The sequence below is a fragment of the Onychomys torridus genome, chromosome 3 (genome assembly GCF_903995425.1).
Source record: "Onychomys torridus chromosome 3, mOncTor1.1, whole genome shotgun sequence".
Classification (NCBI taxonomy): Eukaryota; Metazoa; Chordata; class Mammalia; order Rodentia; family Cricetidae; genus Onychomys; species Onychomys torridus.
The window spans coordinates 105,402,127-105,638,045 of record NC_050445.1 but is presented as its reverse complement, the minus strand read 5'-3'; the positions used below and the strand labels follow the sequence as shown (position 1 = coordinate 105,638,045).

At 48.9% G+C, this 235,919-nt stretch overlaps 7 protein-coding genes and 1 non-coding gene across 20 annotated transcripts; 5 read left to right on the top strand and 3 right to left on the bottom strand.

The window, feature by feature from the left end:
* Positions 1 to 6,274: 6,274 nt before the first annotated feature.
* Positions 6,275 to 11,010, bottom strand: Rho (rhodopsin). The gene is made up of 5 exons (XM_036182643.1): positions 10,577 to 11,010; positions 8,941 to 9,109; positions 7,717 to 7,882; positions 7,365 to 7,604; positions 6,275 to 6,385 (listed from the first exon to the last, which is right to left on the bottom strand). The coding sequence occupies exons 1-5, from the start codon at positions 10,935 to 10,937 to the stop codon at positions 6,275 to 6,277; spliced, it is 1,047 nt and encodes a 348-aa protein (XP_036038536.1). The 5' UTR covers positions 10,938 to 11,010.
* A 6,685-nt stretch (positions 11,011 to 17,695) lies between these two features.
* On the bottom strand, positions 17,696 to 87,910 carry Ift122 (intraflagellar transport 122). Of its 5 annotated transcripts, XM_036180721.1 has the most exons (30): positions 87,732 to 87,897; positions 77,899 to 77,965; positions 76,234 to 76,318; positions 70,271 to 70,349; positions 68,283 to 68,359; positions 65,867 to 65,933; positions 64,877 to 65,023; positions 63,719 to 63,895; positions 61,816 to 61,891; positions 58,746 to 58,937; positions 58,461 to 58,599; positions 56,387 to 56,589; positions 54,865 to 55,002; positions 53,414 to 53,578; positions 50,675 to 50,872; positions 44,486 to 44,626; positions 41,013 to 41,066; positions 37,365 to 37,526; positions 33,029 to 33,195; positions 30,738 to 30,909; positions 29,298 to 29,400; positions 27,249 to 27,389; positions 25,930 to 26,024; positions 22,985 to 23,085; positions 21,183 to 21,348; positions 20,349 to 20,460; positions 19,936 to 20,061; positions 18,948 to 19,027; positions 18,479 to 18,643; positions 17,699 to 18,154 (listed from the first exon to the last, which is right to left on the bottom strand). In XM_036180721.1, exons 1-30 carry the CDS (start codon positions 87,770 to 87,772, stop codon positions 18,065 to 18,067), a joined length of 3,726 nt encoding a protein of 1,241 aa, XP_036036614.1. In that variant the 5' UTR covers positions 87,773 to 87,897; the 3' UTR covers positions 17,699 to 18,064. The 5 variants fall into 5 exon arrangements, with proteins under 5 accessions (XP_036036610.1, XP_036036611.1, XP_036036614.1 ...); XM_036180717.1 differs by lacking the exon at positions 63,719 to 63,895 and having other exon boundaries at positions 17,696 to 18,154; positions 25,930 to 26,027; positions 87,732 to 87,910; XM_036180718.1 differs by lacking the exon at positions 63,719 to 63,895 and having other exon boundaries at positions 17,696 to 18,154; positions 87,732 to 87,910.
* Positions 87,911 to 88,064: 154 nt separating this feature from the next.
* Mbd4 (methyl-CpG binding domain 4, DNA glycosylase) lies at positions 88,065 to 99,757 on the top strand. 6 transcript variants are annotated; one of them, XM_036181495.1, is made up of 8 exons: positions 88,065 to 88,330; positions 91,031 to 91,252; positions 91,941 to 92,596; positions 95,951 to 96,022; positions 96,101 to 96,235; positions 96,845 to 96,994; positions 97,364 to 97,467; positions 99,223 to 99,757. In XM_036181495.1, the coding sequence occupies exons 1-8, from the start codon at positions 88,245 to 88,247 to the stop codon at positions 99,298 to 99,300; spliced, it is 1,503 nt and encodes a 500-aa protein (XP_036037388.1). In that variant the 5' UTR covers positions 88,065 to 88,244; the 3' UTR covers positions 99,301 to 99,757. The 6 variants fall into 6 exon arrangements, with proteins under 6 accessions (XP_036037388.1, XP_036037387.1, XP_036037384.1 ...); XM_036181494.1 differs by having other exon boundaries at positions 95,948 to 96,022; XM_036181491.1 differs by having other exon boundaries at positions 91,941 to 92,758.
* A 5,692-nt stretch (positions 99,758 to 105,449) lies between these two features.
* On the top strand, positions 105,450 to 124,808 carry Efcab12 (EF-hand calcium binding domain 12). Of its 2 annotated transcripts, none has more exons than XM_036182388.1 (9): positions 105,450 to 106,069; positions 110,850 to 111,298; positions 112,219 to 112,332; positions 115,761 to 115,917; positions 118,740 to 118,930; positions 119,866 to 120,079; positions 121,507 to 121,648; positions 123,311 to 123,367; positions 124,317 to 124,808. In XM_036182388.1, the coding sequence occupies exons 1-9, from the start codon at positions 105,715 to 105,717 to the stop codon at positions 124,573 to 124,575; spliced, it is 1,938 nt and encodes a 645-aa protein (XP_036038281.1). In that variant the 5' UTR covers positions 105,450 to 105,714; the 3' UTR covers positions 124,576 to 124,808. The 2 variants fall into 2 exon arrangements, with proteins under 2 accessions (XP_036038281.1, XP_036038280.1); XM_036182387.1 differs by having other exon boundaries at positions 112,219 to 112,404.
* Positions 124,809 to 127,030: 2,222 nt separating this feature from the next.
* Rpl32 (ribosomal protein L32) lies at positions 127,031 to 131,288 on the top strand. The gene is made up of 4 exons (XM_036181599.1): positions 127,031 to 127,108; positions 127,963 to 128,063; positions 129,485 to 129,666; positions 131,107 to 131,288. The coding sequence occupies exons 2-4, from the start codon at positions 127,968 to 127,970 to the stop codon at positions 131,234 to 131,236; spliced, it is 408 nt and encodes a 135-aa protein (XP_036037492.1). The 5' UTR covers positions 127,031 to 127,108; positions 127,963 to 127,967; the 3' UTR covers positions 131,237 to 131,288.
* LOC118580969 lies at positions 127,754 to 127,893 on the top strand. The gene has a single exon (XR_004944619.1). It is a non-coding gene; the product is annotated as a small nucleolar RNA SNORA7 (small nucleolar RNA).
* A 1,298-nt stretch (positions 131,289 to 132,586) lies between the features above and the next one.
* Cand2 (cullin associated and neddylation dissociated 2 (putative)) lies at positions 132,587 to 161,754 on the bottom strand. Of its 2 annotated transcripts, none has more exons than XM_036182073.1 (15): positions 161,647 to 161,754; positions 155,247 to 155,390; positions 154,451 to 154,605; positions 153,331 to 153,454; positions 151,257 to 151,522; positions 149,418 to 149,523; positions 149,104 to 149,246; positions 146,099 to 146,391; positions 144,614 to 144,755; positions 142,767 to 144,269; positions 140,309 to 140,404; positions 137,888 to 138,057; positions 136,246 to 136,410; positions 134,933 to 135,040; positions 132,587 to 133,536 (listed from the first exon to the last, which is right to left on the bottom strand). In XM_036182073.1, exons 1-15 carry the CDS (start codon positions 161,712 to 161,714, stop codon positions 133,309 to 133,311), a joined length of 3,711 nt encoding a protein of 1,236 aa, XP_036037966.1. In that variant the 5' UTR covers positions 161,715 to 161,754; the 3' UTR covers positions 132,587 to 133,308. The 2 variants fall into 2 exon arrangements, with proteins under 2 accessions (XP_036037966.1, XP_036037968.1); XM_036182075.1 differs by lacking the exon at positions 161,647 to 161,754 and adding an exon at positions 160,547 to 161,610.
* A 28,685-nt stretch (positions 161,755 to 190,439) lies between these two features.
* Tmem40 (transmembrane protein 40) lies at positions 190,440 to 202,867 on the top strand. Of its 2 annotated transcripts, XM_036182752.1 has the most exons (11): positions 190,440 to 190,512; positions 191,145 to 191,279; positions 193,825 to 193,899; positions 196,414 to 196,467; positions 197,830 to 197,865; positions 198,363 to 198,395; positions 198,746 to 198,793; positions 201,225 to 201,296; positions 201,395 to 201,469; positions 201,966 to 202,028; positions 202,848 to 202,867. In XM_036182752.1, the coding sequence occupies exons 1-11, from the start codon at positions 190,440 to 190,442 to the stop codon at positions 202,865 to 202,867; spliced, it is 684 nt and encodes a 227-aa protein (XP_036038645.1). The 2 variants fall into 2 exon arrangements, with proteins under 2 accessions (XP_036038645.1, XP_036038646.1); XM_036182753.1 differs by lacking the exon at positions 193,825 to 193,899.
* The last annotated feature ends 33,052 nt before the right edge of the window (positions 202,868 to 235,919 follow it).

Below are 235,919 nucleotides of genomic sequence, written 5' to 3'. Positions count from 1 at the left end.
ACCGAGAGAATGGTGCTGTCCTGATCCCATTGCCATGGGAGCAAGCCCTGGCTAGTCTGTTGAGACCCATGGTCCAGTCACTTGTCACCCAACTACCAGTCAGTCATCAGCCAATCCCTCACTTGACTATGGAATGCTTGAAAGATCCCCAGAAGAGATGGTCGAAGCTAGATCCCCATCAGCAGAATCACCCAGCTCGTCCCTAGAGCTAGAAGAAAGGATATGTGATTCGTTTGTCTTAAGCTGTGAATTCTGGGATGTGTTTGTCACACAGCACAAGGTTGCTGCTACACTAGGCCTAGAAGGCCCCCTTTATTCCCACCTACCTTCTCTAGACTATGTCTTCCTCACTCAAGTAAGGCTTGCTCAGGAATGCCACCTCTGACCCCTAGAAGATCAGAGTTACCAACTCTTAAGCCTCCAGCACTCTGAGTCACAGCTGGGACTCACAGGCCTCTGACTCTTGAGCTTGTGGTGGGGGAGGGCTGTCTGTGGCACCCAGACCAACACTGGCACACAGTAGACCCTCCAGCCTTGCTGCTGTGGTTTTGTGGCTCCACTGAATGAACAGAGACCTGCAAATTGTTGCTGGCCCTGTACTAGACAGGAAAAGGGCTCCAGGGAGGCAAAGAGGCAAACGGGAGCTGGCACCAATGGGGGCTGCAATTTTGATCCATTTGCAGGGCGTTTCCAAGAACTGAGAAATGCAGAGACTCTGTGGTGTAAACATTCCCACGAGCTCTGCTGAAACCCTGCTCCCAGGCTGTGCCAGGAGCGAGTTTTGTGATGGGAAGGAAGTTTGGGAAAAACTCAGCAATCTAAAAATTCTTCAAGGGGTTTGCCACTTGACAGGGAGATGATGGCAAGTTGGGACTGCAGCGGAGGCAGCGCCCTCTGCCAACCTCCTGACTTCTCCGTGGGGCCGGCAGTGGGGTGCTGCCTTCCTTCTGGAACCTTCTCCTCCCACCCTGGGACTTGCTCCAGCTTCAGAGAGAAATGTCCTGAACTTTGAGGTGATCGGAGTGTCCCTGCTTTGTACGGTGCCAGCTCCTGTGCCACCAGGACACTGGAGCATTTATTCCCTAATTCTGGTCCATCATTGCATCAGGTTGCAGTGACATTGCAGCCACTGCCATGCCTGATGTCTGTATAAACTGGCCTCTTCATCATTTTATTTACACATGAAGAGGCTGAAGTCCCGAGTGGGCAAGCCCTTGGATCTTCCTATGCTCAGGCTGCAACCTGGAAGCCCTCTGTGCTCCTTAAGAGGTGCAGTGATTCCCAAATAACCATTCCCTCTCGAAGCCATCCATCCCTTCAGAAGCTCTTTAAGTCACCCTGGCTGGCGAGGATCCAACTGGTGAGGCAGCTCCAGGGGAGCCAGGTCCTCTCTGCCATCTGCACTTGCTGGTATGTAGGGTCCATTTCATGATTCAGCATGACTGTTGCTAGTCCGTTCACTATGACCACATTTCAGCCAGCAAGACGGAAAACAGGAAAGCAGAGGGCGCTTCCATTCTATGAGATGCACAAGTCAGAGTCTGCATGCTTCTGAGAGGGAAGCAGCGACACGCTGTCAGGTACCCAGCTAGAACTTAAGAGATCACCAACAGAAGCGGGGGGGGGAGAAGCTAGAGCCCTAGCACTCCTTTCCTGGGACCTCCATCAAGCTCATCTCTGCACATGACCCTCACCGAGGGTCCTCTGAACCCTGGCCTCACCCCTGGGAGGGAAGCCATGTGCATTGAACAACGGCTGTATGAAGTGTCATTCATATTGATGTTTCCTTGATCCTTCTGACCCCCAGTTCTTAGGCTGTGGGTCTCAAGCCCACATAGGGTCCTGCCCTTAAATGTGGCAGTAACGGAACTTTGAGAACAGTAAAAGGTTTCTGAACACACAACAATCAAAAAGTAATTCAAGGGTGGGTGAGACGGCTCAGCCGCAAAGGGTGCTTGCTGGCAAACCTGATGAGCTGCGTTCCAACCCTGGGACCCGTGTGACAGAAGAGAACTGACTTCTAAAAGTTATCCTCTGATATCCCCATTCACACCATGGCACGCATGTGTTCCCCCTCTCCGACAGGTACGATAAACAAAATGTAATAACGTGATGTAATTACATCACGTGCCTTCACAAAGCCTTGCTTCTGAACACACTTGTGCACGCTGCACTGTGCATGCCTTTGCACCATGCAGCACCAACAAACTGCCCGGAACACAGCTCAGATTCCAGACTATTGGATGTTGTGAACCCCAGGGTTTTGTTTGCTTGTTTTTGCTGTACACAGTGTTCTGTGTTGTTGAAACATAATAGCTGAATTGCAGAAAACAAAGACATTTAATATTTTCCCACCATCATCCTTCAGCATGTAAGGGTCAAATCAATCTATTTTGGGGTTGCATTGTGTTAGAAGGTTTGATCTTAAAAACTTGTTTGAATTGCTGACTTGAATTTCGGACATAAACTATTCACTTGGGAGCTGGGGTGATGTCTTCATCAGTACTGTAACTGCTGTGCAAGAATGAGGACCCATTAAAAACTGAGGTGACCCCCATCTTTAACCCCAGCTTCTCTTCATTCATACACACAGGTGATAGCATCTCTACATGTACATGTCTACTCAGGCATATGTGTAAGCATGTAAACGCACACACACATGTGCGCATGCACACACACACTGTTCAGTAAATTTTGGACTGGGATAAGGAAACAATTTCCAACAATTTCTGAAACAGCCTAGATGTACTTCTGTCATGTAATACTATGTATTTATGCAAAGAGGCATTCTCAGCATCGATGATTAGAAAATCAAAATATCAACCAGCTCTGAAGAACGTTGTAGATCCTGTGTCCTACATCTCTAAATATTCAGCCAAGATCTAATTCCTTATGAAAAAGTAAGCACACCCATCTCATTAGTATGCAAATTTATTTTAATCTTTAATCAATTGTAAAGTTGCATATATACCAAAGACTTACTTTACAGTAAGTTTCTTTATGATTATCAGTAGGTATGTGACTTTTAGTGCTCCCATTTTATTCCCTATATATCTGGGGTCACACTCAATGTTCTTGCAGGCAAAGGGACCATGGATGGACACAGTTACAGAGACTCTCTCACCCTCTGCCAGCTGAGATGTAGCTCACTTTCAGCTCAGAGCCATGGCCTGGGTAGTCCAGAGACTTGCCCTGGGACTAGCACTATGTTTCTCTGGGGCACCCCAGGCTATCTGAGGTGGTGTTTCTTTACTGGGGTGACAGACCTGTCTGGCCTGTGATTGGCTGAGTGGATTGTATGCTCCAGAAGTGCTGCTTATCCAGAGCCTAGCAAGTGGCCCTGTGGGAACTCCACATCCCAGCCTGGGATGAAGATGAAGATCCCAGATCTTCACCCTATACCCACAGTGACAAGTGACAAGGAGAGAGGCTGAGGCTGCTTTTCACCATGACAACAAGCATATTTTTCCTAGAAAGGAGATAGCAGGGGCAAAGGTGACACCCCCACAGAACAGTGAAGTGAGATGGAAGAGTGAGGTAGGACAAGACCAGGCAACTGAAGTACCCCATCAACAGCCACCCCAACCCATAAATCACGGGAAACAACCAGAGCTGTGGCAGCCATGGTGATACCCCACACACCACACACAGGAGTCTTGTCTAGCACATCTCAGCCCCATCCCTCTGTGCTGGTCCTGATCCTGTTCCCCTTGTTTCTTTTGGGAAACACATCCTACAGACTTCTTAATATGTGAAGTCAACTTTATCTTGTGGTATTGGAACACATGACAATTGAGGGATCCCTATATCAGGCATAGTGATTGGCTCAGAGGTGATCAGGTGACCCAGGTCTAGTTAATCAGAAGATGAATCTCCATCTCAGGCATGGTGATTGACTTAGAGGTAATCAGGTGACTCAGCCCTGGCCAATCAAGATGAAGCTCTATCTTAGACATGCTGATTGGCTTAGGGATAATCAGGTGAACTAGATCTGCCCAGTAAGAACCCGATCTGACACCATGGTTATAATAAGGGGCAGGAAAGCTTCTTTCTGGAGGGATTGCTGGTCCTAGGACTGCAGACAATTCTGCCACTTCTAGGGATAGGCCTGTGAGTAAAGTCAACATAGAAGAGAGAGACAGAAAGGGTCACAGGTCTGAGTTTCTACATCCAGCCAGCCTGAAGTGGAGGGGAGGTGGTTTCATGTCTACAAGCCAATGAGATCATTCTCTGTTTCAGCAGCTGGTTTGGATTCCCTGTCACTTGTGACCAAATGAACCCTCACTGACATCACCCATTGAGACAGCATAGCAGATAACCCCTTACTGTCCCCTGCCCTTGGCCACCACAGCACTAAGGGGCTTCTATCCCAGGCCCTGGCACCCTTTCCTCCTTGGAGGAACTGTCACTCCATATCTGAGGCTCTGTCACATTCCCTTGCTAGGTGGGGTTGTCTTGGTAAGAGCAGCTCTGAGCCAAGGCCTAGAATTCCAGAGTGTACCAACATCTTAAGCATGCCAGGAAGTGGGCTGGCCACATAAGCCCCTTAGCTCTCATCTAATCCCTTCAAGGGCAGGTCTAAGCTCTTCTTTGTGCAGATACAGAGGCTTAAAGAGGTCACCATGTCTCTATCCCGCCCAAGCTGAGTTTGTCAGATAGATGAGGCTGCTATATCACATTTTCCAGGGACCTGGACTGCTGTCCCCACACAGTCTAGCCTTCCGTGGACAGGGATCACAGAAGCTTCCCTTTTTCCATTCATTTTGTAAGTAAAGAGTTTGAGAGCAACAGACCACCACTGCCACCAAGTGAGGAGCTGAGCTTTTAATGCCCCCCCACCGCCCTTTGCCTCTATCCCCAGGCAGAACTGGGCCTGCTGGGGGCCCAGCTGTGGTTCTGTGGAGAAGGGATGCAAACTGAAGCTGCTCAATTCTGGTGCCCCCAGTGTTCCTGTTGACCTCAAACCCGAAACTCTTTGGGATGAAGAAAACACCAAATGCCAAGGAAAACAGTATATCCAGCAAGGGACCTAGGAACTGGATTCATGAGCACCCTAGGGAGGAGGTCTGGCCAGGTCTCACACTGTGTTTCTGAGCTTTTCCAAACAAGGATGTCATCAAGGACTAAGCCATTCCCTGAGGGTGGCAGATAAGCATGGCTTCTAGAACTCCATACTGGCTTGGAACTGTTGCTACCTGGTTGCTGGTGTGGAAGAGCAAATGTGTACAGAAGCCAATAAAAAGGGCTAGGTCTCAGGCCAAGTAGGATTGGAAGACATGAACCAAGGATGCCACATTGGAGGAAAGACCTAGGCCTTGTCTGAGACCCCTGGCCTCAATGTTTTCTCAGTCCTAATGGCTGTAGCCCACATTGCTGTTATTGCCATCTCTGTGATCCAGATCTAGCCTTGTGCAGGCCTGAAGGCCTAGATCACTGGCAAAAGTCTACTGGGGCTGGGGGAAACACCCTGTCTGAGTGCTTGGGCCCAGCCAATTCCCAAGCAGTCACTAACAAGCAGAGACAATCAGGATGGTTAATTAAATCTATTAATTGATATTATTTGTAATACAACTACCAGCTGTGCTGTTTATATACAAAGTATTTGCACACACACATACACACACACACATATACAGACACACACATTCTCTCTTTCTCTCCCTCCTTCCTTCCCTCTTCCCCTCTCCATCTCTCTGTCTTTGAAGCAGCCAAGTGCTATCAGGGCCTGGAATTTTGGATTTCCATATGCGAATTGGGAAAGAAAATCAGGGTAGGGATGTAGGAACAATCGCTTATAGATTCCAGCCAAACATGACTGGATCTGCCAGGTTGGGCACCTGAGGACATACATGTTCCCCTCCATCAATCCTCTCACACACATCTCCACTCACTCAGTGACTCATTCCTCCCTTCATCCAACTACCATTTATTAATCAGCTACTGTGTGCTCCATTTTGTCCTAGACACTTAGCCCTAAGCTGGGACACTTGTCATGTTTTCGAGAGACAAGCTAGGGGGAAGGGTTATAGATCCCACTAGCCCCTGGGAATTGGGGACTCGAGGTTAGGGGTCTTAGTGGATGGATGTCCTTTCTTGGGCTGTTCCTGTTGAGTGGGGAGCCTCAGTTTTCTTTTATAAATTAATTAAAAACAATGAAAAAAACAGAGGGAGTCCGCATGACCTCATTCCAACGGGTGCTGCTCCTTGTGGGGGCTGTGGCTGGGGTGGGTTGGGACAGGAGACTCCTACAGTCAGCCACAGTCTCTGGCCAGGCTTAAGCTGGGGCCACCTGGCTGGTCTCCGTCTTGGAGGCAGTGGCAGAGGCCTCGTCATCACCCAGGGGATTCTTGCCACAGCAGAGGGTAGTGAGCATGCAGTTCCGGAACTGGAAGGTAGAGGGTGCCAGTCAGGACTAGGCCCCACCACCCTGCCCATCTTTAGCCCACCACCCACAGCATGTCCCCTCACTAAGCCTGGCTCCTTGGGGGAGCTTACTAAGTGTATGCTGCCCCACCACCAGAGATGCCAGGAACCCTGCACAAGGGTTTTCATCAAATGATATTCCACAGTGTCCTGTGAATGCTTAGGACCTTCTGTGGCTGATCTCTTGTAATTAGGATTTGGCCCTTCCCTGTAAATGGAAAAACCAAAGCCCAGAGAGGGAGACATCTGACTCCCTACATCACACAGTCTGGATGTGGCAGAGCTAGGACATGAACCCAGAATCTAAGTCCAGAGACCACAACCTTTTCTGCAGAGAGAACTTGGCTTTTAACAATGGCTTGTTCCCTCTTCTCCCAGTTCTAACATTTTTAGCAACTCCTTCAGCTTTGCAAACATTAAAATCACTCCGCTCGCAGCCTTGGGACTACTTGACATTTTCTGGTTGTATTTTGAGACAGACTCCATGCAGCCCAGGTTGGCCGCCAGATCACTGTACGGTCTAAGATAGCTTTGAACGTCTGGCCTGCCTACTTCAGCCTCCCGAATGCTGGGGTAGAGAGGTGCACAACCACACCGTTTTGAAGGGGGACACACATCACCATGTAGCCCAGGCTGACCTGGATTTCAGGATCTGCCTGCCTCAGTGTTGAGATTACGGGTGTGTGCCACTGCACATGTGTGCCTGACTTCTAGCTGACTTGCAAAGCAGACATCCAGAATGATTGGTCAGATGTGTTTCATGGGAGCAGGTGCCGGGTCACCTGGAGGGCTTAGTCCCAGGTTACCCAGAGACTGGGAGGTTGCCAACCTGCCACAGCTCACGGCCTGCCAGCAGTCTAGGTAGCACCCCTCTCCTGCCCCCTCCTCTCTCTTCCCACTCTTCCCCTCCCTCTCCACCCCAACCCGGCCATCCCAGGTACCTGCTTGTTCATCATGATGTAGATCACCGGGTTGTAGATGGAGGAGCTTTTGGCAAAGAAAGCCGGCAGGGTCATGAAGATGGGGCCAAAGTTGGAGCCTTGGTGGGTGAAGATGTAGAAGGCCACACTAGCGTAAGGAAGCCAGCAGATCAGGAAGAAGATGACCATGATGATGACCATGCGGGTGACTTCTTTTTCTGCCTTCTGTGTGGTGGCTGACTCCTGCTGCTGGGCAGCCGCCTACAGGGGTACAGACCCGTGTCCAGCCCATGGGGTCCATATGTACCTTAGCACCCAGCTCTGGCCACCCAGCATGGGCCTAGGGACACACATTAGAGGCTCCGACACATACCTCCTTGACTGTGAAAACCAGCTGCCCATAGCAGAAGAAGATGACAATCAGAGGGATGGTGAAGTGGACCACGAACATGTAGATGACGAAGGACTCATTGTTGACCTCAGGCTTGAGTGTATAGTAGTCAATCCCACATGAGCACTGCATGCCCTCAGGGATGTACCTGAGGGTTGGTGCAAGGGACAATAAGGTTGGAAGGAAACACACACTCAGCTGGGCCTAAGTGTGGGGTCCATGGAGGCTGGAGCTCCTGTAGGCCTTGGGAAGTGTGGTATCTGCTGGCCCCATCGCCAGGTGAGACTTATCCATCTCTGCCCTGAGAGCAATTCTCAAGCTTCCTGCCACTAGACCACACTGCTCCTTTCCATCAGCCTGCTGCCCTTTGGTGGTTTAAGTGAGTTAGCAGAGGGTGCTGGGGAGGAGGACTGAGACCTGTCTTGTAAATGCAGCAGTTTGAAGATGTGTGTCACCTAGCAACAGCAATGCGTTCTACACCAAGGATGGGTGTGCTACCATCTACCGGACTTTGCTTCTACAAACAAGGATGTTGTGACCATGTCTGAGGATGGTGACACTGGGCTGCACTCAGAAACCCTAGACTGTCCGTTGAGTGTATGTGTACAGGCTTGCAGAGCCAAGTGGATAAGGATGTGGAAAGAGCAGCATGGACCTGATTCAGCAAGGACTGCTAGGTGGGCTCCCAGAGGATGGGGAAGAGATATGAAGAGAGAAGGGAGAGCCGAGGCTTCTGTGTACCAAACTGCTATCCCTACCCTATCTTATCTTGCCTACATTTGGAGATGGTGACCTAGAGATTGGATGGGACCCACTTCCCGAGGCTACAATGACACCACACATGTTAGGAAGGTTCAGCTTCCCCATGGTACTGAGGTCCAAGGTCAGAGAAAGCTGCCCCATACCCAGGAGAACTCAACCAAAGAGGATTGTAGTTTGACCTTGGCTTAGCTGAGGATTAGGAGCTCGGCCAAGGTGAAGGGTTGGGGTGTCCAGGGTTCCCCTTGCCATGGGGCTTAGAGATGAAATCAGACTTGTTGTACCATGACTTCCCCTCCTTTCTTCCCTTGTTGGCCTGGGAAAGTCACCAGGATGGTTTTAGGGGCAAGACTGTGTAATATAATTAATGGAACCAGCCCGTGGGCTCTGTGTTCTGAATGGGAATCCCACAAAGGCCTTGCCAGACCCAATGATCAGTGCCATTACCTGGACCAGCCGACGAGAGGGGGAGCGGCACAGGCCAACGCCATGACCCAGGTGAAGGCCACACCCATGATGGCATGGTTCTCTCCGAAGCGGAAGTTGCTCATGGGCTTACAGACCACTACGTACCGCTCAATAGCCAGGACCACCAGGGACCACAGGGCGATTTCACCTGTAAGGAAGTTAACAGTCATCAGTCCTCCAGCTCTGACCTCAGACCAGAGAGCTAATAACCCAGAGACGACAGCGTGGAAGCCTCTGCCTTGAGACTTGAGTCAGGCCTTAGAGATGCAGTGAGTTTGGATTGGCCAGGAAGACGGAGGCAGATGAAAAATCCATGTGCCAGAGGAAGTGAGCAAAGGAACACTAAAGAACCAAGAGCCTTTCCGTTTGGTTAGAGCTTTCGGTTCATGAGAGACACTGCCACAGAATGGCTGGACCTGTGGCTTCGGGCCACACACTCACTGGCTAGTGCTTTAGCAGGAGAGGAAGGGAAGGGTGAGGAGGCGCTGCAGACTCTGGTCCACATGTCACCCACGGAAACTCATTATGGAGAAGGGCCACAAAATAAACTGGCCCTGGGGCACTTCTGAGTAATGGAGTGGTACCAACAAGAATTTCTGGATGACAGGTGTGGCCTGGGCCTGACCCCATGAGTCAAGCTGACTAGCATGGCACCCCAGCTTGTCCAGAGACTGGGGGGCTGTGATCACAGATGGTAACAGAGATGTCTAACAGTGCCACAAAGGCAGCAACCTGGACAAGGGGGAGATAAGACAGCATCTTGGGACTTGTGCAAGCTAGACCTGGCTTTGGGCTTTGTCTTGCCCGCTTCTCCTGTTTCCTCTTACATCTATTGGCAACATCGCTGGGTCCCAGTTGGGGGACCCTGGCTCTAATTTTGGTCCTGCCACCTCTCTACATGAGTGTTTTGCTGTTCAAACAACAGCTTCCTCAGCTCAACAGGCTCCATTGTTCCTGAGACAGCCTCGTTGATTTTCCAGCCAAGTGAGAGAAAATGTTTGGAAATAGTCCACGCCAGTGATCTCAGCACTTGAGAAGCAGAGGCAGGAGGATCAGGAGTTCAAATGCATCCTCAGCCACATAGTTCAAGGCCAGTCTGGACTATGAGACTGTGGCCCTCCCCCAAGGATAGAAAGAAAAAGAACAGGAACAAATGATTCCTCTGAGGTTCCCAGTGTATGGAGCCGGCATGCATGATGGAGGCCAACAGGGTTGGGAAGGCAGTCACGTAGATAGATGCCCAGTACACTGATCCAATTGTCACCTGAGCCAGAGACACTCATGAAGGACCTGGACCTGTGTGCTCATCCTGGTGCTCAATCTGAGTCTGCCCCAGCTCAGCTGCCTCATAGGATACCCTCACACATCATGGCTCCCCAGTGAGCCCTTGACCTCTCTAAATCCACGTTTCTTGCATTACTCAAAAGGAAACAGATGAACGTGCTCGGAACAGCAGCCTAGCTCAGCATCACAGTGTTGCCAATGACTAAGCAAGGCCTTGGGATGATAGCGATTGAAGAGGAGTGGGAGAGAGACCCACTAGGCTGCAGACCCTCCCTAGACCCTTTCATGCCCCCTTGGCTCCCAGACTACACCCCAGTCCCTCTGCTCATACCACCCAGTGTGGCGAAGAAGCCCTCGACGTTGCATCCGGTGGGCCCAAAGACGAAGTAGCCATGCAGTGAGGTGTAGAGCGTGGTGGTGAATCCTCCGAAGACCATGAAAAGATCAGCCACGGCCAAGTTGAGCAGGATGTAGTTGAGCGGTGTACGTAGCTTCTTGTGCTGTACGGTGACGTAGAGCGTGAGGAAGTTGATGGGGAAGCCCAGCACGATGAGCAGGAACATGTAAGCTGCCAGCATGGAGAACTGCCAGGGTTCAGCCAGGTAGTACTGTGGCTGCTCAAAGGGGCTGCGCACCACGCCTGTGATGTTGGAGAAGGGCACATAGAAATCGGGGCCCTCCGTGCCGTTCATGGCTGCGGCCCTCGAGGCTGCCCCACGGGCTGTTCGTCAGCAGAGACCGAGGCTGCCTGGCGAGCTCAGCCACCTACAGCTCCCACAGCACAACTCCAGGCATCAACCCCCCCCAGACCCTTATAAAGTGACCTTCTCTCCCTAAGCCAGGGGCTGATTCAGCATCTGGGAGATATCATACTAAGAATACTAATCCCACTGCTGCTACTGGGACCTAATTGGCTTGCAGCGGGGCCAAGGTGACACCAGGTGGAGGCCCTTGAGTAAAGGAAGAGTGTTTCATCTTGTCTCCCCAGAGTCCCCCAGGAATTTTCCACCCATGTCAGTCTGGTGGCCTCAGGCTGTGACTGGGGTCTTAGGGCCCTAAGTCCATTTCTCTGTATTACTACAATTGACAATGATGTCCTGAATTCACCTACCCCATCCCTTCCCAGTCCCCTGGCCCTGACACTAGCTCATTTGGACAGATCTGAGCACAGACAGCTCAGTCCATTACCACTCAACTCACCCCACCCCACCCGAGGCCCAGCAGCTCGATAACTATTTGTTGCATTCAATTGGAATTTGCTCACTCACTTGTTCATTAAACATTTATGAGCCAGCCACCTGGGAGATCAAGAAGGAGGCCATGGCCCTGCTCAGAGTGCTTCTGGAGCTGAGCGAGACTCAGCCAGAGGAAGAAACACATTCCAGTTCAGGGAGGGATGACCGTGGGCTATGGAGATGGGGATGGCCTGCTCAGGTGGGGCAGGACATAGACCCCGCATGAGGAAGCAGGCTGCCAGGTTTATTTAGGTGAGTGCGTGGGGCCTGGAGGCCATGGCAAGGGCCTAAGAAGTTTTGCCTTATCTAGAAAGCAACGGACATACAGCTGGGTGAATCCCAGGGGTAGAGAGGATGACCAGAGACCTGGGGCTTCAGGGCTTCAGAACCCTGTGCAGGCTGAGAGATGCTGGTACTGGTCTGCTGGGGATGCCAATCTGGGGGAGGCTGGTCCTAGACTAGCCTGGTGTCTGAGAATATGAGGCCAGCATCTCTGCCATGTAGCTGGGGCTCCCGGAGGCCCCCACGTATAGGTTACTCTAGGACCACTGTCCAGTTGGCACGTGCCTGGAGTACCCACCAAGTCCCAGGCAAGGGATTTCATTCTGGGGGCCACAGGAGACAGGAAAGCACTGGCTGCAAGAAGTCCCATGAGAGAGATGGTAGTGAGGAGCAGTTATGAAGGCTTGACATAGAACAGAAGGAAAGTTCCCCTTCCTGTGCAGAAGTTAGACCATACAGCTTCTGAAGATCATTCTGAGAAGGTGAGGGTTCAGAGCTGATGATGGGAGAAAACGCCATGCCACTTGGCACACAGGTACTCAGGCCCTGGAGCTGGGTAGGAGCCCAGTCAGGGAAGCGTTCACCTCTGAGTCTCAGGGCCCTTAAGCTCTCTTGCTCAGTCTCTTCACACCTGGGATTCCTAGATCTGTCTGCTCAGAAAAGCAACCCCATTTCCTGCTGGTCCCGATTCGAGAAGAGGAACCCAGCACTGGCATGTGTGTCAGGGCCTGGGAGCTGGCCTCGAGCAGTTTAAGGAGCTTGGCTTGGTGATTAAGACCAATATTAATGAGGTCAAGGTGAAGGCTTTGATTCTGACATGACCCTGGTGGTCACCTCCAGTTCTCCCCTGACCCCCGCCCAGCTCAGCAGCACCTCAGCAGCCTTGACAGCCAGCTTGTGCTGGGGACAGCCGGGAAGCTGTCCTCAGGGGCTTTGCCCATCTCCTGGGCTCTGATCTCTGATATGAACCTGCAGGGTGGACTGGACACAGTAGGAACTTGGTAAACACCTGCTGCCCCAGTGAGTGAGTGAGTGGGCGAGTCTCCTGGGAAAGTGCTGTCCCTCTCTAAGGTGGGTTAACCGGTATACTTCCCAGGTTGAGAGCTGTCACTCAGATGAGGGGACACTGGGGTCTAGACAGTGTGTTGCTTCAGTGAGACAAGTTCAGAGTTGAGATGATCATTAGAAGTCATCAGCTCTGGCCGGGTGGTGGTGGCACACGCCTTTAATCCCAGCACTCGGGAGGTAGAGGCTGGCAGATCTCTGTGAGTTCGAGGCCATCCTGGGGTACAGAGAAACCCTGTCTCGAGAAAACAAAAAAGGAGGAGGAAGAGGAGGAGGAGGAGGAGGAGGAGGAGGAGGAGGAGAAGGAGAAGGAGGAGGAGGAGAAGGAGGAGGAGAAGGAGAAGAAGAAGAAGAAGAAGAAGAAGAAGAAGAAGAAGAAGAAGAAGAAGAAGAAGAAGAAGAAGAAGAAGAAGTAGAAGAAGATATCAGCTCCAATTTGCCTATGCATCTTCACTTGCAGAGACTGAGGCCTGGAGTCCACAGTGGGCCACTGAGGTCACTCGATTGGCAAGCAACTGCCAGGGCTATCACCACACAGTCCACAAAGTTCTGTGGGCTTCTACTGCCGTTCTCCTTCCCCCATCCCCCATCGACACAGTCCAGAGGAGAGGCTCCGCCTCTCTGCCTCATCAAAGCAAATGACTAGAGAACCTGCACTGTGTCACATGGGCTCGGATGAAGCAGTGGTCACCAAGAGCTGGCACAGATTCTAGCCTGTGTCTCGGAGTCAGCAGGATACCCTGGAAAATCCCACTTTCCCCTCTGGGCCTTCGTTTGTTGGGCCTGGGAAACCTGGGGCACGACAACCATATACAGACTGCTCCTGGCCCGCTGTCCCCATCGGCACAACTGATGTGCCCTGGCTCCTCTGCATCCCCTTGATGTCCCACTCAGGCCCTGAGCCAGCGCAGTGGCACCCCTTCCTGAACACCTGCCCCTGCAGGCTGATGGGACTCGTCACCTCAGTCCTGCTCCTCTCTCAGCCACCACCGCCACTCCCCACACTGGGGCTGGGCCCCATGGCCTGCCTCATCTGCTATCTGCCTTATCACCAGCTAGACCAGTGGTTCCCAACCTGTGGTTCACTAATTCTTTGGGGGTCCCATATCAGACATTTACATTATGATTCATAGCAGTAGCAAAATGACAGTTATGAAGAAGCAACAGAATAATGTTATGGTTGGGGGTCACCACAACATGAGGAACTGGATTAAAGGGTCGCAGCATTTGGAAGGTTGAGAACCACTGAGGCAGACCATCTTGTCCTCCTACTGAACCAAACTCATTCGTGTATCTGGAATGCAGATCAGCTGAGCCTGTTTTTCTGTGTGTTCAGCTCTTGGCCCACAGTAGTAGGTGTTCAAGACACACCATCCCTGTAGGCTAGGAACCCTCAGCGGAGGCGGAGTATGGAGTCCGGTGACCTGCAGCCTGGGTTCTCGCCCTCTCAATGCTACCCGGGAGTGTGGGTTACTGGGGCTGGGCTATGAAGAACTGTGAGGTGCTTGGATGCCAGGGCCCTGGGAAGCTATCTCTGAGGCTAACGACAGCCACGTTGGCCGCTCAGAAGTACGGGCAGTGGCAGGGCACTGAATGGAGGATTAGGGACTTAGCCACCAGCGCTAATGGCTCTTAAGCCTCAGAAAAAAAAGTGCTGCTGGGTCAGCAGGCCCTCCTCCTCTTCTCACCTGTGGCTCAGTCTTCCTGGCCGTGTCACCAGGGCCTTGCTGAGGATGCCAAGGGAACCTGGAAGGAGACAGGCGTCCAGTCCTCTCCTGATGTTCGCTACCCACTCTATTGTGTTGAGTGTTGTGCCGTCTCAGGGCGGCAGACGGACGAACAGGGAGAAGCAGCAATGTTCCGCTCTACCTTAGCTGTGTAAACTGGAGCCAGCGAAGAGCATAGCAGGGGAACATCTTACTCTGAGGCAGAGCCCAGGGGGGCTTTCAGCCTTAGCAGCCTTTCAGACAGAATCTATAGAAAATTAAGTCTCACGGGAGCACAGGTGGCCAGGAGGACCCCTGCACACCTCAGAGGGTAGCCTCAGAGCCTGGGGGCAGGCCCACGAGCCTGGGGGCTGGCTGGCACTGGGGAGCCGCTGTGAGTCACAGGCAGGAAGGAGCACAATTGTTGCTGTGCTCTCAGGAGGTGATTGGAGTCAGGATGAGGGATGAGGGAGCAGTCCCAGGGTGGGTGTTGTGGAATATTATTTTTGGATGTAATATGTTTGTTTATGCTGTGGAACATTAATGATGCAAAGATGTGTTGCATTCTTTTTTTTTTTTCCAGAGCTGAGGACCGACCCCAAGGCCTTGCACTTGCTAGGCAAGCGCTCTACCACTGAGCTAAATCCCCAACCCTGTATTGAATTTTGTTGTTGTTGTTTTGTTTTGTTTTTGTTTTTCGAGATGGGGTTCCTCTGTGTATCTTTGTGCCTTTCCTGGAACTCACTTGGTAGCACAGGCTGGCCTTGAACTCACAGAGATCCACCTGCCTCTGCCTCCCGAGTGCTGGGATTAAAGGCGTGTACCACCACTGCCTGGCGTGTTGCATTCTTTTATGTTGCATTTAACTCTGTGAAGCTGTGTTACTGTGCCTGTCTAAAATACCTGATTGGTCTAATAAAGAACTGAACGGCCAATAGCAAAGCAGGAGAAGGGATAGGCAGGGCTGGCAGGCAGAGAGAATAAAGAGAAGAAAAAGAGAGAAAAAAAGAGATTTAGGAGCAAGAGGAGGAGGAGAACTCCAGGGGCCAGCCACCCAGCCACCCAGCCAGCCATGGAGTAAGAGTGAAAGTAAGATATACAGAAGAAAAGGAAAAAGCCAAGAGGCAAAAGATAGATGGGATAATTTAAGTTAAAAAAAAAAAAGCTAGCTAGAAATAAGCCAAGCTAAGGCCAGGCATTTATAAGAAAGAATAAGTCTCTCTGTGTGTGATTTATTTGGGAGCTGAGTGGCAGGCCTCCAAAAGAGTTAAGAGTGAAAAACAGCCAACAGCAGATGGGGGCCTTGCCTGGTGGTGGCCTCAATGCCCCATCACCCTTGTCATTGCTGTGTAAAGCTCAGGCCAGGGAAGAGGCATTACAGAGGGATGCAAACCCGTGAGCCACAGCCATGGGACTCCTAGCTTCAGCAGCCATGTAGAGGGAAAGGTTAGGGAATGGAGACCCACAGACACCCCGCCTGTTATGGCCCAGCCAGTCGGCTGCCATCTTCCTCTTCCTCACAGTGGACATGACACACAGCATCAGTACACAAGCCTTGACAGTCTTACCAAGCTCTGGGGCTGCAGCCGACACCTCTCCCTGATCTCATCCCCTTCCTGACAGAACTGGCACTTCCAGCTCCCTGTTGTAACTTCCTTCAGTCAGGGTCACTGTGGGCTCCATTCACAGATGCTGGCTATGGCTGAAAACTCCATATCCAAGCTGAAGGGCCTTGTGTACAGAGGTGGAAATGGAATCCAGTAGGGAAGAAGCAGAACATGGTGCTCAGTGTGAAGGCTGCATAAGGGTGTGGGTCCAACTTTGGTTCAGCAGGTACGTTTGTTCAACCAGAGAGTACCTCTGGGCCTCAGTTTCACTATTTGTGTGGGCACCCCTAGAGGCCGCTCAGACCAGAGACATGCTTCAGCAAGAACTGGAGCTGTGGCCAGGCTCAGCCTCAGGGGCTTGGCTCCCAGCAGGACTCTTCCTGAATTTCTGTGTGATGGGCTGAGAGGATGCATGCCGGCGTCTCAGACAGCCCCCATTCCCACCCCCCACCCCCCCACCAGCCATAGACCATCTGATCTGTCAGTGTGATTGACGCCTGTTGGGTAGCTGGCGCTGTTTCCTTCCTCACCCCACTTCTTTCCCAGCCATATGCAAATGAGTTCAGTTCAAGGCACGCGCTAATGGAAATCCTAACACATTAATAAATGTTTAGTGCGAGAGAGAGCATGCATGATCATAAGCAATTAGACACTCGACAGAGGAGTTGTGTTGGCACAACTGTCTGGCTCCCTCCTCCATTCCCTCCATCATCGCCACAGAGGCAGAGGGGTGGGGAGGGCCTGGACCTTGCCTGGCTCCTTCTTTCATCTCCACAGAGGCAGAGGGAGGCTGGAAAGGCCTGGACCACACCTAACCTCCGTCGCCTACTCTACTCTCATCTCTTCATCCCAGCAGTGGGCATGCTACTACCAGCCTCACAAGGAGGTCTTCAGCATGGCTCCTAGCTGCTCAATCTCCCTGCTCCTGCCCGTTAAGATACTCTGTGTGTGTGTGTGTATGTGTGTGTGGTGGGGAGGCAGGTGCTGCTGCCTGTCCCTGGGCAGGTGGCATGCAGGAGGACTTCAGAGATTACAACTCTAGGTGCCCACTCAAGGCGGAAGCCCAAGGGCCCTACCACCTGCTGCTCTTCTAGTCATAACCAGCACAGGGGCTGTGGCTGCACAGAGGTGCCCAGTGTGTGTGAATCCTTCCAGATTCTGCCTGATACCCTTCCCACAACATTCTATGGATCCCAGCTGGAACCCCCATGCCTCATGCCCTGGAAGGAAGGGAAGGTGCCACAAGGCTGAATATCCTGTGGAAACAGACCCCTTGACTGGTGTATAGGGTGGGCTCCAGGCGCTCCAAGGACAAGTCATTGGAGCCAGGTATCTTGTTTCTTGTCAAAATGGATCCTCATTAAAACAAAATAAATAAACAACAACAAAAACATCCATGTCCCTGCCCCTTCTTATGCTTCCTGCCATTTGATTAGATTACGCTTTAAAAGCACAAAAAAGCAATGTTCCTTTCCGATCAAATTAGAAACAGGTGCACTTTTGCATAAGGAAATTAAGTTGCAGACAATATGAGGATTTGCTAAAACGCAGACACTGATGAAAACGAGTAGCCCTTTAATTGTCGTTATTGAGGCAATCTGTTGACAAAGTGTTCACGGTAACGGTCTGACAGATCTGCGGACTCCAGCAGGCTGCCGTGAACACTTGAGCCCTTCTAAAAGTAACAGATTTTTTTTTTCTTAGAAAATATATGTACGTTCTCTTCTGCATCTCCTGGCACTATTTACAAGGCACGAAATGCCATAAATAGGAAATCTGTGGTTACACAAGGTGAGGCCCCTCCCCAATATACAAACTTCATCTGGGCAGCAGACACATTTTGAGGGTTTAATTCTTTCTCCTCTGCAGTGTGGGGACAGCAAGGAGGCCAGGGGAGCAGGTGGTCCCAGAGGCCAGTCAGTGCTCACGAGCTGGAATCGTCGATGCGTCTCCGGCAGTAAGGGCAGCAGGCATGCTGCAGCACCAGCAGCTCATAGTCCTCCGAATGGAACATCTGAGGAGACACAGCCATGACACAGGGAAGCAGGGCCAGGTGCCCTAAGCCCTGGGGAGAAACAGCTAAGCAGTGAGTTGTTGCTGCCGACAAGAGCAGACCTATAGGACTGCAGGGCTCTTTGCTCTGAAGGAAGTGCACAGGTACATCATCCCTCATCCAGGGCAGGGCAGAGCAGGAACCAGGGAGGGTCCACTGCAGCCAGCTGGGCAGCGGCAAAGGGCAGGCTGGGGCCAGCTCATGATCCTCCCCACGTGCCCAGCTTCCCAAGGGGGACACTAAGAACGGCAGAGCAGGAGAGCCTGCCAGTGGTGGGCTGAGTACCTGAAAGCAGGAAGGGCACATGGTGATGGAGGCGTCGGGCAGCAGCGAGCGGAAGTACTGCCATTGCAGCGGTGGGGGCCAGCGTTTGATGAGAACGTCCCTTCGGCTCATGGAACGCAGCACTGACCGGTTCACCACCACGGGTACGAACTCAGAGCCACCTTGCTGTGAGGGGGATGTACATGGGTGCTGTATCCTTGGCCTGATCTTAGGATCCTTGGTGGCCAAAGGGACACCACTACATGTCAACTCCAGGCAGCCCTGACAGTGACATGCCTCCCATGCCAGCACTGAAGTGGCCTTGGAACCACCCCGTCACCACAGGAAGCTGTCCAGTGCTCTTTCCCACGTCCATGTCTGAAGTTGTAGGTAACCGCCACACTACCTGAGGGTCCCTGTGTGTCTGGGGAGAGTACTGATGACCCTCCATCAGGCCCGTCAGCACCCTCCCACTCTCGAGGCATCTCACCTCAAAGCTCAGCTTGGCTGTGAACGGGTCATCATCTCCTAGGGAGTTCACGGTCTCATCCAGCCTCAGTGTCTGGGAACCTGGAGGGTTCTGGTCAAGGATGGAGCTGGAGGTCCAGTAAGGCATAGGCACCACCCTCCAGCCCACAATTCACTCCCAGGAGCTCAGCCAGGGCTGACCTCTCTCACAGACTCGGGGGGAGTGGTACAGTGGCTGGGAGAGGCCTCCAGGTGGGAGACGGGGAGGAGGGTACAGGCCAGAGGAGAGAAGGTGCCCACGGAGACCATCTGCTTCCCCTATTCTCCACGACTCACAGGGAGTGGCCATTCAAGGGCCCTGTGTGTGGAGAGCATAGGCCCAGCTGCAGCTTGAGAAACTCAGCAGTTACAGCCGTGGAGTGAAGGGCAAGAACCCTCACAGAATCCACTCATTCCTGCCACCTTACCCTCTGTGGCAATGGAGCTGGCATAAGGCGGAGGCAGGAGGGCCTTGTGTAGGGATTAGGTGGGAATGGCCAGCTAGCTGTTCCAGTGAGGAGCACCAAGGATGCTGAAACACCTACAGGGGACCAGTTGTCCTAGGGTTTCAGCCACACTACTGGCAGCCACCTCTCTAACTACCTAAGGACAAAGCACTCGGACAGCAGAATCAGGGGGACAGAGAGGCCTCCACAAGAACAGAGTGGACATCCAGCTTCAGCCCGAGTAGTGACTGCCTGAGTTGAAATCTGGGGGTCCCTCAAGAATACACACTACTCCATCTGCTTAGCTGTGTGGGCCAGAGGCAGGATTGGTGCCTTCATGAACAGGGTAGGGACCTCACAGGAAGATGACAGTGCCCCTCTCCTTGTGCCTACAGGCTCTGATGTTAGTCTTCACTACGTGGGGACCTTCAGTCTTTCTGGATCTCAATCCTTCTGTCCCTGCCTGTTGGTACAGCCCATGAGGGGTCCCTGCCCCGCCTGGCCCAGGCCTGGAGCCCAGGATACCGTTGCTGGCCATCTCCTGCCATCTGCTCTCCCTCTTGTGTCTAGGTGCCTCCAGGTCGATGAGGGCAACAGCTTCCTCGTCGGTGATCCCCTCTTCCAGGTAGAACTCCACCAGGTGCAGTACCTCTGTGGGGACAGGGGGGGCTGGAGGATAGCCTCGGGGGGCTTAGGACTGTCACTCACCCCAGAGCATGTCCCCCCGCAGCAGCTGCTTTGAAGTGGGGTGGGCAGGACAGCTCCTGCAGCCCCCCAGACTGAACAATGAACCCAGTTTCACTATGATGAGAGTGAGGCTTCTGGTTGCGGACATGCTGGGCCCAGTCTCTGGATGCTGAGAGCAATTCCGCATGGAAGGCATGGTGGCATCAGCTTACGCACAATGTCACAGGTCTTGAAGCAAGGGAGTGGCTCACCATAGGAAGAGGCGGAGAAGATAAAGGGCTGGCGGCAGTTGATGCACACGTTGCCCAGGTTGTTCAGCAGCGGGTTGTTGGTGGAACAGCGGTAGCACAAGGGTACCAGTTCCTACAAAAACAAGCGCATGTCTGCCCAGGCTGAACCAGAAGTATACACACATCCACTTCCTCCCAGGGCAAAGGACTGCATGCTGTGGGGAGCCTGCCCAAGGCCTACAGACAAAACTGAAGACTCCATCTGAGGTCCACTAACCCAGACACTCCCTCCAAGTCAAGCTTCAGCAGGATACTGTCTTCATGGGAACAACTGTATCCACTGTCACTTCCTGCCACTCACCAGGCTCTAGCACTGTGTCAGGCACACCACTGATGCTGCACAAGTGGCCTCTGCCCTCCTGTGGGGAAGGGTTTATAAACACCCATCTGACAGAGCAGGATACTGAGGCACTGGAAGCCTGAGGCACAGCTAGGACGTGGTAGACCTAGGATTTGAACCCAGGCCTATTGACAAGTCCCTGCTCTGAGCTTAAAATCAGGGCTATATAGATCTGGGTTGTTGATGCTGCAGGAAATGTGTTGGGATGCGGCCTGGGGGAGCACAGGGACACCCAGGAAGAGGGTCAGCCCTAAGCTAGGCTTGAAGGAAGAGAGAGTTTCTGGGCATGGAGAAGCTGACAGTGCTCCAAGTCAGGTGGGCTGGAGCACAGCAGGCCAAGTGGAGGGCAGAGGGCAGCTAAGCAGGAGGGACAAAGGAGCACACAGGCAGGGCCCAAGAACACCAGAGCCAGCTTTCAGACAGACCCCAGACCAGGCTCAAAGGCACGCCCTCACCTCACTGTCATGGAAGGGCTTGGAACGGATGGTCAGGGTGCCCAGCTCAATGGACTTCTGGATCCTTGCAGGGATCTGCAGCCCCCGCAGCTTGTCATAGGCATGCCGGGCCAGCTTGTAGGCACCCAGGGCCTTGCTCTGCTTGGCCAGTGTGAAGAGGGTATTCCTGCCATCGGCAAGGTCAAGGACAGCAGAGGTGTGAGGGAGCCAATACTACCCACCCTGGGCTAGAAAGCATCTTGTGCTGGTATCAGACCATAGTCAGGAACTGAAGAGATATTTGTTCATTTTGAGGTCTATGTCTCTAGGAGGGCAAGGCCCAAAAATCTTTCCGGAGACAAAGGTTGTACTGGGTCTTTTCTGGCCTCTCTCTCTGCAGAGGTGGGGATCGTGGTCTCACTATGCAGCCTAGGCCAGTCTCATTCTTTTGGAGCTGAGATACCAGCCATAACCTGACTTAAGATTCTTCGGGCCTCCTGGTAGCTTGCCCTGCCTTGCCGCACCTGCCAATCCAGATCCAGGACACCAGGGTTCTCCTGCCCTACCCTACGAGCTGGTGTAGACTGGTTCACAGGGCCACATAGCACTCAAGACCCCCCTGCTCTCTGGGGTCCCTCTGAGCCCTTCATTGGAGGACACCAAACCTCTGTATGCTGCGTGGGATCACCTCCAATTCTGGCTGTGCCAAGCCCTTCTCTCCTCCCTGCCTCCCTGGGAAGCAGCTTGGCCCTGGCATGCCAAGGTGCACGGCCCTCACTCTCCTTCCTCAGTACGGCCTCTCTAACACTGTTCCGGCAACCTGTGCTGGTGTCTGCCTGGCTGGTCCCCTCTTCCTCCTCCACGTCGGGAATATGTCGGCCGCCGCTTCCGTGTTTCCAGTGGACACCACCAGGGAAGGCTCGACACTCAAGTTAGCCAAGACGCTGACTCAACAGAACTTTAAGGCAAGTTAGATCCAGGTCCTGTGGGGAGCTGTGGCACTCCCTTGCTGAGCCTGACCTGCCAGTGAAAGGGTTATCACAGTGAAGGCCATTTGTTTGGGGTGTTTCCCTGAGGAGTAAACGGTGAGTCTGGACCCTCCAGGAATGAGCTCTTCAAGGTGAGCTGGGGTGCTTTTCTGGGAGGGTGTCCTCCAGGAGCCAGGTGGACCAGCCGGATGAGGACAGGGCAAGGGCCCGTCAAAGGTTGGACCGTTTCTCCTCTGTGCTTCTGGCCCTGCTGGACTCTCCTTGGCAGGGGAGGAGTAGGCTCACAGGGACTCTCAGCACCCCACATAGGAGCTGGGCTGTCCACACCCACCTCACAGGCCTCGCTACACCACCCAGCCTCTCGATAATCTTCCCCGCTGCCTGACTCTGGAGCATTGGAGGTAACCTCCTCTGGGCAGCTGTCTCTGACTAGGCCCAGCCTTACCTGCATTTGACTCTTGGACACAGGGTACCTATCCTGAAACAGGTCTTGTCTCTTGTCACCTCCCTACTACACGGCAGCTTTGTCACCTGGACTAACATGGCCCCCGATTCCAGCAGAAGGTCGGCAGACCTGGACTTCCTGATCCCAGCCCCACCCTTCTTTGTGAGTTCTGGGAGGCCTGGGGTAAGGTGCTGGCCAGAAGGGCAGGCCAGGTGCCGCTAGACAGCCCTGGAAGCTAATCTCCCCTTGGCACTGGGCACTCAGCTGCCCAGCTCAGCCTCTCTCCACTCCCCAGTGGCTGCTGAGAGAGGGCGCTTCTGCCAACAAAGTGCTCTGTGAAGAACTGAGGCCATTAGACACAAGGCTGGGAGGGTGGCGGGGGAGGATACACTTTTGAGATGCCCAAGGGGGTGGCCTTGGTCAGGCTGTGCAGCAAGAACTTGGAGATGTTGAAGAGGGTCTCAGGGAGGTCAAAGCTGAACGGCTCCTCCTGCAGCAAAAGAGAGCAAAGCATTCCCCACTGGAAGGAGGTGGGTGCTCTGAGCACCTACTGTGTGCTGGCCATTGCGGCTGGCCCCACTAGCCTTTAACACAGGCTTGTGGGCTATGTACTTTCAATCACATTGTACCAGGGAGGGACGTGATGCCCTAATAAAGGACAGCCCATGTCACCCCCACCAGAAAGGGGCAGAGATGAGATTGAAACCCAGGGCTTATCCCTTCAACCCCAGAGAATGTGCTTCTCACCGCTGCAGTGTCCCTGGGGACACTCCATTTCCTGAGCTCAAGACGTTTATGGGAGTGAGGACATGACCTAGCGGGATGTTTAACCCCTCCTGCATGACCCAGCAAATCTCTTCTTTGTTCCTCAACAGCTGCTGACTCAAAATGTGCCACCAAGTGCACATGATACCCAGACTGGCCCAGGCTCTCCGGTGGTCTCTATGACCACTGGTGGAGTGAACAGACCTGCTGCACCCAGGGGCTGCCAGAAGTACAGTCAAGCCCATCAGGGAAGGTTCTATGCACGGGGCTGTGCATGGCAAAGACCTGATTTGAGGGAGTCTGACAGTGCAATCAGGCTGCACCACACCAGTTATTGACAGGCCGGCCAGCTCTCTCCCACCTGGAGTTCTCCCTAAGGGTCTGGCCAGGCTGTCTCATAATGGCCACCAGTCTTGACCCCAGTGAGGCCCAAAGCTGTGAGAAGCGACTCTACTTCTCTGGTTCAGAGCCCAGAAAATTCTCTCCAGCGACTTCTCTCTAGTGTCATCTGAATTCCTAATTACATTTCTTTCTTCCTATTTTCTTTTTTTCCCCTCCTCGTCCTCCTCCTCCTCCACCTCCTCCTCCTCCTCCTCCTCCTCCTCCTCCTCTTCCTCCTCCTCCTTTTTGTTTGTTTATATTTGGAGAAAGGGTCTTTTGCTTAGGTTGGCTGTGGTCTCCTTATGTAGCTGAGGATGATCCTCCTGCCTCCACTTCCTGACTGCTAGGATTCAGGTATGTGCCACCATGCTGGTTTACCCATTTACATCTCTGCAGCTTCTGCTGGCTCCAGGAATGGAGAGAAACTTGAGCCATGGGCTCTCCTGGGTGTGAGCTTGAAGACTCCAGGCACTCTGTGAGCAATCATCGGATCAGCACTGCCTCCCCAGGAAAGAAGCCCTGGGCCTCTGGAAGGGTCTGGGTTTCTCTTTGCCATCTTATGATCCACTCTCATGCAGAGCTGCATGGCCCAGTGCCAAATCCTCAACTGCCCTGGCCACAGCCTGCCTCTACAAAGCCTTCCCTCTACTCTTCTTCACTGTCCCCTCCTTGATGGAGGGACCTCCTCTTCAAAGAAGCCACCTCAAGGCTTTTCCCTTGAGGGGCTGTCCTTCTTACTATACTGTGAGTTCCTTATGGCAGGGACTCTATCTTGCTCACCACTGGGTTCAGGCCTCATCACAGGGACTGTCACACACAGGCATTGGTTGGAGGAATAGCCCATGAAAGCAGCTTGGGCCTGGAGGCCAGCCTGGGTCCCAAGGATGGCCCTAGCTCAGCACCATGTGCATCAGGAACAGAGCTCCCTGTCAGGTGAGAAGACACTGAGAGCAAGGAGAAGCAAGGCACACTGGGAATTTAGGAGCCAAGGGCTGGGCTCCCAAGGCCACTTAGCATGCCCGGGCCTGGCCTGCCTCCAACACCAAACTGAGTGCAAGCTCCTTGGTTCATAGCTTTTCAGCTGTTTGAGACAGGAGCCTGAATGGAAGATGAGCCCCCTTGAGCCCATAGATGCTGCTAGCAGAGAAAAGGCTCCAGGGCTACAGACAGGCCCAGTGGGACCTAATGCTTCCTAGAGACTCGGACAGTGAGAGAGCAACATGGACAAAGGGCAGGGACACTCAGGAAAGGCGGGGCCTCTGAGAGGCCAGAGAGCCGACACTGGACTGAGGTGAGTGGGCTCTGAAAGCTGCTATGAACCTTCACTGGAGGTACGACGGGAACCAGAGCCACATTTCCAAAGTGAACTCAAGAGTCATCATAGATACCCCCTGTATCATCTCCATTTCACAGACATGGAAAGTGAAGTACAGAGAAGGTGCAGGACTTTCCAAGGTCACACATCAGCGTGACATGAGGCATCCAGAGTCACCTCTGAACCCACATCCTGGAGGCTGAGAGCAGACTGCTGTCAGTAAGGACTCAAGGCCAGGCTCTACCACTTCCTAACTATGGCTCTTCTCTGTGTGGCACCTGGGCGTCCTCACCTGCAGATGAGGGTGATGTACGTATCTCACAGTACGGTTGAAGATGAAGTGAATCCATACGATAAAGCCTACAGTGTCCACATACAGCAGGAACTTACTGACAGGGTCACTGGTGCAGCCCAGCTTGCTGCCACAGGATAAGCTCACTGTGGGTTAATCAAGACTGTGGCGTGCTGAGGAGACATGGGATGAGGTAGATGGTGACTCATTTAACATGGCCTCATCACAAGAATCAGGGAATGATCTCAACCAATTGTGGGTCTCTGGAGATCAGGCCAACCCTCTCACTTTGTAGAGGAGACTAGGGGCCAGAGAGAGAACTTGAGCCTTCACTTATTGAGAGAGGCATCAGAGACTGAACTAGAAACTGGAAAGGCCTATCCCAGCTCCGGACTATAATTCTGAGTCCCAAGTTTGCTTCATGTCAAAAATGGCAGGTGAGGGGGAAGCACCTTCTCTCCCCAAGGAGAGCAGGGTTTCTGGGCAGTTCATCACACCACCATGGGCTCTTCTCTTCAGAGGCCCTTGCTGAGCATGTGAGGCCCAAAGATGCCCATCCCACAGTCTCTCGGCCACCTTACCGTGTAGCGGTGAATGGTTTGGTAGCCGTGGTACAGCTCAGCCAGGTGCTGGAAATGGTGGAATTTCTCAAGCATCACATCCTTCTGGGCAGGGTCTGCTTTGAGGGAGGAGGAGGGGGGAGGGGATGGAGAGAAGGAGGGGAGGAAGGAGGAGGGCAGGAGGGGAAGAGGGAGAAGAGGAGGATGGGAGGAGGGGAGAGAGAAGGAGGGGCAGAGGGGAGGAGGGTGGGATGGGAGAAGAACAGGAAAGGAGCAGGGGAGGAAGGGAGGAGGGGAAAGGGGGAGAAGAGAAGGATGTGGGGGAGAGAAGGAAAGGAGGAGGGGAAGAGAGGAGGAGGGGGAAATGTGTCAAACAGTATCACTTCTTCCTATGCTGCTCAGAGGGCCAAGAGGGCAGTGGTGGACAGGTGCCCTGCTTACGAGTGGTCCATCTTGGATGGTAAGAGTCTTGGCTGGGCAGAGCTCCTGGCCAGGAAGCACCTGAGGATAGACCTCTCCCAGACCACACACTGTACCCTCCCAGCTTTGTCCACTGGGCCAGCATCTGCTATGTCCAGCAGTAGAGGGAGCCTACTGGCCGAGACACACCAGAGGAGCCTGGCAGGACAAGACTGGACAGATGGCATCTTCCTTGGCTGTCTGTGTTCATGGGCACCTCTGCTTGTCAGCTATCTATCTGAGGTGCACATCAATGGCCAGGACAGAAAAACCCCACCTTACACCTGGGCCCGGTGGCTCTGACGGAGCTGACAGCTGTGACCTGAAGGAAGCAGGATGGGGCGAGCAGTTACGGAAGGCTGCCGCCCTGCAGCCTCTGCTTCCAGTGCTCAGAATTCTCACTACGCACACGGTCTTGGGCATGGCCATCTCCCTTCCCTCCACCTCAGAACTCCCAGGGCACCATGGGAAGCCATGTGAACGAGAGCAGCTCTGAAACCGTCCCCCTTCCTGAAACGAGGGAGACTCTAGAGTGGGTTATTGTAAGGTGATCTCTTCATCTTTTCATTTAATTAAAAAAATTTTTTTAAGCCAGGGCTCACTTGGGCCCAGCTCCAGGCTCCCAGGTAGCAGGAGAGAGAGATGCTCTGAATTAGCAATGCAGGGTGGGACCTCCCACCCAGAAGACAGACTGCCAGCCAGTCCCACTTCCAGGCAAACTTGAAAGATGACAGGCCAGATTGTGCCATTGCAGAGCATGCTCAGGGACAACACACTCAATAAACAAGCCCAGGGCTTTAATGAAACAGCCCTGCTCTTCTGATTTTATCTGGTGCCAGAGAGGGGCCAGGAAAGAGGCCAGCCGGCTGTCGCTCACTCACCTTGCGCCATGTCAAGGCACTGCATGGACAGCATCCAGTAATAATAGGCAGCGTCGTTAAACCTACTCTCCACCACGGCATTGTGTGTGAGCTGCTCCAACACGCGGACTGCTTCCCCTTGCCTCCCGGCCTTGTGGAATGCTAGGGGTCATGAAAGCATATGCATGTCACGGGGAGTCAGACATGAAGCAGGGAGGTTGTGCAGGGCTTACATGAGGCTGCTTGAGAGGCAGGCCACTCGTTGGAGCATCTGTGGTGCCTCGTTGCTGAGATGCGCCTCTCAGGCCGCAGGCTATAAATAACCAAGGCTACATCCTGAAATAAGCACAGGGAGATACACTCCTTTTGGCTGGGAAATGGCAACCTACTTTAGCAAGGCACAGCAGAGAGAAAACCTAGGCACCAAAGCTGGCAATGGCCACAGAGAACTTGCCTCCGCTTCACTCCAGAAGGAGACTCTGTGACTCCTGGGTGGTAATAGCAGGTCCCACTGCTCTGTGGAGCTTGGTGGCTCACAAAATACCTCCACTGCTGACTACTGCATTAAATCCTGAAGACAAATTCTAAAGAAGAAAGCCGGCCCCTTTCTAATGAGAATAATGGGCCTTGCCAGGCGAGGGCAGAGCAGCATGTCCAAGGTCAGATAACAGAAGTCATTCCAGTCCTGAACCCACCTTCAGCTGCATGCTTTCAGATACCAACCTTGAAAGATCTGGCTCAGCTCACAAAACCAGACATTTGTGAAAACAAGTGAAGGATTTCTCAATCATGCCTATGTCTGATAACAGAAATTTCCTGGGCCCCTCACTACTATGTGGCCAACTTCTGGGGACCATGGGACTGCCAGAGAAAGACTAGGAGCCCTGACTGGGCACGTGTGGGCATCCTCATGACCCATAGCCTCCGCCTGCAGAGAAGGAAAGGGTCTGGCCTTGGTTCATTCTCATCTCCCGTCTCTTGTCTGAGTACCAAGTTACTATGGCGATGGATTCTTGGAAGGGCGGCACAGACAGATGGATAGGTTGATGTGTTTTGCCCAAACATGCAGATACTTTAGCAACTGGGTGCTCTGGAAATGCTGAGGCAGTAGAGAACATGCTGTCCTTCACAGGGGCTTTTAACCAAGGAGCTCCAACTGGGGGACATTTGTTCTGCAGTGTGTCAGGAGGTGGCAACTGCTACCATATAGAAGTGTAAATGAGATGCTATGGAATACGACCCACCCACTTCAATTAGGAGACTTTCTAAACAGGCCTAAGAATTAGGCTCCCAGTTGGACAGATCCTGATCCAATTCCGGCTCTGCCACTCGCTAGCTTTGCACAGCACATGAAGCCTCTGCGTCTCTGCAGGACTGTTGGCAAGATTCAAGGTTATGCAGGTTAAGTGCCCAGCCAGCACCTGCCACAGTGAAGGCAGTCACATGGCTAACCGATGATGAACGTTATCAGTTCATGCACCATACTTGCTTTGGCCTTGATTTCAGATGCCATCACACCCTGTGTACGGCTCATTTCACCAACAGAAGCACCAAGGGCAGAGAGACTGCTTGGCTTGCCCAAGCCAGAATCAAAGTCCATTTCTATCTCAGGAGAGGAAAAGGAAGACGAAACTGTGCCCAACACTACGGGCAATCCTCTCTTTTGTCCTGACCATGTATACTTTGGCTCATGACCTCTCTGCAACTTCCCAGCTAGTGGACTACAGGCAAATTCCTTCACCTCCTTCAACCTCAGTTTCCTCATCCACTGTTACCCACACCAGAGCTCATCCTTAAGATTAAAGGGAAGGCACGCCAATACAGGTGCTGTAGAGGTTAACAGGAAACTGCTGAAGATCTAGGACCTTCTGGGGTCCCGACCAGGTAAGCGATGGGCCCAGGGGGAGTGGCTTCAACGTTCATGTCCTTGTTCTAAAGTCTTTCACCAGCAAACCCCTCACGAGCCAGGATGAAGGCCCCTGTCCTGGGACCGGAGGGAGGGGCCAGGCACTCTGTACCATGTCTCGGCAGCCTCCCCCACTTCTACACAGTCCAGTCTGTGTGGCCTACCTTTCTGGGCTTCCTCAAAGCGGTCGTTCTCCGCTAGCCACTGCGCATAGGGCACGTAGATGTCATCCTTGAACTCAGGGTGCTTCTCACCCAAAGCAAAGGCCTAGAGGGAGGAGTCGAGGCATTCTTAATGAAGCGGTCCTCGCAGCCCCTGAAAATGTGGCACTTGGCTGAATCTGTTAGGGATGTCATATTTTGCCAGCCTGACAACTTGGAGGGGGAGAGCATCTCCCCTCCAACCACCCCCAGCAGCACAAAAACAAACCAGCTCTTTGAAAACAAAAGGCAATTAACGGCAATATGCAACCGACTGGATTCAACAACAACACAGTCTGTTTCTGGACCACAGAAGCAGCACAGAATCGGAAACATTTTATTTTGAGGGTTTGCGTGGGTTCCTGTAGCGCTGCAAACAGATTTCTTTTAATTGCAGGCGACACCTAAGGAAACAGGATTGACATTATCTTCTTCATCACTGCTTATTAGCTGTCACAGAGGATTGCGGACAGACACAGTATAGTATGGGACTCGCTGTCTGCTTCATTAAAGCCCTCAACCACCTGCCAGGCCAGGAGGGCAGCAGAGGAGGCACCGGAGGGTCTAAGACCAGCTAACTGCTGCTGTGGGCTAACGTTTACCTTGAGGAGCCATCACTGCTTCCATCACTAGCCTGTCTTTCTTGTCCATGGCCTGTCACCTCAAGAAGTGAAACATTTGGAGGGCAGAGGAGACAGGCTGCTCTTACTCGGGTAGTGCCTTGCCATGGCTATGTAAGAGACTGCCATGGTGGGTAGACACCACTAATTCTCTCCAGGTGACACTCTCCAGAGCACAGGCACAGAGAGGCTCTGCCCTGGCTGCCTAGCCAGCCTCGGCTCCAGGACAGCTGTCTTTCTGACTTGCTGGCTGTTTCTGCTCACTGGCCCTCTCACTTCACAGGAGTCAAGACTGTCAAGAAGGATGAAGGCAGTGAACAGCTGCCCTTGAAACAGCTCTGGTAGCTTCTATCTGAAAAAATATGGTTGGCATTTTCTGCCAAAATGCCACACAGGTTTTTAAATGCCATCCTGGTGTGTCCCTACTTCAGAGGTGAGCCTGAGACTGTGGAGCTGGTCAGAGGTGACTCACACCAGCAGCAGGCACTGGACCCTCACAGGCCTAGTGCCTATCACAGGGCTGGCCTAGAGCTGGCAGGCAATAACAGTTTTCTCAGTGAATGAATAAATGAATGAAGGAATGAATGAACGAACAAATGAACAAATGGGAAGTTATGGCGAAAAGGCCCTCCAAGATCTTTTGGCTCAGAGACTTTGAGGCAAAATCTGACTGCCAGGCAATGGCTTCTCTCCATCTTAGCCCCCCAGCTGCTCAGTTCCCCCTTGCCTGTGGCCAAGGGCTCAGTTAAGAGTCACAACCTAGCCAGTGTGCTCACTCACTCACCTCATCCCAGCGCTTGGTGTCCACATACAGCTGCACCAGAGACTTCAGGTCACCCACCTTCAGGTAGGTCTCTGCAGCATAGCCTGAACTGTCCAGCTTCTTAAAGTACTGAGCACACATGAGCAGGGGCTCCCGCTCAGCCTTGTCCAGCTTCCGGGCAATGTCAATCAACCTGGAGAGGAAGGGAGGGCACCTATGAGGGTCTGAGGGAGGAGGAGGTGGGAGGCCTCTGGTACGCTCAAGAACAGGCTCTGTGCCAGTTCATTCTGCTGTGCCCCACACTAATGATGGTGCTATGGCCCCTAGGAGGGGCTCCACAGGCAGTTATGAAAAGAATGGATACACACTCCAGAAGCAATGATGCATCCCTGAGTGGCTGCCACTGAAGACTCTGCCATCCCTCAGGTGCCTCGTCCACCAGTTATTAATCTATCCAGTGAGATCTGGGATCCACTGCCAGATACTGAGAAGGACCCATGAGATCTTCCAGATGTGGTCTCACAGAACCATCTTTCCTGCCCTGAGAGGGAGGCATAGGCATTCCCACTTTACAGGTGAGGTGGCTCCAGTTTGGTCTGCACAGAGGGGAAGCACCCTGCCCAAGACTCCACAGCAGGAAGTGCAGAGAGTCTGCTCCAGCACAGTCAGGAATTCCCACAGGAAGGTAGATGCTGGGGCACAATGCCTCAGCAACTGACACTCTGGAGGAAGTGGCGAGTGTGAAGCCTGTCCTGGGCCAGGAGGAAGATTAGAAGCCCTGGCAGTGTCTTCCTGACTAATGTATTGATCACAGGGAGGGTCCCTGAGGCCCAGTCACTCGTATCTTCCTGGTAGCGACTGGTCCTCCTACTGCTCATCGGGACATGGATTGGATTCAATGCTTTGGGGTCTAAGCAGCCCAGGGTCGGAGTAAAGCAGCTCTTGGGGTGAGGACTCTACCAGCCCGCTTTGTGTGAGAACAGAAGAGGCTGTAACAGACCCGAATTTCAGACAGGCGGGCTCAGGGAGGCCTGTCAGTCTGCGCTCAGAATAATAATGGCATCTAAAAATAACACTGCTCAGCAGCCAGAGGACATGTTTTTAGGGAAAGGTAGAACAGGCAGCCCCCAGAGCCCAAGAGCCCCACCCACCAAACCGACATTCCCAGGGGAAAGGTGCCTGTTACAGCCAGGCAGGCCCCCAAAGAGGGACAGAACACACTAATGTCTCTTCCTTGAACTGGTTAAGTGTCCCTGGGGAACTTAATACATAGCACTTGCAAATCAAAGCGACACACGAGAAACTAGCTGGGGAAGCAGAGACCAGGAGCCGGCTTGGCTCCCATCAGCACCACCCGTTCTGTAGAGAGAATACTTGGGGCACAATCTAAGGTCTAAACCTGCATCTTTCAGATACTACTCCTAGACAAGGGGAGATTGGGTAAGTTACCACAAAGGTCTCTTAGTGAAGGGCCCACACACCAACCAGTCTTCCTCTTCAAGGCCTGAACATGCCACTAGCTTCTATCTGTGGACCACACTGTTGCCTCCTGAACAGCCAGTGGCCTTTAGCACACAGTCTTCTAGCTGAGAGGCCCCCTGGAGGATGGGGGCCAAGTCCTAAGATGGAACCATGATGTGCCGCACAACCGCAGCCCCACTGTTCCCCTCCTCCATTCTCTGTGTCTAGCTTCTATTCCTCTGTTCCAGCTCCTCTGCTCTCCCTTGGGGCCTTGAGCCACCACAGTCCCTGCTGGCCTACTGTGCTCCCACCTATATTCCTCCCCTTCTAACTGTCTCTACCTGAAAATTCAACAAGGCCACTTCACGGAAGGCCTCAAGAAAAGAGGCCCCATGCCCTCCCAGAGAGCCCCCTCCCTGACAGATAGGAGGGCTCTTCTTGTGCATTTCATACTCTCATGCTCAGTGTCAGGGGTACTGAAACCACCCATGTCAGAGTCTAAAGCTTAGCCCTACGATTCCTCAGATGCTTGGCCTCTGAGGACACATGAGTCCCTTGATTTCTTCATTTGCCAGATGGATGTAGAGATACCAAGCTGGTGCAGGGGAGAGTCAGATGCCTGTAAGGTCAACATAGTGCCTGAGTGACATCTGTGTATGCCCCTAGGTTCTTATGACCCACTTCTCATGCTCCTCAAAGGCAGGGCTACCTTGTTCAAGCTCTTCATCTTCCAGAGAACCTAGTCATTTCCATGTTTGGTTAAGATATTTAGAGAAACAATTTTTCCCTTGTCAGTCAAAACTCAGAGTTGACACACTGCCAAGTGCTCCCAGGCAGGGGCTGAAACCTACATGTCAACCCAGCCATGGCTGCCACTGATCTCTATGGCCTTGGTGTACTCCCCTGCCGAGATGTACATCTCTACCGCAGCTTTGGGCTCGTTGATGTTTCTAGCCCAGTCGGCCTGCTTGGTGATGAGCATCTTTGTTTCTTTAGGGTCTCCAGATCCAAGGAAATCCTGAGGAAGCACAACAAACAAAAACATTCCGGATTAGGACTTCCTGTGCCAGCATTACATCAGCTCCTGAAAGCAGAGCAGGGAAGAGCTCCACTTGACTGTGCAAAGGAGCAGGATGCATGGGAGCCCAGCCCTGTGTGAGTGAGTGGGGCAGTCCCAGGTGTCCAGGAAGGGAGTGTGCATGGACCTCCCACAAGTGCTGCTGGGGCCTCAGGGACATCTATGGCCTCCATGTTTCCTTCCCTTCACACTTGTTCTAAACACCTTCCGACTTTGCAGGTTACTCTGTGACCGCCACAGTTGGACAGAAATATGACTGGCTTCGAAGTTACATACACTAGTCCCACAATCACTGGTCACACACGGGGATGACACCAGGTGCCCCAGACTAGTACTGAGCACATGCTCCTCTAAATTTAAACACGCAATGATGCACCGAGTTTTGGGTTCAGTCCCTTGTGCCCTCCTTTGGCTGGCATACTAGAGTGCCATCATCTCTGTTCTCAGATGTCCTGTGGCCTGAACTCAGATCATTCTGCTGGCTTTGCTCCTGAGATATGTCTATGACAAACAACTGGCAAAACACTCTTTGGCTCATTCCTCTTCTTTTCTTCCTCCCCACCCCTCTACCTGCCAAACAGGGTCTCACTACGTTGCCCTAGCTGGCCTGGAACTTGCTATAGAGACTAGGCTGGCCTTGAACTCATAGAGATCTACCTGTCTCTATCTCCCAGTGTTGCCCAGTGGTTCATTTCTTAACTGAGTGATACCAGATCTTGTCTTGAGGTCAGGTCTGCACACACAAAAATATGATCCATGGAGGGCCAGCAGGAGCCACAGATGAAGGAAATAGTCCTTTCTGAAGGTTCAGAGATTGGGCAGGGCCTGAGTTCCTTTTACCCCAGTGGGAGGGGGTGGCGTCCCCTGAGGGCCATGACCAGCTTCCCTGGGTCACCCCCAAAATGTAGCAGAAACAGCCTCAGAATATAACCTCTTTTCAGGACAGAGCTGCCACGACCTCAGTGCTAACAGTTTTCAAGGTGAGGCTTTTCAAAGGGGAAATTGAGAGGCGTACAGCCCAGATCTGCATTGCTAGTGAGAAGCGGTTTGTCTTAAGAGAATGTACCCTGCATAGAGTGCTCTGTGTCAACCTCACAAAGTATAAAAAAAGCACTCCTTTCCTTGCGATTAACACTCATTTGTCAGGCAAGTGCACTCAATATATGCTGAAACCCACTTGAACAATTAGCTCATTTCTTTTTCCATTTGCTTTCAGGGTAATTATGAAGCCCCCTAAAACCATATATTAGGTTGGCCTAAGACAACCAAATAATTCAGGAAGGGGAGGAAGGGCATCATTTTACCTGTTACAGACCAAATAAAGACAGGGTCACCTGAAGCTGGCCTCTGCCTCCCCTTGGGGCGCACAGAGAAAGGGCTAGGGACCAGCCACTGAGGGCACCTGGCTTGCAACATTACAGACACACTTTCCTCTTGGCAGTTATGGTGACACCGAATCTTCATGTACACAAAGCTTCCCTGCTCAGCTAGCTGCATGAGGTTAGCAGCAGAGACAAGCGCAGGAGCATCCTTCCAAGGGACTTTGGCAAGTGACTGCTCAGTGAGAAAACAAAGGGGAAAAGACCAAAAGCTAAGGGGCTGACAGTGTGAGGTGGCGCCTCCCCAAGGGGACCACGAAGGCACACAGCTCACTGGCTTGCAGAAACCTCCCTGACAGGATCCCAGCAGTCAGCTCAGGCTGTAACTTAATTCAAGCTGATCTAAATAGATCTTCCAAAGCTCAACCAAGGGGGCTTCAAAGCCTTTTTAGTTCTATGAAGCCAATTTACATGTTATCTGAGGCCACAGCAAAGACTTTGTCCTGGAGTGGACAGAAAGAGGCCGTGCTGAGTGATGAATGACACTCACCAGGGTTCTCATGCTCGGTGCTTCTGATAAGGACTCACTACACAAGAGTTAAGAGCATTATAATCCCTTTATCACCACATAAACATGTCACTTGTCCGGAAAGCATACAATTTATTTGTACGTGGGAATGTAATTTAAAAATTTTCCAAAAACCAGATTGAATCTTGGGAAGCAATTTTCAAGTAAACAAAAACATGCCATGTTAGTAAGCACTGTGTTTCCACCCCCAACATAATGTGTGCACACATTTCCCAAACGCAGACTACCAAGCCAGGGTGGGGTGTGTGTGTGTGTGTGTGTGTGTGTGTGTGTGTGTGTGTGTGTGTATGAGAGAGAGAGAGAGAGAGAGAGAGAGAGAGAGAGAGAGAGAGAGAAAGAACCAACATATTCTGTGATCAAAAATTAAAGTCAAAACAAGCGCAGAGTATTTACCTAGCCAGGTGTGTGTGTGTGTGTGTGTGTGGCTTTGAGATGGAACCAGCATACTCAGAATTGTGATCAAAAATTAAAGTCAAAACAATCGCAGAGTATTTACTCATGGAGGCCACAGCAGATGGATGTATGAATGGGTTGCACTGCTGGGTAGGAGGCCATGCATGCAGGAAGTGCAGGCAAGTCATGGGAAGACGCCAAAGAGAGAGGAGGGCTGCCAGAACAGTCTAAAGACTCCCACCCCTGAGTCACGTGTGCCTTCCACTCTGCTGATCTTTCTATTTTGTGTGTGTGCACTGCATGAAATGCTGAGATTGAACCCAGTACCTGTTCTCCCACCCAAGCACATCCCTGGATGTGACTTTTATCCAATTCAGTCACACCCCTCCTCACCTTTCTTCTTCTTCTTCTTCTTCTTCTTCTTCTTCTTCTTCTTCTTCTTCTTCTTCTTTTTTTTTTTTTTTTTTTTTTTTGACAGAGTCTCTCTCCTCATGGTCCTGGCTGTCCTCGTACTCACTCTATAGACCAGGCTGGCCTTGAACTCACAGAGATCGCCTGCCTTTTGACTCTCAAATGCTGGGATAAAAAGCATGAGGCACCATGCCCAGCTACGCCTCATCTTTCTACAGCTGAGCATGTTAGGGTTTTGTGCATTGTTCTGTGAAATTCTCAGAATTAAATTGAGCTGTAGCTCTGCTATGCTCTGAGAAAGAGGCAAGGGTTGAGCTACGCAAGTCTTCACCCACTACTGAAGTGTGGGCTCCATAGTCACACTGCACTCTGGAGGCCAAGCAGACATTTTCAGCTGCACCATAAGCTGCCCACCATCAGCTCCAAGGAGGGCATCAGTCCCAAAGAATCACAAGGGCTGGCTGACTGTGGTGCCCACATTCTACCTCTAGGACCTGTCCCTTCTAAGTGTAATGCCTTCTCCCCAGTGGAAAGAGCATTTCATGTACTCCTGGACATGTATGGGCAGGAACACAGAGGAAGCTAAGGGTGGAAAGACGAAAAGGCAGAGGAAGCCTGAAGCCGGGATCTGAGGTGTGAAGGGGAAGAACCAGGAGTGGCCCAGGAGTTCATCCCCGTGGGAAGGAGCCCCAGGATCTAACAGATGTAGGAGAAGAGCCCAGCAGCAGTTAGGCACACACAGACACAGTCCTTCCTGGGGCTCCTGAGCTGGGCGGTTAGCATTAACAGCTGTTGACGGCTGTGGCTAGGACTTGAGGACTCAACAGGATCTTGAGTGCCTCTTCCGCCACTACCCAGAAAGGCCGGGTACAAAAGCCCTCTGTACAAGAGCCTTGCTATCCCCTACCCAGGCTTTAAGCCTTGCTGGAGGCTGAGCTGCTGACATCTGGAGGGCTCTGGCTCTTTAGTGGGGGCTCATTCTCACGTAAGTCCACGTATCTAGGAAGCTCCTTCGAAAGTTTAGAGTACCTCTGGACTGACCTTGAGGGAGGACCTTATGGTAGGACCAGCTTTCACTGAGGACACCAATCTTGGCAGCTCCTGAGCCAGGTCAGAAGGAATTTGTAGAGACTGCTCTAAGCCCTCAGTACCTGGTGACAGCATCATGCTGGTATGCTCAAAGCCTGCACAGCTGTTGCTGACAGGTACCTTGAATGTGCTGTCCCTCTGACATCTCCCTCAAGGAAGGTCCCCTTTCATTAATTTACCCACCCTCTTTCTGAGGCCACCACCTTTTCCTGTCTGCACCATTGCTTGGACACATGGCCCAAGACACTGCAGGTAAGAGCCTTGGGAACTCCTGGTGGCAGGCTGGGCCCAGGATGTAGTGGGTTTACCTTGGCATACTCGAACATGCAGAGGTCAGTATACATGTCGAGTGCGAGGTTCTCGTGCCCGCTCCTCTTGTACAGTTTGGCAGCCTCGTGGAACTTCCCCTGGTAGGAAAACACATCTGCCAGAAACAGGTCATTGTTGGTCTCTCCCCGCTTCTTCCTCTCCTGGAAAAATGAGAAGCACGGGAAATGGCTTCCGCAGCCACAGCAGGAAGCAGCCGGTACAAAGGCGAGCTGCTGCTATTTCGGGCTAAGCCCTTGGGTCTTCCTACAGGAGCCTATGCTTGACTCCTGGGCTGCTATGTCTCTCACCTCTGTCTCTACTGGGAATGTTCCACAACAAAAGCAGACTCTTTTCTCAGACCACTGAAGATCAAACAAGAGGCAAACCTTTGTTTGCTTGATGGAAACTCCATTGGACTGTTTTCCTGGATGCTTGCCCAAGGCAACAGGAGGACAGCTTAGACAGTGTGCAGGCACCGTCTGTCGGGGACGGCCCTTGCATCCCCAAGACCTCCCAAAGCCCCAGACACCTGGGTGGCAGAGCTGTGACCCAGAGTGATGGCACACAAGGACAAAGTTTGGGATTTTCAACCAAGATGGAGGCCATAAAGTAGGACCACAAATCTGGCTATGCTGCTGTTTCTAAGAGAAGAGGAAACACTCTGGGCTGGTTGGTTTTATGTCAACTTGACACAAGCTCCTCAGTTGAAAAAATGACCCCTATGAGGTGTGATGGTGCTCACCTTTAATCCCAGCACTTAGGAGACAAAGGCTGGCATCTCAGTGAGGCCAGCCTGGTCTACAGAGCAAGTCTAAGTCAGTCAGAGCTGTTACACAGAGAAACCCTATAGTGATATTTTATTTGTACTGAAAGTGATTTTATTTGTATATTAATAAAGTTGCCTTGGGGCTCAGAGCAAGCCATAGCAGAAGCCCGGGTGATGGTGGCACACGCCTTTAATCCCAGCACTTAGGAGGCAGAGCTAGGCAGGATCTCTGTGTGTTCAAGGACACAGCCAGCATGGCGACACATGCCTTTAATCTCAATACCAACCTTGGAAGACCTGGAGGTCTGTACAGACAGGCAGTGACAAGAAGGTCATGTGGCTGGGTTTACAACCAATGAGAAGGCAGAACAGAAAGTCTATATAAAAGACAGGACACTGGAAGTAGCTCTCTTGTGGAGAGGAAAGACAGAGCAGTAGTGAAGGGTAAAGTTTTCAGCTCTCAGCTATTGCTCTGACCTCTTGGCTTTTAACTCTGCAATTGGCTCCGTGTTTCTTATTTAACAAGATGGTTTCATCTACAAAACTCTGTCTCAAAAAACAAAAACAAAAAAGAAAAGAAAGAGAGAGAAAATGACCCCACCAGATTGGCCTGTAGGCAAGCCTGGGGTGTGTTTTCTTGGTTGATGTGGGTGGGTGGGGGTTGTCTGGCTCACTGTGGGTGGTGCCACCCCAGCGGTTACTCCTTGGTGCTGTAAGAAAACAGGCTAAGAACTGGGCAGTGGTGCCACACGCCTTTAATCTTAGCACTCGGGAGGCAGAGACAGGTGGATCTCTGTAAGTTGGAGGCCAGCCTGATCTACAGAGCAAGTTCTGGCACAGCCAAGGCTGTACAGAGAGACCCTGACTTGAAAACACAAGACTAAAAAAGAAGAAGAAAAAAGAAAGCAGACTGAGCAAGCCAGTAAGTAGCCCTCCTTCATGGTCTTTGTTTTAGCTCCTGTCACCAGGTTCCTGTCAACTTCCCTCAGTGATGGATTGTGATGTGGAGATGTAAGCTGAAATAAACCCTTTCCTTTGCAAGTTGCTTTTAGGGGTTCTCATCAGAGCAACAGGAACCCTCACTGAGACCCCACGGGCTAATGTCCACACGGGCACCTCCACCGCTCTGTCAGCCCAGCACCGCCAAGCACTGCAGTGAAGGAAGGGGGGATTCGAGTCACCACAGTCAAGGTCAGACAAAGCTCCATCTTCATGTCCCATGATTCCACTTTCTGAAGCGAGGGATGGTCCCTAACACACACCTGAATGAACATATATATGTGTGTACATGCTAGAGCAGGCACACTGAGCAGTGCTAGGACAGAGGAGCCCCTGCACACCCCCAACACATCCCTGTGTTGGGGACACTCCTTAGTCTACAGCTCCAGTATCTGTAAACACGTGCTAGCACTCAGTTCCTCAGCCCCAGCACCTGCCTTTTCTCTCAAGTGTTTTGCACTGGAGGACGATGAGACGTGGAATCAAACTCCTAGGCAGGCTGGTGGAAGTTTCAACATGCCTCACCAGTGACAGAGGCAAGTTTTTAAACCTTCACATAGTGCAGGCTAGTCACCAAATAAGCTGACATCTTCAACTTGTGAGTGAATTAAACACTTGCAGTGAGGTTGGTGTGGAGTGTGGGCCACAGAAGAACATGCTCACAAAGGACTGTCAACAAAGGCAGATTATTCTACAATGATGCTACCCTTCCAGTTACTCAACTGGAACCCATGGAGGCACACAGCTCCCTAGTTAATGCTGGCCACCCAGAAGCCAGAAGCCAAGGCCTCAGGACAGCCACAAGGGATCACTTCAACACAGAGACAGTACCATAAGCACAATTCTCAGCTTACAGACCACTAGCAGAGGGAGACCTTTTGAACAAGTAAGACATGAAAAGGGATGGAGTCAGCTCTCCCAGAGACCAGCATCTTTTGTGGTCCCCTCACAAGGTTGGATGCCTGCACAAGGCTTGGTCTTGCACAAGGCTGGGTCCCTCACAAGGCTGGGTCCCTCACAAGGCTGGGTCCCTCACAAGGCTGGGTCCCTCACAAGGCTGGGTCCCTCACAAGGCTGGGTCCCTCACAAGGTTGGACCCTGCACAAGGCTGGGACCCACATCAAGCATTTTCTCTGCCGAACTGAGTTAGAGGGGCAAGACATTTGTAATTTCCTCACTGTTTCCAACTGAGAGCTCAAATATGTGTCTCATATTCCCTTAGCCTCACAATAAATCTGTTCAGGAGAAAAAAATATGTATGCCTTTTTACAGACAGTCAGAAAGCCCTGCTATACACAGAGATTAAAAATAGTGTCTTCCACCACCCTTAAACGGTGCAGTCAGAACCAGATTCTTTAGCCCATCACAGGCCTTCTGGGCAGGAGGATGGCTTGATAGGTCTCAGAGCATCTTAAGAGCATCTGGGAAATGCTTCATTCACTGACAGATTACTGGAGTCCAGGAGAATGGCAACAGTCATTCCAGAGAAGCATATCACATTCCAGCCCGACTCTGCCTCATTAGAGAAGGATAGACCCCATCTTGGTTTTCTCAAGACAGGCTTTCTCTGTGTAGCCCTGGCTGTCCTGGATCTCACTCTGTAGACCAGGCTGACCTTAAACTCATGGAGATCCTCCTGCCTCAGCCTCCCAAGTCCTGGGAATAAAGGTGAGCACCCCCACTGCCAGCATATAGACCCCATTTTAGGAACAAGGAACCAAAGATTAAAAGAGACCCAATCCTTCTGCCTCATTCAACTACCAAGTGACCAATGGGGTGTCACTTGGCCACTCTGTCCCCCAGAAGAGACTACAAGGCCTGTGTCCCCATGTGCTCAGGAGCACTGTACCCTGGGAAGGAAGACAGCTGTCTCATCAGTTACCTCAATGCTGCTGATCAGCTCTAGGTAGCGAAGGTCCTGGACTCTGGTAAAGGCCTATGGGGGGAAGGGAAAAGAAGAGAGTCAGCTGCCTTCTTGTTCTTCACAGGCTGATGGGGGTGGGGCACATGGAGAGAGAGAGAGAGAGAGAGAGAGAGAGAGAGAGAGAGAGAGAGAGAGAGCCAGAGCCAGCAAGCAAGCAGGGAAGGAGGTCTGATTCATCACTGTGTGCTTGGGAGGTGTGCCACCCGGCGAGGCGCAGCCTGTCTTCATCTCCAGGATTAGTCCTTACAAAGAACTGTAAAGAAGTCCTGGGAGCATCAATCATTTTGGGATTAGGTAAAACAGAACTATGATCCTGCAGTCTGCAGTGGAACCCTTTGCCAGACACTGCTCATAATGGAAAGGCAGGCCGGGCTGATTCCAGTCAATGGCATTTGCAGAGCAGGCAAGACACAGAGACAAGAGCCTGCATGCTTGTCCCTGTGACTTGGATGAGGAGCAGCAGACGGCTCTGCTAACCCAATGGTGCTCCGCACAGGGCACACGGGGCGAGGAGGGGCTCAGGAAGAAGAGCGCTTCTGGAGGAGGAAGGCAGGGATAATCCCAGTCTCTAGAAAGCAAACTTGCATGTTAGCCCTCACCATGCATCCTCTCTTAGACTCACAGCAGAGGGAGACTTCTAATGCACGGATTTCTGAAGGTTGTGAGGGTCAGACAGAGGTGCCAGAGAAGTGTCTTTTGCTGCTTTCAGGTACCACAAGGGGCTTATGGGAACTGACCTTCATGTGCTCTGCCAGTAACACTTCTACCCAGCTGCACTTTCTGTGTTATCCATGTGAAATGGACTGACACATGCCCAGAGCGGCAGCTCCTGAGCCATTATGGTTTTGAATGCACAACAGCCCTTGGCCACTGCAAGGCACCCTCTGTGCTGGAAGAATGATCAAGTCATCAGCTTCTGGCTGCCTTACCAATGACCACAGGGTGATTTCATCCTCTCATCCTACAGGACTAGGATCTATTCAAAGGCTGGGGACACAGGCAATTCACTTGGTCCCTGTCCCCCTCCCTAGTTCAGGGGTTCACAGTGGAAAGGGGGAGCTAGGCAGATTAAACAGAGAGCTAAATCTCCCTGAGCCAAGAGCTACATAAGCATGAGGCAGATACCCTAGGGAGGGCACTTCCTGTCTGAGCATGGGCAGTGGCGGACTGCAGGATTAGGCAAAGCACTGCCCAGGAGGGACCTGGCAAATGGCTTTCTTTCTGAAACAGGGACTTAGTATGTTGTCTAGGCTGGCCTTGAACTTTTGCACTCAGGGGATCTTCCTGTCTCAGCCTGCTGAGAAGCTGGGGTAAGAGGCACATGTGCCTAGCACTTGGCTTTTCTTGAACTGGTAAAAGGGTATATCAGGCAGCATGTGACCAAAGGTCCCGTGGCACTATGTCAAAGGTCTTACAAGCTGCCTTCCTCATCTGTTTCTTGAATCAAGTACAGAAATCGATCCCTGGTGCTGGGCAGAGTAGAAAAAGGAGACTCGGGTCTCAGCCAAGCTCTGAGCCCAGGCAGGACCTTGAACCTACTTCCTCCCTGCTTTTTGGCTCCAGCCACCTTCTTTATGGTCAGGCCAGCGAGGCCCTCTCCAAGAGTCTTTGTGGTTCCGGGCACTGGATTCTTGAATTTGATAATCGGCCGTTGACATCCTTCAGCCCTGATATACCACAGAGTCATGGTGCCATTCGGAGTGGTCAGTCACAAGACTGTGAACAACTTCCTCAGAGGGAGGTGGGAGCAGGGAACAGATGCAGCCATCAGCACCAAGCAGCTCTCCGCCGCCATCTAGTGGGTACACCTTTCTAGGCCAGACCCCTCCCTCCGCAAATCTAAGTACTGACTGACTGGCACCCAGGGGAGAGGACAGCCAGGGATTCAAGATTGAGATCAAACACTGGTCAAGGTCTATGGTTAAAGCTTCACGCCTTTTCCAAATAGCATGCTGCCCACAGCTTTCATTTGTCACCATTCGAAAAAGCCCAGTGCTCTGAGACCATGGTGTCTACCCTCAGTGTTCTGGGATGCAGGGTAGGTTCGAACTCAATCGAAGGGTATATCCCAGTTTCAGCTCCCTCTAGTTAGACATCTGCTCTGCAACTGACAGAGGCCATGTGCAGGGCAATACTGGCATGAGCTGGCTCTTAGGTTCTACGTGAAAAGGGGTACAACCTAGAGGGAGACAATTTATTCCTAGTTACAAACAGAAGCTATCCTAGGAAACTGTTGTTACTCTTCATATGCTGGTGTTTCTGAGTGGGCAGGAGAAGTAAGTTCCTCCAGGAGAAGCCTCCCCTCTCCCCTGAATCCCCAAAGCCCTAGTCTAATATTTCCCCAAAGCTTATCTGATCTACAAATATGCAGGTAATCACTGTGTAGGGCTATTTTCCCTCACATGCTGTGTACTGAACCAGGGCCTTGTGCATGCTACCCAGTGCTCCACCACCGAGCTGTGCCTCCAGCTCTGTGTACAGGGCTGGCATTTGCCCCTCCAAACTGCTCCTTCCCAGGCCTGGGGAGGCCTCAAGAGTGAGTCCAAAATGCGGGAAGAGCACTATGCATTTCACAACCCCACTTCAGAGCAGAGGTAGGGAGGTCAGGCTGAGAGAAAAGCCTAGAGGAAAGGACAGCTCTGAGGTGTGCTCTGGTTCAGCTGTCTCCCATTTAACAGGAGGCAGGCACCACATACATCTGCAGGTCCTTTGATACCAGCAGCCTGGGCAAAAGGAGACTTGCTACTTGACTCTGGGAGAAAAAGCCGGAAAGGAGAGGAGGGAGAGGCTGGAGGTCAGTCCTCCCTCAGTCTATCAGATGGAAACACATCTGGGACTCTTCATGTGCCTAGACAAAGGTTAACTGCTTTTGACCATTTCTTTAGCTTTAATCGACTAGACCGGAAGTGACCGTGTGAATCACACGGTGGGGGTGTGGGGCACCAGCACACGGCTGTGGGAATCAGAGCCTGAGTACCTCTTTTGCACTAAGAACAATGTGGTGTGCTAGTGTCTGCCGTTCCTGCCCAGTGTAAGAGATACTTGACTGCTGAATGTCTGTCATGCACAGGCTTTTATCTAGGTTCTTTACATAAATGATCCCTACCAAGACTACTGACAGCCAGGGTCAACCAGATGTTTTACTGACAGCCAGGGTCAACCAGATGTTTTACTGGCATTATCTGCTTAAGATCTTCCCAACTTCGTGAGGACAGAGCCTAGTTTCCAGAACCCTCCAGAGAAAGAACCTTGGGAAGGCTGTTCTTGCCAGGCCCATGGTGAAGGGGTGACTGAGGAGAGATCAGAACTCAAGGCAGTCTGACTTCAGAGCCCATTACAGGCAGTCCCTGCCCCTCCAGTGTTAGCTGGACCCCTTCTGCCTCAGGAGACTCTCCAGGACCAACTTCTGGACAAACAGACTAGATGCGTACCTTCTCTGCAGTTTCAAACTCTAGTCCTTCTAAAGCTTCCATGGCCAGTTCACGCCAGTCAGTGTCTGTCACTCCCAGACAGGCGATCTGGTAGGCTTCTCGGAACATTTTCCTATCAAGGTATTGGTACATTGGAGCAGACTGTGGAGTTTCAGAAAAGGGAGAAAGTTAATGGTCTGTTTAGAGCACTGGAAAGTGTTGGATTCCAAGCAGGTCTGCTTCCAAATGTTCAGAGTAATATCACCAGAAATGCCTACCTCAGACTTCAGCCATCAGTCTGCACCTTTGTAGCCTTGCCCTGGCCCACCTGGGTGCCCTCCTTTCTGCCACCCTCTCCTGCTGGGCCATAGCACTCCCAGCATACACTTCTGGCTGCCATCTGCCTTCCCCTTCCCTAGGTCTACCTGACCCTAACATGGACCTTCTCTGGGAAGGATCTACCCCACCTCCCATAGGAAATGCCTACTTGGCTTTGTAAAGCTCTGTTAGCAAGCCCCTCCTGGAAACTCTTCTGGGCTTTCTCTTCGAACTGCTCCTGGCCTCTGTGTAGACAGACCTTGGGCTTGTGCTGTGCCCTAATTCCACAGAGGCTCTGGGGTGAAACCCTGCACACCCTGTGGCGGCAGCAGGGCTATATTCATTCCCAGCAGTTCCTCCATCCCTGGCCAGAGGAATGAGTCACATGACCAGGAGGGAGCCATCTGGGATGGCCTCTTCTCAGAGGGACTGAATTTGAAAAAGGCATGGATATGGAATTTGCTCCAGACTGCCCAGGAAGGCTCTGAGGACAGATCCTGAGGTCTCTGGTACTGAAGACCAACTCTCCCCTCAAGACCAAGCTGCCTAGCTAAGAATATCTACAAGTATCCCCTAATGACCTCTCTTTTTAAGGCTATCAAGAACTCCACAGTTGTCCAAACATCCCTGTGTAAGGAGGTGTTACCTCTGATAACACCCAGGAGAAGGAGACTCCTGGAGGACACATGACTTGCCTGAGGTCACAGACCTAGCAGATTAAAAACTTGAAGCTAGAGCAAGAGGTGATCTGATATTCCTGGTCTTGTGTTCCTTCGTGATGTGTGTATGTGTGTGTGTCACACACACACACACACACACACACACACACACACACACACAAATGCATTTACACACATCAGACTAAAGCTTGGCTGGGTCTAGCATCTTCAGCAATAAAAGACTCTGTCTTTATCTGAGACCAGTCAATATGCTCAGGGACCCACATCTCCCTTCTGGATTCCTGGGCAGTAAAGATCAATCAACCAGTACCTTCGTACTAATGGTTCTGAAATGTGGACTTGGAAATGCTGTTTTCTCCATTTGGGGCCTTTATCTTTGAAATTTCTGGTCCTTTTTTTTTTTTTTTTTAACTTCAAAATTAAAAGAAACCTTTTCCTTTCAAGCCCATCTATCCTCTGACAGAAGACACAACTGTTCCTAGGGTGTTGTTTTTCCTGTGGTGCCACATCATCCACTTCCCCTTACCGTAGGGAGGCAGTTGGCCACAGACAAGGAGCAGCTGAGCTAGCACCCAGGCCTGGCTCAGCCACATCCTAGCCAGGTGCCCCCTGGGAAAACTCAGGCTGCTGTGGGCCAATGAGGACCCATCTCCCTGGACACAGGTCTCATCACCTCCTTGGAGCTTTCTCAAACTCCACCCACTCTGCCCCACAATGAACTCATTCTCTGGACTCATACTCTCTGGTCCACTTTAGTTCTGTTTTGTGGCTTTTGCTATTTCATGGCTGTCTGTAATAAGAAGGAATAACAGGAATTGGGACAGGCAAAACCTGAAAATGGGTGTAATTAACCCCATTTCACGGTGGCAAAGCCTGAAGTCTCGGCTGCTCCTGAGGTAGAGGTAGGAGGATCACTTTAGCCCTGGTCAAGACCAGCCTGGGAAGCACGGCACGCGCAGGTCTCAAGCAAAACAAAACACACACACACACACACACACACACACACACACACACACACAAAACAACAACCCCAGTACACAGAAAAGAAATGAGGCCCTAAGGAGGGATGTAAGGTATTCAGGATGCAGCTGGGTCAGGTTTCAGGGTTCCTTTTCCCAAGCTGCAGAACTTCTGCTATGCCGACTGCCCCAGGACATGGGACATAAATATGCAGCACAAGATGAGCTGACGGGCTGATAACACTGGCAGGGAGGCCCAAGCTGAGTGAGGGTTTGAAAAACATACTGATGGGCCAGTCCCCCTCTGAGCAACCCCTTATCTGGCTGCTGTATTCCAAGCATGACGCCATGGTGCATAACCAGAGCTTGCTGTCCTACTTGGCAGCTTGGACACACTAGTTCTTGCACAAGATGATACAAATTTCGAAAGGAAACCAAAAAATCCCAAGGGCAAAAATGGGGCTTTTTGCCTGGTCTGGAGGCCCAAACCGCAGGACGACTGGAGGCCCAGGCGACAGATAAACAGCCTTTGTCTCCAGATTGCCTTTCCCAATGCTTGGCAGCTCTGGCCGCTGCATCAGCAGGAAGGCTGGTTGCAACCAACAGAGACTTTGGCTACTGCATCTTGAGGCCCTGGCAGAGGGAACCCCCACTGCCCCTCTGGCTCCTCTTGGCTGGCCAGAATCTGGGAGCAGCAACTGCATTTATTTTTGAGGTTAGGATGGCAGTCTGGGGAGAAAGACGTTTAATAAGTGAAGCCTATTTGGCACAGATGAGGAAGAGTGGGGTCTTGTGCATGTGGTGCTGGGGTTCAGGGTGCTGACAGGGAGCAAGCAGGTAAGGATGGCAAGGCAAAAGTCCAGCAGGCCTCACCAGCTCCCACATGTCAGCCCAATGCCATCTCTCATGCTTTCTCTTCTGCTGTTTGCTTACATCAGAATTCTCTGCCATTACTTGACTACTCACTATGGATCAGGAGCTGGTAGGAATACTGCTGCTGTGACCCCTGCAGCAGCAAGTAACAAGGGCCTTCCTGGCCAGGAAGGAAGCAGGCAGGGGCTGTGTATAGGCAGACAGATTAACAGAGCCTTGAGAAAAGGCAGTCTAGAACGTCTGAACATCTTTTAGTTACAGGGTCTTTGGCCCAGCAATTGCATTTCTTGGAATTTATAGTCAGGACAAATACTAGTTAGATAACCACTATTCCCAAGAACAGAAGCTTTGGGCAGCCAGGTGTGGTGGCACATGCCTTTAATCCCAGCACTCAGAGGCAAAGATCTTTGTGGGTTTGAGACCAGCCTGATCTACATAGAGAGTTCCAGAGCAGCCAGAGCCAATAATGAGACCCCATCTTCAAAAAAGAAAAGAAAAGAAAAGGTGCTGGGCGGTGGTGGCACATGTCTTTAATCCCAGCACTCGGGAGGCAGAGGCAGGAGGATCTCTGTGAGTTCGAGGCCAGCCTGGTCTACAGAGCGAGATCCAGGAAAGGCGCAAAGCTACACAGAGAAACCCTGTATGGAAAAAAACAAAAAAAGAAGAAGGAAACAAAAGGCTATGGATAGTTTAAATCTCCAACAGTAGGTGCTGGCGGAGTAGCAGGCTATGGACCGTCCATGTGACAGAGTGCTGCGTCCATTACAAACAAAGCTGGGCACGCAGAAGAGAGGGCACAGGAGCCTGGGGCAGGAAGGTGTTCCGGGCTGCACGGTGGAACACATGAACAACTGCCTATGGGAAACCAAGCAACACACATGAGGAATCATCTGTCATTTCTCACACATATGTGTGAGCCTACAATCATTGGTTTGAAACTTTCTAACGTATGTTCACTGACATGCCACAACATTTTCAGTAGACTGCTGAGCAGAAAGCCCAATTAGTAAGTAGGGCCTTTGGTGTTGGCAATTGTTTTTATTGTTCATGGTTTGTTTTGTTTTGTGTTAAGAAAAAGTCTTGTGATGTGCCCTAGGCCGGCCTTTAACTTGAAATCCTACTGCCCCAGCCTCGAAGTGTTGAGATTATAGACATGAGCTACTATGCTAGGTGAGATTGCCAGTTTTCAGCCAATAATCATCAAAGGGATGGGTCTGCAATAGCTAAATGTCAGGTTAAAAGAAGGTGGTATAGGGCTGGCGAGGTGGCTCAAAAGGACAAATGTGACACCCTGAGTCCAATTTCCAGGACCGCCAATGAGAGAAACAACTCCCCAGAAGTTGTCCTGGGACTTTCACGGGCACAGGCACTCACACTCACACACACACACATACACTAATAGACTTTAAAACATTTTCAAATAGAAGAGGCATAAAGTGACTAACAGCTCTATTCTCTTGTTTATGGTCCATAATCAGTACAGTGCATACAATAATATGCCTGGGGTCTGAAGAGATGGCTCAGTGGTTAAGAGACGGCCTACATCACATTCTTGGCACCCATGTGAGGTGTCCCACAACACCCTGAACTCCAACTCCAGGGACTAATGCCTTCTTCTGTCCTCCATGTGCACCAGCACACATGTATATATGCGCGTGCGCACGTGCACACACGCACACACACACACACACACACACACATTTTAAAAAAGAAAATATTCTCTTAAAGATGGGATGCTGTGGTCCAAGTTCTCCTTTGTGGTTGTCTTGGTTTTATGACAGTTCTATAAGGAGTGTCACTCACTTTAGGGACAAGCACACAGGCAGCTAGGGCAGCTGTAACTAGGTTCGCCACCAGGTGGGCTGTCTGGGTTCTTCTGTCTGTTTCTGTGGCTCCATACTCTCAGCCCAGTTCCTAGCTGGCCTCCTCTGGATTGAGGGGATGATGCAGGGTCTCGTGTGCCCTCTCTGGTTCAGTTCTCAGTGCCTACCCTCCTATTCTCCTCTCATGCCCAGCATTACACTCATGCGTTTATGCATCCACCCTGTTGGACTTGTCACTAACATAGTACTGAATATTGCTAACACAACGCAGCAGGAAGGGGGTCAGAAAAACAGAGATTCAATGGGTGTGCTGGCTAGAGTTTGTCAACTTGACACCACCTACAGTCATCTGAGAGGACAAGAAAAGATAAATGAAGTGATTCTAATGACATTCTGCTATACGCACAGGGTCAGTGCCTAGCCAATCATCATCAGAGAGAGGCTTCCTCCAGCAGCTGGTGGAAGCAGATACAGAGACTCACAGCCAAACATTAGGTGGAGCTCGGGGAACTCCAGAGAAGAGAGGGAGGAAGGATCACAGGAGCCAGAGGGCTTGAGGACACCAGGAGAACACAAGATCAACTAAGCAGGGCTCACAGGGGCCCACAGAGACTGAAGTTGTGACCACAGAGCCTGCATGGGTCAGCCCCAGGCCCTCTGCATACACCCTGTGGTTCTTTATTTACTTGGGGGTTTTGTTGGACTCCTAACAGTGGGAGTGGGGGCGTCCTCTGACTCTTTTGCCTATTTAAGGCTCTTTTTTCTCTTACTTGGTTGCCTTATCCAGCCTTGATATGAGGATGTATGTCTCTTATTATGCTGAATTTGGTAGATATCAAACTCAGGGAGGCTGCTCTTTTCTGAAGGGAGATGGAGTGGATCTGGGGGAGGGGAGGCGGTGGGGGAACTGGGAGAAGTGGAGGTGGGGAGGGCTATAGTTGGTATGTATTGTATGAGAGAAGAATGAAAAAAATTTCAAAATAAATACAGATCTAAGGAGTCAAATACAGTCCTAGCAACATTTAGACACACTGAAAAAAAAAAAAAATCCGGCTGTAGGCAAGCCTGTAGACTATTTTCCTAATTAGTGATTGATGGAGGAGGGCCCAGCCCATTGTGGGTGGTGTCATCCCTGGGTTGGTGGTCCTGGGTTCTTGAAGAAAGCAGGCTGAGCAAACCAGGAAGCAGCACCCCTCCATGGCCTCTGTATCAGTTCCTGCCTCCATGCCCTTTTGAGTTCCTGCCTGACTTCCTCTGATAATGAACAGTGATATGGAAGTGCAAGCCAAATAAACCCTTTCCTCCCTGACCAGCTTTTTGGTCTTGGTATTTGTCACAGCAATAGAAACGCTGACTAAGACAATGAGGCTGAGCTCTTTGTCCAGAGACACGTGGCTACAGTTAGGGCACAACACATCCAAGATCATAGCACCTTGCGACATCACAGATTCCACACTTCCCCTCTCTCTCTTTGCTGCTCTTGTACCAGTTTGAGGGCCTGACCATTCTGTTCTGTGTCTCCTCCAGCCAGAGAGGCGTGACAGGCACCCAGGTTACCTGTGGCACCTCCACGGCAGACATGGAGAAGACATGAAGGCAGAAGATCTTGGAGCCATTGTAGCCAACCACGAAGCCCTGCAGCTTCTGCTGGTGTACTGGGAAGGTGCTGGCCTTGATGTTGAGGTAGCCTCCTCCAGAGAAGCAAAGCATGTCCTCACACTGGGTGTTCCAGGCCACACTGTTGGCATTTGGTTCCTGGGGGACAAAGACCTGTAAAGCTCCGGCTCCACTCCCATTTTTCACTCCACACCCATGTTAAAGCCTGAGTTGCACTGAGTACTGGCAGCAGGATGAAAGGAAAGGAGTGGAGGGGGCCAGAGAAGAAGGGATGAGCAACTGCTCTATGCACCGGGAGTGTGGTAGAAATCGTGGGTCTGTGCTGTTTTCAAAATGATTACCCCTCCATAGTTTACTCACTCCACAGTAAGTGGAGATTCAACAATGTAGGATTTCATTTCTACTAAAGGAGGAGAGTGGGTGCTGCTCTGTGCTAGATGATTCTCCAGCACACACAGACACACACCCCCACAGACCCAGGAAGGAGGCTGAAAGTGTCACCTCTGGAGATGAACACAGTGACTGCTTTTGGATGAGTGAAACTGTGAGAGATTTCTATTTGCTTTGCCCCCCCTCCCCCCCCGTGCTGGTTGCTTGTCTTGTTTGGTCATGAACATCCTTTTTTTTTTTTTTTTTTTTTTTTATAAAAAGCAAAAGAATAGGGAGTTCTCTTCAAAGTTAGAAAACAATACATTGTCTCTGCATTTACATCCTCACACTAAGAGCATCACCCTGGGAGGTACCCTCTCCGCCAGTGTCCTGCTCAGCCCTGGAAGCCTGGGACAAGCAGAGGCTCATTCCTCCCTGCCAAGAACAGTGGTTCTCAAGACTCCTTTAGCAAACCTCTATCTCCAAAAAATATTTACATTAGAATTCATAACAGTAACAACATTACAGTTATGAAGTAGCAATGAGAATAATTTTATGGTTGGGGTCACCACAGCATGAGGAACTGTGTTACAGGGCCATAGTATTAGGAGGATTGAGTGCCACTGGTCTAGAATCTTCTACCATGGACTCCCCCCCACCCCCCGACAGAGTTTCTCTGTGTAGTTTTGGTGCCTGTCCTGGACCTCACTCTGGTTTCAAACTCACAGAGATCCGCCTGGCTCTGTCTCCCAAGTGCTGGGATTAAAGGCGTGTGCCACCACCGCCTGGCCTATGCATGGACTACTTTTTAATAAGAAAAGTCAGTAGTTTTCATTTGAAGGGAAATGCAGTGGATAAGAAACTAGAAACATTATGTCTCCCAGCAAGACTCAGAGACACCTTCGCTAGTCCCCAGAGAAGACACAGTAAGGGTGAAGAGTCATATACCTTTCCAGTCTCCACACAGGACACACTGAGAGGCCTGCTAAGCACCTCCAGGCCCAGACAGAGGTAGTGCTGAGTTTAGGGAGAAGGACCATGTAAGGCTAGTTATGCCCAGCAATGAGCACACAGAAGCATCTTGTTTGCTCCTGTGCTGTTTTGTGGCAATTCTATGAGAGGGTAACTTCCAGCTTCATGTTAGCATGGGCAGGGAGTGTGTCTTAGCATGCACAAGGGCCTGGGTCTGATCTCAGCACAGCATAAGTTAGGTGTGGTGGTACACATCTCTAGCCCCAGGACTTAGGAAGTGGAGGTAAAGGATCTTCCTCAAGTTTATCTTCAGCTACATAGAGGGCTGAAGGTCAGTCTGAGCTATGGAGAAACCCTGTCTTTAAAAAAAGTTTCAGCTGGGCAGTGGTGGCGCCTGCCTTTAATCCTAGCACTCAGGAGGCAGAGCCAGGCGGATCTGAGTTTGAAGCCAGCCTGGTCAATAGAGTGAGTTCCAGAACAGGCTTGAAAGCTACAGAGAAACCCTGTCTTGAGAAAAAAAAAAAAAGTCTCATGGTAGCCATAGGTGAACCATACTCACAGAGATCCACGAACCCAGCTCGGTCCAAAGACAATGGGTACGTGTTCTTTCCCCTGAACCCTCTGCTTCCTCTATGACACAAAGTGCTAATAACTGAAGTCATTTGGGGGCTATTGACAGCCAAGTATCCCTATCCAACTGACTGAGGAAAGCCAGGCACTTCTACCCTGCCAGTTCTGTTGCCAAGGACAAGAAGGGCCTTGGGAGAGCATCCATGTCTACCCACGATATTGAGAAACCATGCAAGGAGAAACCAGAGAGCAGAGGCTCCAGCCTCAGGGGGTCCTCACTTCACATAAATTAGCTCTGACCACTTACAATGCCCTAAAGAAGCCAAGAACAGCCCTAGCCTGGCAGAAAGCCCACTAGGCGCTGGGTACAATCTTTAGACTACTCATCGACACATTTCTTCCAGCCAATGCCCATCCCCAGTGAACCATGCAAGTCACTGTGCTACAGCACCTTGTGGAGTAAGCTGAGGGTGAGCCTCCACCTGTCTTTCCCCGTGTGCCCTAGGCACTAGTAGGAAGTGGCAGTCCTGGGTAAGGGAGTCACAGACTTCATCACAAGAATCACCACTACACATTAACCTGGCCACCAGACTCGTCACCATCATCGAGTACTGTTTACTGCTATGTGAAAACTGTGTTGCTGGCCAGGAAACCTATGCTCAAGAGGCTGGCCTGGCCGCCTGCTCCCTGGAGCTTTCCAGAATCTATACCAATGCTAAGTTCTGGCCCTTTGCTGTTCCTCCCAGACAGGCCTATCTAGGACTTCACCTGAAAAAGCAGCTCCTTCGTGTGGATGTCATACACCAGGCATGTGTCATTTTCATCCACCACAGCAAGCTTGTTCCGGGAGGCACTCATATCCAAGCAGCGCACGGCTGTGGCCTGCTTCAGCAGGACAATGGCGAAGAGATTGTCCACAAAGATCTTCAGGATCTGGCGAAATTTCAGAGAAATAAGTGTGAGTCACCATGGCAACCAGACCCTGGACCACTGCCAGGCTGTTGGCGTCCCATGTGTTCTACAAGAGCAGCACCCACTAACTCCTCCAGAAGCTGTGTGCAGAGAAAAGACTCATTAAATAAAGCAGGGTGTGTGGGGAGAGACCAGAAGAATGGTTCATTGGAGGCCACTGAAGCTGGAACAAGAGGCCCGAGACATGCCAAACTCCCTCTAAGGTCTGTGCGGACTGGGGACATTTTTAATGACACCGCTCAAATTGCAGGGTAGGGGGTCATACACAAACACAGGAAGGGCTACTGTAAACATAGGCAAGACATCTGGTATAAAGTAATGATGACAGCTGCCATTCATTGACGTCCCTATTTTTGACAGCCCTGTGAAGAAACATAGTATTGTCCTTATTTGGAAAACTTGAGCCTCAGAGAGCAAACTGATCTGCCCAGGGCCATACGGCCAGTGAGAAGCTAAAAAAGAATGTGGTCCCAGGTTAGGCTGACCCTAAAGTCATACTTTCGACCTCACATGAGACCTGACAGCTGACTGGAGGTGACAGGGGGAGTCTCCCCAGCTTGGGTGCTACTGCTTGACAGCTCCCACTGGTCTCATGCTCTGAAACTTCCATCCCCAGCAAAGACCTGACAAGCCTCAGCCACAAGCCATCTGCTACACAGCTTGGCTCTCAGACTAATGCAGTTATATTTTCACTTTCAAATTTCTATGTAGCCCACATAGAACTTTTCTTATTTCGAGCAAAGAATGCAGATGAACACACACACACACACACACACACACACACACACACACACACACACACACAAAATCTGTTCAACTTTCATATCGCCTAGATTTCCTAATCCATGTGTCCAAACAACACATTTCCTTGTAGCTTCTAGTAACAGTCTAAGGACCAGCACTATCTAGGACCCAGACAGCAGTACTGGTTAATCCAGGCACTGCCTAATAGGGCTTTGACCTCGTGAACAATCTCTGGCTGCCTCTCCAGCAATCCACTAAAGCTGTGGCTCCAACAAATCCCACCTTTGGGGTGACCTTAAGCCCACTAATCCCTGCTACGTGCAGCCTGGGAGCCATGGCACCAACGGCCAGGTGTGAGCATGCTGTGAGTCTGAGGGCCACAGTCTGAAGCTATCTTTATGAGAGGAAACTCCAGGCTGTCCACAGCCCATCTCAGGTCATCCGAGACAGCAAACCTGTGCCTGCCTGGGTAACAAGCTGGATGGTAGCATGGCAAGACTCACCTGGCCATTCTTTAGGCCCACCAACAGACCTTCCCTTCCAGCAGGGCCACCGATCACCTTGATGTACCGAATGAGAGACTCCATCTGCCACTCCCTTTCCTTCACTCCACTGAAGGACAGGCACTGCAGCCGTTTCTCCTAGCAAGCAACCCAGACTCAGCATGGAGGGTCAGAGAATGCGCGCTCCCAGCCCCCTTGGGGAAACCTTCCTGCATCATCAGCAACCATCTAGCCCATGCTCTTCCCCCAGGAGCCATCTTCAACACAGACCTCCAGAGTCAGAGGCAGCACAACACTGACGTGCCACACTGTTCTCTAACTTGGGGTAGCCCTAGGTGTCAGGAGGCTCAAGATCTCACAGTTTTGATACTAGTTTTATAATGGCTCCTGAAGGATTTCTTTCTTTTTAGTTTCCAACAGGCCTGGGCAAGATTAGGTCCACCCATGGTAGGCTTTTTCTCTACGTCTTTCCAAAACTCCTCTTGGAACTGACCTAGAGAATTTTAGAAATCTATGCTAAGAAAAAAATTTTCTTTGGGGAAAAAAAAACCTCCTAGAGACTTTGGTCTGTAATTCCAAGTACTCTTGAGACCGGGGCAGGAGCGCTGCAAGTTCAAGGCCAGCATGGTAAACTTAGTGAAACCGAGTCTCAAAATTAAAAGTGATAAAAAGGTGATGGAGGCAGGGCTGTGGTGGCTTTTAATCCCAGCACTCAAGAAGCAGAGACAGGTGGATTCCTGTGAGTTCGAGGCCAGCCTGGTCTGCAGAGCAAGTTCCAAGGCAGCCAGGGCTACACAGAGAAATCCTGTCTCAAAAAACACACAAATATGATAAAGGTGGTGGGAAGAGAACAGAATGGGGATGTAGTTCAGTTGTAGAGAACTTACCTACTATAAACAATGCCCTGGGTTCAATTCCCAATGTCTCAAGAGAAAAAAAAAAAGGAAAGAAATCTCTCAAGAGGTAAAACTTCTGTTATAAACATTTATCCTAGGGGGCTGGAGAGATGGCTCAGCACTGGCTGCTCTTCCAGAGGTCCTGAGTTCAATTCCCAGCAACCACATGGTGGCTCACAACCATCTGTAACAGGATCTGATGCCCTCTACTGGCCTGCAGGCACACACGTGAATAGAGCACTCACATACATAAAATACATGAATAAATAAATCTTTAAAAAAAAATTTATCCTAGATAAGTGTGACATGTTTTCAATTTAGCACTCAGGAGGTGGACATGGGGATCATGAATTTGAGGCCAGCTTTAGCAACTTAGTAAAACACAATCTAAAAAAACAAAACAAATAAATCTTCATCGTGTAGAACACCTTATAATACATCTAATCCCAGTACAATACAAAATGCTCCATAGCACAAAATCATTCCAGCTATGGCCTTCCTCTCTCTAAAAACTGATTCATCTAGATGCCAATACAGTAGCAGCCAATGGCCAGCCCCTGGGTCATGACCAGCTTTAAAACCCTGAGGTGGACACCTGCCCCGGGGGAGGAGGACCAGCTGCCCACCTGGCACAAGATGATGTGGTCAGCGCACACCACCAGCAGGTTGCACTCAAACTTCTTGGCAATTTTCTCCTTCACCCGGTAGTGCATGTCTGCCGAGTCGTCTGAATACAACTCATAGATGAGGATCTTCTCTGGCAGCTGGATCGCTAATCGATTTTTGTAGATGGCAATTTTCTTGACAAGCTCTCTGCATTTAATCCGAACTGTCAAATGGGGGATAAAAAGACTCTAGCAAAAGGTTGTTAAGTAAGGTGAAAGGCAGAGAAATTAAAAGCCATCATTTATTTATTTAATGCTCCTGACAATTAAAGTGAGGCACTCTCATTAAAAAGTCTTTACAGGGCTGGAGAGGCGACTCAGAGGCTGGAGCACTGCTGCTCTCACAGAAGACTCTGGTTTGGTTCCCAGTACATGGAGTACATGGAGGCTCACAAACACCTGTAACTCTAATTCCTGGGGAAGCTGATGCCCTCTTCTGGCCTTCTCTGGCACTGCACATACATGATACACATATGCAGGCACTCAGACACACACATAAAGTAAAAGTAAATAAATCTTTTAAAAATTCTTCCCAGAGCACCTGCCATGTGCAGGCAGCTGTGCTGAGTGGGATCCAGAGCTACATATGCTACAATCTGTGCAGCCCAAAGCCACACTGAAGGAAGTCAAGCAGTCAATGCTACCACCATTGTCCTATGCGTCTAAGCTTCTTCCTCTGCACAGCAAAGGCCCCTAGTGGTCAAGAGCTCACCATAATGACCGTTTCACAGCTGGCCACCCCCTGCAACCTTCCTGACCACAGAGACTTCCATGAGGTAGGCTCTGCTTCTCTACAGACCAAGTGGGGTAAACAACCCCAAGAGGACACTGTTGAGCTGGTCCAGTGGCTACATTAATACCACCTAGATGGAAATTTTGAAACACAGATCTACCCAGGCAGGGACAAAAGCCAAACTGAATCTGCAGAATGGCCCCTAACTGGGACCTCTACACAAAGACACCTGGCTGTATCTGGTTAGCAGCATCCAGATAGCATATGTGGTCAGCCCATCCAGACACGAATACAGCTGAGTGGAGCTTGACCTCCTTAACCAGTAGAGCTACTTAGGTGAACAGAAGGGGAACTGTCAGAATTTAGACTATGTGAAGCTGGATCCCTGTGGTCGTTTGAATAAAAATGGAGACTCACAGGGAGTGGCATTATTGGAGGTGTGCCCTTGTTGGAGTAGGTGTGGCCTTGTTGGAGGAAGTGTGTCACTGGGGATGGGCTTTGAGATTTCAGATGCTCAAGCCAGGCCCAGTGTCACTTTCTTCTGCTGCCTGTCGATCCAGATGTAGAACTCTTAGCTCCTTCTCCAGCACCATATCTGCCCTTCCCACCATGATAATGGACTAAACCTCTGAATCTGTAACCCAGCCCCAATTAAATGTTTTATAAGAGTTGCTGTGGTCATGGTGTCTCTTCACAGCAACAGAAACCCTAAAACAATCCCTGATCCTCTGACCAAGCCTGACCCTATCCACTTCCCTACTTATCTAGCAGAACCCACCAAGAGACAAATAGAAGCTGAGGGGAAATTATGCCAAAGTGGCTGTGAGCAGACAGGATAAAGGTCCACCAAGCCCCATGCAGGTCAGCCATCATAGTTCTGATCTGTCAGCTTCTGAGTCTCAAGGAGTCCATTTATACCTTGGAATTGTTTGTAAAATGTAGTAAGTTGGTGCTTTTTTGTTTGGTTTTGACAGGTTTTATTGCTTTTGCTAGATTCTCAAAGGGATCTGTATCCTCCTTCTACTGCCAAAAGTTTAAAGCAAGATAGAGAGATGCCAGGCAGTGATGGTGCACCCCTTTAATCCTAACACTCAGAAGGCAGAGGCAGGTGGATCTCTGTGAGTCAAGGCCATCCTCATCTACAGAGTGAGTTCCAGGACTGCCAGAGCTGTTATACAGAAAAACCCTGTCTTGGGGGGGGGGGACACATCAGGGGAGACATTTCCTATTATTTTGGGTGTCCTTTCCCCCATGCCCACCTCTTGGCTAGTATTTATAAGCAGAGGTAAGCCTGCCTCTTACCTTTCTGCTCCGTGATCAGGTGTTGTACGATGACGTCTGTCATACTGTCCCTGTAGGCATACCGATCCTTGTAGAGTCCGTGGACTGTGCTAAAGATAAGCTGGTAGAAGGAAATGGTGCCATCCTGGCAGCCTACCACCTGTTTAGAAGACAGCTGTCAATCTCAGGCTGGGAGGAGAAGCAGCCCACCCCCCATTAGGAGTGATGGCCAAGAGTCTGCCTGGCTGACCTGATGCTCAGAGCCTCCTCTAGAAATGCTCTTCAGGATGAACTTCCTCTACTCACCACATAGTTGGAGTCAGGCTTCACTCTACAGGTCCACACCCAGGAGTTCTGCTCCCCAACGGTCCCCAGTCGCACTCCATCCTTGGTGAAAAGAGATACCTGCTTGTCTGAACCCCCCACCAAAATGTACTCTCCTTTGGTGAAGTAGCTGATACAGCAGGGGTCAAAGTTCAGTGGCCGATCCTTTCCAATCTGAGGAAAGAGACCACACACCAAGTGAAAGACCATTCCCGAACCCCAGTAGCGGGAGTGTTGGAGACTGCCTAGCCTTACCTACTAAGCTATCCCATTACATACACAGACCTCTCCACCTCTGGAACACCCACACCTTCCCCTCAACCTATCCAAATTCTTAGCTCCTAAAATCAGCAATGCCTGACCTAACCCTTGCAAAGTGGGCCTAACCTCCTCAGGTTGATGACTAGAGGCCAGGGAGGCTTTCCCTCCTTCACCCGCCTCACACATGGCCAGCAGCTCACCTCAGCTTCTTTTCTGTTTATTTTCTGGGCTTATTTCACTTGAAAAGACTGCCCTTTATTCTTTATTCACTTTAAGGAAAACAAGTCTAAAACCCTGGTTCTTGCTTTAAGGTTTAGGGTCAATTTACAAATATTTTCCTATTCATAAATCTAGTAAAAGTGAGCAATCAATTGGTGCTGACAGTTTAATGAATGCAATTTTGAACATATAAAACCACTGAAATAGCTCCAATTTCAACATAGTTAATTCCCTTCAACTAATTTAAACTACAATTATAAATTTAGTATGTTCACTTTTTCTTTCCTTTTTAGGAATTTCAAATGCCTAACAACCGAAAGCTTTCCTCCTACCTCCCAATGCTACAAAGTCTAACAAGAAGCCCCAGCATGTGTCATGACACCGAGAGCTGACAGCTGCGGACTGGGGCTTAGGACTTCCTCTTCCAAGCAACAACCATCAGCTCGGGACCAACCAGAACCAACTGAAGCAGGGGTGGGTGCCCAAAGCAGGCAGAAAACGGGCCAGAGAAAGAGCCTCAGGCAAGCTCCTCTGAACACTGTCCCTGGGAGCTCCTTTTTGGGTGAGCACAGCATCTGAGAGCTGGACAGTGAGGTGGGATGTTGCAGAAAGGAAGGTCAGAAGGAAGCCCCTTCTGCCCACAAGCTCTGCTCACTCTCTGGAAACCCTGAGCTGCCCATGCACGAGACTCATAACCAAAGAACTGTACTGAGGTCTCAGCTGCTGCCCTCTGAAAATATGGAGCAGAGCACGGAAGGGCAACAACACCCCCAACCTCCACCCGACACACATGCACATGTGCACATCTTCAGAGGAACAGGAGAGAAATGAGTTTCTATGATGTACCATTTACAGGATGACCAGAATATAATTCAAATGTTCAAGAAGTAGGAAACAGTGGGGCTGGAAGGATGGCTCAGAGGTTAAGAGCATGGCTGCTCTTGCAGAGCACCTAGGTTTGGTTCCCAACACCCACATGGTGGCTCAATAGAGTCTGTAACTTCTGTGTGTTCCAGGGGGTCTGATGCCCTCTGCTGATCGCTGTGGGCACTGCATACATGTGGTACACATACAAGCAGGCAAAACATCCATACATATAAAAATGAAAAATTTTTAAAGTCGAAAAATGTGAATCATACTTGAGAAAAGACAATCAGCAAAGCCAGACCCAAATGACTCAGGTGTTAGAATGATCAGATGAAATTTTTAAAACATCTCTGGTAACATGGTTCCAAATATTAAGGAAGGGGCTGGAGAGATGGCTCATTGGCTAAGAGCACAGATTGCTCCTGCTGAGGGCTTGAACTGGGTCCCCAGCACCCACGAAACTAAAGAATACATAGACTAAAGCAAGTCACTGGACGACTTAACAGATGTGGAGAGATGATGGAGAGTCAAGGAAGTGACTGGGATCCAAAGGAACGGAAACAGTGAAGGGAAGTGTCTCAAGAGATGGTGGCCAGAGTGCTATTGTCTTCTAATTTCTTGACTTGCCCTTCATTGTGTTTTTTACAAGAATAAATATATAGGTCCTTGTTTTTTGTTTTGTTTTGTTTTTAAGCCTAGTGAATCCCAAGTAGGAAAATACAATGAGTCTCTTTAAAGTCCAATATTGCTTGGGCACTTAATAAAAAATTCTTGTCTTTCCATTGAAAATGAGTTGTATAAAAATCAGTTTTTAATTCAATTATACATTTAAAGTAGTCATCACTAGACTAATCTGGCAGATATGCAAATACAGATTTCTAGCATCCATCTGGCCAGGTCCCAAACATAGACTAAACTGTGCTCTTGAGGCCAACAGCATCTCAAGGCCTCAATTTTCTTACATGTAGAACAATGATGGTAGCAATTACTCCAGAGGAGTTTGAGGATTGAAAAAGCATAACAATGTCTGGACCAGGGAACACCAGCTGTGGCTACTAAGCCAGGGCCTCTTCAAGTACTACTATGCCTAAAAGGCCAAAATTACACAGATATTACCACGCCTGATGAGAAGTTTGGCTTTGCTTTATCAATCCTTTGTTCTATATTTAATCCCAAATCACTCCAGAGTTAAAAAGATACTTCAAAACCAAGAAAATAACTTCACTGTTCCAAACAAGCTGGAGTTACCATCTGTACCATGGTTTGGACCTTAAACGATTCTCAGAATCTCTGTGTCAAAGGCTTGGTCCCCAGGCAATGGAGTTATGGAGAAGAGGGTAAAGTTTAGGGGATGGGACCCTATTGAAAGAAACATGTCTCTGGGCATGTCTTCTTAAAAGCCTATTGGAAATTCCCTGACCTGGGTCTCAATCCCAGGCTCCACCATTTTCCAACTGTGTGGTACTTACTGCTCTGTCTTGGTCTCACCATTTCTAAAAGTACATGATTCAAGTGTCTCCTCACTGGGTTGAAGAGGTAAAGAGAAGACAGAGCATTGGGCCCAGGCCCTGGAGCCACAGCCCATGTTCACTATGCAGACGGTAACAATGATCATGTGTAGTCACTAACAGCACAGTCTCAGAAGAACACCATCCAAGTGTGCTACAGCTGACATGTATAAGTGGGTCTGTGTGGTGCCACATACCTGTTTCCCACTCAGCTGGTAGAAGGAAAGTTTCTGTCCCCAGTCAGCTACAGCCAGGATATCATTATGTTCCTCTCTAATCAACAGAAGACAAAAGAGGTTATAGGGGGCACAGCCTGCTGATGAGTGTGGCTAGGGGCTTAACAAACAACAGGAAAAAGAAAGTCCTGGCCAGGCTGTCAGGGAGCCAAGTGCTACACAGCCGTACTGGGGCCAGCATTACAATCAGTCCCGAGACTAAAGCAGAGACAGGGTTGGCCCTCCTGGGATCTGCTATTGCACTGACTCCAAGCCATGAACAGCCTGGGCTAGGACAGGGCTACAGCAGCAGAAGGTAAATTCCTCATTTCAGAGTTCCTGGGAGCAACTTGAAGGATGAGCATGGCTGCACATCCACGTGTACCCTTCTCATGTGTAAAATGTAGGGAGTAGCCCAGAGACACAGCTTACAGTGAGGAGGCTAGACTGATCTAGTGGATGAGAAATTGCTCAGTCTTCCTGAAGAGGAAGAACAGCACCCACACCCGAGTTCTCTTGCCGTCAGGGTTCTCGAAGAGGTGAAATGGCATCTGAGTGAAGATGAGCAACTTTTCCAAGACTGACAACTGCCAACGGAACAGAGGCCTGTAGACATGTGCCTTGGATGGGACTCCAGGGCCAGAACCCAGGAGAAAGGCCTCCACTCAGACGGGATGCCAACCCCTCAGAATGTAGACAGAGAGAGGCTTCCCAGCACCAAGGCACACCTCTCCAGGTGGCTGAGCCTTTACTAACACCTCCTGCTTCCCTGAGCCCAGGGTCTGCCAGTCACCGAGCAGCACCACTAGCCACATAAGCATGCTCTATGCAGCATGGTCTGTACAAGCAGCCCGGGGTGGCAGTGAGGAGAGCTCCATAGACACTAATTCCTACTCAAGAACAAGGGGGAAGTAGAAAAGATGCTGGCAGCAGGCTTGCAGATGGACTGTGATGACTGACACACAAACCCTAGCCACCAGTGGAGGCCCAGCGGAGAGGCCACGCTGGTGCTGAGTTAGACTCAGCCGCTAGACACTAGACTAAGAGTTTCCAAGCCAACCACCCAGAATGGTGGGCAGTGGGGCGCTACCAAAACACTCACGTTGAAATAAAAAAGGGCTAAAACTCCGATGGGAACCTGAAGGCCACACTCCCTCCTTTCTTATCCCCACTTCCCACCCCACAAACCTGGATTCCTCTAAGGAATCTTAGGTGTCAGGATGGCAGTGAGGAGGGTCCCAAGCTGGGACATGATTGCCCAATCACAACATTCTGGCTGCCTCAGCTTTTCCCACTCCACTGGCAAGGATTTCCCTTACAGGTCATCTCAACTGAGAGAGGAGAGACTGCCCAGCAGCCAGGACTGTGGGGTGGGAGGGTGAAAGCAAGGGTTTCCCTGTACACACATCCTAGCCAATGAAAGGTAAAATGGTGTGGGAACAGGCCAGGAAAACACATCAATAACAAAAAGTATTAGGTGAATGGTGGTCTACACGGGCGTTACAAATCAGGCTTCTCAGAGAATGTCTGCTGGAAAGGGCTCATTCAGAGGTTAAGAAGCAGATATGGTTCTGATAATCACACATGGAAGTCAGAGGGGACACACAGAGGTGCTGGGGCCTTTTCAGAGATGGCAGGCAGTTGACAGAGGTGTATCCTCCTCTGCTCTACCAGTTTCTCCTCCTTTCCCAGAGGATTGCACTATCTGCCACCCACACGTGCTTCTCAGGGGGAGCTTCCCTTGTGAGTGTGGGGGCACACCAATAATCCCCCGGCCTGCTCCGCTGGCCTTGGCCAAGGAGCTTCTCCACAGCATCTGCTTCGGCAGCTCTGTGCAGGGGCCTGGGCCCTCCCGAGGAGGGTCCTCACTCTGGGACACACTCACGAGTTGCCGTCCCTGGGACTGTCGTCCTCTTCCTCTTGCTCTTCCTCCTCTGCCTCACTACCCTGACTACTGTACACTGTTGACTTCAGAATGGAAGGGATTTCCTGAAAATATCTGTTGACAATGACATCCTCAGCATCCTCGTTCTCTCTGCTCATCCAGATATTCTCCCATCGGCTGTAGACAGTAAGCGGATGTTCACAATCACATTGCCTAGGACTACACTAAAGCTATAATTTCAAAGCCTGCCAAGGAGCCCCTGGACCCTGCCCGGAAGAGGACAGCCACCAGGTACACTGGGCATCCTGTTTCTCATGAATTAAAAATGGTAGCCTGAAGCCACAAAGTCATCTGTGGCCACAAAATCAAACAGCAGGAACTCTGGGGTAAGCTAATGGCCTTTGAAGGCATTATATACATATGGAGGGCCTCCGCTGGACAGAATTATTCAGGAAGAATTATAATAACCTGTTGTAAGAAATGCAACGGAATTAAACAGCCTCCTAAATCAAGTGGGCGCCCACCTGTAAAATAACACTGGGACAGTAAACAATTGAGTCCTTTAATTTACCCTCAGAGAACTCCGTGGGGATAGATTTAATAATATTAGAGGATTACACAAAGAGCTTTTAGTCAACCCTCTAAGAAACAGGGACATAAAAGTCAAGCATGTGTAAGGATGAGCAGGTAGGTGCCAACTGTCTGCTGATCTTTAGGCTTTAGGGATATTTGTAGGCTTAGTTTTAACTTTTTGACACAGAAAATTTAAAAAAAAAAGTACTCAAGAAAGCACTGTCTGCTAACAGTCCAACAGGTGGATGTGTGCAGGGCATGGAGGGGACCAGAGGAAGGAAAGAAGTGTGGGGAGACCCACCAGCAGTTCGTGAAGTCTCTCTCTCTCTCTCTCTCTCTCTCTCTCTCTCTTTCTCTCTGCTGGCCTAGATAGTTCATCTGCTTAGCTAAATCTCTGGGATCCGTTCCAAAACTCAATATAGGCTCTTTCAAAACTTCATTTATAAAAAACAGGTTCTAAAGGCCAGGCAAGTGGGGAGAGAGGACTTTAAACTACAAAGATGTCAGGAAGAGAAAAAGAGGTCAGAGGGCTGAGAAAGCCCTCCTTCTAAGAGTGTCAGCCAGGAGAAAGACAGCCATGGGTACCTTGAGGGGTTCCAGCAGATGGACCATATCGGGGAGAGGGAGCCCCCTGGCCGCTCAATCTTCACTTTCTCTTCGCCATTTTTGTTCCGTATGCTGATGACCCCATTGGACATCCCCAGAGCCAGGTACTGACCATCGTTGGTCCAGCTACACATACAACCAATGAAGAGCATGGGAGATAGAAAGGACATAGACGGTAAGGCAGGAAAGCTCAGTGGGAGGCAGCGGTGGCAGCGGCAGCAGCCAGGCTAAGGTTCCATCAATCCTGCTCACTCCTGACATAGAATTGGACACCAGCTTGGACTGTCACTTACAGCTGGACTCAGTGAGACCTTAAGGCGGGGGCGTGTATTTCAGAGGGCATCTATCCCCTGGCTCTCTGCCCACATCTCCATGACAGCTTGCCCTTGCACTCCAGACCAGCTTCCCTTTTCTGCTTTGCATTTCAACCCCCTCCCAACTCAGGGGCTCCCAGTAAACACGCTGTCTTGTGTCTTTTTAGCCCTAGAACAGGGCCTGACATGTCACTCATGCTGACAAATGCTGAATCCCAGAGTACCCCCAGCAGCCACTGAGTTGTAGAGTGCCTGGGCCTAGTGCTGTGCTGCTGGTACTCTCGTTCATGCAAATGGCCAGCTGCTACCACCCTTGGCCCATGAGGACCCCGAGGCCAGCTCAGAGAGACTCATAACCTTCCCAAGGTCACGGGCCTGTCGGTCACAAGATCCAGATTCTAGTATGGGTCGAGCACCTAAGTCCGAGGTTCCTGCCTGACCTTCCTGGTGAGGAAGCCCATGCCAGCTCACCGAGGCACGGCTGTCAACGGCACAGTCATTCTCATCACGGAGACAGAAAGAAGAAAGGAAACACAGAAGCCCATACCAACTAGCCAGCACCACCTGTCTCTGTGGTGTGAATTAGTGGCTTGTGTGGGTCTGTTGGGGAGAGAGGGAGCGCAAGCAGACATGAGAGCTTCCCTAGCTTACTCACCTGCAGCAGGTGATCTTGCTGCTGGATTTGTGCTTGGAGACAGACTTCTGCTCAGGAGACCACAGCCCTTCAGTATCAGGCAAAAGAAAAGACAGCAAGACTATTCAGCATCAGAGCGGAGTAAACTCTTCATCCATACAAAACTCAAAACTCTAGAGTCTTACGCTGAGTTAAAGGGGGAAAAGCCAACTTGGAAAAGTTCAGTCGGTGTAAGTCATGAATACAACATGCTAAATGACAATCACACAACTGGAGGCCAGCGCTGTGGGTACTGGGACTTCAGCTACCAGGTGGCAGAGATGGCGGGTGGCACTGTCACACATACAGTGAAATGACAAAACCACAAACACACTGTGCCCGGTCCCAGACTCCTGTATTGCCCAGTGCCTGCCTAAGAGGCACCCACTAAGAAAACTGGGTGAAGAGCACATGAGGTTGGTTACCCTGTGCTGTCTTTGCAATGTACTGGGAACTGTTTTTTTAAAAAAAAACGGTAGATGGTGAAGTTCTAGCCAACTTCTCCAGGATTTAAATCTCAAGGAAAAGGACAATGTAGCTGCTCACAGCCAGGGCATGGCAGTCAGAGAACAACTCAGCGTTAAAATAATGGGTTAAGCCAGGCAGTGGTGGCCTCAGGAGTTGACACAGGACTCAGAGCTCAGATTTTTTTTTTTTTTTTTTTAGCTGAGGATCGAACCCAGGGCCTTGTGCTTGCTAGGCAAGTGCTCTACCACTGAGCTAAATCCCAATGGTTCTCAAACCATAAGAATTCTCTTTTTATCAGATTGGACCAGGAGAGACCTACTGAGGATCTGCAGGCATGAGGGAGAAAGCCAGAAAAGACTACAGGACAGGTGACATGTCTGTTGACCCCTCCACATGGGAATAGCTCTAAGACTGGAAGAGACATGATAAATCTTGTTGGTTACAGAGTCCTTATGACTTACTATATTACAATTTGGATACACAGTCTAAACGGACTTATAAAGTTGACAGATGCCTTTTACCTACCCAAACATAAAACAAAAAATCATCTTCAGCTGACTTACGCATACCACACATTTCATAATTATGTTAATGCAGATATTTATGTTACCATTAAAAGTTGGTGTGTTTTCAGAGAAAAGGGACCAGACACCAATAAAGACACCCAGGTGATCCAGTCTCTCAAAAATAAAAAGGAAAGAAAAAAAAAAAAAGAATTCTCTTTTTAAAAAATTCACTGAAAACCATCAGCAGAGTGCCTCCCCCACTATAAACATCCTGCAGGTACTGTTGCATGTGTATAGTGACGTCTGTGTGAGGGGATGCTTGCCTGGGAAGCAGAAGCTGACCTTGAGATGTCTTCCTCTATCACTCTATTTTTTAGACAGGGTCCCTCACTGAACCTAGCTAGCACTCTCCATTTTGGCTAGACTGTCTGTCCAGCAAGCCCCTGGGATCTGGCAGTCTTGCCCCCAGCACTGGGGTCACAGACAGAAGCCACTACAGCTGGCTTGTACCTGGGTACCTGGGCACCCGGGCTCTGAACTCTGGTCCTCAGGCTGCAAGCACTTTACCCACGGGAACATCTCCCCAGCCCAACTATTTTTACTCAAGATATTTTTACAAATCCTACCTTCCTCGTGCCACAAGTTTGAGAGCTGGGCTATTTTAACTCCCCAAACAGCACAGATCAGCAGCCACAAGAAGATAGCCTAAACTGTGTGAGCAAAGCAGTGCTCCCACCACTGATAACTGGTTGTTTTGCAATCTCCTTGGGAGCTAAAGCTATGTGAGTGGGACGGACAAGGTAGGGAACACATCCCTTTGGATAAGGACACTGAGGTACTGAGAAGGCTTAGATCTCTGGATTCTTAGCCCTGTGGCTCCTGTGGGTACCTTGGCATGGAGCCAGAAGCCAGCATCAATGTTTCATGCTCCAGAAGCCTCCCTCCTCCCTTCAGAGACTGTCACCTCCCATCCCAGTACATGCCAGCCCTGTATGGCACCTGGGGGCAGGGGCAAAGGTCTGCTGTCCCCAGGAAGCAGAGCCACTGGCACAGAGACAAGAATAAGGACACGCTGAGTCAACAGCACAATTGAAAGGGTGAATTCCACAAATATGTGGGAGTGGGTGAATACCAAGGTGGGCAGAGACACAGTCCCTGCTAGGGTGAGTCAGAGTCTTCTGTGCCCTCCTGTCCATCACACCATTTCCTCCCTAGGACCCTACTGCTCATCTGTCTCAACATCTTACCACCCTCGAGGTCACCATCTCTCACTGTCTCTTTCTGCAAATTTAAAAGATAACTATGAACCTCCCCTCGGCTGCTGGAGGTGGAGAGGAGGCCTCTCTCTCTCTCTCAGGACAGGCCAGCAGGTTCTGTGTGAGTCTCAGCCTTCTCCACTAGAGGTGCTAGGAATTGAAACTTACCAAAGTCACTGGAGGAACAGGATGCCAGCTGGTGGGTAATAGGGTTGTAGGCAACACACTGTATAGAGTCATTGTGCCTGGAAGGTGAAGAACTGAAGATTATTCCATAGCAAACCACAAATGTCTCAGTGGCTCCAACTAGGGTCAAAGGAGGCTTGAAGGAGCTAGAGAAGGAGCTCTTACTCCTCCTCCAGAGGACCAGGATTCCGTTCCCAGCACCCACATGGCAGCTCACTGCTGTCTGTAACTCTAGTTCCAAAGAATATGATGCCCTCTTCTAGCCTCTGCATGCAAAATACCCATATACATAAAATAAATCAAAAATAAATTTAGAGGTTGGGGATTTAGCTCAGTGGTAGAGCGCTTGCCTAGCAAATGCAAGGCCCTGGGTTCAGTCTTCAGCTTCGGGGGGGGGGGGGGTGGGGGAGACAAAAATAATTTAAAAAAGAAAAAACCAGTATTGGAGCATCAAGTGACACATTGCAAGCCCCTCGAGTGTAACTCCTTTACAGGGCTGCCCTCACCACCAGTTTCCAGCTACCCTGCATCCCACCCAACTCAAGCTCCTCCTGCCCCAGGGCTCTCCTTCTGACACCTCTAGTGGGTGACTGCGGAAGACACAGCGAGCCAGCTTAGCGCCAGGTGCAGACAGCACGCTTTACTTGTGGCTCTCATTGAGCATTCCTGGTGGCCAGGAATGCAGGTTGAGTGTGAGGAAGAGAGTGCAGGCCAGGGGCACTCCATGGCATCCGGGTCCCAGCTCTAGTCCTTCATTCTCACTGTTCAGCTAAACACTGCTTGATGCGTTGTTAGAGCAGCATCACTCACAGCAGATACCAGGGGGAGCAGCCTAAGTGTCCGTCAGCTGTTGAGCAATCCAAATGGGATGCAGACGCACAGTGGAGTATCACTTCAGCCTTCAAGAGGAAGGCATGGGCCATGAGGACATTACGTAAAACGAGCCAATCACCAAACACCAAATACTACAAGCTCCCACTTCTGTGAGGCACCTAGAGGAGCCAAACTCCTAGAATCAGAAGGAGAATAACAGTTGCCAGGGCTGAGATGGGGCAAAATGGAAGGTGCCAAGCACTGAGTTTAAGTTCAGCAAGATGAAGGGTTCTGAAGACTTTACTTGCCAAACTTTGGTTGCACAACAGCATTCATGTACATGACACCTGGTAGCGATGGCACAGTTTGTATTTGGGGTATTTCTCTACAACATAACAAAAATTTATCTGTGGAGTACTTACTGTGGACCAGGCTAGGTGTCAGAAATACAAGCATGCAAAAGCAGGGGTAACGTCTACCTTCCAGAGCCCACAGGCCAATGGGTGGCATCAGTCAATGACCAGAACATGTAAGGCCACAGCTGTAAGAAATGCTCAGGACAGGCCCTCCTGAGTCTGGAGGGAAGGAGAGAGTTGGCAGCAGGGACAGCTGCACCTGAGGCCTGTAGGGTGTTGGGTGGGGGGCGGAAGCAGGAGCGCTTGCTAGGAAAGGGAGAGCTGTGAACACTGCCCTGAAGGAGTAGGAAGCTCAGAGCACACTGGCTTTTCTAGTTTTTGACACTGGGCAGATGCAAAGCCATTCCTGGAGGCAGAGACACTGACGAGGACAGAGTTGGTGAGAGGGGAGTGATGGAAATCTGTGGTGTCAGATTAGCAAAATACATTACATGACACACAGCGCAGTGCTAGCTAAGCTAGTCAGTGGTCATCCACTACCCACCCGCCTCCTGTTGAATTCAAGTTCATCTTGAGGAGGAAAGCTCTTCCGTACATTGTTTCCACAATGCTGTGACCACACTGAACAGCAGTCAGAGCAGAGTCAGGTGTGGTTGGTGGGGCACACCTGTAAACCCTGCTGCCTGAGCCTGAGGCAGAAAGGGTATAAGCTTTGGTTACCCTCACAGAGGGAGACCCTGTCTCAAGCAAATAAAACAGTAAGAGTTCAGCTATAATACTGTCACCCATGAAATGACTTACGTGTACTTGAGAATGCCTTCCAGTTTTGAGGTCCAGATAATGATGCTCTTGTCAGCAGATCCAGATGCAAAGCGCTTACCTGAAAGGGTTTTCAAAAGAAAATCAGCACATGTATTTTAAACCAGCATTTTCTAGATAGTATGTCCAAGACAAGTAACTCTTCAAGGAACCTAATTAGCTAGGAATGTAGTTCAGTTGGCAGAGTAGCTGTCTAGTATGTATGAGGCCCCAGGTTCAAATCCCAGCACTGCAGACACTGAAAGTAGTAGTTAGTGTACTCCTATCACCCAGCACTTGCGGTGGCAAGATCAGAGGTTCAGAGTCATCCTTGGCTATACAGTGAGTTTGAAGCCAGCCTGGACTACAAGAGACCTGTCTAAAAAATATCTTTAAAGGGAATTAAGTGCCCCTTATTCTATATCACTGTTCTTGGATGTGGTGTGGGGACAGGTCCTAGGGCCTGCACATACTGAGCACCCAGCCCACAAAGAAGCTGGAACCCCAGCCCTTCTCTGCTTCTCATCAACCATGGCAGCAAGGAATCCACAGGTGAGGCTTTCCTGGCACCAACTACACCCAGACTCACTGAGGCTCGGTTACATCTGTGTGCCATGTTCTGCAGTAGGGCTGAGCAGTGACTGAAACATCTAAGCTTCATTTCTGTGGTGTCTAGTCCAAGAAGCAGACATTAAGTTTATCCAACACAAATACAATGTGGAAGGGGGTGGGTCCTATACAGAAAGAGAGTAACTGGGAAAACTAACATTAAACTTTCTCTTTTTTTAAGATTTTACTTACTTTTATTTTATGTGTATGGGTATTTGCCTACATGTATGTCTGTGTACCATGTTCATGGCTGGTGCCTGCATAGGCCACAAAATGGCATCAGATTCCCTGAAACTAGTTACAGGTGGTTGTGAGCCACCATGGGGGTGCTGGGAAGTGAGCATGGATCCTCTGGAAGAGCAACCAGTGCTCTTGACTGCTGAGGCATCTCTCCAGCACCTTCCTAATTTTTTTTAAATTTTACAGCTGTCCATGTTTATTTGTGGGTTTGTGTGGTGTATGTGGGTGTGCATGTGTTCACATGATGTTGGGCTAGCCTCTTCTACTGCGCTCCACCTTACGTCCGATTCTCTCACTAATGCTGCAGCTCACAGACCTAGCCCGGCTAGCTGTCTGTGCGCTCGCTCCTCTGTCCTCACCTCCCCAGTGCTGGGAGGGTGGGCAGGCACACAGCACTGTGCCCAAGTGTTTCTGTGGGTGCTGGAGATGCAAACTCAGGTCTTCATGTTTTTTGTAGCAGGCATGTAACCAACTGAGCCATCCCCCAACTCCGCAGAGTTATATGTATTTATGGAGTACAGTACAGTGTTTTGATATATTTAGTCAAATAAGTATATCAAGCAAATTAACATATTTATCACCTTAGATACTTATATTTTTAACGATGAGAACATCAAAATCTGTTCTCTTAGCAGCTGTAAAATATATATTATTGTTAATTATGCTTGCCACACCGTTCAACAGATCTCAAAAACCTAGCCATCTTGCCTGACTGGAACTCTGCTCTTGGGTCAGCAGTTCCTAGAGCAGCTGTTCTCAACCTGTGGGTCACAACCCCTCCAGGGTCAAATGACCCATTTACAAGGGCCATATATCAGATATCCTGTATATCAGATATTTACATTATAATTCATAACAGCAGCAAAATTACAGCTATGAAGTAGCAACAAAAATAGTTGTATGGTTGGGAGTCACCCCAACATGAGGAACTGTATTAAAGGAAGTAGCATTAGGAAGGCTGAGAACCACTAACCTGGAGGACGCAAGAGATGGGCTCCTTCAGTCCAGATCTAAAGGATAAGCAGAGCTGAGCCCAGTACAAAGTGCAAGTTGTGCACAGGGATAAAACATTCACAAAGGCCTTGAGGCAGCAAAAAGCTGGTATGGCTACAAGGCCAAGAGGTAGTCAGCTTAGAGCAGGTGGCAAGGAATGAAGCAGGTGAGTGAGGATCTCCAGGGCCTCAGGGCCATAGCAGAGATCTTGCTCTTAGCCCCCAAGTGGTGAGAAGCCAGGGGACTACAAGAGTGACAAGTGAGACCTGCATTTCCACACTGCTGGGGCTTTAAGTGAGAACAAGCTAGAAAGAAGCAATACCAAGTAATTCCTCATTTACTCCATGGATACCAAACTACTGTGGGAGAGTGGGCGCCGGGCAGCAACCCCAGCAGCCTCCATTTGCTCTGGCGAGAGCAGGGCTTCAAGGAAGCAGGGGCCAGGGTTTGCACGCCCAGCTGCAGAGTTTTCTTACATTTTGACTACTTATTTGTGTGTATGAGGGAGGCACAAACGACACCATGGTACACACTGGGACAACTTTGGGAGTTCTCTCCTTCCACCATGTGCGGTTTTCAGGCATCGGCAAAGACAAACACCTTTACCTGCTGAGCCATCTGACAGTCCAATCTGTTGCAGATTTTCAGACTTTATTCTTTTTTTAAATTATTTATTTATTTTTTTATTTTATGTACGTTAGTGTTTTGCCTTTATGTATATCTATAAGTGTGTCAAAGGATCCCCTGGAACAGGAGCTACAGACAGTTGTGAGCTGCCATGTGGGTGCTGAGAATTGAACCCAGGTCCTCCGGAAGAGCAGCAGTGCCCTTAACCACTGAGCCATCCCTCCAGCCCCAGACTTTATTCTTAGTGCAAGTGGAAGGTGACCTTCAGGAGCCACTGCTCCCAGAGCCTCAGTGTCCCCATGTGAAACAGAGAGGGAGCAGAAGTCCTCACTCAGAGGCTCTGTGTGAGTCGGTTCCTCTGCAGTCAGCTCAAGAGGGAGACTGCAGGTCAGGTACTGGAGCAAACGCTGATCAGAGAGATACTCTGCTGTCAGGCGTCCCCTCCCTCCACTTCCCTGACCTGCTGAGCAGCAGGGGATGACAAGTATGGGTTCCAGGCCTAGAATCCTGCGTCAGAATCCCTAGTGATGTCACCGAGCAGCTGTGTGACCAGAACTAGCTACAGGCTACCTCCAGGTTTTCAATTCCTCATGTGAAAATGGACAGTAATAGAATTTACCTCACAGTTGATGGGAAGAAAGGACATGCATGTGCACACATGCACAAACACACATAGAAAATGTTCAGAACAACACATAGAAAATATTCAGAACAGCTGGGCAGTGGTGGCACACACCTTTAATCCCAGCACTTGAGAGGCAGAGGCAGGCAGATCTCTGAGTTTGAGGACAACCGGGTCTACAGAGTGAGTTCCAGGACAGCTGTGGCTGCACACAGAAACCCTATCTCAAAAAAAAAAAAAAAAAAAAAAAAGTCAGAACTGTGCTAAAAACATAACAACTGTTACTCTTTCTTCACACTGGTTTATTGTTCTTGAAAAAGGAACTCTGTCTTACATACCTTTAATCATGGTGGCTCATTAATTAGGAAACTTTCAGAAGTCAGAAACAAGCAGACTTAAAGAGTAAAACCATAATTTGTGTGTCTCTATTTTCAGAAATAAGGGTGTAGACAAGTTTGGAGGAACTAAGACTTCCTAATATTATATGTCACAAAAAGCATGATACACCAGGAAAACCCAGGTACCATAGGCAGAGGACATCAGTCAGGCTCTACAACTGCTCCAGGCCTATTGTCCTTCTGTCAGAGGAAGTAAAAGTGCCTTTGCTGATGCTTCAGAGGGCTAAAAGAAGGGTCGCATGCGACAATGTGTGACAGAGTACGGCAGAGCACTGACTAATGCCATTGCTCACAGGGCTACAGGCCACAGGGCTTCTCTCACACACTCAGGACACCCAGCAGCCTCTGCCTGTGTATAAATCATTCAGTGACCAGGCTGCCTGCCACTGGTCTTCTTGGAGCATCAACTTGAATTCAAATTGCTACGGCAGACACTTGACCACGAAGCAAGAAATGTGTGCTGTCTCTCCCTGACCTGCACCAGCACCTGGCAAGTCAAAGTTCTCCCAAAGTGAAGCGACTAGACTAAGTCAGGCTGGAGCTGAATACACTGTACAGATGTGCATTTACCTATAGAGTGGCCCTATATCTTTCATCTAATTCTCAAAGAAGTCCACTATCCAAAGAAATATGTATCTGGATCTTAGTCTCATCTAAGCTCTGTAGCCTTTGATGTAGGAACTCCAGCTGTGGTCAGAGCATCATCTCCAGCCCCACATGTGACCCAGGAAGTAACAGAGACAATAACCAGGTCAAAGTCAGGGCTTAGGCCAGAAGTTGGCTCAGCAGGTAAAGGCACTTGGCACACAAGTTTGGCAACATGAGCTTAGTCCCCAGAACCCAAGTAAAGGTGGATGGAGAGAATATCTCTCTAAAGTTATCTTCTGATGTCCACATGTGTGCCATGCAAAACATGCCCACATGTGCACACACACAATAATAAGACATAAAACTTTAATTTAGATCTATTTATTTACTTTCTGTATGAGTGTGTATGTGTGTGGGCTTATGCATGCCACAGTACACATTTGGAGGCAAGAGGAGAACTTGCAGGTCTCTCTCCTTCCACCAAGTGGATTCCAGGGAACAACTCAAATCAGGCTTGGTGCAAATGCCTTAACCTGTTGGGCCATCTGCCCATCCCAATAAATTAACAAAAGTCACACAGCTTTTGGGTTGGGCTAAGGTTGGAACTTCCATGGCATAGCACTCTACCTACCTACCTACTTATCTACCATCTATTTCTCTTCATTTTACTGTAATTTTTGCAGTGCTGTGGAAGGAACTCGGGGCCTGAGCAAGAGAACGCTAGGCAAGTGTTCCACCACTCAGCTGTGTCCCCAGCCCACATGAACTGACTTTTAACTCACAATCTCAAGCCCACACACCAATTCTCCAACCACCTCCTCTCTTCCCAACCTGCCAGGTGCTGCAGTATGATAACCCCTCAAGCCCAGGCCCACCCCTCTCCACTGCCCTTCTTCCCTTACAGCCCATCTCCACTCCTTTCAAGGTCATGGATAAGATCATCCATCCTCTGCTCTCACTTCGTATTGCCTGTAAACTGCACTCGGACTGAACGCACCCCTTCTCCTCCTGCTGCCGTGCAGCTCAGAGGGACGAGAGAAGACAAACCACACAAAGTGATGTCACCTGCAATTCCTGACCACCAGCCTCAAGGACATCCTTCCGGCCCCTGGAGGTCTCACTGCTCTAGGTCCGTTCTCTCTCCCACTCTCCAAAGCCTCGATTGGACTTTTTGTTTCTTTTCAACACTAAGACCATGGAGGGACCTGAGAGAATGTCCTTAGACCCCTATTGCCACAGGCCCTGCCTGCCATGCCCCTTTTCTGAATCGAAGCCCTCCCTGTATCCAAGGTCCCATGTCCTCACCACTTGATGCTTGCATTCCAGCAATTTTCTCCCCTTTCTTCCATCAAGTTTCCACAGTGCCCATGTGCACACCTGAACTCTGGATCTTCCTCAGCAACTGCAAGTCTTTGCTCAGCTGCCCTATCCACAGTCATACCGGATAATGCACCAGACCTCTGCTTCACCCAGCACTTCCAACCCTCCACCTGCCATTCTGTCCACCTGCCAGCCTTGTACTTAGTTCCTATCGACCATACTCATGCTATGTCCCCTGCTCCCGCCTTCCTCCCTGGCTCCCAACAAGCCCTTCTTCTCTTTTGTTCTCTGAAATAAGCCAAGCACTTGAGACAGTGCCTGCCATGTGGCTAGCTAGAGTCCTAACTCAGTAGCAGAACACTTAACTGGTGTGCGTAAGGTCCTGGGCTTAGTCCCCAGCACCACAAAAGGTAAGCCCAAAACCCTGTTTCCGTGACTTCTAAAGTCTAACTCACTTCCCACCCTCTGCGAATGCAAGTTGTATTTTAAAGATAATTACAGAATTGCTAAGGAGAAAAATGAGCAGCTAACGGCCATGACCAAGACCAGAACCCAGAGAGGCCTCTTACCATCCTTTGCATAGGCCACGCAGTACACAGTGTCTTTGTGTCCCTTGAGGGGCTGAAGTAAGGTGCCATCAGAGGTGTCATAAACCTGTCAAAAGGAGTAAAAATATCGATTATCTGTGTGACAACCATTATTCAAAATTCCTGCAGGGTGCTACTGCTATTTTTGTTTTTATAACACAACAGTTGTTGATTTCCTAAATTAGTATCAAGTCGAGACAGCAATACATAACAAGAACGAATATGTCTTAACGTAGGGCCAGCAGAATGTGGAGGGCCAGCTCGATGCTCTCTGTGGCCAGGCATACACCCTCAACGGTGGAGAAACAGCAACCACACTGCTTTTCACTCGAGGGGAAGCTCTGCAGACTTCACCCATTCTCCCACCTCCCCACCCAGTCCTGGGGCCTGAACCTGGGGCACTGTACAACGCCAGACAAGCCCTCTGCCTCTGAGCTATATTCACAGCCTCCTTGGCTAGTTTTTATTTTGAAACAGTGTTTACTAAGTTGCTCAGGCTGGCTCTGAACTTCCTCTGCAGCACGGGCTGGCCTTCAACATTCAATCCTCCTGCCTCCTCCTCTCAAGGAGCTGAGATTATAAGCCTGCACAACCAGGCATAGGCGATTTTCACTCATTTCACATGGGCTTGGATGAATGAGCCATCAAGGTAGACCCTCATTAACAAGGCCAGCACACGCAAAGAGCTGGTGGACAACATGGTTAACTGTTCAGGGCCAACACTGCCGCTAATGTCAGCACACACAGATGCATCATACTTGCTACCACGTCTGAAAGTCACAGATCTAACAAACATGGGGTTTGCAAGTGGGAGGGAGTGTTATAAAACGCAGCTGCAATGTGCATTTAGGGTATTTTATAGTTGTGCAACATGGCTAAATATGTGGAGATGTAAAAAACAGAGCATCTGAGAAATGAGGCCAGAGCTCTCCCACACAGGCAGAACACTGGAAAAGGAAGTCCATGAAGGGAAGTGAAAAGGATCTATGCCGTTTGTCCTGGAAAGAAGCCTGCAGAACAACTCAAGCATGGTTGTGAGACTGAGTTCGCACACAGAACTAGGATACCGTCCGGTCTGTGTATCTAGACACAGCAGAAAGGATGGTGGCTTACCGGAAGAAGGTCTATTACAGAGCTTCTGGGTCAAACAGAAGGCGTCTCTGAAGATTAGTCTTATGTACTAGGATAGGTTCCAGAGGGAGCCTGTGTCCTTTGAAACTATGAACAATAGGACAGCATTCATATGGAATTATTTAGGGGCACCCAAGTCCAGAAGTCAAGGTCAACTTTCTGGCTTCTCATGGAAGGACAGCCTTTAGCCTTGTTATTTCACTTTGGTCCAACAAAATATGAACTGACACCCACCCAGTTTCAAAGGCATCTTGATTAATTGTCTGTAACCATTTCACGGGTGTCTCAAAGGGAAAGACAAATGACTCCAAAGGAGGCATTGTTCAAGAGTTCCTCTCTGATAGACAGTTTACCTACCTGTTTTAAACACACCATTTCCTTCCTTATTAAGAAGGAATGGCTGGTTTTTCCGTCCTTGCCTTTTTTATCTCAAAAAAGAGGGTCACATTTCAGAGTACTTACAAGAGGGAGGGAGAAAAAAAAGCACTAAGAATGGAAACTCAGACAAAACCCTACCAGCAATCTGTTTCCTGCAGCCAGAATCAGTTGTGTTCCATCAGGCTTAAATGCGAGGTCGTAGATACTAACAGGAGACAAGGCAAAAAGACAATTAGGAACCGAAACGATGAGGTCTGCTAATGGCCAGGAAAGCAAACTTTATTTCCATTATGAAACACTGTGTGTGTGTGTGTGTGTGTGTGTGTGTGTGTGTGTGTGTGTATGTGTGTGTGTTGGGGGTGGGAGGAGGGGGATGCAGAGGGGGGGATAATAGCTAACAATTGCATCTGGCTGCAAATTCCACTCAACAACCACACCTTGGCAGCCCATTCAATCATGATCTGCTCAGCAGTCAGCTCCATGATGGTTTCCTCTTGTCCAGAAGCCAGAAATGATTCAAAGGGTCAACAGCTGAGAGCACAGACTCTGCCAACCACGCCACGCAAAGGCGGGACAGCTACCCAGATATTTACCAAGTACCTGTTAGGTACGGGGCACCAACAGACACGGGGAGCTTGGCAGCCACTCTCTACCCTCCAGGAATGTAATGTCCACTTGAATGGGAACGTATGAAGCAGACACACTGGCCAATGACTCCTGTGGCTCCAACTTCAAAGACATACTTTTCTAATAGATGACATGTCAGTGAAGTATGGCATTTTTTTGCTCTCATACTGATATGCATGTAACGGTATTTTATAACCAAGGCCCTCTTATAGCAGATGAAATAATGAGGAATACTATATGAGCCACACAGAAACTGCACTGCAGCCAGGTGTGGTGGAACACGCCTTTGATCCCATCACTCTGGAGGCAGAGGCAGGCAGATATCTGTGAGTTCAAGGCCAACCTGGGCTACAGAGTGAGGTCCAGGACAGCCAGGGCTACACAGAGAAAAACCCTGTCTCCAAAAACACAAAAACAAAACAGGGCTGGAGAGGTAAAGAGCACTGGCAGCTCTTGCAGAGATCCTGAGTTTATTTCCCAGCAACCACATAGTGGCTCACAACCATCTACAATGAGATCTGGCGCCCTCTTCTGGCCTGCAGGCATACAGGCAGGCAGAACACTATAATAATCTTTTTTAACAACACACACACATGCACACATGCTTGGGGGGGGAACACCTCTGTAGTGAACACATGTACTTTTTCCCTTATCAGTATTCCCTGACAGCAGAGAATAAAAGTGATTTCCACAGCATTCCCATGTCATTTAGAGGTCATTCTCAGCACAGTGGTGAGTCAAGTTCCCATGCAGACATTATGCTGTCTAAAAGAGAGAGCCTTGAGCAGCTGTCGGTGTGGTACCTTTGGGGTTCCTGAAACAACTCCCCCATGGACATGAAAGGACAAACTGGCCTCTGTTTACAGACAACACCATCGTTCAGGCTGGGTAGGAGCCTCATACAACCAACTAGTAAAGGGCCTCTGAAGCCTGGGCCTCCTAACCACCATACTGCACTGTCTCTACTCTCTTGGATTACTGCCAAGTGCGTCAAATGTGTCCCTGAATGTTTTCCAGTGGCTGACATTCATTGAGCACACCTGTTACTGTATGGGGGATGCAGTTTAAATGCCCAATTGTACAAGTTCTCTCAACCCCACAGCTCCAAGCCTATCCTTCAGGTAAGAAAGCTTCAAAGTTAAACAACTTGATTGAAAGTAAACTGCTTTCAGTTTAGAGAAGTGAAGCCAGGATTCCAACCCCAGCAGCCCTGCCTCAAAGCGCATGTGCCAACCTTCCCTCAGGCCTTCATTATTGCTGTTAGTATATATCATGGTTGATGAAGTAATTCACAATGGTTTTCTTACCTTATCAGAAGTACCCCCAAAGGATCGTCATTTACTCAAGGCATTCCACGTAGAATTTGGAAACTTACAAATAATAATTGTGTAGATGGTGCAATATGTTTATATAATATATAAATATATAATATGTATTGCAGAAAGCTAGTTAATGTGTCTATCGGCTCAATGACTTATCATTTAAGGCAGAGACATTAACATCTACCCATTTAGTCATTTTGAAATATACATGTATAACTGTGGCCCTCCTGAGGCTGCCGAATTGTGCTCCTACACTCTAGCTGAAACCTAACGCCCTCTGGTCATCCCTCCCTTTCTCCACCCTCTTGCCTGCAGTTTCAGTATTATTTTATTTACTTTTTGTGTCTTTGTGTGAGTATGGGTGTGTGTGGAGAGTCAGACGACACCTTTCAGGAATCAGTTCTCGCTTTCTACCTTGTTGAGGCACTGTGTGGTGTATCCACCGCATGGTTTACTCCACCGTGCAGTGTACCCCAGGCCCAGGTGATTCCCCTGTCTCACCTCCCATCTCACCTCAGGAGCTCTGGGATTACAGATGTGTATTACCAAATTCTTTACATGGATTCCAGGGAATCACACTCAGGTCATCAGGCTTGGGTAGTGAGCACTTTTATCCTGTAAACCTTTTACCAGTCCTTATTTGTTTTTTTTTTAAGACACAGCTCTATATGTCCCTGGCTGACCTGGTCCTAGCTATTTAGCTCACACTGGCCTCAAACTCCAGGCAATCCTCCCATCTCAGCCTCAGAAGTGCTGATATGATAGGCAGCCATGTAAGAACGCACTAGCGTCATACCCTCAGCCTCTGGATTTGCCCCTTCTATGCATCTCGAGTACTCTTTCTATGTCTGTCTACTCAGATTCTACACACATGACATTATACTACGCCACAGCTACTGACTCCTGAAGAGTCCTGGAATAAAAACTCTTTACACTTACTAACAGTTGAGACTTGTGACTGGGAAAGCTTATGTTACCCTACAGGCACATACAATAGCAAATGCAGCAGACTGGGCAGGCCCACGGAGGAAACAGAAGCACATTTAGAGAAGCTGTCTTCCATTGATAGCTGGCTGACAGAGGCTGAGCAAAGGTAGGCCTGTCTGGCTTTCCAGCTTGACATAATGCACAGAATTAAATCCTGGCCCAAGAGTGGGGATTTAGCTCAGTGGTAGAGCACTTGCCTAGCAAGCGCAAGGCCCTGGGTTTGAGCCTCAGCTCCAAATAATTAAAAAATAATAAATCCTGGCCCAAGTTCTGCATTGCCCTTCTTCACTGTTCGTGGTAACAGGCCTGGGCTTCTTTGTTTCAAATGTCCTTGACATGTGTCACATTCAAAGCAAGTGGCAGACTGTAAGCAGAGGGGAACTGGGACCAGGAAAGCTGACCTATCTGAACTTCACTCTTATCTCTAAAACAAGGTCAAAAGCTGTCCTCCTAACACCAGGGGTCATGGGCTGGCCTTCCATAAAGTGCCTAGCAGCTGCATACCTTTATGATGCGCCATTAGCTTGGCCTGTATACATCTGAGCCAGTCATAATAATTCTCAGACCTCTTCTCCAAGGGTTAGCTGTGGTTGAATTGTTTTATTTATGTTGGTTTTGCTAGCTTGTGGGGGCAGGGTCTTCCTACTTTGGCCCAGGCTGACCTAGAACTCCTTTGTAGCCTAAGCTAACCTTAAATTTATGGTGTTCCTCTTCCTCCTCCCAAATGCTGGAATTATAGATGTGGACCCCCTCACCTGGCATTTTGTTGTTGTTGTTTTTGAGACAGTCTCTTTTAGTTCAGTCTGGTCCCAAACTCACTGTGCAGTTGATGTAGTTGAGGATGATCTGAACCTTTTTTTTTAGATTTATTTATTTATCTTATGTATATGAGTACTCTATCTGCATGTATAACTTTATGCCAGAAGAGGCATCAGACCCCACTATAGATAGTTGTGATCTACCATATGGTTGCTGGGACTAGAACTCGGGTCCTTTGGAAGAGCAGCCAGTGCTTTTAACCACTGAGCCATCTTGAACTTCTAATCCTCCTGCCTCCACTACTCAAGTGCTAGGATTATATGTACCTCCACTCTTGCTTCAGACCTTTTCTATTGCATTTACTTATCTAGGTGGGGAGCACACAAACGTCATGGTGCACGTGCAGTCAGAGGACAGCTGACAGGAGTTGGTTCTCTCCTGTCACGTTGGTCCCAGGGATGAGATTCAGGTCATCTGACTTAGCAGCAAGCACCTTTACCCACTGAGCCATCTCAGTGTTAAGTGTCTCATTTGGGCTAAGCCTAAACAATCCTCTCAGATGTGAAAGTTCACTCCTGGGATGTCCTACAGTGTACTTCCTTCAATTACAACATCTAATTTGTGATTATGAGTCACCCAACATGGGTGCTGAGGACCAAACTTGGGGCCACTGGAAGGAAAAGCAACAATCAGCAATCACTCTGACTGCTGAGCCATCTCTCCAGCCTGCTTTGCCCCAGTTTAACTCCTGCTGGACTTGGATCCTAAACAACTCAGTTTTCTCTCATGCACACAGACTTCTATATTTGACTGTTTCATAATACGCCTTATTAATACAATCATCTGCAACTTGAGGGCAATGACCAAGCTTTACATTATACGTTAGACCCAGGGGTCTGACAAGTTCTAAATATACTGATCACAACTGGCAACCTACCAGGATTTTATGTTTAACTCCACCCCCAGGCTTGAATGATATCACATCATCACAGAATCTCCAAACTGGGAAGCACTCAGACTTTGTCATGGAATCTAGCACCCCACCCAGGCCATCTAGCCTCAGCCAGTTCACTCCAGCCTTGTTGCCTACTGGCAGTCAGTGCTACCATGCCAGGCTCTCTCCCAACTTGTCCTCCTTTATGAAATGGATAAACTGTCAAACCTGCATGATCAGATTTCACTGCTGAGAGATGAGAGGTGAGCCCTGCCAACTGTCCTCTACATACTGAAGTTCCAAGGGGCTCTTCAAACCCACAAGCCACACATGCTACCCTGCTTACCGCTTTGGGGTTTTGGGTTTCGGTTTTGTTTGTTGTGCTTAGATGAATGAAACTCAAGGCTTCTCTCCATGTTTTTGGAGACGAGCTCTCTAATAGACTGAGATCTCCTAGTCTTAGCTTCCTGAGTAGCAGGGATTTGCAATCTCAGATAAATTATATCACTTCATTAAATTTTTAATGTGGTGCTAAGAATGCTGGGCCTCACACACAATGGGCAAGCTCTCTACCACTGAGCCACACCCCCAGCTCCCTCAATCAACCTCAGAATCTTTCAGTGCTAGTTAGCCTGCCTAGAACAAGATGGACCAGCCTAAATAAAAAGGCACTGTGCTTGAGATGAACCCAGAGCAGCATATTTAAGAGAAAAAGAAAACTTGAAGTTCAGAAAAGGAAAAAAAAAATAAGAGAGAATGTAAAGGTTGGGAGCTAGCTCAATGGGTGAAGAGCTTACTGTGCAAGCAGCAGGAGGACCTGAGTTTGGGTCCCCAATATTCCACCTAAAACCTGGGCACGACCAGTCAGCCCAGCAATGGAGATGTGGAAACAGGCAGATCTGGGGCTTGATGGCTAGCTAGTCTAGCTTAAATGGTTAACTTCAGATTCAGTGATGAAACCTTATCTCAGATAGATAAATAAATAAATAAATAGATAGATAGATAGATAGATAGATAGATAGATAAAATAAATAGATAAAATAAATAGATAAAGAAAGAAAGAAAGAAGTAAGGTTGGGGCTGGAGAGAGAGCTCAGCATTTAAGAGCACTTGATGCTCTTGTAGAAGACAGGGCTCCCAGCACCCACATGGTGGCTCACAACTGTCTTTAACTCCAGTTCCAGGAGATCTGATGCCCTCTTCTGGTCTCTGCAGGTGTCAGGCACTCAGGTGATGCACAGACATACATGCAGGCAGAACACCCATATACATAACATAGAAAATAAATAATAAAAAGTAAGGTGGACAGGGCTGGAGAGATGGCTCAGAGGTTAAGAGCACTACTTGCTCTTCCAAAGGTCCTGAGTTCAATTCCCAGCAACCACATGGTGGTTTACAACCATCTGTAATGAAATCTGGTGCCCTCTTCTGGTCTACAGGGTTATGTGCAGACAGAACACTGTATATATAATAAATAAATCTTAAAAAAGAAAATCTTAAAAAAAAAAAAAAAAGTAAGGTGGACAGAAATAGATGAAGATACCCAATGTCAACCTCTGACCTCCTCATGTGCACACACAGGCAAGGGAATCTGCATGCTGCACATGCACATACACATACCACACACAGGAAGAAAGAAAAAGAGGGAGGGAGGGGAGGAGGGAGGAGGTGGAGAGAATCAGTTGAGAAAGGATCTTTGGGTAGGAAAATGGAATCTTTGGCTAAGCTCCAAAACACAAATCTAAATGTTAGCAAGCCTAGAGAGAAGGAGGCCAGGGGACCACCCAATTTGACATGAAAGGGGTCACTCTGGGTTTATGAGGAGCAGAGCAACATGTCCTGAGCGAGTTCTACAGCTGGACAGACAGAAGCAAAAGTGCAGAGCAGGAAGCCCATGGCTGGCTGGGGCGGGGTGGGGGTGGGGTGGAGGTGGAGTCAAGGGCATCTGGGATTGACACTCTACTACTAGGTGTTAGTTTTATTCTGTTTCGTCTCATTCCATCAGCTGGCACATGCAGCCATCATCAGGCTGCTGGGCTACAGAACCTCTGCACCTATTCTAATAGACTGTTTCAACTCTGTGATAGCCAGATAAGCGGTCTTCACTGGTCATTCATGCACTTGGTTATTCATTCATGCACATACACATCTACTCACCAAAGAGTAACAGGCTCCAGAAACATTTGGAAATAAGAGATAACCATTGCTTTTACAAGGTCTCTAGACTTCTGGGATAAACAGATTAAAAAATAACTCTCACACCCAACAGACTCTGAGTACCACTGAGCAGAATGAACCAAATTCTGTGCCAGGGGTTGAAAACAGAGCAGATCGGACTGCATTTGACCAGCAAATGTTTTGTTTGGCCCACATGGTGTTTTACTTTGTTTTTTCTAATTAGGTGCCAACATTTAAAAATTAGGACATTTCACATTTAAAACACAGATTCCTAGCTTCTGGTAAAAATAGGAAGCTCTGCACACACCAGGCCAAATTCCTCCACAGTGGTAATTGGCAGCAGTGGAGCAGCAGCTGCCCCTTTCCTGGAGAACTGGAACTTCCCAGTTTGCCACAGTCCTTGCCACTCCCTATTGCTCTCTGACACAGATGCCAAATGCTTGGGTGCCAGTTATGCCAGCTTGTGCTGTGGGTGCTCTTTTTAATTTATTTTTTGAGAAAGCCACCATAGGGCCTTACTCTGTAGCCCAGGCTGGCCTCAAACTCAGAGATCCACCAGCCTCTGCCTCCTGAGTGCTGGGATTAAGGCATGTGCTGCCTCCACCCTGGCTGTGGGTGTTCTTATACTAGAGTGGAGAGAAAGGTAATAAAACTATGCTATTGCCCTAGTGCTGCTGAGGTTGAGGCCCAGAAACCCAGGACCAATCTGGACTACATGAGACTCTGTCTCAAAAAAATAAGACCCAAAGCACTTGTTAGTGTTTAAAATGTTATTTATTGGGCACATGTGCACTACAGAAAGCTTCTGGAGGTCAGGGGGACAACTGGTAGGAGCTGGTTCTCCCCTTTACCACGTGAGTTCTACGGATCAAATTCACAGCACTGGGCTTGGCAGCCAGCACCTTCAACTGCTGAGCAGCCTACTGCTCACCTCCAAACAGTTTTTTATTAAAATGGAAGACACTGGCAAGGTGACATGTTTCAAGCAGGGTACAGGAGAATGTCCTGCAAGTAACAGAAATTCCTTATATTTAAGATGCAAATAAGTACGGCCTATTCACATTACTTGCCTGATAGAAATTAAAGGGAGAGGCTGGAAGAACTGGCTTTGGAATAGGGCAACCTGAGCTGGCAAGCTGGCTCCACCTCGCACACACTTATCCACACTTCAGTTTCCTTGCTGGAAATGGGAGGTAATTACAGTACCTACCTCAGAGCCGCTGTGAAGAGGCAATGAGGTAGAAGACACAAAGTTCTTAGGCAATGTCTGGTCACGTCAGCATTAACTGTTACTTGTGCACGCTGCTCCAAAGAGATTCTTGAGGGATGTTTAGGATCTCAGTGTCACACATACAAAGGCTTCAGGACAGATGGAGTGGTGTGACAACAGACAGACCATCTAGGAAGATTCTGTTATTTTGTCCGCCCCCCACCCCCCACCCCGGAGCTGAGGACCGAACTCAGGGCCTTTCGCTTGCTAGGCAAACGCTCTACAATTGAGCTAAATCCCCAACTACTCTAGAAAGATTCTGAGTCAGGCCAAGAACTATTCAATATGTCAGAATTTCCCAAAATGTGTTCCTGGCTGATGAATTTTGGTGACAAAAGAAGAGTATACATCAAATAGCACTGAATTTTAAGATAGCAAAGTTGTTGTATTGCCATCCTCCTTTATAAAACATTTTTTACTCTCCATTATTTATTTTGGTTTTCGAGACAGGGTTCCTCTGTATAACAGCACTGGCTGTCCTGGAACTCACACGCTATAGACCAGGCTGGCCTCCAACTCACAGAGATTCATCTGCCTCTGCATCCTACGGACTAAAGGCATGTGTGTACATCTGTGGGGTACACATGCCATGGCACTGGTGTGGAGGTCCGAGGACAAGTTTGTAGAGCTGGTCCTCTCCTTCCATCAGGTGTCACTGGGCAGCAAGTGCCTTTACCCGATGAGGTATTTTCCCAATCCAATTTCTTCTGTTTTTTGAGACTGGGTCTCACAGAGCCCAGGTTGGCCCTGAACTCATTATGCAGCTGAGAATGATCTTGAACTCCCAATCCTCCTGCTTCCTCCCCTAGAGGTGCTGGGATTGCAGGCTTGGGCCCAGCTTTCTTTCCATCCATTTTCAAACTATTTTTATTTCTCTGTGCATAATGTATGTGTACGTCAGTATATAAACGTGCATGAATATGCAGTTGTGTGCATGTGATCTGCAGAGGTTAGAGGGCATCAGGTGTCCTCCTCTTCCTTAACCTGGAGCCACCTCTCCCCAGGTAAGCTGATGGCTAGCAAACCCGGTCAATCATCCTGTCTTAATTCCCCTCTGTAGCAGCATGACAGGCTTGCACAGGACTCTACCTGTCCTTTATGTAGGTGCTGGGATCAGAACTCTCTGGTCTTCATGCTTGTGCAGGAAGTACTTGCTCTAAACTACTACGCCCCTTTTCAAACTTTCTAATCAGGAGAATGTCTTTATGTGATGCTTATCCCACATGTCTCTCTGACCTTAATGGGAATGTCCCACTTGTGACACCGTAGACCAGATGGAAACACTCCCTTTTAACAGTACCTAAATGCAAGTTACTCACACTGCTGTTTGTTCCTACTTAAACGTTTTAGTTATTGCACTTGGGACAAGGGTATTGATTTTTCATATATGGGATAATTTTCTGCATAAAACCATGTCTAAACAAAAGTGAGGCAGGCTGAACATGGGGAGGCAGAAGCAGATCTCTGTGAGTTCAATGCCAGCTTGGTCAACATAATGAGCTGCAGGCCAGCCAGAGCTTTAAAGTGAGATTTTTTTTCTAAAAAAAAAAAAAAAAAAAAGTGAAGAAACTTTAAAAATGTCAGGTAACCAAAATTTGGGCACTTGGAAGATGATCAATGGTTAGGAAGCTGAGAAAACACTGTGGTGGGTGAGCGAAGTCGGGACGGGCTTTTGAAAAGGGTTTTGAGAAGAGAGAAGCAACACTGGATGGTGACAATGAATAGACGCTCCAGCAGATCGCCCCCCGCGGGTGGTCCCCAAGCCCCCTCCAGGAACTCGGTTTCTCTTTCCATTGCAGCATCAGAGCGCTCGGCCAGGCCGCAGGCCCGTTGCCATGGCAACACGCCCGTTCCCGCCGCCTCCCCCGCCATCCCCGAGCTTCCCGCTCCTCACCACTGCTCCGCTTTGTCTCTCCACGTCAACACGGCCCTCATCGCCTCTTCCCTCACGCCTCGGGCCCCTCCTCCCAGCCTCGGCAGCAACAGGCTTCTCTCCGCAAACCACTTCGGCTACCTGCGCTACCCTTGGCAACGCACATGCGCAATGAGCCGTGCGTGAGTTCGCAGAGCTCCCAGTGCGCATGTCCAAAAGGGAGCCGGGCTCCGCGGCAGAAGCGCCGAGCGTGCGGGGAGGGGGGGGGGGGGGACGCAGGAGGCGGAAGCGGAAGTATGACACTCGCGACGGGTCATGGAAGATGGGTGGGGCGGGGCGTCTCGTCGGCGGAGGGTGTGATTGGCGGGGCCCTGGCCATGGCGCCTGCAGCTCAAGCGGCGGCGGGAAAGCCGCTGTGCGGACTGACGGGTTCTCCTGTCAGTCTGTGGATTCCGCCCAGTGTTTTGAACTGTGTTTCACTCCGCCTCTCGACCTGGAGCTGCGGCTGCGGCCCGGTGGACCAGAGCAGCAGGGATGGAGAGCCCAAACCTTGGGGACCGCTTAGCCCCCTCCATCACCCTCAGAGAGAGCCTAGTTCCAGACCCGCCTGGGGACCTCTGGCAAGTTGATAACCCCTCTCGAGCCTCAGTTTCACCATCTGTAAAATGGGAGCAGGGGAATCGCTCTTGTGTGCGTCTTTCTAACCTTCAACCCAAGGCGACGGACACCTGGAATTGTCGCCCCTGTGGGAACGACCTTGGGTGTGCGCGATTCCTTGGCCGAATTGACTGGGGAGCTTGGAGGACAAGGGAGGTTTTGTGATTGATGCAAGCAGTTAGCCTGGGTCGGAAGGGCCTAGGAAGAGGTGGGGGCAGAAGGTACGTTCTGCACCCGTGAGCGCCTCAGAAACGGTCATGTGAAAAGTCACAGAGGAAGCTACTGTTGTGTCGGGGCTAAAAAGACCCACCTATTTGCATGTCTCAAAACCTGGCCGCCCAAAACAATTTTAAGGTCTGGGCATTTAACTAATTTGGTAGTGTTTACCTAGTATACAGTAAGCCGCGGGCAGCACTGAATACCCGGCTTGGTGGCGCAGGCCTGTGGAGGCAGGAGGATCAGAAGTTGAAGATGAGTCTCTGGTACGTGGTGGGTTCAAGGCCAGCCTGGGGTGCATAAAATCCTGTCTCAAAAGCAAACAACAGCAACAAAACCTTTTTTTTTTTTATTCCTTTTACAGATAGAGGAAGGAGATTTTGAGCTCCAAGTGCCTTTCTCTTGGAAGCTCAGCCTCTAGCTAATGGCAGAGCTGGCTTTTCCACCCAGTTTACTAACCTAAGTTTGTGGTGATTCCCCCAGGTTTCAGTTGTCTCCCTCTGTAAGATCCTTCTAGCTGGTAGTGAACCCCAAATTCCAATCAGAGTGCTGTGGTTCCAACTGTGTGTAGAGTCACCAGTTCTTAGTTTTCCTGTTTGTAGGAAGCAGACTGGGTTAAATGGTCTCCCTAGGGACTTTTGTTTTAAGATTTACTTTATTTACGGGTGTCTTTGTATGTGTACACAGGTGTTGGTGGAGACCAGGGGAGGGTGTCAGATTCACTGGAGCTAGAGTCGCAGGCTGTTAGGGGCTGCCTGACGTGAGTGTGGGAACTGAATCTGGGGTCCTCTGGAGTATTCACTTGTAACCACTGAGCCGTTTCTCCAGACCCTCACCTTTTAGAATGTATAGTTTAGTGATTAAAATACACTGTACTCACCTGGGAGAGAAGGCTCAGAGGTTAAGAGCACTGGCTGCTCTTCCAGAGGTCCTGAGTTCAATTCCCAGCAACCACATGGTGGCTCTTCTGGCCTGCAGGCATACATGCAGGCAGAACACTGTATACATAATGAATAAATCTTTTTAAAAACTACACTGTACTCGAGGCTGGAGAGAGCTCGGTTGTTAGGAGCATGGAATGCTCCTCCATAGTGTTGGGGATACCCCCTGGAACTGCCCTCTCCAAACCCAGCCCTCAAGGCGCCAAGCAGGAGTTCCTCTCCTGGAGGGTATTTAAGGCCCACCAGCCTCACGGTTTTCCCTCCTGGTTTCTTTTCCCCTGGGACCACCCGGGAATATTCTGCTCAGATTAAAACCTGGACTTTAATTCGGCCTGGTCTGATTTATTGTATCAGTGGAGAAACCCAATATCGGGGTATGGAAACTTTTCACTTAGGACCTGAGTTTGGTTCCCAGCACCCATGGCCCATGCTCACAACCACCTGTAACTCAGCTCCAGGAGATCCCCCTCTGGCCTCAAGCCTGCATGAATGTGGTGCACATAAATAAAGTCCTTTAAAGGAGAGAGCAGTACACTGCACTGAAGGTTTTGTAAGGACTCCCCATCCCATAATAGAATGGAGAAGTATTAGGCCACAGTTCTGTAGGCCTGGGTTCTGGTATCAGTTCTGCAAGTGATTGGATTTCATTATCACACAATTTCTCAATAAGAGTAAATTTTAGAGCTGGGCGGTGGTGGCGCACGCCTGTAATCCCAGCACTCGGGAGGCAGAGGAAGGTGGATCTCTGTGAGTTTGAGGTCAGCCTGGTCTACAAAGCTAGTCCAGGACAGCCACCAAAACTACAAAGAAACCCTGTCTTGAAAAATCAAAAAAAAAAAAAAAAAAAGAGTTAAGTTTTAACTTCAAAAAGTGATGAGAATCAAGATGGAAAGATTTGGAAGTTCTTACCAGAAGTCATGTGCCTTTTGGGAGGGTTACACTGTTTTATGAAAGTGGTAGGTATTGTTCCTCAAAAATGCACATATATGTGAAAATGTTCCCCTCACTTGTTTGCAGATGAGAGGGTTGATCCATTTAAGCAATTCTGCTGATCTCAGGTGAATGCCAGCTGTTATCAGAAACCTTTATGGTAGCCCTATTAAATGATTACCAAAAAATAAAAAAATTAGCAGGCATCTTCAACTGTTACTGTGCAGAGATTTTTTTTTTTTTTTTTTTTTTGAGACGGTTCCTCTGTAGCCCTGGCTGACCTGGAACTCACTCTGTAGCCCAGGCTGGCCTCGAACTCACAGAAATCTGCCTGACTGCCTCCCAAATGCTGGGATTACAGGCGTGTGGACTCCTAGCATTTAAAAAACCCATGCTGGAGGACAGGTAGCTAGCTGTCAGAGATGGGAAGACATGGCACAAGACTAGCTCGCTGACTTTAATCTCACCCACCATGGTCTGGGTATTTTCTGTAGTCCTGAATTGCTGCGGTTGAGATTGGGTAAGCGGAGGAAAATAATTTTGAATGAGGTCATCACTTGGGCTTTGTTTTTCCAGCAAGGAAGATGTTACCGTCAGGCTGGGAAGAGTGGAAGACAGGAAGGAACTGGTGATAGGCAGTGAGTGTAGCTCCCTTCTCCAAGAGCCGGCTGCTTCTGCTCAGCATGGCAGTACTGTGGTAACAGAATGCCGTGGGCCCGAAACGTGTGGATGGGAAAGGGTTGTGAAGCAAAGGCTCGCTGGGAAAACTGCAGGAAGACATGACGTATACTTTATCAGGTAAGCACTTGGGAAATGAAAGGACAGCCGAGTGGTTTTTGTCATTAATGGGAAAGGTTAGGAAGAACGTTAGGTTGATGGGCTGGGGAATGGCTCAGGATAAGGCACTTGCCAAGCAAGTATGAGGACCTGAGTTCGGATCCCCAGAACCGATCTAAAAAGCTGAGTGGGTGTGGCAGCTGCCTGTAATCCGAGTCCTCAGAAAGCTAGAGTAGCTGGAATTGGTGAGCTCTGGGTTCAGTGAGAAACACTATCTCAAAGTGGAGAGTGAGCAAAGATACGTAATTCTAACTTTCACATGTGTAGACACACTCGTGAAAACACTCGTGCATACACTATACTCACATAAAAAACTTATTGTAAAACCATTATTGTTCCTTGGGTGTCACTGGTTAGTTTTATCAAGTGATTTGGGGACAGTCACATAAACATTGTTGATCCTGCTCTTAATGGCTAATGATACATTTGGATTTAAGCTATATTTGAATGTTGATTTTATGTTATCATAGAGGAATCCATTGAAAAGGGCCATTTATCACTTTTTGTTACTTTAAAATGGCAAACATCTTTGGCGACATTTAGAAACAGTTAACTGGAAATTTGAAATGTGGTGCAGTTCTTTTTAAAAGTCTCTCCTATTTACTAGCCTAAGTTTCCTTTAATTTCATTTTTTTTTGTTGTTGTTCAGCCCACAAGGACTGAAGTTCAGGTCGAAGCGTTCACTTGCTAATTATCTTCTCAAAAATGGAGAGACTTTTCTTAAGCCTGAAGATTTTGACTTTACTGTACCATCTAAAGGGGGCATCAGGTCAGGTTATAAAGACCAAAGCTTGGCAGCTCTGACTTCCCAGCAGCCAGAGGAAAGTGACATTTCAAGCCGGAACCTCAGGACGCGAAGCAAGCGGAAAACAGATGTGTTGCCTCCACCAAGTGGTAATTCAGAGTCTCCAGGCAGCAGCAGCAGGCTGTCTCACTCTGGCCATTTGAAAGACGAGGGCATCCGTGATGCTAACTCCGGAACGAGGAGAAAGCCCAAACGGAAGGCGGCTGCTTCCGAAGGAATTGGAAGTGAGAAAACCAAACAAAGGTGTAGGAAGAGTCTCTCAGATTCTGCTCGAAGTAACAGAAAAAAAGAATCTGCGGTTCAGAAAGCAGAAGCTGAAAGTGAGCTGGTTCCACAGGAATGTCAGCTCAACAGAACCCTCTACCCGGCCGATGCCTGTGTAAACCAAGAGACTGTCAGCCAGGCTGAAGAGGAAAAGCCACCAAGTCCAGGATCAGACCTTCATTCCACCCAAGTAACTTCTGGCATCACAGACAAACTGCATTCAACGGAAGATGCAGGTGATGCGAAGCGCGAGCAGACTGTTTTAGAATTGGAGGAAATCAGATCGAAGGGAGACCTAGACGGGGAGGCGCATTTGCATATCGACGTTTTAGAGAGTAGCTCTGAAATGCCCAGCTGCTCACAAGCCAAGAAACACTTTACTTCTGAGACGTTTCGAGGTACTTGGCACATGAAAGTGCTGTTAACTGTGTGGTGATCAGTTTACCCTCTTGGAGCTTGTATTCCTTGCCTGGATATGGTTGAGATAGGGAGTATAGTGAAGAGGAGCCACGTGCCAGTTATGTTCTCCCAGTTAATCCCAGTATCTGCCCTCTTAAGCGAGTTTTGGGCACACAGTTTCATATAACCCAGGCTAGCCTGGGTCTCACTGTGTAACTGAAGACAACTTTGAAACTGTATCCTCTTGCCTCTGCCTCATGGGTGCTGGGATTAAAGGCATGTGTCACGATGCTGCTTTTTTAATGCAATGCTTGGCATGAGATCCAGAACCTAATGCATGGTAGGCAAGCATTTTAGCAACTGAGCCACATCTCTATCCCCTAACTGATCTTTGAGCTAGCTGGTCACCAAGCCCTTAATTATGGCAGAGAGGGAATCGGCTGGCTACAGCCAGGATGCCCAGCAAAGGAAGACTGTGGTTGTCATGGCTGCTACACCTCTCCTGGGCAGCAGCTGGGAGGTGGCGCTTGCCCCACTTGCCACCCTCTTTCTAGACAGCAATCTTAAGACTGTAAGGAAAATTAAAAGGCTTCTTTGTGAAGTATGTAGGTAAGACTCTTTTATACAAAACTGACCAAGAGCAGTCAGCATCCTCCTACCCCTCTTGTACTGCTGATGTGTGACTCCAATTTAATTTCATCTATATCACAGTCTTTTCATCTTCTGTTACAGCCTGATGCTTCTCTAAAAGGCCTAGGAGCTCTCAATAATTCAAAAGTATAATTGCTCAGTTCATGTATTATTTGTACTGTGCTCTTCACACAGAGTCCAGGGCCTGGCAGTTTTGCCTGTACAATGCCTTAGTGAATAATAGATAAAAAGATCCGAGCAGCTTTGGGTTATTCATTATGCCATAACAGCATAATGAATAACTCCTTTAAAGGAGAATGGTAATTTTAATTTTGCTGAGACTCCTTTGGGGAAACAGCCTACACAGATTGGTGGAACCAGGGTAACACTTGATTTCTGCTTTCAATCCCATCCTTAATGGTGCATCTTCTCTGTGCTGGTATTGCTCTGTGCTGGGATCTTTAACAGGAAATGGCCACATATATCTAGAGAATGAATAAGAATTCCTCAATGTATGTCCTTTGAGCATCCTAAAGAAAGCATTGGAGCCGGGCGTTGGTGGTACACGCCTTTAATCCCAGCACTCGGGAGGCAGAGCCAGGTGGATCTCTGTGAGTTCAAGGCCAGCCTGGTCTACAAAACGAGTTCCAGGAAAGGCGCAAAGCTACACAGAGAAATCCTGTCTCAAAAAACAAAAAAAAAAACAAAAACCAAAAAACAGAAAGCATTGGATCATATGGATTTACCGCTGTCATAATGGGCAGGTTAAATGTTAGAAGCATCCTCCCTTAACTAATATGGACATATTCAACTCATCCTATACTGAAGATTAGTTCTCGGTGTAAGAGGAAGTACCATTGGGTTACTAGGTGCCTCGTGGAACAATAATTCCCTGGCTAGAAGTATCAGGCCAACAGGTAGTAAAGGAGGCTGGGTAGTTATGAATGGGAATCCATGAAAAACCTCAACTTTCCATAAGATCAGCTTCCTTTGTTCTGTTTCGTAGTTTCTTCTGGGCTTTACAGAAGACGCTGACATCATTATGTGGAGACTTGGATATTTGCTGCGGTGTTTAGTCAGCCCCAGTATCATTTTCTGGCAACTATTTCATTATTAAGCCTTAGTTTCTGAAAAGTTAAGGAATAACCCTAACTAGTCCCATTTTTCACATCAAGACAAAAGAAGGCAGCTGGAGAGATGGCTCAGCAGTTAAGAGCACTTCCTGCTCTTCCAGAGGACAGTTCAGTTCCCAGCACCCATGTCAGGTAGCTCCTAACTCCTAACTCCAGCTCCACGGGATATGATGCCCTCTACCGGCCTCCACAGGTACCCACACGTAAATTAAAGACTATTATAAGGTAGCGGAGTATGGTATTACATGTCTATAATCCCACTACTTGGGAGTCAGGTGTAGAAAGGTCAGGAGTTCAGGACCATCCTCAGCTACATGGCAAATTTGAAGTGAGCCTGGACACTGTCTCAAAACAATAACAAAATAATTGTGAGGTAAAAATGGGAAGTGAAAAAAGATGTTTTACAATATACAAATGTAAGAAAGATATTATTAACTGATACTCAGAGGGTGTGGTTAAAGGGAGTATTAAGTATGACCATTTAAAATAAATGACAGTTGTAGACACTTGAAAGGTCTTAGTGCCATTGGCTAAGATTTTGACTTTGTATTGTGTGGGTGGCTGGGTGGGTGTGAATGCCACATATGTGTGGGCACTCACAGAGACCAAAATATGTTATTAGGTCCCCAGAGCTGGAGTTACAGGCAGGTGTGAGCCACTCAACACTGGTACTAGAAACTGAACTCTGGCCCTCTGGAGGAGCAGCAGGCGCTCTGAGCTGCTGAGCCATCTCCAGACCCTCGTTTTGTTTTTTTTTGTTTGTTTGTTTTTGAGACAGAAGCTTGCTGTGTAGCCCAGGTTAGCCTTGAGCTTACATCTCTTCCTCGGCCTCTCCTGTGTTCTGCCTTTTTGGTAAATACAACTGCAGAACCTTTCAAAGGCACATAAAATTATAGAAGAAAAGAAAAATTACCACTTCTAACAACCACTGTACCATCTTAAGCCTATTCTCAATATCTCTGTGTGTGTGCATACATACACATATGAATCCATGTTTATAAAATTAGGATCACATGTAGAATCTTGACTTTTTTTTCATTTAGAAATAAATGTCAATGGGAAAATATTCATGATAGAGTCTCAAAACATTTTAATGACCACATCATACAGATATATTAGGATAGTCATACTGCTGCAGTTTTTCCATACTGTGAGCTGGCCGTGTAAATCACAGGACAGCGAAGGACTGGATCTCCAGTGTAACTCTCAGACTAGCTATGTGACCTGGGGCTTAGTTAGCTGCTTGTGCCTCAATCTCCTTATAGATCAAGTGGAGATAAATAATGCCCAGCTGACAGGGTATTAGTAGAATTAGAGTACTGTATGGAAGTGTTTATTATGTAGCCCAGGCTAAACTCAAACTCTATACTCTCCTGCCTCACCCTTCCATAAACCATAGACTCTCTAAAATGTTTTTCTTTTCAGAAGACAGCATCCCACGAACTCAAGTAGAAAAAAGGAAAACAAGCCTGTATTTTTCCAGCAAGTACAACAAAGAAGGTACCTACCCTTCCCCAAGTGGTTTGGGGCTTCCAAGTCTTTCATGAGTACAACTCTGACACCCCTATGTTTTCATAGCTCTTAGCCCCCCAAGACGAAAAGCCTTCAAGAAATGGACTCCTCCTCGGTCACCTTTTAACCTTGTTCAAGAAACACTTTTCCATGATCCGTGGAAGCTCCTCATCGCGACCATATTTCTCAATCGGACCTCAGGTTTGTGAGGTATTGTCATCTGTGTCCTGGTGAGAAAAGAGAGAACTAAACTGGTTAAGAGGCCCAGGTTCAAGGTCCATTTTGAGTTCTTGATGTTGGACAACGCCTTTCCCTTCCAGCCCGCAAAGCTCTTCACCTATGGGAACTTTAGGCTGGATGACAGCCCACATCCTTTGTAATACTGATTCCCTACATCTAGATTAGCTTTGGTCATCAGTGAAGGAGCAGTTCATATTTTCCCACCCTCTATCCTTCTTAGAAGCTCTCTGTGTTCATCGAATGCTTATGGTGGTTATCTAGTGATCTGATTATTTGAAAAATAGGCCAGTTTCGGTATAATTTGGACTAGTAACCAAGTAGATTAACAGTGTTGGTACTTGGCTCTGTAGGTTGGTACTGGTTCAGGTAGTGATTTGACAGTAGTTAAACAAGCAAGGATGGGGATATAGGTCATTAGAGCCCTTGCCCAGCATGCACCAGTACCTGAATTCCATTTCCAGAGCCACAAACAGTAGTAAGAAAGCCGCTGCCTGAAGTTCCTAGATGAAAAACTACCTGGACACGAAGTCAGCCTTTCCCAAGACATGTCTGCCATTGTTTGCTTCCCAGGCAAGATGGCTATCCCTGTGCTTTGGGAGTTTCTAGAGAAGTACCCTTCAGCTGAGGTGGCCCGAACCGCCGACTGGAGGGATGTGTCAGAACTTCTTAAGCCTCTTGGTCTCTACGATCTCCGTGCAAAAACCATCATCAAGTTTTCAGGTATATTTCCCTAGCCCCAAAGGAAGAAACAAATTGTGCCCACTGAAGGCAGCCACACCTTAAACTTTAATGCCCTTGGATGCTCTATTAATTGAGGTCATTTAGCTCAAGCACGGAAGACATTTAAAGCAGCCTGCTTGCCCTACACCACAGACTCCTGCTGACCCAAACCATAAATCTTTGCCCAACACTGAAGTAGCCCTGTGCACAGATAAGCAGGAAGTCATTTCCTCTGACTAGTTAGCAAAGCATAAGAGAGTGGTTAGGAGGAAGCAGGTGCTAAGGGTGCGGCTCCAGAGGGAGGGGTCATCCCGCCCCATTACAAGTCTTCCTGGAGGCTGACCACATGTGTGGGGTATGTGTCTTCAGATGAATACCTGACAAAGCAGTGGAGGTATCCGATTGAGCTTCATGGGATTGGTAAATATGGCAACGACTCCTACCGGATCTTTTGTGTCAATGAATGGAAGCAGGTAAGCCCACCGCCAGCCATCACATATCCATCACATTTGCCTCTAGGGCAAAATAAGTCCACCAGTATGCCTAGATGTATGAGACAGGCCCTGCTGTAGTCCCAACCAGATTTGCCCTCAGTTCAAGGAGCAACAGGGGCATGAGGTTATGAACTGTTGGAGAGACTCCTCGGGTGCTACCCAAGTCCCTTTGTTGTGGCCTCTGACTGACTTGAGCAGTCTGTCACACTCCTGACCCTGTTGCGGTGTTTTCCATCCATGTCTGTCTCTAACACTGACGGGGTTTCTTCCTGTTAAAAGGAGCCCCTAGTGCTGGGAAGAGATGGCTTGGCTGGTAAAGCGCTTGCCCTGGAGAACAAATTCAGATCCCCAGAACTTACATAAAAGCCAGGCATGGCGGCATGCAAGTGCAGTCCCAGCACTGTGGGGGCAGAAACAGGAGGGCCCTGGAAGCTTCTGGAGAGCCCTAAGCTCCTAGACCAGGTAGCCTGGCCTGTGTGGTGAAGTTCCAGGCCTGTGAGAGACCCTTTCTCAAACAAAAAGTGGAAGGTGGGCCAGGGACATGGCTTAGCAGGTAAACGTGTTTGCTGCATGAGCCTGGCAGCCTGAGCTCCATCCCTGGAACCCACACAAAGGTGGAAGTAAAGAACTGACTCTAGGGCTGGAGAGATGGCTCAGAGGTTAAGAACACTGGTTTTTCTTCCAGAGGTCCTGAGTTCGATTCCCAGCGACCACATGGTGGCTCACAGCCATCTGTAATGAGATCTGGTGCCCTCTTCTGACCCGCAGGCATACATACCCGCAGGCAGAACAATGTATACATAATAAAATAAATTAAAAAAAAAAAAAAGAACTGACTCTAAAAAGTTGTATTCTGAGGGGCTGGAGAGATGGCTCAGCAGTTAAGAGCATTGACTGCTATTCCAGAGGACCCTGGTTCAATTCCCAGATCCCACATGGCAGCTTACAGCTATCTGTGACTCCAGTTCCAGGGGACCCAACACCAACAGCAAAACACCAATGCATATAAAATAAAAATAAAAGATTTTTTAAAAATGTACTCTGGGGTTGGGGATTTGGCTCAGTGATAGAGCGCAAGGCCCTGGGTTCGACCCTCAGCTCAAAAAAAAAAAAAAAATGTACTCTGACTTTCATAGACATGCCTCTTAGGCACAACTAATAAAATTTTAACTTTTTTCTGAAGGTAGAAGGCACCTGAGTCCTCTGACCTCACACATGCACAGGCATAAATACCTGTGCACATATACCAAACACAGGATCCTCCACAGGAGAGCAAATGTTGGGACATAGAATGTCTAATTGTCAGGTTTCTCCTCCTGTCTCATACTGGAGTGTGGCATCTATTCCACTACCCATTCTGTTGGTGCCCAGAACTGGTGCACTCTGATGGCAGCCTGGCAGCGGGAGGATGTCCTGGCACACTGCCCTTTCCCCAACATAGTAAATCAGTGCGGTCTGGAGAAAGCAGTCCTCCTTCAGCACCAGGGCCATCCATTTGGCGTCCCAGGGTCTGTCACTTCCGAAAGCTGGGTGCCCATCTTGACTCTTGTTACTCCCCTGCTCTAGCTCTGCACTTGTTCTGAACTGGAAGGTACTTTGTAGACAATGCAGGATTTCTGTCGTATGCAGTATAATTGTAGTCATAGTTGTACTGGGTTCAGGTTCCCTGTATGGCAGGTACATTATGATAAACTCCCTCACCAGACCTTTAAGTGTGTGTTGCATTTCTTCCAGGTGCACCCGGAAGACCACAAGTTAAATAAATACCATGACTGGCTTTGGGAAAATCATGAAAAATTAAATCTGTCTTAAAGCTGCCTGTTTGAAGTTTCCTATACATTGCTTTGTGCTTCCATTTCCACGAGCCCTGTGGGATACAGCAAGCTCCCTTCCCAGGCACGTGGATCTTCTTCAGTCTGTTAGAAGTCAGTGTGTGTCTTAAGCCTTGCTACAAGTAGATCCTTGTCACTGAGTGGTATAGACATATTTTGAATTTGAAAAAGTAATTGTTGGGTAACAATCCTAAAAGTGTGTTCAGTTTTTCCAGTGATGAACAATGCATTGCTGCTCACAGCCAGTTGTCAGCACTCCTGCTGAGGAAAGGCTAAACGTGTATTCTCTTCCTGTACGAAGTGATATTAGGGTGTACAGTTGTCATTTGAAGAAAGAACCTGCCATTCTTATGGATATCGCAGCGTTACGGGCATTTACCTCCTAAGAAATGACCAAATAAAAACTAAATTGAGGGCTGGAGAGATGGCTCAGCAGTTAAGAGCACTGCTTGTTCTTCCAAAGGTCCTGAGTTCAATTCCCAGCAACCACTGGTGCCTCACAACCATCTGTAATGAGATTTTGCGCCCTCTTCTGGCCTGCAGCAATACATGCAGACAGAACACTGTATACATTAATAAATAAAAACTAAATTGATAACACATAGTGGTACATACCTGTAATCCCAGCACTCGGGAGACTAAGACAGGAGGATGGAAAATTGAGAGCCAGCCTGTACTACATAGAGAGAGGCTGTCTCAAAAAACAAACAAGGCAGGGCAGTGAAGTGGCTTAGTAAATAAAGTCACTTGCTGCTAAGCCTTAGGATCTGAATCCTATCCCTGGACCCAACACCTGTGGATTGACTTCTGACCTTCACTTGAACTCACACATACATATTACATACATACATAATTTTTTCTCTATTTATTAAGAGATTTTCTATTCATTTTACATACCAACCACAGAATCCCCTCTCCTCCCTCCTCCTGCGCCCCAGCCTTCCCTCCCAACCCATCCCCCATTTCCACCTCCTCCAAGGCAAGGTCTCCCATGGGGAGTCAGCAGAGCCTGGTACATTCAGTTGAGGCAGGTCCAAGCCCCTCCTCCCTGCACCAAGGCTGAGCAATGTGTCTCAGCATAGGCCCTAGGTTCCAAAAAGCCAGCTCATGCACCAGGAATGGTCCCAATCCCACTGCCTAGGGCCCCCTAAACAGTTTAAGCTAAACAACTATCTCACCTATCCAAAGGGCCTAGTCCAGTACTATGGGGGCTCCTCAATTCATTCATTTCCACTAGTTTGGTTGGTCATCTCTGTCCATTTTCACATAGGGGATGAGAACATAGGGGAACGGGAGGTTTGAGCTGGAACAGGGACAGAGTGGGAGAGCAAGGAAAGAGATACCATGGTAAATGAAGACATCATGGGAATAGGGAGAAACAGTACTAGGGAAGTTCCCAGGAATCCACAAGGATGACTCCATAGACTACTGGCAGTAGTCGAGAGGGTGCCTGAACTGGCCTACTCTGGTGATCGGATGGCTGAATATCCTGTCATGATAGAGCCCTCATCCAGTAACTGATGGAAGCAGATGCAGAGATCCATGTCTGGGTGCCAGGCTGAGCTCCAGGCCTCCAATTGATGAGAGAGAGGAGGGATTCTATGAGCAAAGGACATATTTTTTTTTTTTAAGAAATAGTCTGGAGAGAGATGGCTCAGTGATTTAGTATGCTTGCTGATCTTGCAAAGGACCTGAGTTCAGTTTTCAGCATCTTCATCAGGCAGCTCACACCTGCCTTTAATAACAGCTCCTAGGGACCTGACACCCTCTCCTGACTTCATTGGGTACCTTAGCACACGTGGCATATATGTGCATCTACATTTAAAAAAAAAAAAAAAAGAACTAACAAAAATTAAGGCCTGATTACTAAACACTATTTTAAGATAGAATTTGAAAATTAAATTATAATCTCTCCCTCCTCAAAGCAAGCACTCAAAATGCCTAATATTGCATTCCATTTTTCTTTTCTTTTTGGGTTTGGTTTTTGTTTGTTTGTTTGTTTGAGTGTGTCTTGTTTTTTCTTTTTTTGTTTTTTTTCAAGACAGGGTTTCTTTGTGTAGTTTTGATGCCTGTCCTGGATCTTGCTCTATAGATCAGGCTGGTCTCGAACTCACAGAGATCTACCTGACTCTGCCTTCCGAGTGCTGGGATTAAAGGTGTGCACCACCACTGCCCAGCCAGCCCATTTTTCATTAACAAAATATACCCTAGTATATCAGTAACAAAGGTCCAACCATGCCTGTCATGGTGAACACTACTATAATCCTAATCCTTGGGAGTCTAGAGAGGATTATGATCAAGTTCAAGGCCAACCTGGGCTACATTGTAGTTTCTAGGACAATGTGGGCTACATGGTGAGACCATGTCTCAAAAAAAACCCTAAAGGTCCACCAGTGGCACAGTAAGAAAATAAACAGAGGGCTGGAGAGATGGCTCAGAGGTTAAGAGCACTGACTACTCTTCCAGAGGTCCTGAGTTCAATTCCCAGCAACCACATGGTGGCTCACAACCATCTGTAATGAGATCTGGTGCCCTCTTCTGTATACATAATAAATAAATCTTAAAAAAAGAAAAGAAAAGGGGTACTGGGGAGCATATGTAAAATCCCAGCTGTGGTAGTATTGTGTTCCCCAAAATGTTGTGCACCCTAATAAACTTATCTGGGGTCAGAGAACAGAACAGCTACTAGATACAGAGGCCAGAAAATGGTGGCACACATGCCTTTAATCCTAGCATTCCAGAGGCAGAAATCCATCTGGATCTCTGTGAGTTCAAGTCCACATTGGAAACAGCCAGGCATGGTGACATATGACTTTAATCCCAGGGAGTGACAGCAGAAAGCAGAAAGGTATATAAGGGGTGAAGACCAGAAACTAGAAGCTTTTAGCTGGTTAAGCTTCAGGCTTTTGAGAAGGAGTTCAGCTGAGACCCATTCGGATGAGGACTCAGAGGCTTCCAGTCTGAGGAAACAGGATCAGCTGAGGAACTGGCAAGGTGAGGTAGCTGTGGCTTGTTCTGCTTCTCTGATCTTCCAGCATTCACCCCAATAACTGGCCTCAGGTTTGAATTTATTAATAAGTACCTTTAAGATTCATGCTACACCCAGCACTGGGGATACTGAGGCAGGAGGGTTGCTGTGAATTCAAGGCAGCCTGGCTTATGTGAGTGAGGGCAGCCTTGGCTATGCATCAGAACTCCATATCAAAAAACATAAATTAAACTTGTTAAATAAAAGCTATATTTGGAGAAGTGGCTGGTTATCCTGTTTAGTGGAATTCTTTGGTTTTTTTTGAGAAAGGGTTTCTTTGTGTAGCCTAGGATGCCCTAGAACTAGCTCTGTAGACCAGGCCAGCTTCAAACTCACAGAGATCTGCCTGTCTCTGCCTCCCAAATGCTGGGATTAAAGGTGTGTGCCACCACCGTCCATCCCTGATTAATGGAATGCTTCAAATCTGATATACAAATAGGTTTCACAGTACATTAGGTAATTAATAAAAATATTGTTATTAAAAAGGAAGGTCCTGCCAGGCAGTGGTGGTGCACGTCTTTAATCCCAGCACTCAGGAGGCAGAGGCGGGTGGATCTCTGTGAATCTGAAGCCAGCCTGGGCTACAGAATGAGTTCCAGCAAAGGCGCCAAAGCTACACAGAGAAACCCTGTCTCGGGGGAAAAAAAAAAAAAAGGAAGTTCCTTTGGTATCATGTGTTCTTGGCCACTCCATTGGCTCTTAGGAACTGTGATTTGACCTTAGCATCCCTGTGAGGATGTGAACATCTTATCTGCCTGTGGCTCCATTGCAACTCCCTTAACCCTGATCCTTTGTGTAATCTCATCTCCTCTCCCAGTTAAGAAGGGACCGTTTTATGTTTAATGCCATTTCCATGACAGGTGGTGTAGTATCATGGTTCTAACCTCGAAGCATTTGCCTTAGAAATCACCAAATGAAGTCCTGAGTTATTAAGTCTTAATTGCCAATTGTCATTCTAGGGTTTAGTTTGAAAATTAAGTCGAATGCAGGCAAAGTAGACCAACTGTCAGGAAGCTGATTATCGTGGGATAGCATGTGCACAGGCAGATGTGCTATGATGCAAGCTAATTGATTTTCCCCTCTGGTGCACACGCAGCAGCTGTTAGGGAGGGATGCTGGGGCTGGAGAGAGGACTTGGCGGTAACCGAGGAGTCAGGTTCAGTTCCCAGCATCTCCATGAAGGATCACAGTTCCAGGGGATCTGTTGCCCTCCTTTGGCACCAGGCACCTAAGTAGTGTGCATTCATACATGGAAATAAGTACATATAAAATGTAAAGAGAGATGCAGTCTGACCAAAGGACAGGAAAGCTGGCCACACCTCCCCTTCCACTTCACAATAACCCATCACATTTTCACAGACATCACAGCAGCACACACAAGTGCAGAGCCCTGGGCTGAGGAGAGGCAGGATGAAAAGGCTCTGCAGAGATCTCCCAGGACGAGAAAACGGTGTAAACAGTAATGGAAGAGAAGAAAAGGGGTAAGTGTGAGCATGGACAGACACACAAGCAGCTCAGTATGGAGAAATCTTGGCATCACTGGGCCACAGCTAAGGCTAGGTAGTGCAGCAAAATCCCCAAACGTCAGCTAGGAGGTAAGGCAGGCTGCAGGGCAAGGCCACTTACAGGCCCCCCTTCCCCTGTCACCACAGAGAGGAGCTCTGCCTGGCTGGTTGCTGGAGGTCCAGGCCTGACTCTCCCCTCTCAGCAGCTAAGATCACTGGGTCTCCATGTCTTTCCTCGTATCTCAGGGAAATCCTGTGGCCTTCTTCTCATGGTTTTGTAAATGTTTAGAGGAAGATGTTATGTCTGCTGAAGGTGGGTCCCAGCACAGAGAACTTGTTCAAATGTTGATCTTTGTTTTCTGACATACAGTTTAGAAATGATGGTTTTAGGGTCAGAGACATAGTTCAACAGTTGTGTTTGCCTGGCATGCACAAAGCCTAGAGCTCAGGCCCAGCAGTACAAAATAATTTTGTTATTTGAGACAGAATCTTTCTGTGTGGACCAGGCTGGCCTCCAACTCACAGAGATCCTCCTGTGTGCCACCATACCTGGCCAAAATAAGATTTTTAAGTGTTCAGTTAAGTAGTTTTTGTTTTGTTTTTAGCAAATCTAAAGTACCACACAGTCACTATCTCTAGCTAGTTCCAGGACATTCCGGTCACCCAAAAGGAAACCCCATTCTAGTTAAGAGTTAATCCTTTCTCCCCATTCATCCCTAGTCACCAGGAGCTGACCATTTCATAGAAATCAAACCATACAGTGTGAAGCTTCTGAGTGGCTTCTTTCATTAACTGGAGTCCTCCATGTAGCATGTGGCAGTTCTTCAAGTGCTTTTGCATGAACACCCCATATTTCACCTATAGGTGGACATTTCAAAGGTTTATTATTAGGACTGGTTCCCAGCCTTTGGTTTTGATTTATTATTATTATTATTATTATTATTATTATTATTATTATTTTATTAGGGGGGACAGAGTTTCTCTGTGTAGTTTTGGTGCCTGTCGCTCTGTAGACCAGGCTGGCTCGAACTCACAGAGATCTGCATGCACCACTGCTGCCCTGCTCTGGTTTTGATTTTAAAGAGTTTCTCACCGTGTATCTCCCGCTGGCCTGGGACTCGTCATGTAACACAAGCTGGCCTTAAAGTTGTTCTGTCGTCCTGTCTCAGTGCTGGGATATAGGCCCTAACTGTGGTTCCAGACCATAGCACCCTGTTATAGTACCAAATAGCTTTTATTTGACCTTGACTGACCAGGCTTCATAGCCCAGTGGAGTGGAATGTTCTTTTTGAGTGAGAAAAGTGAAGCCTAAAGATGGGGAAATCTGCCAGAAAACAAAATAGGGGAATTTTTTTTTCTTTCACTTCAGATTCAGGAGCCACATGGGGTATTGGTGTGATTCCTCTCAGGAGGCGCCTGCATGGGACTAAGTCGGTCTCTGATACTTCCAGCTTCCTGATTCTCTCCCCACCTGCCTCCAGCACGCGGAAGCGCTCAGCCAATCGGTTCAGAGCATCTGTAGTTATGGCAACGGGGCTTACTCGCTCAGTAACGGGTTACCCTGCAAAACTTGAAACTGTTGCACCAAATGGCTGAGCCTGGGGCCTGCTCCACAGCGCCATTGGAGGAGCCCGCTGGCTCCCCGCGGCAAAGCCATTGGGAGAGGGCCAGGATAGGCTGGAAGCCTCATTGTGCCGTCTCAGCTCTGCCGGAAGGGTTGCCAGGAGTTCCAGAAGGTCACTACCTCTTCCAGGATTCCCATGCCCAGACTTAGCTTGAGGAGCAGGCCTAGTCACCTGGCTTGGAATCAGAGCCAGGGCTGGTGTGCCTGGGACCCTGCATATTTCTGGGTTGGACAACAATGGGTCCTATATTGAAGAAGAGACCTAAGGAAGTCAGCTGTCAGTCCCCAGTAAAGTTCTTGGGAAAATGCTGCAATTTGAAAGGTGGAGGACACAGACAGAAGAGAAGAGGTGTGGGGCCGGCTGGCCTGAAGACCCCAGTCCTCAGCAAGCCTCCTCCCCATCCAACTAAAACTTCACCGAGTAATGCTGATTCCCCTGGCCACCTTTCCCCGGCACACAGTCAGGGTCTGCCAGAAACCCCAGCCAAATACACTGGGAGGCAAAAGAAAGGAGCCAGGCTACTGGAGGTCCTGAAAGCTGAGGAGAAAAGGAACCGCCAGGTGACATTCAGCTTGACATCCGCAGACCTTGGTAAGTGAGGGTATTTTTCATGGAGATGTAGGGTGTCTGGGGGACCTGGTTAGATAGTACTGGAACCGGGGGACACATTTAATCTTAGTTGGTGGACACCTAAGACCCTGTAAATTATTGGAGTGAGATGTTTTCAGAGCATCTAGAGGCATGGCAGTGCTGGGATGGGGGTCCTCAGCGCAGACATGAGTAGGGAAAGTGGCTGCCCAGTGTAAAGTGTTGATGCTTAGGAGTGAGCAGGACAACAGGAACCCAGGATGGTGGCCGGAAGGGAGGCAACAGCTGAGAGGTGTAAGTCATTAAAGAGGAATGAGTGTGTTTTCTGAGACCAGTTAGGATCCTTAGGTAGGTGCTCCTGGAAAACACATTTGGGTCAGTGAATGGAGTCTTCTAGCATTCAGGGTCTACGGTGAAGTTCTTTGTGTCCCTGGGAATGTACAAACAGAAGCAAAGTCAGCCAGTGACGGCCACTGACATCAGAGAGCACACTTGACCTGGGCAGGAGCTGGAACATAGCTCTTTCCCTTCCAATTCCACCATCTCTTCCAAAGAGAAGATGGCAGCCTCAGCCTGTCACTGCAGGAGACCACCTCCTGTGGATGGTCACAGCCATGAAGAGCACTGGAAACACTGGCCATGAAGAAGGGTGGTGAGCAGGCCACTGGTGGCTGGGATGTTGTTACCTGTTGTCTTGCTCACTGTTCTATTGCAGTGAGGAGACACAGCTCTTTAAGGCAGCTCTTAGAAAGAAGAGAGGATTTAATGGGGCTGGCTTACAGCTTCAAGGCTTAGTCCATTATCATCGTGGCAGGGAGCATGGTAGCAGAGGTAGCTGAGAGCTATACCCTGATCCACAGAGAGAGATTGGGCCTACTGTGGGCTTTTAAAACCTCAATGCCGGGGCTGGAGAGATGGCTCAGTGGTTAAGAGCACTGACTGCTCTTCCAGAGGACCTGGGTTCAAGTCCCAGCGCTGACATGGCAGCTCACAACTGTCTGTAACTCAAGATCTGACATCCTCACATAGTCATACATGCAGCAAAACACCAATGTGAATAAAATAAAAATAAATTATATTTAAAAAATAAAAAAATAAAATAAAACCTCAATGCCACCCAGCACTTGGGAAGCAGAGGCAGGTGGATCTCTGTGAGTTCAAGGTCAGCCTTAGTCTACAGAGCGAGATCCAGGACAGCCAGGGCCACACAAAGAAACCCTGTCTCAAAACAAAAACAAACACCTCAAAGCGCACCTCCAGTGATACACCTCCTCCAGCAAGACCACACCTCCTAATCCTTTTAAACAGTTCCACTTCCTGAGGATTCAAATCCATGAGCCATTCTTATTCAAACCACCACACCTCCACTGCGCACCACAGGATGGGAACCCGGAAGGGAAACCACGCCCTCTGGAGCACACAGCCACTGGGTAAATGGAACCCAAGGGCCAGGCAAGGAGCAAGGAGGCATGACTGAGCAGAAAGGAGCAATGTAGACACGAGGCCAAGGCGGGTGTAAAATCAGGAGAGGGGCAAAGAGCTTTAGGCCATGGCAGGCAGGAGGTATGCTAACTCCAGGGGCACTAAGAAGCCAGCCTTGGTGGGAAAGCCTGTCATCCCAGCATTTGGGAAAGTGGGGCATCCTGGCCTACCTGGTGAGACCTTGGCTCAGACCATGCTGGGGTGAGACGAAATGTTGGGGCTGTAGGGACCCCAAAGGAGTGGGAAAGAAGAGCTGGGAAGACTTCAAGGGATAATGATGCCTGAGCTAAGCCTGAAAAGTAAGTTAGAGATAGTTAGGTGAAGGAGTGGGGTCAGTATGAGTGTGAGCTGGGCTGCCTGTGCAGTCTGCCAGATCTGTTGATACAAATACAGGGGAGGAGCCAGTGAGCTTGCGCTGTGTCCAATCCTCAGCCCCCCAGGGGAGGGGGGTATGGGGGAATAGGGAGGTGGCACAAACTATTTTAGAAATGAAAGTCTGGAGATATGAGGATCAAGTTGCTGCTGGGTAACAGCAAATAGCTAAGAGCTTGGCTCTGGGGACTTGAGAGATGTTTCAGTGGTTAAGAGCACTTGCTGGGGTTGGGGGTGGGGCTGGAGAGATGGCTCAGAGGTTAAGAACATTGGCTGCTCTTCCAGAGGTCCTGAGTTCAATTCCTAGCAACCACGTGATGACTCACAACCATCTGTAATGAGATCTGGTGCCCTCTTCTGGCCTATAAATCTTTTTTTTTTTTTTTTTTTAAGATTTATTTATTTATTTATTATGTACACAGTGCTGTGTCTACATGGCCAGAAGAGGGCACCAGATCTCATTACAGATGGTTGTGAGCCACCAGGTGGTTACTGGGAATTGAACTCAGAACCTCTGGAAGAACAGCCAGTGCTCTTAACCTCGAACCATCTCTCCAGCCCAAATAAATCTTTTTTTTTTTTTTTTTTTAAGTTTTTGCAAAGGACCCAAGTACAGTTCCCAGCACCCACACTCACAACCAATTATAACTCAGTTCCAGGGATGACAACACCTTCTGGCCTTTGTGGGCCCTGCACACATGTGGTGCACATACATACATGCACACAAAACATTCATACACATAAATTAAAAAGAAATCCTAAAACAAAAGAACTTGTCTGTGGGGCTAATTAAGCTGTTAGTAATCAACTTTATGGCCAGTCATAGCACCGACTCCATGTCTACATTTGTCATTCATGAACTGTTTACTGAATCGCCATTACATGTAAGCACTATGGTGGAGCCAGGACTCCAGCAGAGAATAAGCTGTTAACTAGAAAACCAAAGCATTGCACCAGGAGTCTCCAACAGGAAGCCCCCCACCCCTTAAGCAGTTATTAACAAACTGAACTAATGGGAAATGTGGGGAGGTACTGTGAGCCGGAGAAGCCGTGCACCAGGCTCAACTGGAGACTTTCAGCAGAGTGTCCAACCGTGTGAGGGCCACCAGAGTGCAGCTCTGAGCGCGTGCAGTGGTGTCTTAGTTATGATCCTATTGCTGTGGTAAAACACCATGACCAAAGCAGCTTGGGAAGGAAAAGGTTTATTTCATCTTACAGCTTATAGAGCATCTTCCAGGGAAGTCAGAGCAGGAGCTGATGCAGAGACAATGGAGGAGTGCTGCTTACTGGCTTGCTCCTTATAGCTTGCTCAGCCAGCTTTATTATAGCACCTAGGACCTCCAGCCCAGGGGTAGCACCACCCACAGTGAGCTGGGCCCTCCCACATCAATCATCAATCAAGAAAACGCACCAGAGATCTCCCCATAGGCCAAGTTCTAGAGAAGCAGATGACAGAAGGCAGGTAAGCTGTGAGACAGCTCAGCCAGTCCTTTCTTGGGAGGAGGGTGACTTTGCCCCCAGGATGCCTAACTATCTCCGTTAATAACAGCACAGAGGGGCTGCTATAGCTTTTATGCATATGGATGTTTTCCTGTAAGTATGATATCTGAGAGCTGAAAACCTTACCCTTCACTGCTGCTCTGTCTTTCCTCTCCGCAAGAGAGCTACTTCCTGTGTCCTGTCTTTATATAGACTTTCTGTTCTGCCTTCTCATTGGTTGTAAACCCAGCCACAGGACCTCCTCATCACTGCCTGTCTGTACAGACCTCCAGGTCTTCTATGGTTGGTATTGAGATTAGAGGCGTGTGTTGCCATGCTGGCTGTGTCCTTGAACACACAGAGATCCTGCCTAGCTCTGCCTCCCATGTGCTGGGATTAAAGGCATACACCACCATCGCCCAGCTTCTGCTATGGCTTGCTCTGACCCCAAGGCAACCTTATTAATATACAAATAAAATCACATTTCAGTACAAATAAAATATCACCACAGTATGTCTGTGAAGAATGTGTATGCAGTGCTCTTAGAGGCCAGAAAAGGGTGACAGACCCTCCGGAACTAGGGTTACAGATGGTTGTGTAGTACCATGTGGGTGCTGGGAATCAAACCCAGATCCTCTGAAAGAGCAGCCAGTGCTTTTAACCACTGAGCCATCTCTCCAACTCCCTAATTCATTTTTACACATATTTATTTCAGCAGGTAGAGAACGGCTTGGGCCACAGTGCCAATGTGGCAAAGGATAATTTGTGGGAGTCTGTTCTTTCCTCCTACCATATGGGTTCCAGGTACTGAACACAAGTTGTCCAACTTGGAAGAAAGTGCCTTTATCCATTGAGCCACCTCACTTGCCCATCTGCCATATCATTGCAAGTTAGGGACTGAGGAATGTAGCTCAGGAGCACAGTACTTCTCTAACAAGCACCAGGCCCTGGGTTTAATTAAGCCTTAGCACCATGAAGAAGAGAACTTGTATGTAGTAAATGTAGATGTGTGTATGCATATGTGCATATAGATACATATATAGCAGCACACTTATGTACAAAGCAACTGTAAAAAACACCTCCACCACCTGAAAAATTAGGTATTCATTATCCCCATCTTACAGGTGAAAAGTGAGACACAGAGATTAAGCAGGAAGCAGGCCAGCACTCAAACCCAAGCTCTCTGGATTTGCCTTTGCTCCCACCAGAGGGCGCTGTGGTGCCTACGGTCAGAGTCTTTGGAGCATGAGCAGAGTGTAATCGGGAGTTGGGAGTTAGGGCACAGGTCACATTAGCTAACATCATTTCCTTTACCATCAGGATGCAGTGACAGAGCCAGGTAGGAACCAGGCGCCCTGATACACAGCCAGCCCTACAACAGTTTCTCTGTCCTGGCTCCTGTTAGTCCTCTTCCAAAAAGGAACTCACCTTGTAACCCTCTTCTCCCAAGGGGCATTCCAGTCTTACATAGATGATGACATCTATGGAGCCACCAGCCAGGGGCCTGTCTTCAATCCTGAGCTGGTCACTGCCCACTGCTTCAGGCAGTTTAAAAAGAAAGACTTCCACCTGCCACAAAGCCGCAGGCGAATCATCATTGTGCCTGGGACAAAGGACCAGGCACCAGCCCACCCCACGATGCCTCCTCAAGCTCCCCCTCCACCCATACCTACCTTCAAAACTTTGGATATTAAAGACGTCCAACAGCCACCAGTGGACAGGAAGGTCTGGCTGAGCCAGAGGGCAAAGCTCCGGAGGCAGCTGGAGTCATTTGGTGATGTTAAGACATGGCTAGAGAATAAGCCCGCCATCACATCATCGGAGGCCAAGGTTCTGCTCTTGATTCACCAGGAGCAAAAAGCCCCCAAAGAAACTTTGATTTCAATCAAGAAACCCAAGGTGAGAAGCCCTGATGGCCAGAAGATGCGGAAGGCTTCAGGAGTATGGTGATATTTTGTTCCCTTGGATTAGACAGAACAAGGTAGTTTGCCCCCTTTTTCCAGAGGAGCAAAAGCAAGTCCCCAAAGGAAGGTGTATGAGTTATCTCTTGCTGCATAACAAGTACCCCAGAGTGACTTAAAGAAACAAATACTTATTATTGTGACTCTGGAATCCAGGCGCACTCTAGCTAGGAAGCTCTGTCTCCATATCATAAGACTGCAGACCCGAGGACAAGCTTGTTCAAACGACTACTGGGTTTCATTGCCTCCCTCAGGGACCTCCCAGAGGCTGCATACAAGTCCCCATAATAAGGTGGCTAGCTGCCCCCAGAGTGAGCCTTCCAGAACAGAGTGGAAGGAAGTCATAGTGCTGTTATGCCCTAGGCTCTAGTCTTGATACTGCACCACGTCAGAAGGGTACACCATGGGGACAGAAAAGGGATTCCATCTTGGCCAGGGGAAAGTCTGAGAACACGTGGATGTGCTTTAAAAGCACCCCATCTGGGGCACACTAGCAGTCGGTCTTCATCATAGACACCTGTCCGCTGGAGAGAGAGAGGTGCTAACCAGTGCTTGTGGGCTAGTTTGAGAATCACATCTGAAGTTAGGGTGAGAAGGAGGGCTACCTTGTGATGGCATTATCTAACTTGGAGTCACCCATCCTCAATAAGCTGATTAAAGCAGCCTAATTAATGATAAAGAACAGATATAGGAGATTTATTCATTCTGGCCACATTGAAAACAGGGACAAAGACATACAAAGCATCTTCCCCTCCAGTCCATCTTTGGGTTCTGGAGTGAGATTAAAATTTAACTAGAGGGCTAGGGATATGTACATGTAAGCAGTCCAATTATCTGCCTCACTCTTGCCTCTCCCAGGGCAAAGCTCCCAGACCTGTCCGTCAACCTGCACCCCAGCTGCGGCTGCCCAAACCTTCTATCCTGGCAGACTTGTATGCCTACCTGCGTAGCCGAAAGATCAAGATCCTGGAGGTATTTAACAAGGGGGAGCGGGGCGAGAACCAGCGCATCTCCAGGGAGGAATTTATCATGGCTCTGAAGGCAGTAAGTACGAGCTTCTCCACTGGGCCTGGGATATGTCCTCCCTCCATGAGGCTCTGGGGTCCTGAGGGGCAGACACACGGGTTCACACTACCAGCCTCATACTTGCAAAGCCACACTGGGAAACATGGCACAACCCCCAGTCAGACCACAGCCTTAAAACTACCTCTACACCAGGCTAACCTGGAGAGATGGCTCTTGTGGAGGACCCAGGTTCAGTTTCCGGCCCCTACATGGCAGCTAACAACTACCTGTAACTCCACTTCCAGAGGATCTAATGCCCTCTTCTGGCTTCCACATGCACTGCATGCACATGGTGCACAATTATATGTGCAGCGCAAAACATCCGTATGCACACACGAGACAAACGACAAAACCCTCTATCATGTACGTTTGGAGGGAGCTCAGTGGGAGAGCCTTGGTAAGCATGCACAAAGCCTGCATCACTAGTGTCAAGCAAAAGCCAATACTGTACCTGGTGCTAGGGAGATGGGTCGGTGGTTAAAGCACTTGTTGCTCTTCCAGAGGACAGAGTTCAATTCTCAGCACCTACATCAGGTGGCCCACAACCACCTGTAACTCTAGGAACCTCTTCTGATGCTTTCCCCTTTCAGGGTGGGTCTTTCCACTTTAATTAAGCTAGTCAATACAATACCCCACAGGTATGCCCAAAGGCTACCTTAGTCTAAATAACCCCTCACAAGTGTACCTGAAGGTTTGTCTCATTGGTACATTGCCTCTATTGGACCAGATAGGGCTGATGTTTCCATCATCTTTGAAAGTTCTGTTAGTCTAGTGCAGGATCTGGGCCCATGTATTAACTCCAGCCTGCCTCTTTAGAAAAACAAACAAACAAACAAACAAACAAACAAACAAAAAACCGCTTTTGTTGAACACAGCCACACTCATTCATTTGCGAATGGCTATGGGGACTTCCATGACACAATGGCACAGCCCCTGTGACTCACAAAACCTAGAAAAAGCTTGCTGGCTTAGATGAATTAAATGTTTGTGTCTTTTCAAATCAAGATGTCCTTAAAAAGCAGACATTGTTACCTATATCTTTTTTTTAAAGATTTATTCACGTGTATTTCCTACTTAGGAAATATTGCCTGTGTAGTTGCACCTTATGGATGCAATGACCTCAGAGGCCAGAAGAGGGCACCACATCCCCTAGAACTGGAGTTACAGATGGTTGTGAGCCACCACATTAGAGCTGGGAACTGAGCTGGGGTCCTCTGCAGGGGCAGTAACTGCTCTTAACTGCTGCCATCTCTTCTGCCCTTTTAAAATTTGTTTGTTTATTTGTTTGTTTTGGGTTTCTCTGTGTTACAGCTCTGGCTGTCCTGGAACTCACTCAGACTGGCCTTGAACTCACAGAGATCCATCTACCTGCCTCTGCCTCCTGAGTGCTGGAATTAAGGGTGTGTGCCATCACTGACCAGCTCCCATTTTTTTTTTTTTTTTATTATGTGTATGTGTGTGTCTGTGTGAGAACATGTATACATGTATGCTGGTGCCTGCAGAAGCCAAAAGGGGACATCCGATCTTTAGAGTTGAAGTTACAAATGGTTATGAGCAGCCAGATGTGGGTACTAGCAACCAAATTCAAGTCCTCTGAAAGAGCAGCATACATTCTTAACTGTAGCCCCCAACTATCTCTAGCTGGGGCTTGAACTCAGTGCCTTGCATATACTATCAAGCTCGCTACTACTGAACTATATACCCTGACTTACACTTTCAATTAACCAATTTTCAAACCTTTTTATGATGAACATCATCCAAAACACTTTTAAAAAGTAAATGTCTTCAACTACCAAAAAAAAAAAAAATTAGTTTAAATATTAAATCCTGTGCCGAGAGAGATGGCTTAGCAGTTAAGACCACTTGCTGTTCTTGCAGAGGACCGAGGTTTGGTTCCCAGTACCCGCACAACAGCTCACAGTAACTCCAGTTTCAGGGTATCTGAGACCCTTGCTGAACTCTTCAGACACTAGGCACGCATACAGTAAGTACACTCACATACATACAGGCAAAACACTCTATACACAAAATAAATAATTTTTTACGAGACAGTGTTTTTCTATAGTAACCCTGGCTGTCCTGGAACTCACTCTGTAGACCAGGCTGGCCTCGAACTTAGAGAGATCCACCTGTCTCTGCCTCCCAGGTGCTGGGATTAATTGTGTGAGCCATCACACCCAACTAATCTTTCAAAAATCTTGAAATATGAATATGAAATATGTCCTTTAGCACCAGGGCAGTTCTGAGCTGGACCAAGGACAGTTCAACAATGACTGTTGTCTAAAGAGAATGAAGAGATAATTATAATCACAATTATGTTTCCTTCCAACCTTTTCTTTCTGAACATGTTTCGGGTAAGCACTACATACCTCCAGAGTTGTTCTTTGTATTAGTCAGCGTTCTCTAGAGAAACAGGACTGATAGCAATATATGCCTATATATAGTATCTACTAGAGCAGTTTACAGGCTACAGTCCGACTATTCCAATAGTCTCCTGATGGAAGGTCCAGGAATCCAGTGGTTGTTCAGTACACAAGGTTGGGAGTCTCAGCTGATCTTCACTATAAGCCCGAATCACAAAGGAAGAAGTAGGCTCTGATGCCAGTCAAGGAATGGACTTGCCAGAGAGAGCAAGAGCAAGCAGGCAAAGAGAGAGAAAGCTCCCTTCTTCTGTGCCCTTTATATAGGCTACCAGTAGAAAGCATGGCCCAGATAAAAGGTGGATCTTCCTACCTCAGAAGGTCTGGATTAGTGAGTGGTGTGTTGTCCCACTTCAAATGATTTAATTAAGAAAGATTCCTCACAGGTGTGCCCAGCCACTGGGGGTTTAGTTAATTCCAGATGTAGTCAAGTTGACAACCAGGAGTGGCCGTCACATCCTTAAAAGAAAAAGGCATATAACTTTCTGATACTTCAGTCAGGGCGGGCATACTTGTTCCTTGGGGATAATGATGGGTGTATGACTTTCTTCCTATCCAGTATGTCAATCACCTGAAAAAGACTTCGGAAAGACGGAGGCCTATCTGGCCTTGCGTTTGAAGGAGGGATGGGTTTTCAGGCAGAAAGAGGGGATTGTATGGGCAAAAGCAAGGCATGGTAAATTGCAGAGTACACTGGGGGCCTGGCAAGGGCTCTGCATTCCTTTTTTTTTTTTTAAAGCTGAGGATCGAACCCAGGGCCTTGCGCTTGCTAGGCAAGTGCTCTACCACTGAGCTAAATCCCCAACCCTAGGGCTCTGCATTCCTGTGGCAGCAAGAAGTTGGAGGGTTGAGCAGGTTGGCCAGGCCTGGTGGTAAGGGTGAGGGGGGCCTCAGGAAGTTCTTGTGCCTCCTCAGATTGGAGTTCCTCTGAAGAACCAGGAGCTGGAGGACATAGTCATCTACCTCGGCTCTCTCGGGAAACAGAACGCTATCACCACGGACGCCCTGGCCAGCACCTACAAGCAGTGGTCACTGGCCCAACAGAGAAGCACCTTGCCCACTGCCAGGGAGTGTGCGTGCCCTCCCTGCCCTCAGAGCCAGGCTGGCTCTCCCTAGCATTGACATCCTCAAGAGGCACCTCCTTTTCTGGCTTATAGGTTTGCCAAGCTTTGTCAATGAGGAAGCAGATATTTTCTCAAGGGCCCAGCTGCCCTTTTGTCTATTCAAAGATGAAGTCCAGCCTCTGTCCTTAGAGGCACATAAATGATGGATTCAAAACAAAACTGAGGGTTGGGGATGGAGATCAGTTGGCAGAGTGCTTGTCTAGCATGTTCAAAGCCCAGGATTCCATCCCTAGCAACATATACACCAGGCATGGTGGGGCACATCCACAATTCTAGCACTCAGGGTAGAGGTGGGAGGCTCAGAAGTTCAGGATCACCCTTGACTATGTAGGGAGTTTGAGGTCAGTGTGGGATACAGAAGATCTTATCTAAAAATGAAAAGAAAAAGAAAAAAAAAGGAAAAGTTAACCAAAATATCTTGCTCAGAAACAGAATGAACACATTTGGAGTTCACTGGTGTGGGCTTTCTGTCATCATGGATATTATAAGTAGGGATGTTGTGCATGTTACATTTACCCTCAAGTGCTTGTGGGCTACATCTGTCCAAAAGCAGCAAGAGGCAAACCAGAAAGCGTTCTTTGATATGGGCTATGAATTTACAGTGCACACCTGTATCTTTTTGTTTGTTTTGAGACAAGGTCTCTCTACATAGCTCTGACTGGCCTGGAACTCACTTTGTAGACCTGGCTGGCCTCGAACTCAGAGATCTGCCTGCCTCTGTCTCCCAAGTGCTGGGATACAGGTGTATACCACTATGCTTGGTTTTTATGCGGTGCTGGTGTTAAACTCAGTGCTCTGTGCATTAGGCAAACACTCTACCAACTGATCAACACCCTTTTTTTTTTTTTTTTTTTTTTTTTTTGTTTATTTTTGTTGGGGGGGGCCGGGGGGGGGGGGAGACCACAAACAACTGCAACACTCTTATCTCAGCTTTCAAATAGAGCAACATCATTTATTTAAGTGGAATGGGTCTAGCTCTGCCCCTCTCCACCAGGCTGGCAGGAAATTAACCTCAGACACATTTAGGGAGGGGTGGGTTTCTGTCCCTTTGAGATGAAATAAAGCCATGAGGAAGCAGTTGAAGGGTCTTCCTTGCAAGGTTTCTAGAGTTGGGGTGAATGATCACACCAAGGGTGTGCAGTGTGTGTCCTCCCTGGTGTGGTGACCTCAGGTGGCTCCTGCATAGTGCGAAAGCCCTAGTTCTAGATTTCAGACTGGCTGTCCTGGGGACACACTGGCACCCCACCCCATCCCCACTCCCAGGAGGGTCCCTGACCATTCAGAACCCAGGAAACCCAAGCACCGTCCCCTCTTCCATAGCCCAGGGTCAGCACCTCCTCTGGGCTGTACTCCCCCACTCTGCTCCTCCCTGAGTCTTACAAATGCCCAGCGCTGCTGTGATTTCACAGCTGGCTGGAGTCACTACAGCACAGTGCTCAGCAGTAACAGCCACAGTCAAAGGATTTCAACAAACATACATCCTTCCCACCCCACTTAGTAAAGAAATCTCCCTTATCTTGACTTGAAGGCAGGCAGCATCTATCTGCCGACTGGTGCTATTTCAGCATCTCCAGAACTCTTTGCTTCTGGAGGATGGCAATGGGTAAGTCAAGTGGACTTGGGGGAGGGCCTCTCAGTTTGTCTAAGGGAACAAGCTGCTGGGCATCTGGACTCAGAGAAGAGGAGGAGCCTGTATTTCCAGGGCACCATATGGGCTGGTCACATTTGTACAACACAGTATCCTGCCTGTCTGGAGGTTAGGGTTGCTATGCATGGTTTCCATGGAGGAAGCAAATGTCCAGAGAGGCTAAGCTTCTTGTCTGGAGTCTCAGGAGGATGTGAGGCCAAGACTTCCCTTCAACATGAGTCTGCCACCAGGACCATGGCAGGGTGTCAGCGTCCCTTAAGTGGTCCCCATTTTGGAAGTATCTCCCAAATGCTAGGCCCACTTGTAGCAACTGGGAGACTGCAATGCGCTAGCCCAAGCCCTGCTGCTGTCAGCTGGCACATGATCAGGTGCTGTCCACAGAGATGGATGCCTTGGAGACAGCTGGAGTGAGTGCCAGGATGGTAGGCAGGCAAAGCCTCTGAGCCGTAGGTGTCGGTCTGACCCCTGAGGGACTGGTGCACAGCCATTGTCTGCAAAGGGCATCCAAGAGGTGGAAATGCCAAGGTCAAGGGCCTGAGGCAGGGAGAACTTTTAGGGTACAGGAGGTGAGAACAGCATGGTGAGGAGAGACTACAGGATGAAGGATGGTAACTGAAACAGATTCCCACAGGCCCTTGTGGTCCAGGAAAGGAGTCTGTTTTCAGAGTGTGTTCCCTGGGAAGCCAGGATCATAGGTTGATCTTATTTACATTTTTTGTTTGTTTGTTGTTTTTGTTTTTGGAGACAGTTTTTTCCTGTGTTACAGTCCTAGCTGTCCTAGAACTCACTTTATAGACCAGGCTGGCCTTGAACTCACTCTGCCTCCAGAGTGCTGGGATTAAAGGTGTGCGCCACCATACCCAGCTGCCATTTTATAAGGGTTCTATTTGCCACTTGGTGGGAACAAAGTGACAGGGTGAGAAAGGAGCAGAGGGGGGTCTGGGGTATGCAGATGGGGACTTCATAGCAATGGAGGGGACAAATTAGCAGTGGCCCTCAGATGAGCACTGGCTGGACATAGGGAAGGGACAGAAGAGCATGTTGGCATCTACTCAATCCCATCAGGTTCGGCTCCCCAGCTGGGCACCCTCTTAGTTTTTCCATTCTTCCCTCCAACTCCAGATTTGACTCTGAGGAAAGCTTCCCTGAAGCATACCTCCCAAAAGCAACAGGCTGTCCCAGCCCTGCAGCCTCCCAAGATGGACCTGCTGAAGGTGCCTGAGGTTGATATAAAGATGGAGGGGCGGCCCATGACAGAGGAAGACATGGAGGATGTGGGCAAGCGGTACCGAGAGAGGCGGAGGCAATACAAGGTACAGGCTTGGGGGCTGGGCAAGCCAGGGTTCAAGACTTGGCACTGACACCTGCTAGTTGGGGAGCTCTTGGGAAGGTCTCATCTCCCGTCAGCCCTTGTCTGTCAGCTGTGCAGTAAGCAGTGTGGTGAAACACTCCTATAATCCTAGCACCCAGGAGATCCAGTCCAAAGGATTATGAGTTTGAGACCAGCCTGGGCTACACATTGAGTTCCAGGCCAGCCAGGGCTACACGTCAAGAATCTGTCTCAAAAACAAAAACAAACAAACAAACAAACAAACAAAGGAACAAAAGAGAAGAAAAAGGTACTTCTCAGCCCCTTTGCACTGGTGGCGTGGTTTCTACCTCAGGATCACACACAGGTGTATACCTGGTTTAGAGTCCCCTCCAGCCAAAGACTCATGCCAGTTTCTTTTTTCTTTTTTTCTTTCTTTCTTTCTTTCTTTCTTTTTTTTTTTTTTTTTTTTTTCGAGACAGGGGTTTCTCTGTGTAGCTTTGGAGCCTGTCCTGGAACTCACTTGGTATCCCAGGCTGGCCTCGAACTCCCAGAGATCCGCCTGGCTCTGCTTCCTGAGTGCTGGGATTAAAGGCGTGCACCACCACCGCCCGGCTCACACCAATTTTCCACAGGATACTTCTGGGGCACTTACTGCTACTGTGCCTCCTTACAGATATTACAGCCACATGGGCACATCTGGTATAGGCTGTATTCCCAGGACTCAGGTGCCAAGTGTCAGAGCCCCTGAGGAGTAACCTTGACCTCTAAGCTGCTGCCCTTGGAACCTGAATTGTGACCTCACTACCCACCATTCTTCTTCCTGGGGGCCTCTCACAGGGAGGTGAAGGAGGTGCTGTGCTGCCTCCTGGCTAGGATGACTGTCACAAAGACACATGATGGAGCACCCTCTGTTCTCCTTGCTTCTTCTCCTTGCAGCTCCTTCTCCCCTCCATCCAATATGTGGAGAGCTGCCGGCTGGTTCGGTCTGGGACGAAGCACTTGGACGACCACTGCCTGCCATCCACCATGTCTGGGGAGATGGAGGAGCTGCTTAACATGAGCCGCAGGGATAACTTCCTGGTCTACTTGAGATGCTGGGAACTCTGCAAGGCCTATGGTCTCCCGCTCACTGAGGACATCCTCATGAGAGGTAGGGGCCTACTTCAAGGGAGAGCCTGGGGCCTGAGCCACGGCTAATGTGGAGTTGGCCTGACACTGGCTTCCCCATGCATGCACCCAGCTGAGCCACTGTGGCCTTCAGTGGGGACACTGGGAAGGAGGCAGAGGGAAGGCAGTCAGCCTGACCACTAGGTGAGACTCCTAAGGCGCAGGCTCTGAGACATGTGGGCTCCTTAGGTGAGATTGGGGTAGGATCTGGGTTATGGAGCTCTGCCTCCACACACTTGTACCTACCTACCCACACGCACCCATATGAACATGTACACACACACACACACACACACACACACACACCCACCTATAAGACAAATTCAAAACAACAAGAAAACCACCATCAAAATAGTTACTAAAGGCCAGGTGGGCAGTGGTGGCGCACACCTTTAATCCCAGTACTCAGGAGGCAGAGGCAGGTGGATCTCTGAGAGTTCAAGGCCAGCCTGGTCTACAGATCGAGTTCCAAGACAGCCAAAGCTACATAGAGAAACCCTGTCTTGAAACCACCCCTGCCCCCCCCAAAGTTACCAAAGTAGTTCTAAGGGCTGGAAATGGAGCTCAGTGGTAGACTGCTTGCTTATTAAGCATACACACACACACACACACACACACACACACACACACACACACATCCAAGCATTAACCTAGTGAAGTCTAGTTGACTCTTCTTGCCACCAACCTAGGCTTGCTAAGTAGTTCCAAACCAATTTGCTGTTACAAACTAGTTTTCCTCTGTCCCCTGGTGAGCAGGGTTGTCTAAAGTCCCTTCTGATACTGAACTGCATGATAATGCCGTGCCACATTGTAGGGAGCTGTGGGAGAGTTCAGGGGGACTCTATACCCTATTGTGTTTTGCAATTTCCAATGAACCTACAAACATCTAAAAATAAAAAGTTGGGCTAGCCAGATGGTTTAGCAGGCAAAGCTTTGATGGTAAGCCTAATGACCCAAGTTCAATCCCTGGGACTCAGTGGAAAGAGAAAACCAGCCCTTGGTTGTCCTCTGACCTCCGCGTGCGTTAGTGGTGCTCTCCCTCTCCCTCCCTCCCTCCCCCAGATCTCCTAGATACAGACACACACAGAGAATAAATAAATAAATAAATGTAATCTTACAAAGTTGAGAGCCAGTGAGATGGCTCAGTGGATAAAGGCACTTGTCACCAAACCTCATGCATGACCTAAATTCAGTACCCAGAATCCACAGGGATGCAGAGAGAACAGACTCCACAAAGTTGTCTTCCAGCCCCACACGTGCACTTTGCTACTCTACTTGCCAAGACATCTTGATGGCTCAGAAAAAGTAATCTTTTAATCAGAAGTGTGAATATTTTTTTAACCATTCCCATGTGACCCTAAAGTAGACAACTTTGGCTAATGGACCTGCTGTCTTCCTTGCTGCCCACAGCACTACTGTATCCAGGAGACAAGATAATTTCTCTGAGAGAAGAAGTCCGCCCGATCCGGCAGCCTGGAGGCTATTATGTAGACAAGAGGATTGGATTCCGGGCCCATGGCCTCAGCAAGCTTGGGACGAAGAAGACAGACAAGCTGAGTTTCAGGCTGTCCCTCAGCTGCAGGGGCTTGGACACTGGCATTCATGTGGTGTCATGTCATGCCAGTATCTGTGCCCTTAACTGGTCACTTCCCACTAGCCAGTCTTAAATGCCCCCCTTAGTGCATGTCTTAGGATCGTGCTCCCCTCCAGACCACAGGCTTATACAATCATAAGGCCAGTGGGAAAGATCCAAAGGGGGTGTTCTCTCACCCTGCGGCAGAAGCTGAGGGACTCTGCAAAGGACAGGGACTAATTCATTCCCTGCACTGCCACCCTGTGGCAAGCACACTCCTTCTCCAACAAGAGACAGGCCCCCAGGAAAAGGACATGTTACCCTGACCCTTGGACAGAGTCCTCTGAAAGAAACCTCCTTTGAAGGGACCCACAGTCAAGTCCTCCTCTGCTCCCACCAGATGTGGACCAAGCAGGAGGCAACTATTGTGGCTAGCATCAGTAGTGGCTGCAGAGGGGAGAAGGAGATGGCACCCCTGCAGAAGGATGGGGTGGTGTGGCAGAATGCCCGGGGCAGCATGCAGTGCCGCAGAGTGGACACCAGACAGGTTTCTGCGATCTGAGCCTTGGTGTGTTCATGTGTAAAGTGGATGCAGCACTCCCATTACACATCGAGAGGGTTAGATGAGGGCCACAGTGTAGCTGATGCTTTACACTGCTCTTGGTCTGAGTGGTTTGGAGTACAGGGACAGTCTAGGCCCACAGCAGTTGTGGCTTGCAAAGTGTTGAGCGTGACCCAGGCTGGCAGTAGCTTAGAGAGCCTCTGAGATGTGCCTTCTAACTTGTGGCTGACTGTCACCAATTCCTAAGCCATGAATCCAGGAAGTGGGTGGCTGTCCAAGAAAGAGATTTTTGCTTGTGTTTGACCAGGTATAAAAGAGAAAGAGAGATCCCCTAGCTAAAGGAGAGACATTGGCTCTCTCTCACCATTAGCGACTAGATTGTAAAAAGATCCTGAGGCCAGGCACTAGGGGTAGAGAGTACACAAGGCCCAGAGTTCAATCCTTTGTATCAGAAGAAAAGCCAGAGATTCTGAGCCAGATGTGGGCTTGGGAAGGAATCTGGTTAGTGATGCCTGCTGGGCTAAGGAATGGAGGCTGAGTATTTACCATACTTGTCCCAAGGAGCTTGGCCTCTGGAAAGGGGAATGAGAGTCAGGCTTCATCTACCAGTTGCTGAACACTCCCACTAACTATTTTGGAGGCCTCCCTCCCATAGACAAAGAAAGCCAAGGTTTTCTTCCCTCCACCAATCTGGCTAAGCTCAGTGCTTTGGTGTATGGAGACATAGCTAAGTCCTCACCACAAAAGAAAGATGTTCAGCACTCTGGTCTGAGACTCAGAAACACCCCTCAATGGCCCCCACCTGCTTCCTAAAGCCTACTTTCCCTGAAGTTTTTTTTAATGGATCTTTTGTTTGTTTGTTTGTTTTTGTTTTTGTTTTTTGTTTTGTTTTGTTTGAGACAAGGTTTCTCTGTGTGGCCTTGCCTGTCCTGGAACTCACTCTGTAGCCCAGGCTGGACTTGAACTCACAGAGATCTGCCTGCCTCTGCCTCCCGAATGCTGGGATTAAAGGTGTGTGCACCACCACCGCCCAGCTTCTGGAGTTTCTCTTAACAATGCCTCTCTCTATTCCCTGCTAGGAAAACATCAAAGAAACTCAAGAAAATGCACTTTCAGGAGTTCGAGGAATTTACTAGGTTTGTAGCGGTTCTGGGTGTCCACCAGGAGGGCGGGGTAAAGATGAGAAGGCTGGCCTCCCTTCTAACCAATGGCAGCTGTGGGACCTGTGCACACTGAGCCAGAGCCTAGGTCTGTTGTGGGGCTCCATGCCAAGGGCCTAGGGCAGCAGAGGAGCATTCAGAGAGTGCCCTGCATGGCTGCTCTGGGGCCTGCCTATAAGTGAACTCAACTGTGTTGTTACCAACAAGCCTGAGTTGTTCTGGACACACCAGTCAGGAGACCATATTGATACACAGTCCCACATCTGAAGCTGAACCCAGTGAGGCTGGCTTCTGAGGCTAGATTCCAGATATGATATCCAAATGCTTCCAGATGGGGCTAGGTGTAGCTTAGCAGCTGGGTCGCTTAGCCCAGAGCATGTGAGGCCCCGGGTTCTATGCCCAGCACTGCACAGGACAGGTGAGGTAAGGGGGCTGGCGGGAAAGCAAATCCTCTAGAGCAGCAGTTCTCAACTTGTGGGTTGTGACCCCTTAGGGGGGCGAATGACTTTTCCACAGGGGTCGCCTAAGAACAACAGAAAACACAGATATTTACATTATGATTCGTAACAGTAGTGAAATTTTAGTTATGAAGTAGTAACAAAAATAATGTTAGGGCTGGGGGTCACCACAGCATGAGGAACTGTATTAAAGGGTCGCAGCATTAGGAAGGTTGAGAACCGCTCCTCTAGACAAGGACAGCACTCATCTAAGTTTGGGTTTAAGAAGCAGTGACTGGGGCCTGAACTTAGCTACTCACTCACTGTGTGATCATGATCTCTAGACCTCCTCCACTGGTGAGGAGACTTGAGGTGTGTAGTGCTTTCCACACTGTGGAGCATGGTCGCAGCTCCTGTCATCTGCTGAGAAGGAGCCCTGACTGGTGTCTCTGCCACAGCAACCTTCCCTGTATCTTTTTCTTTTCCAGGAAGCTGAAGGCCAAGAGACCCAGTGGTTCCTCATGCACCCACCCCAATCACTTCTGGCCTGGTCACCTTCTGGACAAGCTGCGGCTCTACCTGCCCACGGTGGCCAGGGACCAGAGCCAGGCAATCTTCAGCTGTGTGGAAACCCCACACTATGCTTACCCTGCTATCTACTACTCTAAAGACTGGTGGCCCTTGAAGGACTGGGCTTACTTGACCCAAGCCTATTATGATGCAAACAAGGTGTACTCCATCAACTAGAACGGCCTGGGGGCCACTGGGCCAGAAGACAGTGCAGCCAGGGACCTCCAACTGCAGGCATGAGGTATCAAAGAGCCATACAAAAGAACCATTCCCAGGGATGGTCTGGAGCTGCGTCCCTGATGCCACAGTGTCCAGTGCCTGGGAGTGTGGATGTGTCCAGGCACACACATGCTGTGTTTGCTACCCTGTCATGACCTCTGCCCTTTTCAAATAAACCAGGTTAGAGCTGACCTGTAGCCTAGCTTATGTGATTTCCTGCTTAAGGACTGGGAAACTTGAAGGTGTGAGTGTGTAAGACACAGGTTCCCCAGGACACCTCCCACCTCTTATCCTGGGACATGAGTGCCCACAGAGACCAACATACTCTCTGGTTCATGGGCCTTCGTTATGATCCACTTGCCTGACTCTCCCTTTGTGAAATGTACTCAGTAAGCTGCTCTTAGCTGTGCCCTTCCATGATCCACATGCCACTGGACTTGACGCAGCCCGAGGGAAGGGTGGGCAAGCCATAGGCACAGGAGAGCTATGCCTCACCCTGCTGCTTTCTAGCTAGCCATTTCAAGCAAGACACTACTTCTCCCCTCCCCTTTCCAGGCAGCACCTCAAGGTGGACTGCCAACATTCCTGCTCTCATCCCAGCTCACCTCCTGTTGGGGCAAAAAATCCTATTTCGTTTATGTCCCCATCTCCTGGAACCACTGCCAAGACCACCAGTGACATCTGTTGTTTATTTATTTATTTAGTTAGTTAGTTAGTACTATTTATTTATTTATTTTCAGAGCTGAGGACTGAACCCAGGACTTGCGCTTGCTAGGCAAGTACTCCACCACTGAGCTAAATCCCCAACCCCTTGATTTTTTTTTTTTTTTTTTAAGATTTATTCTTCCAGGCAGTGGTGGTACTTGCCTTTAATCCCAACACTTAGGAGGCAGAGACAGAGAGATCTCTGAGTTCAAGGCCAGCCTGGTCTACAGAGCGAGTGCCAGGACAGTCAGGGTTACACAGAGAAACCCCTGTCTCTAAAAACCAAAACAATAACAACAACAAAAAAAAGATTTATTCTATGTGCTTGAGTGTTTTGCCTGCATGTATGTGTATGTACCACATCCCCGAGGACTGGAGTTACAAGTCTGTGAGGCAACCAACATGTAGGTGCTGGGAACTAAACCCGGGTCTTCTACAAGAGCACCAAGTGCTCTTAACCACTGAGCCATCTCTCCAGCCCTTGGTTTGGTTTTATATCCTAAAATTGGATTTTTCACGATGATCTGAAAAACAAAAGCTAAGCAAAATAGAATAGGAACAATTTTTTTCTTTGATTTTTCGAGACAGGGTTTCTCTGTGAAACAGTCCTGGCTGTCCTGGAACTCGCTCTAGACAAGGCTGGCCTCAAACTCACAAAGATCCCCCTGCCCTGCCTCTCAAGTGCTGGGATTAAAGGTGTGTGTCACCACCGAAAAGCTACCAGGAACAATTTTAAATCGAGCCAGCTGAATGGTTGGAAGCATGGATCTTGGAGCTATATCTCCCAAATTCACTTCCCATACATAACAAATGAAGGAAAGAACAGAGCCGCCGTGTACAACTGTGGCAAGAACACACACTCCCATGGAGGACTAGCGGTTAGAGCCTCATTTCATATGTAAAGTTGGCCCTCCATAACCCTAGTTCCACAGGTGTGTTCACAGATTCAGCCAAGTGAACATTCGAAAATAAAACGGCATCTGTATTAAGTACACAGGGTGTGTGTGTGTGTGTGTGTGTGTGTGTGTGTGTGTGTGTGTGTGTGCGCGCGCGTGTAGGGGGCAGAACTCACTATGTACCTCTGGCTGGCCTCGAACTCCCTACGGTTTTGAATTAAAAGAGATCAGCCTGCCTCTGCCTCCCAAGAGCCTCTCAAGCGCTGGGATTAAAAGGCAGGCACCACCACTTTTCTGTCATTATTTTCTAAGCAATATATCAATCTAGCACTTAATACATTGCCCTAGGTACGTACGATGCGTAGAGATGATTTTAAAACACATGGAACATGCGGGCAGGCTCCGTAGCACTTCATAGTCCAGGGAATTTGAGCATCAGTATATTCCGATGTCTTAGGACAGTTGCTCAACCGACCCCCTCCCACAAGGCTTCAAAGAAGTATCTGTTTTGCTACCTCCTAGCCACTAGGGGGCGCACTCGGAAGAGAACATATACTAAAAACGGATTGGGCGTCCACTTCGGGCTGAAGTAGATGCCCACCTAGCAGGTCTTGGTTCAGAAGGAATTACAAATTTCCTAAGTAATCCTAAGAGGAAGGTACATTTTTAGTTCATTCCAAGATGTTAATGTCTACTATAGAATACTAGTACATTTTTTTTTTCAACATTACTTCTCAGACGCATCTTAGGTTCCTTTGGAGGACCCAGAGCCGGAAGTGCTTCACTTTTCCCTTCCAGGACCTGAGGTTCCTTCCCACCATCCCTTGCGCGCTCCCGCCCCTTCCTTCTTCCTCGGCGCTGCCTGCGAGGTGGCTGCCATCTGTTTAGCGGTGAGTCTGCATCGCCGGCCATCCGTCCGTCTGTGGCTTCGGCGCGGCCCTGCCGCCGCGTGGGAAGGCCTTAGCATCGCGGGGTGGGGAAGCCTCGGCGTCGGACTCCGCGCTGGCGCCGCAGTGGCGAGCGCGCACGGGCCGGGCCTACTGGCCGCTCGAGCTGCTACGGAGTGCGCCCAGGGCCAGTCAGCGGCCCGGGCCGGTTTTGCTGCCATGCGGACGGCGGACTTGGGGTGCCGCACGCCATTTTCCCGTCGCTCCCTGGCCGCCGGGTCGCTTGTTAGCTTTGGTAGCGGAAAGGGCCGCCGCTGTCTGGCCTTCGAGGGTCCAGGGAGCAGAGATGCTTGCTGAAGAAGTTTGTGGGGTACATAGTGCATGCCCGACCTAGCAGGTTGTCTGGAGGGAACAGAGAACACCTTTCTGTGGGTGCTCCGAGGCGATCTGGGAGGGACAGTGATGGTGTGTTGGAAGTCCAGGGTGGTTTTGCGTGTCTGAAGGCGCAGAACTGAGAACGACCGCTTGGTGGTTGTGAAGCTTTAGCGGGGTGGGATTTGCTGCCCCCTGCCCACTAGAATGCCTTGCTTCGGGTTTTGGATCAGCTGCTGCCATTCATTTGAGGTTAGCATGGCTGAGGTGACCCCTGACCTCTTGAGATCGCGTCTGGAGAGTGGCTCGTATTCTGCCAGCTTCGGAAGCAGGAGGGAGAACAAGCCTAGCAGAGGTACCCATTCCATTCCCAGTTTGCTCAGTAGCTGGTGATTGGAAGACACTCTGCAACATCACTCAAGCCTTGGCCAAGCAACTCCCTCTCCCTGGTTCTTCGATAACGTGGATCTGCCTCTTTTTCGTAGGCATCATGGCTGCCCTCCGGCCTCTGGTGAAGCCCAAGATCGTCAAAAAGAGGACCAAGAAGTTCATCCGGCACCAGTCAGACCGATATGTCAAAATTAAGGTATGTGAGCAGGGCGGTGGTGGCGCACGCCTTTTTTAATCCCAGCACTTGGGAGGCAGAGGTAGGCCTGGTCTAAAGAGTGAGTTCTAGGACAGACTCCGAAGCTACAGAGAAACCCTGTCTCGAGAAAAAAAAAAAAAGAAGTATGTGGTTCTGGGTGGGAACGAGTGCTGGGGTTAAGTTCTAAGCACATATTTCTGGTGTCACTGGAAGTCACAGTTTTCATGTGTGTGAAGGTCAGGAGACTTTCAGGAGTTGATTCTACTTCCCATCCTGTGGATCGAGGTGATCAGGCTTGGGTTGTTGCTTTGGCAGCAGGCACGTCCCCTGAGCCATCTCTGCGGCCTGACCTTATTTTTTTTAGAGATGTGTTTATTTACGTTCGTATTTTATGTGGGTGTTTGTCGGCAAACCAGAAGAGGGCATCAAGTGTGAGAGTCGGGAAATTGAACTCAGGACCTCTGGAAGAGCAGCCAGTGCTCTTTTTAAAAACGTATTTATATGTATTGGTGTTCAGCCTGCGTTTATGTCTGTGTGAGATCCTCTGGAACTGAGTTGCAGACAGTTGTGAGGTGCTATCTATGTAAGTGCTGGGACTTGAACCCAGGTCCCCTGGAAGAACAGCCAGTGCTCTTACACTGAGCCATCTCTCCAGCCCCATACATACACTAATCTATGAGGTAGGACTTTCTGGGCCCAGAGGTCACCAGTTGGCTGGATAAGCACTGCCCTTTTTATTATGAAACTTAGTCACAAATGGAAGGTTCTATTGAAATTCTGATCCAAATGCTAGGGATGGGGCCCAGGGCTTCACGCATGCTAGGCAAACATTCTGCCAGCTGAGCTACACCCTCAGCCCTTGGTGTGTGGGGTTTTTATTTTTGTTTTTTAACTTATTTATTATGTATACAGTGTTTTACCCTCACATATACCTGCCTGCCAGAAGAGGGCACCAGATCTCATTACAGATGGTTGAGAGCCACCATGTGGTTGCTGGGAATTGAACTCAGGACCCCTGGAAGAGCAGTTAGTGCTCTTTAACTTCTGATCTTAACCTCTGAGCCATCTCTCCAGCCCCCGGGGTGTGTGTTTTATGGGGCACAAAATTTGGGTCTTGAGAACAGCATGCAGACCAATCATTGTACTGCATATACAGTCTTGGCTTATTTTGACCCATGTGAGTCTAAATTTGTGGTCAGGTATAGGGAAGGTTTGGTTTTGTTCAGAGATTCTACAGCAGAGCCATGGCCCTGGGAGCTTTTAGTTTGTTTTTGGTTTTCCTGTTAAAAGTGTATAAAGAAGTAGGAAGATGTTACCTAAGGGTGCCTCCTATGTGGCATGTCCCCTTTGAATTTAGCCCCTTCCCTGCCAAGGAAGAGCTGGCAATTTGCACAGAGACTAACTTACCTGTGTGTCTTCAGCGAAACTGGCGGAAACCCAGAGGTATCGACAACAGGGTGCGGAGAAGATTCAAGGGCCAGATCCTAATGCCTAACATTGGTTACGGGAGCAACAAGAAAACCAAACACATGCTGCCTAGCGGCTTCCGGAAGTTTCTGGTCCACAATGTCAAGGAGCTGGAAGTGCTGCTGATGTGCAACAAGTAAGTTGGGCTCCAGCCTGGTTAGGAGTGTGCCTGCCTCCTGAGAGATGCTGCTGAGGCACCCAAGTCGACATGCTTAGGAGGAAGCCTGAAGCCATTTGCAGGAGCTTAGAGAGCATGCTTGTTGGGGAGTCCAATGTTGCCTTGGTTGAGGGGGGGCATGTATGCTCAGGTTTGAGAACTGAGGCTGGAGAAGAGGGAGGGCCTCACTTGATGCAGTGGGTGTTGGGTGTCCTTTGTGGTCCTGTCTGGAACACTGCTGTAGTGGTGTGAGACTAGGACTCTAACGTCGGGCCCACGCTCTGCTGTGACAAGGGGCTTTGCAGGGTGATGCCGGTGTGGAGGAACTGAGGTAGAGAAAAGGCGGCTGCAGACACAGCTGTAGAGAGAAGGTTGTGGGGTGTTCTGGGTACTTGGGGCAAGTTAAAATCCTTGCATGACATGCATGGTCAGCTCCATCAAAGCCAAGGCCTCCCAGGAAATGCCCTGACACTGGGTCTAGGTATGGATATGTGGTAGGAACAGTTGATTTTTCCTTCCTGGTAAATGGGTTGGGAAGCTGCATTTATTTTTTCCCAGGTAAATTAGAGTGATTGAAGGTGTGTCTGTTCTCTGAGGTGGTGTAATACAGGGAGTCAGTCAGCATGGGGAGTTGATTATGTACAGAAGGCAGGTTGGTGGCTGAATGTCCGCGTGACATCACACGGGACACTGCAGTGTTGGTTGATGCTGCATTTCTTAGGGTTACATGTCATCTGCCTGGCAGAGCTGCTTGGCAGGTTTAGCAAAGTCTGCAGTTGCACCTGCCACTGCATTCTGTCTGGGTAACTGAGAAGCAGGGGAAGTGGAAAGGAAGTTCCTAGGTGGTGGAGTCCTGGTGGATGTGCTGGTTATGGTTATGGATGTGGGTAGCCAGAGACATAGGCATCATGATCCAAGGAGTAATTGGATCTGTCCCCAGAGAAGTTGCTTTCCTCTTGGGAAAACTCCCTGCTGTTCTTTATTCTGCGGTCCTGCTTCTCAAATGGTTTCTCCTCAGCTCCCTAGCCAGGACTTCATGGTCACCTCCATTACTGGGAATGTGCTCATTAGAACAGTTTGTCAACACTCTGGGGTGACACCATGTTTGTTCATTGTACTGAACTGTTCTTGACAGTGGTTGCACCGGAAGTCTTTGGGCTCCTATGGAAGAATTCTGGGTTAGTCACCCAGGTGTGGGGGGAAAACCTCTGAGCCTGGTGTGGGCCCAGCTTCTTGTGGCCTAGTTAGTGTCTTGTCACTACCGTAGACCACTGCAGGAGCCTTGGTGCCTTCGGGCTCATTAAGCCATTTGCCAGAATCCTCAGCCTGACAGGAGTGGGAGGCAAGAGACAGGAGTCACTACCTCCCTGGTGACCTTTCCTTGCTTGCTCCCTGCTCACTGACACGCTTCTCTTTCAGATCTTACTGTGCCGAGATTGCTCACAACGTTTCCTCCAAGAACCGAAAAGCCATCGTGGAAAGAGCAGCACAGCTGGCCATCAGGGTCACCAACCCCAACGCCAGGCTACGCAGCGAAGAAAACGAGTAGATGGCTTGTGTTTGTGTTTTATTTGTGCTTAAATAAAACCACAAAAACTGCCTTCTTAGTGTTTTCTGCCGTTTTGGAGAGTGTTCATTGCTTCTTAGTCCCTGGTGGAACCTCCAGTTGAGAGGGTCTTCACGGGCAGGCATGGCTGCCATGTTGTCCAGAGGTGGTGGTGTGAGGAAGGGGAATGGACTTGGCAGCTGAGGGTCTGCAACATTGGGAATCCAGAGCGAGTGAAACAACATGGACAAGTGGAGCAGGCCCAGCCTCTGCTATCACTGGCCCAGCTGTTAGCATGGCCTAAGACTGAGGAAGCGTGTCTGTGGAACGGGGCTCCATGACTGTCTTTGGAGGATTAAGAATTCACGAAACTGGCAGGTGCAGTTCTGCCATGAGATGCTACAGGGCCAGCGCCGCATACTGAAAACTAGTCACTGGTTAATCTGGGCTTTATTTTAACGCCATGTTCTGTAGCACAGGCTGGTCTCCATTTCACCTTTTTTTTTGGACCCTACAGTTCAGAAGGGTCTAGTAAGTGACACTTGGTGACTAGACAGAAATGCTTACCAGCCATTTTTTCTGTCATTTTTAAAAATGAGACTGATCTAGATTAGATCCTGTAGATTAAAAATGCCTTACAGGTCTGGTCAAAATTGAGCTGGGGGAATAGCTCAGTTGAAGGCCTAGTGTACACGCAGCCCTGTTAATCCCCACAAATTTGTGCAAGAGCTGGGCATTAGTGGCGCACGCCTTTAATTCCAACAACACTTGAGAGGCAGAGGCAGGCAGATCTCTGTGAGTTCGAGGCCAGCCTGGTCTACCGAGCGAGATCCAGAAAAGGTGCAAAGCTACGCAGAGAAACCCTGTATGGGAAAAAAAAAAATTGTGCAAGAACTGATTATTTTAATGACTTTCCCCCCTTGCTGTAGTCTCAGGGTTGAAGGCAAGAGGGTGCATGGTAGACAAGTGCCGAGTTACTTTAGTTTCGTTTTGCCTGCCTGTGCCTTGAGAAGGCTTCAGGTCCCTTGGGACAGGCACTGTTGTTGCCATGAGGGTTGGGAATTGAACCTGGGTCCCTGTTGCTTATAGGTATGGTCTTACTAAATTGCTCATCATGACCTTGAACTTGATAGCCTCCTAAGCTGCTGGGGTAACAGGTCTGTCTGCCTTTGGCCCTGAGTTAACCTGAGAACTGTATTGAAACTAGCTACTATGAATAAGATCATGAGGAAGTTGGGCATAATGGGTCTGTGGACTCAAGGATAGTCTAGTATACAAAGTGAGTTTCCAGCACAGCTAGGGCTGTTACACAGAGAAACCCTGTCTCAAAAAACAACCGAAAAAATGATGCGAGAATGTTAAATCTGTTCTTTATTCAGATCACAAAACTAGCCTCAGCTGGTAGTGGTGGCACACGTCCTTAATCCCACACAGAAGCAGACGGATTTCTATAGGCCAGCCTGGTCTACAGAGTGAGTTCCACAACAGCCTGGCTACACACAAATGCTGCTGGGGGGTTGGGGGGGGGGGTTGAGGTGGTTCTGGCCAGTCATTTAGACTTGGATTTTCAGTACTAACCACTACACACCGTGGGAAGAATATAAACTGTTACACCTCTTGGTGATGGAGGTTAGAGGTGTTTGACACCCAGGCCCAAGCCTATCTAGTGATCCATACCATCTTCCCTAGAAACAATTCTTAGAAATGAGGCATTCTGAGTTTTAGGAAGCATACACTGTGTCTCTTGGGCCCAGGCCCAGAGCTTGCCTGGGCTCTACACAGCCCCACCTTGGCCAGGGTGCTGACTTCTGACATGTGGAGTCCAGAGTAAATGAAATAGGAAGACAACTCCTACAATCCAATGCTACAGTCCAAAGCAAGTGGAGAGGGGCAGTGTAAGGTGGTGGACCGTTACCCCATCTGTGAATGACTGTCCTGAGTTAACGGCCCAGCTCTGGCACTGGGGCTGAGGCCTGTGAGTACAGGCCCTAACAAAGGCACTGAGGCTGACTGGGAAGGGCAGGAGAGGCCAAGGCCTGTGGGGGAAGGGAGGCAGGTACATGTGTTGGGGACAGCTAGCTGAGTTCCACAGAATCCATGCTGGGAGCAGAGGCTGAGTCTTTCTGGATGCTCTCGAAGAGGGTGGTGAGTTCTGGGTTGGACCGGATCTGGGCAGAGAAATCAGCCACACTGGGGCTCTTCCGTACCTCAGGGCTGGTCAGCAGGGCGGCCAATGCCCGCATTGCTGAGCGCTTCAACTCCTCCTGCTTCTCCAGCTCCTGCTTCACAGAACCAGCCTTGACCTGCACAAGGAGATAGTGTCCTTACTGAACCTATGCCACCCATTTCAAACATACAGGGTTCAGATTAACGAAGGCCTAATTTCAATCTGACTCACATCAGGTTTCAGTTTTTTCTGCTAATACGTTGCTACATGAAAAATCACAACTTTGGGGCTGGGTATGTGGCTCAGTTGGCAGAGTGCTTTGCCTGACATGCACAAAGCCCTGGGTTTGATGAAAAGGGAACCTGCCCCAGTACCATGTAAAATCTGGTGTAGTTTTACATACATAGCTGGTAATCCCAACATTTGCGGGTGGGGGCAGAAGGACCAGAAATTCAAGTTATCTTTGACACTGTTGAGTCCAAGGCCAGGAGAGACTGTCTTCTCTCCCCTCCCTTCCCCACCCACACAAAGAAAATGAACAAATAACTTGGCACAGGCCTATGGTCTCAGCTACATAGAAGGCAAGAGGGGAGGAAGGAATCACATTGAAGTCTACCTAGGGATCATACAATTTTTTTTTTTTTTTTTAAAAAAAGAAAACCAAGACACTACTCTGAGTGTCTTGGCCCTCATTCTGGCTAAATCTTATCCTTTCAAAACTCAAATGGGGGTGGTGGGTGGTCGATGGTTCAGTTTGCAAAGTAGTTGCTGTACAAACTTGAGGACCCAAGTTCAGAGCCACATAAGAGCTGGGCATGGAGCTGGGCGGTGGTGGCGCACACCTTTAATCCCAGCACTTGGGAGGCAGAGGAAGGTAATCTCAAGTTAGAGGCCAGCCTGCCTGGTCTAAGAGTTCCAGGACAGCCTGGGCTACAATGTGAAACTGCATGAGAAAATAAAATGTGGTGATATCAAGGAAGACAACTCAAGTCAACCTCTGGCCTTTAGACACAACAACACACGTTCAATACACATAAGTCACACACACACACAAGTTCTTTTGTGTAACAGGTCCTCATTGGGACCCTGAGCACGCCAGACTGTTCCCAACACTACAACTTTCCATGACACCTTCACCCCAGATTCCCCTCAAGACCTTGAGATACTTCCTGTAAGCAGTGGCTCTGCCCTGGAGCAGCCAGCCAGCCAATCAATCAATCAATCAATCAATCAAATCAATCATTCACAGGAGTCAGGCCCAGCTCCTCAGCTGGGATCTGCATAGACTAAGTGGAGAACCAGCATGTGCAGCATTGTACCCTGGGTCCTCTCACAGCCCAGCAACCAGGAGGTTTTTAATGACGGAATCTCTCAGCCTATGACACTGTATAGCCCCGGGCAACAGAACATTCTAGGGTAACAGGCGAGATGGAAGCAGCTAGCACATCACTGCAGTGCACATGGTACAGTGAGAAGTGACTAGACCTGCCAGGCAGGCATTCCAGGGCAGGGCAGGGCAGGGCAGGGTTTACCTTGGCAGTACAGGTGGCTTTGAGCGGCTCAATGAGCCGGTCTACCCTCTGCAGGACAGGTGCAGGACAAAGAGTGGCCAGCCGGGCCAGCATGATGAAGGTCAGCATCTGCCGAAGGAAGCAGATGGAACTCTTGGTGAAAGAGCCCCTGGATAGAGCAGCAGACCCAAGGGAAGTACAGGCTTACACCCACCGACCCACCATCAAGTCCTTCCAGGACCCTGCCCAAGGCTCCCACCTCTCCGGGTCTCAGTTTCCTACTATAGAAGATGTAAATGGTGATGCTGAGGCTTGCCAGTCACTCTTAGCTGTGTGAGGACGGCTGGATAACAGAAGACATAGGGAGGGCAGTTCCCATGCTCACAAGCCTCTAGCATAGGCCCGAGAAGGAACGCAGCAGCTCCTCAGCTCCCACTGACACTAGCTTGGATACGCTTCATTTAGATATGGCTTGAGTGTGTACCACAAAAGCCCATGTGCTGGAAGCTTGATCCTCACTATAGCAATGCTGAGAGGTGATGGAACTGTCAGCAGGAGGTGGCCAGGTTTCTGGAGGTGGTATTGTCGGAAGGAGTTTAGTTTAGGTCTTAGAGGATCTGGGTTCTCCCAAAAGTGAATGAGAAAATGAACATGCCTCATGCCTGACTGACTCTACCATGTGAACACCTGTGCAGGTGCCTGACCTTGTGACATGACCAGAGCCAAGCAGCCGCCAATACCAGGTTCTGAGCCTCCCTTTCTTAAGAATTATAGCAACAGAAAATAGTCCAGGTGTGGTGGCACATGCCTTGATCCCAGCACTTGGGAGGCAGAGGCAGGCGGATCTCTGTGAGTTTGAGGCCAGCCTCGTCTACAGAGGGAGTTCTAGGACAGCCAGAGCTACACAATGAGACCCTGTCTTGGGGGAAAAAAACCAAACAAACAAAAAACCAACAACAAAACAAGTAATAATAAGAACCAGCAAACAGACTGGGACAATGAAAATCTGGGAATTTACCCAGCATTATGGTTTGTTTTCAAAATAAACAACTATTTTTTTATATACAATCTCTTGATTTTTAAATGTTGATAACATTTAAAACGAAGTAATACAAAGCAAAAATGGCATAAGCCATTTCAACACTAGTAGGTTTGGAGCTCATGAGTCCAGAGTGCACACTCTGAAAGAAATCTAAAACCTGGTTCCTTGTTCTTGACAGAAAGTGGCACAGCTGCTTTCATGGGGCGCCAGAGGAGGGACAAACAGCAGGGGCCTAGTGGTGCCTGCCTCCCTTGCTCTGAGCTGGGTCTGCATCTGGCAGGGCACATCTTACTCGGATGTCATAGTGGTCCTTCAGCCCATCCTCCACGTGGTTCAGAAACTCGCAGATGTCCAGCTGGCCCAGGCAGCTCTCCAGCAGCGAGTACATGCACTCGAAGGCTGCCTTCCGCACGTCTAGCCCATCATCTACTGTATGCTTGAAGGGCCCCATCTCCACCTGCAGGAAGGAAGGACACAGAAGTTTGGGGGTGCGAAGCCCCTACCCTAGTTTCTGCAACTCATCCAACCTGCTCAGCATTGCATCTTGGTCCCAAGTCACACTCTCAAGCTTCAGGAATCAGCTCAGCTTGCAGCATCTTCTTCCAACTGTCATACCTGCTGAGCAGGCAGAGTCAGGCCCTGGGGGTGTGCATGTGCGTGTAGGATCTCGTGACACTGAGCACATGTTCCACAACTGAGCTGCAACCTTTGCCTGATGGATGACATCTTACTCGAGTACTAAAGCCACCTTAGGAAAGTCTGGGGATAAGGCTCAGACAGTAGAGTGCTTGCCTAGCACACAGAGACCCAGGCTTGATTTCCAGCACTGAAAAAGCCCAGATGGTGGCACACATCTGTGACCCAGGGTCTTTCTCAGCCTAGACTACATCAGATTCTGTCTCCAGAACAAAGTGAAAACCTTAGGAAGAAGGTGCTGCTAGCAATCCCATCAACAAAAAAGGAACCCAAGTCCAGAGGGGTGACTGATATGCTCAAAGACACACAGCTGGTAAGTGGCAGGACCAGACTCAAAGAACCAAGTCCTCTGAAGCTTTTAATCACGAGATCTGGTTTCTGACAGTAAAGTTGTGCTGTCTTAAAACCCAACTGAAACGCCCTTTTAGAAAACGTCTCCAACCCCTCTCAAGAGCAATGCTTCCTTCTCAGCCCTCCACGAGGGGCTATGGGACGACTTGGCTGTCAGTCACCTCAACCCTCTACCCCTTTAGCTCTCTCCACCAGTCCAGTCCTCATAACCCCTTCTCCTGGAGGCCGAGCAGAGCACCACATTGGCAGAAGCCAAGTACAGTGTAGCTGTCTGAGTCCTGGAACTTGAGACTCTGGCAGAGTGACAACATTACAACCATTACAACATTACAACCCAGTAATCCTACATGCTTGAGACTTGAGGTTCCGGAGTTTGAGTTTGTTGGATTGTGGATTTTAGAACATTTGCACATTCAAAGAGACATCTTGCAGAAGGGAACCAAGTCTAAATACAGAATCCATTTATGTCTAGGAAGTCCCTTCTTCATATGCCTGTAGGCAGTCTCGGATAATAGTGTTTGTAGGGTGCCTGCATTTTAACTAGGACCTGTCACATAGGAGGTCACAATGGCAGTACATTTGGGGATGAGGATGCTCACACTGAACATGTGCCACTAAGCACCAGAGCTGCCCCAAGTGCTTAGGGCACATTCCTGTGGGACAGGCATGGTGGTTGTCCTCACTTAGCTCCAAGAGAGACTGAAGCTCAGGGGGCACTGGGTTGCCCTGTCTGGGTCACAGCTGGGGAGTGGAGGGGCATGGCATGCCTGGGGCCAAGTGGCCCTGGTGCCTGTGTGGGCTTCATCCTAGTCCTCAAAGAGCCTTGCTAGCGAGGCTCAGGAGACTCAAGGGGACAGCTAACAAGGGGTGCCCATGCTGCCCTGTACCTCTCGGATGAGGTCCCGGCGGATCTTGGTCTCCTGGTAGAGGAGGGGTAGGATGTCATCCAACAGGTCCCGGACCAATGATGGTTTATTGTGCACAGCTGAGTTGAAGAAAGTGAGTGTGGCCCGGCGCACATTCAGGTCTGGGTCCTGTAGGCTTTCCATGAACTCTGCTGCAGAGGGACAAAGAAGGATGTGGAAGCAGGACACAAAGCCACCTGTACCTTGGTGACCTAGGCACTGAGAGCTGTGCAGGCTGAAGGGCAACACATCCTGAACATCTACCTAAGCCAGACACAACCACCCTCACAGTCCACATTAGAATGCTTGGCTTCCGACTAACTGTGGATTTGGGGAGCCTTGTCCTCTTAGCAGGGTTTTTAGGAATAAGACATGATAGCAGCTTGAAGCACAGGGCTGAGGGCTGGCACAGAAGGGCTGTTTTGTCTTGAGACAGGTCCTTATTGAAGCACAGCTCCAGTTCTGTGATCTTCCTGCCTGAGCCTCTTGAGTGCAGGGTGATGGGTGAGCGCCACCTAGAGGACGGGGTCTGAAGTGCTAAGCTGACATGGCTTCAGGAGCTTAGAGGACTCCACAGCTCCTCTGAGCAGGCCTTTTGGGGAAGTTTAATTTGGGAATTTGGACCACGTTTTATTATCCATCCTAATGTCAAGGATGGAACCCAGGGCCTTTGCATACGATAAGCACACGTGCTACCACTGAGCTGCATCCTCATCCAAAAAAATAAGAGTACAGAAACCTGACATCTCCACTGCGGCCATGTGACCCGAGTGAAAATCACCAGCCACTGGGCATGCTGCTGTCATGTGACCCCTGATGTACCCCACTGGGAAGAACTGCTGTCTTCCAGCAGAGCAGGACTCAGTAACACTGGGACCTGGGGCCCTTCCCATGATGCTATGCTAGTTCCTCAGGTCCTGCTTCTGTAAGAACACAGCCTAGGAATATGACAAGTCTGAACCCTTTCTTGAGACTCAGTTTCCTCATTTATAAAATGGGACCAATGTCCTTTACTAGGCTGGAGCTATGAAAATTAACTGATGAGTTTTTTATCCAAGGGCATCACATGGTATCCAACTCAGGGAGCTCAAAAACTGAGGATCAAACATGCTAAAGGTAGTGGAACATGCCTGTAATCCGAGTACTTGGGAGATAAAGGCAAGATCAGGAGTTCAAGGTCATCCTCAGCTATTATATAATGAGTTTGAGTCCAGCATGGGTTATACAGATTCAGTGTGTAAAATAAACCAGCCTGAGTTTGGTTCCCAGCACCCATGTGGTAGCTCACAATCATCCATAACTTTAGTTCCAGGGGATCCAATGCCCTCTTCCGATCTCCACAGGCACCAGGCACACACATGGTACATAGACATGTACAAGTGAAACACTAATACACATAAAACAAATAAATATGAAACACACACCCACACCCACACACCCACACACACACACCAAACCACAATAAGGCAAAACAGAAAGCCAGGTGGTAGTGGCGGCATACACTCTTAATCTTAGCATACACCTTTAATCTCTGTGAGTTTGAGGCCAACATGGTCTACAGGACAAGCTCCAAAAGCTACCCAGAAAAACCCTGTCTCAAAAAACAAAACAAAACAACAATAACAAAAAACAACAACAACAGAGACACCACTGGTGGGCCCCTGGATATGCAACCACAGCAGCTCAAGGCTGGAAATCTGGTGCGCCATCCAGGTCAGGCCATGAGGTGACTGAGACAAGATACATTCTCTACTCATAAGTGGTCATGCCACTGGCCCTCTGGTCTGCCCCAGTGCCCTGGCATGTGGGTCAGCACCCTATTTTATAGCTGAGATTGAAATGGCCTGCCCACACGAGTCCATCTTCACAGCCAAGGCTCCCTCTACATTCCATGGGGCTGCCTACTGAGTGAGGAGGGCTGAGAGTCAGCTGGGCCCCGAGAAGATGCAGGTGCTGCGCTTGGAAGGTAAGACGTCTGGTCCTGCAGGAGGTTCTGAGGGAGGGCCTGGCCGACCCCACCACGGCTCCTCCAGCACAGGCACCCTCAGACTTGTTCACATGGGGCTCACCAGCTCAGGCTCATTTTTCATCCTCAGAGCCTGTGCATTTAGAGAGCACTTCCCACCCCAAAGCTGTTTCCAAGAAAACCTTTTCCAGAAACTTCTCATACCCATTTGACAAGGTTCATCTGTAAGAAGGGGCATGCTAGGCCGACCAGAGCCTTGGTGGTGACAAAAGGGTCTGAAGGCAGGTCTCCTCACTCAAGAGTCTGCCCTGCTGCCTATCAGAGAGTTGCTTTGGAGTCTCTACCACCCTTGGCTAATTTGTAAGACATCCTACCAAACTCCAGACCCAGGGGGAGGGGTAGCAGCTTCAGCCAAGACAGGGACTGGGGACACATACCAATGTAGCTCTTCAGGAGGGGGTCGATGGGGTGGGGCTGGTCCGAGATGAGGAACTTGACTGCAGTGATGACCGTGCTCCGGGTGTATGGCTTACCTGCAAGAGGAGAGGCGACAGTGTGGGGCAGGGGCCAACCTGCAGGCCTGCGGGAGCCAAACATAGTGCCCTCTCCCTACTTGAGAAACAACCTCCTCCAGGAAGTCCATGGCATTACATCCTGTGGGGCCCTCATTCTGCCCAGGTCTTCCTCCTGCGGCTAGAGAGTGGTGGGTGGGTCTTGACACCACCCTGCAGGTGCAAACGCGGCACTAGGACCTGGGAAAGTCGTGCCTCCAGCTGAGACTACACTGCATTTTCCAGATAGCCTCTCCATTCGAACTCACGTAATAATGCAATGTTTATTAAAATAATGAAGCTGACGTGGTAGTGCTGACCTGTTATATAAAAGACCCAGGAGTATCTTCAGGAGTTCAAGGTCAGCTACAAAGGCTACAAAGTCAGTCCCTGTCCAAAACCAAACAGAATTATGAAGGACTATTGGTCTGTGTTTCACACAGGAAAGAAGGACTCAGAGAGGCCAAGCTCACATTTAAGGCCACACAGCAGAAGCCTGAGGAGCTTTTGTCAGGGTGGAGGCCAATAGGATGCCCACAGCACTCCAGCCCCCAAGCATGATGCCATGAAGGTCTCACTTTATTTCACTTTGTTGCTGACTTTAAAGGAGCTGGAGAAATGAAGGGCTCACACAGATCGCTAAGGACGGAGGGTATTGCCAGGGCATGGCTCACCCACCTCCAGCTTGGTCCCCAGCTGCAGACTGGTGTGATCTTTGGGACCGGGGCCAGCTGGCAGAAGTAGGCTGACAGCAAGCCTTGATGGTTACACTTGACTTTGAAACCCGCCTGCCTGATTTCCTGACCCATCAGATGTGATCTAGCCACGCTGCAAGCTCCGAGGCCACGGCCCTCACGCCGTGGCTGACATCCGTGGCTGACAGACTGCCCTCTAGATGGGACCCTCTCAAAAGCCAGTTCCATTACGTATTTTGCCACAGCAGTGAGGAAAGTGACTACTGCAGCTCCTGTCACAGCAGGGATTGTGAAATGACATCAATGGTTCCATTTTGATGACGATGGTGACTTTACAGATAGGGTCTCTCTATGTAGCCCTGAACTCAATATGTAGACCAGGCTGGCCTATATTTCAGAGATCCCCTGCGTCTGCCTCCTGAGTGCCATTCCACTCTACTTCACTTTTTTGTGTGAGTCGCTAGGAATGGCACCCAGGGCCTCAAGCATCACCAGCAAACACTACCACTCTACCGTACCACAGCTACGGCCCCAGCCCCTCATTTCTTCTGAGTCCAAGTCTCACTAAATTGCACAGAAGGCCTCCAACTTCCATAAGCAGGTAGGCTTTGAAGTCATAATTCTGCCTCAGCCTCCCAAGTAGCTAGGATATATTCCTAGTTATATAGAGTTATAGATTTATAACCCCATGTTCCTAATGCCATCATGAAGCTTTAAATTTACCCCTTAGTATCTTCAGAGGACAGGATCCAGGATCTCTCTGGAGACTAAGCCCAAGGACACCAAGCTCCTTCCACAAAACAGCATGGTGGCTACACAGAACTTAGGCACACCCTCCCACGTCCTTCAATGCTGACATTAAACATGTCAACAGTAGTTAATCTACACTGTCTAGGGAAAAGGGGCTTTCAAGATGGCTCTTGCTATAAAGGCACTTTTTACCAAGCCTGGTGACCTGAGTTCAATCCTTGAGATCCACATGACAGGAGAGAACTGACTCCCATAAGTTGTCCCGTGACCTCTCTATGCATGCCATGGCAATGTGTGTGCATGCACACACACCCCAATGTCATTTTAAAAGAAATAAAACCAAGAAAATTTTGCACATGTTCAGTATAGACACAATATTTTCTTGGGATATTTTTGATCCAGGTGAGTTGAATCTATGATGCAGACCCCTTGGGTGAGAGGTCTGTTTGAGGTAGGGGCCTATCAAAAAACCTTGGGCTGGAGATGGCTCAGCAGTTAAAAGCACTGGCCCTTCTTGCAGAGAACCTGGAGTTTGTTTCCAAGCACCGACATGGCAGTTCACAGCTGTCTATAACCCCAGTTCCAGGGCATCTGATGCCCTTTTTTTGGCCTCTGAGGGCACTGCATGTATATTCACATACATATATGCAGATTAATCACCTACACACATAAAATAAATCTTGAAGAAAAACAAAACAAAAGACAAGACCTTGTCCCTCTATTCCAGAGACCATGCAGGAGGAAGCCTGTACATTTGGGAAGCATGTTTCTATCTTGCTTATCTTCCTTGATTAACATACACGTGACTCTCATCTCCAGTGATTTGCATGAGTTATGTAGATGCTTGGGGACCAAGTGCCCACCTTGTGCTGGGCCAACTTGGGCCACTGTGCCCTTACCTGCGGCAAGCTGTTTCCGGAATCGAGGCAGGAGGAAGGGAGGGTTCACAAACACTAGCTTCCCGATGCACTCAGCCACCACACACCGAGTGCCTTCCTCAGGGTTCTCACAGCGCTGAAAGAGTAGTGCCCAGACATCCTCGACATAGGGCTTCAGGTTGTCAGGCTGGGCGGCCCCCAGGGCCTCCCTGAGTGAATGCAGCAGCAGGTACTGTCGCCGGGGCTCGGCCTCAATCTGTGCCAGCAGGAAGGGCAGGAAGTCAGGCAGGTTGCCAGCACCCACACGGCCCAGGGCATATGCGGCTGCAGCCCTCACGTCCTCACTGGGAGATCCCAAGGCTTCCAGAAGCACGGTCTTCAGCTCTCTCTGGGGGCCTGGCCCAGCCACCTGGCCCACCTCAGCCAGTGACAGGAATGCCAAGACTTTGACCCCTGTGCTTGAGTGGGGCGACCTGGCATCACAGACCAGGCGGCTGGCAGTGCCGGCCGCCTCCTGGGGACAGGCAGCTGAGAGGGCAGCCACACACCGGGCCAGTGAGTGGAACACCTGTTTGTGCAGGCCGGGTCCTTCATCCTCAGCCTGGTTATAGACAGGTGCAGTGAGCAGGCTAATGAGCTCAGCGTACTCCACACATGGAGGGCGGGTTCCCACCAGCGCCTGTAGGAAGCCTTCAGTGGCTGCCAGCACCCCAGCAGGCAGCAAGGGTGAATGCAGCAACCGCAGCAGCTCCTCCAGAACAGGCCCGCTGACTTCCACCAGAGAGGTGGGCTGGGCCTGAGTCACAGTGGCAAGGAAGTCGACAGCCAGCTGGGCCACATGCATATCGTTCTCACTGACCAGAGCAGGCAGCTCAGCCAGCACAGCCCGCACAGCAGGTGGAGGCAGGCCAAGGCCTTGACTCTGAGCCAGAGCATCCAGGGCAGCTAGCGTGGCCAGCCGCAGTGCCCGCTGATTTTTGCGCAGAAATGAAGCCAGGATAGGCAGTGCCTCGGCCAGGATGGGCTGCAGGTCAAGTTGCAATGGGGACATGGCCACCAGGGTCAGTGCCTTGACAGCAGGCAACCGGGTGATCTCATTCCGTAGGCGGTCCAAGAGAAGCATAAGTGTGGGCTCCAGGTCATCCCCAAGCCGGTCACCAAGGTGACCTACAAGGTGGCCCACACAAGAGATGGCCCGTTCCTTCACCTCCTGGTCTAGGTCAGTAGCGCGGAGCCGTGCCAAGGTAGCTGTGGACATCTCTCCAACGTATGGCTCAGGGTCCAGCAGCCGAGGACTAGCCAGTGGCCACAGGGTCCTCACCAACTCCTGGAGCACCAGTAAGGCCTCAGCTGCCACCTTGTAGAAAGGGTCAGCCACACAGGACATCACAGGCGGTAGGAGGGTGGGCAGGTGTGGGTGGAAGGCCTCAGCTGGCTCTGTACCCAGAAGCCCCTGCAGGAAGGCCAGGGCATCCATCCGAATGGTGGAGGAACTAGAGTGGTCAGCCAGTGAAAAGACAATGCCTGTGGGTGAGAACCAAGGTTAGGGGCCCTTCAGCCTGGCTCAGTCTGGGGATGTAATGACCAAGGAAGGCATCTGCACTGAAACCAAGCATCCAAAGCTCCCAGACAGAAGTCTCTCTAGAGGCCACCAGAGCTGACAGAAACAAGGCCAGAACTCACTAGGAGCCACAAAGTAGGCTTGGAAGCAGCCTTGTTCTCCCTATGGTCAGAGGGGAACCTCCAAAGGCCATCATCACACAGGGCCCTGCCCAGAAATAATGCCTGGGCTCTCAGTGATTGAGGGCTCAATAGAGGGTAGGGGTCTGCATTCTGGAAGAGGCCCAAGAGTAGATAGCCCAGCCTACCTGATACCAGCACTGGCATGTGCTCTGCCAGGCTGCCAGGGAGGACGCCTGCCAGCTCGGTGAGGAGGTAGAAGCAGCCCTGGCGGGTGCGAACATTCCGATCCTTAAGTTGCCGCTGCAGGGCCTTTATCACTAGGGGTACCTGTGGGCAGATGGGGAGCTCAGGAACCAGCCAGGAGGCCTCCCCAGGGAGGAGCCCAACAGACAGGACACCTCAGTGTCCACCAGCCTCTACCAGTCACCTGATTCAGACTCTGCAATAGAGTGATGGTTGCCTCCGTCTCATAAATGCAGACAAGGAACTGGCTCAGGGTGATACAGCAGCCTGGCTGTCACCTGTCTCTATGAAGGGGAAGCAGAGGCCTAGCTAGCTGTCTTCAGCATATAGCCCCTTCTCTTCTTTACCTAGATACACTCCCCATACATTCCTGAACCTGCGGCGCCAGTACCACCCTGACCTGTGTCTCTGATCCAGCCTGCACATTTTCGGACTACCTATGGCTCAACCTAGGCATCCGCTACAGTCTGGATGAAGTTTGTGGCCATAAGCACTCACAGGTTGGAAGCTTGGTCCTCCAGTATGGTGGGGTTACTAGGAAGAGGGGGAACTTTAAAAGGTGGCAATATCAGGAAGTCACTAAAAAGGATGAACTAGTTCGACTGGACACATTGATTATAAAATAAGAGCTTCGTCTCATCATTCTGGCTTCCTGTTTTATTATGGGATGTCTTCCTTTTGTATATTCATGCTATCTACAAAGATGTCACACAGCTAGGGCAATCCATATCATGGCAGGGACCATGTTTTTTGGATTGTTTCAAACCTGAGTTCAATAAGGCTCTTCTTAGCAGGAACCCAGCCTCTACATTTTATTATATTAACAGAAAATTCACTACTGTAAGCTAATGAGGTCCTCAACCATAAATGTACAGAGATGCAGATGTCCCCTCCTCCTCAGTGTCCTCTATCCCAGGAGGCCAAGAGATCAACTAATCCCTGCCTATCCCAGACACAAGCAACCCATCATCAGCAAGATCCAATGGTTCAATCTAAAACCCACTTCTCAGGCCTGCATGACCATTCAATCTCTCTGCTTCCACTGAGCCGAAGGCACCATCTCTTGTCCCCTGGACACAGTTGCAATGTCCTCCTGTTGGTCCCCAGCCATGACTCTTGTCTGGTCACAATCCACTCCCCACCCGGCAGCCAGAAGAACTTTTTTAAAGTGAAGCAAACTCTACCACCCGCTTCCTGCAGCTGCTTACTCTTGGAATGAAACAAAGCCCTTCACGCTCCTGGAAGCCTTCTTGTGTGGCTGCCCATGTGTCCCAGGCCTGCACCACACAGAACAAGGATGAGGCAGGACTCCATCTGAACGGGCAGGCTGTGCACAGAGAGGGCTCATGCCACATCCCTCAGCCAGTGAAGAGATGGGGGTGGGAGGAGGAATGGACGGAGGGAGAGTAGGAAAGGACACGGCCCACCTGTGCCCGCAGCATATTGAGGTTGCTGCCAGTCTGGGTGGGCTCCTCCACGGCCTCTAGCCATCCCTTAGGGGGCCGTGTGTGTCGCAGCAACTTGATGTAAGCCCCGAAGATGTCTGCCTTGACGTTCTCCTCCCGTTCCTTGAAGCGGCGGATGAGCACTGGCGCCAGAGTACAGTGGAAGTCGGGCAAGAGGTCCGGACGTGAGCTGATCAGGGCTGCCATGCACTTGGCTGCTGCTCGGCGCACCTTCCAGCTCATGTCGTCATCATCACTGTACTCATCCTCACTCTCTGGGGAAGAGCAAGACACGAAGAGCCGTGATCCTCAGCTCAGGGAAGAGGACAGTGGAAGTCCTACCCTGGGCTTTACCTTCTGAAGATCAGTATTCACAGCCTACTGGGAATGCCACCACCCAGTGAACACCTGTGGTGTGCTCAGATGGCATCCTGCCCCTGGATCCACAATCTCTCCCGTGGGGCAAGGATCATTTCCCACCGCAGAGAACAGAACTGGGACCTAGGGACAAGAAGTGGCTTGACCCAATGTACAAATATCTACACTTCAGCCACAGCCCTGCCTGCCTCCAGCTCCTTGTCTGACTACATCGAGGAAGGAAGGTGCCAGCCGGCATGCTGACTCAGGCCTGTAATCCCAGCATTTGAGAGGTGAGGTGGGAGGATCATGAGTTCAAGGCCAGTCTGGAATACTTAGTGAGACACTGTCCTCTTCCAAAAAAGATTGACATGGACTCAAGTCTGCAGTGGAGACACAGCTTTCTGAGGCTCAGGCCCATTCTCTGGCTTCGGGTCTGGCCATTTGCAAAGAGAAAGGTGGCCTCCCTTGGTCTTGGTGCTAACCTAGTCCTGGTCAATCTAAGGCCCTGATCTCAAAGGTGTTCAATCTAGACAAACACCCAAGAAAGAATGGGTATGTGCAGCCTCTACTCTATAGGCCTGAGAGTCAGCAGATCACAACTCAACTAGAATAAAGGAGCTAATGGCCTCATTTTACAGACGTCAAGACCAGGGCTTGGAGATGGTGAGAGGTCTCCTCAGGAAACAGTTAGGGAAACTGCAGAGCAGAGATTCAAGCCTGTGGTGGTTTGAAAGAAAACGGCCCCCAAGAGAGTGGCACTACTGACAGGTGGCCTTGCTGGAGGAAGCATGTCACCGGGGCGGGCTTTGAGGTCTCTTTTTCTCCAGCTTTCCTCAATGTGACAGTCAGTTGACTTCCTGTTGCCTGCAAGATGTATGACTCTCAGCTGCTCCCCATCCTGATGATAATGGACTGAATCTCTCAAACTGTAAGTGAGTCACCCCAATTAAATGTTTTCTTTATAAGAGTTGCTGTGATGCCGGGTGGCAGTGACGCATGCCTTTAATCCTAACACTCGGGGGGCAGAGGCAGATGGATCTCTGTGAGTTCAAGGCCAGCCTGGTCTACAGAGTGAGTTCTAGGGTAGGATCCAAAAGCTACACAGAGAAACTCTGTCTCAAAAAACCAAAAGAAAAAAAAAAAAAAAAAAAAGAGTTGCCGTGGCCATGGTGTCTCTTCCCAGCAATAAAAACCCTAAGACAGATCCCATCCATGTACCCATGTCACTAGTAGAGAACGGAGGATCAGAGGTGACAAGGAGCACCTCTTTATCCTAGCTCTGTTGACAACTAAGGCTCACACAGCAAAGAACTGTGGAGGAACTAAGGGCGTGTCCAGTGGTCAGCTCAGCAGACAGCTCCTTTAATGGACCATGTGCCACCTCTCAAAAAATATTCCTAGCCCTCTGCTACCAGCAAGAAAATGGCCAATTCCTGGCTCAGCATTCAAGGCTCCAGTATGCCTGTCTGATTTTTTTTCAACATCCTACAAGGCCCTAAGTCCCTACTCTCCATCTTTACACTGCCTTTAGGAAATCCAAGTGATGGACAGGACCTCAGGCCCAGAGGGAAGAGGCCACTGAGCCCCCACCTGGACTTTGCCCCTCCAAGTGCCCACCATTCTACCTCTAGCTTTGGCGCTGGGCTAAAAGCATCATCCCAAAAACCATTTATAAAAATGGTAGCTTGCAGGGCTGGAGAGATGGCTCAGAGGTTAAGAGCACCGAATGCTCTTCCAGAGGTCCTGAGTTCAATTCCCAGCAACCACATGGTGGCTCACAACCATCTGTAATGGGATCTGGATCCCTCTTCTGTATATAGAATAAATAAATAAATCTTTAAAAAAAAAAAAAAGAGGGTTGGGGATTTAGTTCAATGGTACAGCTCTTGCCTAGCAAGTGCAAGGCCCTGGGTTTGATCCTCAGCTCGGGGGGGAAAAAAAAAAAAGAATATCTCATTTAGCCAGAAGGTGGTGGCCCACGCATTTAATCCCAGCACTCGGGAGGCAGAGGCAGGCGGATCTCTGAGTTCGAGGCCAGCCTGGTCTACAAAGCAAGTTCCAGGGAAGGTGCAAAACTACACAGAGAAACCCTGTCTCAAAAAAACAAAAACAAAACAAAACAAACAAACAAACAAAAAGGTAGCTTGCAGAGTTTGTCAGAGCTGGCCCATGTCCTGGCTAGGTCACTTGGTGTTTCCTTGGTTTCCCTGTCTGAAATATGAGGATGATCACCCCTATGTTTTTAGGGTCACTATGAGGAACATGAGGTAAGAGCTCAGAACACTATGAGTGGATGACAGAGAAGTGATGATTAGAGTTGTCCCTTGGGACCTATGGGAGCCTGGATACCAGCATCTGAGGGCAGTCACACATACCCTACACACTCCACTCCCAGCTTTAAGTCACCTCTAAATATCTGTAATACCTGGTAAAATATAAATGTCCTAGCGCCAGCCATCTGTCTACATGCTGAGTACAGACAAATGTCTTTCCCAAGTATTTCTGATCCCGTTTGTTTAACTGTGCAGGCACTTAAACACCTCACAGCTAGAGGAGCAGCAGCCAGCCAGCCAGGCCTGGTACAGCCCCTGCTTTGGCTGCTGTGCCCTGCTCTCTCTCACAATCACCTTGCTCACTGAATTCACTGTCCTCGGTCTCCATCTGCTCTTCGTCCTCATCACTGTCATGACTGTAGTTGGGGTCATGCTTCATGTACCGGAGGCAGAGGTTGGTCACATTAGGTACATGAGGGTCCATCTCCTTGGGGCACCTGAGGGACAAGGAGGGGAGGCCTCACTGGAACCCAGCATGGCAGAGCAAGGGTGGGTTCCAAAAAGAGGTGCCGAGATTGACTGTTTTGAGGCTGGCATCCTGTCCCCACATCCCTACCAACTCCCCAAGAGCTCCCCTGCCTGGCGTCTAGTGCAACAGCCGCACTTACTTCCTTAGGAAGGCCTCGAAGGCCTGCAGGCAGGACTCTCTGAGCTCATCGTCATCCAGGTTGCAGAACTCTTCCACCAAGGGTACCAGGCGAGCCAGGTGGGCCCCTGCAGAGCCAAGGGTCAATGAAGTAGCCAGTTCCCTCAGTTACTAGCCCACAGCCTCAGCCAATCTGACCTTGCAGGGCAAATTCAACTTAGAGGCTTCGGATGCAAGCTGACTGGGGTCTAGCCTGGTTGCTACCTGTGTACCACCACGGGGCTGTGTGCTGCTCACAAGACTTCCTGAGTCTACTTATCATCACGGCGTGGGGACCGATGAGCAGTGACTCAGGCAGAGCTGAGCTCCGTCCCTGCCCAGATCAGGCACACCGAGTAGGACGTGCAGTCGGGTCGCTGTCAGGGCTGTGCCCTATCCCTACTCTGGAGTGACAGGAGGACGGGAGGGGGCTCTGCCTGTTCCCCAGGCTTTAGAGCAGTGGCCCCTTAAGACACTCCGTTCCTCATGTTGGGGTGACTCCCAACCATACAACTATTTTTGCTGCTACTTCATAACTGTAATTTTGCTACAATTATGAATCGTAATGTAAATATCTGCGTTTTCCAATGGTCTCGAACCACATGTTAAGAACCACTGCTTGGGTTGGGGATTTAGCTCAGTGGTAGAGTGCTTGCTTATCAAGTGCAAGGCCCTGGGTTCGAGCCTCAGCTCAAAAAAAAAAAGGGGGCTGGAGAGATGGTTCGAGGTTAAGAGCACCGACTGCTCTTCCAGAGGTCCTGAGTTCAATTCCCAGCAACCACATGGTGGCTCACAACCATCTGTAATGAGATCTGGTGCTCTCTTCTGGCCTGCAGTCATTCATGCTGTATACATATAATAAATAAATAAATCTTTAAAAAAAAAAAAAACCACTCACTGCTTTAGAGGCTACACTAGCCCTCTTCCAGCCATAACCTCCCCACAGTGCAAGAAGAAACATGCTAAGCTGGAGATCCCTAAACATCACTTCTAAATGTATATGTGCGCACACATCTGTTGCCTTCAGAGGCCAAATAAGAGCATCAGATCGGTTGGAGCTAGAATTACAGGCATTATTAGCAGTCTGATGCCAGTGATGGAACATGAACTCTGGTCCTCATGACTGAGCAGCAAACATACTTGACCACTGAGCCATCTCTAGCTCCCTAGAAACTCCTTTATAGACTTTTGGGGTCCTTGGAGCCTCGGTATCAGTCCAACTAAGCATGAGCCCTAGTCTAAGCCTATCCAGCCCATCCCCAGATCAATCTCCTGAGGGTAGCCAGGAGCAGCTGCTGCTGAGGCCCCTCTGGTGAGGGCCAGGAGTTAAGAGGGGCTGACTGGTGGTAGCTCTACTCACGTTGTCTTGTTCTAATTTGCACCACCTGCCTAAGGTGTCTGTGGCTAACATCTGACCTGATAAAGCTTGAGGTGGCTGCTGAGGTAAGGCAGAGGCAAGGGTGGAAATGGGGGGATGGTGGGGACGCTGAGTGTTTTGACTGTGATGTGGGCTCACAGTGTGTGCTGGCATACACTTGAAACACTGTGGCTAACTGTAGATCTAGTATTCTCAACGAAAGCTTCAAGATTCCAAACCTGGCTCACATGTTAGGGTGTGCCTGTCAGAGCAGAAGGCTCAAACACATTCTATATAAGGGTTTGATATCATGACTTGGAGGACTGTCTCTGAGCCTCAACAGAAGTCACCGCCAGGAGGCCACAGCGGCATAAGACCCGGAAAAGGAAAACTGACTTGTGCTCCTGCTAGGGTTCTGTCCCCGCCCACCAGGCCCCAGTCAGAACATCGGCCCTGGCCCCTCACCCAGGCGATGGCCAGCCTGGCGGCCCACGCTGCCCAAACACTGGATCAGGGTACGAATGGCTGCAGGGCTGGCGGGCGCACGTGGGCCAGGCAGACGGTCCACCAGGTGATCAGCGAGCTCCACGAAGAGGTCGGTGCTGCAGGAGGCTGCCAGGTGACCGAGTGCCACAACGGCACGCTTGCGGACCGCCAGGCGTGGGCTGCTCAGCTGGGGCAGCAGACACTGCAGCAGGCTTGCATGGAAGGCGCCCAGTGGGGCGCCCAGCCTGGGGACAGGACAGAGGGAGTGTCAGGGCAGGCAGGCCACTGGAGCTGCACCCCATCAAAGACCCTGGGAAAGCGACAAGGTACCCCTCCAACGTGAGGAGTGACTTAAGGGTTTACTACAGGAAAGAGACTGCCTTGTGAAGAAGGCTTGTGTAGTCAACAGTAAAAGTCCAAGACCTGAGCCCAGAAGTCCAGTCTCTCAGCACAGGGAGGAGTGTGGTGGGTATGGGGGCTCTAGTGAGGATGTTCCAAATTCTCAGGAGCCTGAGGTTTGCCTCAATACCTATCCCAGAATCTACCCTCCTTCCTGCGACTGCAGTGGTATAAATTCTAACAGACATTTGGTCACTTCCCTGCTCAGTAGTCCTGCCATGGCTCCCCAGTGTCCTCCGGAGAAGCTGGGCTCTGAACTCAAGGCAAGAGGCAACCCTCAGATAGTTTCTCCATAGGCAGAACCTGGCTCTGTGTGACCAGTTTGTCCTCCACAGGCAAACCAGCTCTGGGTGAGTTGGATCCCACAATGACCTGGGGCCTTTTCTCTTCCTGCTCTGCTGCCCTCCATGACCTCGCTGTCCTATATCCAGCTCAGATCACCCTGCTGCAGTCTTTACCTATTATTCATCTACTGTGTGAAAGGGTCTATGCTGGAAGTGGAAGTCGGGCCATAAGGCAGACTTTGGCCTTACGGAGCTCATGATTGAGGGGTGCCTTTCAAGAACCACAAACTCAATATGCCCAAATGGAACCCATCACCTCCTACCGCACCCACCTGCTCCTGAAGCTCCCCTACCCCAATCCTCTATCTCTTGGTTTCTAAAGCCTACAGAGCCATTCTCTAGTCTGCCCACTTCAGATCCTGTGGTGTATACCTCTTTCAGACAACCCATGGAAGCCAAGCCAGGCCTAGGGCCATAGGCCTATAATCTCACTTGCTGGGAAGGCTGAGGCAGAAGGATTACAGGTTTAAGGCCAGTCTGGGCTACAGAGTGAGTTCAAGGCCTGCCTGAGCAACTCTGAGAGACGGAGTCTTAAAAATAAAAAGTAACAGGGGCTAGAGCAGTATCTCAGTGGTCGAGTTCTTCCCCAGTATGGGTAAAACCCTGGGTTCAATCCCACCACAAATATAAAAACAAAGACGCTCCTCTCCAGTTTGCCTGTCCAGATTACAGAAGGAAAGAGCAAGGAAGGTGGAGGTGTGTCCTTGGGGATCCCGCCCGGCCCTCTAGCCTCATCACTGCATACTGGCTTCCACAATCAGCTCTCCATGCAGGAGCCCTGGGCTCAAGTCTGTTAGAGCAGAGACTGCTTACTTAGGTCATGATCATATGCCACTGATTCCATGCCACCACACCCAGCCCTTCTACTCTTAATCAAAAAGATAATCTGGGGTTCCCTTGAGCCCCAAACCCAAAACCTTTCACAATCCTCTCCTGCTTCTGCTCTCTGTGATGCCCTCAGATCTGCTTAGACCCCTGAAGCCTCAGCTCCTGTAAGGAGCCCTCCAGAAGCTGAGCTAGGGCCTTTTGAGCTTGGGCCCTGCACCTGACCTAACCACTCACCTATTATATTCAGTTGGCCACTTGCCTGTCAATTCTTCCCCAGGAGCAAAGCAGGCCCACCGCTAGGCTAACACTGGTTTTTCCTGCCCCCAGAGCAAATGCATAAGCCATGGGAGGTTTACTGACTGTGTGACCTTGGAGCCAAGGACCGCCCAGAGCCAGTTCCATAGTGTGACATTATTGCATGTAGGCCACTCATCACAGTCTTGCCTGTCTCCTCCTTTCTTGCCCAAAGTGGCATGGCTCACCTGCTCAGCATGTCGGAGAGGATGTCCAGGGCTTCCAGCTGCACAGCCACGTCCTCCTGCTGGGCGATGGCACTGGTGAGCTGGCCTGTGATCTTGCGGCACACATTGATAGCCAGCCCTGAGCCTGTGCGGGGCACACGAGGGCAGGGTAAGGCTTTGGACTGGACGGGCAGCCTCCAACGCTGGCCTGCTTGTATTCTGGTTGTATTTCTGAACCCACATTCCCCCAGGAGTCAGTGTTCTAGGAAAGCCTGGGCTTCAGTGGTCCAAGGTGGACCCAAGTCTTAAGGAACAACTACAGAGTCGGCTAGGGGAGCTGACAAACTGATGGTTGAGCTGCTGGCTGGCTCACACACTTCTACCAGGGAGGGGACAAGTTAAACACTTCTTTTCCCAACCCCTTTCAGCTGGCAGTGGCCAGTGGGTTAGTATGGATTGGGAAAATGGGTCTTTTCTTACACACACAGGAGAAAGCACATGGATGAAGAATGAGACCCTGTGCGTCTAATCCCAGAACCACAGCTACAAGAATGGGAGCGGCTGGACCCAGCACACACAAGCCCTGCATTTGACTTCTAGCACTACTACCAGGGAAAAGGAGGAAGAGGAAGAGGAGGAAGAAAGAGGAAAGGGGGAAGAAGAAGGAGGAGAGGAGCAGTGGCCATCCCTCCAGAGAGATCATGACAAGTCTTGAAGCTACCGCAAGTCTGTGCTCTTGACTTGTGACTGGAAGCATTCCTAACAAACAGGCAGTCACGAATTTCAACGGAAGGCTCTGAATTCCTTACCATGGAAGGACCCCAAGTAGGTCCTTTTACTTCACTGAGCCCTCCCTCCCTCTTTCTTTCTTTTTCTATTTTGAGACAAGGTCTCACTATTTAGCCCTGGCTGTCCTGGAACTATGTAGATCAGGCTGACCTCAAACTCCTACTGGTCCACGGCCTCTACTCCAGAGTGCTGGGATTAAAGGCATGGGCCACTACTTAATAAAGATATTTAATACGGGCATTAGCACTCACTGAAGAGAAATGGAGGCACGCAGGAGGCACACCATGATCATAGGGTGGGCCCCAGTATTTGAAGCATAGCTGGGCTGAGTAGGAGCACTAAGGCTGGGTACCTGGGGCAGCAGGAGACAGCTCAGAGAGGATTGTCTTCAGGCCAATGCCAGCGATGTCCCGGAGCTGCTCTTTGTCTGACCGCATGTTGGCACAGAGGGTGTCCACAATGGTCTCCACTTGGTACTCCTTCACTTTGCCCACCAAGGGACCCAGGCTGAAGCAGAGGAGGAAGGGAGAAGGGCCCAAAAGCTCCAGGCATGCCTTAAATCCTGCTGCCTGCTTTGGGCCTCTCAAGCTTGTGGGGGCACACATGCTGAGGAAAAGACCTCAGTTCAATAGAGGACCCTTTCTTGCTAGGAAAGCGGTGCATCCCAAGCCTATGGTTTGCATCTCACCCTGTGGCTCTGTGTGTCCAAAGCAATGTTTTTCACTCCTGAGCTGGTGTCATATCAGCTAGGGAATTATTAAACACAGACTGTTGGGACACCCCAGAAGGTCTAAGTAGGGCCTTCCAATGTATGTCTAACTGGTTTTCACTTGCTGATGCTGGTCATCAACCTGAGATCTGGAGCCTCATTTCTCAAAGCCTGGTAGCAGATGGTCACCTGGGAACCTGCAGAGCCACAGAACCGCCTCTGCAGGCTTTCACCCTCCTCCTGCCCTCTCTACTTGCCTTTCTGTTTCCTGGATAACCTCCCACATAATTTAGAGTTGAACTCTTGGTGCAGAGTTTACCTCTGAGGAATGCTAGCTAGGCGTGTGACCCTACCGTTTTGGCCCCAAACTGCCTGATGGTTGTCACAGGCTGCATCCTAGGGGCAGCGGCCCTCCCCCAGCCACCTCCAGTCCACTCACCACTTGACAGCCAGGTTCTGCACCTCCCCGCTCCTGTCCTCCAGGAGCCGCAGCAACGTCCTGACCACCTTGCGCTCGCTGTCCTCATCCAGCTGGATGGACTCTTTCTGCAGCTCTGTCATCAGGTCACTGGTGGCCATGAACCTGGTGAGGGTGGGGAGGGGAGAAAGAGGGCTGCTCTGCAGCTCCCGGGCCTGGCAGATTGGCGTATTAGAGCTCCCCAGGAGAGAAGCTCAGTGCAAGAGTTAAAGGCATGTGGGTGGCCAGGGCTATGGGCATGGCTGCATCACCTCAAGCAGACCAACTACCAGAGTGGGAGACTGAGACAAGAGGATGGGCTTAAAGCCCGTGGTCTGGTGAGGGCTCCCGCCACGGCCACTGCAAAAATGGCAACTTGGGCAAGTCACTTGTCTTCTCTCAGCTTTAGTTTACCTGTATAAAAAAATGGGGATGAGGCGGCTGAAGGTGGCTCAGTGTTTAACAACACTGGCTGGCTGGGCAGCGGCACACCTTTATCCTTGAAACTGACATTATTTTTGTCATAGGTTGCTGGCATTTAGTGTTCAAGCTTCCTTTTTTTTTTTTTTTTTTGGTTTTTCAAGACAGGGTTTCTCTGTGTAGTTTTGGTGCCTGTCCTGGATCTCACTTGTAGACCAGGCTGGCCTCGAACTCACAGAAATCCACCTGGCTCTGCCTCCCAAGTGCTGGGATTAAAGTTGTGTGTGTCACCACCACCCGGCGTGCACACCTTTAATCTAAGCACTCAGGAGACAGAGGCAGGCAGACCTCCGGGTTTGAAGCCAGACTGGTCTACATAGAGACTAGCAAGACAGCCAGGGATACACAGAGAAACCTTGTCTCAAAAAACAAAACAAAACAAAGAATTAGACTTGGGCTCTAATTACAGGGTTGTGGAGTCCACAATACACACCCAGTAAATGGCATACATCATTCACATCTCATAGTAATAGGTAGTTCTTGAATGTCTGAGTATGCGATAGACAATTTCATGGTAAAGTCAGGTGTGGAAAAGAAGCACCATCTGTCTACAGCAGAGATGAACCCTGTTCAGACACCCTGCCCTTAGCAAGCATCTGAATCTGAGCCCCTCATCCAAAGGATTTGTTCATCATGGCAAGCCCCACCCCAGCCTCTTAGCCCACATGTGAGGGCTCTAGGCTAAGAACGTGTATTTCCAAGTTCCTAGTGACGTTCAGGGTCACAAACCTGCTTTTTTGTCTGTTTGGGTTTTTTTGTTTGTTTGAGACAAGTTTCACAGGGTAACCCTGGCTGGCCTGGAACTCACTCTGTAAACTAGGCTAGACTCAAAAGTCATAGAAATCCCCCTGCCTCTGCCTCCCAAGTGCTAGAATTAAAGTCATAGGCCATTATGCCTGTCGAGTCACAAACACTTTAAAAGCCACACGCATGGGCAACTGGCAATATTTTGATATTTTGGAGATGAGAGCCAACAGCTGAGCCAAACATTCCTAAGCCATAGGACCAGAGCGAAGGGCTTCACCCACCCCCAGGGTCCTACGATCATAAAACAAAAAACAAAAAACAGGCCTGCTGCTCTGTCCTGATCATTTGGCTTGCAATGGGTGTTCAAGTCAGAAAGCAACAAAGAATGGGGACTGAAGGGGTCTCACAGGACATCATTCCTGCTGAAAGGTAGAGGGCAGGGCAAGGGACTCAACTGGCTGCCCTTAGCTGTGTCCAGGCTGCAGACCTATTTTCCCCAGGTTGAATTACTCATCAACATCTGAACACCATGAAAGTGACTTCTAACTCCTCAAAGAAGATCTCAGTCCGACTGGGTGTCTACCCAATGCAGAAACTGCAGATGACAAGTGCCCTTTCTCCAGGGCAGCCATTCCCCCAGGCCGCCATGCCTGCTGGCACCTGCTGGCACCTGAGTGGAGACCCATGGAAGAGATGCTATAATAAAGAGGCATCCAGAGAAAGCCTGTTTCCTGGCCAGCCTCCCAGGGTAAAATCTGTTACGAGTGGAGTGGGCCCCCAGTCCAGAGCTGCTATTTGATGTCATGGCAACCCACAGAGCCTGGAGGGACCCTGTCCATGCCACCATTTCTTAATTTTAACAGCTCGATCAGCCTGAAGCTGCTGAGAGAAGGCAGGAAGCTGAGCTGAAGGAGAGGAAGGCTCTGTTGCTGTCCCATCCACCACCCAGGCACTTCAAGGTAAAGGATGTTTGCGTTTGGGCCTTTCTGAATTTCTGAAGGATGGGGCCCACATGGGCCTGGCAATCCTGAGAATATGTTCTAGGAGGCACAGGATGGGACCAGGGAGTGTGCTAGTCAAACCCCTATTCATCACTGCCTCAGTTAGGGTTTCCATTGCCATGATAAAGACCATGGCCAAAAGCAACTTGGGGAGAAAAGAGTTTCAGCTCATGCAGTCCATCATCGAAGAAAGTCAGGTCAAGAACTCAAGGCAGGAACCTGGAAGCAGGAACTGAGACAGAGGCCATGGCAGTTTAAAGGTGTGCTGCACCATGCCTAGAGAGGCCATGGAGGAACGCTGCCCACTGGCTTGCAACCCATGGTTCTTTTAGCCTAGTTTCTTATACACCCCAGGACCACCTGCCCAGGGTTGGCATCACTCACAGTGGTCTGGGCCCTCCCCCATCAATCACTAAGAAAATCTACCAGTCTCATCTACAGGCCAATCTTATAGAGACATCCTCTCTTCTCAGATAACTTTAGTTTGTGTCAACCTGACAGAAACTAGCACACCCATCAAGAGTTTAACTCAAGAGGGTTGGGGATTTAGCTCAGTGGTAGAGCACTTGCCTAGTAAATGCAAGGCCCTGGGTTCGGTCCTCAGCTTTGGGGGTGGGGGGGGGGTGGGGGAGATACAATAACAAAACAACAACAACAAAAAAATCAAAAGGAGTTTAACTCAAACATTTCTGTCTCAGGGACAATCCTGATCAATGCGATGTGCAGATGAGCACACACCTAAGCATCACAGCTTCCCTAGACAGGTCACGTCAGGACTTTGCACCCCTCCACCACAGCACTTCTCTGCTGTACAGCAATGAATGTGAGAGAGCACTTCATAGACCACCACACACACACACACACACACACACACACACACACTCTACCCCCCCCACACTCACTCTACCCTCCCACACACTCACTCTACCCTCCCACACACACACACACACACACACACACTCTACCCTCCCACATACACACACACACTCACTCTACCCCCACACTCACTCTACCCTCCCACATACACACACACACACTCACTCTACCCCCCCCACACACATACACACACACACAAACTCACTCTACCCCCCCCACATACACACACACACACACACACCCACTCTACCCTCCCACATATACACACTCACTCTACCCCCCCCACATACACACACACACAAACTCACTCTACCCCCCTCCACACACACACTCTCTACCCTCCCACACACACACTCACTCTACCCCCCACATACACACACACACTCTACCCCCCACATACACACACACACACTCTACCCCCCACATAGACACACACACACTCTACCCCCCACATACACATACACTCACTCTACCCTCCCACATACACACACACACATACACACTCACTCTACCCCACACACACATACACACACACACACACTCACTCTACCCCCCCACACTCACTCTACCCCCCCACACACTCACTCTACCCCCCACATACACACACTCTACCCCCCCACATACACACACACTCACTCTACCCTTCCACATACACACACACATACACACAAACACACACTCACTCTACCCCCCCACATACACACATACACACTCACTCTACCCCCCACATACACACACACACACACACACACACACACACACACACGTGCGTGCAAATACATATACTCCCACACATGTACACACATACATACATACCCCCTCACACACATACACCTGTGCATACATATGTGTGCATACACATGCTTGGCACCCAGCATGTTCACCTCTGACACTCCAAGCTTAGCAAAAACCAGGCCTGACAAAGGAGTCGAGAGAAGGCGAGAGGGAGTTCGTGCTCAACAGACCTTAGAGCCAAACAGCCTTGTGGAAACCCGAACCCAGAAATCAACATTCACAAATAAGCCTCAGCATTTCAGACACCTGAGTTCTGTAGACATCACTCTCAGAGGAAACGCCAGTGCCAGGGTGGTGGTGATAATTTGATAGGCTAGGGCTCCAAAATAGAGTGGGACTGTAAGTAAACATCCTTGTCTTGCCTCTATCAGTGGGGTAAATTTTAGCCAGCTGCCTCCTTAATTCTGGAAATTTTCTTTGCCCCTCTCCCACAGCATCCTTGAGGGTTTTATTTTAATTATTGAATTATTTATTTATTATTCTTTTGAGGCAGGGTTTCTCTGTGTAGTCTTGGCTGTTCTGGGACTCCCTCTGTAGACCAGGTTGGCCTCGAACTCACAGAGATCCACCTGCCTCTTCCTCCCAAGTGTTGGGATTAAAGGCGTGCGCCACCACCGCTGGGCTTTCCTTGAGAGTTTTAATAGGTCAACCCGAGACAAGCAGGCTTGGAGAGGGCATCAGAGAACAGTGTGAGATGGATCTCCTGCCTCCTCAAACAGAACTGTGTTACCACAAAAATATTCAGAAATTCCTGCCTAATCTCTTGAGCCCCTGGTTTTCCCTGTCAGAGTCTGAGCCCCAACAAAACTGGGAACCTAGGCTTCCTGTCCCTTGCCTGGAACAGCAGTCAGTCACTCCCCTCTGGGAACCACAGGCCATGGTCTCCTGAAATCCGAGAGGCAGCACCATTGGGACACTGGGCCACATGGTGCCTGGACAGCTGGCCAGGGGACTCAGCCTCCTGGTATTCAGACTTTTAAAAATAGACACTATTCTCATATGCTCAGAGTGGTTTTAAGTGTCCTCAAGGCTGCTGGCAGGGACAGGCTGAAAGGGCCAACTCCCTGATTCAGAGGCCCAGGAGAAGGTCCCTCAGCTCTGGCAGGGCATGTAAACCAAAGCCCCCTCCAGGCCTCTGGAGAACAGGAAGGAGGGAACTAAAGAACACTCCACAGGACCTACCCTGTCTCCCTGCAGAGACAACCAACCACAAGAGACCCAGGGTAGCACGGCAGAAACACAGGTAAATGTGCCTGGTCCTGCATGGAGGCAGAGGCATTCCGGTAACAACTCAGCGGGAACCGGCAGTGAAGATGAGGTGCTTAGTCAGGGTCCGGAGAGAGTGTGCAGAATCATACGGGCAACCATTCACAAAGCACTTACCTGGTACCAAAACCATAAACAGTAGCTAACGTTCAGAGGGTGGAGTAATTTGCCCATCACTTATAGAGCCAGTAAGTTATGGCTGCCAAGATCTGAAGCCAGGGCTAAGGGTCCAAAGCCACCATGGGGCTTGGGGCTGCAAAGAGATTTTGAGGAACAGATTTACAGGACAAAGGAGGGGTCAGACCACGTGAGCAGGGTTCAGGCCCCTCCAGGCTAGCTAGATTCAGGACATCACTAAGACCTCCACCTCTGCTTGGTCCTACCTTTGGCATTGTACCCAGGCCCTTCGTACCCCCAAACCTCAGTTTCCCTGTTTGTAAAAGTGACAGAAGACTCAGTAGGCACAGTGTCCTATCAACTTGAAGGTACAGAACTGGCTATAGGATCATAGGCCAACCCCTTTTTGTCGCTGAGCCTGTTTTCTCTGCAAGATAGGGCTGCACCAGGTGTTCCCATCCTTCCTGGCGGCTCTGTTCCGCTGTTTCTGGAATGCTCGGAGAGAAGGACAGGAGAAAGAGAATGGAGGAGAGACAAGGCCCTCACCCCAACCTTTGCTTCCTGCCTCTAAACCATGCTTAACCGAATATCTCGGGAGAGGAGGGAATGAGAAGGATGGGATGGTAATGGGCCAGAGAGAAGAGGGAGAGGATGACAAGAAAAAGATGAAAGCAAGAAAAGTTCGGGTTAGGAGACCCGGCAGGGGTACAGGCTGGGACGATGGGGTAACCTAGAGACGGGGTAGAAGTTCGGGTATCAGAAAGGGATAGCCCTAGGATGGAGGTGGCGCGGGGTAGGGGGGGGGGGGGAAAAGGAGGCCTGTTTCAGTGCGGGTCAAAGGAGGTCAGCACTGGGATCCCAAGGAGAGGCGGATGGGAACTTCATTGGAGGGCCTGGGGGCCCCATTGTAGGGGGCCTGAGGGCCCAGCTCGGCAAAGGCGGGAAGAGGTTGGGGGCGGGGCTGTTGCAGCAGGGCAGCAGGCCCAGGCAGGCCCAGGCGAAGAGGCCGGGGGCACCCGCGGGGGTCTGCAGAGAGTCGGGGAGCGGCCAGAACGGGCTGAGACCCCTGAAAAGGAGCCCCGGGCCGCCGCAGGGCGCACCTGAAGTCCTTGTCGCTGGACGTCATCTTCTCCAGCAGGCTGGAGATGTGGAAAGCAGCGGTACTCATGCTGACTGCACCGCGGTCCGCGGGCGGGAATGAATATGGCGGAGCGGCCTCCCCTCTCCTCAGCCACGCCCCTTCCCCTCAGCCACGCCCCTTTGGTCACCCTTACCCCTCCTGTCCTGGGAAGGGCTGGACTGCAGGACCTGGCCTCTTCTCTTAGGGAGCTCTGCTCAGCATGGACGTGCACACTTCAGAGACAGGGAACTCACCATCGAGCACTGACCACCCCTCTCCTAGTTCTGCCTTGTGAAACTTTGACCTTACTCAATGGCATGCATGCATGCATGCATGGACGGGGGATGGCAGTCCCAGGTTCCACTAGGCATCGCTTCTCTGAGCCTCAACTTTCTCATCTACAATCAATCATTCAGGAAACAGGAGCTCTTAAGCAAAGCTAGTCAAGCAAGCCTAAGCACCCCTGGCTGGACTTCTGAGTCCCCATGGTGGCCTGTCCAGAGCCAGCCTCACGAGGAGGGTGTGAGTTTTTTCATTTTACAATAGTTTAATTGTGCCCTGGGAACCAAAGGAAATTGGCAAGGCCACACAGTCAGTGAATATGCAGTAGAGTCAGGATTGACCTCAGGTTCCTAAAGCCTTGGGCAACAGCCCTTCCCTGAAGTTCCCTGAATTGGGGAACAGTTTTCCCCAATTAGGAGAGAGAGAGAGAGAGAGAGAGAGAGAGAGAGAGAGAGAGGGAGAGAGAGAGTATGTGTGTTTGTAGATCTTTAGGAAGACTCTTAATACTGAACAGGAAGCTTGGCTTTAAATCTCTGTAGGCTGCTTCCTGGCTTGGTGGCCTTGGGAGAGTCACACAACCTCTCTTGGTTATTTTTAGTCACAGCCCAATATGCTTTTTTTTTTTTCTGTTTTTTCTTTTTTGTTTTTTGAAACAGGGTTTCTCTGTGTGGCTTTGTGCCTTTCCTGGAACTCACTTGGTAGCCCAGGCTGGCCTCAAACTCAGAGATCCTCCTGGCTCTGCCTCCCAAGTGCTGAGATTAAAGGTGTGTGCCACCACTGCCTGCCTTTTTTGTTTTTTTTTGAGACAGAATTTCCCTGTGTAGCTTTGGAGCCTGTTTTGGAATTTACTTTGTAGCCCAGGCTGGCCTTGAACTCCCAGAGATGTGCCTGGCTCTGCCTCCTGAGTGCTAGGATTAAAGGCATGTGCCACCACTGCCTGGCCCAATATATTCCTTTTATTTATCATTTTTGTTTTGTTTTTCAAGACAGGGTTTCTCTGTGTAGTCATTGCTGTCCTGAAACTCACTCTGTAGACCAGACTGGCCTGAACTCACTGATATCCATCTGTCTCTGCCTCTGGAGTGCTGGGATTAGAGGTGTGCACCACCACCCAGCAAGAAACTTTTATCTTTTTTAAATTTTATTTATTATTTACAGCATTCTGTCTGCACATATGTCTGCAGGCCAGAAGAGGGCGCCAGATCTCATTATAAATTTTGTGAGCCACCATGTGGTTGCTGGGAATTGAACTCAGGACCTCTGGAAGAGCAGCCAGTGCTCTTAACCGCTGAGCCATCTCTCCGAAACTTTTATCTTACATGTATTAAAATTTCCTTTTTGGTACTGCTCTACCACTGAACTACACCCCCAGCGTGGTAAAAGGAAATTTCTGGGGTCAGGATGGCTCATGACTGTAATTCCAGAACTTGACAGGGGAAGGCAGGAGGACCAAAAGTTCAGTCTTGGGGGTTGTGGATTTAGCTCAGTGGTTACCTAGCAAGCACAAGGTCCTGGGTTCGATCCTCAGCTCAAAAAAAAAAAAGCAAACAAACAACATAAACAAACAAACAAACAAACAAAAAACTGCTGGGTAGGTGGCACACGCCTTTAATCCCAGCACTCAGGAGGCAGAGGCAGGTGGATCTCTGTGAGTTTGAGGCCAGCCTGAGCTACAGTGTGAGTTCCAGGACAGGCTCCAAAGCTACACAGAGAAACCCTGTCTCAAAAACATAAACAAACAAACAAACAAATAAATAAAGGATGTTTTATGGCATCTGTTTTCCTGTCTCTCTTCCTCTAAGTGATTGGACAGTAGCTGCAGAGTCCCTAAGCCTGGGGACAGGAAGATGAGCTCTACATTTCTCCCAGTCTCCTGTTCCTGCCTCAATCACACCACCCGTCTGGCCACTCCAAAAAGAGGTCATATATTGCAAATGACAGTGAAGCCAAAATTGGACCTTTTAAAAATTTTATTGTTATTATTATTTTTATTTCTTGTGTATGAATGTTTTGCCTTCATATATGTATATATACCATGTGTGTGCAAAACCCACAGAGGCCAGAAGAGGGCAATAAAACCCAAGGAACTGGAGTTACCAGCTGTTGTGAGCTGCCATATGGGTGCTGGGAACAGAACCCAGAACCTGTGCAAGAGCAGAAAATGCTTTTATCTACCAAGCCAGCTCTCCAGCCCTCTTTTTTTTTTATTTTCATTTTTTACAACATTAGACTGATGCAAGCAAAGATCATTACTTCACTCCTCTGGGAAACCCTGTTACAGTTCAGAGCTTCAGAATTCTACTGAGTGCTTACTGGACTCTGATTATGATAGAGGGAATGTTAACATCTTGTTTGTGTTGGATTAAAGCATGCATTTTCTAACTGTGGGGTGCAGCATCGTGCTGTATTCTATCAAGCTTTTTAAAGGAATTTAAAGGGTTTTTTGTTTTATTTTATGTGTTTGAATGTTTTGTTTGCTTGTATGCCTGTGCACCATATGCATGCAGTGCCAAAAGAGTTCAGAAGAGGATGTCAGGTCCCCTAAAACTGGAGCTACAGATGGTTGTGAACCACAGTGTGGGTGCTGGGAATTGAAGCGAGGTCCTTTGTAAGAGTAACAAGTGCTCTAAACCACTGAGCCCTCTTTCTACCCCCAGCCTCCTTTAAAAAAAATAAAATTCCTTTCATCTCAGCACTCAAAAAAATAAATAAAATCAGGATTTATTTTTTAAATCTTTTTTTCTTTGCTTATTTGTTTATTTTTCTTTTCTTTCTTTCTTTCTTTCTTTTTTTTTTTTTTTTGAGCTGAGGATCGATCGAACCCAGGGCCTTGTGCTTGCTAGGCAAGCACTCTACTACTGAGCTAAATCCCCAACCCTTTGTTTGTTTTTCAAGACAGGGTTTCTCTGTGTAGCCCTGGCTGACCTAGAACTCATTCTGTTGTAGGTGGAGTTTTTCCATTAGGACTGCTGGCCAGCTCCTAAATAACCACACAGAGACTTAATATTAATTATAAATGCTCAGCCAATTGTTTAGGCTTGTTACTACCTAACTCTTACATTTTATCCCATATTTCTTATCTATGCTCTGCCACATGGCTTGCTACCTTTTCTTAGTACAGCAAGTTCATGTCCTTCTCTCCACATTTCCTTGTGATTCTGAGAGACTCTTCTTCATGCTCTCTTTTTGTTTTCAAGCCTCACCTAAACTCTACCTGTCCAGCTATTGGCCAGTCAGCTTCTTTATTCACCCAATCACAGTGACATATATTCACACAGTGTAAAGGAATATCCCACACTCTGTAGACCAGACTGGATTCAAACTCACAGAGATCCACCTACCTCTGTCTCTTGAGTGCTGGCATTAAAGGTGTGTGCCGCCACTGCCTGACAGTAAAATCTATTCATTTGATCTAAGTGTTACAAAGTTTAAATTTTCAGCACTATTATTTCTTCTAGACTGTTTTTAATGGAACTTCTAGATGTTCAACAGCCAAGCTTAAAGGCTAAAATCAATAGGATAAAGAGACAAAGAGGGCAGCCAGTATTTGGCCCTTGACCTCCAAAGTCAGTTAGGTCTCAGGGGACCATCTAAAAAGGGGTTCTAAAGTGCCACTCAGGCATTTGAACACTTGGTCCCCAGTTGGTAACTTGTTTGGGAAAGCTTAGGAGATGCAGTCTTGATGGAGAGAGTATGTCCATAGCGGTAGACTTTGACAGAACATAGTCTTACCCTACTTCCGATGTGCTTTCTCTGACAGATGCGATCTCTGACAGGAGCCTTCCTGCTCCTGTCCCCATGCCTGCCTTTTGCTGCCATGCTTTCTGGCCATGATGAACTCTTGTCCCTCTGGAACCGTAAAGCCAAATAAACTCTTACTTCTATTAGTTGCCTAGGTCATGGTGTTTTATCACAGTTACAGGAACCTAATTAAAATCAAGGTCACAGGGCCAAGCCCACACAGCCAGAGTGCAAAGAAGCTGATGTGAGTCAGATGGAGCAGGCAGGGATGCAGAAAGGTGAGAAACTAAAGTCATGCCTGCCCCACCTCCAGCTAGGTTTAGACTCTGGGGATCCAACTGTATCTAATAACAGGTGACTGCATTTGACCTGTGGGAAAGTCAGAAACTCATCCTCCTGTGACCCTTCTTTGTTCTGTGTTGCCTGTGTGCAGACACCATGGTGAGGACTGTAGAATTTGAAGGTGAACAGGTCTCCCATCCCTGATGTCCCAACCCTACAGGAGACATGGTTTCAGACCTCCTGTTGATGAATGGCAAATGTGGAGGCTGGTGCTTTGAGGAGCAAGAAGGAGCCATTGAAAGAGGTCTGCTAGCCCAAGGAATGGGGTCTCTGGAATCTGAACAGGGTCCTCAGCCTATCTCCTGGCCCAGACTGCACCTTAAGAAACTTGCTAGCCATTGAATAATGAGATCCAGAAGGGATACAATCGGCCACGCTGCAGGAGCCTGGGGGACGGACTAACAGTCAGGAAGCAACAAGATCACATTTCACATGTGCACAGGAAGCAAACAGCTGCCTTCCTTTTCAATAATTGAGGTTCTAGGGTAGCTTCGGAGGTGTCTTAGGTGTGATTGTAAACTGTAAAAGTAAAACCAGAACACTAGGGTTCTACAAGGGGTTCAGGACACGCCTTTTACTGTAGATGGGGTTTCTGTGCAATTCCTAGAAAACTGTAGATTTATGAAAGGTCTCCAGTTGGGGGTGGATTGTCTTTTGGGGTAAAAATTTATTAGGAGACTTATTAATGCCATGGACAGACAGACAGATAGCATGGCAGGAGCTCTTATGAGAATTCTGGCCCAGGAGGCAGAGTGTCAGAGGGTGTGTGTGCTTCTTATCAGTCTCAGAGCAGAGACCCTGTTTCACAGGCTCTCCCTGAGTCCTAAGCAGCAAGGGAAAGAAGGGATGTGTTACTCTGAGGATGTGGGGGAGGAGGGGCACACCCGGGGGAGGTGTTTTCATTACACAGATGATGTACCAGGCAGGGATGTGCAGTAGCCCTCTCATACTTCCGAGTCTGGCAACCTGAGACCTGTACACTTCCTTGAGGAACTGCAGCTGGTGACTCATTCTCCTGGAATCTGGGTACCTGAGGAGTCTGATGACAGATTCATAGATAGGCTCTGGGTATGGGCTTTGCCATTTCCTTTACATCAGCTACAGGAAAGAGGCTGCTGCAAGTGGGTACGGCCTGCTAGGCCCCTGTCCTCAGACCTGACAGGGCAGGGCTCACAAGATGACTCAACTGGTCAAAAGGTACTTGCTGTGCATGCTGGCAGCCTGAGTTCAACCCTGGAGCCTGTGTGTGGTGGTTTGAATGGGAAGTGCCCCCGTAAGCCCACGTATTTAAAAACTTAGTCTCCTATTGGTAGTCCCGTATGGCGAGGTTGTGGAATTTCTTTAAAAGATTTTTATTTATTTAATTTTATGTGCTTGAATGTTTTGTCTGCATGTATACCAGCTGCAAGCCTCATGCCTGGGGAGGTCAGAAGAGGGCACCAGATCCCCTGGAACTGGTATTATGGATGGTTCTGAGGCACCGGATGGTTATTGGGAACTGAACCTGGGTCCCTTGAAGACCAACAAGTGCTCTTAACTCCGGAGCCATCTCTCCAGGACAGATTGTGGAATTTTTAGGACGTGGAGCTTGACTGGAGGAAGTGTGTCAACGGGGTCAGGCTTTGAGTGGTTAGAGCCTTGCCTTATTTCGGATTCACTCTCTGGCTTCCTTTGTGCTGCTGGGATGTGATCTGCCAGCTTCTTGCTCTGCCCACTTGCTACCCTGCCTGCCCAGGCATTGTGGCACATGTGTGGAGGTCAGAGGGCAACTTCCAGGAGTCAGTTCTCTTTTTCTACAGTGCATGTCCCAGGGGCTGAGCATTACTGATCAGCCTGGAGAGCAAGTGTGTTTACTAGCGGCGCCTTATCACCAGTGTGAACTTATTTTGTTCATTTATTTATTTCTCTTGAGACAGGACATCCATCACCGTGCAACCCTGGCTGCACTGAACCTTACTCTGTAGGCCAGGCTGGCCTCAGACTCATACAGATCTGCCTCCCAGTTGATGAGATCAAAGGCGTGCGCCACCATGCCCACTGTCTCAGTTACTTTCTATTGCTGTGAAGAGACATCATAACCAAGGCAATTTACAAAAGAAAACATTTCCTGAGGGTTCACAGTTCAAGAGGGTTAGGGTTCATCATGATAGGGAACACGGCAGCAGGCAGGCATGGTGCTGGATAGGGAGCTGAGAGCTACATCCTGATCCATAGGTATGAAACAGCAAGATCTAACTGGATCAGACATGGGCTTTTGAAATCTCACAACCCACTTCCAGTGACATACCTTGTCTACAAGGTCACACTTCTGAATCCTTCCCAAACAGTTCCACCAACAAGGGACTAAGCATTCAAATACATGAGCCTGTAACGGGGGGGGGGGGGGGCATTCTCACTCAATACACCATACCCAACTCTATTTATTTATTTATTAGAAATAAATTTAATTTATTAATTTATTAAGGCTGTAGAGGTGGCTCAGAGGTTAAGGTTAAGAACATTACTACTCTTGCAGAAGACCATTACACCTAGCTCTGGCTTATTTTTAAGGTGGATATTGGGGCTCCTCATGTTTGGACAGCAAGCACTTTCTTTACCCCTTCCCTCCTCTCCCCCCCCCCCCCCCCCCGAGCCATCTCTCCAGCGTTTGTGGAATACTCTCTTTTGGACATGACATGGCCACTGCCATCTTGAAATCAGAGAAGCTGTAGCACTACCCTCCCAAGATCAGGCCTGATAACTTAGTAGAGATGCAGAGTGTCAGACCCACTTGAGAGTCAAGCCCTCCCTCCCTCTGTCCCTCCCTCCATCCCTCCTGGTACCCCAGATGCGGTGTGGTCTGGGGAAGCAATATAGTGTTGAAGGTGGAAGGTTCATTGAGGGGAAGGACTCCGTCTATGCAGCTTTGGGGAGGTAGTCACCCTTGCTGGAGTGGGTGTTGGTGGGAATGCAGCTGTCTGGGGGCCACCCATGCTCCTTTAAATAAGCCCAATAAACTCATTGGTTCTCCCAACTGGACCTTCAACTTGTCATGAGTGCCCTGTGGTGGGGTGAGTTGATGTATGTTCGTGTTTTCCCAGGAGAAGTCACACAATCATAGGCCCCCCGCGACCTATTGGTTCTTTTCTGTGGAAAGCACTGACTCAAGCCGGGACAAGGCTGTGGGAGGAGGACAAGAAACAGGCTTGGGAGCAGGCTCACACAGGCTCACCCCAAGCCCTCCCTGCCTCTCACACCCATGGGAAGGTGCAGGATACCTGCCCTGGCTTGAGCTGCACTGAACCACCACTCCTGGGGAGTCACTCCTAAAGTTAGTGGGAGGATTCCAGGGCTGGAAGCAGGGGCTGGCTACAGAGATGACCCCTGTCCAAATACCTGATCACAAAGTAATCTTCAAGAACTTTTCCATGGCTGGTGGGATGGCCCAGCAGGTGCTTGCAGTCAAGCCTGACAATTTGAGTTTGATCCCTGAAAACCACATGGTGGAGGGGAGAACCGACTCCTGTAAGCTGTCCTCTGACCTCCACACAGGCACTGTGGCCCTTCCCCAATAAATAAATGTAATGAACACATAAGAATGTTCTTTTGATCTTCCTCCCTCCCTCCCTGCTTTCTCCTTCTATTCTAACTTCTTTCCCTCATCCTCTCCTTTGAAAAAAAACAAAACAAAACAAAACAACAACAACAACAACAACAAAGGGCAGTGGTGGCATATTGGGGAAGCAGAGGCAGGTGGATCTCTGCGAGTTTCAGGACAGCCTGGTCTGCAAGTTCCAGGACAGCCAAGGCTATACAGAGAAACCCTGTCTGGAAAAACAAACAAAACAAAAAAAGAACTCTTATTTGATCTTCCAGAGGACCCTCAGTTCCTAGCACCCAGGTAGGGTGACTCACAAACACCTGTGGCTCCACCTCCAGATGATGAGTGCCTCACACACAGGTGCCTTCACTTTTTGAGCCACCTCAGCAGCCTTCCCTGCCCCTTCCTAATCATGCGCTGGTCTCCAGGAAAGAGGTCTCTGCATGACTGCCCCTATTGACTCCACTTTGTGGAAAGTCTTTCTCCCTGAAACCCAGACCTTGGTCCCTCTAGGACCTATTGGATACATTGATTGCTCTATAATGCTGGTCCCTCTAGGACCTATTGGACACATCTGACTGCTGCTCTATGAAGTTGATTCCTTCAGGACTCATTGGATACATTTGACTGCTCTATAATGTTGGTCCCTCTAGGACCTATTGGATACATTTGACTGCTCTGTAATGTTGGTCCCTCTAGGACCTATTGGATACATTTGACTGCTCTGTAATGTTGGTCCCTCTAGGACCTATTGGTTTCATTTGACTGCTGCTCTATGAAGTTGATTCCTTCAGGACTCATTGGATACATTTGACTACTCTATTTTCCTTTCTTTGTAGAAAGCCAATGTTTGTGCCAAATGGAGGGAAGCACAGTGAGTTTGGTCAGCTGAACCCTCAGATTCCTCCCTTTGTTGTATTTGGATTAACACAAGGTCTTATATTATCCCAGCTGGTTTCAAACTCACAATTATCCTGCCTCAACCTCCTCAGTGCTAAAGTTAGAGGCACACGCCACCACATCTGTTTTGGAACCTCCAGATCTCACCAGTAATGATTGTGTGGCCTCAAATAAGTTACTGATGTTTGGCTTCAGGGTCTCCCTGAAGTTCGTTCCCTCTGAGGACCTACCCTTCCCTCTTCTGGAGGAAGATGTTTCTTCTCTCAAATGGGTCCTTTGGGAGGTTGGCCCTTCCCCACCGTGGTGGCCTCTCTACCTTGTGTAAGGTCCCTCCGCCTTTTCTCACTTTGGCAAGTTGGGCTGGAGAAGGAGCCTCTGTGCAGTGCACACCTACCTGTCCAAGATGCGGGAGAAGAGAGCAAGAAAAGTGTGTGCTTCTACAGAGTGCCCTTGAGGGCTTGCCTGAAGGTCAGACGCTCTGGCTTGTGGTTCCACCTTTGCCCCCAAAGTCCTTGGCATCCACAGGCAAGTCTCCAACCTCTAGGCCTAGACTTCCTCATCTGTAAAATGAGCTTAAAAATGATGGTGAATAACTTTTTTTTTTGAGCTGAGGATCGAACCCAGGGCCTTGTGCTTGCCAGGCAAGCACTCTACCACTGAGCTAAATCTCCAACCTGGTGAATACCTTTAATCCCAGCACTTGGGAGGCAGAGACAGGGGTGTCTCTGTGAGTTGGAGGCCAGCATGGTGTCCAAAACACTTCTAGGCCAGCCATAACTACACAGTGAGACTTTGTTTTTTAAAAAGAATGACTATTCAGGAGCTGGAGACTCAGCTCATACATAGAAGTCTTCCTCAGCACCCACCAGTGAGGTGCTGGGCTCAGGGTGTGGCTCAGCAGGACCATTGCCTGGCATGCAGGAGGCCTACATTCTATTGCCAATACTGTTCATTCAGTTTGCTTCACTGCTGTGAATAGACAAGGGAACGGCTATTCAGCGCTTTCAGAGGGTGACCTGTGGACTCGGGAAATATCTGTCCACCACCAGCTGACAAAGGATTCAAGTCCCAGCAGCAAAGGGGAGAGCAAGCAGAAAGCAGGCAGGAGGCGCGTGCTGACATCTCACCAAAAGAAGGTAAGTAAACATGTGGAGTGATGCCCAGCATGGTTAGCTGTTAAGGAAAGAGTCAGGAGATCAATGGCTGGGGCATGGTTCCGAGGTGGGGCTTGTTTCATGTGCACAAGGCCCCCAGTTCAATCCCCAGCACCACAGAAAGGAGGAGGAAGGGAAGAAGGAGGATGGAGGGAAAGAGGAGGAGGAAGGGAAGAAGGAAGAGGGGGAGGCTCAGGTTTCAGGTGTAGGTCTGAATGGCACAAGCTGGAGCTGTGTAAGCCTGTAGGTTAACTTGGAGTTTCTTGGTGGAGGGGCCAAAAGGATTGGGTTTTCAAGCCAGGGAGATAGATCTTGGTATAAATCTCAACCCAGCCTTGTGACCTTGAGAAAAGCCACTGCATCTCACTTTCCATATCCATGAAATGGACATAATACTCTATGTCTTAGAGTTGTGTTTGTTTGTGTTAAATTTAATTAACTATTTGATTAATTATTTTTAGATAAGGTCTTCCTTTGTAGACCAGGCTGGCCTCAAACTCGCAGCGATCCTCTTGCCTTAGCCCTTGAGTACAAGTACACGTGTGTACTGGGAGTACAAGTGTAAGCCACCACCCTTGCCTTGGAGGACTCATTTAATTGACAATTTCAGATGGTAAAGATAGGTCCTGCCCCCCAGACAGCCTTCTGGAAGACTGTAGGAGGCTGTAAACAGCCAGAGCTCACAGTAGGTGAGGTTTCCTTTCTTTTCCCTCTACACCTACAGGGCGTATGTGTCAGCCCTAAGAAGCCACTGGGGGCTTCTTCAGGAATCCCGTGCCCTCATTCCAAGAACACTGAGGCATAGCAAAGGCTGGTGTCACTGGCCAGTATACACAAGCCTCCTTGTCATGTGTAGGGAGCTTGCTGCCTCACTGTTTTTGACAAATGGGGAAACTGAAGCTGAGCTGTCTGACTGTTGTCTGCAGAGTACCCATGCCTGCTGAGTCAGGGGCCAGGCTAGCAATTCCGGAATGCAGAAAAGCCATAAGTCACGCTCAGCTGATGTACTGACTCTCCGGGACTGTCAGCTGCGCTCCATCACAGTGGGAGGCTGTGCTGTGAATCACCCACACTCTGGGCACTGAAGTCATCTGGGTAGAGCTAAGCTGGAACAGGGCATCCTTGACACCTCAGACAGGTCTGTCCTGACTATGGCATCTGCCCACGTGGAGGTGTGTCTGTCATGCTCCAGGTAAATACCCAAGCAGGTGCTGCAGAAGAGGCAGAGAGGGAAACTGAGGCTCAGGGGGGGAAATGCCTAATGATGGGACTATAAGGTAAACCAAAGGTAGAGGATGGCTTTTGAGGAGCACTTTCTGTGTGCCAGGCATTTAAACCTGCAGATGGCGGAAGACGTTCAGAGCAGTGGGTCTTAGACATGAGCAGATGTCAGCACAGGTGTGCTAAGATAGCCTGGGGATCCCACAACTTCTGACTGAGCATGTCTGGGAAGGGGCCTGGGGACTTAGCAGTTTCTAAGAGGTTTTGGGGTGATTCTGTCTCTTGCTTGGCTAGGGAAGTAAGAACATTATGAGAATAACCAAGTTAGTTGTTCATTATTTTGGAGAAAGAAACTCCCTATGCAGCCCAGGATAGCCTGGAACCGAAGATCATCTAGACTAACTTGCTGATTGCCAGGATTGTAAATGTGAACTACTATGCCCGGTTTAAGAATACCTAATTTAGGGCTGGAAAGATGGCTCAGAGGTTAAGAGCACCAACTACTCTTTCAGAGGTCCTGAGTTCAATTCCCAGCAATCACATGGTGGCTCACAACCATCTGTAATGGGATCTGGCATCCTCTTCTGTATACATAATAAATAAATAAATAAATAAATAAACAAATAAACAAATAAATAAATCTTTTTAAAAAAAGAGCATTGGGGATTTTGCTCGGTGGTAGAGCGCTTGCCCCTGGGTTCAATCCTCAGCTTAAAAAAAAAAAAAAAAGAATCCCTAATTTAGTTTAGCCTCCTCATACTGGCTTAATAGGGGTCTTGAGCTGGGCCGTGGTGGTGCAGGCCTTTAATCCCAGCATTTGGGAGGCAGATCTTTGTGAGTCAGAGGCCAGCCTGGTCTACAGAGAGCCCCAGGACAGCCAGGGCAGTGACACAGAGAAACCCTGTCTCAAAAAACAAACAAATGAACACACAAACAAAACTAGGAGCCTTGAAGTTTCTTCTTACATACTGCTCTCAGAAGGAAGGCTCATTGCCTAGCCTATCAACGTATTTCTTTTCCAGCAAGTTCTTAATTTAGAAGGTAGGATTTTGCACGTGTGCTGTGTCCCACTGAACACTGGCCATCCAGGCTCTACCTCTGTGGCCTCTGAATCACAGCCTCATAAGAAAGGAGCTGCTGGAGGAAGAAGGAGAGTTACAGTTAGTCTGGGGGTCTCCCTCACCCCTACATCCTCACCCCCACATTATTGAGACCTGTTGGCTGTGCTTTCTGAACCAGGCCCATCAGACTCTGTAACTACCACACATTTTAAATTTGCAGTGGTACATTAAAAATAGTCAACGTTTTACTAGCGTACTTTATCAACCAAGTCTACCCAGCGTTAATTCATTTTAACATCATCAATATAAAAGAAAGGAAGATGAGCAGGGTATGGTGGTGCTTGCTTTCTATAATAGCCCTTGGAGCCTGGCGGTGAGAGGACACACCTTTAATCCCAGCACTTGGGAGACAGAGGCAGGCAGATATCTGTAAATTCAAGGCCAGCCTGGTCTACAGAGTGAGTTCCAGGACAATCAAAGCTACATAGAGAAACTCTGTCTCGAAAAACCAAGGGGGGAAAAAAAGCCCTTGGGAGATAGAGACAGGCATGAGTTTGAAGCCAGCCTGGTCTACATAGTGAGTTTCAGGACAGCCCGGGCTACATAGTGAGACTCTGTCTCAGAAAGAATTATTCTCTATTTTCCATCCAGCCTTTAAAATCCAGCATGCATTTTACATGCCCTGCGCATCTCAGTTCGCCCAGTCACAGTTCCCAGGCCCTGTCACCCCTGTGGCTGGCAACCTTCTCAGCATACCCTGGAACTTCCCATGACCCTACCCCCAATCCCCTGTCTCTCCATCCCTCAAGACACCCTTGTCAGTCCATACCATAGCTTCCAAGAGCTGTCTTCCGAACAGACCTGACCATGTGGCTCCCTACCTCGCTCAGGTCTCCATGCAGTACCTTAGCGTGGCTTTGGGGCTCCTGCCTCTCCGGCTTCCTCTCTGTCTCTTTTAGCTCCAAGGCCCTCACTCATGCCTTCTGCGTGGAGTGCTCCCCACCACCACCACTACCACACACACATCAGGCTATTTTAGATCTCTTATTCATTCAGCAAAATTGACTCAATGTTTTCTACACATTGGTCACTGTCCCAGGTGCTAAAGCAAATACTTTATCAGGATATTTGCACAAGAAAATAACATGTGAAGGGGTGAAGCAGGCTGAGGAGGACGAAGAGCAGGCTGATCAGAGCACAGATGGTTGTGAGCCACCATGTAGTTGCTGGGAATTGAACTCAGGACCTCTGGAAGAGCAGCCAGTGCTCTTAACCTCTGAGCCATCTCATTACCACCCCCTCAGGTGGCTTTCTAGGGGCAAGTGTTCTGAACAAGACAGCCAGTGCAAAGGCCCTGAGCTGGGTATCTATCTGGAGCATTTTCCAGTATGGCACAAGTTGAGAAAGGGGGAGGGGTTGTCATGGAGTCAAGGTCAGAACAAGAGGCCTGGGGCAGATGGCGAAGGCCTATGTGAGAATGGACTGTGTCTTGAGAACTGGATGGAGCCTATGCACAGTGGGGGTGGAGCTGAAGTAGCTGCCCAGTTGGACCACAGTGGAGGGTATGGCCAAAGCAGGGCAACAGCGATGGTGGTGGTGGACCTGCGTGGTGGCTGTGAAGTGAGATGGGGGCGGGACTGGGGACAAAGCAGAGGCTGTCCAGTAGGACTTGCATCACAGGTTGAGTGTATGCTGAACTTGAGAGAACAGTCACGGTTGGGCCTGAGTTTAGGATGTGGGTGGAAGCTCCTGGCTTTGCCTTTCTCCCTGCTGACTGGTACTCTCTGGGTCAGCGGCAGCACAGGGTGACTGATGAGTGAGCACAAGGCAGAGGTGGCAGCTGTGTGAGGCTTCCTGCCTCCTGAGGACTCAGTTCCTACCCATCCTGACCTGCCCCAGCTTTGGCCCAGTTCCCTTCCAGGAGAAGCCCTGCCCTAGCTTTCAGCCCCTCTGCATGGTCCCTGAGCTCCCTGTTCCTCTGTGTATACATACCATTCCAGCCTCGGCTTCCAGGAGCAGGGAGCATGGCAGTGTCTTCTAACTTGCAGGGCAGGTCAGGACACATGGCTGGGGCCTGAATCAACCTCCTGAGCAAAGAGGGGTTACCCAAGACAAACCCTCAACTCCTCCCTTCCTGGAGCCTGTCACAGCCCAGGGCGGCCCAACATGGTTGCCACTGGGGGCTTGAGGTTGCAGTGTGATGCTGGGATCTGCAGCAGTGTGTGCGCCAACATCTGCTCCTCCTAGGATGCTGGGGAAAGAGGCAAGTCAGACAGGAAGGCCTGAGGGCTGATAGCACCCCAGGAAGGAATGCCACAACACCCGGATGAGCCAGTGAGGCCCAGGGGCAACGTCATGGTTGCCCCGCCCTCTGCTGTCACGGTGCCATGGCCTCTCCTTCCCCAGCCTGGCCACATTCACAATCAGCACACCGCTTGCCTTGCTGCTCACATGAGCCCAGAGACTCCAGGTAATGGGATATGGGACTGGTCAAGCGGAGGGGTAGGTGGGTGGTTTGGGGAGGATTGGGAGAAATAGTTGATGGTTGGGCTTGGCTCTGTGTGAGTCCTTTGTGGACCTGGGATGGAAGCCCAACTCTGTACCTTCCGGGCTTCCTAAGGCCTCTCAGTCTCCGTTGTGAATGAAGTTAGGCAGGATGGACCATTTGCCCCCATGGTGGTTTGGACACTTCTGTCAGCTTATGCCTGTCCACAGTCCATGGCCAGCTCTGACTCTTGTCACTGGCTTGTGTGGACGTTTAGAAAACCCCTGACTTCCCTGACCCTCAGTTTCCCCATTTGGAAATGAAGGCTTTAGCTAAGTATCTATAGGCTTTTCTCACTCTGCTGTGGTGGAACCCCACAGCTTAGGGATGCAAAGGGTCTCTGCCTCTAGCTTAGATCAGGTAAAGCCTCCACCCTCCCTCCTGGAAGAGGAAGCCCTCTCCAACCCACCTGCCAGCCAGGAGACCCAGCCAGGTTGGGAAACAGGGGAGAACCTATGCTGAAAGGCAGCTGTGGTGTGGTGTGAAAATGCTGAGCACAGAGGGAGGGGACGGGAAGGAGGCGGCAGAGCCTTTCATCAAGTGGGATGGTCCCCCAGGGAGAGGGTGCTGGCAGACCCCAGGGAGCCCTACCCAGCCCTCTTGGGGTCATTTTTCCCCATGGTAGCCATCCTCACCCTGCGGTCTCTGCCCAGGGCATCCTGGTCCTCAAATCTCCAAAAGGCCTTTTAAGGGGGCAGAGAGGTTATCCAGGAGTGCTTATTATTTTCTTTGTTCTGTTCAAAACTGCCCCCAGGGAATCCAGGGCCCTATGCAGATCTTGGGAGCATGTGCTAGGGGAGGCATGCTGAAAAATAACCTGTGTGTGTGTGTTGGGGTGGGGGGTCGGTCCTGTTTCGGGTCAAACAAGCAGGTCTGTAAGGCATAGGACTAGAACTCAGGGAGATGTGGCTCTCGAGAGCAACACTAGGTCACCTGGACTCTGAGGTTCTCCCAAAGCTGCTTTCTCAGCCGTGACTGTTCCCACTCTCTCATTGTCTCTGTCTCTCTCTGTCTCTCTGAAAAGCTTTGCTGAACCAAGCATGACAACATATACCTGTAATCCCGGTACCAGAGAGGTGATGTCAGGAGAATCAGGAGTTCAAAGTCACCCTCAGCTACATAACAAATTCAAGGCCAGCCTGGGCTACATGAGACCCTGTCTCATCACCTGCCCCTGCCAACAAAACTACTTTATTGACAGATGGAATTTACTTGCCATAATCCCCCCCCCCCCACACACACACAGGGTTTCTCTGTGTCACAGCCCTGGTTGTCCTGGAACTTCCTCTGTACATCAGGCTGACCTCAAATTCACAAAGATCTGCCTGCTTCTGCCTCCCAAGTGTTGGGATTAAAGGCGTGTGCCACCAACCTGGCAATCTTTCCCTCTTTTCAAGGTCTGGAGCAGAGGTTTCTCATATCTCCTTGAGTTCTACAACCTTGACTACTGAATTTAAAACGCTTCTCAGATAGAGCTATCTGGGGCACTTCCCACAGTGGCACTTCCCCCATGAGAACTAACTGTCTTGACCCAATGGATGTAGCTAGGCATTTCAGACTCTGTAAAAATGTGTTGTTTATTTGTGGCTATGTATGAGGTGTGCGTGCGTTCGCGCACGCCCGCTATGGCACAAACGTGGAGATCAGAGGACAGTTTTGGGAGTCAGATCTTTCCTTCCACAATGTGAGCCATGGGAAATAGAACTCAGGTTGTCAGGTTTGGTGTCAAGCACCTTTACCTGCTAAGTCATCTTGCTAGCCCGTGGCTGGGCAGTTCAGATGCATGGAGTATGTGGTCCCTTTTTACTTGGATGCTCACCCACCCAGTACCAGGTCACCCTTCCTTCCCCCGCATGGCTGGCTAGTTCTGTTTATGCCTTGTTTTGTGTATCCATTTACCAGTTGATAGAGATTTGAGCTGTTACCACTTCTCAGCTATTTCCAATGATGCAGCCACAAGCATTCATGCGCTGGTCTCTGAATAAATATGGGTTTTCACTTCTTTTAAAATTTTCTTTTTAAATTACACTTATTTAGTGTGTGCGTGGGTACATCATGTGTTTGTGCACAAGTGCACATGCCACAGCGCATGTGCAGAGGTCAAAGTACACCTTGCTGGAGTTTGTTCTCTCCTCCTGTTAGATCCCGGGGATTGAACTAAAGTTGTCGGGCTTGGTGGCAAGCACCTTAACCCACTGGGCATTCTTGCCAGTCCATATATACCTAGGAGTGGAATCTTGGATCAGCTGGTAAGTATGATTAGCATTTTGAGGGACTGTCAGACTGTTCCCCAGGGCAGGCTACACAATCTTACCTTGCTACCACAACCCATGAGGGCTCTCTCTAGTGTCTTGTCATCCTTGCCAACACTTGGGACTGCCTGTATTATTTTAACCATTCTAGTGGGAGTGAAGTGGAATCCCATTGTGGTTTTGATTTGTGTTTGCCTAATGAATAATCATGTAGAGATCTAGTGGATGTGTATGAGAAACATCTGTTCAAATCCTCTGCCCACTTTTAAACTGGGCTAGATGTCATTTTATTGCAACACACACAAATACATACACACCAGCAACAACACAAACCAGCAAAGAGACATCCAGAGCAAATGCTGATCTGCTTCTGAACATGGAGTAGCCATCTCCAGATCAGCCACTCGATGAAAACTCAGCGCTCAGTGTGCTGTGCGGCTGCACTGACAAGCTTTGGTTAGATACAGCAATGCATTTTCAGCTTAACTCCAGCTCACAGTGTGTTGTTAGGACCCAATCCCACTATAAGTCGGTAAGCATCTGGGTCTACATGTTAGGCACTGTGTACTCGTGTCCTGAGGCCTGATATCCACAGGGAATGAAGATGGCCGCCAAGGCTGGGGAGAGCCACTTTTTAAAAAGTGCCTTTCTTGCTATAGATCCAATAAGCAGTTTTGCACAGGTGAGAGTTGCATGTCCTCCATGATAATGAGGCTGGCAGAGGACTTGGGAGTGCAGAGGCTGGGCTGGCTGAACTTTTCCTGTCCTTTCTTGTACTTCCACAATTAGCTCTATCTCCATCCGCGGTTTCTTTCTGGGGACTTTGAAGGCACTTGTTCACGCTTGGGGCTGATTCAGTGACAGCTGGATAGTCTGAGTCTCACATCTACCCAGTGGGGCTCCTGCATGTTGCTTGTACCTCAGCCTGCATTGTGTGGCTCCTCACTGGCCTTGGGGACACTGCACAGGGACACTTGTGCTCTGTCTGACATATCAGGATTGTACTATGTGCTATTAGCTGTTTTTCATTTAAAATACAATAGAAAAAGGATCCTGTGTGACAGTACAAACTTTTAATCCCAGTATCCCAGGAGTCAAGTGTATCTCTCTACATAGAGATTTACATATTCTACATAGAGAGTTACAGGACAGCCAGGGATACACAATGAGACTTTGCCTTAAAAAAAAAAGTAGAAAGAGACAAACAAACTTGGTTTCTGTGCTGGAGACGTTTGTCCCAGGGGCTAATAGGTTCTGAGCTGAGAACGTGGTTACTAACCACTACTGCTCACAGATTGGATTCCACACTTGGCTGTGCTCAGGGCCACCCCAAAGCAGTTGTTTTGAGAAAATGACTTCATGTACTCAGCAGAATGGTTTCACAGCCCAAATGGGAGTGGCCCTGCACTGACCCTGGGTAGCAGCCTGGACTCCTTCAGATAGTGTTCACCTCTAGACTGAGTCCCTGTTCCTCCAGCACACATCTATTAGATGGAGTCTTGGGACCCCACATCCTGTGGGTTCTGTCATCTCTCCAGATCGTGTTCTGTGCAGAGCATGAGCCCAAGGATGAAGGATGGGGAGACAGGGGTCCTCTTCCTCACTGTGGACTCTGCTTCTGCTCAGATGACCTGCGGCTGTGCCAGCTTGGCTCTGTGCTTACTGCCCTGTCGGCCTGCCATTCCTTCTCCCTCAGGAGTATCACCCTCGACAATCCCTTTCATCATCTCAGTTCAGCCTAGGTGTTAGTCTCAGATCCTCTGCAGCCCCCAGGCCCTGGCAGCATCCTCAGTTCTGCCCTGGCCATAGGTCCATCTAATCTGGGACACTGGCTGCACAGTGTGGGTTGGTGCCTCACCATTACCCTGGCCTGCGTTGGGACGAAACAGTAGATGAAGAAGAAACTGCGATGTCTTCCTTCTTTCTCTCTGAGCAGCTCTGTGCCAGTCTGCTTTCTGTCGCCATAACAATATACCTCAGATAATCGACTTAGCACAGGGAAGGTTTGCCAAGCAAGTGGTACGTACTTATAATCCCAGCACTCAGGAGACTAAGGCAGAAGGTGGCCAGCCTGGGCTACACAGAATGACCTTATCTCAAGGGAAAAAAAAAAAAAAACAACAAAACAAAACGAACAACAACAAAAACAGACTAGGGATGCAGCTCAATTGGTAGAGTACTTGCCTAGCATACATGAGGACCTGGGTTTGGTCTCCAGCACTGGAAAAACCACACTTGGTGGCCCATGCCTATGATCCCAGCACTGGAGAGGTGGGAGCAGGGTGATCAGAAGTTTAAGGTCAGTTTCAGATATATAAAAGGATTGAAGGCAGCCTGAAGAAACAACAGAAAATGGTGAGGGTGATGTGGAGTGAGGGAAGGAATAGGCTGAAGTGTAGCCCATGATCAACTTGCCTTGGGCCTGTGGTCCAGAGGTACAGCACGGGAGGAGCATAAGGAACAGTGAGGCCAGAGAACCAGGGTTCCATGGTTCCCTTCAAGGACATGCCTCCCAGTCACCCAGCTTCTACCCACTAGGCCCCTCCTACTGGGAAGCGGAGGAATGTTGCAGGCCTGCCCTTTAAAACAAACAACAACAAAAAAAGCATTTTAATTACATTCACTTACTTGTTTGTGTGTGCAACAGAGCGTGTGTTCCAAGGCATGCATGTGGAAGTCAACTTGTGGGAGCCAGTCCCGAGGATGCAGCTCAAGTTGTCCATCATTTTAGCAGTTGCCTTTACCCACTGGGCCACCTCACCAGCTTAAGCTTGTTTCTTTCAGTTCTCTGTGTGTGTTTGCACATGAGCACATCAGCTCGTGTGCTTGTGGTGAGGAGAGGACAAGCTTAGGTCTTATTCCTTGGGACCCATCCCCCTTGTTCGTTCTTTGAAATTCTTATTATTGTTTTATTATGTGTGGGGGTGCTCTGCCTGCATGAGAGTGCCTAGTGACTGCAGGGGCCAGAAGTGGGCATGGGATCCCGGGGCCTGGAGTTTCAGAAGGTTGTGAGCGGTCATGTAGATACTCCGAATTTGATCTCAGGTCCTCTGGAAGAATAGCCAGTTTTCTTAACGGCCGAGTCACATCTCCAGCTACCCACCTTGTTGTTTGAGACAGGACCTTCCACTAGTCCTAGGACTAAAGATCATGTGAGGCTGGCTGGTCGTCAAGGCCCTGGGATATGCCTGTCTCTGCCTCTCCAGCATTGAGATTACACGTGTGCACCATAGGCCTGGCTGTTTGTGTAGGTTCTGGGCATTGAACTCAGGTCCTTTTGCTTGCGAGCTGAGCACTTTGCTGACCAAGCCACCTCCTCAGCTCTTAAGTTCAGAACTGCTTTTGACGAAGCACTTTCTCTGTGTGGGAAACACATGGTTCCCGCTCACAGGAGTGCAGTGGTTGTCTCAGCTCAACCCTCGTAGAAGCCCTTGCAACATCATGGCACCAACCATCTCCCCCAGGGGGAAACAGGCTTGCAGAAGTGAAATGGCAAAGTGGGGGTGAAGTAGGGCCACAGACTTTGTATGCCCCCTCCCCCACGCCAGAATGGTCTAATCCGGACCCTGTCTGTGAAGGATAAGAAAGGTATGAGAACCTGTGCACTCTCCTGCCTGCAGTCGCCATGAGCTCCAAAGCGGAGTGGTGTCATTTGTCCCCGTTTGTATAGGAGGAGAGAGATGCAGAGGAGACAAGTGACATGTCCACCGGCTGGGGGGGGCGGGCAGCCTCAGGATACTCCAGGGCCAGGCTCTTGGGCTGCTGACTCAGCTTCCTCTGCAGCTCTTGCAGCCCTGCTCTGAGGCAGGCTCTGAAGGTACTTGTACCAGTCAGTCACGCCTCAGATCCTGCTGCTGGTAAAAGGGCCTCTGTGGTCTGTGTCCTGGGGCCACGTGGGTTATGTTTGATCCAGTGTACCCCAGCAGTTCCGATTGATGTATCTGAGAGGGAGGCACTGGCCACAGTGGGCAGTGACAGCATCCAGGTCTGGATTCCATGGGGGAGATTCCGACCCTGAGGTCATCAAGGCTGTGTGGAAAGCATTGGACTGCATCCTGGGGACAAAGAATGGGCTCCTGCACAGTCTACGAGTCCAGAAGGGGTGTTCTTTCCTACAAGCCTCAGAGCCTTTAATATTCATATTGCACAAGCCTCACAATTCAGCGAAAAACCAAGCTCCCTGCTGTTCTCACAAGATTGTTAAACGCTGTTCTAGTTTCTCTGACAGATCCTATCATGCCCGAGCCCCAAGGTTCTTTGAAACCAGACAGGTTAACCTTGAAGGCTTTATCTAGAAGGGAGTGCTCTGTACTAGACTGTCAGCTCTGGAAGGGTACCGCAGAGATTGGGAAACAGGTCCAAAGCAATTCAGCAGTGTTTGGGGAGGGGAGGCTGGAAGCAGGCCAGCCATATGGGAGAGGTTCTGGCCATGGGCCATAGTCTAGCTACAGGTGGAGAACAATTAGATCACCACCACATTCTCACCTAATCTTGCTCCTGATGTTGGAGCTCAACTTAAAACTTCCACAAAGTCTCAGGAATTCATGGCCACCATGCTCCAGGAGACCAGATCATTAGTTACATTTGGGAGACCCTGTATATCTAGAAGAGAGAGGGGCTTATGTTTTATGTGTAATATTTTAGGCTTTTGTTTGTTTTATTTTTTCGAGACAGGCCTTCTCTGTGTAGCCCTGGCTCTCCTGGAACTCACTTTGTAGACCAAGCTGGTCTCCTACTCAGAGATCCGCCTGCCTCTGCCTTCTGATGGGATTAAAGGCGTACACTGCCACGCCTGGCTTATTTTAGGCTTTATAATTTAATTTCCATAGTGTTCTGAATAACAGAGGTTAGCATCCCATTGTACAGGTGGGGAAATTGAGGCACAGTCTGGCAGTAGAGACAAGAATAAGAACTCAGCAATGAACAGTTCTGAAGTTCGATCCCCTCCCAGGGCCTCATGGGAAGGTAGTACAGTGAACCAGATCTTCTGGGGTCTTCTCAGGTTTGGGCTGGCTAGTGAGGAAGGCAATACTTTTGACTTTTCTGACCTTGGAATCTGGGGTTTCAGGAGTATGGTGGGCTCAGAGAGGAAACCTGGTGGGTGGGGAGGTGACTCAGCAGGCACCACACTTGCTCCACAGGCATGAGGATCTGAGTTCAGATCCCCAGCACTCACATAAAAAGCCAGAAACTGTAAATTAGGTTGATGGCCACAGGAATTTACAACTGCACCTGGGCCAGGTGTGGTGGTGGTGGTGTTGCATTCCTTTCATCCCAGCTACTCAGGAAGCTGAATTCAGGAGTTCTAGGCTATAGAGTGATATGCTGATTGGATGCATGCACAGTTTGACATAAATAAGGTTATTATACCTGAGAAAGGCCACTAACTCCAGCCCGGGCCTGGTGTGCCCACAAGGTTCTTTAAAGGTGGGCAACAGGGGCAGCAGGTGGAAGTCAGAGCAAGGCTATAGGAGGGAGAGCTGACACTGTACATCCTGAAGGCAAAGACTGCTTTGGGGACCCTAGAGCAGGGGTGGGGCATGAGGGCAGGGGTGGGGTGGGGTGGGGGACATTACTCTGGATGATATAAGAAAAAAAGGGAAGCTGGGCATGGTGGGCATGGGGATGCATGCTTGTGATCTTAGTTCTTGGGCTATCGAGGCAGGAGGATCAGGAGCACAAAGGTCAGACCTGGCTATACATAGCAAGTTCAAGGCCAGTCTGGCTGACATAAGATCTGGTCTCAGTAAATGAAGAGAAAAAAGTCTTCAGGACAGCCTCCAGAGAGGAATGTAGCATAGTGGGTAGCCATTCCAGCCTTGGCCTCGAAGTTCCAACCCCCACTGAGGCTTCGGTAATGGTCATGCCTACAAGGTGGGGCTGAGAGAGGACACTGAAGACCCAGGATCAAGAGGAGAAGCTTCTCTTGCTTCCAGGACCCTGGACGCTGGAGGTAGACTGAGCAGAGTTCTCCAGAGAACACTGCCAGACTGTGCCATACCTTTCCCAGACCCTGTAACCTACCTATCCCTTGTAAATTACCCCACAAAATAAACCTCCCTTTCAACTACGTGTAGTGGCCTTAAAAATTTCACCAACATCGTAGCCTTGTCTATATCTAGGTTTTAGCTCAGGAATCTGGCTGTTTCTTCCCCTCCCTCCTCTGTACATACATATATAAGTAAACTGGGCGGTGGTGGCGCACTCCTTTAATCCCAGCACTCGGGAGGCAGAGGCAGGTGGATCTCTGTGAGTTTGAGGCCAGCCTGGTTTACAGAGCAAGTTCTAGGACAGGCACCAAAACTACACAGAGAAACCCTGTCTCGAAAAACCAAAAAAAAAAAAAAAAAGGAAAGGAAAAATAGAGTTGAGGGTGCAATCTCAGTGGATGCTGGCCCAGCATGCTGAGGGACTGGTTCAATCCCCGGCACTGATATAAAAGAGAAGACCTTCTAACGCTGTGTTAACTACTAAATGTCTTTTGTTTTGAGCTGCTGTGATTGTGGATGTCTCTTATAGCAGCCATCAAAATGCTTAAGGGACCGAACCAGGTTCTTGGGGGTGTGGTCTTGTAAAGTCGATTTGATTTGCCTCCATTCCTGTACTTCCTAAAATCCCTAATGTCTCCAAGGCCCCTGTGCCCGTGCAGCATTGTGAGTATTGGAGGTACACCAGGCTGGGCTTTGGACGTTGAGGGAGCTCCAGATGAGCTCTGGTCCCAGAAAGACAGATTGGAGGATTGGGACATTCATCCAGGGACTGGAGGAGCGACTGAAGGTCACCAAGGCCAGTCACACCTGCATAATGAAGCCTGGTGGGTGAAAATTCACAGGGATAGTGTGGCACACTCCAGGGCATCTGTGTTTATCTGTGAGCACAAGACCTCTGTGCCTCCTAACAGGGGACAAAACAACCCAGGGCCAGGCTCGCTGTTTCTGTCTTGTTATTATTACTGTTTGCTTGAGATGGAGTCTCATGTGACCCAGGATGGCCTTCAGCTCTCTGTGTAGCCAAAGATGACCTTAAATTCTGCAGTTTCCTGCCTCCATCTCCCCAGGGCTAGGATTACAGGTGTGAGTCACCATACCCATTCTATATGATTCTGGAGGTGAACCCAGGGTCTTGTGCATGCTAAGGAAACACTCTACCAAGTGAGCCACAGTCCTTGTCCTACTTTTTCTCTTTCCTCCCTCCCTGCCTCCCTCCATCCATCCCTCCATCCCTTCTTTCCTATCTTCCTCTTCCTCCTCCTTCTTTGTCACTTTTTGAGACAGGGTCTCACTATGTATCCCTGGCTGGCCTGGAACTCACTATGCAGAGCAGGCTGGCTTCAAGCTCTCATATATCTACCCACGTCTGCCTCCTGAGTGTTGGGACTGAGGCGTGTGCCACCCTCACAGTCCTCCTTTTCTCTCTTCACTTCTTTTTTCTCGGCCCCCACAGAGTCAGTTTCAACTCAAAGGAAATCATGTGTTATACGGTTTGGTTTCTGTGGTGCTGGCAAGGAACCCAGGGCCTTGCTCACTCTACCACTGAGCTACAGTCCTGCCCAGGCCATGACTTCTGAACCCGAGAGGTTCCTCCTGGCAAACTCTGTGTGGTCCTGCATTCTTCTTGCTGAGCTCATGTTCCTAGGTTTTGGGCAGTATCCCGCAGATAGAACCTTGACTGTGACATTTTAAAAGCTGTGTCTGCTTTCTTGTAGTTGGGGCAAAGATACTAAAAGAGAAAGGGCCACCTCAGTCCTCTGAGATGTTTCCATTTGCCTCTTCTGATGGGTCAGTACCATACTGCCCAAAAAAGCTGAGTTTGGTATGTGGCCTGCACTCCCAGCTACTCAGAAGGGAGGATGGCTTGAGCTCAGAAGACTTAGCCTGGGTTATACAGCAGGACCTCATCCTTGAAAAAAAACAAAAACATGCCCTCGAAGTTTCCTAGGCTATGAGGACATTCACTCTGGTGTCTGGAATGGCTAAATCTAAGCCAGGGCAGCAGAATTTCATAATGCTGCTAGTGACTGTTCATGGCTTCTTTCCTGATGCTAATGACAGGCTTGGGCAGAGGGTGCTAGCTGTGCCCCAGTAGTCTCTCAACCTGGGCAGAGGAGCAGCCCTTGTTCAGCCCCTTCCAAGCTATGGGTGCCTGGCAAGTTCCTCAGCGCCTTTGTGCCTTGGCATTCTTACCTATGAAATGGGTACAATCACAGTGAGAGGGTAGTGGTTGCTGTTAGAACATTGTCCGGCAGATAGCAATCCCTGAGAGTAGTTTCATCATTGTCACAGCCATCATCATCATCATCCTTGTTATCTGCATCACCTTTTGCTCTGTGCCTCCCCCTATCCATGTAGGGAATGAGAGTCAGGTACAAAAGCCAGCCTGAGTCCTTTCCTTGTCTAGGTTCATGATCTTGTGAGGATGTCAGACCTCTGAGGAGCCATACCTGAAGTACACACACACACACACACACACACACACACACACACACACACACACACACACACACACACGCAAAACAGATTAGTTTGCATTTCTCCTTCACCCACAACCACTAAGCATTTCCCAGCAGGCCACTACATCTTCCTGTCCACTAGCAAGGGAACACATGGCTACACCCAACTTCAAGGGATTGTGGGAAATGTAGTCTCCAACTGGTAGTTTCCTGACGGTCTAAAATCAGGAGATTGGACCCAGCCACATGTATCTCTCCCTCTCTCCTCTCCCACACTCCCAAAACACCCCTCTCCAAATAAGTCTGCTCTGCTAGCCATTTGGATTTAGACACACCTCTAATGACCTCTAGTGACTTCTCAGAAGCTCAGTAAAGCAGAGCATACAGTCCCAAAGGGACTTAGTTCTCAACTCTTGGCTTGGTCTTTATCAGCTCCACCCATAAATATTTCGACCTGCCTCCATGGTGGCCCATGAGTAAGTTTGTGTCACTGGTCACTGGTCACGGAATTGGAGCTCTGTAGTCGAAGCCTGTGTGAGACCATCCTCTCTGTGAGCTAACACTTTGAATAGACACATAGCAGAGCTGACTTTTTATTTCTGTTGTTCTATTTACCAAAAAGACTCGGGACAGAGTTGCTCTGTGTAGTTTTGCGCCTTTCCTGGAACTCACTTTGTGGCCCAAGCTGGCCTCAAACTCACAGAGATCCACCTGGCTCTGCCTCCCAAGTGCTGGGATTAAAGGCGTGCAGCACCACTGCCTGGTGAGACCATCTTTTTTTTTTTTTTTTTTTAAAGATTTATTTATGTATTATGTATACAGTATTCTGTCTGCACATATCCCCGCAGGCCAGAAGAGGGCACCAGATCTCATTACAGTTGGTTGTGGTTGCTGGGAATTGAACTCAGAACCTTTGGAAGAGCAAGCAGCGCTCTTAACCTCTGAGCCATCTCTCCATCCTGAGACCATCTTTTTAAAAGATCTTTTATTGTCTGAAAATTTCACAGGCAAGGGCTGTTCCCGTTCCTACCTGACTGGTCTGCCAGCAGTGCAGGGGGAATCGTGGACACATGCCCTTTGTAACATGATTGACATAATACGGATACAAGGTGGCGTGTGTTGTTGTTTTTAAATTAATTGTATGTGTTTGGGTGTTTTGCCTCCATGTACATCATGTGCCTGCAGTGCCTCTCCACGGCCAGAAGAGGGAGTAGGATCCTTTGGAACTGGAGTTATGGACCATTGTGAGCCACGTGGGTGCTGGGAATAGAACCCAGCTTCTCTGAAGAGCAACAAGTGCTCTTGTTGTTGTTACGTTGTTTGAGACAAACTATGTAGCTCTGGTGGGCCTAGAACACCTATGTAGACTAGGCCAGCCTCAAACTCAAAGACCCCCTGGCCTCTGCCTCCTGACTGCTGGTTAACTGCTGGATACCACCATGCCCAGCTCTAACAAGTGCTCATGACTGCTGACCCATCTCTCCAACTCCTGTTGTTTTTCTGTCTTTACATAAATAAATGTAAAAGAAAAAAGTAGAGATGTCAGAAGGTCCAGAAGGCTGAAGCGGGAGACTTGCCATCAGTTGGAGGCTAGCCTGTACTACATAACAAATGAACAAACAAACAGGGCCTGGTGAGATGCCTCTGAGGGTAAAACACTTGAGGCCAAGCCTGAAGACCTGAGTTCAATTCCCAGGATCCACACAGTGGAAAAGTGAATCGATCCCTGAAAGCTGTTCTCTGACCTCTACTCACATGTACCCACGTGTACTCACAGAAGTAATAAATGTTAAAAACAAACAGCATCAAAAAACTGCTGGGTAGGTAGCACACACCTTGAATCCCAGCATTCAGGAGACAAAGGCAGGCAGATCTCTGTGAGTTGTAGGTCAACCTGGTCTACATTGGGAGTTCCAGACTGGCTAGGGTTACACAGTGAGACCCGGTCTTTAAAAAGCAAAATAAAACAAAACCTAATACTAACATAAATATCACACCTTAAGAGGGGTTTTGTTGTTATTGTTGCTTTTGTGAGTCTTATTGTTTCATAGTCTGACGCCAAACACCTGGCAGACAATGCTCCTGCCCTTAGCCTCCCAGAACGTGGGAACTACAGGCATTTACCACTATGAAAGTTTCCATGTGTATTCACAGGCATGCATGTAGAATGGGAGGCCAGAGGACAGCCTCACCTATTGACCCTTACCTTCTGTCATGTTTGAGACAATGTGTCTGCTGTTCACTTCACTGCTGAGATCGCTGGTCAGCTCTCTAGCAATTCTCCTGTCTCCTCCCCTCCCCCACACCCCACTCCCGCCATAGGGGGCACACTAGGATTATAGACTGGAATCGCTTTTCCATGGATTCTAGGGATCTGGGCTCAGGCTATCTGGTTAATGAAGCAAGTGTTTTACACACTGAGCCGTCTCTCCAGCCTCTAAAAGACTTCAATATTATCAAAAGATGGTCAATATTCAAAATTTCCTAATTCATATTTATTTGTTTGTTTGTTTTGCTTATTTGAGACAATGTATCTCTGTGTATCCCTGGCCCACTCTTTTTTTCTGAATTGTATTCCGGAGCTGGTGAGATGGCTTAGTGGGTAAGGACACTTGCTGCCAAGCCTGATGACCAGAGTGTAATCCTTGGGAGCAAAATGATGGAGGGAGACAGCTGATGCTGGAAGCTGTCCTCTGGCCTCCATACCTGCTGAGAACTTGAAGGAAACTTGCTAAACAAACCAACAAACAAATAAAGGATGGTTTTTTGTTTTCTTTTGTTTTTTGTTTATGTTTTGGTTTTTTGAGACAGGGTTTCTCTGTGTAGTTTTGGTGCCTGTCTGGGATCTTGCCCTGTAGACCAGGCTGGCCTTGAACTTACAGATATCCACCTGGCTCTGCCTCCTGAGTGCTGGGATTAAAGGTGGCACCATCACCACCCGCCCTACAAATATGTTTTCAAAGTAAAAATGGTGCTGGGAATGGTGGCACATGCCTTCAGTCCCTGCCCTCGGGAGGCAGAGGCAGGCAGATCTCTATGAGTTCAAGGCCAGCCTAGTCTCCACAGCAAGTTCCAGGCCAGCCAGAGGTACATAGACAGACCCTGCCTAAAACAAAATTCCCTATAACTTTAGATGTTGTGTGTTTCCCTCCCTGTCCTTACTTATAATTTGCCAAGCTCTTGACATACGAAGACTATTAACTAAAGTGAAGGTACCAACTCACTGTTCTTCCTCTAGGAAAAGTGATGGAGACTTCAGGATCTTCTTCCCAGTCTCAAGACAGCAGTGGAAGCCACAGAGAAACAGAAAACCTAGACTGTAAGTCAGCCCCTCTGAGCACAGCCTCTGGGGAAGTGACCCAGCCTGGGTGGGACCATCAAAGAAGCTGCTCAGAGCAGTGGCCACATCAAACCTGTAGCAGAGCAGTGATTTTCCTTCATGTGCTCCTTCCAGCCTGCTCCCACACTTCTTAGCTGAGCAGGTCCTCAGTTGCTCGCCAGATTTTGAGAAGTTTCTGGACAGCTTGTTTTGGAAGTGGGGAGCGTCTCTAGAAGGTGGGAAGGGTCTCATGCATCTGCCCTTGGAGAAAGGGAAGGTTTAGGGCTTGATCACAGGCCGCCCTCTGTGTGACTTAAGAGAACCCTGAGCCAGTACTGAGTCGGGAGGTCTCCAGGTGGGGTAACGAGGACAAGGGGCGAAAGGGGCTTAGAAGATCCTTTTTTAGGGTCTGTGTGCAGAGGAATGTTTGCCTTGGGCTATCTTTGACACTCCCACCCCTACCTAGGGATCTCTGAGAACCTTGATCTTGGAAACCTTCCATTGGGCTTGGATATTCAGGGGAGTAGTTCTCCCTTTTGGCTTGATGAGTGCTCCATGGAGAGGCTGTACTGTTGCTGGGGGTGGGGCAGGGAGCAGGAAGCACACTCACCATCTTGCCTGTGTGCATCCAGACCAAGAGACAGAGTTCCACAAGCAAGATGGGAAGCCCCAGGAACGATATGAGAGAAAGAAGTCTTCCTCCTCCTCATCTTCTTCTTCCTCCTCATCATCTTCCTCCTCCTCCTCCTCCTCCTCTTCCTCTTCAGGTATAGCAAATATTCTTAGGACTGGGGTGTGACTTGATGGTACAGCACTTGTCTCATATATACAGAGCCCTGGGTTCCATCCCCAGCGACACACACACACACACACACACACACACACACACACACACACACATTTAGAAAACATATAGGGCTGAATTTGTAACAACATTGAAGCGATCATTTATTGAGTACTTACTTCCAGGTACTCTTCCAAGTACTTTACAGGTAAGAACTTGGCCGGTTCTCACAGGAACCCATTAAGGAAGATATAACACTAACGTTAGTTTCATTTTACAGGTGAAGCACAGGGAGGCTGTGTGACCTGCTTTAAGAAAGCTCAGTAGCAAACTGGAAGGTCTTTCTGGGACTGGGGAGTGTGTGGGAGTGGGTTCCTCGCCTGCTCAATTAGAGCCTCAGCACTGTGATTTATTTTACATACTGGGCTTGAGCTTACACTTCCTAGGTTTAGGCTGAGGGTGCAGCTCCGCATTTTTGGGTACTTGTTTAGCACAAAGCCCCAGGTTCCTTCCCCAGCACAGCACAAAACTGGTATAGTGACATACATCTATAATCCTACTACCCAGGAAGTGGAGACAGGAGGGTTAAAAGTGCATGGTCATCCTTAGCTGGTCTGGGCTACATGAATGAATAACTACTAAATAAAGCCAAGGATGATAGCACACACCTTTAATTCATTACAGCACTTGGGAGACAGAGGCAGAAAGAAGGGCAGACTGTTCCAAACTAGCCTGGATCATACAGAGAAACAGCTCCAAGCAAACAGAAAATAAACATACCTTCTAAACCCTAAATTTATGTTATGACTAAATCACAGGCAAAGCTAAAATAATTGTCAATCAGTTGATGGACATTGTCGCTGGCTGATAGAATCTGGAGTAAGTTTTATGTACATTTTCCATATTGTTTGATATTTTGCAATGAAGATCCTTTTTTCTTTCTCATTGATGTATATTTGTAAACTCTAGAAAAAAAGGAAATAGTTGGGCATGGTGGCACAAGCCTGGGATCCCAGCACTCAGGAGACAGAGACAGGAAGATTGCCACAAATCTAAGGCCATTCTGCTCTACATAGTGAGTTCCAGACCAGCAGGACTACATAATGAGACCCCGTCTCAAAAGTAAAAGGGGGTGGGAATAAAGACACTCAACATCTTATTCATTAAGATAAACACACATCTGTTATTTTGATTTGTAGCCAGTCCTCTATATCCATGGACTCTGCATGCTCAGAGCTAGCCCACCAGGAGTGAAAAAACAGACAAACTGTGTCTATACTGAACCCAGATGGCTGCTTTATTGTCATATTACTAAACAACACCAAATGAATGATGTAGCCTTTACACTGTAGTAAGTATTACAAGTAATCTAGAGGTGGTTTAGATAATAGAGAGGGGTCAGCAAGATGGCTCAGTGGGTGACGGTGCTCACTGCCAAGCTGACCACCTGAGTTCAGTCCCCAGGACACACATGAGCCACATGGCAAAAGGAGGAAAGCCACTCCTGAAAGTTGTATTCTGAACTTCCACACATGCGCTGTGGTGTCTGCTTCCTTGATCACACACAAATATTTTTTAAATTAAGAAAAATAATACAAGAGGACACGTACAGTTTCTATGCAAATACTACACTGTCGTGTATAAGGGACTGGTGTGTCTGTTGATTTTGATGTGTGTGGCAAGTCTTAGAACCTTCTCCCATGGGTACCAAGGGACAACCATCTGACCAGACATCTGTGTCAGTTAAAATCACATGAACACTGACTTGGAAGCACAGCTACTTGACTTCCTGGAGTTTTAATGAATCCACAGTGGATCAGGAAGTCCCTACACACACTGAGGGAATTCATCTGGAGCCATCTGGGTCGCCCTGGGAGAAAGCTCTATAGCCCAGAATTCCTGGCTCTGAATTCTTAGACCATTGACTAGTCTAAGGTATACACAACTCAGCCATGCTATACGTACCTTCAGGGTCCTGCTCCAGGCTAGGCAGCCTGAGGCAACGGAAGATGCAGGCTGTGACCTTCAGGAGCTCAGGTGGTTGGAGAGACAAGCATCATCCAGTCCTCATGGTGACTGACTCAGGCACAAGACAGTTAGTGCCATAGAAACCCCAGGTGAGGAGGATAAAGTGAGGGTCTGAGCAGCATGAATAGGGTTCCTATAGGACGTGTGACATCACTTTAACTTCACAATCAAGGAGACAAGTGGGAAAGAGTTCCGGGCCAGTAGACACACAGCAGCAGACACCCAGAGTCCTGTGATATCACGAGCCCTGAGATGATGCAGCGTCGTGCTTGGTGGACTTTCCATAAGATGACACGTCATAGGACTTGGTTGCCTCTTCAGGAAAGCCTCCCCAGGCAGCAGCAGAAGTAAGGCTCAGCCAGAAAATACAGAGAGGACAGTGACACAGAAGGTTAGGAGCCACTGTCCTAACCTGCAGCCAGGCAAAGTCCCTTTCTCCGTGACTGTGGTCCTGGCTCCTTCCAGCCTGAGGCCCTACAGCTTGCATTTGCTTCTCACAGACAGCAGCGATGAGGACCAGCACTCCAGAGGTCCCAGGGAACGCCAAAGGAAGCCTCGAAGGGACGGCTCTCCCGGTAGGCGGCTCCCATTCTTTCCTTTGCTTCTTGCTGGTAGCAGAGCTTAGTGGGCCGGTCCAGGAGGTTCCTCACCAGCTGTTCATACCTGGATGAGTGGGAAACAGCCTACTTACCACCCGGCAACAGCTATAACAGCCAGACAGAGGCAGGAAGCCAGGCTCTGTCTTGGTGATAGTGATGGTTGTCGTTTTGTACATTTTGAGGCAGGGTTTTCACTGTGTCGTCTTGGCTGTCCTAGAACTCACTATGTAGACCAGGCTGACCTCAAACTCGCATAGATCCTCTGCTTGTGCCTCCTGAGTGCTGGGGAAAGTGTGTGCCACCACACCCTGCTTTGTTTGGTTTTGTTTTTGTTTTCGAGACAGGGTTTCTGTTGGTTAAGCGGTGGCGCTTGTGGCAGGCTGCTGCTGGCAGTGGCCATGCCGATGGAGGAGAGTGAGGAGAGTGCTGGATGTATCGGTGACAGTCACGAGCCATGGTTACCTTTCTAGAGCTTTATTGGGAGGGGAGAGGGGGGGGGGAGAGAGGGGGGGGAGGGAGAGAGAGAACAGAGAGAGGAGAGGAAGGAGAGAGTGCGGAAAGAGAAAGCATGCCCGCTTTTTAGGTTGGAACACCGTCACAGGCTGGTGACGTAATTAAGGACAAATCCTTACAGTTTCTCTGTGTAGTTTTGGTTCCTGTCCTGGATCTTGCTCTGTAGACCAGGCTGGCCTTGAACTCACGGAGATCTGCCTGGCTCTGCCTCCTGAGTGCTGGGATTAAAGGCGTGCGCCCCCACCACTCGGTGCTGTATTTATTTTTGATGAGCATTTCTCTAGCTCTGGCATGATAGGTGGCAAGTCACAGAACTCACTTGGCCTCAAATACATTTGTAAAAAAAAAATCTTACACGAAACAGGAAGAAGGGGGCTGATGAGATGGCTCAGCAGGTTAAAGGCACCTGCCACTAAGTTTGATAAGCTGAGCTGCATGCCTGGGACCCACATAGGAGAGAACGGACTTCCAAAAGTTGTCCTCTGACCTCCACATGTGCACTGTGGTGTGAGCTCCATGACCCCACGCAAATAAATAAATATTAAAAAAAGAATCATTTACAAAACAGAAAAGCATTAAGATATTAATAGTAATTATGATAGTGAAGTTGTGAGGCATATTTTTATTCATTCATTTTTGCAATACTGGGGTGGTATCCAGGGTTCATGCAAGTGTTCTTCCACTGAGTTACATTGAGCTACAGTCTCAATATCTCCCTTTTGAAAAATGTATCGTTTATGTGTATGAGTGGTTTGCCTTCATGTATGTATGTGTACCATATGCATGGTGCCCATGGAGGCCAGAAGGGAAGATTGTTCTGCTATGGGTGGGGGTTGGGAGCCGAATCTGGGTCCTCTGCAAGAGCAGCCAGTGATCTTAACCCCTGAGCCATCTTTCTAGTCCTGGGAAATCACTTTTGCCAAAATAAATGAATAAACAAATGTTGTGGAAAGAAAAGAGCATCAGGGAAAGAATGGGAATAATGAATGTCCATCACAGAGCCGGGGACACAAAGTATTTGATAAAAGCTACTACGATACTAGGAGGTGAGCATAGCTCTGTTTCTAGAGATACAACTAGCTGGCGGTCTGGGTATGAAGCTCGCTGCCAAGTCTGTGCTTAGCATGCAGGAGCCCTGAGTTCTATCTCCCACACCAGTAATGATGGTGACAATAAACAAAGCCAACAGCAAATTAAAAACAACAACCCCAAACCAGGAATTCCGGTTTTAGGAGAGACCTGTGGGGTCACTCCGCACTGTGTGTGTTTGGTAGAATCATTTCACTCTTTGTTTTTTTTGTTTTTCTCTCCACCCACCCACCCCCACATGCCTGTGCTGGGATCAGATCAGTGTCTCACACGTGCTAGGCGAGCTCTCTCCCACTAAGCTGTTCCCTGAGCTGTAATCAAACCTTTGAGCCTCAGCTGCCACGCCTGCTTGTGTGCCTTGGTGTCTTCTCTGTACTCTTTCAAAGAGAACCGATAGGAAATATTCAATATAAACACTTAGTCCACCATTGGCACACCTTAGAGCTCAATAAATGACAAGTATTCTTATTATGTAAAAATTTGAAGGTTAATTTATTTGTGGGTATGGGTATTTTGCCTGCCTATATGTATATGTGCCATGTACATGCTTATGCCCACAAAGGCCAGAAAAGGAGCTAGCCTGAAACTGGAATTACAGGCAATTGTGAGCTGCCATGTGGGGGCTGGGAACTGAACCTGGGTCCTCTGCAAGAGCAGCCAGTGTTCTTAACTTCTGAGCCATCTCTCCCACTTGAGGTAACTATTCTTGACTGAGTGTCAGGTCCTGCCGGACCTGCAGTTTCATATCAGTAACAGAACATAGTAACCTCTGGGGCACTGAGGGTAAATAACTGTGACTCTGTTTACCTTTTAGAGACTTCAGATGTAGGGAGATGGAGGTGGTCCTCAGACACTGGGGAGAGTTGACCAAGGTTTGTCTCCACCCAGGTGCTGACCACGGGGAACTGGAGGTGCTGAAAGACGATCTTCAGCTCTATGGAGGTAACTGCCTGTCCCCTGGCTTTGAAGAAGAGAATCACAAGGGCTGAGGGCCCAGTGGGCACAACAAGGGGTGGGGTCTCGTGATCTGAAGACTCCCAGGCAGACACATGAGCCAGTGAGGCCACAGCCATTTAGGAGGGACTGGGGTGCCCTCTACAGTGATTACAATGGTTCGAGGACAGTCAGTCCTCTCTGCTGACTGGAACCCCAACTTTCAGCATGGTTGACTGGTCACCCAACAGATCTGGGCCCCAGATTGCCATCCGCACAATGAGTGCCACCTACTCCACTCTCTTGGGACCCTGCTCTGTTTAAGAACGGCTCAGCTCCCCCAGCCCCATTGGTGAACTGTTTCCAAGAGCCCTGTACGATGGTGAGGAGGTGTAGAAAACACGGAGAGGAAGTGTGAATGACAGGGCACTTCGGTCAGCAGCACTACAATGAAGTAAGAATGCCTACACATTGACCTAGTTCATTAAAGAGCCTGGCAGATGCACACTACCCAGTGAGAGTCAGGACTCCCAACAACCACCTAGTACCCCAACTCCTGGTAATGACCCAGAGAAGCAGCAAGAAATGCAGGTACACTCAGAGGAAGAAGATCCACATATTGGAATATAACACATGGTTGCCTCTGTGTGCTGGCATTGTGGGTGATCTTTATATTGTTTTATTTGCTTATCTGAATTTACTTATTCACTTATTTTAGCACTAGAGACTGAACTCAAGAATGGTTTCTTTGTTGTTATTTTGATTTTTTTTAAAAAGATTTTTATTTTTACTTTGTTTTAAAGATTTGTTTATTTTAATTTGTGTATGAGTGTTTTGCCTATATGTATGTCTGTGTACTGTGTGCATGCCTGTGGAGGCTAGAAGAGGGATCTGGATCTCTTAGAATAAGAGTTACAAACAGATTCGAGCCGCCATGAGGGTGGGGACCAAACCCAGGTCCTCTGAAAGAGGAGCAAGAGGAGCAATTTCTCCTGTCCCGTATTTTGATATCAGTTTCTGCGTGTGGGTTTATGAATATGATCGCAGTGGCAAAAGAGGCCAGAAGAGGGCATCAGATTCCCCTGAAGATGGAGCTACAGGAGGTAGTGAGCATCTTGTACACTTAACCACTCCGTCATCTCTCCAGTCCCTATTTTATTTTGTTTTAAATAAAAAGTGCTAGCTTTCCATGGCTTGAGGTGGGGGGTGACTGATCATTAGATGGAGCAGGAGCCCATCAGCCTGCTCCGGTCCCCACTCAGCCTACACCAGATCAGCATAAGTTTCCAAGTTGGCCCTACCTTCCTCCGAAGTGCCTCTTCTCAGGAGAGCACCATCATGTATGTGCTCACTGATTCTCCTTCCATGCAGGTGCCGCTGGGGAAATGGTGCTTGCTGGGGAGACAGGTGAGTACCCAGGAAGGGGAGGGAGTCAAGGATACTGGAGTTGAGTGAGGTCTATTGTCCTGATGAGGCACTCTAGGGTCCTGGCCGTGAGACACCGGAGCTCCAGGGCCACTTAGGGACCTAACTGCAAGCAACAGGCAGGAGAGGAGTTGTGGGGCATTGGAATGGGGGTCCAGGCAAGAGGAAGCAGACATCAGCCAGCTAGGAGAGGTTCTTTGAATCCCATGGCTGGAGAATTACCCAGAGCCTTTTCTTTTCTTTCTTTTTGTTTTGTTTTGTTTTTCGAGACAGGGTTACTCCATGTAGTTTTGGTGCCTGTCATAGATCTTGCTCTGTAGACCAGGCTGGCCTCAAACTCACAGAGAGCTGCCTGGCTCTGTCTCCCAAGTGCTGGGATTGAAGGCGTGCGCCACTGCCTTTTTTAGTGACTAGTCACTGGGGTGAAAGCCCCTGGCAAGGAGCCAATCTGGCACTAACACTAAGTTTCTCATTTCTAGGACTCCGAAGGAGAGGTTCCGGCTCAGCAGGGGGTAAATATATAAGCTCCAAGGACAGCCAGAGGCTGTGTGGATTCCAGAGGGGCCAGAGAGGACCACTGATGGTCTGAGAGAGTGTGCCAGTTTTAGAAGGGATGTCAACACCCACATAATTCAGAAAGAAGTCTCCATCATAGAGGAAATGGAAGGAAGAACAGGGCTAAGCCTATATAGAGGGATGAAGAAGTCAGCGAGGGTCCGGGGACAGCTACCCTTACCTTCAGGGTCCTGCCTGTCGCTCCTGCTGGGAGCACCGACTGACACACACAGACACCCAGCGAATCAAGTCTCTAAGTTCAGAGTGGCAATCTACAGAACACATCTCTCTCTCTTCCATTCTTAAGGAGAAGTGGAGGCCTCCCAGTTAAGAAGGCTGAACATAAAGAAGGACGGTAAGTAAGTTGGTGTTCAGGAGCTGAGCTCACCTGGCTGGTCCAGATTTCTGTGTGTGTAAGATGGCTGGCAGCTAGAACGATAATAACCCTACTCACCTCTTTCTTGTACCCCACAGTTAGCAAAGTCCTCGGCTCTGATCTCACCTAGGAGTGTGGGGCCGGTTTACAAGCAGTGATGCCTATCTTTTCATGTAGAAGCCACTGAGCCCCACGGTTGGTGCAGGCCTTACAGCTAACAAAGGGAATGGCCTTTCACGCTCTCTTTGCTATGCGTGAAAACACTGGGAGATAAATGTTTCTCATGCCCGATGGGGGACTTAGTTAGGTTTTGGGATTCATGAAGTTCTACTAAAGAGGTGATGAGACCCTCAGACCTTTCTCTGCTCCAAGCCTGGAAGACTGTGAGGGTAGGGAAGGAGACTTGTTTTTTTGTTTTTAAAGATTAAAAAAAATTTTTTTAATTTATTTGAGTGCTTGTGCCTAAGGAGGCCAAAAGAGGGTAGAGCCTCTGGAGCTAGAGTTACCGGTTGTAGGCTGGTAGAGATGGGTGCTGTGAACCCACCTTGGATTTCTGCAATAGCAATACTCATGGCTGAGCCATCTCTTCAGCCCTCACATTTTTTGATTAAACAAGTGGCAGCTGTTCTAGAAGAATCTTGAGCTACTTCACACACTCCTATTTTTCGGGCACGGAGACACCTGGGCTTTAAGCACTCTCTTAGTCCTGGTTCCTGACCATCAGAGTGTTCTATTGGGCTGGGGGTGAGGGTGGGGCATAAAAAGGCTCATTGGACTGAAATCCAGAGTCTCAAAGTACAGGCCACATCCAGCTTGCTTCGAGACACGTAGGGCGCATTATGCTCCAAAGGAAGAAGGCAATCCCCCTCTGTCTCTGGACACCTGAGACTTTGGTTTAGCCTTGGCCTTGCTCATTGCCCTTGAGAAAGATGCTGCCCCAGACAGGAGCAGGATTTGCTCTCTCTGTTCTAGGCTGCCTTTGTTTTGTTTAGTGTATGGGAGACAGTGTTTTATTCTGTCTTGATCATCCTTCCTGTGTAACCCGACTGACCTCAAACTTTGGGTCTTTTTGCTTCAGCCTCCCCAGTACCAGGATCACGGGTGTGCACCACCACGCCTGACTTCCCTTAAACTCTCTTTTGTATTCCCCTCTCCTGAGGAAGCAGGGAGACCGCTGTTGGCTTTGGTGACATCCTTACCCTCACTGCCTTGTACCCCAAAGTCCAGCCTCTCTCATGCCTGTTAGCCTCAGAAGTTTGCACTCGGTGACTTTGCACATTTTACAATTGTTTTTAATGCTCACTCAGTAAATTAATTCCTGAGCACCCCTGTATGGCTGCTCTAACTACTGAGTTTTCTCGGGCAGGAGACTGACTGGGATCCTCCTTCTTTAAGACCTAGAACCTGGGGACCGATAAACACAGAAATAAAACCCACGCTGTGTGGCTGTACATGTTTCAAAAATAATGAAGAGACATAGAGCTGAAAAGGGGCTCCTGGGGTGCTATTTAACACTGCCTGGTCAAGGGCAGCAATACTGCCATTTGTAAAACAAGAGGAGGCTGGATGGATGGTTCAGTGGTTAAGTACATTTCTCTTTTGTCAGAGGAGTGGTGTTTGGGATCCCAGTACCCATATCAGGTCCCTCAGAAATGCCTGTAACTCTAGTTCCAAGGGATCTGATGCCCCCTTCTGACTTCTGTGGGTACTTGATGCATGCTCATGTGGGGGCATGCATGCACCCATATACAAATAAAATAAAAAATAGAACAGTTGGTCATGGTGGTACATACCTTTAATCCCAGCAGTAGGCTGGCAGAGGCAGTTGGATTCTGTGAGTTCCAGGCCAGCCAGGGTGACATAGTAAAACACTATCTCAAATAAATAAATAAGTAGCTGGGCATCGTGGCATACATCTTTAATCCCAGGACTCTGGAGGCAGAGGCAGGTGGATCTCTGTGAGTTCAAGGCCAGCTTGGTCTACACAGAGATTTTTTGATTTTTGTTTTTTGGAGGATCCAACCCAGGGCCTTGTGCTTGCTAGGCAAGCACTCTACCACTGAGCTAAATCCCCAACCCTACATAGAGAGTTTTAAATCATCCAGGGTTACAGATAAAGCAAACAAACAGCACACACACACACACAAATAAAAAATGAGAACAGGCATGGTATCATGGTACATACCTGTAACCCTGTACTCTGAAAGCTGAAGCAAAAGAACCCTGAGTTAAGTTGAAAGTAACCACCCTGGACTGCACAGAGACCCTGCCTTGAAAAACAAAGCAAAAAATAAAAAGGAGAGCGTTGTGGTGATGGGGTGGGATGGAGTGTGGGGAGAGAGACAGAGAGACAGACAGACAGACAGACAGAGAGAGAGAGAGAGAAACTAGCTGCCACTCTTTCTTGCAGATGAGTTTTTCCATTTCGTTCTCCTTTGCTTTGCCATTGGGTCCTTGCTGGTGTGTTATCACTACTATGCAGGTGAGGCTCCCTGGGGACCTTGGAAGGGGCTGCATGGGAGGATAGGGGGTTGACTTACAACCCAAAGGCTAACTGTTCTTTCCTCACTGCTCTTGAAGACTGGTTCATGTCCCTCGGAGTCGGCCTGCTCACCTTCGCCTCCCTGGAGACCATCGGCATCTACTTCGGGCTGGGTAAGTGGTCCTATCGAAAAGCTACACAGACCCCCAGGCTCCTGGAGGGAGAGGTGGTTGCTGGGCCAGCCATCACACTTGCCAAGAGTCGTGATCTAAACTTTTTTAAAAAGTAAATTCCTTATGTTTGTGTTTTCTTTCTGACCACATGTGAGGTCAGTGAAAGGTCCTTGGCAGAAGCTTGTGGAAAAGGGGAGGGGGCAGTTCCACAAAAACAGTTTAAATTGGTAAACACGCATAGCTCCTCAGATACTGAAAACAAGCTGGTGGAGCCAGACATCAAGGTCGCTGGGTTTCCTGTCCCTGTTATTCCTGCCTGTGACTCTTTTCCATGTAATAACCACAGCACTGTTATTGACGTTAGCCTAAAATTGCATGTCAAGGCTTTGTTTGCGTGGGGTGTGCCTCGGTCCTGGGGCGGCAGGGAAGGAGCCTGACCCTGGGGCCCTTTCAGGGGCCACCATCCTGACCAACATTTCCCCTTGCTTCTGAGCAGTGTACCGGATCCACAGCGTACTTCAGGGCTTCATCCCCCTCCTTCAGAAGTTCAGGCTGCCAGGTAATGGTGCTGCACATTTCCCATCCAAACTCTCTCCTGATCGGGCTTTCTTCTTCAAAAGAGGTTTGCAGTCCAGGGAAAGTCCTGGAGGCAGGAGGCTCAGGCTCCAGTTCTGCCTCTGCTCTGTGACCCCAGACAGCCTTTTTCTGTGCTGGCAATGGAACCCAAGGCCTGCAGCATGCTACACAAACCACAATCCAGCTGTCTGTAGCCTCTTTGAGCCTCAGGTTTCTCAGCTGGAAAATTGATGTAATTCTTTCTGCACGGGGTGGCCCATCAAGTAAAGAAGGATGCAGAGAGCTGTAAGCATAAACACTGAAGAAAAGCAAAGAACTTGTACTCCCCAAATGCTACTTCCTCCCTGGTTGTATTAAGTAACTTTGTAGTTGCCTTTGAAATAGCCTGGGCTAATGTCGATTCTCTATGAGTATGTGTGTGTGTGTGTGTGTGTGTGTGTGTGTGTGTGTGTGTGTGTGTTGGCTAGGATGGGACCCAAGGCTTCACATATGCTAAGAAATTGCTCTGCTACAGAGCCATACTCCCACCCATTGTCTTTGACCAGCAGCCCAGCAGCTTTGTACTTGGTGATGTTGTGCCTCAGAATCTGGAAGCCAGGGAGAGAGAGTGTGTCTCTGTGCTGGGGGTGGGGGTGGGGGTGGTAATGTCTTCTCCACAGCTATGGACTATGGGGACCCACAATGCCTTCAGGAAAGGCCACTGGCTACCTTCCCTGTGTTTTGTGGGCCTTTGAGGTGGTGGTGGGGTCAGGCCTTGACTGCCTGCAGAATCCTATACCATCCTGCAAGCTTTGCTTTCCAGGGTTCAGGAGAAGCGACTGAGGACGTTGCCTGAGAGCAGCTGACCACTCCCCCACGTGACCACTGTCACCACTGCTGTACCTGAGCCCAGAAGACAGAATGACATGCTGGATGCCACCAGGAGGCCACGCCTGGGCAATAAAGAGCTATTTTCTTCCATGTGGTCTCAGTGTTGGCACCAGTGGGCAGGCTCTCATTCTGTAGATTAACACACAGTCGGCAGGGGGAAGAGAGAAGGGATGGCCTCTAAGTCAGCAAGAAGGACCTAGGACACCATTGCTCTTAGGAGCAACATGAGTCCTGGGCCCCACAGGCTGGCATCTGTGGGCTTGGGTCTCTCTCGTATCCTCAGGCCATGCCCAGTTCCTGCAGAGCCATCCTGGGACCAACAGTCTACTACCCTGAGGCAGGGAACTACTAGGCTGGGTCCCTAGGGGAACCTGTTTCAGGTAAGATGCCTGGGACTAAAGCTGTGGCCCCATCACCTAATGACCACCCTGTTGTCCTTGGATCCCTTCAAAACTCAAATAAACATTCTGTTCCCTATGCTAAAAAGGGTCGACTGAATATTCCTTTAGGATTCTTTTTTGTTTTTAATTTTTTACACGGTCTCTCATGTTGCCCATGCTGGCTCAAGCTCTCTATGTAGCTGTGGCAGTTTGAATATAATTGATCCCCATAAGCTCATTGGGAGTGGTACTATTAGGAGGTGTTGCTTTGTTGGAGTAGATGTGGCCTTGTTGGAGGAAGTGTGCTGCTGTGGGGGTGGGCTTTGAGGTCTCCTATGCTCAAGATATGCCCAGTGTCTCAGACCATTTCCTGTTGCCTGCGAGTCAAGATGTAGGACTCTCAGCTCCTTCTCCAGCACCATGTCTGCCTATATACCACCATGATGATATATATATATACCAGGATGATAATGAACTAAACCTCTGAAAATGTAAGCCACCCCAATGAAATGTTTTTCCTTTATAGGAGTTGCTGTGATCATTGTGTCTCTTCACAGCAATAGAAACCCTAAGACAGAGGCCAAGGCTAATGTTGAATTCCTGCTCCTCTTGCCTCCACCTCCTGAATGCTGGGATCTTAGGTGTGTGCCAATGTACCTAGTATAATGTGTGGCTAGGAATTGAACCCCGTGCCTGTGCCTGGTAGGCAAGCATGCTACCAGCTGAGCTATATCCCTGGCACTCCTTTAGGTCTCTTGAGCATGAGAACACATTTGGAGACTCTTTTGAACCCATAAGTGAGCACTTATCCAATTGCATAGAGTATAAACAAGTATGTACATATAGTGACTTGTATAAATTCAGGACTTCATTTGCACAGGTGGGGATGGGAGGAGGGGGTTTGCAAACATTCCTGTGGAAAAAATGTATGTGTGTGTGTGTGTGTGTGTGTGTGTGTGTGTGTGTGTATGTGTGTGTGTGTGTTGGAGACCTGGCTCGGAACATACCTCAAGTTCACAAAGCTCTGGATTTAACGCCAGCAACATACAAACTGGGCATGGTGTTGCATGCACTGGGGAGGTGAAGGCAAGAGTATTGGAAATTTAAGACCAGCCTCAGCTACACAAGGAGTTCAAGAGCAGTCTGAGTTAATGAGATTCTATGTCAAAAAATAACAGGGGTGTGGGATTTGGTATTCTCAGATTAACAAATCTAAAGAGTAGCCCTGCCTGGTTAGGAACTGACTATGTAGACCTGGTCTGGAACTACCTGCCTCTGAGTCTCCAGTGCTGGGACTAAAGGTGTGTGCCGCCATGCCCAGCTCAGAGGACAACTCTTAGGAGTTGGTTGCTTTCTTCCACTCTGTGGGATAGAGGATACCAAGCCCAAGGATGCAAGGCTGGCCCTGGTGCCCTGCTGAGTCATCTTGTTGGTTCAGCTCTAGACTTTATATCAAGGGCAACAATGCCAAGCTACAGAACAAAAAAAAGAGACCATGCATGTCCTCATGCGCCTGTAACTCCAGTGCTCAGGACACAAAGGCAGGAGGGTCATTGCAAGCTGGGGGGCTAGCCTGACTGGTGATTTCTGATGGTCTCTTTGGGTACTGCACACATGTGACCTCCAAGGGCATGAGGCACACAAGTTGTGCACAGACATAGACTCAGACAAAACACTCATACACATAAAATAAAATACATAAATCTAAAAAGAAATATAATAAAAGTTTTAGGACAGAATTACCATATGATCCAGAAGCTTCACTTCCAGGAATATATACAAAAGATCTTTTGTTTTGTTTTTTTGTTTTTCAAGACAGGGTATCTCTGTGTAGCTTTGTGCCTTTCCTAGAACTCACTCTGTAGTCCAGGCTGGCCTTGAACTCACAGGGATCCGCCTGCCTCTGCCTCCCAAGTGCTGGGACTAAAGGCGTGCGCCACCACCCGGCACAAAAGATATTTTAAGAGCTATTTGACCACCTCTGTTCATAACAGAAATGTTCATAATAGGCTAGTTGTAAGAATAAGCATGTAGTACCAACACATAGGAGGCTGAGGCAGGAGAGTCACTGTCTTGAACCTAACCTGGGTTATATAGCAAGATCCTGTTTCAAAAAGCCAAAATTATAAAAAATGAGAAAATACATTTTTAGAAAATAAATTGTAGGGGCTGGAGAGATAGGTCAGTTAGTAAGGTGCTTCTCAGGTGACCATGAGGACCCAAGTTCAATTTCCAGGTGACCATGAGGACCCAAGTTCAATTCCCAGTACCCACATAAAAAGCGAGGTGTGGCAAATAGTGCCAGCCTTGGGTGGGGTGGTGGTTCAGAGACAGGTGAATCTCTGGGGCTTGCTGGCTAGCCAGCTAACCAGCTAGCCCCCTGTCTTGGTAAGAGACTCTGTCCCTAAAACAAAGTGATTGCCTCTGGACTGCCATGCATAACCATGCCACACACATAAATATACTTGCACTCCCATGTAAAAGCCAAAAACTTAAAATTGAGTGGCACTATTAGAAGGTGTGGCCTTGTTGGAGTAGGTGTGGCTTTCTTGGAGGAAGTGTGTCACTGTGGAGGTGGGTTTTGAGGTCTCATATGCTCAAGTCACAACCAGGGTTACAGTTCATTTCCTGTTGCCTTCAGATTAAGAACTCTTAGCTCCTTCTCCAACACCGTGCCTGCCTGCATGCTGCCATGCTTCTTGCCATGATGATAATGGACTAAACCTCTGAAACTGTAAGCCAGTCCCAATTAAATGTTTATAAGAGTTGGCACTGTCATGGTATCTCTTCACAGCCATAGGAATCCTAAGACACAGTAATAGAAACTGTAGGGCACCCAGAAAATCCTTTAAAACTAAATAAAGCTGACATGGCAGTGTGGGCTTCTGATTTCAGTGCTGGGAGGCAGAGGCAGCAGGATACCTGGGCAGGCTGGCCAGCCAGGTCAGCCACACCAGGGAGCTTCAGGTTAAGTGATAGATCCTGTCTCCAAACATGAGGTGATGAAGTGGGGTATGGTAACACACACCTTTGAATCAAGGACTCCCTCCAGAGGCAGAGGCAGGCAGACCTCTGTGAGTTCCAGGCCAGCCAGGGCTACATAGAGAGACCCTGTCAGAAACAACCTAAAACAGTAGTGCGCCACCATGCAGGTGCTGGGGACTGAATCGCAAGATCACGAATTGCTCTTGATGGCTGACCCTTCTCTCCAATGCCCAGAAACATGATATTGAGTGAAAATAGATGACTTTATCTATACATCTTCCCAATCAGAAGCTTGCTTGTTTAAAGATACTTTGATAATTAAACACAAAGCAAAGAGATGCAGGCACATACCTGCAGCTAGGGGGCGATGTGTGTTTGCCTGGGCGGGTGTTGCCTAAGGTACTGACAAAGACCCATTTCTTCGTTTTTTGTTTGTTTGTTTTTTTTTCCCTTTCCTTATTAGAGCTTTATTGGGAGAGAGGGGGAGAGGGGGGAAAGAGAGGGAGAGAAGAAGAAGAAGAAGAAGAAGAAGAAGAAGAAGAAGAAGAAGAAGAAGAAGAAGAAGAAGAAGAAGAAGAAAAAGAGAGAGAGAGAGAGAGAGAGAGAGAGAGAGAGAGAAAGGACCAGAGAAACAGAGAGACCACATGGAGGGAAGAGAGCAGAAAGAGAAAAAGGGACATTTCTTTGGTTTTTAAGACATAGTCTTGGGCTGGAGAGATGGCTCAGAGGTTAAGAGCACCGACTGCTCTTCCAGAGGTTCTGAGTTCAAGTCCCAGGAACCACATGGTGGCTCACAACCATCTGTAATGAGATCTGGCACCCTCTTCTGTATAAATAAATCTTAGAAAGAAAGAAGAAAAGACACAGTCTCTGCAGATAGCCCAGGCTGTCCTCAAACTCAAATCCTGTTGCCTCAGCAACCTGAGTGCTGGGGTTAAAGGCATGTGCCATGCCAGACTTCTGGATGCTTTTCTATGCATTAATTCCACAATAAAAATTAAGGGCTGGAGCTGGAGAGGTGGGCCAGCAGTTAATTGTGCATGGAGCTCTTCCAGGGGACCCAGGTTCTGTTCCCCACACTTATATTGGGCAGCTCACAACCACCTTTAACTCCAGCTCCAGGGAGATCCAACACATCTGGTCTCTGAGGCCACATACATCCACATGCACACATGTCAGCACACAGATATACACACATACACATAATTAAAAATAAAATCTTTAAAAAAAAAAATAAGGGCTGAGGATGTTGTCTAGCATACATGGAGTCCTGGGTTGGATTCCCAGCAATAAACACAAAAATATTTAAACCATGCATTAAATTTTAAAAAGTGCCTATAGGGGGGGGCAAGGAAGAGAGAAAGAAAGTGGAGAGAGGGGAGAGGGAGGGAGGGAGGCTGAGGAAGAAGAGTGGGGCAGGCTGGAAGTGGGGATCCACCTGCTTTGCTCAATTGTAGGGGCTATTACTGTATATGGACACAAGAGGGGGTGATAACCAGTGAGCAGCTAAGGAATCCAGGTTTCCCTAGCAACGGAGAAAAACATTGAGCAGGAAGTTTCTGAGACTCAGTTGAAGGATTTCAGCTCTGCACCTGCTTGGGGCAGGGCTTGCTCCTGGCACCTGGAGCCTTCTGTTGAGTCTTGAGTGCCCTTGACCTTTTGTGGCGTTCTCCTGGACATGAGGTCAGATCTGCAGGGATGAGGGGCTGAGCCCCGGTTCTGCCTTCTTCCCTGACCTTTTCTGTAAGACTCCGACCCCCCTGGCGTTTCTCTCAAAAGGGGAGAAAAATAAATGCATACATGGAGTCCTGGGTTGGATTCTGAGACTTCCAGGTATACATGATAGAAGGATTTGGGATGTGAAGAACATTCTCAGGTTAGTTAATGAAGACTTTAACAGGTAAGTATTAGGTAAATTTAGGTAAATATTAGGTAAATCCTGTGGAGTAGTAATAACAAACTCAAGAAGTATCCCTGTGAAGAGGCTGGGGCGGGGCTCTATGGCTGAGTGTTCTGGCATTGCAGTTAGGCCAATCTACGGTTTAAATCTTGGCTGGCCCTGTGGCACTGTCAGGAGGTGCTGGGACCTTTAAGAGGCGGGGTCTACTTGGACAAGTGTTACTTCATTGGGTGCAGGTTCTTGCAGGGACTAGATGGACCAGTTGTCCTGTGGCAGACTTTTCCTGGGGAGACACACACACACACACACACACACACACACACACACACCCCCCCCACATCTAATCTCCCAGAAAGGGAACTCCATGACAGACCCAGGTAATATCCGTACCAAGGTCTAACGTGTAACTACTGAGTTTTTATTGGACTTACCAACAGGAGTGTGGGGGAGGGGTTACTTACGGGAGCAGGTGTGACTCAAAAACAGCTGCATCACCAAAAACCCCAACAGGGTGACGACTCACAAAAGCTGCAGCCCTGGAGCTCTGTGCACAACATGCAGGCAGCTGACAAATCCGAGATATCTCCCCTCTGCAGCTGCCTGTTCCTTACGGAAAGCGTCCCCGAATGTGGCCTTTTGTTTACCTCCGTGGTCTCCCGAGCTACCCCCTCCCGTCCCCACCCCGCTCCCCCAACCCTGGAGGGAAAGTTTGGATTCTGAGGAGTCTGTTACCCAAAACCAGCCCTTTCCTGCCTCTTTTCTGCACCGGCTCTGCTCACCACTGACGGTGAGACTAGCGATCTCCTTTGAGACTAGCGATCTCCCTGGCTCCAGCTTCGATGTTTGACTGCACCACAAACCCAAACGTCTGAAACCAAGAGCCAGAATGAAGCTTTCCCCCTTTTAATTTGAGTCTCTGCAGAATTTGTCAAAGTAGTAGAAATCTGGCTCACAAATGGAAAAATAAATGGAGACCCCGAGCTGGAGAGACAGTTGACGGTTAAATAATCGTGGCTCTTACCCAGGGCGGACACTGGATTCCCAGCACCCACACAGGACAGTTCAGTCACCTGTAACAACAGCTCCGGGGATCTGGTGTCCTTTTCTGGCCTCTGAGGGCACTGCATGCTCGTCCTGCATACTCCCTCTCCACCCCACACATGTGGGTATATATGTAACTAAAAACAAAATAAATCCGTAAAAGACAGAGAAAAGAAACTGAGACTCATCACAGAGACTAAACAGAATGACGTCCAGTCCAATTTACAAAAGAAGAAATATTAAAAAGTATATGGTGTCTCTTCACAGCAAAAGAAACCCTAACTAAGACAGAGGAGAACTTGAAGTCATTTCTCTCCTTCTACCATGTGGGTCCTGGGGATTAAACTCAGGTCTTCAAGCTTAGTAAACACCTCTACCCACTGAGCCACCACACCAGTCTTTGTTTTAGTTTGAAACAATCTTGCTATAGATCCTAGACTGGCCTCAACTTTGCAACTCTTCTGTCTCAGCCTTCTGAGTGCTGGGATTATAGGCACCAACTACCACACCTAGTTTTTCAAGCATTTTCTTTATCATTTGGTAAGGCATGCTTGTGCCAAGAATGTCAGGAAAATTAAGAATATTGAAAAAGGAATATTAAAAATACTCAGCAGGTAGTGGTACCACATACCCTTAAGCCTGGGAGGCAGAGACAGGCAGATCTCTGTGAGTTTGAGGCCAGCCTGATCTACAGAACTAGTTCCAAAACAGCTACACAGAAAGACCCTGCCTTGAAAAACAAAACAATACAAAACAAAAAACAAAAAACAAAAAAAAAACAACCCAACCAACCAACCAACAAACAATAAAACCATACCCACTGAGTGGCGGTGGCACACACCTTTGATCTCAGCACTTGGGAGACAGAGGCAGGTGGGTCTCTGAGTTTATTCGAAGCCAGCCTGGTCTACAGAGTTCCAGGACAGCCAGGGATATACAGAGAAACCCTGTCTTGAGGGGAAAAAATCCACACTCCCTTCAATAAGGAAACACTGTAATAATACCTTAGGGCTTGTGGTCCTTGAACCTGGGACCCACATCACAATCACCTGATTAAAAGAAAGCCTTATTTGTTTATTTATTTATGTATCTCTGTGCATGCACTTGCCACAGCTCAGAGGTCAGAGGACCACTTCCCTACCCTACACATAAGTCTTAGGATGGATGTGGTGGCTCATGTCTATTATCCAACCACCGGAGAGGCTGAGATGGGAGGAGCCCTGCCAACCTGAGGCCAGCCTGGGCTACACAGCGAGGCCCTCTCTCCAAAGGAACAAAAACCAATTGAGGGATGGTGGGGAGATGGCCCAGTCAGTGATGTACTTGCTCTACAAACACAAAGCCAGCATCTCAGCATCCCCAGCACGCTGGGGAGGCCAGGGGTGGTGCTGGCAACTGTTATCCCAGCCCTGGGGATGCGGGGACAGGAGGATGTTCACTGGCCACCCAGCCTAGATCAATCAATGAGCTCCAGCCCAGTGAGAGGCCTCCATCTCGAAGGCGGCAGAGGTGGAGTGATCAAGGAAGATATTTAGCCATTGGCCTCTGGCCTCCACACAGAGCTACACGTTCATGAGTATGTACATGCACATATACTAAACAGAAAAATAATTTTTTAAAGATTTATTTATTATGTAGACAGCATTATGACTGCAGGGCAGAAGAGGGCACCAGATCTCATTACAGATGGTTGTGAGCCACCATGTGGTTGCTGGGAATTGAACTCAGGACCTCTGGAAGAGCAGTCGGTGCTCCTAACCTCTGAGCCATCTCTCCAGCCCCAGAAAAATAATTTTTAATTTTGAGCACTTTACATTTTTAGCACAGTCCCAAGTAGCATTGAGACTGCTATTCCCTGGACCCACTTTGAGGACTGTTACCTTAGTGCATCATCCATGGAGTCTCTCTGTAGGCTGAGGATGTAGGCCTGTGTGTTTCATGCATTCTGGAAGCACCAAAGAGAGCTGGTTGTTATGGTGCATACCCATAATCCCAGCACTCAGGAGGTGGAGGCCAGAGGATCAGAAAGTTTAGGGTCATCCTCAGCTACATATGATTGGAGCCAGCCTGGGCTACATAAGACACCCCCACTCCCATGCACATTTGTGACTTCAGCGTGCTGCACACATAGACTCCTCACCCTTCAAAAGATAGGCACGTGCCTTTCCAGTGGTGCCCTAACATCTAAATTATTGGTGTGTCCTTAATTACCAATCACCTGAATAAGATTATCGTAATTGTTCATTTATTCCCTTAATTACCTAAATTATTAGTATTGTTTCCAATCCTACAAGTGGAGCAGTTGAGTCAGAAGACAGGCATGAGCTGGGTGTGGTGGCACATGCCGTGAGCCCAGCTCTAGTGAGGCTAGAGTGGGAGGATTACTGCCAGTTTGAGGCCAGCCTGGGCTACATAGTGAGTTCCAGGCCAGCCTGGGTTTATAAGTATATAAATGAGACCTAATTGGGGTGGGAGAGAGAGGAATGTTTTTCAGCCTTAGAATATAATGATTGCCATACACTGTGGGCTGTGTGTGTCATGTCCTCTGATACCCATATGCCACTAATTAATTAATGCAGTCTGTACTTGTCAAATGATACTTTGTGTCAAGTACTCTGGGGATTCAGAGTTGAGCAAGATGGAGGGGTAGATACTATTATTATGCCCATTGTACAGATGAGGAAACTGAGACCCTGGAGGTGATTTGCCTGAGAACACTGCCAGAGACTGCTCCCTTGTTGGTACATTGGTATCTCTGAGCTGAGGATGGTGATGTTCACCTGTAATGCCAGCAGAATATTACAGCCAAAAAGGCCAAGTCAGGAGGATTTGGAGTTCAAGTCCAGCCTGTGGTACATAGTGAGTTCCAGGCTTGCTATGTATAAGCAGGGAGACCCTGTCTGTGGTCGGGGGAGGAGACTCCAGCATCCTCAGGATGCTCTGGTTTGTGGGGGAGAGGGTGTTTGTTTTAGGTACAGCTTGTTTTAATCCCCTTTGATGAGGCCCCCACCCCTTTCTCCTTTCCATTGCAATCCTGGAAACAAATCAAATGGCGAAATGTATTGTCATGTAGCTTGGGAGAGAAAGCCTGTCCAAACATTGCTGGAGTAAACACTTTCTACATTGAGTCTGATTTCCCACTCTTAAGGAATATTTATTCATTTGTATTTATGTGTGTTTGTCCATGTGTGTGTATTTGTATTTGTCTGCATGAGTCCGTGTGTCCATGTGTATGTGTGTGTCCATGTGTGTCCATGTCTGTGTGTGTGTCTGTTTGTGCCCGTGTCTGGGTCCGTGTGTCCGTGTCCGTGTCCGTGTCCGTGTGTGTGTGTGTGTGTGTGTGTGTGTGTGTGTGTGTGTGTGTGTTGTCCATGAAGGCCAAAAGACAGTGTCAGATCCCCTGCAGATGAATTACAGGGCTTGTAAACTACCATACAAGGTGAGTGCTGGGAACCAAACTTGGGTCTTCTGCAAGAATTATATGTGCTTTTAACTGATGAGCTACCTCTCTAGCCCTGACTTACTGCTTTTAAGAAATTAAACTGAGCCAGGTGTGATAGTGCACGCCTTTAATCCCAGCTCTTGGGAGGCAGAGGCAGACAGATTTCTGTGAGTTTGAGGCCAGCCTAGTCTACAAAGTGAGTTCCAGGACAGCCAGGGATACACAGAGAAACCTTGTCTCAAAAAACAAAACAAAACCAAAAAGAAATTAAGCTGAGGGGGGCAAGAGAGATGGCTCAGCAGTTCAGAGCACTGGCTACTCTTCCAAGTTCAATTCACAGCACCCACATTGTGGCTCACAGCCACCTGTAACTCCAGTTCCCGGGGGATCTGATGCCCTCTTCTGGCCTCTACAGGCACTTCACACATGTGGTACACACACATACACACACACACACACACACACACACGCACACGCACACGCACACGCACACGCACACCACACACATGCACACGCACACGCGCACACACACACACACACACACACAGAGGCAAACACTCAGACATAAAAATAAAAATAGATAAATCTTGTTTTGTTTTGTTTTTAAGTACATGCCAGGTGTAGTGGCTCACGCCTTTAATCCCAGCACTCAGGAAGTAGAGGTAGGTGGATCCCTGTGAGTTCAAGGCCAATCTGGTCTACATAGAGCATTCCAAGACAGCCAGGGCTACATAGAGAGATCTTGTCTCAAAAGATATGAGTAAATAATTAAATTACATTAAAAAGCACAACAGATATGTGTGGAATGGAGAAGACAGGGTGTTCTTTCTGAAGTAAAGGGCCAGTGACCATTTCTGTGCCTTCTCCCTTGGAAGGAAGCACAGTACCCACAGACCTCCCTTGGAAGGAAGCACAGTACCCACAGGCCTCCCCTGGAAGGAAGCACAGGATCCATAGGCCTCCCCTGGAAGGAAGCACAGTATCCACGGACCTCTTCAGGGTCCAGCGTCAGTCAGCACACGTTGTTCTTGGGAACGTAGCCAGCCTTTTACATCCTTGAGTTCCACATTCTTGAACTCAGTGACCCACAGATAGAAAACACTGGAGAAGGTAATATTTACATCTAGTCATGTGTGGCAGCTCATGCCTGCAATCCTAGCACTCAGGAATCTGAAGCAGGTCTATTGTGAGTTCAAGGCTAGCCTGGGTCTGTATGGAACAGGTACACTTTTTTTCCCTTATTCCAGTGCCCCAAACAACCCAGTATAATAACTATTCACATACCATTTGCATTGCATGGGTTATACAATCATCTAAAGTTTGAAGCATATGAGAAATATGCCCAGGTCACATGCAAACAGTCGACTTGACTGCATGAGGCTTTGGACCTCCCTGTAAACCCTGGAAGCAGTCCCGTGCATAATGAGGGGTGATTTATTCCTTTAATTTTCTGAGCAACAAGGGCTTCGAGCAGGCCCCTGAGCAAAGAAGAGCTCTGAAGCCAGGCTTTGATATGAGCAACTCTCCACCTCAGTCCATCAGATCTGGATGATCTGGTGGTATGAGAGTGTAGCAGTGCCCCTGGAATGCCCCCATAGCTCCCATTTGTTTCTTAGGTGATGACACTACTTTGGGAGGTTGTGGAACTGGTAGGGTGTGGAACATCACTTATGGAAGAAGGTCAGTCTGGGTGGGTCTTGCCTTTGAAGGTTATGGCCTCCTGTTTCTGGCATGGATTTTTGTTTCCTGGTCCACTGTGATGTCCGCAGCCACCACCATGCTCCCAGCACTACAGTTGAACTGCTCCTTGTTCCAGTCCTAGCTGTGATGGACTGAAACCCTCTGAAACAGTGAGCTGAGATAAATCTTCCTTCTCTTCAGTTGTTTTTGTTAGGAATTTTGTCAAAAAAAAAAAAAAAAAAAAGAGTGCTTACTGCGGACCCATGTTCAGTTCCCAGCACTCATGTGGCAGTTCACAATTGCATGTAACTCCTGCACATAAATTCATACAGGCACACACATGTAAAAATAACGAATAAATAAGACTTTAAGAAAGAGAGGAGGCAGAGAGACTTCTCTAGAGTTGGCCCTCAGAGACATAGACATCTGACCATAGGTTTTGACTGATCCTGCAGCCTGTCACAGGCCCTAGGAAGCATCATATCATGTGGCCTGACAGTATTCTATACTAAGATAGTACAGATGACATCAGGCTCAGCAGGGTCTCAGGGCACACGAAGGTTTCCCAAGACCCTCACAGCAGCCCCACTTCCCATGTCAGCCTCATACCAGCATGTCTCCTGCAGCCCAGCGTGGCTACAGTGGGGCTTCCCCCCCCCGACTCGCAGGCAAGGAGGGCCACATTTGATTCACAGATGAGTCTGCGTGGTATGTGGGTGCAAACTGAGAGCAGATGAGGTGCTGAAGTGACCAAGACAAAAAAAAAAAAAAAAAAAAAAAAAGCAATCCTACCAACGGGCATAGCTTCAGGGCAGTGTACATGAACATCCACCGGGGTAAGAGACACAGCCGGTGATGGAAATAGGAAGGATCAGGCAAGGAGGTAAAGGCACTTGCTGCCAAGCCCAAGACCTGAATTCAATCTCTGAGACCCACATGATGGAGAGAGAGCATCAAGTCCAGCGGCTTGTCCTCCTCGGCCCTCCACGTTTGTCCAGTGGTGTGTGCCCCCGCATACATAAATAAATGTAGTAAAAGAACTAAACAGAAACAAAGGAGAAATATAATAGGATCAAAGATGAGGAGGTCTGAAAAAAGTGGTGTGGGCATCCCAGGGAGTGGGTTTGCTCTAGTTTGGGTGTCCCCCAAGCTCAGGGAGCTGGCTCCTGGTGGAAAGTGATTGAACTGTGAGGATGGAATCTCATGAATGGATTAATGTTGTCATCCAGGGTCTTGGTTACTCCAGAGAAGGTTGTTATAAAATGCCCAGCTCTGGCCCCACCTTCTTTTTGGCTCTCGTTTCTCCTCCTGCTCGGCTGTGAGGCTGTGTGCTGGATGCCACCATCATGCCCTTGGCCTTTCCAGCCTCATCACGTTGAGCAGACTCCTTTACTTTATAAATGACTCAGTTCATGGTATTCTGCTATAGCAACAGAGAGTGTAAAGATAACGGAATTTTCCCAAGTTCCAGCCTTGAGGAAATTCCTCCCAGAGTTCTGGGAAAGACGCTGTGTACGGCATGGGTATCTGAGGGAAAGGAATCTACATACACTATGCTCTTTTGTTCGTTTACTTTACTTCTTTCTGACAAAACTCTATCTATACAACTTCAGTCCTGTCCTGAGTCTCAGTTCCTCTTTGTACCTACTTTTTCTGTTCTCTCATAGCCCTGGTAATAACTAAGCCCTTATGCTTTGGGTCTCATCTTCGTCTTCTGTTCCTTCATCCTGCATCTATGCTTTCTGGCTCCTTACCCCTGGCCCTGATAAACTCTCCAAGAGATCTGCTTTACCCTCTACAGAATCTCTGTCTTCCTCTCCTCTCTCTGGCCATAGGATTCTGTTTCTGCCTCTGGAATTCAACTCCAGTCCTGGATATGTAAAAAGTCAAATTGTCCTCAGTCAATTGCCCTGGAAAGCCACTAGGCTTGAAGGCAAGGGATGGTCTGAGCTTCATTTACACAAGAAGCAAAGCTGTGCATCTACAGTCTGCTTGTCTCCTCAGCTCAGTGGGGGAGTTAGTTACCTAGAGGTTCAACGTCTGAGAAGCTTAGCAGTTTGCCAATATGGGCTGGAAGTATTTGGGCATGCAAGAATTCCATAGCAGAAGACAGCTGAAATAATAAGGCTGTGTAACACCAAATATTCCATGATAAATGACTTCCCATTTGACGGACCGGGCAAAGTATAGCTTTAATACACAGCTGAATCTCTATAGTATATTCTTGTGGGCTGCAAGAAAAATGGACTAAGACAAAGTGTGGAAATGTTGGCATCCCATGTCTGTGTCACTAGAAAGCACCCATCGTTAGTTGGTACCACCTAAACAAGCTGATTGAATGAGTCAGTCTTGCTCAAGCTGGCCTCTGTCACCGACCACATCAGTGGGCTCATAAACAAAGGAACCGCATATGGCAGGGTTAGAGGTTCTGAATTCACTAGTCATGGTCTAGGTCCCGCCACTGGGAATGTCTGATTTTCCAGTGACGAATATTGAGAAGGATCCCTCAATATGGCTACCACCCTTCAAGGCAGGCCACAGCACTTGCTGACAAAGTAATGACGTGAGGTCTTTATAATCCAGAAAGAGAAATGAGTCATCTTGACAGGGACCAACTTATATTTGAGACACGGCTTTACCTTTCTAGGCTGCAGAGCCTCAGCCAGTCTGTGCTGGTTTATGTCAACGTGTTACAAACTAGAGTCACCTGGGAAGAGAGACCCTCAACCAAGAAACTGCCTCCATCAGACTGACCTGTGGCATGTCTGTAGGGTATTTTCATGATTAATGATTGATGGATGTGGGAGGGCCCATCCGCTACAGGCAGAGTGCTACTCCTGGGTGGGTGGTCCTGGCTTGTATATGAAAGCCAGCTGAGCAAGCCTTGGGAGAACAAGTCCGCAAGCATTGCTCCCCCATGGTTCCTGCCTCTGTTCCTACTTGAGTTCCTGCCCTGGCTTCTCCCTCAGTGATGGACTGTGATTGGAACTTACAGGCTAAATGGAACCTTTACCACCCCATGTTGCTTTTGGTCATGCTCTTTATCACAGAAACAGAGGACCAAATTAGGGTACTAAAGATTCGATCTCAGATAATTAATATCATAGCATACCTGAGGCAGCTGAAGTGGTCCAGTGGTTTGCATATGACTCATGGACTCATCCCAGGAGCTGCTGGCCTAGAGGACTTTGGACCTGTAGCCTATATCCAAGCTACTCATGGGCCTGCAGGCACTGCTGATGTCCTTCTTTTCTTTCTTTCTTTCTTTCTTTCTTTCTTTCTCTCTCTCTCTCTCTCTCTCTCTCTCTCTCTCTCTCTCTCTCTCAGTATTTTCCCAGCCCATCTGGAAGTCAGTCATTTCCCTGTGCCCCACAGATACGGAAAGGGCAGAAGAAGGCTGGACAGTGCAGTCCTTTGCTCTTCCTGGTTGTATCCCTTCCTTCTCCGGTGTGTGTTACCAGTTCAGCTGCTGTGCTCTGTGCTCCCTGGAGCATCATTACTTCCCAAGGCGCCCCTGCCTGCCTCGAGACTTTCTCTACCAGTGTCTGGAAGACTTCCAGCCCAGCTAAGCCACAGGCTCTGTGGCTCCTGCACCTTCCCTGCAGATCCACTTCAGGTCTCCAGGGCCACGGTGGGAACTGTGGTAAGAGGAAGGGGATGCAGACTCCATTTCTGTTCATCTCTGGTTTTTTGTTTTGTTTTGTTTTTATAGTTCTTTTCAGCCTAGAAATCCTTTGAAAACTCTATTCTCTGTCCAAAAGACACGGCCAGCAGAAAGCTGAGGAAGGATCTCTGCCACTCTGTACCCATCATTTTTCTACTTCTCACTGGATGTGCCTTTCTCTAGAGCTCATGATGACATGTTGAAGGAGTGTGCTATCCTGGAGCCATCTGGCGTGGTCATTCAGACCCTAGGCCTTTGGTTGCCTGGACTTACATTCTTCTAAGACTCTGCACTGTCTAGGCATCTTGGCACAGGCCTGCAGGAGTAAAGCTGGGGGGATGGAGAGGTCAAGACCAGCAAATAAAAGGGCCAGTGAGATGGCCCAGGGGATAAAAAACACTGGCCATGGATGTCCCGAGACCTCAGTATGACCCCCAGAATCTATGGGGCCAGTGAGATGGCCCAGTGGATAAAAAAAAAAAACAACACTGGCCATGGATGTCCCGAGACCTCAGTATGACCCCCAGAATCCATGGGGAAAGGGGAAAACTGACTCTCCTGTCTTCTACATGTGCACTGTGATACACTGATGCCCATACTTACACACACACATTTTATACACACACACACACACACACACACACACACACACACTAATAATAAATAAATATTTAAAAGATAATCCTGTGGGGCTGGAAAGAAACTCAGTGGTTAAAAGTGTTTGCTGTTCTTCCAGATGTCCTGACTTTAGTTCTGTGTAGCCTCTAACTCCTTGGCCTCTACAGTCATCTGAACACATGTGGCATACACTCATACAACACATATGCATTCATGCATGCACACAGGCTTGGCTGTGTAGCAAGACTCTGTCACCTCTTCACAAACAAACAAACGGTTACTGGTCTAGCAGGTTTATTGAACATTCTCATACGGAGGAAGTCAGAAGTAGTGCCTCACCTGAGGGCAGGGAGAATAGATGTGACTCACTCTGACTGTTGGAGGGGCCCCTTGGTTCTTCCATGATTAATTCTTGATGGTAAATCAGCAGATTATAACAGCCATGAGGAGATCCAGGTAACATAGACACAGTGTCCAGGAGCATAGACATCTCAGGGCCTTCTCACTAAGCGAGGCACCTAGAGAAGCAGACTGAAGGAGAGGAGACACAGAACGGGCAGTAGATGAGGAGAAAATGACCATCAATAGAACCCTGAGACCAGCTGTAGCCAGAGAGCTGCAGACATCCCACCTACCCTCCTAAGTTACCCCAGATAATATATCTAAGGCTAGGGGTGTGAACAGTAGTAGAGCATTTGCCTAACATGCACAAGGCCCTGCAACACACACACACACACACACACACACACACACACACACACACACACACACAAAATCAGGGTCATAAAGGCCCTGTTCTCAGATGAGGTTAAATTGTTTTGTAGTGAGGTCATATTTACCTTACATGAGGCTGAACTGTAGCAGATTCTGTGGTGTGTTGCCTGGATCCCAACAGGGCCAGGCATCACTCTCTATCAGCTAATGGAAGAGGTTACTGCTCCTTTAGGACATGCTGTAGCCAAGGATGGGCCAACATAGAAGCAAAAAACCATGGGACCTTGAGATGGACAATTTTGATATTCAACTTTACTAGACTTAGAAAGGCATGGCTGTTAGGTGCATTTGGGGGGTGCATCTTTGAGAGTCTTCCTAGGGAGGAACTACTGAGGGGAGATCTGCCCTAAATGTGGGCAGCATCATCACACAATTGGGGGTCCAGAGTGAATGAGAAAGAGAGCAGAAAGGAGACAGCAGCTGACCACAGCCCCCTGAAATATGAGCCAGCAGCCCCCTGAAATATGAGCCAGCAGCTCTGCGCTCCCACCACCGTGGAGCTGCATGCTACCTTGCTTCCCCTGACATGATAGCTTGTGTCTCCTCTAACGAATAGCCATACTATATCTGTCTCCGCTGGCTTCTTGTCAGGTAACCGTGACAAGAACAGTGACTAATACACACCCTAAGGGCCATCTCAATAGCAGAATTCTCTGTTAGAACTCTGAGTTCTTCACCTTCCACTGTGAGGCTTCACATCCTCCTCCCTGCGCCTGTGTTCTTGAGAGTTCTGTGGCAGCTTAAATGAGTCAGTCCCTCACAGTGTGGCCCCCCCCTTCCCCAACTGTGGCGCTATTTGGGCAGGTTTAGGAGGTGTGGCCTTGCTGAAGGAGGGCTGTCACTTGGGGGTGGGCTTTAAGATTTCAAAGCCACGTGCTGTTCCCAGTTAACTCTCTCTCTGCTTCAGCTTGTGGTTCAAGCTGTGATCTTCCAGGTCTGCTGCTTGCTGTTGTGCCTCCCTGCCATGAGAGACTCATCCGTCTGCAACCACAAACTAAATAAAGTTTTCCTTCTATACATTGGCTTGGTCATGGTGTTTTATCAAAGCAGAAAAGTAACTAAGACATTTCCCACATTTCAACCCTCCTGTTCCGAGTCTGCTTCCCTGGGAACTTGAGGAACCCAGTATGCATCTGCAACCAGACAGATGGTTGCTAGACAGTTCCCTAGAGACTGGTACCATACCGTAACCCTCCTACTACAATGGAGTGGAGTCCTACTTGCTCAGCATCCTTAGGAAGTGCTGAGATTGCTCTTTTTCCTTTTCACCTGTGCTGTGGATGTCAAATGAAACATTGTGGAAACCGGGTGGTGGTGGCGGCGGGCGGTGCACACCTTTAATCCCAGCACTCAGGAGGCAGAGCCAGGCGGATCTCTGCGCCTTAGAGCCCTGCCTGGGCTACAGAGCGAGTTCCAGGAGATGTGCAAAACTACACAGAGAAACTCTGTCTCAAAAAACAAAAAAGAAAAAGAAAAGAAAAAGAAACATTGTGGCAATTTGGGTAGTTTGTTTGTTTGTTTAAATTTAGTGCTGAAATTAACCCCACAGCCTTGTATAGCCAGCATGGTGGTATTTTTAACTTACATTTCTGGAGTGAGTGATGTTGAACACCTATGTTTTCAGACCCTGTCTTTGGAAACATCTCTGGCACTCTTGCAGTCCCCATTTTACAGACCCCCCCCCCCTTTTTTTTTTTTCTTTTCAAGGCAGGGTTTCTCTGTGTAGCTTTGTGCCTTTCCTGGAACTTGCTTTGTAGACCAGTCTGGCCTTGAACTCACAGAGATCCACCTGCCTCTGCCTCTTGAGTGCTGGGATTAAAGGCGTGCACCACCACCGCCCGGCTTACAGACCCTCTTGTTTCTATTGGCTAACAGGAAGAGGAATACAGGTGTGATCCCAAGAAAAATGGAAATGGGAGACAGCTCAAGGGTTGGGAGCCCAGACTGCTCTGTTGAGGATCCGAGTTTGGTTCCTCTACCCACACTGGGTGTTTCACAACTACCTACGTCTACAGTTCCAGGAGATCTGATACTTTCTTCTGACCTCAGTGATTATATGACTAAACACACACACAAAATAAATATAAATAAGGGCTGGAGAGATGGCTTAGTGGTTAACAATACTGGCTATACTTGTAGAGGACCTGTGTTCGATACTCAGCACCCATATGGTGGCTTGCTAACCATCTGAAACACAAATTCCCTGGGATCTGGCATCTTCTTCTGGCTTTTGCTGGCACCAGGCACACATATGGTGTACATACATACATGCAGACAAAACACTCTTACACAGAAAATAAAAATAAATGAATCTTTAAAAATAATCTTATATTTATTTATTATTTAGTTGTTTGTTTGGGGCAGAGTTCCTCGCCCTGTAGCCCTGATTGGTCTGGAATTTGCTATGTAGACCAAGCTGGCTTCAAACTCATAGGGAGCTACCTATCTCTTCCTCCAGAGTACAGGGATTAAAGGCAGGCACCACCAAGCTAACTTTAAAACAAAACAAAACACCAAAAACCAAAACCTTTATATTTAAAACACAATTAAAAAAAAAAAAAAAGAGAGAGTCTGGAAAGATGGTTCAGTGGTTAGGTGCTTACAGGTGACCAGAGGTCAGTTCCTAGCAGCTACATTAAGGCAGCTCACAAGTGCCTATAACTCCACCTGCAGGGGATGTGACACCCCCTTCTAGAGTCCCAGGGCATCTGCCCACAGGTGGCAGTCTCTCTCTGTGTCACTGAAACACACACACACACACACACACACACACACACACACACACACAGAGAGAGAGAGAGAGAGATTTTTTAAAATTGTTAAAAAAAAAAAAAAGAAAGAAGCAAAACTGAAATGGATTTCCAGCAGCCGCACACCTTGATGAATGTCCTCAGTCCTCCTGAGCTCTGGGGGAAGATTTGGCTGATCACATTCCTGCAGCTTCTGTCTTGGTCTTCCTGCCTCGCACTGTCAGGTTAGTCGAGGTTAGCCTTGTTCTCCACTGCCCCTCTCTGCACGCTTTGCAGGACTGACAGTTAGATGCTGGGAGTCCTCAGCTGTCAGTCCTTGACTCTACCTCACTCCGAGAAGCTCACCTTAGCTTGGAAGTTATGGTCTTGCTTCATTTTTGTGGCACAGTTTCACACTGGCCTCAAGCTGACTGAAGAGCACTTTTTGTGGCTATCTTTATTCTTAGTGCTCTGAATAAATTTGGCCAGTGGTGTTGCAATTATTTATTAGGGCATAACAAATATACTCCACAACTTAATGGCTTAAAATGACCAGAATTTGGACTGGAAAGATGGGTCGGTGGTTAAGGGCACTTGGCTAGTCTTACAGAGGACCTAGGTTCAGTCCCCATCACCCACAGAATAGTTCACAAACCATATGTGACTCCAGTTCCAGGGGATCCAGTGCCCTCTTCTGACTTTCATAGGCCCCATGCATGCATGTGGTGCACAGATACACACAGAAAAAACCCAATACACACAGAATAAAATAAAAGTAAATTGTTTAAAAAATTTGGGGTTGGGGATTTAGCTCAGTGATAGAGCGCTTGCCTAGCAAGCGTAAGGCCCTAGGTTCGGTCCTCAGCTCTGGAAAAAAAAAAAGAAAGAAAAAAGAAAGAAAAAAGAAAAAAGAAATTATGTACATTGGTTCTTTTGCCTGCATGTATGTCTGTGTGAGGTTGTCAGATCTCCTGGAACTGGAGTTACAGACAGATGTGAGCTGCCATGTGGGTGCTGGGAACCGAACTCAGGTCCTCTGGAAGAATAGTGCTCTTAACCACTGAGCCATCTCTCCAACCCCATTAAAAATAAATCTTTTTAAAAAAGGTTTAAAAAAGAATTACCAACATTGCTGAGCATGGCAGCACAGACCTTTGGTCCCAGCACTTGTTGAGTTAGAGGCCAGCCTGTAGCAGGTTCCAGGTCATCCAGGGCAACAGAGTGAGACCCTGTCTCAAAAACAAAGTCAGACACGGTGGCACATGCCTTTATTATTATTATTATTATTATTATTATTATTATTATTATTACTCTTGAAAGGAAAACATTGAATTGGGGCTGTCTTACATTTTCAGAGGTTTGGTCCATTATCTTCATTTGGCAGCATGCGGCCAGACATGGTGCTGGAGGAGCTGAGAACTCTACATCTTGATCCTCAGGCAGCAGAAGCAACTGTGAGCCACACTGAGCATAGCTTGAACATATGAGACCTCAAAGTCCATGCCCCCACAGTGACACACTCTCTCCAATGCCACACCTCCTAATAGTGCCACTCCCTATGGGCCAAGCATTCAAACACATGAGTCTATGGGGGCCATACCTATTCAAACCACCACATTCCACTCCCAGGTACCCATAGGCTTGGAGTCATAACATATTGCAAAAGTCTCCATAGTCTATCATAGTCTCAACCCTGTTTAAAGGTACAAAGTCTCTTCTGAGACTCATGAAATCTCTTAACTGTAATCCCCTGTAAAATCAAAATAAAAAAGCAGATCACATACTTCCAACACATAATGACATAGGATATAAATTAACATTCAAAAATGGAGGAAAGGGAGCATAGTGAGGAAATACTGGACCAAAGCAAGACTGAAAACCAGCTGGGCGAACTTCAAACTGCATCTCCATGTCTGATATCAAAGCACTTTTCAGATCTTCAACTCTGTTCAGCTTTGCTGACTGAAACACACTTGTCTTTCTTGGGCTGGCTCCACTCCCTGTGAGCAGCTCTCCTCAGCAGGTATCCCATGGCTCTGGCATCTCCAACATCCTGGGGTCTCCAAGGCAATCCAGGCTTCACCTTCACAGCTTCACACAATGACCTCTCTGGACTTCCATGCAGGGACACTCCTGCCACATGCTTAGCCCCAGAGGCTTTCCTTAGTTGCAGAGGCAAATTCCACAACCCGTTTCTTCTATCCTTGATTCTAAAGCCAGAACCACATGGCTGAAGCTGCCAAGTTCTGCTGCTTGCTAAGGCTGGAACATGGACCTCATTCAATGACATCTTCACCAGCTTTCTGTTTGCAGCGGTTTCCTTCACTGCCTAAGCTTGGCTGTCCTTCCTGAAACTGGATCTTTAGACCAGGCTGGCCTAGAACTCAGAGATCAGTCCTGGCACACACCTTTAATACCCCAGCACTTGGGAGGCAGAGGCAGGTAGATCTCTGTGAGTTCGAGGCTAGTCTGGGCTACAGAGTGAGTTCCAGGAAAGGCTCCAAAGCTACACAGAGAAACCCTGTCTCAAAAAAAGAAAGAAAGAAAGGAAAGAAGGAAGGAAGGAAGGAAGGAAGGAAGGAAGGAAGGAAGGAAGGAAGGAAGGAAGGAAGGAAGGAAGAAAGGAAGGAAAACAAAACAAAACAACAACAAACAAACAAAAACCAAAACCCATCATTTGGGCCAGAAGACGGATCAGTGGTTAAGGTTTGACACCAAACCTCATGACCTGAACTTAATCCAGGATCTCAGGTAATAGAAAAACTAACTCCCATAAGAGAGAGCCATCTCCCAGAAGATAGAGAGAGCCAGCTCCCATCATTTGTCATCTAAACTCCTCATGCATACAGTGACACACAGCCCTTCCCTCACAAACATATATGCATAAACAAAACAAATAAAATGTAAAATAACAACAATTAAAAAATGGCATTCAGACTGGCTGGTGTTGGATGCATGCCTGTAATTCCAGCACTTAGGATAGCTATGGAGGCTGGAGGATTAGGCGTTCAAGGTCAGCCTGGGACATGAGACCCTATCTCAAAGAGACAGAATGACAACAATAAATGCCTTCATTTTATTGTTTCTCAGGGCTCTGTAGGTTGACTGGGGCCAAATGTGCTCTACAGCTGTCAACCTTGACGGTTGTCTGTGTGGGGGACATCCAAGCATCTGGGAGCTCGGGACTGGATAGTGTGATATCTTAGTAAGGTTTTCTGTTGCTGTAAAGAGGCACCATGACCACAGCAGCTCTTATAAAGTAAAATATTGCTGAGCAGTGGTGGAGCATGCCTTTGATCCCAGCAATGCGGAGGCAGAGGCAGGTGAATCTCTATGAGTTCGAGGCCAGCCTGGTCTACAGAGCGAGATCCAGGACAGGCATCAAAACTACACAGAGAAACCCTGTCTTGAAAAACCAAAAATAAACAAACAAATAAATAAATAAAGTAAAATATTTAATTGGGGCTTGCTTACAGTTTCAGTCCATTATCATCATGGCAGGAAACATGGTGGCATACAGGCAGACATGGTACTGGAGAAAGGAGCCAAGAGTTCTATATCTTGATCAGCGGGCAGCAGAAAGAGACTGTGTACCACACTGGGCATAGCTTGAGCATGTGAGGCCTCAAAGCCTGCCCCCATGGTGACATACTTCCTCCAACAAAGCTACACCTACTCTAACAAGGCCACACCTCCTAATAGCGCCACTCTCTATTGGCCAAACATTCAAACACATGAGTCTACGGGGTCATATCTAGTCAAACCACCACAATGTCTAAGACTCCTCTGGGCTTTCTCTAGCAGTGTCATTTCAGCCTTCTATCTTCCCAGTAAAGCTTTCTTATGTGCTCTTTCTTGGTTCAAGTGGTTCAGGGTTCCCTCAGCTCACCCTGCTAGGCTCTCTTCTATACCAGCCAGCTCCCAAATCATGACAGAGACTTATTAGTTTTGAATGCTCAGCCTATCTTAGGCATGCTTCTGGCTAGCTCTTTTAACTTAAATTAGCCTGTTTCTCTTTATCTACCTTTTCCTCGGGGCTTATTCCCTTTCTTACTTCTGTGTATCTTACTCTCAGTTCTTCTTTATGTCTACCTGGCTTCTTGCCCTAGGTGTCTTCCTCATTCTCTTCTCCTTCTCTCCTTCTTTTCTCCTTCCTCTCTTGCACCCAGATTTCTTCTCCCATTTATTCTCTCTGCCTGCCAGCCCCACCTGTCCTTCTCTGCCTAGCTATTGGCCGTTCAGCTCTTTATTAGACCAATCAGGTGCCTTAGTCAGGCAAGGCGAAACAAATGCGACACATCTTTACATAATTAAGCACACATCCTTATATTGTTAAATAAATGCAGCAATGCAGTATCAACAAATGTAATACACCTTCACATAGTTAAAGTAATAGTCTGCAACATAAACAAATTTAACACATCTTTACATAGTTAAAATAATATTCTACAACACCTTTTAATATCAACCCAGAGCTGGCCTGACATTACTTCCACCTCCTTTTATTGGCTAAAGCAAGATGTAGGACCAGCCCAGGTCCCACAAGGGAGAAATGTACCCAAAGACATGAGCACTGAGAGGCATAACTCACTGGGGATTGTCTTTGGAGACTAGTCACCATAGTCTATTCTGTGGCTCAGTGGTTAAAAACACTTGCTGCTCTTCAAAAAGCCCCATGTTCAGTTCCTAGCACTCACTTCAGGTAGCACACAAACTACCTATAACTCCAGCTCCAGGGGAAAATGATGCCTGCTTCTGGCCTTCCAAGGCACCTCCATCTCTCATGTACAAAACCAATTATTCTCCCACTTTCCACAGCCCCCAAAATCTCAACTGAGTTCAGCCTTAGGCCTGGACCTAAAGTCAAGTTTCTCATTTACTGTTGATGAGGCCGTGGAGTGCAAGGCCTGTGAGCCAGAGTGACAAATTCTCAGATTGTACATATCTGAGGCCAGACAGAAGTCAGGAAAGTTATGGGGACTCAGGACGGGAAAAGACACCTTGCTCTAGAGTCTGACTAGAGCCTACCTCCTGCAGAGAAGCAAGGATTCCAACACAGTCAATGTTTGCAGTAAAGGCTACTCACACCCAGAAATGTTCCCTTGGCTTACAGATATTTTATGTAAAGTAGCAACAACCCAGGCTCAGTGCCTGGGTATAGGTGACCTTGGGTGGGGCTTCATTCCTTTCCCACAGGGCCTGAGAATCTCAAACAAACCTAATTGTGTTTGCAGTAAAGATATCCAATGTTCAGTGCCCCTGAGAACTGGACTTTACCTTATCAACTGAGACCTTTCCCTCTGGAACCACCTGGGAATCTCATTTACCTTTCTTTGTTCTGCTTGTTTGGGACAAGGGTCTCTCTCTCTATGTAGCCCTGGCTGGCCTGGACCTCACAGGGATCCACCCACTTCTACTTCTCAAGTGCTGGGATTTAAAAGTGTGTTCTGCAATGTCTGGCTCCTTATTTAGGCTTCTTTCTTTCTTTTTCGTGTGTGTGTGTGTGTGTGTGTGTGTGTGTGTGTGTGTGTGTGTGTTTCTCTGTGTAGCCCTGGAACTCCCTCTGTATACCAGTCTGGCCTAGAACGCAGAGATCCACCTACCTCTACCTCCTGAGTGCTGGAATCAAAGGTGTGTACCACCACTGCCTGGCTAGTTTAGGTTTCTTTTCTTTTTTTTTTTTTTTTTTTTTTTTCTTTTCTTTTTTTTCAAGACAGGGTTTCTCTCTGTGTAGCTTTGTGCTTTTCCTGGAACTCACTCTGTAGCCCAGGCTGGCCTCGAACTCACAGAGATCTGCCTGGCTCTGCCTCCCGAGTGCTGGGATTAAAGGCTTGAGCCACCACCGCCCAGCTAGTTTAGCTTTCTTAACAACCCTTTGAATACAGTCACTTCAAACCCATGAAATTCCTATATGTAACTATTGGAAAAACAAGCAGCTGCTTTCCCTTTAGGAGCCCGCACCCATGTTGGATGTATCTTATGTTCAGAGACTGGTCTCTGTGAAGCCCCATCCAAGCTTTTTGGCTCATTTTGTGTTTCTTTCTGAGCACTGCTTTTTCTTTACCCTTATGTTTAAGTCTATGTTAATTAATTTTTCATTATATTCATTTTTTGTGTGTGTATGTGCACATGGGCAAAGGCACTCATAGAAGGTCAGAGCAACTTCCAGGAGTCTCTCCTTCCACCACATAGGTCCTGTGGATTGAATTCAGGCTTGGCAGCAAGTGCCTTTACCTGCTGCACTGTCTCTACAGCACCCAGTAACAGATCTGTATTTAACCCCAACTCTGCTTCATAAACTGGTTAGTCCTGAAATTCTTTCTGTGTTGCAGAAGCCACCAACCCTGTTTGACCTGAGTTGAAGACCCTAAAGGTCCAGGGGAATTCCCTGGGCTGCCAAGGGTGTCTGGTGGAGAGCTATGCCTCTTATGCCTGAACCCCAGATGCTGACAATTCCACTGCATAATGATCATGATGCCATTCAAAGTGGCATGACAGGTGAGGGTGTGGACCAATGCTAGAACAGCCTGGCACAGGTGAGACTCTATTTTGTTTTTGTTGTTTTAAATGATTTATTTAGTGCTGAGAATTGAACCCAGGGCTTTATGCATGCTAGACAAGAGCTCTACCAAGTGAGCTATGTCCTCAGTCTGTGGACTGTGCACACCTGCACATATACACAAACAAATTCAATAGATAAAATAAGATAGGGAATTTTTTAAAATAGGGCATGAGGGTGGAGTCTTTGCACGTCCACAGTGATTCTGGAGCTCCATAAGTTCAGCTCCAAAAACAGAAATACTCATCCATTCAAGCTCTGGCCCCCTTTCTGTGATGGCTGTTGTTGGTTCTTGGTTCTAGACTCTGGATCTTCCTTCTTACAGAGGACCTGGGTTCCCTTCCCAGTACTCACATGGCAGCTTGCAATTGACTGTAACTTCAATTCCAGGAGCTATGACACCCTTTTTGGCCTTTGTGGGTACCAGCGATGCAAGTGTAGACAAAACACTCACACATGTAAATTAAAATAAAATAAAATTATAGGGGCTGGAGAGATGGTTCCAAAGCACCTGTTGTCCTTGCAAAGGATTTTCTGACCTCCCTGAGCCCTATACACATGTTGTATGTATGTACATGTAAGCAAACCCTCATACACAGAAAATAAAGTAAATCTGAAAAAAACTTTAAAATGAAAAATATTAAATAAAATTAGATGCTGGGCAGTGGTGGCACACGCCTTTAATCCCAGCACTCGGGAGGCAGAGGTAGGGGGATCTCTGTGAGTTTGAGGCCAGCCTGGGCTACCAAGTGAGTTCCAGGAAAGGCACAAAACTACACAGAGAAACCCTGTCTCGAAAAACCAAAAATTAATAAATAAATAAAATAAATAAATAAATAAATAAAATTAGATAAAAGATGAACAAAAATATAAACATAAAAAAGATTTTTAAAAAAGGTACCAGTCCTTACACTCCAAGTTGACATAATTAGAAAAAAATTGTGTGTTTCTTATGTATAACACTGTGGTGGTTTGAAAGAATATGGTCCCCAAAGGCAATATTAGAAGGTGTGGCCTTGTTGGAGCAGGTATGGTCTTTTTGGAGGAAGTGCGTCACTGTGGAGGTGGGCTTTGAGATCTCATATATTCTCAAGCCACACTCATTAAGACAGTTCACTTACTTCTGCCTTTGGATCAAAGATGTAGAATTCTCTAGTACCGTGTCTGCCTGTGAAAGGGAAAACTCAGTAGCCATCTTGAGAGACACTTCCCCCTCCCCTCCTCCAAAGGTATTTGCTGACCAGCAGTTTTAGAAGTGATCAGAAGTTGAACTTATAAGGCTGGGACAATAAATCTATGTATCCTGGACTTGGCAAAACAAGATGTGGGGAGTAATGGGCTCAATTGACCAGAAGCTGACCTCAGAGGAGAGCAGGACTGGAAGAATAACTCTGAATGTATATATCCTGGGTTCAACAAAAGCAGGACATAGGGAGTAAAAATTTATGTCTCTGTAGATACCCTGAATCCTGTTAGCCAACAGTAAACTCATGCTTACCTCACCCCTAGTCCCCAAGTTATGTAACATTCTGCATGTGAACCTTTCCTATATAAACCCCTTAAAATGAATGCTCGGGCCATTCTCTTCCATCTGCTGTGTTGGATGGAGGACCAAGCTTGCTTGTTTGTTATTACAAACCTCTGTGTGCTTGCAGTGGATATTGGCTCTGCAGTGGTCTTGCTTGGGGGACTTGCAACCTGGGCACAACACCTGCATGCCCCCATACTCCCATCTGCCATGCTCCCCCCCCACCATGATGATAATGGACGGAACCTCTGAACTGTAAGCTGCCACCTCAGTTAAATGTTTTCCTTTATAAGAGTTGCCATGGTTGTGGTTTCTCTTCACAGCAATAGAAACCCCGACTCAGACAGTCACTAGGACCAACTCCAACACAGCTGTGCTTTGTCTAGAGTGACAGCTCACCTCTGTCATCCCAGCAGGTGAGATGCTAAGACAGGAGGATTGCCATGAGTTCAAGGCTACCCAGGGCTCTATAGCAAACTCCATCTTGTTAGAAAATAAAAATAAGAAAGCTACACTTAACATCACTTTCTGAGCTGGACCCTTGTCTCCTTTGGGCTGTATGATGTACGTACACAGGCACTTAGGGACCAGACCAGCAAGCTTCAGTGGACATGATGATGATCATTGAAGTGTCTGCAGATAGCCTGGGCTCAGCTCCGTGCCATGCTGGTGGGCACAGTAGACATTTGTGCCTTAACTGGCCCGAGAATGCCCAACATGGTTCATGTACATGGCGGACACCTTGATGGAGACACAGAAGCCTGACTGAGCTCAGCTAGGACAGTGGGTCACGGGGCCTCTCCCTTTCTGCTAGGCTTTCCCATGTGTTCTCTCCTATAGGTAGGAAGATTGAGGACAGGTTTTGCAAATGCTCTGGCCTAGGTGTGGCCCATCCTCCAATTCTCCCTGAGAAGGTGCCAACCTCTTATCTTTCTTGATTAGAGCCATTTACCCACATTCCATGCTAGCCCCACAATGGGAACTTGACTTGTATTTTCTCTTTGTACCAGCATTTTTTTTTTTTTTTCTGTAGTGGTTCACGCAAATTTACTGTTCCCCGCCAACACTGGTTATTTAGGGAACCACGGCAAACATTTCACAACACACTTCAATTAACTCAAGATGTTCTATTTAGAATCATCCTCCCAAGGCTTTGCAATGTTAGAGATCACGAGGACATCAGTGAACTTACACACAGCCAAGCTGCGTAATATGTTTCCTTTGCCTTGGAACAAGAGACGTAAGGAAGAAAGATTGAGATAAATGACAAAATCAGCCCAGACAAAGACCAGGAAATGATGGTTGGGTTTACATAAACCTAAGAAAAACTCATACCAGGTATTACTTTAAAAATACTTATTTTGTTTTTAATTATGTGTAGTGAGGTAACCCAGACTCAGAAGGACAAACATGGTATGTACTCACTCATAAGTGGATTCTAGATATAAAGCAAAGGACAATCAGACTGCAACCCACACATCCAGGGAGGCTACCTGGCAGGGGGAACCCTAGGATGACTGTGGCTTATATTGGTTTTACCCAATCACTGGGAAAGCTTTAGTGAAACACTTCACTACTAGGATAAGAATTTGTACTGGTCGGGTGTTGGTGGCGCATGTCTTTAATCCCAGCACTTGGGAGGCAGAGGCAGGCGGATCACTGTGAGTTTGAGGCCAGCCTGGTCTACAAAGCTAGTTCCAGGAAAGGCACAAAGCTACACAGAGAAACCCTGTCTTGAAAAACCAAAAGAAAAAAAGAAAGAAAAAAAAAAAGAATTTGTACTGTATCAAGCTAATGAAAGAAAATGCTGGCTGTGCTTTCAGGAGGGGAGGCTAAAATCTTTTTAGATTATGGATTAGCCTATAGAAAAATGTCTGCCATAAATCAATCAGTGAAGGGGAAGATGAATAGGAATCTCACTTATACAACTTAAGTAAAACATAGCTCTCTGAACAGAGAACATAGGTTTCTTCTGTATCCCAGAATCTAAACAATATTTATATGTATAATTCAGCTATCATTTGGCTTAAAAGAGTTTATTGGGAAATATTATTTATACTATTTTCTACAGAGAAAATATTTTACTGTTTAAAATAACCCTGGACTTTTACATTATAACCTGTTTTTATGTTAAAAAAAAAAATCTCTGGCTCTCACAGACATGCCCATAGGTATGTCTCCAAATTGACAACAAAGATTAACAATCACATAAAAAAATATCATTATAAAATAAAAAATATTTATCTTGTTTTTAATTATGTGTATATGTGTGAATCCATGTACACATGAGTGGAGTTCCCATTGAGGCCTGAAGAGGGCGCTGGAAGTAGAGTTACAGGGGACTGTAAGCTGCCCCATGTGGGTGCTGGGAACTGAACTCAGGTCCTCTAGAAGTGTGGCAGTCACTCTTAACCACTGAAATATTCTCACCTCTTTCTTTGTTTGGGTTTTGTTTCTGAGACAAGATCTGAATATATATACTGGCTATTGACAGTCTGGGCTGGAGTCAGCCTTCTGTCTCCATCCCTAGGGTGAGTTCATCTCCCTTGGTGGGTGAGGTTACAGGAGGGGATGTGTGACACTGGTACTCCTGGGGAGTCTGTCTTCAGTTGGCTCAGGGAAGTTTCTAAACTTGCATTTGTTCCTAAAGTCTAAAGAGATGTTGTTTGGGGTGTTTTTTCTAAATGTATGCACACTCAGGCTGACCAGCATCCAAATGCCAGAAGCTGTATTTCTGTGCTCATCTCTCTATAATCTTGATTTCTCTATGCTTGCTCAGCAATGGGTGTATGGAGGCATCTAAATGTCACTGGGTCTGGAATATTCATTTCCCTCCCTATGATGCCCCAGGTGTGTCTTATACTTACAAACTATTTCACTTATTCACTGTTTTCCTGTCCACGGTGGTTTACTGCATGGACTCAGTTAAGAACCACAGAAGGGTAGGGAACATTTCCTCTCCCTTGTAGGAACATGGATCCTGTAAGGACAGACACTTACCTATTTTGTTTCTTTACCCAATCCCCGCTCCCTCCTCTCTTCTTCCTCCTTCTTTATAAGATAGGAATTCACTATATAAACCTGGTTGACCTGGAACTCATTATATAGAGCTGGTTGATCTCAAACTCAACAGAGATCTGCCTGCCTCAGCCTCTTGACAGACAATTCTTCACAATCCTGGCCAGGAACAGGTTTTTATTAAGTACTCGGTACTTAAATAAAGAAATAAAGAAATAAAGAATAAAATCACCTGGAGTTAAACCGCAGCCTGTCAATCCTAGCTTGTACTAAAATCACTTGGGGGAAATGCTGTGAATGTATCTCAGTGGTAGAGCCCTTGCCTGGCATTCACAAGGTCCTGGATTCAATTTTCTGGTTTGACTCTGTGCCCCTTAATGAAGTATAAGGATACTATGTGATCTTAAGGAAATCACTACTTGAGAAAATCAGTAGATCTCCATGCCTCAGTGGTCCTCATCTGTAAAATGTAGAAGCAAATTCCCACTGGATTGGCTAGCACCCCCTCTCCTTAAAGGGCAAGTGCCTGGACACTTTTGTTGCCTCCTTCTGGTCAGCTAGTGGCTGTCAGGGTTCCTGAAATTGGGAGAGTTGAACCGGAGGCACATGAGTGTGGCTGAAGCTGCAGGGCTCTTTACCCCCCATCCCCCTCATCTTCTCCCTCAATGTGAGCTACAGTGAAACCTTAAAAGGATCCACAGCTCTGCCCCCTCCTCCCTGCACTAAAAGCTGCTAGCTGAGGCCCCGCCGCATCCCCCTCCCTGCCTTCCCTTGTCTGAGGCTTCAGTAAGGGCAGGTTTTTACAGCACCCACACTGCATGTCAGCCACTGCTCCCACCACTCTACAGATAAGGCCTCATGCCTGTCCTGTGAGCTCAAAGCTATTGTTAGCCTTGAGTCCAGGAGTGAGGGAGGAAAGTCACTCAACACATGACTCAGGGCCACACAGATGGGAAGTAGCAGGGCCTGGATTTACACTTAGGCAGCCTAATGTGTGGTGTCGACTGCTGCAACACACTGCTTACTCCAGGGGAATGCAAGGTTTCTTTTATTTACTTTTGTCAAAATAAAGTAATTTTTTTTTCTTTTTCCAGAGCTGAGGACCGAACCCAGGGCCTTGTGCTTGCTAGGCAAGTGCTCTACCACTTAGCTAAATCCCCAACCCCCAAAATAAAGTAATTTTTATTTTTCTGGTGGTTAAAAAAAAAAAAAGTGTAAGATTGGCATATTGGTCCGTGCTTGTGATCCCAATATTTAGGGGATTGAGGGAGGGGGGTTGCCAGTGTATAGGTCTGGTAGTAGTGCATACCTGTACTGCCAGCACTGTTGGAGGAAGGACAATCAGTAGTTTCAGGCCAGCCTGGGCTACATGAGACTCCTTCTCAACAAACAAGAGAATGAGTGCAATGATCTGGAAGATTGAGGTGACCAGCATGGAATCCAAGCTTGGGATCAGGCCAGAGGGCCTGAACCCTTCAAAACGCAGGGCATACGGCCAGGGTCACTATTTATTTGGGGGCAAAGGTGATAGGAGCTGAAGGCTTGTGGCCTGTCCCTGGGAGGCAGAGGATCCTCATGTGCTCATCCACGAGGGCCCCACAGTCCCAGCCTGAAACCAACCGCAGTCTCCACCCTCCCAGTAAATAGGCGTCGCTATTCTAAGCGAGGCCTGGGATAAAAATACTTGCTATGTTCTGCAGGTTTTTTTTTTTTTTTTTTTTTTAAGCCATGAAAATAACAGTGCAGTAAGCTGTCTATTTTTGGTTGGTGCCTGTTGGCACGCGTTCAAAGTCACGGCCCAAATGAGATCTACTTAGAAATAGGTCACTGCACACTTTGTGGGAGTGTTGAGGGGCCTCAGACCTGCACCCCAAGTAGAGGAAAGGCCAGGCTTGAACATCCTTTTGTGCCCTGCCCCTGAACCAGCCAAGTTCTTAGGGGTAAAGGCGTCACTCCAGCCTGAGGAATCCAGCCTCAGGGAAGGACTGGGGTGCAGGAATGTTCCCCAACTTCTCTATAAATCAGCTGATCACGTGATTGAATAGCAGCCTGGCAAGCCTTTCAGTTGGGGCCCAGCGTCTAGTACTGGGCTGGATTTTTCCAGCCTCAGTGGACAAGAGGGTGTTCTTGGGGGCTGAAAAGACAATCTTTATTCAATAGCTTCATGCAGATGTGGAAAGAACCTGCCCAGACCTGGTTTTCAGTCTTGGCCTGTGCTGTATGATGTAGAAGGCAACTTTACCTCTCTGGCCTTTTGCTTTTTTTCCTTTAGTAAAATAGAAATAATAAAGCCAAGCTTAGAAGAATGTTGGAGAATTGAAGAAGATGGCACATTTTATGGCTCCTAGGTCGTGCAGATGGTTCTCATATCTCGTTTCCTGATTGTATGAGCTGGTGTTCTCTCTAGATCCAGACTTTAGGATCACCTTGTGGTAAAATGATAACAACAACAACAAATAATGGCATGGTATTTGTGCCAGGTATTGTTTTAAATGCTTTCCTTATAGAAACTCATCTATTTGCCATAGCAACCCAAAGAAACAGGCACTGTGTTAGCCTCTTTACACATGGGACAATTGAGGCTCAGAGGTTAACTGTTTAATTTGGTGTGGTACGCTAAGACTGTAATCCCAGCACTTGGGAGGTGAAGTTAGGAGGATCAGGGACGCAAGGCCATATTTAGCTG

Coding starts and splice junctions, on each gene's coding strand:
- Tmem40 (XM_036182752.1), top strand. CDS start 190,440: ATGGAGACTTCAGGATCTTCTTCCCAGTCTCAAGACAGCAGTGGAAGC. Junction 198,794..201,224: donor GCTGAACATAAAGAAGGACG/GTAAGTAAGTTG, acceptor TCTTTCTTGCAG/ATGAGTTTTTCCATTTCGTT. Junction 202,029..202,847: donor TCAGAAGTTCAGGCTGCCAG/GTAATGGTGCTG, acceptor TTTGCTTTCCAG/GGTTCAGGAGAAGCGACTGA.
- Efcab12 (XM_036182387.1), top strand. CDS start 105,715: ATGGGTCCTATATTGAAGAAGAGACCTAAGGAAGTCAGCTGTCAGTCC. Junction 106,070..110,849: donor CTTGACATCCGCAGACCTTG/GTAAGTGAGGGT, acceptor TCTTCTCCCAAG/GGGCATTCCAGTCTTACATA. Junction 118,931..119,865: donor AGAGGCGGAGGCAATACAAG/GTACAGGCTTGG, acceptor TTCTCCTTGCAG/CTCCTTCTCCCCTCCATCCA.
- Ift122 (XM_036180721.1), bottom strand. CDS start 87,772: ATGAGGGCCGTGTTGACGTGGAGAGACAAAGCGGAGCAGTG. Junction 30,910..33,028: donor AGCCATGGCTGGGTTGACAT/GTAGGTTTCAGC, acceptor CTTCCTCTCCAG/GTTGATTGACATTGCCCGGA. Junction 21,349..22,984: donor CCCTTGGGCATCTCAAAAGT/GTATCCTCCCCC, acceptor TGCCGATGGCAG/GAATACCCTCTTCACACTGG.
- Rho (XM_036182643.1), bottom strand. CDS start 10,937: ATGAACGGCACGGAGGGCCCCGATTTCTATGTGCCCTTCTCCAACATC. Junction 7,883..8,940: donor CCTCTCGTCGGCTGGTCCAG/GTAATGGCACTG, acceptor ACCAACCCTCAG/GTACATCCCTGAGGGCATGC. Junction 6,386..7,364: donor ACATCATGATGAACAAGCAG/GTACCTGGGATG, acceptor TCTACCTTCCAG/TTCCGGAACTGCATGCTCAC.
- Cand2 (XM_036182073.1), bottom strand. CDS start 161,714: ATGAGTACCGCTGCTTTCCACATCTCCAGCCTGCTGGAGAAGATGACG. Junction 144,756..146,098: donor TCAATATGCTGCGGGCACAG/GTGGGCCGTGTC, acceptor ATCTGCCCACAG/GTACCCCTAGTGATAAAGGC. Junction 136,411..137,887: donor GCCGGGACCTCATCCGAGAG/GTACAGGGCAGC, acceptor TCCTTCCTGCAG/GTGGAGATGGGGCCCTTCAA.
- Mbd4 (XM_036181490.1), top strand. CDS start 88,245: ATGGAGAGCCCAAACCTTGGGGACCGCTTAGCCCCCTCCATCACCCTC. Junction 92,759..95,947: donor TACTTCTGAGACGTTTCGAG/GTACTTGGCACA, acceptor TTTTCTTTTCAG/AAGACAGCATCCCACGAACT. Junction 96,995..97,363: donor AACCATCATCAAGTTTTCAG/GTATATTTCCCT, acceptor ATGTGTCTTCAG/ATGAATACCTGACAAAGCAG.
- Rpl32 (XM_036181599.1), top strand. CDS start 127,968: ATGGCTGCCCTCCGGCCTCTGGTGAAGCCCAAGATCGTCAAAAAGAGG. Junction 128,064..129,484: donor ACCGATATGTCAAAATTAAG/GTATGTGAGCAG, acceptor GTGTGTCTTCAG/CGAAACTGGCGGAAACCCAG. Junction 129,667..131,106: donor GTGCTGCTGATGTGCAACAA/GTAAGTTGGGCT, acceptor CTTCTCTTTCAG/ATCTTACTGTGCCGAGATTG.